At 48.6% G+C, this 283,440-nt stretch overlaps 6 protein-coding genes, 2 long non-coding RNA genes, 1 other non-coding gene and 1 pseudogene across 18 annotated transcripts; 6 read left to right on the top strand and 4 right to left on the bottom strand.

The window, feature by feature from the left end:
- Positions 1-13,481: 13,481 nt before the first annotated feature.
- RSPO1 (R-spondin 1) lies at positions 13,482-33,905 on the top strand. Its single transcript, XM_033422117.2, has 6 exons — positions 13,482-13,785; positions 18,360-18,734; positions 29,630-29,821; positions 31,807-31,956; positions 32,250-32,438; positions 33,146-33,905. Exons 2-6 carry the CDS (start codon positions 18,641-18,643, stop codon positions 33,307-33,309), a joined length of 789 nt encoding a protein of 262 aa, XP_033278008.1. The 5' UTR covers positions 13,482-13,785; positions 18,360-18,640; the 3' UTR covers positions 33,310-33,905.
- A 14,999-nt stretch (positions 33,906-48,904) lies between these two features.
- GNL2 (G protein nucleolar 2) lies at positions 48,905-75,951 on the top strand. Of its 4 annotated transcripts, none has more exons than XM_033422118.2 (16): positions 48,905-49,097; positions 50,792-50,876; positions 51,850-51,944; positions 54,073-54,212; positions 57,622-57,806; positions 61,770-61,836; positions 62,965-63,123; positions 64,333-64,446; positions 67,944-68,072; positions 68,790-68,894; positions 69,682-69,840; positions 70,049-70,162; positions 73,247-73,710; positions 74,048-74,130; positions 74,711-74,862; positions 75,759-75,951. In XM_033422118.2, exons 1-16 carry the CDS (start codon positions 49,034-49,036, stop codon positions 75,909-75,911), a joined length of 2,268 nt encoding a protein of 755 aa, XP_033278009.1. In that variant the 5' UTR covers positions 48,905-49,033; the 3' UTR covers positions 75,912-75,951. The 4 variants fall into 4 exon arrangements, with proteins under 4 accessions (XP_033278009.1, XP_049561323.1, XP_033278010.1 ...); XM_049705366.1 differs by having other exon boundaries at positions 74,777-74,862; XM_033422119.2 differs by lacking the exon at positions 62,965-63,123.
- Positions 75,782-84,138, bottom strand: DNALI1 (dynein axonemal light intermediate chain 1). Its single transcript, XM_004266443.4, has 6 exons — positions 83,964-84,138; positions 83,283-83,428; positions 81,548-81,717; positions 80,333-80,511; positions 79,847-80,011; positions 75,782-77,698 (listed from the first exon to the last, which is right to left on the bottom strand). Exons 1-6 carry the CDS (start codon positions 84,042-84,044, stop codon positions 77,663-77,665), a joined length of 777 nt encoding a protein of 258 aa, XP_004266491.2. The 5' UTR covers positions 84,045-84,138; the 3' UTR covers positions 75,782-77,662.
- A 1,130-nt stretch (positions 84,139-85,268) lies between these two features.
- SNIP1 (Smad nuclear interacting protein 1) lies at positions 85,269-98,621 on the top strand. The gene is made up of 4 exons (XM_004266444.4): positions 85,269-85,558; positions 86,969-87,071; positions 94,518-95,116; positions 96,084-98,621. Exons 1-4 carry the CDS (start codon positions 85,341-85,343, stop codon positions 96,346-96,348), a joined length of 1,185 nt encoding a protein of 394 aa, XP_004266492.1. The 5' UTR covers positions 85,269-85,340; the 3' UTR covers positions 96,349-98,621.
- LOC117200221 (U6 spliceosomal RNA) lies at positions 93,969-94,072 on the bottom strand. The gene has a single exon (XR_004481702.1). It is a non-coding gene; the product is annotated as a U6 spliceosomal RNA (small nuclear RNA).
- A 6,887-nt stretch (positions 98,622-105,508) lies between the features above and the next one.
- On the top strand, positions 105,509-134,861 carry MEAF6 (MYST/Esa1 associated factor 6). Of its 5 annotated transcripts, none has more exons than XR_001119649.3 (8): positions 105,509-105,666; positions 106,865-106,980; positions 110,397-110,484; positions 110,663-110,708; positions 122,847-123,039; positions 126,954-127,011; positions 127,639-127,672; positions 128,159-129,702. XR_001119649.3 is itself a non-coding variant. In XM_033422121.2 (8 exons), exons 1-8 carry the CDS (start codon positions 105,577-105,579, stop codon positions 128,165-128,167), a joined length of 606 nt encoding a protein of 201 aa, XP_033278012.1. In that variant the 5' UTR covers positions 105,509-105,576; the 3' UTR covers positions 128,168-129,702. The 5 variants fall into 5 exon arrangements, 4 of the variants coding, with proteins under 4 accessions (XP_033278012.1, XP_049561438.1, XP_012387276.1 ...); XM_033422121.2 differs by lacking the exon at positions 126,954-127,011 and adding an exon at positions 126,819-126,848; XM_004266446.3 differs by lacking the exon at positions 126,954-127,011 and having other exon boundaries at positions 105,510-105,666.
- Positions 134,862-138,076: 3,215 nt separating this feature from the next.
- Positions 138,077-148,581, bottom strand: ZC3H12A (zinc finger CCCH-type containing 12A). 3 transcript variants are annotated; one of them, XM_033422123.2, is made up of 6 exons: positions 148,394-148,581; positions 146,182-146,657; positions 141,693-141,832; positions 140,492-140,726; positions 139,889-139,995; positions 138,077-139,695 (listed from the first exon to the last, which is right to left on the bottom strand). In XM_033422123.2, exons 2-6 carry the CDS (start codon positions 146,574-146,576, stop codon positions 138,821-138,823), a joined length of 1,752 nt encoding a protein of 583 aa, XP_033278014.1. In that variant the 5' UTR covers positions 146,577-146,657; positions 148,394-148,581; the 3' UTR covers positions 138,077-138,820. The 3 variants fall into 3 exon arrangements, with proteins under 3 accessions (XP_033278014.1, XP_004266496.1, XP_033278013.1); XM_004266448.4 differs by lacking the exon at positions 148,394-148,581 and adding an exon at positions 147,513-147,647; XM_033422122.2 differs by lacking the exon at positions 148,394-148,581 and adding an exon at positions 147,218-147,351.
- Positions 148,582-149,066: 485 nt separating this feature from the next.
- LOC125963401 (uncharacterized) lies at positions 149,067-159,941 on the top strand. The gene is made up of 2 exons (XR_007475338.1): positions 149,067-153,277; positions 153,682-159,941. It is a non-coding gene; the product is annotated as an uncharacterized LOC125963401 (long non-coding RNA).
- Positions 159,942-162,843: 2,902 nt separating this feature from the next.
- LOC117200151 (uncharacterized) lies at positions 162,844-169,119 on the top strand. The gene is made up of 3 exons (XR_007475347.1): positions 162,844-163,561; positions 164,011-164,052; positions 165,053-169,119. It is a non-coding gene; the product is annotated as an uncharacterized LOC117200151 (long non-coding RNA).
- Positions 169,120-174,518: 5,399 nt separating this feature from the next.
- LOC101274571 (histone H3.3A-like) lies at positions 174,519-175,620 on the bottom strand (annotated as a pseudogene).
- Positions 175,621-283,440: the final 107,820 nt, after the last annotated feature.

Here is a 283,440-nt window from a genome sequence, read left to right on the forward strand (position 1 = left end):
TTCTCCTGTCTCTCTTGCACCAGTGCCCAGAGGATGTGATTGCGTGTGCATATTTTCAGTTGTGCATGGTGTGTGTATGTGTGCCCACACTTCCGTGCATGTGTGTGTTGGGTGTGCGTGTGTATGCATGTGAACCTGAGTTGCTTCTGCCTCAGAGATCCTGGCCTGCCCTACCTCAGGGTCCAACTCTTCACAGACAAAATGGGGTCCTGGGAAGGCTGACAGAGAAGCTGGAAGAAGTCAGCTCTCGGCCTGGTGCCGCCTGGGTGGGAGTGCATCACGGAGCGGGCAGTGGGATGGGCACAGGCTCAGGGAGCCAGGGGGCAGGGAGTAATGCTTGGGATGGGGGTTAGCAAATCCCCACCCTCCTCCTTCCATCCCTGAAAAGGAGGGGTACATCAGAGCTAGGGTCAAGTGAGAGCACATACACATATGTACAGACACACACACACACACACACACCCCTGATGAGCACGCAGATCCACAGACACACACATCACAATGAACAGATCCAATCTCATCATATGAGCCCCTGCTTGACTCATCTACCTGCCCCATCCACCCTCTCCCTCCACCAATACCCTCCTTTCCCCTGAGCTTGCTTGGGCCATACTGAACTGAAGGTTTACTCTGCAGGATGAGTGAGGGCTCTCCATTGCCCATCCCCTCCCCACAGAGTCCAGGGACCGGAGCACCTGAACCTCATTGGCTGTCCAGCTTGGTCTGTGTAAGTCCTGCAGGGACTTAGGGAGCATCATCTCTCATTACGCCAACCTCACAGTGCACACTCGGCCATGTCCTACTTCCTCTGGGTCTCTGACGATGACTTACCTTCAGTCTCCGGGACTTCCCACGAGCTCTTGCTCTCAATACGAACCTTTCCCTCCCGCTCTTGGCCTAACCAACTTGTGCTCTCTGGTCCCAGCTGAGAGTCATTTTCTCCGGGAATTTTTATGGCTTGTCCACCTCTGCTTGGGAGTCCCATTGCCTCCAATTCATCCCAAATGGTGCACCTTTCCTCTGAAATGTAATTGCTGCATGACTTGTTCCTTTCCTCATCTGTGCTGCCCTCAAGGAGAGGGGCCAAGTCTGTCTTATCTGTCATTGTTTTCTAGGTTTTTTTTTTGTTGTTTTAGTCTAGAACTTGATGTATAGTAAGCACCTCATAAATACTAATTGAATACATGAAATGAGTGAATGAATGAATGAGAGCTTCAGCCCAATCTCCTTCTAGACACTCTGCTTGGAGGGGCTGGGTGATAGAAGATGCGCTCTTCAGCTGGGAATCGGGACACCTGGCTTCTAATCTCTAAGTGGCAGAGTGACCTTGGGCAATTCACCTCCCTTCGCTGGGCCTGGTCCTCTCCTCCATGAGGTACAGGAGAGCTGATGGCCAGGTGCTTCCTGACATCCTTCCAGCTCTGCCACCGATCGTGAGCCCTGCAGTCTGGGGAGTGCTGGCCCTTGTTTTTTTTTTTTTTTTTTTAACATCTTTATTGGGGTATAATTGCTTTACAATGGTGTGTTAGTTTCTGCTTTATAACAAAGTGAATCAGTTATACATATACATAAGTTCCCATATCTCTTCCCTCTTGTGTCTCCCTCCCTCCCACCCTCCCTATCCCACCCCTCCAGGCTGTCACAAAGCACCAACTGGCCCTTGTTTTCATGGAGGGGCAGGGACATGAGTGGAGAATCTGAGTATCCTTTACAGGATAAAGTCTGACCCTGGTTTGGCATTCAAGGCCTTCCACCATCCAGTCTCAGCCCCAACTGCTTCTTTATTTCATTCCCTCCCCTCAGCCCATGCAACACACACACACACACACACTCATGGACACCATGCAAAACAACAGGCCCACAAGAAAAAGGGGCTTCAGGGCTGTACCAGCTGCTGGTCGCTGAACCGCCATCAGCATCTCGGTGGGACGGAGGAAGCACGGGCTATTGAGTCAGACGATTTGAGTTCAGATCCAGGCTTGGCCGCTCGTGGGTAGGGCACTTAGCCTCTCTGTGCCTCAGTGTCCTCATCAGAAAGATGTAAATGCTAATACCTTCCCTGTGGGGACGCCTTTGATCAAAGGAAGCAAGTGTCTGCAAAGCACACTGAATGTCGTGTGACCCTGAAGAATGATTCATCAGAAACCCGCTCTGTGCTCAGGCCCCTGACAAGGAGCTGAGAGATTTGGGAAAGTTGCTGCCTACTCTTGGGGACTCATGATCTAACCAAGAGAATGGATGCAAACCCAGGAGCCCCGTGGGAAAAAAATGTCATCTGAGGGAAGGGGCAAAGGACAGGCTGGGGGAAATAGCTGCAATGAATATGACAAGCAAATAATGAATATTCTTGCCATCTAACAATCTTATACAACTTAAGGGGCAAACACCCCACAAAGACTTCCATAGATTAATGGGCACACGATACGGATACAAAATTCACAGGAGAGAATATAATACTGCAGATCAACTATACCTCAATAAAATTTTTTTTAATTCACAAGAGAGAAATTATAAATGTTTAGTGGCAGATGTTTGTAAAATATATTCCATCTTATCAGTCATCAAAGAAACGCAAATTAAAGCAATGGTAACACTTCTGCCTGTCAAATTAGCAAAGTTTTTTTTTCTTTAAAGAGAATACCCAGTGGAGGTAAAATCATGATGAGAACACCCTCAAACACAGCCACCTTTTCCATTCATCATTCTATATTTATTATTATTATTATTTAAAAATTTATTTGTTTTACTTATTTATTTTTGGCTGTGTTGGGTCTTTGTTGCTGCGCGAAGGCTTTCTCTAGTTGCTGCAAGCGGAGGCTACTCTTCGTTGCAGTGTGTGGCTTGTCTTGTTGTGGAGCACGGGCTCTAGGCACACGGGCTTCAGTAGTTGTGGCACACGGGCTCAGTTGTTGTGGCTCACGGGTTCTAGAGCGCAGGCTCAGTAGCTGTGGAGCATGGGCTTAGTTGCTCTGCGGCATGTGGGATCTTCCTGTACCAGGGCTCGAACCTGTGTCCCCTGCATTGGCAGGAGGATTCTTAACCACTGCGCCACCAGGGAAGCCCATCATTCAATATTTCTCAGACACATATGACGCACCAGGCACCGTTCTGTGTGCTGGGAAGCGGGTTGGCGAAGCGGACAAGGAACTTTCCAAGCACGCACAGCAGCAGTGCAGTTAGAAGTCGTGTCTGCGGCGCTGATTGACATGGTTGAGTCGGGTGATGGTTCACAGAGACGTGGATGCAAATCTGGGTGTGTCATTAGTGGCTGTGGCACCTGAGGGGAGCTGCCCGCGTGGTCACGCCCTGTTTCCTTGTCTGTACAATGAGGATGATCATATCCAGCCCACAGCGTTGTTGAGCACTAAGCAAGCCAACAGGTATATGACGCCAGGCCTCAAGCGACTGCCCCGTCAGTAGCAGAGCCTATGGACACGTGACGTCCATTGCGCATTGTTTATCATGGGGGATTTCCCCACCCAAGTGTCTAACAATGGAAGAGTGGCAAATATATGTTGTTACATTGATGACATCACGTATAGAAGCCACTCAAAATGTTACTTAAGGGGGCTTTCCTGGTGGCGCAGTGGTTGAGAGTCCGCCTGCCGATGCAGGGGACACGGGTTCATGCCCCGGTCCGGGAAGATCCCACATGCCGCGGAGCAGCTGGGCCCATGAGCCATGGCCACTGAACCTGCGCGTCTGGAGCCTGTGCTCTGCAACAGGAGAGGCCACAACCGTGAGAGGCCCACGTACCACACACACACAAAAATCTGTCATTGAGAAAATACCTATATGCCTGCTTTACACGCATCTTATCAGTTCTCCCAACAACCCTGTAAGCGGCGAGCTATAATTACTGTCATTTTTACACATGAGGAAACAGAACTTGTCAAGTTCAAGAGACTTGCCAAGGTCTCAAAATTAACAGGCAGAGCTGAGATTTGAACCCAGCTTTAGCCTGGCTCCAAAGCGCTGGGCTTTGCCACTTTGCCCTGCCACGCTGTGGGAGAACAAACACTCACTAACTCTCTGGTGCTGGAGACAAGAGATGGAGAGATGACTAACCACGGGGGCCGGGGAGAGGATAGGAAAGTACGGACTCCTTCCGAAGCCCTGAGACAGGTGACGGGAGGCGTGTGGATTTGGAGCTGGGCTGCCTGGAAGAGGTCAGCTGGGTCAGAGACAGGAGGACTAAGGGAGCTGGGCTCGTTTCTAGGGAAGGAGTAATCTGAGTTTTTCTAGGTTGAATTTGGAGAGATGGCCGGCAGCTTGAAGTATTGACAGGTGTGAAGATAGGCGAACCAAGCTGGAGATAGATATACGAAGGAGACAGAGGGCTCTGGACTAAGAAGATGGCAGGGCAGTTGGAGAAGGGAGAGTGTTCGTTGAGGAGGTACTACGTGCCAGAACGTGCTAAGTACTCTGTTTTATGGCCGCTGTGTTTTGGAGTGTCTGCCCAGTCACACCCCGTTCTTTGGAATTGTCCTCTATCCACAATCCCTCCTGGAAGGAAATTTTTTTTTGGTCATGCCTCGCTGCTTGTGGGATCTTAGTTCCCTGCACAGGGATTGCACCCAGGTCCCGGCAGTGGAAGTGCCGGGTCCTAACCACTGGACTGCCAGGGAATTTCCCACAATCCCTCCTGAAGGCACGTGCCCAGGCAGCCACATGAACGCTCTCTCCCTGGAATGGGCTGGGACCCTGGGAGACAGAAGTAGGTCCTGGGCAGCCACGCTGTTAGGTCACAGAGAGCTGAGGCCGGGTTGGGACGGAAGTAGCCTTGTAGAAGCTGGTCTTCAGAGAGAAGGCACAGCTGCACAGACAGAAGTGGTGATAAGGGACCATGTGACCCCACAGAGGGACAGATGGAGAGCGATGACTGTCACCTTTCTGGTTCCCGGGAGGCAGCCCATCTCTCTGGCATTTTGATTCTTTTCCTTGGATACTCACCAGATTATCAGTTGTAGCGTTCTGGTAAACCTCATTTTCCTTGAGCTGGCTTAAGAGGGTTTCTGTTCTTTGCCACCAAATGACATCGAATTGACACATGAACATTCTGTCTTAAGTGTAAAGTGCCTAGTGTAGTGCTTGGCTCATTACTGGCAACAACAAAAATGGTAGCTATTATTATCTCATTTACTCCTCAAAGTAACTGGTAAGACAGAAGGTATTATCATACCCATTGGAAAGATGGGGAAATTGAGGCTCACTGATGCATTCCACAAATACTAGTTGAGTTCCAGTGCTGGGGATACTGGAGAGAAAAGAGCCTGGCTTTGAAGATGCCTGTATTCCCATGGCAGAGACAGACACCAAACAAACAAATAATAAACAAGAAAACACCAGGCAGAAATAAAGTGCTGTGAAGAAAATAATACAGAACGGCCTGTTAGAGCTACTTTAGGCCGGAGAAATCCTCTCTGAGGAGGTGACACTTGAGCTGAGACGTAAATGACCAGAAGGGCAGGCCATGTACGGACCTGGGAAAAGAACATTCAACGCAGAGGGAAAAGCAAAAAAAGACTGTCCGGCAGGATTGAGTCTGGGGCTCTCAGGGGACAGCAAGAGGTCACAATGGGCAGAGTCGGAGAGCAGGGGCAGGCCACCAAGGGTTTTGTGAATCAGGGGAAGTGTTTGGCCTTAATTCTAAGTGCACTGGGAAGATTTAAGAGTGCCGTGGTAGACAGCCCCCCAGAGATTCCTACATGCATCCCCCAAACCTGTGAATGTGTTACCTGACCTGGAAAAAGGGATTTCACAGCTTGACTAAGTTAAGGCTATCGAGATGGAGAGATTATCTTAAATCATCCAGGTGGGCCCGGTATAATCACAGGGGTCCTTATAAAAGGGAGGCAGGAGGCTCAGAGTCAGAGAACAAGATGTGATGACAGTGCCAGAAGTCAAAGTGATGCAAGGAAGGGGCCACGAGCCACGGAATGTGGGTGGCCTCTAGAAGGTGGAAAAGGCAAGGAAGCAGAGTCTTCCCCAGAGCCTCCAGAGGTAACGCAGCCCTACATTGGGCTTCTGACCTCTCGAAGAGTAAAGATAATAAATTTGTGTTATTTTAAGCCACTGAGGTTGTGGTAATTTGTTACAGCAGCAATAGGAAACTCATACAAGTGCTGTGATTTGATTTATATTTTTTAAAAAAATCACCCTGGCTGTTGTGGATTGTGGGGACAAAAGGGAAGCCAGGAGACCAGCATCACCAGGCAGGCAATGACAGTGCCTGGACCAGGGTGATGGGAGAGGAGATGGAGCCCAGTGCATGGGTTCAGACACCCTCTGGAGGCAGAAGTGCAACAGCCTGGGGAGGAAGGAGATGGCAATCCAGAATGCCTCTGGGTTTTACCTTCAGCAATTGGATTTACTGGTATGGGAAAGACTGTGGGTGAAACAGGTTTAGAAGTGTCAAGGGACTCAGAAAAGGTCACCCAGCCAGAAAGTGGCAAACCCAGGACTAGAACTCTCAGCCCCAACACGTTTGAATCTGTGAGGATGATCTCACTAAGGAAAAGACTTTAGGAGATTTTTAGTTAACATTTAGTTAACAGTCTATTAGTGGAGCTCTCCAAAGAAGGAGAACCAATGTGGTGTGTGTGTGTGTGTGTGTGTGTGTGTGTGTGTGTGTGTGTGTGTTTGTAGTATAAGGAATTGGCTCACACAATTGTGGATGCTGGGCAAGTCCAAAATCTGCAGGATAGGCTGAAGGTGGAAACCCAAGGAAGAGCTGGTGTTGCAGTTCAAGTCCAAAGGCCATCTACTGACAGAATTCCTTCTTGCTCAGTGGATGTCAGTTTTTATTCTATCAAGGCCTTCAACTGATCAGACGAGACCCACCTACATTATGGAGGGGAATCTGCTTTCCTCAAAGTCTTAAATGTTCATCTCATCTTAAGAGTACCTTCACAGAAACATCTAGAATAATCTTTGCACCATGGCCTGCCCAAGTAGACACACAAAATTAACCATCACACTTACTTTTCTTACCATCAGACACTGTGTTTTTTATCTATTTTAGTTCATGGTCAAAGAGTAGCACAGAGGGCCAAGAAAAACCCTTAAGGGCTGGGAGAAGAGGTTGGCAAAGGACAGAGAACAGGAGCCAGGACCGTGGAGAGAAGCCTTCCAAGAAGGAGGGGGTATCAAGAGCTGCAGAGAGGGTCTTCCCTGACATTTCAGTGGTTGGGACTCTGAGATCCCACTGCAGGGGGCACAGGTTCGATCCCTGGGAACTAAGATCCCCGCATGCCGCGGGGTGCGGCCAAAAGAAAAAAAAAAAGTTGCAGAGAGATAGAAAAGGAAGACAAAGGAGTTACAGAATGTGGCGATTAGGAGGTGGCTGGTGACCTTAGCAACGGACAACGCAGGGACTATGAAAGGAAGAAGGGCTCTTCACATGCAAGCAATGGGAACTCGAGTCCCACAGGGGAGCCAGCAAGTGAATGATTACAAAATACAATGCCCACTAGAGATTGTCATCCTGAATGAAGTAAGTCAGACAGAGAAAGACAAATATCATATGATATCACTTATATGTGGAATCTAAAATAGTGGTATGAATGAACTTATTTACAAAACAGAAATAGAGTCACAGATGAAGAAAACAAACTTATGGTTACTGGGGGGAAGGGGGGGAGAAATAAATTGGGAGATTGGGATTGACATAAACACCCTTTTATATTTAAAATAGTTAACTAATAAGGACTTACTGTATAGCACAGGGAACTCTTCTCAATACCGTGTGATGACCTATAGGGGAACAGAATCTAAAAAGGACTGGATATATGTATCACTGATTCACTTTGCTGTACAGCAGAAACTAACATGACATTTTAAACCAGCTATACTCCAATAAAAATTGTTTAAAATTTATAGTTTAAAAATAAATAAATTAAATAAATAAATTTTAAAAAATACAACATCCAATGAAACAGAAAGGAAGCTGTGATAGGGAATGTTACTGGAACTACTTAGATGGAGAGGTCAGGAAAGGCCCTTCAAACAAAATGATGTTTAAGCTGAGATTGGAAGGAAGAAAAGAAGCTGCCCACGTGAAGGTCTGTGGGAAGGATGAGCCGGCAGGGGACCGGTGCAAAGGCCCTGAGATGAGAAAGAGTTTGGAGTGATCAAGAAGCTGAAGGAAGCTCGGTAAGGCTGAAGCCGAGAGAGGGGCAATAGATGAAGCCGGAGGGATGTGGCCTTATAAGGGATGGTGTTTGCATTTTATTCTAAGTGTGATGGAAAATCACTAGAAGGTTTAAGCAGGGAAGTAAGTGATGGGATCTGCTTTATAATTTTTAAAGTTTATTGCGGCTACTGTGTGAAGCCTGTGCTGGGAAGGGAGCGGGGATAGAGGGGAAGCCGTCAGGGACGCTTACAATGGACCAGGTAAGCCGCATAGACGGCATAAAGGGGTAGCAGTGAGGTAAGCAGTAGGTGGGTTTGGGAAATGGTCTGGAGGTAGAACCAACAGAATTTGCCAATGGAGTGGATGTGGGAGGTGAGAGACGGAGAAGAATGAAAAACCACTCCCACTTTCCTGTTTGTCAGGTTCACTGCTGTTTACCAAGAAGGGGGAAATCAGCAGAGAAAGAGGTTCTGGGTCACGAGTTTAGTTTTAGGGGCAGGACACTGAAGGGGTCACTCTTAGCTGTCTTAGCTGTCTTGATGAGGGTGGGCCTGGGTGGCTTGAGCGGGGGGGACACTGGTGGCAGAGTGCCCAGTGGAGGCTGGCAGGTAGCTGGGGGCTTCTTCTGCAGAGCTCAGTGGGAAGGCGCTGAGGGTTTGCAGGGCAGTTGAGATGTTGAGGTGAGGCCAGGGCAGAAATCATTATCCAGTGGTCAAAACGTCAAGAATCTGAATTAGGGGGGGAGGGTATGGTGGGGGCCCGTGAGGGGAGTCTGGGATCTCAGGGATGGAGCAGTTTGGGTGAGGCCAAGAGGAGGGAGTGACCATGTGAGCAGGAGGCTGAAGTGGACTATTGACACTGTCTGGGAGGTCCGGGAGGTGCTGAACATGGCATTGACACAGAGCATGGGGTCCCTGAGGTGACGCTTGTGCCTGCGATGGAGAAGAGGACCTTGAGACAGACATCAGCGTCCTGGGTAACCAAAGAAGTTACTGGAGGGCAGGTAGCCCCAGTGAGGAGAGGGGGGATGCAGAACAGCAGGAATGGAAAAGAGCAGGAATTTCCCAGAATACTGCAGGGAGGGCCACGAAGTGGGGGCGAGGGGAAGGAGGCTGATGGCTCGTGCTCCCCCACCCCCGCCCCGGGCAAGAATCGGTGGGTTTTCCAGACCCAGCGGGGTGGGGGCTGCGGCATCCCAGAGGTGTGTTAGGGGAGCCCAAGCTCCCTACAAGGCAGAGACTCTGGGACGGTGGGTTTGTGGTGGGAGCAGGCTTCCAGAGGACACACCGGCCCTTTGGAAGGGAGAATGAGAGAGGAAAGGGGAAGAGCAGGAAATTTCCACCCCCCATCCTCCCTCTCTGGGGCTCCTCACCCCCTCCAGACTCTCCCCTTCAAAGCCAGCCTTCACAAGAGCTGCCAGGCACTCCTTCTAATGCACGACTCCACCCTGCCTCTTATCCACTTCGTAAACCCCACTGCGCTCAGGGTAAAGTCCCTGTCCTTTAGCCTGGTCCACGAGGCCCTTCTGGAAGGATCTCACCTGCTGCCCTCCTTCCCACCTCTCTCATCCTAAATCCCCACAAAGCAGGATGAACTTACACCTCTAAGGGCACCATGATGCATCAGGCCTCTGGCCCTTTGCACACACCATTCCCTCTGCCTGGAATGCCTTTTTCATCTCACGTGCCTAGAAAATGCCAAGTCTTTCAAGCAAGCATCTCCTCTTTGGAGAAGCTTCTCTGATGCCCTCAAGGAGCCACGATTGCCCCTTTCTTTGTGCCGTCACTCTTCCTCATCTACCTTGTTTCATAAATCTATCTCCCCAACTAGACCAGGAGTGCCTTAGGAGGACAGTATGATATCCATTTCTCTCTCTCTCTTTTTTTTTTTTTCTGTACCATGCGGCTTATAGGACCGCGGTGAAAGCGCTGAGTCCTAATCACTGAGCCGCCAGGGAATTCCCTTATATCCATTTTTCTATCCTCCATTCCCAGCCCAATGCCTGGGATACAAAAGCAGTTAATATTTATGAATGACAGGACAAAATTATAGCTAATTATAAAAAACCAGCATGTACTAAGTACTAAGATTCCTAGCACTGCGGTGAGCGCTTTAAATGCATTTCCTTATGTTAGGCCCATAAGAACTGTGGTGGAGCAGGCAGTGTTACTATACTGATTTTACAGATGAGGACACTGAGGCTCAGGGAGGTGAAGTGACTGGTCCAAGGACATTGAGCTACTTGGTGCTAGAGATGGGCTGCTAACTCAGACAAGCCTGATTCCAGTGTCGGTGCACTTGACCACTGTCCTATATTGCCTCCATGAAAGAGAGGCAGAGGACAAGGTCTCAGAGGACAATGGGGTCACGGAGACTAAGGTTTGCAGGAGAGTCTGCAATAAATTGACAATAACAAAGTCATCTTTTCTTTGAGTCACAGTGTGATCACAAGGACTGTTTGTTGCCTACCCAAAAGCCCATCTCCCCTTCTTCAGTGCTGTCAGAGTTTTGCTTTTGTCTGTGAACACCCTACCCCCCATAATTCAGGTAAATCTTGACTGGTCTGAGCTAATTTTAGTAACATCATCCCTCTTGTCTGGTTGGTTCAGTTGTGGGCATGTGATCCAGTTAGCTCTTTTAAATTTCTTTTTAATTGGGATAAAATAACACAGTGTTATCTTTTTAACCATTTTAGAGTGCCACGTAACTCTTTAAGTTATTGCTGGACTTGGTTGAAGATGTAGTGCCTGGAGCTGCTGCAGCCATTTTGTGATCATGAGGATAATGGCCAACATACTGAGGGTGGTGGAATGAGATTAGAGGACAGAATCTGATGTGTGTGGTTCCTCAGCTGCTGGATCATTTCTACCTCAGCTCTTCCTGATACATGAGATAATACACCACCCTGCTCTCTAAGCCATTTTGAGCTGGTCTTCTATTACTTGTAGCTAAAAGTATATTGATACTGACACTGCAGGTGGTACAATGGTTCTTGCCTGATAGAGGACGACATGAAGTATAAAGAATTTCACTAATCTCTAGGAGCTACTGCCCTGGCCTGAGTCCACTGACCTTAGGTCTTCTAATGAGAATGATGATCTTGGCCTGGGTGAATAGTAACAGTGACCTGGGACATCATCTGAATAAGCTTGCAGGAGCTACAAAAGATGCAATCCTGGCTGTCTAGGGGTTCAGTTTACCAAACATCAGTTAAGTATGTTTATGGTGCTGGGATCATAAGGCTGAATCAGACACAGCCTTTGCCCTTAAGGGGCTCACACTGCAGTGGGAGAGATGACCACAGGCCAGTGATGAGTGATGAATAGGTCTACACGAGGTCCGGAGGCTGCTGTGCAAGGTGGCTGGGTGAAACTTCACATAAACATTTTGAAGGATGGTAAGAGAAGGGCCAGAGAAGAAGGCATTTCTAGGCAGAATGACCAGCATATGCAAACCCAGGGGACCATGACTCTTTCAGGGAAATTACAAGTTATTTAGCATAATGGGAACCGGGCTGGCCACTTACAGGCTGTGTGTCTCTGAGCAAATTACCTGATGTCTCTGAGGCTTGGAATTCACATTTGTGAGAAAAAGAAAAAAGAAAGTAAAATGGTTGCAAAATTAGGTAACGGAATTTAGATGCAAAGCACAGTGCTTGGCATATATTAGGTGCACAAGAAATTCTCTTTCTCATTCATCCATTTTTGTCACATGGTTCTAATTCATTATCTTCTCTGACCCAGGTGTCTTTCTTCCCTTTCTCACTCATTCCTGAGCCTAGTAGCGAGGCCCCCCAACTCCCACAGACTTTTCCTCAGGCAGGAAACCCGACCCACTGCCTGGCCTGGGACAGCTTCTGGGGCTGGGTGGTTTGTGTTATTCATTCTCTCTCTCTTTCTCTCTCTCTCTCTTTTTTTTCCCCTAAATGCAACAAAATAAAACCAAACAAAAAGCCCAACGACTGGCGTGGCTTGTCAGGGAGTTATGCAAGTGTGTAAAAAAATAAAATAAAATAAACATCGAGTTTTCGGCATTTGGGGCTGTTTGATTAGGCACAGAGCAGAGCCAAGGGCCGGTGAGATGGAGGAAAGGCTCAGGGCAGAGGGGAGAGGGGAGGGGCTGGGGAGCAGGGGTGGAGGGGGCCCAGGACCAACTCAGAAATGGCTGTTTGCCCCCTGCAAACTTGGCAAGGATCCGGTTGAATGAGCCCAAATTCTGGTATTTGGGACCCAACTGCTCCACTTTCTCTGGCCATCCACCAGCTCTGCTCCCTGGCCATCAGGACACACCAGAGGTCACTCCGTCCATGCCCCTGTCACTGTAAAAGACCCTGTTCCCTTGTCTCCATAGTTAGGGCTCCCCCCTCCTCTCCTGAGAAGGAGATTCCACAGCCTGTCTTGATTACTCCTACCCCCTCCCCTCTCCCCTCCCCCCCCATCAGTATAGCTTTTCTGATCTAACTTAACTCCTGCTAACTATAGTTTTAGCCCATTTCCCTTTACCCAATCTGAAATGATGCTGGAAAACAGCTGTTTGCCACCCTAAGAAGTGTTTCCCTCCCTCCCTTCTTCAGGCTTGACTTCAACAGCATCTGGGTCACTGCAGGTGCCTGCAGCCCTTCAAGACCCAGTCCACAAACATGCATAGGGTCCCTACCATTTACCGGGCATTTGCACCCTTCATTTCACTGCCCCTAAAAAACAGATGAGAACTCTGAAGCTCAGAGAGGTTAAGTAACTTAGGCATGGCCACACAGCTGGTAAGTAATAGAGCAGGGATTTGAATCTCCGTCTTATTTCAAGATCTACCTCGCTCTGCTGCACCAGGTCCCAGTGGAGGGTCCTCACCTGGGTTCCCGGGACGTTATAGCCTCACATTTCCTCTGAACTGGGAAGATGCTATGAAGAGTTGACTCTGAGAAGAGGAGGGCGTGGCCGGGACCACAGGCCCGTTGAGCCTGTTCCTTGTCACTTTCCAGGTTCCTGATAGGGAAACTGAGGTTTCGAGAGGCTCCCCGGCCCTGTTCTGACCCCAAGATGCCTGGAGCTGCAGCCGGTGCTCCGGCTGCGTGGAATCCCCAGGATGCGGAGTGGGGGAAGGGGAGGAGACAAGGACAGAGGGTCTGCGCCAGGGTCCAAACCAAGTGTGCGGGTGCCCGCCCTGGGCTCCAAGCGCAGCGCCCCAGCTGGGGGCAAGTGCGCGCGGGAGGGGGGCTACGAACTCCCGGGCCTGGCGCTCCAGTCCGTTTTTTGCTGCGGATCCCGGGAAGGGGGGCCGGCTCGGGGGTGGGACTGCAAAGGGGGGGGATTCCCTCCCTCGTGCGCTAGGAGAACTAGCTCCTCTCCCGGCTGGGAGCTCCGGCGGAGCCGAGGCGCAACGGAGAGCCCCGGCGCGGGCAGAGAGCCGGGAGCGGATCGGCCGAGTGGGGCACTGTGGAGAGGAGGGCCGGACCGGGCCGCCCCGGAGGACCGATGCGCCGGGTGGGGCGCTGGCCCCGGAGGGCGTGAGCCGCCCGCAGATTGAGCAACTTGGAAACCGGCGGGCGGAGCGCGGGCGCGCTGGGCGCCCAGGACAGTTCCGCGGCGAGCGGGTGAGCCGGCCGCGCCCTCGCCCCTCCCGGGCCTGCCCCCGCCGCGGCTGGCAGCGCGGAGGTGAGTCCCCACGGAGCTGACCCGTCCTCCTCCCTAGCGCCCCCTTCCACTGGGACCTGGGGCGCCGTGGGCCCTCTCATCTGGGCTTGACCGAGCTGAGCGCGGGGGGAGGGGGGGCGGGGAGACCGCCAGAGCAAGGGGACTTATGACTGCTGTCGGGTCAGCGAGGGCGGGGGAGGGCACCTTCTGGAGTCCCTCCTGCGAATCCTGCCGTCCCCACCCCCGGCATCCCTTAAGCCAGTGGGCAGCCTCCTCGCGGTGCTGCCTCGGGCTGCCCTCAACCCGGCAGCCCCCGGTGATCGTGCTCACTCGAAGTTCTGAACTCCCCAAATCCACCAGACCTATTGTCCAGCACCCCCGATCCAGAAGCTCTTGATTCCTGGTGTCTTCGCCTCGGATTCCCCCGAGTCCCACGGCCTCCAGTTACCACCCCCAGTGCCGCAGCCCGGGCCCGGGTCCGACGTGGCAGGCGGTGTGTGCCGCGCCCCCACGGTGCGCTGTGGGGTGGCGCGGCTCACTGTCCCGCGGGTTCGGGGGGCTGAGGGACAGACGGTCTTGCTTGGTTGGGGAAAGATGGGGGCTGTTTGTTAACCCACGGCTCCCAGGAGGGCCGGGTCGGATTCCGGGTGCGCGAGCTTGGGGCAAGGGTTTTATTGTGAAACCCACCTATTGCACTTGGAGAGTTCTCTTGGATTTTGGGGGGCAGTCAGGGGGACTTCAGGTCCACCTCCCCTCCCCCTGCACCTGTTGGGCCTCTCCCGATAATAGGGAGGAAGGCTTTGAGCGCTTGGAGTCGTGATGAAGGGGCGCGAAGGAGCCCTTCCCCGCTGCCCTTGGCGTTGGGGGGCGGGGGGGCGGGGGGCCCCAGCACCTGGCTTGGCTCCGGCAGACACGCTAATCCCGACAGGTCGGGCCGGCACGTACTAGGTCCCGCCCCCAGCCCAGCAATCCTTCTGCCCCCGCCTGCCAGCCCTCTCCACCCGTAGCTGGTCCTGGGGAGGGCTAAGGAGAAATTATCTGGATGGTTTACATTTCTGGGTCTGTATCCGGCCCCGGACCGGGTACCAATTTATCCAAATAGCGTTGCAGGGAAGAAGGTGAAAGTTTATCCAGACTTCTGGGGGCACTGAGTCCCCGCCCTCAGCACCACCCCTAGCCGTGCGCCCCTCCCCAGTCTGTCCTCCCCTCCTCGGACCACCTAGCACGTGGGGCCTCTCTCCTGGGCCCCAGCCTCTGCCTCTGCCTTCCACCCCTTCCCCAAGCTGGGTTGTGCCCTACACCCCTCCGCTCCCTGCGCCTTTTGCTCTGCCCTCCAGATCCCCAGTCCTGAGCAGCAAACCCTTCGCTCACTGACTAGGTTTGTAACCCCAAGACCCTTAACCTGTCCGTGCCCATAAAGTGGGAGTAATTCTGCTTTCCTCTTAGCCTTGTGGTGAGGAGTCAGTGAGGGCCTGGCGCACGGCAGGTGGTGCAGGCACGTCATGAATGTGAATCCCTCACCCCGACCCTGGCAGAGACAAAATGCCCCTCCTCACTCCCATGGATGCCTGAGACCTTGATCACTGCCAGCAGTTCCCATTGCTGGCTCTGCCGGTGCAGAGCGATGGGCCTCCAAATAGGACCTGTCTGTGCCATGTAGCCAAAGGGGCAGAGGAAATCAGGCAGAGGAACCGAGGGGAATGAGACAGGCTACTTAGAAGAGAGCCATTAGCTCCTATCCCCTCTCTCAGCCTTGGTCCAAGGTTGTCTCTGTGTGTGTACCCACTGCATATGTGTGTGTGGGGACGGGGGGGGGGGGCAGGGACCTCCTCTCTGGAAGGATGTGGATTCAGGGACCTGTGACCTTCTGGGGCTTGGTACTGCAGCATTCCTAGTCTGAGACCTGTCCTGCCTTTAAAATCAGATATCACATAAAATTCAGAGTTTTCCACTTCTCTTTTAAAAAATCAGAAGATCTAGCAATGTGGAACCAGTATTTCTGCCTATCAACTATCAGTTGGAATGGAATAGCAGATGCTCCCTTTGGATGGGACATTTGCCCTCCAGTTCACCCTCTCCACACCCAGTGTCCCTCCTATTTGTTGCTTGTATCCCTGATAGAATGAACTCTTAGCTCCTTTCCAGGGTTGATTCTGTATTGAAACTCTTCCTATCCAGTGATGGGCAAGGAAGGCCAGTGCCACTTGCTCCAGTGACATCCAGATCTGCAGCCTCCTCCCCATTGCCCTGCTGAGATCATGGTTTGATGGGGATACTGGTGGGAGTGGGTTGGAAGATCCTCCCTGGCAAGGGTTGGGTGAGCCTGGCAAGGGCCAGACTGAAAGCTAAGACCCAGGAGGACTGAGGGGGAAGTAGAGGGAGGGAGAGGAAGGGTGATAACATTTGCTGTGCACTAACTTTGAAGTACCAGGCACCGTGCTGGGCAGGCAGAGGGAGTGCAGAGATGCATAGACCTGTTCTGCCCCAAGGACCCAGGGCTACTGATCACACAGCGAGACCAAAGCCTCGCACACTCAGGATTTAACACCAGCTTTGTCCGATGCGGTCTTCCTCCAGTGTTTGTCAAGTTTAAGGACTCAGGGCACCCTGAGGATGCATCTGCCAGGGGTCCTCAGACCTCAGTTTGAGACAGGCCACCATTAAAGTTTAACCCTATCACTTCGAGTGATCACTAGGGTCAAGGCAATCAACCATAAAGATAAATGCAAATATGGAAATGGCATAACAGTGCTCAGTGTTAAGATTAGTATCCGGATGGTATGAAAACTGTTTCTATTGCTTTTTAGATGGCCATCAGAAGGTGGACACAAAATACAGTCTTGGTCATAGAAAATACAGCATTTATTGAGTCCCTATGTGCCAGGCACTGTTCTAAGCAGTTTCATGTATTAACTCACTTAAGCTCTAAAAACAACAACCACCCTCTTGTAGATAAAGAAACTGAGGCTCAGACCAGCTGAGCAACTAGCCTAAGGTAACAACTAATAAGTAGCAGAGGCAACATTCAAAGCCAGGCAGTCTGACTCTGAAGTTTATGACCGTAACCATCATACCTACGGCCAGCGTCTGGGATTGTGTACTTGGAGCTGAAGACCCCGGTTTGATAAGCTCAGCCGGATGTCTGCAATCTGTGGGTGATGGAAGTGTGTGGTGGGGGCTGGAGAAGGCGGGAAGGCTCTGGTGGTTCACGCAGGGAGTACTGGAAAGGCAGGTAGGGGCTGGCAGCTGACGGGGCGCTTGGGGGTGGCTGGGGGCATCTCCGCAGGCTCTGGCCACAGCACCAGGTGGGATCCATCAGTCTCATGTAAACACTTCTCACAGGCAGCTTAACCACTTGAGTGTGTCTGGCCTTCAAAGCTGGTGGGAGAGGCCAAGGAGGGAGTGCTGAACTCCCTTGTGGGATAATGATTTATCTCCCATGCAGGTGGGCTCTCCTGGGGCCTCCCTGGAGGCGAAGGGGGAAAGGATTGGGATGGGGTTGGGAGGGACACCTCCGCTCTAGCATTTCAGCTTTCTCATTCGTTAAGCCAAAACTCAGCCAGCTCTCAGAGCAAACCTGTGAAATATTTATCCCCATTTCATAGATGAGGAAACTGAGGTTCAGAGAGGCTAAGTGACTTGTCCAAAGGCATCTTAAGCAGCCGGTGGGAGGGTGATGCTTCTCTGGCACCTACAAAGCTTCTCTAAGGCTCTCTGTTTCCTCCTGTCCCTGTGTGGGTGTGGGTGTGTGTGCAGCAACTGTGTGGGCCAATGGACGTGCAGGCATCTGTTGTGAAAGTGTGCAATACTGTGAGTGGGAAGTGGGTTTTCATCCCCTGACTCCCAGGTTGGGCTCCAACTTCCCAGACACATTTCACCGGGGAGGGACCAGCTCCCCCTGCCCCCATCACCCGGGCCAGCAGGTCCACAGACCTGGCTCTCGCTGGGCAGGGGGATTATCCCCATTCTCTGTGTCTCTGGCCAGGGCGGGCGTCGCTGCCTCTTTTATCCTTTCACAAAGGCCAGGCCCGCAGGGCCTGCTGTGTCAGAGTTTCTGTGGCCAGGGGAAGCCTTACTTCCTTTTCTCCCGCCAAGCCCAGAGGGCCACGCAGGGTCTGCCAGCTTGTCGGGGGCCACTGCTCTAGCTCCAGGCAGGTGAAAGGCACATTGGTGACTCAGCACTGGGGAGAGAAGGCTGAGGGGTCACTCACAGAAGGACAGAGAGAGCTGTTCTTTAAGAGACACGATGTTACTGCAGCATGAAGTCTGTAGGGTAGACCTAAAGAAGGACTTCCTAACCTTGGGCAGGTCGGAAACCAGGCAGCTGGTTTCCAGGGATCCACAAGTTTGATCTGAGTGTCCACCATATTCCAACCACTTGGGTAGCCAACTCCCATCCCATGTTAGGGACTCTTACAAGATAGGAATAGGAGCAGATTTCTCCTACAGGGGCGCCAGGTCGGTAACTTGTAATGTCCAAACATTCTGAGTTCTCACAGTCTCCTGGGTAGGGGACCACATGGGAGCGTAGGTGACATAGGTTGGGGGGCCCCATGTTTCCCCAGAATTAACCCTTCTCTCTCCTCCCCCAACAGGTTGGTTTTTGGAGGTGTCCCTGCTGAAGGACAAAGAGTTCTCCCATGTGACACCCCAAGGTGCCTTTGAGGAAAGCTCTCTGGACCTCCTTATGGGCTGATGGAGAAGTGGGCTCCCCACACCCTCTCTGTCCCCAGCTGAGATTATGGTGGATTTGGGATACAGCCCAGGCCTGGGCCTCCTGCTGCTGACCCAGCCCCGGAGGCGTTAGCAAGAGCCCTGTGCCATCCACCCCCCAGAGACCACCCCTCCCACCAGGGGCCTGAGCTGGCGAGTGACTATGCGGCTTGGGCTGTGTGTGGTGGCCCTGGTTCTGAGCTGGATGCATCTCGCTGCCGGCAGCCGGGGGATCAAGGGGAAGAGGCAGAGGCGGAGTGAGTAACGGATGCGGCTGGACCACCGTGGGCCTTGGGAGTGGTGGTGGTGAGGGTGCTGTCTGGGGACTAGGGCCTTTGGTCGTTTCATTCTATGATGACCATTGCAGATTTCTACTTTGTCTATTACATTGCTCAGTAGATTATCCAGTTTGTGGATTAATTTGTTGAGATTACCCACTCTGTAGATTACTCACTCTGTCTGTTTTCCCCTTTGTAGACTCTGCTTTCTAGATTAACCCCTCTCTTGTGAGGGTCCAGTTTGTGGATTCTGCCCTTTGATATAACACCAGCTTTGTGTGGTATCCATGGAAGTGCTTCTCGGCCCGGTGCTCCTGGGGTGCTGTGTCCTCCCATTTATGGACAGGAGTTCAGGGCTCCTTTCTTTTAGTGGTGTCTGAAGTGCAGCCCTTAACCCCTTGGGGCCAGGAACCCCACACAGCCTCGTGGTGGGCAACAGATTTCCCTGCCCAGATCATGGGGCAGAAACAATGGAGCAGAGAAGGTCGTGGGACAGTCCACTGCTGTGGTTTTTAAACCTGCCCAGTGGGATTCAAAGATGTGTGCTGGGGGGTGAAGGGGAGGCCGTGGGCAGGAGGCTGGCCCCCCACCTTCAAACCAGAGCAGCTTCCCTTTTCCCTGCTTTTGGGAAGATTCCACGTAAGATGTCATTGGAAGAAAGAGTCTTCACAGCCTAAAAAAAATTAAATCCTGTTATTGTACAGATGGGAAAACTGAGGCTAAGAAAGGGGAAGAGATGACATTCCAAAGGACACGCAGTCAGTATTGGAACCCAGGTCTCCTGGTCCCCGTGAGCCCAGTCTTCTTGAAAACAGAGCCTGAAGGAGTTTACCTGTCCCCACCATCCTCGCCGTCCCTCCCAGGATCCCATCCTAGGCAGTCCTGAGAGCAGGTCCCCCATGCTCCTCTTGATGCCTCCAGGGATGGGGGTTCAGTACCTGCCATCGTGTGGTGGGAGTGGCCACTGCGTGTGAGGGACAGTGCCAGGGAGTGGGGTGGAGGCCCGACCCAAGCCTATCTGTCTCTCAGCATCCCCCGGAAGAGATGTCACGCCCCCAGGCAGACAGGTCCTCCGAAGTCTAGTCCGACCATCTCTTGCTTCACTTCTGAGGCCTTCTGACTGAGGTCCGCCAGGAAAGGTTGAAAGGCAATGGAGTTTTGTGGGGTCTCCACGGGAGTGGCCAAGGCCAGAACCCAGCCCAGAGAGAGAAGCTCAGTGAACTGGTGAAGCTGAAAATCCCTGGCTTAACAAACAATTAGAGACGGTTAGGTTTAATCAGCAGCGAGGCCTTGATTTTCCTCCCTTCTCATCTGCCGTGGCCAGGAGTTTGGACTCCACGGGCCAGATGCGGTTTAGTGATTTCTAATCAGTCTCCTCTATTTCCGAGAGGAGAGAAAGAATGGGAGAGGCCACTCATCCTCATGGGATGTGCACTAGTGGTCACGCTTCCACTGGTGAGCCGCACACTCACCTACACCAGGGGGGGTCAGAAGACCTGGGTTCATCTCTTGCACTAAAAAAAAGAGAAAAGTACTGGTCTGGCCATCAGAATGGGCCACTCCCAGCAACAGCCAGTCAAATGCAACGATTTTGATGTGCCCGCTTTTGATAGAGCCGCATCTCACAGCCTCGACAGCATTTAGCCCAGTGTTTATTACCAAACGGTGTCACTGACAGACATCCTTGATCTCCATCAAGGGGGCGACGAGGTTGGGGAGAGGTGTGGGAAAGACTCAAGATGCAACGAGGGTCCAAAATGGACAGAGGCTCGGGGGGGATATGGGGGTAGACATTGCTAGGCAACACTTGTGAAATAACCATAATCCTGCAAGTGTGATTGTATAGGAATGCAGTGAGGGTTACATGAGATAACAGGTCCACATATTGTGAAACCTTTGTGAAATATCAAGCTCTGTATGGTCAGGATGCATGTCATGGTTTTTGTGGGTTTTTTTGCGGTATGCAGTCCTCTCACTGTCGTGGCCTCTCCCGTTGCGGAGCACAGGCTCCGGACGCGCAGGCTCAGCGGCCACGGCTCACGGGCCCAGCCGCTCCGTGGCATGTGGGATCTTCCCGGACCGGGGCACGAACCCGTGTCCCCTGAATCGGCAGGCGGACTCTCAACCACTGCGCCACCAGGGAAGCCCCTTTTTAAAAAAATTTTATTGGAGTATAGTTGATTTACAATGTTGTGTTAGTTTCAGGTATACAGCAAGGTGAATCAGTTATACATATACATATATCCGCTCTTTTAGATGTGTGTCATTATTATATAAACAAGCTGTGGACCATTTTGCCCCAGGGTTTCCATGGGAATGGAGGAGGGAAGAAAGGATGGAGACAGCACGTGTGGCTGCTCTGGCCCCCGCCACGTGCAAGGGCAGTGGGCAGCCTGGGGGGCAGAGGCAGGCTTGCTGTGAATATGAGCCTGAGGTCTGTCGCCTCTGCCATCCCGTGACTGCATGCCAGCGGGGCCACCAGAAGCCACCCAGTATAGCTCTGAGCCATACACCAGAAATGTGTGATCTCAGGTCTGAGAGATGGTGTCCCTGCACAGAGGGGAGAAGTTTAGCTGTGAGTCCTAAACCCTGACAGGGCGTCCTCCTCCTGTCCCACTCACTGAGGACACCTCCCCTCCCCGAACCCTCTCCTCGCTCACCCTCACTGGCCCTTGCCCTCTGCTGACCGCCTCCCCACCTGGATTTCCTGCCCATCACGGAGCCGTCTTTCCCTCACCATGCCTCTCACTGAGTGCCCCTCCCCTTACTGAGACCCTTCTCCCGTCTGATTCCTGGGCCCCTTCACTCAGTCCTGCCCCCCATGAAGCCTGCATTCCTTCACTGAATCCTGACTCTTCCAGAAGCTGGACTCCCTGTTTCTTAAATTAATTTTTATTGGAATATAGTCGATCCACAATGCTGTGTTAGCTTCTGCCTCACAGCAAAGGGAACCAGCCACACGTGTACGTAAATCCACTCTCTTCCAGATTCTCCTCCCATCCAGGTCACGACAGAACACTGAGTAGAGTTCCCTGTGCTATACAGCAGGTCCTTTTTAGTTATCTATTTTATATATACTAGTGTATATATGTCAATCCCAATCTCCCAATTCATCCCTCCCCTCCCCTTCCCCCTTGGTAACCATAAGTTTGTTTTCTACAGCTGTGACTCTATTCCTGTTTTGTAAATATGTTCATTTGTACCACTTTTTTAGATTGCACATGTAAGGATATCATATCATATTTGTCTTTCTCTGGACTCCCCTTTTTGCCCCTTCTCACTGCCCCGTCCTCCAACTGGAGCCTTCCTCCCCTCTGCCACTAACCATCTGTAGAATCCCTCTTCCCTGGCTGAAGCCCCATTCACTCCTTGGGCCATTCCCCACTCGCCCGTTGCGAACCCCCAGAGCCCGGCCCCGGGTGGCAGAGACGGGTCATGAGGAGCCCGTGGGTGAAGGGGGAAGAGGCAATTTAACCTGGTGTAGAGGATGTGGAAAGGAACCAGGAGGGCTGAGAGGGCCCAGAAAGAGTGACTCCTGAGATGTGATTTTAAGGATGAGTAGTTGATGTGCAGGCAAGGGAGTGGGGGGGTGGGGGAGGCGGAGGGCACTCCAGGCAGGGGACCAGCCTGTCCGAAGGTGAGGAGTTGGGATGCGGCACAGACTGTGCAGGAAGTGGGGTGCGGCTAGGGGTAGCTGGAGGAGTGGTTTCTGGGTGCAGTTCTAGGGAGCCCTGAGGTTTTCACTGGAGCCACTCTGCTCATTCTGTGTTATACGTGGATGCTCTTTTCTACTGAAAAGAAGGGTTGTGCTGTTAAAACAAAAAGCTGAACGCCCATCAGGGTAGAGCAACGAAAGCTGCCTGGAGCTGAGGGAGCGTCCTGGGAGCGATGCCGCACAGGTGGGCAGAGGTCGGAGGGTGGAGCGCTTGGTACCCGCCAGGCTGAGGAGTTGGCCCTTGACCTGACTTGAGCTGTGGGTAATGAGGACCCACGGAGAGGTCTGAATTAGGGGAGCAGTGTGGTCCAGCTGCAGGACCGGGCGAGGGGAGGTGGTTCGAGATGGGAGGCAAACAGGCCAGTTAAAGGCTATTTGGGCCCAGTCGAGGAAAAAGTGTAGGTCTAAACTAAGCTCACAGCTGAGTTAAAGGATGCCGGATCTTCCCGGGGGTTGTGCCCAGGGCACCAGGAATGGGCACATCTCCTGGGAGAGCATGTGGCCTCAACACGCTCAGCGAGGTGCCAGTTCCTGTCACCCACCCTGCCCTGCCCTTGCCCCCCGCCACTTAACTCAGGGCTCTCTCACCGAGTCTAATTCCTCCAAGACTAGATACCACCCCCAAACAAAGGTCAGCCCTCCTCTGGGTCATGGAGAGTTCCCCTCCCTTGGCATTGACCTTCACCCAACCCCCCGTAACTCCTCATTCCTATCCTGTCCTGCTCCCCACACTTTATCAAGCCCCCCAGGAAGCTCCATCCGTATAACCCCCCCCCCCCCGAGCCTCTGCCTCACTCATCACATCCTCAGCCCTACATTCTGGGGTAGCCCTATCCCTGTGGAGCCTCACCCCTTACTGGGCTCCCATTCAGAAACAAGACAGGCTCCACCCTCCAAAGCTCTTTCTAATGAGAGGCAAAGACATATTAGCAGATAATAATGACACAAGGTGACGTCTACCATGATGGATTCAAGTACTGGGGGCAGGGAACACACAGAAATACTCCATCCAGATTTTACATGGAGGTGAGGTCAATGGAGACTTCCTGTAGGAGGTGACCTTAGTTCTGAGACTTGAAAAAGTTAAACTCAAGAGGAGGCAGAGGGTGTTCCAGGCAGAAGGAACAACTTGAGCAAAGGCACAGAAGTGTGAAGTAGTGTGATGTGTTCAGAGGAACAAAAATAATTCCATATTGCTTAGAAGTAGTGTGAAGAGATGAGGTGGATGGGATCTGCCTAGGGAAGCTTTTTAGGCCAGGTGGAAGAGCTGGGTATTAATTCTGCAGCCAATAGGGAGCTATTGATGGGTTTTAGGCAGGGGTGTGACACCATCAGGATTGGGGTTTTGGAAAGATCTCGAGATGACAAAGTTGGGGACCTGGGAGAAGTGAAGTCCCTGGAGAGGAGGCACTGTGGCCAGAAGCCATTCTTCAGCGGGGTGGGGGCTGAGCCACCCTGGGGCAAGGCCTGACTGTAGAAACATCAGCCCGAAAGGGGTTTGCATGGGGATGAAGGGGGCGAGAAGCACCAGGGAAGGGAAGAGGACACAGCCTTGCCTTCCTGGCTCATGCACTCAGGCTCCACTGAGTGCCTGGGAGCGGGGGCAGTAGGGTGGGGGTGGGAAGGGCAGAACTGCATGAGGGGGTTTTGTGAAGAGCTTGGAAGGAGGCTCCGTCAGCTCCCTGAGCGCCCTCCCCATCACTGAGCCCACCCATCCTCAGCCAGGCTCCAGCCCTGCCAGGCTGCCTCCCTGGCATGCAACCCTCCTGTCGGGCACAGAAGCCCGAGGCAGCATTTCAGATTGTGAATCTGACCACGCCCTTCTGAGGTCCCTTTCCCTGTCAATAGACTAAAGCCCTATTTTCCATTCTGTGGATGCCCTCGGATGGTCAGTGCCTCAGAGCCTTTGCACAGGCTGTTTCTCCTTTTCTCCTGTCTGCACTCCCTCTTCACCTAGCCTGCTGCATAAGGGCATGCCCTTCATCGCTCCTACAGTCCTCACAGTGTGCAGCCAGCCCTAGGTGGGCGTTTGTTGCTGCATCTCCACATCCCCAGTTCCTAGCAGTTCTGACACGTGTTAGGTGTGTGGTGAACGTCCGTGGAATGAATGAGCCTGTTTCTCCCTTTGAATCATCATGTAAACTCTGCCCATACCCAGCATCTTCCTTGGACACCGGCACACACAGAGCCCCCTCCCCTCTGGCTTTCCATCCGCTCGCTGCCTATCTATTCGCCTCACTGAGCCGAGAACACCCTTTGGTTCCCCTTCCCCTTGATAAGTGTCTCTTTCCTCATCGGACTGGCCCTGCCCATCGCCAAGCCCCTCTCCTCCTTGCTGAGCACCACTCTCCCTTCCTGAGCCCCCAAACCTCATGGAGCTCAGCTCCCTAGTCTCTTGTCCCTGACCCCAGCCCCAAGCCTCAAGGCCTGTCTTACCACCTGAGCTCTGTATCTTGACCCTCTCGTATCCTTGGGTCTTCACTCCATCACTTCACCCTGCCTCTGTCTTGTGATCACATTCCCCACCCCCAGCTGGTCTCTCCTTTCTGTCTGTGTTCCCTGACCCCCTCTGTCCCTGTCCTCACTTTACCCCCCCCACCTCTATCCCCTCCACTCACTCTTCAGCCCCCTGTGGTTTGGCTGGCATCCCACCACTCCACCAAACTGCCTTTGTTGAGGTCACCCAGTCACCTCTTAGTGCACGTGTTGTAGATTTGCCCAGGGCTCCCCACTCACTGTCTCCTCCCAGCCCCGGTCCCCGCAGATCTCACCCTTTTCCGCTCGGTTTCCATCCCCCACCCCCGTCAAGGTCCTTCCATCTCTCCCACTATTCCTTCTCAGCTTCTTTCCGGGCACCTTCCTCTACTTGTGTGTTGAGTGCGAGGACTGCCCGGGCCGCAGTTCTTGATCCTCTTCTCAAGCTGCACAGCTCCTTCCCCCGGGACGCTTTCCTCTCCCAGGGATTTAAGCCCCAGTGATGGCTCCCAGGACGGATCCCTGAGTTCTCTCCCTTCTCCATAGCCAGTCTCTTGAATGAGATGGTTCTTTCCTCACCTTCCTTTACCCTTCAGCCACTGCCCTCCACTCTCCACCCCCACCAGGGACGCCATTCCTTACGTGGCTGATTTGTGGCTGTTTGTGGCTGATTCCTTACGTGACATCTCAGAAGCGTTTGGCATTGGACTCCCCGCTCCCCCCTTGAGTGTCCTCTTCTCTTGGCTTCCGTGATGCTGCTTCTGAGTGTCCCTACCTGTCTGGGTCCTCCTCAGCCCCTTAGTTGGCCCTTCTTTTTCTGTCCTTCTCTTCAATGGCTAATGCCTTTTCTCACTGTCTGTACCCTCTCTCCTAGTCATCTCACGGACCTCTAGGCCTTTGATGACTGTTTTATATTAAGGGCTCCGTGTCTCCATCTCCAGGCAAAATGTTTCTCTTGACTTCCAGACCCACAGGTTCAGCTGCCTAGTAGACAACTCCCCCCGGATGTCTCATGAGAACCACAAACTCAACACAAGGCATCATTTCCTCCACCCAGATCTGCTCTTCCTCCTGTGGGCCCTCTCTTGGTGAAGGACCAACGGCTACCCCACCACCCAAGCCCAACGCCTAGGCATCACCCTTGACGTGTGCTTTCCCCGGGCTCTCACCCCACGTCCAGTTCATCACCTAGTCTCATTGATTCTACCGTCTGAATATCTCACCTGTGTCTACACCTGTCCATCCTCTTGGTTCAGCTCCATCTCTTTGAACCTGGGAGTCCTCCTCCCTCCAGGTTTGCCATCCCTACAATCTGGTCTCCACACCACAGAGTGATCTTTCTAAACTGGAATCCTGGCCATGTCTCCTGTTTTAAAGCCCCCAGGGATTCCTCATGGCCTTTAGGGTAACGTCCATACTCCTTTATAAGGGTTCGAGGCTGTTCCTGCTTTGGCCCCTGCTTCCCTCTCCACTCACTCCACATACCAGCCATGCTGAACTAATTTCAGATCCCCCACGGGCCGCACTTTCTCTTGCGTGTCACTGAGAGCTCTGAAGGGAGATGCACACAGAGATCTGTTGTTGGTTGAGTGGGGTTGGGCAGCAGGATTCTGAGAAGGCCCTTTGCAGATCTGTCCTTAACAGAAGTCATAAGGAAGGAACAAATGAGTTACGGGAGCATAGTGATAGAGGCCCACAGCTGGGACACCTGGATGACTTTAGTTTTCGAAACCAAGGCAAAAACCTAGAAGGAGCATTCGTTTCAATAATGACTTAAATAAAAACCTTGAGTATAGACAACTTCATATCTTTGAAGCAAAAGCGGTACTACAATCTACAGTGACATTAATTTGTAATACAGCTGAATAACGGCCCGAACTAGAAACTAATCCCAAGGGGGCTCCCTCATAACTTCGACACCACATTGGGAGCCTTGTTTTTTTCTTTTACAATGACCCAACCAACAAGAGTGATATTAAGTTTTATGTTTTTTTTGCGGTACGCGGGCCTCTCACTGCTGTGGCCTCTCCCGCAGCAGAGCACAGGCTCCGGACGCGCAGGCTCAGCGGCCATGGCTCACGGGCCCAGCCGCTCCGCGGCATGTGGGATCTTCCCGGACCGGGGCACAAACCCGCGTCCCCTGCATCGGCAGGCGGACTCTCAACCACTGCGCCACCAGGGAAGCCCTCATATTAAGTTTTAACTTCATTGATTAATTAAATGGTAACGTTGACTCTATATAAATAAATAAATTCTCTATTTAAAAAAATCAGTCTGGCCATGCTTTCAGTTTGCATGTCACCTTGCATTGTCCTACCCCCTGGCTTTCATAAACTTTGTCCCCTCTGCCTGGAACACATACTGGCGGTGAAGCCTTGTTTAAGTAATTCGACCTCTCCATTTCCTCATCTGTGAGAAACAGGATGAAATAAAAGTAGTAGCGCCCCCCTCACGGGTTGTGAGGCTCAAATGAGTTAATATTTGTAAAGCACTGAGAGCAGCGCCTGCCACAGAATACGTTTTCAACCGTTAGGAATAAGCTGCCATGATTACGATTATGATTTTGTTGTTGTTGTTTTACTGTTGTGTTTGTTATTCCCCTCTTCTCTTCTGTTCACCTTTCTCTTACTCGTTCCCCTGTTCTGAAATCAGGGATCATTCCTGGAGCACATGCTCCTTCCCGCAACCCTGCAGAGTGGGCCTCCTGATCTCCCTATTTTGGTGGTGGGAAGGGAGGCCCACAAGATGCAGTATTTCTCCCAGGGTCACAGGCTGGGCCATCGGCTCAGGTCCAGCCAGCTGAAGCCTGAGCTCTGGGTCCTCCGTTGCAGCACGACCCCCTGCCATCTCTGCTCTGATTCCCCTGGCTCTCTGCCTCCAGCCTGTATCTACAGCACCTCAATGCCTGGTTCCTCTTTTAGTGACTGGCCCCACTCATCCCCTATGCCAGAACCCCGGGAAGCACCGCAGCCTCCTCCCGCTACGCTTGGTCACCACGACCACACTGATTGCTTCCCCTAAGCAACTCTCAGATCGTTTTCTCTTTATCTCCCCTGAACAGAACTTGGTTTAAGACTTTCTCATCTTTCTCACCTGGATGATCAGGTCAGCTTCCTCCCTAAAGGTCCTCCAGTCTCTGGTCTCTCCCCAGGCTGCAGAGGAAGCTTCCCAACGTGTAAATCAGACTGGGTGTTTCAACTGCTTAAAACTTGCCAATGACTTCCTGTTGTCTTATCAGCTCTCAGAAAGATGGCCCCCAAACTCTGCAAAACAAGGGTTCTGTGACCAAAATGTCTCAGAGGTGCAGTTCACTCTTTCCCCATTTCACAGAGTCACCCTAATTCACAGGAGCCTAGTAAAGGCTGCAAAACGTCCTGCAGTAAAGAATCCTGTATAGACTTGTCGGACCCGGTGGTTCTCAGTCTCACCTGGTGCAATGGCCTTTTCTCCACATCCTTCTATGAACATTTAGGGGAATCACGTTCCAAGGAATACTCTTTGGGAAAAGCTGCCCGACAGGATGGAATTCAAGGCCATTGGCATGATATAAAAGGCCCCTCCTGATAGGACACCTTATCTTTCACTTGTACTCCAAATTATCCGCAATTCCCTTGGGGTCATTCTGCGCCTCTGTGGTCTTGCCCCTGGAGGGCCCTTGTCTCCACTTCCCAATGGACAAATCACTACTTATTCTTCAAGAGCTGGCCCAAATGGCGCCTCCTCTGTGACTCCTTCCTCCCTTATTTCTGGGTCCTCTATCGCGTGTCCTTGCGGCTGCCAGCATGTTCCTGGTTGCGGGTCTGTCTGCACCCCTGAGAGATTAGTTCAGCTTAGCCGGGCGTCTTTCCCTCCACGTCGCCAGCACTCACACAGCACATGGTACCTGGGAGGGGGCGGGTGAGTGTTGGTTGAACAAGTGAATGAGGAAACAAGATCAAAGGTCTGAGACTCGACGCTGGGGCTGGGGACCACGTTGGCTCAAAGGATGGTTCCAACCTCAGCGCCTTTGACATCTTGGGCCACATTGTTTTTGTAGGAGCTGCCCCCCGCATCGTAGGATGTTTAACGGCCTCCCTGGCCTCTGTCCCCCAGATGCCACTAGCAACCCCCCCCCCCCCAAGTGTGATAATCGAAACGTCTCTAGACTTTGCCAAATGTCCTCTGGGGAGCAGACTCATCTCTGCTTGAGAGCACTGTTCTAGATGCAGGTTATTCCAGCTGTCTTCCTGTCTCTGGGCAGGTGGCCTCTTTCTCATTATGCCTCTTGTCCTTGAACTTTTCTCAAGGATGAAAGCCCTCCATCCATACCTGGGGCTGAGCTTTCCTTCCTCTGGGGTGGGGGTGGGGATGAAGGAATGTGTAAATTCCAGGATGGGTGCAGCTTCAGTGCCTCCTCTGGGGATGAGGGAGCAAGCCTGGAGGGTGAGTTTGTGTTGCACCTGGACCTAAAGAGGCATTTAGGGTGGGTGGCAGCTCTTGCTGTGCTAGCTCCCTTGAAAGCAGATACTGGGGAGGTTTATAGAGCAGCCTTGCAGAGAGCTACCAGCCTGGCCTGTGCTTTGTGAGAAGCACATTCATTCTACGGGCTGAAACTCCTGTCTACTCACTTCCCATCCTTGTGGGATTCTGGGAAAGATGGGGGTCTCTCCCACAGCTGCCTCTCACCCTTGCCCCATCCTTGCAGTCAGCGCCGAGGGGAGCCAGGCCTGTGCCAAAGGCTGTGAGCTCTGTTCGGAGGTCAACGGCTGCCTTAAGTGCTCACCCAAGCTGTTCATCTTGCTGGAGAGGAGCGACATCCGCCAGTTGGGCGTCTGCTTGCCGTCCTGCCCACCTGGATACTTTGATGCCCGCAACCCTGACATGAACAAGTGCATCAGTGAGTGTGGGCAGGGCTGGGTAAGGGCACCGGAAGCTCTGGACATGGGGCGGGGGTGGGGTGGGGCGGCGCTTTGAACTGTTGATGTACTACAAGAGAAATAGAGGGATACTGAGGAGGGGAGTTCTTGATTTAAAAATCCAGCTGCTGACCAGACCTCTCCCCAGACATCCCACCCACGTTTCCAACCCATACCGTAGCCACATCTCCTCCCTCCAAACCTGCACTGACCTGTATTGGGTCACTCTCAGTGTCCCAACCCATCACCCAGGCCACGGACCTGAGAGCCAACCTCTCATTTATGCCCCCACCCCATCCATCCAATAACCAAATTGTGCCTCCTTCATCTTCTATCCATCCTCACTGCCATGGTCTTATTCAGGGTCCCATCACATCTCTCCTTGACCGTTGCAATAGCCTGTCCATCTGTCCCCCAACCCTCATCTGGTTCCCTTCCACCCTCCCTCTGCACTGCAGCCAGAAAGATGCCTCTGAGACACATAACCAGAAAATCACTGCTGGCTCCACTGAGGGCAGGGAAATTCAAGCCCTGGTCAGCCTTCTCTCCCCACCCTTTTCCCCCCACTCTTCTCACTCTGCTCCGCTCTCTCACACCAGCTACCGTTCCACATGCTCCAAGACACACGCTGTCACACCTCCCTCTCGGCTGGGGGACATGCAGCGAACACTCTCCTGTAAACAATGCCAGTGACCTTCCCATTCTGTTCAGAGCCTTGGAGTTTACAAGGCATTTCCAGACCTCCTATCAGTTGAGCCTCCCAACCACCTTTGGAGGGAGACAGACTTAAGTGATGGTACCCTTTTCATAGCTGATAACGTCGAGGTCTCAGGGGAAATGACTGATCCAAGTTCAGCCGACTTGGGTTCTAATCCCAGCTCTGCTGCTTATTCATTGTGTGACCTTGGGCAAGTCGCAGCCTCTCAAAACCTCATCTTCAAAACGTGGCTGCTTGCTTTTACCCCCCTAGGGCTGTTGTAAGAGGCATGTGGAGGCCCTCAGGGTCTGGCACTCAATAAACAGCTACTGTTATTCTTACTTTTGTTCATATTTTGCCTGCCACCAAACCCAGGAATCAGAGGCCAGGAGGCACAGAGGGGGGTGGGGTGGCGTTGGGAAGCTTGTGAGCACGGAGGTAGGACCCTGGGACTGGTCCTTTGGAACCCTGGTCCTCAGGGATTTGAGGTAGGGCGTTCCTGGCTGTGTCAGCTTCTGGGAAACTGTCATCCCAGGCTTCAGGGGCGGAGACTGGGGAGAAGTCAGCTCCACCCACAATCCAGGAGGGGAGAGATTGTGAAAGACCCCTCCAGCTTCTAGCCTAGCCCGGCAACCCACCCTCCCCCCACTTCCCCAGAGGAGGGAGAGCTGGCAGGAGGGCTTCGGGGAGGGACCCAGGAGTCCAACCAAGGTGGTTCCTGGAAGCCGGCCTTGTAGAGGCAGAGGAATTTGCCCTGGGATTGCTCTCCCCTACTCCAGGCACTCTTGCTGCCCCAGGCAGGAGGAGAACCGGGCTCTGGGGTGCTGTGGGTGCCCGGCAATAGGGGGAGAGGAGACCACACAGCCACTCTCGGGGTGTCACTGTATCCCCCGGTTCAGCTCTGATTAGGTGGTCCTCGGGGTGCCGTGAGAGGCTGGGACGCTCCTCTCGCCCCCACTAATCTCCTCTCCTCTGAAACCGGCTCTCTTGGGCCTCCCCTTGGGCTCCCGGGCCTGGGGTTGGGTTGGGGCTGAGGTTGGCTGACCGTGGCAAGAGTCCCAGCCGGCCCTCAAGAGAGGCTGCGTTGGCCTCCTCTCCCCCCATCCCCTTGCCTTCCTTTCTCTCCGTCCCAAGACTCCCCTGCGGTAATTGCAGCCCCAGACCCCTGTCCTGCCCTGTGTGAGTGGGCGTGGCTGGGTGGCCACGGGGACCAGGGGAGGCGTCTATCCGCGGCTGAGCCAGAGGCCCCCAATCTGGCCCTCTCCTCAGAATGCAAGATCGAACACTGTGAGGCCTGCTTCAGCCACAACTTCTGCACCAAGTGTAAGGAGAGCTTGTACCTGCACAAGGGCCGCTGCTATCCCGCCTGTCCCGAGGGCTCTGCGGCTGCCAACGGCACCATGGAGTGCAGCAGCCCCGGTAAGGCAGGAAGGCGCGGCGGGCAAGCGCTGCGGCCCAGGGTCCAGGACCCCGGAGGAGGGGCGGGCGGGGGGGATCTGGCCAGGGCGAGCGTGGGCTGGGCCCTGTGCAGCGAAAGCGCATCACCACCACCCTCTGAGCTTCCCCTCAGGACTCTTCTGCCTTCTGGGCTAAAGACGCCTCTAGCCTGGGGCTGCGGCTGAGAGCAGATGGGAGGGGCTCCCCCGGGGTACCCGGGGCCAGGGGAGGAGACGTGACGCCCTTGTCCTCTTGCTTCCCTCCCCTCCTGCCAGCGCAATGTGAAATGAGTGAGTGGTCTCTGTGGGGGCCGTGCTCCAAGAAGAAGCAGCTCTGTGGCTTCCGGAGGGGCTCGGAGGAGCGGACACGGAGAGTGCTGCACGCCCCTGGGGGGGACCACACCGTCTGCTCCGACACCAAGGAGACCCGGAGGTGCACGGGGCGGAGGACACCCTGCCCGGAGGGTGAGCTGCGGCCTCACCTCCCTGGGGTCGGGGGTCAGCACAGCCACGAGAGCTCTGACCCCCTCTGCTTCCTGCCTGTGGCCCAGGAGAGGGCTCAGGCCAGGACTCCATACTGTGCAAACCCATGCCGGGCAGAGAGTGGGCCCCGCAGCTGTGTGATGGGCCGGGAAGCTGCTATGGCCCTATCCCTCCCCATTTCTTCTGAGCCAGTGGATGTCAGCACTGGAAGCGCCCTCAGAGGTCAGACGATGGGGACGTAGAAGGGGGTGTTAAGACCCAGAGAGGTGCAGTGATTTGTCCAAGGTCACACAGCCTGCAGGTGACAATGATGTGGCAGTGTCCTGGGGTGGAGGAGTGGCGGGTGGGGGGGAGGTGTCCTGCCTGTCCCGAGAGCTGCAGTGACCATCTGGGAGATGCCCTCGGCCCATTGGGATCAAAGGTCTGAGGAAGACGTGAGGAAGAGGAGGGCGTCTGGTTCATCGAGGGGTGCAGGGTGAAAAGGCTCACGGGACCCCTTCTCAGTACCCATGTTGCAGCGCCCTCTGCAGTGGCTGCTTCTCAGAGGAGGCCTTGAGGGGACCCCGACTGCCTATGGGCCTCCTCCCCACCTCCCCCTGCCCAGCTTCCTCACCACATTCCTCCTCGGGCCCTTGGCCATGCCCAGGGCCTCCCTGCTGTGTCAGGACGCCCTTTGTTGACTCTTACAGGGCAGAAGAGGAGGAAGGGCGGCCAGGGCCGGCGGGAGCATGCCAACAGGAACCCCGGCCGGAAGGAGAACAAGGAGGCGGGCGCCAGTGCTCGGAGACGCAAGGGCCAGCAGCGGCAGCAGCAAGGGACAGTGGGGCCGGTCACCTCTGCGGGGTCTACCTAGGGACACTGTTCGGCGTCCGGGCCCGTGCAGAAAGAGTCCAGCACTGCTCTGTGTGATGAGAGCTTTACCGAACTCGAGCACTGGGGGCAACGCATACACACACTCTCCCTACCTACACGTACACACAGATACGTGCACACAGACCCCACGTCCAAACGTGTAACTGACATACATGCAAACGTGTGCACGCGCACACGCGGACACACACACACACACACAATCGAGGTTACCGGAAGACACTTCTGTCCCTCGGACATCACTGGGTCAGCAGGGCAGGGAGGCAGAGGGGTCGTCTCTGCCCTGCAGAGGGCCTAGTGGCGCACACTTGGTTTGTGATGCTCCCAGTGGGCACATGAGAGAGAACATTTTCCAGCATCCGAGCCCAGACTCTGCAGAGTGGAGCCTTCTGGAGGAGCTGATAGGACCAGCCTGGTGTGGCAGACCGCAGCCAAAGCTTGAGAGGTGTTCAGCATCTCCAGCTGTGTGACTTTATCTTTGGAGAGTATTGTTACACCTCCATGATCCATATCAGGGCTTTCCTGACTCTGAAAACTGCTTAAAGGTTTATTTCAAATTAAAAACGAAAACCAAATGACCACAGTAGCCACAGGTACCACGTTTCTTTTCAGGGTATGGGGTTGGTAGAGGACACGGGAGCAGGAAATGAATTTCAAGAGACCCCTCCTGGTCTAATTTACAGAAGGTCCAGAGCAGGAAGGAAACTTGGGGGATATGTAGAGCAGTAACCAGATTCTCTACATCTTTGTCACTCAGAGTGTGGCCTGCGGACCAGCATCAAAATTATCAGTAGGCAGCTTGTGAGAAATGAGAATCTCAGGTCCCATCCCAGACCTGATGAACCAGAGTCTGCATTTTTCCAAGTGACTGGCATGCACGTTCAAGTTTGAGAAACACTGCTTTAATTACCTCTAAGGATGGAACAAAGGTCTCGGCCAGCTTGCAGCAGGAAGGATTCTGGTCGGCTGTAAAGGGAGACTTCCCACCTGGGAGAGGTAGAATCTATATACTGAAGGGCTATAGTGGCACTTCTACGGGGAGGGAGTGCTCAGGCTCTCTGAGATGGTTGGGGACCGTTGGACGGGAAGGCAGAACAGTGGATAAAATCACTTCTTGTGGTGCTCTGAAGTGTCCACTGGCAGCCATCCGGGCACCAGGCTCTGGATGAATGTTTGGTTTGCAGAGGGGAGCCAGACAGGTGCCTTGCTCTCATGGAACTTAGAGGTTGGTGGGGGAACAGGCATGAATCAAGTAATCATTTGAATAAATGTATAATTATAAATGAGAGGAGTTAAAGGCAGGCAACCACTGAAACATACACAGAGCTATGAAAGTAAAGAAAACTAAATAAAAATAAAAGACCCTATCTCGGGGAAGCTTTTTAGAGGGGGTGACCTTTGAGCCAAGCTCTGAAGGATAAATATAAGAGTTAACACAAAGACGAGGAACAGCATTCTAGACCAGTGCTGTCCAACAGAAATACAATATGAGCCATTTATCTCATTTAACCGTTTTCTAACAGCCACATTTAAAGCGTAAAAAGAAACAGGTGAAGCTAATTTTAATTATATCTTATATTTAACCAAATATATGCAAAATGTTATCTTTTTAACATGTGATCAATATAAAAAATTATTAGTGAGATATTTTACATTCTTTTTTTAAACTAAGTCTTCAACATTCTGTGTATATATTTACACTTACAGCGTATCTTAATTCAGATACTAAATTTTCACCAGGAATACTTGATATGTATTTTGATTTAATAAAAATTCAAGTCGAAAAGTAGATTCACATACCCAAAGTGTTTAAAGACTAGGTTAAAATTTTCTGATAACTGAATTGAATGTGTTTAAAAATTTTAATTTAATTAATTGAAATGAAATAACATTAAGAATTCAGTTCTTCAGTTGCACTGGCCACGTTTCAATTGCTCACTAACCATATGTGGCTCGTGGCTACTGTATTGGACAGCATAGTCCTAGATAGAGGGCACAGCACATACAAATGTCCTGTAGCAGACAGGAGCTTGGTGTTCAATGAACTGAAAGAAGGCCAATACAGCTGGGAGGCCTGGAGGGCAAGAAAGGTGAGATGTTCCCAGAAAGGTCACCTAGAGCTGGGTCCGTATTCTCAGAGCCAAGAGAGGCCGCTGAAGAGTTTTAAGCAGCCAGCCCACAGGACCAGATTTGCAAAAGGCAAGTCTGATCATGTCGGCCGTTGTATAGACGACAGATTTTCGGGAAGTTGTTCAGGAGGCTGTTGCTGTCATCCAGGTGAGATGTGGTGGTGACAGTGGAAATGGAGAGAAGAGGACACAATCAGAGGTATCTGGAAAATAAAGTTGGCAGAGTTTGGTGATAAACCGGACATGGAAAAGGGGAGAAAGGGAGAGGGAAGTGTCAAGGATGAAGTCCCCATTTCTGGCTTGAACATCCAGACAGAGGATGGTGCTGTGTTCCGAGATGTGGAACTCGTGAGGAAGACCAGTTTGGAAGGAGAAAGAAGACCAAAACTTTGGTTTTGACTGTGTAGAGTTTGAGGTGCCCATGAGACATCCTGGTGACGAGGGTGGGTAGACGTTGCGTTGACACAGATACGGCTCTAGAGTGCACAGGGGACGTCTGAGCTGGAATGCCAACTGGCGTAGAGAAGATCACTGGGGCTGTGGGTTGGGAAGAGCCCTGGGTGAAGAGAGGCCTCAGCACCCAACTCTGGGCCCTCCAAGGATAAAGATCAGATAACAGAGGATCGGTTGGCAGAAGAGTCAGAGAACAAGCAGGCAAAGGAAAACCAAGGGAGTGTCACGTCCCAGAAGCCAGCAAGCAGGAGGGGAAATCAAGAGGACCAAAAGCTGCTAGATGCAAATAAACGAGGCCTGGGAACTGACCACTGACTCACAACACGTGCACCAGTAGTGGCCTCAGCCACAGCTGTTTGAAGAAGGTGATGGAGGCAGAATTCAGCACAAATTCTTTCCAGAAGTTTAGCCGAGAGACAGAGAAGTAAGACAGGGGCTAGAAAGAGATATGGGCTCAAGAGAGTGTCTTTTTTTTTTTTTTTTTTAGGTGGGAAAGATTTGAAAATGTTTAAAACCTGCTGGGAAGGGTCCAGTTAAGAGGAAGAGGTTGAACACACAGGAGAGAGAAGGGGAAATCAGTACTGAAAGACTCTGTGGGGAGGGACAGCTCTTACAGGAGCAAAGAGACGGGGGTGCCGGAGCGGGAAGGCTGGGAGGTTTGGAAGTGGGGAATCTCAGGTCTGTGCACCTGACACACTGTGGGGATCGACCCACCCATATCTCTGAGCCCCTTCGCTGCTGGTCAGGAGCCTGGGTGGTCACGGGCTGGCTCCGGCCTCTCCCCTAACCCCTTACTTTGCCTTCTCTCTCTGCCCCGGCTCTGTCTCTGCCAGTCTCTCTAGCCCTATGCATCGTCCATCTCTGATTTGGTCTCTCTGCCTTTGCCCCTCCCTGCTTCTCTGACTCTGTCCCTTCTCTGTCCCACTTTTTGTCACCGTGTCTTTCTCTGTTCCCACCTCATCAGCCCCTAGCTCTATCTGTGTGTGCCATTGCTTCTCCGTTTTTCTGTCTTTGTCTGGGTATCAGGCCCTGCATGTCTTGGCTGTCTCTGGCTCTGATTTGTCCCCATCTCCCAGAACCTCAGGTCCTTGCTACTTGAAGGGTGGCCATGGGTCAGCAACCTCATCTGAAAGTTTGCTAAAAATGCAGACTCTCAGGCCCCTCCCAGACCTAGAAATCGGAATCTGCCTCGTAACAGATCCCCCAGGTAATTCACATGCATGTTAAACGTTTCAGAAGCACCGTCCTCAGCTTTCCTCTAAAACATCAAAACCGAAACCCAGAATCTTAGAATCAGAGCGAGCTGGATCCTCCTGTGTCTCCTGCATCACCCGGGTGACGCTGAGGCATTCCACTTCTCCGCATCCCTCCTAACGCCGCTCTTGATGCTTTAGGCAATTAAGGGAGGGAACTTAATAGGAGCTCCAGGGGGTCCTGAGCTTCCACATCTGCAGCATTACCGGTGGGAGGGAATTCTCCTGGGACGGATATACAGGTGCGTTCAGGTACAATTCCAGTGTGTCCTTGCAAACATTCCCACCTGGATCTACCCCCATCTGTCTCACTCTGTCCTTTCAAGACTAACAATGCGTTTTTTGAGCTGGAGGTAGGGTATGGGTTTCAAGATGGGGGGGCAGTTACCTGCTCGCAGCCTTAGAAGCAACCCACCTGAGGCCAGAGACCATAGGTTGGATGAGAAGTCACACTTTGTGATTTTCAGAGTGAGGGTGTGCTGGAGAGAGGAGTCATGTCAGGATTCCTAACACGGGGACTTCCCTGGCGGTCCAGTGGTTAAGAATTGGCCTTCCAATGCAGGGGACGTGGGTTTGATCCCTGGTTGGGGAACTAAGATCCCACACGCCACGGGGCAACTAATCCCCTGTGCTGAGGGGCAACTAAGCCCACGTGCCGCAACTACTGAGGCCGCACGCCACAACTAGAGAGCCAGTGCTCTGGAACTAGAGAGAAGCCCACACACTGCAACGAAGATCCCACATGCTGCAACTAAGACCCAACGCAGCCAAATAAATAAATATTTAAAAAGAGAAAAAGATTCCTAACCCGACTCCCAGGTTTAGGCAACAGTAGCATGTGATGTGCATACTGCTGTTATCTGGCCACAGTGTCATTTGGAAAATGTTAAGTTTTTCCTCTACAGGGTCGCAGATTTGCTCGGACTAACACATTTCTGGCCACCTTACCCAGTGCCAGCTCTGGTATGTTTCAGATCAATTCTCCAGAGAATGCGTTTGTTTTCCATTTCAGTATTTCGGGTGATGGGATTGTGTTTTCTGAGTTTGTTTTTTTAAGTGTGTTCCCCCCGCTCCACCCTGGTTTGTTTGGTTTGGTTTGGTTTGGAAGCACAGAGAGAATTTAGGAAAAAGGTCAGCTTCCTGGGCCCAATTCAAGTCCCTGACCCAGGGCCAGTAATCCAGGTGCTGGCGGGTTTTTGCCCCTGATTCCAGCTGTGGTCCAGATTAGATCTAAACGGTGAAAACCCTGATGAACGGCGGTAAGGAAGGAGAAAACAACCAGAGAGAACAGGTCCCATTTCTGAAGGATTAGATGGATTCATTGCAAAGGGACTAGAGTGCTGCCTGGCTAGTAAAAGGGAGCCGGAACAAAAGCCTAGTTACAGGGCTGTAGAGAAAATCTGCAGATCAGGTGCCTCAGGGGTTGCTGAGACGGAGCATACCAGAGTTGTGTGCACCTGCTTTGGTGTGGTGTCCCTCCTGGCTCTCCCTAGGGAAAGAGCTGACACAGGGTGAAGAATAAACAGGTTTTGCCTGGAGCCTTGCTTGGCTTCGGCATCAAATAGACCCTGGGTCAGCAGCCCTGATGGGGAGGGTGGGAGAGCCGCTCAACCTGGGTCCCTACCTTTCTCTCCCACCTCTAGCTTACCAGGCTAGTGGTGGGGAGGACGAGAGACCCAGGCCAGTGGTTGGAGTGGGTGGCTTGGGTCCTACCCTAGAGCCTTCCAGAGCTTAAGTAGGAAATTGCGAAACAGGGCTACATTTTTAAAGAGAAAGTATGTGAAATATGGTTCCTCCCTCGCCTGTTCGCTCTCCCGGAGCTTGGTGCAGGGTAGTGGGTGAGATGGATTCCTGGCTGGACTCAGTCCTGTGCGGGAAAGAGGGCAGAGTCAAGGCCCCCAAGGGCCCCTCAGGCCAGGCCGCAGCAGCTGCCAGCCTTTGGTTATTGATTATTGTTATTGGGAGGCACTTTTTCCATCTGCGGAGCATCAGTCTGGCCCATGGAGAAGGCCGGTTCCTTCCTCTGGCTGAGTTTCATCTCCTGAAAGGGCTGGCTTCTGAGGGCTCCCTCTGCAACCCAATATGTACCATGGGCTGCTGATTAAGTACTTGGAATGTCTTCAGGTCGAGCCAGGCCTGTCCATAAAATGGGAGGCATTTTGGCAGTTCCAAGGCCCCTGGCACCCAGTCTTGGCACCGGCCCTGCTGTCTTCTTCTAGGAGCTGGGGTGGGCCTCCCGCCAGCATGCTTCCCTGGGAAACATCGAAGTGAGTTAAAGTCAACAATGAGTTCATCTCCAAAAGGAATAAGCCGGCAGCCTTCAGGGCAGGGGAACTGGAAGAGGGGGAACAGGGATTTGGGAGCAGCGGAGGGGGTTAAGTGATGCTGGGACAGCCAGACCAGATCCAAGCCTGTCAAACAAGCTGGCAGCTCAAGGAACAAAGAAAAGTGCTTTCCCAGGCCAGTGCTGGATGGCTCCCTTGGCAATGGTGGTGACAATGAGGGTGTCACAATCCCAGGGACCATGAGAAGTGTACTTTCAAGGATTGGGAGCCGGAGCAAGACACTGACTTGCAAAGAAGCTGGGGAAGTTGAGTTGACGGCCCCATGAGCTCTGGCTCTGCTGGCCCCAGGGCTGCCGGGAGGGCACGTGCAGATGGCCATGTGGGCTGTCGAACCCACTGTCTCATCTTGGAGGATTCAAAGGGGGAGGACTCGGGTGTCAAGGCCAAGTGAGGAGCAGGCTCGTGATTGCAGGACCCAGCATTTTCATCTGAACATCTCTATCGTTCGATTCATCTTTGAGGGCTTTACGTTTGGATAATCGCTCCTGGTTTGGGCCAGTGTGTCATTTCTGTGCTTTTCACCTGGGGCATGAGGAAACCACATCCTAGAGGGCACTGGACTGCTCTCTACTCATTTGATCTGTTGTGCCATGGGGCCGGGGAGCCAAAGGCAGAGCAAAGCCCAAAGTGAGCCGTACTCTGGGACTGGCCTGAAGCTGCAGTCACCTCTCTTTGGCCACCAAGTGGAATCCTGGCTCCTCCAGCCACCTTTCAAAGGCTGGACTCCACATGGAAGGAAGGGAGCAGACAGAAAAGCATGATGATGGCCCATCAGCTGCTTGTGCCGGTTGAGATACCCAGAAAACCCTTCTGGTTCAGACTTCGGATCTGACCCAGCGGCTGGGAGACGGGCAACAACTGCCTTGAATATGTACTTGGCCTGTCTCCCAAGGGCAGAACCATTGCTGAAGACTGTTTGATTTCTCCCATGCCCTCACATCCATTCTCACAAGGTATTTTATTGTATGAGGTATTTGCCGACCATGCATATTTATAATTCTTTTCCCACCACCAAACCAACAAAATGTCCACAGACATTGCATCTCAATTTCTCACAAACACATTCTCTTTGCATTCCCATGGTTTCCCCTCTCCCCATTTCCCTCTTTTTCTAAAAAACCTCCTTCACCCTGTTGGTCCTTCTGATTCCTCTCCATGTGGACCAACTTTAACATTACTGCTCCCCCCAGAGCTTTTCCAGCCCCCTCCCACCACCATCCTGTGTCTTTCTTTCCTTTCGATGTGCAGCCCCAGGTCCTTCACAGCCAGGCCTTGCTCAGTACACATGTCCCCTATAGTTTCCACCAGTTGCATTTGTCTTTTGTTATTGCAGGCTAGATGTTTGTCAAGTGAATGCAAAAAAGTGAATGAATGAAAAAGTCTCGCTTGAATGTGTTATTCTCATATTATTCCTGGAGATCATAGCTATTGATAAGACTTACTCCATTTTCCTTCTGGGAGTAAAAATAAGGCCAGCATCAAAGCTCATTAGGGCACTGGACCAAGATCTCTTTGTCACTGGCCACCACTGGTTGTGACAACCCAGCTCACCAGAGTCACCTCCCTCCACTCCCATCCCCCATCCCACCTACTCTTCTGCCCAGAACTACTCGATGGTGCCCAGTACCAATGAAATTTCAAACGTCAGTGCCTTTGTCCATGCTGTTCCCTCTCCCTAAAATGTTCTTCCTCCATGGTCTCATCTGTGGAGCTACTCATATTTCATCCCCAGATTGAATCTTATGTGAAGGTGCTGCCCTCCCTCTGTGTTTCTATGGACTGTCTATAAACCTTTATCACATCTAAGTGTCCCCAGCCCAACGTTAGCTCCTGAAAGCAGAGACTGTGGGATTCATTCTTGCATTTCCTGTCCTTTCCCAAGTCTTACGAAGCTGCGAAGCTACGGTTATAGTTGGAGACACACTTATGATAACAATGGCCAACATCTATATAGCACTTACACTATCCTAAGCCCTTTACTTGCATTGCCTCACTTCATCCTCAACACAGCTCTGTGACGTGGGTACTTTTGTTATGCCCATTTTTCAGATGAGAAAACTGAGGCACGAAGAGGTAAAGGGAAGTGAGCAGGGGCACACAGCTTATAAACAGTGGAGCCAGGACTTGAACTTAGGGAGTTTGGCTGCACTACCGCCGAGCTGTGTAAAAACTCACATTTTGCCTGTCCTTTTCCCCACCAGCGTACCATGACACCCAGCCTGTTCAGGTCTCACTTGTTTATCAAGAAGAGGAGGAGGATCCAGGGCATGGGTCACATGTGCTCACAAATAACGCCGTAGGATCCTCACGGGCACCCACCGGGCCCTGCCTCTCCCCTCCAGACCCTCATGAGTCATTGCTGTGAAGCAGCTCAAAGCCACCTCACCACTGCCTGGCTGCCGGTATGTGCACCAGCCTTGGGCCCCGGGGGGCTACCTCAGGGTGCTCCTGAAGCTGCCTACCCTGGGTGCAGACCTTGAAGATCCCAGTGCACCTAAACCTCATTGGGCAAAGCTGAAATTCTTTGCCTCAAGATCACCAAAGCCCATCTCACAGACTCTGGACAAAGGGGCTCTTTGGATTTCTGCCTGAAGCTCCCTTCTCCTCTGGGCTCCAAAAAAACAAAACAAACAAACAAAAATCCTTGGCCAGTGTCCCTCTTCCCAGACCCCTCTTCTCCTCCATGCAGGCTCCCTCCGCACCCCTCCCCATGAAATGTAAACCTCTGCAGAGAGCCCCCTGCTGGTCCACTAAAGCATCAGCTACACTGAGATGCGTAGGGAACCCCATCTTTTGAATTCCCAGGGCAGAAAAAAATAACTGTAACTCCATGTTGAGACTGGCAACTTTCGCTCTCAGAGGGCAATGGCAACTGACCGCTCTAGTCGGTTACGTGCCCGTTCAACGCGCGGAACACACACCAGAGCCCCAGGACTCGGCCGTGGGCAAGCTTTTTCTGTAAAGGGCCAGGGAGTAAGTATTTTAGGCTTTGCAGGGCGGCTCTTCATCTCTGTCATTGTCGTGCCAAAGCGGTCGTGGACCGTTTGTAAACAAACGGGGTGGCTGTGTTCCAATAAAACTTTATTTATGAACTCCGAAATTTGCATTTCTTATCAGCTTCAGGTGTCACAACATATTACTCTTATTTTCTTCTACCATTTAAAAATGTGAAGACCATTCTTAGCTCACGAGCCCTATAGAAACAGGCGGCTATTGGGATTTGGTGGGAGGGCTGTGGTTTGCCTACCCCCGCCCTCAGAAATAAGCTACTTGGCTAATGCCCGGTGCGCTGGTGAGGTGGGGGAAGGGGAACACAGCAGAAATCTGAGTCCCCAGGTCCTAGGCACAGTGGCCAAGCATCCTAGGGATTTGCCCAGCTCTGGCTAGAAGCGAAACTGACAGCTCTAAAGTCTCTCGGATAGACGTTGAAAGCATCTAGAAGATTCCTCCAACCTGGGTACACAGTGAGTTGGAAGGATTGCTTTTTCCTGAGATGAGGGAGTTGGCAGATCTGTCTTTTTCTAATCAAGGCTCTAAAAAAATACAGAAATCAAGGTTTTGACCACTTCTTCCTCTGCTGCTTGAGAAGGTATCTGTCCTCACTTTCTTCCATACCTCAGTCTGGGTCTCTCTTTTGGAAGTAAGATTTTGTTCCCAGTCTAGACTAGAGCAGACAAAGGAGCAAGAGGGATACAGGAGGCCAAGGAAAACCTCGGGGGCTTGTTGGGCAGAAGCTGCCCCTAGGGCGAGGCTGACCTTCTGACAGACAGAGGTCCCCCTGACACATTGGTTTCAGGAGTTGAGTTCAGATTCTTTATGTGACATTATTCTTCTGGAAACAATCTAAGGTACCTGGTCAACATTTAAAAAAAGTGCTTCCCTAAGGAAAAGAGGGTGGTGGGCAGGAGAGGAGGGGGTAAAGAATTACACAGAGATTTAGTCCAATGGCTTAAAAATCAAAAGGATCATTGGACAGATAGATATCAAGTGTAATAGGAAACACACTGATCCTGGGGAGATGACTTAATATGGGCCCTCCAGCATCCTTGGAGCTTAAACACTTCTCTACGATTTGGAATTATCCTTCAAATTCCCACATCAGTGTGTGCTCTGGATTCACTTCTCAGGACACAGCCAGCAACCCTGAGTTATCTAAACCAGTCTGAAAATTAGAGGCCATTAATAGCAGCTCATAAAATTGCTTCTCAGATTTTCATAAGCAGAGTATGCTGAGGACCACAGGGCTTCGGTGATAGGAAGGAGAAAAATGCTGCTAGTTATGTTTCCAAAGCTTAATCTGGGGATCTTTTTGAAGAGCTCCTTACCCAGCAATGAGATGAATGCCAAGACCAATATAGACTCTGTTTTTCCCACTTAGAAGTGGTGACCAGATACATCATCCATGAAGAGAAGTTTCTTGGGGTTCCCAGGGGTGAATCTCTCAGCTTTTGATACCTTTCCATAGCCACCCAGCCCATCAGCTTGCTATAAGCTTGTCTAAAACTTCCCTGGCATCCTGGATTGAAAACTGATAGCAGTTTGGTCCATGAAGCTCCAATTGAACACACCTTATTTTTTTGTATTCCCTTGTTGAGGTTGTCTGAACAAGGACTGTCTCTTTTTGTTTTCTACAAATGTAACAAAACTCTAAAAATGTATTCCGAGTGCTACTCTGTTCTTCCAGGATCCCGGAGCTGGTAACTGTTTCACTCTGAGAAGCAGCCACTCCCGGGGCCCAGCTCTTGGCCCCAGCAGGCAGGGGTCACTTCATCAGTACTTGCCAGAGAGACACAGGAAACTGAATAGAGAAGGCTCTGCTCTCAGTTCAACCGGGAAGGCTAAGCCAACAAGCTGGCACTAACTAAGAGCAAATGGCCTTACGATGGATCATTGCCAAAGGATAACGACCCTCAGGCTGCAGCATAAATATCAAGGCATTTGGGGCAGAGCCAAGACATATATTTTTAGAGTGCGCAAGACACTGCCGCAGCCTTCCTCACCCTGGCTCTGCTGAGAGAAAAAGAGAGGATCTAAGATAGGTGGGAAAGGAGCTGGGTCTTACTAGGACTGCCTTCCAGTCAGCTCATCAGAAAGCCTCTGGGGGACTTTGGGGAAAGACTTTGCTTTTCAGATCTCAAACTTCTGTGTACCCAGCAACCATCTGAGAAGTTCTTTAAAACGTATGTTATCTGGGCCCCACCTCCAGAGGGTTAGATTTCAGTAGCTCTTGGGTGAAGCGCAAGAGTGCATTTTTTAGAGTTGCCGTATGATCCAGCAATCCCACTGCTGAGGATACATCTGGAGAAAACTATAATTTAAAAAGATACATGCACCTCTGTGTTCATAACAGCACTATTCACAATTGCCAAGACACGTAAACAACTTACATGTCCGTCGACAGATGAATGGATAAAGAAGATGTGGTACATGTACACAATGGAATATTACTCAGCCATGAAAAGAATGAAATAATGCCATTTGCAGCAACAGGGGTGGACCTAGAGATTATCCTACTAAGTGAAGTGAATCAGAAAAAGACAAATACCATATGATATCACTTATATGTGGAATCTAAAATATGACACAAATGAACTTATCTACAAAACAGAAACAGACTCACAGACACAGAGAACAGACGTGTGGTTACCAGGGGTGGGGTGGGGGAGGGATGCACTGGGAGTTTGGGATTAGCAGATGCAAAGTGTTACATATAGAATGGATAAACAACAAGGTCCTACTGGATAGCACAGGGAACTATATTTAATATCCTGTGATAAGCCATAATGGAAAATAATATAAAATAGAATGTCTATATATGTATAACCAAGTCACTTTGCCGTACCGCAGAAATTAACACAACATTGTAAATCAACTGTACTTCAATTTAAAAAAAAGTCTGCATTTTTTTTCTTTTTTTTTTTTTTTTTTTTGCGGTACGCGGTCCTCTCACTGCTGTGGCCTCTCCCGTTGCAGCTCCGGACGCGCAGGCTCAGCGGCCATGGCTCACGGGCCCAGCCGCTCCGCGGCATGTGGGATCTTCCCAGACTGGGGCACGAACCCGTGTCCCCTGCATCGGCAGGCAGACTCTCAATCACTGTGCCACCAGGGAAGCCCGTCAAAAGTCTGCATTTTTTACCAACTCCCCCAAGTGTTTCTGATGCTGATGACCCTCAGATCACACTTTGACAAAACATCTCTTTAGAAGCTGCTGCTACTTGTCCGTTAGATCCCAATGAAAAAGTTTTTACAGAATGAAGAAGGAAGTGAGGTCAAGATTCTCTGCTTCCTGTGAAAACACCAGTTCATTCTTTCCTATCAGAACTTGGCACAAAGTTTGGCATTTTGAACCACCTTTCTGCTCTATTCCTGTTGGGATCTTCCCATTCACACACACCTGTGCTTACCAGGAGCAAGATTCCAGGGAGTGAGAAGCTAACCCTGGGTCTGGAGGAAAAGAGAAAGCATCCCATCTACATGGTGTGTACTGGGTATACAATGCTTTCATGTACCATAATTCCTATGACCACACTGCAGTCTTTCTGGGTAGTTAAATGAATATGTCAGTTTTAAAGCTGAGAAATTATAGGCCTGGAGGTATGTCATGCCTCCTCTGATCACCAAGACTTGAGGAAGGATATATGTGAAAAATATATTACACATACGGTAAGCAGGGCAGGCAAACCAAACCAATAACTTTAGCTTGACTTTCCTTGATGAGGCTTTTCATCTGCTGGTAGAACTGAGGTTGGTTGTTGGGGACAGCAAATACTGCTGTAAAAGAATTGATGGATCACATTATAAAAATAGACGGAAAGTTCGTATGTTAAACACAAGCTGAGTATGAGAACAGGAGAGAAACAACCCGCCATATCATCTGGGAAAATGAAACTCCTTGGCAAGACTTCACAACAGCCTGATTCAAAATTTCATAATGAAATTATGTCACTGATCAAAGCCTGAATGAGCTCATGGGCTGATTTTTGCCATTCGTGTTTATTCTGGTTTGAACCAAATTGAGGCATCAGAAATACATTATCCTAGTCTATTCTCCGGAAGTGGGCTATGGCACTCTTGTTTGGGGGACCAAAGGGACAGAGTGAGGCAGAAGAGGACACCTTTGGATCCTCACTGGGTGTGAAGTTGCTTCTGGTCAGCTCTGAGACACTTCCTCAAACACCATGTCAGGATCAAGGGCGTTCAAGCAAACTTGTGTTTAAGCTCATTTTACTTGCCCTGGGGGCAATAAAAGTGAGTCTCAAGGGGCTGAAGGTATTTCCCCGCTCTTGTCTAGGACATGGCCTGGTTTTGCTCTAGAAAGATTGTTTTGGGATTTGTTTGTTTCAGACTCAGAGAAATAAAGACCCAATCATCCCTCCCACAATTAGAGGACCTGACTTTATACCAAGTTGTTTGTTTTTATGGAACAAGCTACCCCACCCAGGATCCACCTTCTTCCGGCCTAACCACCTCTTCTCTGACCTAATCTGAAGGCACAGTGATGGACACTTCCTGACAACTTGAAGTGCCAAAAAAAGAGGGAGTCTTCTTGGTTGAAACACAGACATCCAGAGACTTGACTTTGGCTAGTAAAAACAGAAACTTCTGGGTCTTACTGCCCTCATTCCCCCTCAGGAATGCAGAGACATTCCCATCTGCTATTCACTAAATGTGTCCTCCTAAAACTCATGTATTGAAATTCTAATCCCTGATGTGATGGGGTGTGTGTGTGTGTGTGTGTGTGTGTGATGGGGTGTGTGTGTGTGTGTGTGTGTGTGTGTGTGTGTGTGTGTGTCATCGGGGGTGGGGGGTGGGGGTGGGGGGTGGTGGTGGTGGTGGTGGAGATGATTAGGTTTAGATGAGGTCATGAGGATGGAACCTCCATGATGGGATTAGTGCCCTTATGGGAAGAGGAAGACACTCCCCCTTTCTCCAGCATGTGGGGACACAGTGAGAAGACAGCTGTCTACAAACCAGGAAGAGAATTCTCACTAGGAAGCCAACCATATGGGCACCCTGACCATGGACTTCCCAGCCTCCAGAATTGTGAGAAATCAACGTTTGTGGTTTAAGCCACTCAGTCTATGGCATTTTCTACAGCAGCACCAGGTAAGACACCATCTATTCATTCCTTCATTCAGTGAATATTTATTTAGTCATTACTATGTTTAGTAGTAAGGACTTAGTCCTTACTAAGTGCTTTTTGAAGTCTTGAAGACACAGTGGTGAACAAACTTTCAAGGTCCCTGCTCTCAAGAAGCTTACATTCTAGTTTTGGGGGAAGCAGCTGATAAACTTGTAAATAACATAATTTCAGCTAGTAATAAATGCCATGAAGTAAATAAAACAGAATACTATAACAGAGTAACTGCAAAAGAATGGGAGATTGTGATTTAGACAGATTAGACAGGAAAGACTTACCCCAGGAGGAAGGGTTGCTGGGTAAAATACAGGATGCCCAATCAAATTTGAATTTCACATAAACAATGAATTTTTTTAGTATAAATATGTCCCAAATATTACATGGGACAGATAATATTTATACTAAAACTTATTCCACTGTTTATCTGAAATTCAAATTTAATTGGGCATCCTGGCTTTTTTGTTTGTTTGTTTGTTTGGTCACACAGCACAGCATGTGGGATCTTAGTTCCCCGACCAGGGATTGAACTCCGGGACCCTGAAGTGGAAGCACGGATTCTTAACCACTGGACCCCCAGGGAAGTCCCATGGGCATCCTGTGTTTTTTATCTGCTAAATTTTGCAGCCCTACCTGTAGGTGACATTTGAGCTGAGAACTGAATGACCAGAAGGAACTAGCTATGCAAGGTTTAGGGAAATGATGATTCAGGCAGAAGGAATACCCAGTGTAAATGTCAGAATAACCAGAGAGTGGAAGGTACAAATGAGGTCAAATAAATAGGCAGGGACCAGATCATGCAAAATTCTTTAGGGATAGCAAGGAGTTTCAGTTTCTCTCCCTCTCTGCCTCTCTCTCTCTCTCTCTCTCTCTCCTTTAACGCTGAGAGTGATGATATGCTGTTGGAGTTTTCAGAAGGGTGACAAGATCTCATTGGTATTTGGCTGCTGTGTAGTCGGCCACTTTTGGAAGGGCTTAGAGGACAAATTCAGAAGATAATTAAACTTAACCTTCTGTCATTGGCCTGGGAAGAGGCATCTACATTTGAGGGTGGACCCAACTAGGAGTTCTAGGCCGGGCGTCCAGGGTAACTGGGCGGTTGCTACGGAGGGCAGCTTGGTGGTTGCTAGGGAGAGAGAGGGGCGGGGTTAGACGCAGGGCGACGTCTAAGAGGCCGGGGCGGGGGCGGAGCCTGGAGTGCGGCGGCGCGCGCCTCGCGTTCGTAGGAAGTCGCTCAGGGTAAGGAAGGGATGCGAGCGGAAGTGACGTATCCCGCGCACGCGGTCCAGCGTGGATCGGGCGGGTTGTTTCATCCCGGCTTGGGAAGTTACGAGCTCTTTTACCCCACGTAGGCCGGACCCAACGCTCCGGTCCCCGTCCCGTCGGCAAGATGGTGAAGCCCAAGTACAAAGGACGGAGCACCATCAACCCCTCTAAAGCCAGCACAAATCCTGGTACGGGCGGCGGGGCTCGCGGAGGGTGGGGCTTGGAGGAAGCTTGGAGGGAGGGACACCGGGTGGCCTTGCTTGGAGTGACCTCAAGCAGAGTGGCCTTTGGGGATGAGAAGGGAGAAGATGATTACTTGTTTATAGGCCCTGAGGAGGGCTCAGTCTTGCACGCCTGTCAAGGCTAGATGGCAGGCACCAGCTCTAAAGCCGGGAAAGTGAACACTCAGGCCTGGCAGCCATGGGGCATCTCCACCTGTGAGGTGCAGAGACTGGGAAGCTCTGAGTTGGAAGGGACACTTAAATTTGACCTCTTCTTGGGTCCCTGTGTGTGTCAGGTGTTGAAGCCCCTCCCCCAATATAGTTCAGTCTTGTATGAGTCCAGCTCTCCAGCTCAAGGAATTACTAGAAGTACTATAAATTAGACAAAGTCAGACTAAAAGTGATGTAGCCTGACCCAGCTGGACCTTTACACTTGGCCACACTTGCCTACCACCTTAGCTTTGACCATTTAAATGAGAAAGGGCTAGTAGATTTGGAATCATCCCATGATGATTTGGATTTCAAATCTTGGAATCATCGCATCCGGTAAAGTGCATAGAAAATGCTACAGACAAGTATGATTGTTTCAGTAAAGATGTTTTTGAAGATGTGTATGAGTTTTGTTGAGGTTCCACCACAAAATGAACAAGATAGCCTTTGAGGGAGTCCCTTCCATTTGGGTTTAGTTAATAAAACATATTAAAATATGGCCTAAAGTTTTTGATTTTAATTCATGTTGAATGTTTTACCTGGACCGCTGATAAATTATTCAGTTTGTGTAGACTGGGATCTGACAGCGTTAGACCTGAAGAGGCCCTTAGAGATCATGATGTTATAGGTGAAGAGACTGAGCCAAAATAGGGGAAGTGTCTTGTCACAGCTGGCACACGTAGTGAGCAGTAGAGCTGCCAGTCCTGTGATTTCTGCCTGTTTTCTACTGCATGACTTCAAGACAGATGACTTAAAGGCATCCCCAAATGAGAAGCTAAGCCGGTATTACTATGCTAATTTGTCCTTCTCTTTCTCTCTGAGATGTAAGGCAAGAATTACTACCTATTTTGCTGTTGATAAAACTAAGGTCAAACATTAGGAAATTAAGAAACTGGTACATTAGGAACACTTATGTGTCAGAATCGTAGTCTTCGTGATGCTTTGCCTGTAGCAGGCACTCAGTATTTGTTAAACTGAGACCCAGAGGTAGGTGTCTTAGTGGTTAAGAGCACAGATGGTGATCTGATGCTTTTGTTCAAATTCTGGCTCTTGTACAAAAAGTCTTTGTACAAGATGCTTGCCCACTGAGCCTCAGTGTCTTAACCTGCAGAATGGGGAGAATGCATCCCTCTTGGTAGGATTGCTGTATGGATTACATGAGACGATGCCTAGAATGTGGATAGCACAGTGCCATAATTAGTGCTCAGAAACATTACCTACTATCATTTTCAAACACAGTCCTACGGAGGGTTCCAGATTAGGTCAACTCTGTCATACCATGTAGCTTCCAGGAATGATTTTGTTGGAGCAACACGTGGAGAAAGTGGAGATTTTGCAGTGAGGTGGCAGCTCGCCTGCTTTGAGTGAACTAGTTGGTGTGTTTGAAGCAATGGCTATACCTAGACTTGTTGGCTATCAAATAGTGTGCATTCCACTTCTGTGTTTCCTAGATCGAGTTGAGGGAGCAGGAGGCCAAAACATGAGGGACCGGGCCACAATCCGACGCCTGAATATGTACAGGCAGAAGGAGCGCAGGTGAGCGTGGGCGCTGGTGTCCTCTCCCCTTCCCTTCCTGCCCTTGACTTACAGCTGACACCTGTTAAGCCTTTGATGTTCCCACCCCCACTTTCCCCAGGTAGGAGTAGTGTATTTTCAAGTACCGTTTTATATGATAAACTGAATTTTGGGTTAAAGACATGCGCAGTAGGGGGTGAAATAGTGATTGTGTCACTGTACTGTACAACAGCCTTGTTCCTCACAGCCTCGGCCTACACAAATGGCATGTTAAATCTCAAGGTACATATCTGTCAGATAGAAATCTGCTTTTCTTTAACAAAGCATGTAGGATGGTGTCATGAAAGCGGCCGGAAAACTTGTTTTTTCTAATGACAAACTTTAGATCACAACATTGTGGCACTTGGAAACTCATCACAACTCAGATCTGCTGAGGCAGCCTCTACCACAGGGGCTTGCTGAGTGTGGCATTTTGTGACCTGGTCTTATTTTGTCTTATTCAATTTGTTTGGTAATTGGATTCTTCATCCGTCCTAAAAGATGTGTCTAAAACACAAATGTCAATGAACGTAATCTGCCTTAGTCACCTACTCTGCAGTTTGTTTTAGAATTTCGAGTTCCAGCAAAAATCACCCTCTACTTAAAATTCATTTAAACTAGCCTTCAAATAATTATCCAAAAAAGACTCAAGTATGCAGTTTTCTTTTTTTAAAGCAAACAAACAGTAAACAGATTTTTAAACATGGTCATTAGTCGTTATTCATCCAACAGAAATCATTACGTGCTCTGTTGCAAGAGGTTAAGTGGCTTTGGGGCAGTGTGTTTTGAATGTAGAAGTATTTTTTGTTTACCAAAATCTGTATTTCATGATCACTTAAAACTGGAAGGAGAAAAAAAAAAGAGGTCCTTTTGATGGAAAGCGTATTCTGTAAACCCAGCTTTGCTGTAGCCTTTCTTCTGTTGTCAACCCAAATCTGTTATTTCCTCAATTCAGGAACAGCCGTGGTAAAGTGATTAAGCCTCTGCAGTATCAGTCAACGGTGGCTTCTGGCACAGTGGCGAGAGTGGAGCCGAACATTAAGTGGTTTGGTGAGTGTGGTCCTTTGCTACTTTTACCCTAGAAAATGTGTGCTGTATGAAAAAGGGTAGAATGTTCAGGTATCTAAAAGGCAGGTATCTGGGGGCTTCCCTGGTGACGCAGTGGCTAGGAATCCGCCTGCCAATGCAGGGGACACGGGTTCAATTCCTGGTCTGGGAAGATCCCACATGCCACAGAATAACTAAGTTCGTGCGCCACAACTACTGAAGCCCGTGCGCCTTAGAGCCTGTGCTCCGCAACAAGAGAAGCCACCACAATGAGAAGCTGGACACCCTGTAGTGAAGAGTAGCCCCCGCTTACCGCAACTAGAGAAAGCCCACGCACAGCAACAAAGACCCAATGCAGCCAAAAATAAATAAATAAAAATAAGAGGCAGGTATCTGGGGTGAGGGGAACTGCCAAGGACAGTATGAGAAAGGGATGAGATAAGAAGTCCCCACCGTGGGAAAAGTGCAGAGAAAAGTCGTGGCGGTGGCTTCCATAAATGACTTCTTTTTGAAAAGAGCCCATCATTGTTCACCGTGAGTGAACCTCTTAGACAGATGAGATCATCCTTAATGACTAGCATTCATTAGAACTCTCCTCTCCTAATTTCCAGTCACCTGGAGAGGTGACTTTGAGAGGTGCCTTGCAGGCGTGTTTGTGCCTTTAGCCTAAAATTCCTCTGAAACACTATTTCTTAGTGGGGTTGTATTTGGACTGAGTGACAATGAAAGGACCTCTCGTTGGTCCTTCCCAGGAATGAATAGCGTATCTCCAGAGGCCTTGGGGAAGCAGGATTTCTTCCTTTGGAAACTCCACCTTCATCTCTATGGGGGCTTTCAGCCTTTCCCTCAGCCACTGCCAGCTGTGTGGGCACATCAGATGGTCAGACCACATTCTTTGCCTGCTGTTTGACCTCTCTTCTGGGGGGCAGATGGCAACTACCTTTGCACATCTCGTACGTCTCTTGGTGGGATTGGTACCCCCTAGGAAACTATAGCACAGAAAAGTGTCCGAGAGAACTCCTTCACGAGGCCTTTAGCATGGTGGCAAGGTCCGGTGACACTAGATCCAGACCTCCTGGGTTTGAGGCCTAGTTCTGCCATATCTGGGGCCATGGTCAGGTTCTTAAGTTTGCTCATCAATTTCTCCATCTGTAAAATGAAGATAAAAACAGCACCTATTGCGTAGGACTGTTGTGGTAATTAAATGAATAAATACTCTTATGTAAAGTGCCTAGAATAGAGTCCAGCAAGTAGTACAATAGAAGCTTTAACTGCTGTCATTGTCACCATCCCCGCCAGTGTATTCGTCTTCACCTTGAGTTTGGCATTTGTGCTGCAACGCGCTGTTTAGTGAATACGATCTCTCACTTCCAAGGTGTTCTCCAAGCAGTGTTATATAGCTTCATTTTGTTCCCTTGCAGGGCTTTGTTGGTTAATTTAATAGTGCCTTCAAACCCTAATGACCCTAAAACCAGAGCTGTGACTCTTAGGTGCTGTGCTTCGGCATTCTCTTGGGTATGCTAACTGATCAGCTGTGATTGGCTCCAAATTTCTTTGCCAGATCTAGCAGGAAGTAGGACATTTGTCAGATCTCAGTTCCATTCAGTGATGTTTATTTTTCAGTTTCATCCAGTCAGGAAATTGGACTTGGAGAACTATTGAAACTCTTTGTGTGTCTGGGTTGGTGGATTAGTTCTTAGTGTATGAGTGCAGGAGAGGCAGTTTTTTTGGTTTTTGTTTTCTGTTTTTTTCCTTCTTTTAAGTTTGAAAATGGCTACGTGGGATGGATGTGTCAGGTGTTTGGGTGAGTGAGGGCAATTTAAAATCTTACCTTTATAGCACAGGGAGATCAGCTCGGTGGTTTGTGACCGCCTGGAGGGGTGGGATAGGGAGGGTGGGAGGGAGGGAGACGCAAGAGGGAAGAGATATGGGAACATATGTATATGTATAACTGATTCACTTTGTTACGAAGCAGAAACTAACACACCAGTGTAAAGCAATTATACTCCAATAAAGATGTTAAAAAAAATAAAAATAAATAAAATCTTACCTTTCACTGTGTCCCTGGGAAGATGGAGGCGGAAGTTGTAAGGAGCTATTTATTAAACAGCAACATTCTTTTGTAAAACAGGAAATACACGTGTGATTAAGCAGTCATCGCTACAAAAATTTCAAGAGGAAATGGACACGGTCTTGAAGGATCCATACAAAGTCGTCATGAAGCAAAGCAAGTTACCCATGTCTCTTCTCCATGATCGAATCCGGCCTCATGTAAGATGGAGGATGTCCCCGGCCACCCGTGCACATCCCTCTCTACCATACTTTGCTCTTGTTTTTCCATAGAGAATAGTGCCTGCTTTCCGAGACTTCTCCTTTCACCTTTGTTAGCGGTCTCACCTTTAGCATGAACCGAATTCTGTCGGAGAAGTTCAGTGGCATAGTAGTGGACCAAAGCACAGGCTTGGGAGTCAGGCCTGAATTTTTTTTTTTTTTTTTTTTTGCGGTACGCGGGCCTCTCTCTGTTGTGGCCTCACCCGTTGCGGAGCACAGGCTCCGGACGCGCAGGCTCAGTGGCCATGGCTCACGGGCCCAGCCGCTGCGCGGCATGTGGGATCTTCCCAGACCGGGGCATGAACCCGTGTCCCCTGCATCGGCAGGCGGACTCTCAACCACTGCGCCACCAGGGAATCCCGTCAGGCCTGAATTTTAATCTTTGCTCCGTCCCTTCCCGCAGCCTTAGTTAGGGTTCTCTGCGAGCTTTCACTTCCCTGACGGTTAAGTCAAGGTGACCCCCTCTTTGGGTGACCGGATGCAGATGAAACATCCAGTGAGGCTCTTGGCACATGGCGAGCACTTAGGCCGCCGCTGACTTAGACCTAAATAGATCATGGCTATTAGCAATACTATTTTTAAATGTTTTTGGTAAGCAAGCTTGTTTAAGTGGTAGTTCCATCAGACTTTGGGAAAACATAGAATTAGGATTGGCTTGGTAGGAGGGAGACCTTTGGTGTTGAGCACTTTCAGCTTCTTGAGAGTTCCTTAGAGAGTCTTTTCAGCTGAAGGAAAGGCTGCCAGTCAGATTGGTTGTTAATCATTGAAGTTAGAAGTGCAGTAAAGACCGAATCTGGCTTGACTGGAATTAGTTTCACACGGAACCAAAGAAATGGCCTAATGCCTGCCTACACATTTTTACTTGCTTTGAATAGTAATTCCCAAAAATGTACATAAGTACAGCGCAGAGCTTCAGTTCCAGCATGAGGAGGGGAAGAAAACACTGACATGCATACATGGATTAAACACGGATTAAACAGTTCAAAGCAAAGCGTTTACTTGCAGAACAAAGTAAAACCCAAGGCCTGGTTATTGCCTCAGGTTTTGTCAATTATGCTTTGTTTTATGACAGACTAGAAGAATGTCACCTATTAGTGGAGTGACTGTTTTCTTTCAGGGAAACACGTGAGTGTAATTCATGAAAGACAGACAAGTTGCTCATTTCCTTTGTTCTCTCTGTCCTCCCTAAAGCCATCTTTCAACAAACTATTGACTCCTGTTTATGAGAAGAACAGAGAAGTTCTACTATGGATTTATTGCTTTGTTGCCCATGGCAGTTGTTCAGTGCTTCTAAAATTCAGTGCTTAAATGTCTGACGCATAGAATGAAGGGCCCACAGCTGCAGCAGTTTGTATTTTGGTGCAGACAGGTACTCAGAGTAACTGATGAGTTTTCTGCTCTGGCCTTGCAAAACCTTACCTGTTTTATTTTTAGTGCAATGTCTACTACTCATTATGAAATCTGATTCTGAGATTTGCTGCACAGTGGAGTCAAATCAGATATGCTTTTTTTTTTTTTGCGGTACACGTGCCTCTCACTGTTGTGGCCTCTCCCGTTGCGGAGCACAGGCTCCGGACGCGCAGGCTCAGTGGCCATGACTCACGGGCCCAGCCTTTCCGCGGCATGTGGGATCTTCCCGGACCGGGGCACGAACCCGTGTCCCCTGCATCTCAGGCGGACTCTCAACCACTGCGCCACCAGGGAAGCCCCAGATATGCTTTTAACTTTTGCACATTCACCTGTATGTGCATTACAATTACTATGTTTCTGTAGCAGTACTACAGTGGAAATACTGTAACTTATGTTGTCTCTGTATTTTAGTGTATAGACATATTACCACCTTGTACTTACTAAGGTACAGGTTTATAGACACAGGTCCAGGTATATTGTATGTTATAGGCTGAGAGGTTTTCAAGGATAATTTTGATCATAATTTTCCCAGTGACATTAGAACCTAGTTCTCATGTAAAACGTGACTGTTCTGTTTGGGGATGTTCCCTTGTTGGAGCGTAGTGAGTAAAACTAAACTAAGAGATGGGTTAGAGACTCTGATAATAGCTTAAGGATCTTTAGGAGTTGGAGAGGTGTCTGTTAAGTTCAGAAGCCACTGGGTTGTTCTCTCTTCCGTGTTTCGTAGCTGGTGCTTACAGAGGAGCCTGTACTAGGGGGCAGAGGTTGTTTGTTTTTTTTGAGGATATTCTCTGCCGGCTGTTAACACACTGTTACGTGATAGATCCTAACTCAGAGTTTGACTTTCATCCTGTTTCAAAAATTCCTCTGCCTGTAACTCCTTTACAGGCACATCAAGTTCTAGTTAGGATCAGGTTCCTTTTATCACATCTAAACTATTATTTTGGACTTTTGCTAGATGTTTTTCATCTGAAGACTTTGCATGTGCATTTAATAAAAACGTTACCTAAATTAGGAAAAATGTTATCTGAAACTAAAATGCATCTTACAAAACAAGCAATTCCTTTTAGCCATGAAAGAAATTAACTTCCAAGAAAAAGTTGGCATTTACAGTTGGTTTTTTTTTTTATAAATTTATTTATTTTATTGTTACTATTTTTTTGGTTGCATTGGGTCTTCATTGCTGTGCACGGGCTTTTCTCTGGTCGAGGTGAGCGGGGGCTACTCTTCGTTGTGGTGACAGGCTTCTCATTGTGGTGGCTTCTCTTGTTGCGGAGCACGGGCTCTAGGCGTGCGGGCTTCACTAGTTGTGGCTCGAGGGCTCTAGAGTGCAGGCTCAGTAGTTGTGGCGCACGGGCTTAGTTGCTCCGCAGCCTGTGGGATCTTCCCAGACCAGGGCTTGAACCCGCGTCCCCTGCATTGGCAGGTGGATTCTTAACCACTGCGCTACAAGGGAGGCCCTACAGTTGGTTTAAAAAAAACCTCACAAATTTGAGCATGATCATCCTTGACAAAAATCTGTGAATTTGGCGAATTTTATGCACTTGTTTGAAAGCTAAAAAAAAAAAAAAAGGTCAGAAAAAAGAAGTTAATTTTCAGCATGGTAGCAGTAATTACATTTGACTAAAATTTATGATAAATGAAATAAAGCAGAGTTTTTGGCAAGTCTTACACACAGCTATTCATATTTGCTTTGACTATTTGTATTTTGTATTTCTCCAGGAAAGCTTACAGAGCCTTCAGAAGAGGGGAACAAGTGCGTTTGCTATTTATATAAGGATTTCTGATTTGAAGTCAGGCTGCGTCCATGTTGTAGATTTTGGTATGGGTTGAGCTTTGCAAAAATGAAAGCAGAAAGCCTTTCCCAGATAGGTTTTGAACCTTTTGCTTTTTCTCAGTGCTTTGCTTAGTGTTACCTGTAATTCTCCTTTCTCTTTAGAACTCAAAGGTGCACATCCTTGATACTGAAAGCTTTGAAACTACATTTGGCCCTAAAGCACAGAGGAAGCGACCAAATTTATTTGCAAGTGATATGCAGTCACTTATAGAAAATGCAGAAGTGTCCACTGAGAGCTATGACCAGGGGAAGGATCGTGACTTGGTAGCTGAAGACACTGGTGTGAGGTACAGTTTTAAAGTTCACGCATATCTCCTCATTTGCTCTTCTGCAATGGACATCTTCTTTACAGTTATTTACCTGCAAGAAGCTCGGTGATTTATCTCATAGGTGGAGATCTTCCCTTAGACTGGAAAAATTAGTGAAACTGGTTGGGGCCAGACTAAAGATAATTTAAGGTGGCTGGTTTACTATTGGTCTCTTAATTCCCCCCCAAATAAAAATAAATAACACTTTCTTCATAATAATAACAGTATATTCTATCATAGACAAATTTTTAAAATATAGTTAAATTGGAAATACAGCAAAAAGAAAATAAGCACTCATAATTCCACTACTTATGTTAAGCATTGTTAATATTTTGGTGAATATCGGGGTTTCCTCTGGACCCCTGGGGGTGGGGGGAGTTCATTGATGGCCTTTGAGGTTTCCGTGACCCTCTGAAGATAATATGGAAAATTTATGTACATGCATAAAAGAAGTGGAATTTTGTTGTTTATAGAGAAAGGGAGGAGAAGAAGGATCCGTAACTTTCATTATACTTTCATAGGGGCTCATACCCAAAAGAAGGTCAAGGATCAGTTAAGGATATATATGTATATATATACATTATTCTGGATGTTTTTATTTATAAATGTAATACTTTAAGACTGTATTTTAACTTGCTTTTATTTTAATATATTTTTCGAAATTATTAAGAATATATTTCTCTAAATTATTAAGAATATATTTCCAGGGGCTTCCCTGGTGGTGCAGGGGTTGAGAGTCCGCCTGCCGATGCAGGGGACACGGGTTCGTGCCCCGGTCCGGGAAGATCCCACATGCCGTGGAGCGGCTGGGCCCGTGAGCCATGGCCGCTGAGCCTGTGCGTCCAGAGCCTATGCTCTGCAACGGGAGGGGCCACAACAGTGAGAGGCCCACGTACCGCAAACAAACAAACAAACAAAAAACAAAACGAAAGAAAAAGAATATATTTTTTCATGTCAGTTCTTAGTCAACAGTGATATAATGTTTCATGTCAGAGTAGGTTTTTGTTGTGGCCAGTCCCATGGTTAGACATTGATGCTGTTCAAAGTTTTCCCCTATGGTAAACAACTCTAAGGTAAAACATCAATGTGACTAATTCTTTCTCATTCTTAATTGTTCCCCAAAGATAAATTCTTAGGGGAAATGCCGTTGAAGAATATGCAGTTTTTTGATAGGCGGCTGCCTTATTACCCTCCAGAAAGGGTTTACCAGTTTCGTTCTCTTGGTTCTCCCTCACGTGTTCCTGAGGTGCCCTAGCGGAGAGGTGCTGTCCCCTGCCTGCAGTGCCACTGCCTTGGTGCTGTCCTCGGTCCATCGCTAGCCCTGGGCCTCCTAGAGGTAAAGTCAAGGCACTCGAGGCCAAGCAAAAAGAGGCAGCGAGTTCATTTATTCTTAGAACTATTTGGACTTGTATGCTTCTGCTGATTTGAATTTTTTCCATCTCCAAAGGGTACAGTCGGCAGTGGGGGAGAAACAAAACTATTCTTGTTCCAGGGACATTGGGTAAATGTCTCTGAGGCTAGTAAATGAGCAGATTCTCAACCTTATCAAGAAAGTTTCACTCTACGTGGGAGCTGTGGAGTGTGGATTATGGTTCAGATTCCTTTTCATAATTCTCTGTGACAGACTGCCTAATTATAGTTGCTTTTTTTAAAATTAAATTTATTGTGGTAAAATATACATAACAAAATTTACCATTTTAATCTTTTTAAAAAATTATTTATATATTTTTGGCTGTGTTGGGGCTTCGTTGCTGCGCGCAGGCTTTCTGTAGTTGCGGCGAGTGGGGGGCTACTCTTCATTGCGGTGCGCAGGCTTCTCATTGCAGTGGCTTCTCTTGTTGCAGAGCACGGGCTCTAGGTGTGTGGGCTTCAGTAGTTGTGGCACACGGGCTCAGTAGTTGTGGCTTGCAGGCTCTAGAGCGCAGGCTCAGTCATTGTGGCTCACAGGCTTAGTTGCTCTGCGGCATGTGGGATCTTCCTGCACCAGGACTCGAACCCGTGTCCCCTGCATTGGCAGGTGGATTGTTAACCACTGCGCCATCAGGGAAGTCCCAGTTTAATCATTTTTAAGCATCCAATTTAGTGGCATTAAGTACATTCACATGGCTATGCAACCATTACCACTATCCACCTCTAGAATTTTTTCACATCATCCCAAACTGAAACTCTGTACCCATCCAGCACTAATTCCCCATTCCCCCCTCTCCTCAGCCCCTGGCAACCACCATTCTGTTCTCTGTCTCTTATGAGTTTGACTTCTCTCTTGAATAGTACTTCACGTAAGTGCACTTGTACAGTATTTGTCCTTTTGTATCTGGCTTATTTCATTAGCATAATGTCTTCAAGGTCATCCATGTTGTATCGTGTATCAGTACTTTATTTGTTTGTATTGCTGAACAGTATTCCATTATGTATACATGACATTTATTTTTATTCATTCATCTGTCAATGGGCATTTGGATATAGTCATTTTTTAAATTAAGTCAGTTTTTGGTCCGTCTACAACTAGTTGGTTTTTTTTGTTTTGTTTTAATTTTTATTGAAGTATAGTTGCTTTACAATGTTGTATTAGTTTTTGCTGTACAACAAAGTGAATCAGTTATACATATACATATATCTACTCTTTTAGATTTCCATCCCATTTAGGTCACCACAGAGCATTGAGTAGAGTTCCCTGTGCTGTACAGTAGGTTCTCATTAGTTATCTCTTTTTTTTTTTTTTTTTTTTTTTTTTGCTGTACGTGGGCCTCTCACTGTTGTGGCCTCTCCCGCTGCGGAGCACAGGCTCCGGACGCACAGGCTCAGCGACCATGGCTCATGGGCCCAGCCGCTCCGCGGCATGTGGGATCTTCCTGGACCGGGGCACAAACCCGCATCCCCTGTGTCGGCAGGCGGACTCTCAACCACTGCGCCACCAGGGAAGCCCTAGTTATCTATTTTATACATAGTAGTGTATAGATGTCACTCGCAATCTCCCAATTCATCCTACCCCCCCTTCCCTGCCTTGGTAACCATAAGTTTGTTTTCTACTGCTGTGACTCTATTTTTGCTTTGCAAATAAGTTCATCTGTACCATTTTTCTAGATTCCACATATAAATGATATTATACGATATTTGTCTTTCTCTTTCTGACTTCTATATGACAATCTCTAGGTCCATCCACATCTCTGCAAATGGCACTATTTCATTCCTTTTTATGGATGAGTAATATTCCATTCTATATGTGTACCACATCTTCTTTATCCGTTCCTCTGTCAATGAATGTTTAGGTTGCTTCCACGTCCTGGCTATTGTAAATAGTGCTGCAGTGAACATTGGGGTGCACGCATCCTTTCGAATTACGGTTTTCTCTGGATATATGCCTAGGAGTGGGATTGCTGGGTCATATGGTAGCTCTATTTTTGGTTTTTTAAGGGACCTCCATACTGTTCTCCATAGTGGCTGTACCAATCTACATTCCCACCAACGGTGTAGGAGGCTTCTCTTTTCTCCACACCCTCTACAGCATTTATTGTTTATAGATTTTTTGATGATGGCCATTCTGACCGGAGTGAAGTGATACCGCATTGTAGGTTTGTTTTTTTGTTTTTTTTCCTTGTGGTACGCGGGCCTCTCACTGGTGTGGTCTCTTCCGTTGTGGAGCACAGGCTCCGGACACGCAGGCTCAGCAGCCATGGCTCACGGGCCTAGCCGCTCCGCGGCATGTGGGATCTTCCCAGACCGGGGCACGAACCCGTGTCCCCTGCATCGGCAGGCGGACTCTCAACCACTGCGCCACCAGGGAAGCCCCTCATTGTAGTTTTGATTTGCATTTCTCTAATAATTAGTGATGTTGATACTAGTTTTGATACCGCTTTCCCTTGGCACATGGTGTTTTCCCTGAAACATCCTTTTAATCTTTATAGTGCTTCGTTTGCTCACTTTGGGTCTTTTCTTATTTAGAAATGAAGCCCAAGAAGAGATATATAAAAAGGGACAGTCTAAAAGAATATGGGGTGAACTCTACAAGGTAAGACTTTAAATTCTGTCTCACTGAGTGGTTCCTTTGGCTTTCATGATCTTATATATGAGAAAACTGACTTGGATCTATTGAAGCTCTGTCAACACAAATTCCACCTCCAGGATGGATATGTCCATGCACGTACTACCATTGTTCTAGATAACTGCATTTTTTTATTACTCATATAATAGTAACAACCACATTGCATAGATTCACATATTCTCTGTTAATATTTCTCTGGATTACCTGCTAAAATGATATTCCTGTTGAGATTTATTATACATGGTTAGAGCTGCATGAGAATTTTTGAGTTACTTAGTCCAGCCCTCTCATTTTACAGGTGAGAATTCAAGTCTAGAAAGCTTGAATACCTTCCCCAGCTTACCCAGGTAGTTAGTACAAGAGGCTTTGTGTCTCCTGAGTCCCGGTCTAGTTCTCTTCAGCTGGCTGAGTCTTAGGTCCGCACTCAAGTAATATTCTCGGTAACGAAGACTTTCAAGCATAGTCACGTAATTAAATATAACATGATAGGAAACTAGTACCACGAAAGCACACAAAATTTTTTAGTTTTTTTGTAAAATACTCAAAATCTATAACATGGAAGCTTAGAGGTCTAAGAAGTAAATGAGGGACTGCCCTGGTGGTGCAATGGATAGGACTCTGCACTCCCAGTGCAGGGGGCCTGGGTTCGATCCCTGGTCAGGGAACTAGATCCCACATGCATGCAGCAACTAAGAGTTCGCATGCCACAACTAAGGAGCCTGCTGCAACTAAGGAGCCCTCGAACTGCAGCTAAGACCCAGTGCAACCAAATAAATAAATAAATAAAATATTTTTTTAAAAAAGAAGTAAATGGTTCTGCTCACTAATACATAGCAGTCGTGAAATAGACTGGTTTCATGCAAGCTAGTTCTATTTGGAATTCAACAAGTTTCAGATACTCACAGGATGAAAACAATTTTTTGAGTACTGATCCCTGGGCTTTGAGATTGGCTACCACCTGCTCTCCTCATAAGACTGTTGAGAGGTTATCTCTATTGTTGCTTTATTTTTCCCAGGTTCCCTTAAATGTCTTCTCTCTTTCATTTTGCCCTTGTACTCCTGTAGCAAGTCACTTTTGCCTCTTTGAATTTGCAGGTGATAGATTCATCAGATGTTGTAGTTCAAGTTCTTGATGCTAGAGATCCAATGGGTACCCGTTCCCTTCACATTGAGACTTACTTGAAAAAGGAGAAACCTTGGAAACACCTCATTTTTGTTCTTAACAAATGTGACCTTGTTCCAACCTGGGCAACGGTAAGTACAGTTGCTAATGCAGAACAGATGACCAAGGCCACACGGCTTCTGCAGGCTCTGAGTTACCCATGAATAAGTCAGTGTCGTGGTCTCTAGGAGTTGGGGCAGCAGTTAAGGTGTTGCACTATTGAGGGTGTAGTCATTCAAGTGTCCTCATCGAAAACAAAACTAAAATCAGCTTCATTGATGATGGGCTGTTACCTTTTTTTTTTTTTTTTAATTCATTTATTTCTGGCTGTGTTGGGTCTTTGTTGCTGCACGCAGGCTTTCTCTAGTTGTGGCGAACAGGGGCTACTCTTCGTTGCAGTGCGCAGGCTTCTCATCACGGTGGCTTCTCTTTCGCAGAGCACGGGCTCTAGGCGTGCGGGCTTCAGTAGTTGTGGCTCGCGGGCTCTAGAGTGCAGGCTCAGTAATTGTGGCACACGGGCTTAGTTGTTCTGTGGCATGTGGGATCTTCCCGGACCAGGGATCGAACCCATGTCCCCTGCATTGGCAGGCGGATTCTTAACCCACTGCACCACCAGGGAAGTCCTGGGCAGTTACCTTTGACCCTTGATGGTTGGCAGTGGGACAGCTGTAGTGCCCATAGGATGAATGGTGTGCGCCCTTCAGAAGAGGTGGCTGCCGAGGCCCCAGGTCTGTTTCACATTATGTTACATTAGTTGCATTTAGTAGCAGTGAAGGCATTTTTGGAATATTGTTTTGTGTTTATAAGACAAAAGACAGGCTTCCCTGGTGGTGCAGTGGTTAAGAATCCGCCTGCCGATGCAGGGGACACAGGTTCGAGCCCTGGTCCGGGAAGATCCCACGTGCCTTGGAGCAGCTACGCCCGAGTGCCACAGCTACTGAGCCTGCATGCCACGACTACTGAAGCCCATGGGCCTAGAGCCCGTGCTCTGTGAGAAGAGAAGCCACCGTGATGAGAAGCCTGCACACCACAACGAAGAGTAGCCCCTGCTCACCACAACTAGAGGAAGCCCGCGCGCAGCAACGAAGACCCAACACAGCCAAAAATAAATAAATTAAAAAAAAAAAAAGACAAAGCATCAACTGTCATACTTGAAAAAAATATTTCAAAGACTTACAGCTAACATCTTCCTTAGACAACTGTGTATTTGAAGTACCATCCTGTTATTCAAGCTCTGGTTCTTCCTATGTTGTAAATAAACAGCTCACAGTTTACCAGCTTCTTTTCTTTTCTCCCTTTAGAAACGATGGGTTGCCATCCTCTCCCAAGATTACCCGACGCTTGCTTTCCACGCAAGTCTTACTAACTCCTTTGGCAAAGGAGCATTTATTCAGCTTCTGCGGCAGTTTGGAAAGGTATTGCGACCTGACCTGTCCCCCCTGGAGTTGGACAGCTGTGGGTTTGTGTGAGAATTTCTCTTCCCAGGGTGTGTCAGAGAGTTACCAGCCTCACCTTCCACATCTTCTCGGTAGTGAGGACAGTGTGTTCTGGAGATGTGAACACTCACAGAGCCTCAGGGATTCTGAAATACTCTGTAGCTCAGCCTGTACCCCCATCCCTGACAAACGTCGCTTCCCTTTCTGCTGTGTCCCTGGCACCGGATGGTCCACCCTCTGCTCGATGATGACGACGGGCCCCCTCCCCACAGTGTATCCCCACTCTGGGCTCCCGGGCTGTGCATTTCTCTTCCCTCTGCCTGGGAGGCACCCTGCTGAACCCCAGCCTCGGATCCCTGGTCAGATGCTAGTTCCTCAGGGAGGCCCTGAAAGCACGTGTTCTCGCAGCTTCATGTTCTGTACCTGCAACTTTGTATTTGTGTGTTCATTGAATCTTACCTGGCTTCTAACAAGGACACCTGTCCTCTGTCCCACCCTTCCCCACTTCCCAGAAGGAACTCGTCCAACTCATAGCTGTTACTTCTGGTGTTTTTTTCCATATTTTTTATATATGCTTATGAATCTGTTTCTTGATCTCACACCCCCCTCAGTTTTACGTATTTGTTAAGTTCCTACTATGGAAAATGAGGGTTAGGTTTCTTACCCCCGTCCTCCCTCTCCACTCCCTCTGTCCTTGTACGACATTTGGCTAAACTATTACTCATTTAGTGTTTAGGTTATTATGACTGAAGTGTCAGTCCTTGCTGATCCACAATGCTATGATTTTAATTCCTTTCTAATAGGACCTTCTGTTTTATCTGGTGTTAATTAGCTCCGTTTTATTTGTCACTGGCATATCACCAAATCCTCTGGTAGCGTGGGAACTTTCAGAGTGTCTGGCGCCTCCCTTCCAGGTGGACTGGCTGCTGCCCAGGCTGCTGCCGGGTCTTCCTGGGATTTCCTTTCCCCGTCCTCTGAATGGGGGATTGCCATGGCTGTTCCCTGTGTTGTTCTTGTTCACTGGATCCCTCTTCTTTCTTGGTTTACTCCTTCCTTTTGATGGAACCTGTTTTCCAAAAGCTTTCTGAAAAGGAGTGCTTAGAAGGAACATTTTTTGAGACCTTGCAGTCTGTAAATTTCTTCATCCTACCCTCACACCGTTTCTTAGAATGCTGAAGACACCACATTGCATTGTTTTCTGGCTTCCGATGTTGCCATTGAGAAATCTGAGACCGTTCGGACTCCTAATCCTTTGTGGCTGAGATCTTTTTGAAAAAAGTTCCTGCTTTATAGTGTCCCAATGATGTGCTTTAAGGTGGGTCTTTTATCGTTCAGTGAGCTAGGCATGGACGGGACTTTTAGTCCGTTATTTGTCCTGTACTGTTTTTTGGAAACCACCCCACGCCATATGCCCCCATTCATCTCTGTTCTTGTTCAGGAATTTGGTTTTATGTCCTGGTTTAATTCTTGAATTTCCATTCTTTTTTTTCTGGCCTCGCCTCGCGGCTTGTGGGAGCTTAGTTCCCTTACCAGGGATGGAACCCGTGCCCCCTGCAGTGGAAGCGCAGAGTCCTAACCAGTGGACCGCCAGGGAATTCCCGATTCTTGAATTTTCTTATCTTTTCTTTGTTTCAGCACATTTATGACATTTTACCCCGTTTTCTGGGAAGTTTCCTTGACTTGATCATTTAGCTGTTCTATCGCAAACTGTATTTTGCGTCTCACTTTTACTTTGTAATTTCTGAAAGCTCTTGTTTATGAATTGCCCTGCTCCCTTTTATAGCCTGTTCTTGTTTCACGGATGCACTGGCTTCTCTGTCTCTGAGAACAATGATAGTGGTATTTGGAAATTTTCCTCTACATTTCCGTACGTTGACACTGTTTCCTCCAAGTTGCTGTTTTTCTGTCTTTTCTAGTAGAGTCACACTTCAGATGTCTGGTTATTCTTGGTTCTCCACTCATTTAAGAGAGAGCCACCAAAAAAGGCTAGAGAGGCTTTATGCAGGGAGTGGGCTTGTTGAATGAGAGATTTCACTGTAGGTGACTGGGCAGAAACCCAGTGTTTGGTTGGGGGACACTCTAGATGTCAGTGTCTGTAGGGTGGGTTTTTTGTTTGTTTTTTGTTTGGGCCGCACTGCACGGCATGTGGGATCTTAGTTCCCCAACCAGGGATCGAGCCCGTGTACCCTGCAGTGGAAGCACAGTGTCCCAACCACTGGGCCACCAGGGAAGTCGCGTCTGTAGGTCTTTACTCCTGGGCCTGTGAGTTTCCCTAGAAAGGAGTCTTCCTGTCTCCAGCTTGGGCGTATATAGACCTGGCTGCCAGGGTTCTGGGAACTCAGTGGGAGTAGGAGGCTGGGGTTGTACTATTCAATATTTAGACTTTCAACTAATCACTCTGGGAACACTTGCTTTCAATTACTGTTATCTCTAAATCTAGGGTCCCTTTCAGGTCTGAAAATTAAAGAGATTTTCAGACATGCAGGGTTTCAAAAGGGTCATTATCTCTCCTAAGGCTCTGGGGTAGAGAAGTTGGGCACCCATGCCAGGCGAGGGAGGGGAAGGAGAGGTGTGACTATTTCTACAGACGGTCCACTGGTCAGTCTTCTGGATTTCAGTCCCACCCTTAGAGGGGTCTGTACTGCTGATTCCCAAGGTCTTTCCTGATTCATTGGCAGTATATTTGCTGCATTTTTAGTTTTTCTACCTTTGCAGCCATGTAGCTTTCATATTTTGTAGTGGGGCCAAGTTAGATACTACTTTTTAACTGCTGGTCTTCTGTTAATATCACACATTAGTTTGTTCTGTCTCATCTCCAGCGCATGCTTTGGTTTTATATGTTTGGCTCTATGGGTGTGTGTGTGTTAATTCCCACGGCTGTGGTTCCAGTGGAGTTTGTGGAGGGAGCGAGGTGGGCAGGTATGTGCAGTCCACCGACTCTAGTCAGAAGTCCCCATCCGTTTGTAGACTCTTCCTGAGCTCTGCCTCTTTGAGACTTTCACCCAGTGATCTAGTTTTTGAAGCTGCCTTTCTTTTCTTTTGTTGTTTACTTTTAGCAGTGAAAATGCAAAATATCTTGTGCAGAGGAGAGGAGGGATGGGTCGTGGGATTGCCGGTTGCTGCATCTGCTAAGGTTCTCTTCCCCGAAGACATTTTATCAGGGGCTGGTGTTCTTCTAAATTGATGACTAACAAGCTATTTCTTCCTTTGTTTCTCAGCCTACGTACTTTTAACCTTAAAACATTCAACAGTAATTTCACGTGAGTGACCGAGGAGCTGACTCATCTCTGATTTCTTAAAGAGTATGTGTACGCAGCCCACTCAGACTATGCAGGTGGTGCGTGTCTGGGTTTTAAATCAAGTCGTAGCAATAGTTTTGTACTGTATTCTTTATGGTAGCAAAGTAACACAACCTGTTTGTCCCATGGGATGTTCACTCTGCGTGTATGTGGTGTGTATTCTTTTTTTTTGAACAGTTGCACACTGACAAGAAACAGATCAGCGTGGGGTTCATTGGCTATCCAAATGTTGGCAAGAGCTCTGTCATAAACACACTGCGCTCCAAGAAAGTTTGCAATGTGGCCCCCATTGCAGGTGAAACAAAGGTATGTCTGGCTCGAGGGGGTCTTATTTGCTTTGACTTACTTTACTTCCATGGAGGGTGATAATTCAGGACGTGGAGATGTCTCTCTGCTTCTCTTGGGTGAAGATCGCCATTGGGAGTTTAGTCTCCATATAATAGTTGGCAACGTCCTGGAGCTGTTTCTGCCCTTTTTGATAAGACTAAGAGTACTTTGTGTGCCACTGCCTGACTTTGGCATTGTTCAGTATGTGCCGTTTGAGTCTGTTTTAAATGGTCACTCCAGCCTTTTGCTTTGATAAACAAAACTAACCCAAGAATATTTGGTGCCTGGGTTAAGAAAGAAAATTCAATTTTAGGGTAGATTCTGTTGGTTGGGGGTCCTACCCTGGAACACAGGGTATTTGGGGCGCACCATGGTTCTGCTGAAAGGAACAGGGGCCAAGCAGTATTAAGCTTCCAGGAGTACTTTTGAAAATCAGAAAAAGCTTTACTGGACATTATTGCACAATACTAGATGGAGATCCTGCCTCTGCATTATTTTTAGACCCTTAGCTGTTGGAAACTGTAGTTTATGCCTCGTGGAAGTGCCTCATGCGCGGCCCAAAGAGAGGAGCTTTGGAGCTTCATCACGCAGCAGGCTGCTCCTCTCTGACCGCTACCCCCCTCTCTAGTTTCTTGAGCATCAGGGGTTTGTGAAATCGCTTTCAGGGATTGACCTGGGGAAGTCTCTGCTTTTTAGGTCTGGCAGTATATTACCTTGATGCGCCGGATATTCCTTATCGACTGTCCCGGTGTGGTTTACCCCTCTGAGGACTCAGAGACGGACATTGTGCTGAAAGGAGTCGTGAGTATTTTGGTCCCGAGAGGCTCTTTTGTTTGCCTTTTGGGGCCAGCGTTCTGTGGGGAACTCTGGATACCTTTGCTTTTTACTCATTCAGCAGACAGTTTGGGGTCAGCCTGTCTGACCAAACTTGAGGAACATGACACTGAACAGGGCAGTCTCTCCATTCCACTTAAGCCTGTTTGAGGAGTTAGTGGAACCGTGGGCATATCTGGTCAATGTCATCCCACAAAAGAGTTTGTCGTTTACACACGGGCTCCAAAGGGAAGCAGGGCCTGTTTATGTTTAGAGATAATTCATCTTCATGGGTTTATGGGTTGAGTCATTTTGGAACTCGGTCATTTCCTCACTTGTTTCAGAAGACGACCGAGAGCTTTAAATGGTTCCACTTAACCTTAACCAGTGCTTCTGGCTATGCATCCTGTGCGGTTCCTCCCCTTCTTTCTTAAACTATTCCCTTCTCTTTGTGTCCTGGGATGGGTGGACTTTTAACCATTTCTGCAAGTCAGTAGCACGAAGGGTTCCAGTTTAAACTACTTGCGGAAGTCACACTGTCAGTTTGTGGTGAGCCGAGGTTAGAGCTGAGTTCTGGGCTCCGCGGCTGCGGTCGGCTGTCCATGGCGCTCCTTTCAGCCAACTGCATCTCGCCACCTCCAGGCCAAGCTCGTGCCAGGCCCCGCTTGCTTTGAGGCATTGAAACCTGTTTTCAGATATGGTTACAGAGAACACTGGGAACTTCACTCCTCCCATAATCAAGTTTGTAAGCAAGAGCTTTCCTGTGAACATTTAGGTTCAAGTTGAAAAAATTAAGACTCCTGAAGACCACATTGGTGCCGTACTTGAACGAGCAAAGCCAGAATATATCAGCAAGACATACAAAATTGATTCTTGGGAGAACGCTGAGGACTTTCTTGAGAAGCTAGCTTTCCGAACGGGGAAGTTATTGAAGGTAAGCCAGGATTTGTGAGAATTCAGACTGGGACGTGCTGCAGGTGTGTGCTTGTGTGGTGTGGACCTTTTATATATGCATGTGTGAGCAGTATGAAGTGCGAAACTTGGCAGGTAGATGGTGCCAACTGGGACCACCGCCGTGCTTCCAAACCAGGAGGTGGTTTTGTTGTTTGAATTTAATTGGGCCTCTTCCTGCGACATTTCAGGGTGGAGAGCCTGACCTGCGGACTGTGGGGAAGATGGTCCTCAATGACTGGCAGAGGGGCCGGATTCCTTTCTTTGTCAAGCCGCCCAATGCAGAGCCCCCTGTAGCCCCCCAGGTAAGAGAAGGGTGGACCCCTCTCTCGGGAAGCATGGTTACTGACCTGGGTGTGGTGTGTCTTTGGACCACCGTCTTCTCCCTTTAGGGTAGAACTTTCAGCTGCAGTGTCTCCCATCCCAGGGTGCCACTGCTGTGACCTGGTGGGGGGGTGACCAGGAAGTAGATGTATGATAGAAGCCTGAGTGTAAATGCCAGTTTTCAGGGCCTTGAGAAAGGAGGGCTCATTAAATGTGAGTGCTCCTGTGGTTTTCGTGTCTTTTCTTCTGCTTGAAGAACAGGCATTTCCAAGATGCTTTTGTTTCGTGGACATTATGCCCAACCATGTGCCAGGAACTGGGAGCATAGGAATAACGAACGTGGTCCTTGCCCTCAAGAAGCTCGTGGTCAGGTGGGAAAGGAGAGTGGTACAGTGGATGCTCAGGGAAAGTCTATTTCTAGGGTCTTTGTCGGAGCTCAGCCAAGTCTCTTGAAGAAGTGGCTTTAAGTTCTGCTTCCATGCTAGTCTTTTGGGTCCATATTTCTCTGGTTTTCTCTCACCGGGCTCCATTCCCAGAGTTTCCATTGTCAGCTATAAATTTCCAGTTTGAATATTTTCTCCAGCATTTCAAAATCAACATATCTGAAACTGATGTTACTCAACCTTTTCCCTTCTCCCCACTAAAACCGCCAAACAGCCAGTACTGCAGGACGAGGCCCTGCCTTCCTGCACGTATACACACACACGTACACACGCACGCATACACGTGCCAGTGGAGGAGTATTTGGTGTTTTCTGATACCAAATAGCTTTCATTTTTCCATACCTATTATGCAAGCCTCTGACACCAACTGGGTGTCCAGTAACTTCCAGAGTTAGTGCAGACCCCACAGGTTAAGGGCTGAGTCCCACAAGACTACCCCAACTTCAGATGCCAGCTGCAGGTGGGGTTCTCAGGCTACCCACACTTCTGCCCAGCTGACTACAAATGCAGAGGTTCCCAGGTTTGATAATTTGCTGAAAAGACTCACGGAACTCAGGAAAGTGGTTTGCTTATGACTACCGGTTTATTACAAAAGATACAAGTCAGGAACAGCCAAATGGAAGAGGTGCACAGGGCAAAGTATGGGGTAGAGGGTGGTGTGGAGTTTCCGTGCCCTCTCCAGGCAGGCCACCCTCCCAGCACGTCAGTGTGTTCACCAACCCAGAAGCTCCCCAGAGCCCGTCCGTCCTTAAGGGTTTGTATGCAAGGTGTGTAAGTTCAGCCTTCATCATGTAGGCACGGTTGACTAGATCACCAGCCACTGGTGACTGAACTCAGTCTCCAGCCCTCTCAGCAACTGCTCGGGCTCTCCGGTGACCAGCCCCCAGTCTGAAGCTACGTCCCACCACAGTCATCTCATTAGCATAACTTTGGGGGAGAGGGGCTTATTACAAATAACAAAAGCAAGACACCCCTGTCTTAACCCAGGAGATTCCAAGGGTTTTAGGAGCTCTTGTGCCAGGAACTGGGGGTCAAGGACCAAATGCGCACTTTTATCGTCCTGCAGGGAGACACGTAGTAAACAGATACGGATGTAACGTACTGATTGCTGTGAGGGAGGCTAAAGCAGGGTTAGGGGTTTGTGGGAGGCAGAGCAGTGCCTCGTACGTGGGGTGGTCAGGGACGGCCTCTGAGGAAGTAGCCTTTGAGGGGGGGCCCTAGTGATGGGAGGCAGGAGCTCCGCAGGTGTCACGAGAGGCGAGCATTGCAGGCATGGGGAGCAGCACGCAAGGCGGAGCGAGCCTGGTGTGTCATGGCTCCGGGAGGACGTGGCGGGCGGGCCACGTGGCTGTGGCCTCTGACCCAAAGAGGCCGCCCCTGCTCCCGTGTGGCCCTGCCTGGGAACGGCGGGCTTTCTCTAGCTCTTCCTCCACGTCTAGTCGTTAACTTGAGATGGTCAGTGTCCGTCGTCCCCCGCCCCCGCTCCGGGATTCTCCTCCTTTCCTCTTTTTGGTGGTGGCAGCAACCCCCTTGAGCATCCGAAGGCTGAAATCCAGCTTACCAGAAAAATGCACGGAAACGTACATACGAATTTGTATACAGTTTCCTGAACTTCATGGATTCCTGATGCAGTTAGTGCTTCGCGCAGCCACCTTTGCCTTTGGAAAATCCCTTGAGTTCTGCGAGCCTCAGTTGTGAGTGCACAATTGCGTCAGCTGCGTGAGGGCTCGCGCCGCCAGCCCACGCTCCCTCCACCCCTTCCCCAAAACAGGCCGCCTCCGGGCTCGTTCTGAGCTCCTAGGAGGTTCCCTCCTCTTTCCTCACACCTTCCTTCCTTCGAGGTGCCTCCTCAGTGCCTCTCCTCTGCCCTCACACTTTCTAAACTAGTGCTGCGATCGCCCTCAGCATTTAGCTGGGCCTTCATTCTTCTGTTATAGTGTGTGCTCATTTGGAATTACCCTTTTTCTTCTTCTTTTTTTTGGCCATGCTGTGTGTGGGATCTTAGTTCTATGACCAGGGATTGAACCCGTGCCCCCTGCATTGGGAGCACGGAGTCTTAACCACTGGACGGCCAGGGAAGTCCCAAGCTGTGTGCTCATTTGGGATGTGCTTTCTCAGCACCCCCCATTCCTTGCAGTCCCCAGGAACAGTGTAGGGAACCTCCCCTGTCTACAGTGTAGAGTTGACTGGTTTTGATGGCTAAATACTCAGGGTTGGCGCATCCTTTGGGACCGTAGCTGTATTCCTCTGATCCTTCCATGCTGGGTTCAGGGTTTAATGCACATTGACTTAAAATAGATTAACAATATGACTCAGATGTGCATGCTTTCGACACTTGCCCTTAGTCCTGAGAAGAGGACTGCCTCATTTGAGAGCAAGGTATGGAAGTTCAGAAATTCAGCAGGAAACTCTGCTCAGTATTCTGTAATAACCTAAATGAGGAAATAACTGAAAAAGAATAGATACATATGTATGTGTAACTGACCCACTGTGCTGTACACCTGAAACTAACACAACATTGTTAACTATACTCCAATATAAAATAAAATTTTAAAAAGAGACTCAATTTTCATTTTCTGATTCCATTTCTCTCCCCACCCCACCCCTTTTTGGCCTGACTAGCTTCCATCCTCCTCATCTTTGGAAGTGGCCACAGAAACAGCCCAGAACAGCCCAGAAGAGGGCGTCACAGACACTGTAGGTGAGGAGTCGGAATCCATCACTGAGAAGGAAAAAGAGGAGCCCGGCCACGGTGGCGCCGATTCAGAAATGCAGCAGATTGTGGCGCGGGTCCGGCAGAACTTCGGCAAAATCAACGTCGTGCCTCAGTTTTCTGGGGATGACCTCGTTCCTCTGGAGATGTCTGATATTGACGAAGAGCTGGAGAGCCTTTCCGCGGAGAGGGAGGAGGAGGAGGAGGAGGAACAGGAGCACCAAGGAGACGAAGAGGAAGAGTCCTACGCAAAGTCCCAGGAAGAACACGCGGGAAGCAACACCAAGGCCGTTATTCAAGCCCTGGATGAGAAGATTGCTAAGTACCAGAGGTTTTTAAACAAAGCCAAAGCTAAGAAGTTTTCAGCAGTCAGGTAGCGTCCTCATCTCCTCACGAATTGCAGTTTGCTCATTCCTTTCCCAGAAACTTGCCGTGAGGATTGGAGCCAGTGTGTGTATAGGGCAGGGGAGGGTATTGCCGTTTTCAAATTCAACTGCCTGAAGTATGAGAAGCTTAGTATTGATAGTTCTGTCTTTTACAAATGCCCAGGAGCCGCCAAAATAATGTTGCTTCTACCGATGGTGTTAACCACGTGAAGGGGCAGCGGGGTTTCGTTAATCTGGGAGCTTGTCGTGGTCCCTGCGTCAGCGCCTGTGTGGGCAGCGGGGGGAATGTTGGACGGCTTCATTGCTCTACTCTTCCCCTTACAGAATATCCAAGGGACTGAGTCAAGTGGTTTTTGCAAAATCCGAAGAACAGAGAAGAACAGCTGAAGAAGACGTAGAAGATACAGGTACAGTTAAAATATTAAAATCATGTAGATGTGATTTGCATCTTTAGAACGTTGGGGAATCTAAGTTTAATCTCCAAAGTATCTCTTGTACTGTCATCCACACAGATATTTATCATATCTGGCAGGTAACCCTGGTTCCACTTACTATTTATCACACAAATAGGCTTTTCTTCTTTTTATTCTGCACATGTCTTGGGGTTAAATGGGTGATTTGGGAAGATTCCTCTCAAAAGAGTACATTATGAACATTGTAATCTAAGGGTGGGTCCAAAGACAAATTTTTTTCTGGGGGTAGGATGGTTCATGTATTTATTCTTTATGTGGTTGGACTACTAGCTCCTACATTGAGTGTGTTTTCAAGACAAACGCAAACCCCGCCAAGGCCACTCAGCGCCCCCAGGTCTGGCAGCCTCCGGCCTCGTCCTGCTTTGCTCTGCTCTGCTCACCACACTCCCTTCACACCGGCCTCTGCCTTCCTTCTCCAGCACAACAAGCTCATTCCCACCTTAGGATTCAGACACATTTTGAATTTAAAAATTCCTGTTTCTTTCCTCTGTGTGTGCTTGTGTTTCGTTTCCAGCACCTACCAGGAAGGGAAAGAAGAGGAAGGCACAGAGGGAGGAGGAGCCAGCTGCAGATGGGGAAGCACCTACCAGGAAGGGAAAGAAGAGGAAGGCACAGAGGGAGGAGGAGCAGTCGAACAAAGCTCGCAGGACGCTTACATCTAAGGAAGTACGTGCTTTGGTCTGAAACGTCCCCCAGGTGTAGAGAGGGGAAGTCCATTTCTTAAGACTCACTCTTGCAGAAACTAATGGTCTAGAGTTGAAATCAAGAAACCCCAGTCCTGGGGCTTCCCTGGTGGCACAGTGGTTGAGAGTCCGCCTGCCGATGCAGGGGACACGGGTTCGTGCCCCGGTCCGGGAAGATCCCACATGCCGCGGAGCGGCTGGGCCCGTAAGCCATGGCCGCTGAGCCTGCGCGTCCGGAGCCTGTGCTCCGCAGCTGGAGAGGCCACAGCAGTGAGAGGCCCGCATACCGCTAAAAAAAAAAAAAGAAAAAAGAAATCCCAGTCCTAAGTGACCTAGTTGAGGTCAGTGAAACAGGATCAAGGAGTGGGCTGCTGCATGAAGGTCCTTGAGTTTATGTCTTGTTTTATGAATTCCTGGTCAGTATCCCCAAACACGTGGACTACTGTTTGGAAGAGTCCGCTGGGTTTATGTGGCCTCAGGGAAATGACACGTGAGGAGCAGGGCTGTGTAGGCAGACAGATCACCGCCTTCTGTGAAGTTCAGCTCTGTAACTGGGCCCTCCAGAGCTGGAGGGGGCCCTCTTCGGAGGTGGAGTGATCAGCCTTAGACCAGAGGACCACTTGTCAGGAGCTCAGGAGAAAAGATTCAAGCATTGGATGAGGGTTGGACCAAATGACAATCTAACTTGGAGTGGTCACAAGTCACAATGGAAGTGCAGACTTGGGTCTGTGAGGTGAACTCTCCCTTGTTGGTGCTGCTTCCAGTAGTTGTGGGAGCAGCGTGGGAATAGAACACAGAGAAACAGAGGGGCCTGTTTTATGACTTGCACTGTTTGATTGTTTTTTTTCCCTCTTTGTGTGTGTGCGCCATTTTTTACAGCGGAGGCGAGAAGCACGGCAGCAACGATCCAGAAAAGTCGGTGTACGCTACTATGAAACACACAACGTGAAAAACAGGAACAGGAACAAAAAGAAGACCAGTGACTCAGAGGGGCAGAAACACAGACACAAGAAATTGAAACATAAGCAGTAACGTTTTAAAAGTTGTTTATTAAATTCTACAAAAATATGCAGTTAGAAACTCTGTTCGTTTTCTTCATGCCCAATTGGCATTTCGAAGGCCATGGGTGCATCTGTTCTGAGATTTGACAGTTGAAACCATTCACCAGTGCCAGTGAAAATAAAGATAAGCCCCTCACCCCCAAGGATCTCAGCGATGGGGTCCACTGGAACTTCGGACACTTGAATTAGCCCTGTGAGTTCCTCAAGCAAATGGAGATATCTGACAGAAACAGGCCTGAGGTCTAGAAAGTGTGGAGTGTGGTATTTTTTTTGTACTGGCAATGAGCAATTTAGAACAGAAGCTCTTTGGAATAGAACTGTAAAAAGAAGAAAATTTTAGGGATGTCGTGTGCAGAGCCTAGGCTTTAAAATACGAAGAAAAAGCCACAGCAACTTGTGTTGTCCGTCGTTGAGTCTGCTAGGGGAACCTAACAGACCACGAGTGCTGCACTGTCAAGGAGTCATGGGACTAGCACATCTCAGTGACCACAGTTCTTTCCCATGAAAATGACAGAGCACAGACAGGCCATTTTAGTGGAATCTGGGGATTAATTCCTCAGGACACCTGGATAAGGGTAAAAGCTGTGACTTCAAATTTGAGATTAGAGTGTAGAGGGCTTGTTTGACTCAGTGGAACACGGCTGTTCTTGTTGGACTGCAGTTCATCCAGTGAGCCTGGAAGCCCTGGCCGGGACGGGTATCCGACCCGAGCGCCTCTCCAAGAGGACGCTGAGCACTTGAGGCCTTCTAACCGAGGGGAGATGTTAGCGCCTTCTTAGTCACGCTAGTTGTGAAGTGTGACTGAAGGATGGCACTCATGGAGCTGCTGCTGTGCCCTGGAATGAAGGATTTATGTCACTAATTAAGTCTCCTGGGTCTGTGAAATCAGAAGACTCCTGAGCCTCCAGACTGAGTTTAGATTATGAGGAACAGTAAAATGCAGTTGTCTCCAGGCCATGGCCGTCATGAATAATTAGAACTGAGAGTGAGGTCTGGGCTAGCCAGGCTGTAGGGTTGGGGTTTGATTGTCTGCAGAGCAAGGTGAACAAATCAGTGCTGGGGGAGGAGCCGAGGTCCAGGCAGCTCACAGTGGACACCGTGACCTGTATTTCTTTCCAGCACGTGTTTACGTTCTCGAAACCCATGGGTTTGACCCTGCCATTGCCTCCTACCCAGGCAGTCCAAAACTAAGGAGGATGGGGTCCAGTGACTTGGCAAGCGGGGATAAGATGATACGGTATAAACTGAAAACTCCAAAATGAGGTAGTAGAACTGCACTGGAGTAGGGATGATGAAAAGACATCAAATAAGGGCAAGACTGAGGCCAGAGGAGCCCGGGTTAAGGGACAAGATGAATTGCGGGGCAGAGAAGCAGCTTCGTGTGGCTGGAAATAAGTGACAGTATGGAGTGACAGTGAGAAAGGAGCTGCTCCACCTGAGAGGGATACAGCCAAAGGGGTGAATTCTGAGTCTCACCGTTGGAGTTGGCAAATCCCAAGGTTGGCCACGTACAGAGACTTCCTGGGCCACACTGCCTTCTGTCGTCCAGCCCGGAGCCTGGCTGCCAGACCGTAGGTGTCGCACCACACTGGGGCGGTGGTGGGGCTTCTGACGAATACGTAGGTGGGACCAGGGGAGGGGTATGGCTTCACTCTGGAAGCTTTTTATTACAAAGGGCTTATGATGGGGTAGTAGTGCTTGCTGAGACCCATATGGAAATTATCACTTCTTTGGTGCAATAATGCCTTCCAGTTGGGCCTGAAAAACAAAACCAAACTCCGTTAATATTTGAAACTTGCAGCCTAACACAAATAGCTGAGAGGTGATAAAAGTCTCCGGGAAGAGTAATCCAAATGCTGCCACCCCAAGTGTTTTTCCCTTCATTCCCAACTCCGTATTTTCTAGATGAGCTGGTCTCTGGCTTGGCATTCAGTCTTGCTGCATTAGGAGAAATCAGAGCTGTCCTGGTTTCCATACAATAGCTGCTCAGTGTGCAATATAAGGCATTGAAAAGGAAATTGAATAAAAGGTGTTGAAATAGTGGCTTTTCAAGGCTCAGATTTCAAGCCTGAGCACGTCTGCTAAGTTAAGCGTTTGGCTCTCTGGTTTGGGAGCCTGGGAGCTCTGTGCTGGGACAAGAGGTTTTGGAAACAGCAGATTTTCAGCCACTGAGACAACCTGATACCCAATTAGAGAAAACTGCCACCAGTGAGTAGGGAGCTGTCCATCTTGTATGTAAAGCTTCAGGCACTTGGGAGTTATTTACTCTGCTCCTCCGGCAGCCAGTAAAATAATTCACTGTCACGGTGTGTGAACAGATCTCTAAGTAGGTCTATTGTGCGGACTGCAAACACTGCTTTATTTGCAGTGCAGCTTTGAGCCAATAAAAATAACTCACTTCTAAAGAGTCCTTCACCCTGGGGATTCCAAGGTTGCTTGTAAATGTTAGAAAGATGCCGAGGTATTCTTTGCTCTTGCCGCCAATACCATAGGAGGAACTGAGGAACTTGAGCTTATGATAAAAGAATATGGCAGATAAGGGAGGCAGCTTCAGAGACTGCTAAGTAAACAGATTCACATCTGGCTGTGAAAGTTTCTTTGTTTTGTTTAAACTCAGCAACAAGAAAATCTATGTCATCCTCCACTAGCAATTAACACAAGCCCTTCTTTATCTCAAATGCCTGGCCTTGGCTTGTAGTACCAACAAGCCTGCCAATCGCAAGAATGTAAGCTTCTATGAAACTAGGGAGGAAAAGGAGATACATCTAGGGGCCCCTCCTGGCCAGGGCCATGGGAGACAGCCACTGAACGTCAATAGGCCGTATATCTAGAGCAGTGGTTCTCAAACTTTGGCAAACATCAGAATAGAGAATGTTGCCCCATGCAGTGATTCTGCCCACCTTCACCATTTGTTGGTAAAAAAAAACTATATTTTACTCTTTTCTGCGAAGTTTGAATCTTGTTTTATCTCATTATAATTAACACTTGTTTCTGCAAGATTCGCAAAATGATGACAATTGATGAAGTTCTGTAATGGGCACATGGATGTGTATTGCATTATTCTACTTTGTGTTTCAAAATTCTCATAATAAAAGGTTAAAAAAAAATCACCTGGAGACCTTGTTAGAATGGCTTGCTGGACCCCAAGCCCAAAGTTTCTGATTCAGTAGCTCTGGGCTGGGCCCAATGATTTGTATTTCTGAAAGTTGCGGTGATGAGGATGATGCTGGTTTGGGGCCCAACCCTCTGAGAACCTTTGGACCAGACAGAGAGCCTGGAGCTTCTGAAGCCTGGCCCCCAGCCCAGCCCTTTTCACTAGTCCCCCTCCCTCCCTCCCTCCCTTCAGCTCAGTTGGACAAAAGTATACCATCAGCAAAAGGGCTTTGATGAAAAGTGCCTACAGCTGAGTTCCTCTGCCCACACACCTCGGGAAGGTTCCCGATTTGAAATGGTTCTTCCCTCTCGAAGGGCCTTCCCAGCCCGCCCCGAATGCAGCGCCTCAGAGGGAACTGCAGGTAGGAAAGCACTCCCAGAAAGCCGGCTGGAGAGACTCAGCCCACTCTAAGAAGTCTCCAAAGCGCCAGCTGCCATGGGACAGACGTCCCGCTTCTTGACATAGCCACCTCTCCCAGACGATAGGCAACTTTTATCCAAGGGGAAAAAAATCCTCCGCTGGAGAGCCAGAGCTGAGAATACAGCCTCTCTTCAGAGCCGGATGGAGATGGACAGAGAATCTGGGAAATGATCCCTCACCTCTCCCCGAAAGAGCTTCCTTTACTCCTTGGCAGTATTGAAAGTCAGTGTAGGACAAGGAACCAAATGCTTGGCCTGCTCGGCTGGCAGGGCCGGGGGCGGGGACGGGGATGGGGGTGGCAGGAGCTCCACCTGGGCCTGGGCATCGATTACCTTCAGCTGCTGATTAGTCCGCTTCAGGAACTGAATCTCTTCTTTGTGCTTCGTCTCCTCCACCTGTCTCCTCTCACTCTCCCGCTTCTCGATGGCCTCACATTTTGCCTTCTGCTCGTTCACTTGCCTCTCCAAATCTCGCTTTTCCATTTCTAATTCTGCAATCTGAGGACAGAATCCCCAGTCATGCTGGGACGTCGCCAAGTGGACGGGGCGGTGTGAGTGCCTGGGTGAAGGGGACCTGGGACACAGCTGTCCAACCCCAGGCATTGCCAGGGTCTGTACTGCCACCCAGTGGGAGGTCAGTGACTGGCAGGGCATGTCCAAGGGGAGACAACTCTGCCACGACCGGACTGGCTGTGACACTGAACCAAAGGGTCCTCACTAAGGTGATGGGAGAGCACCTAGGAGGCCGGAATTTGGTGCTGGAATGACGAGCTGTGGCCCTGAGATTGACAGAAGAGTCGAAGAGGGCCAAAGTCTCACTTTCTTCTCCATGTCTGACTTCCCCTGCTCGGCCTGCAGCGCCTTCCTCATGCCAAATGCCACGCTGCTCTCATACAGGGTCTGGTAGGCAGCAATGGTCATGCGGATCTCGTCCCGGACTCGCAGCAGCAGCAGCCCTCGCTCCGCACAGCTGATGGTAACCTCACGGATCAGTTCATCTGCCAAGGCACACGTGGCGAGGTCGGGGAAGGCAGGCAGGCGGGGAAATGCACCGCACCTACTGCGAACCACCTTCCTACCGGGAAGTCGGAAGGGCACTAGGGTATGTCCTCACCTGGAGACAGGCCTCAGGGAGGGGCCTTGCCATGCAGCCACTGCTCTGAACTTGGCACTTGGGAGTACAGGCCATCAGCAAGCCTGGTTTGGCCAGCGCAGAGGCAGACAAGAGCCCAGGTTTGTCTGCAGCCGTGGGGGCCCTCTCTCCCACCGTTAGGCAGAAACTGGGTGCTATTCAAAGAATTCTGACTTTTTCAATATAAACGTGGTGGCTGTTTTAAAGCAGCTGGAAGCTCCTATGTGGCCCCTTGGCTGGACTGGTTTGGGGCTGGAAACAGCAGGGTCTAGAGCTTGCCCACCCATCTCCTCCATAAATGCCGACTGGGAGGGCAAACCAGAATCACACTCAGACTGAAGGGAGCCCGCTAGCCCCGTGCAGCTGCCTCAGGGTTTGGATGCGGTTTGCATGTCTGAGTCCACACGGGCTGGTGAGACTAGACCGAGGGCCAGTCATCTGACACCAGCACCCGAGGAGGGAGATCTCAAATCCCTGCGTCTGTCGGGTCACAACAAATCACCCTGAAATATTTTTCTGGACCAAGGCCTAATGTTGATGGACGGATATAAATATAGAACATTAAATTTTTCTGATTAAAAAAATAACATATTGGGACTTCCCTGGTGGTCCCACGCTTCCACTCCAGAGGGTGCGGGTTCAATCCCTGGTCGGGGAACTAAGATCCAGCAGGTCGTCAGGAACACGGTGACTGACAAGGGTGGGTGCGGGACTGGTAAGAGAGGTGGGCTGGGAGGGGGAAGAGGGCACAGTTAGCAGTTCCTGGGTGGGGCAGGTGGGGGGAGACAGACATTCCAGGATGGGGCAGGCTTCAGCTGCAGGGGACTCAGGGCCTGGATTTGTGCGAAGGGAAGGGAAGGAGGCAGTAGAGGGTGGTGTAGCTTCCCTCGAGGACCACTCACCGAAACACTGCGAGTACAGCTCCCGGCGCACCGGGCAGATGCCAGTCTCCCGGGCCTGCCGCTGCTGCAGCTTCAGGTCCAGCTGCTCCTGGAGGTGTACCACATCCATCCTGGTGCTGGGGGCGCTGGACACCTGCTGGATCCATAGCTGCGTGTCCTCCACCCACTCCCTGCGGGACAGACACAGCCAGGCTGAGCGCACCCCATCCACCAGACAGGGTCCTCAGGATGTGAGCAGAGATGGCCCTTTGCGCTCTCTGCCTGAGATGAGTGAGGGGCGGTTCTGTCCCCGACCCACCAGAATCCTCCATCTCTTTCTCCCTTGATGAGTGTGTGGCTCCAAAGCCACACCCACTGTGCCACCTCCACGGGGCCCCTATCTTGGGGCTAGGCTACCTTCATTCTCCCACGACCCTCTGTGAAGTCGTCATCCACGGTCCAGATCTTACACTCCTAACATGTTGAGGGCAGACTGATGGTGGTTGTTGCTTGATCTGAACGGAAGGCCCAGTGGAAATTCCCACTGACTTGTGAGTAGGAGACACAGGGGACTATAAACCTTGTGCCAGCCAGAAAGAGGTGAATGGTGCTCGCTTCATCAGCACATATACTAAAATCAGAAATAGGTGAATGTATGTATTGGGGGTGTGTACCTATATGGGCCCCCCCTAGTGAACCTTGTGTCAGAGACACAGCCAGGTCTGGGATCACGAGGGGGGGCCTGAGGGCAGAACCACCATGAGGGAGAGGATTCCATGCATTGTTGAAAAGCAAGCAAATGAAAAACACCCTCCCCTCCTTTGACCTCCATTTCAGAGGAGATTGCAGTCTGGCTTTTACTGTTTCCCCTTTTCATCATAACTTTAAAAACTGCTGTCAACTTATTACATAAAAACAGTTGAAAGGCACTGTGATCACAATGATCTTTGTGGCTGCAGCAGAAAGAAGCAGGGTAAGGGGATGGTGAAGAAGGGAGCTCTCCTTTTAGAAAGGAGTCTGAAGGAAGGCCTCCTAGAGGACTCAGGACTCCGCACTCCCAATGCAGGGGGCCCGGGTTCAATCCCTGGGAGCTGGATCCCACACACATGCTGCAACTGGGAGTTCACATGCCACAACTGAGGAGCCTGCCTGCCGCAACTAAGACTCAGCACAACCAAATAAATAAATTTAAAAAAAAAATAGATGGTGGAAGCAGAGTAAAAAGCAGTCAGATTTGGAAAATAATTTGAAGGGAAAGCCAAAAGAATGTGATGAAGGACAGGACATGTGATGTGAGAGATCAAAGGGAATGAAAGGTGGCCTGTGCCCCTAATGGAAAAGGAGAAGACTGAGAATGAGCTGGTTGGGGGAAGGAAGACATTATGATTTAGTTTGGACATGTTGAGTTTGAGATGTCTATTAGACATCTTCATGAAGGTAACGAGGAAGTAGTAGAATATATAGGTCTGGAGTTTAGGGGAGAGGACAGGGCTGCAGAAAGACCTGTGGGAGAAATCAGCATATAAGTGATGTTTAAAGCCATAAGCCTGGGTGAGAGGACTCAGGAAATGATGGTAGATAGAGAAGAGGTCTCCCCGCTACCCACATTCCCAGGATCTAGCCATGTGTAAGCCCTAGAAACTCTAGGATGCTGGGAGGAAATCTCAGTCAGAAACAGAGACAAGGTGCCTCCTCTCACATCCCCAAGTTCAGGGATGCAAAAGCCTGGGCCTCCTCCCAGCCACTGCTTTTTTACCTCGGGGGCAGGATGGCATTCAAGATTTCTTCTGCCTGCTTTGTAGGATCTGGGACACCGGAAGTTGAGGGGAGCTTGGTCTTTGGTGGCTGTGGGACGGGACCTGAGGGTCCGGGCTGCTGAGGGCTGACTTTCAGTGGCCGAGCCTGAGAGGGAGGGACAAGTTGGGGCAGGAGGTGATTCAGACACTCAGCTCCACACACCCTGGCCCCCTGGGTTGCTCCAGCTCTCCTGCACATCCCTCCCCTCTTCCCAGCTCACTTTCCCCCGTCTTCTCAGCCAAAGTTATGTTTCAGAGCTGAAGGAGGCCACAAAGAATCTCTGGTTCCACCCCAACCTAATGCTTGTATCTTCTTGAAGAAATGTTTCTGGCACAGCTGCTCAGGCCTCTGCTCTAGTGATGGGGCAATCACTCCCAGATCTATTCTTGGGGCTACCGTGAAAAAGGGTGAGCCCCATCCATCTCCCTGTGACTTTCTTCCCCATCCTAAATCTGCCCTTTGGGGTCACCCAACATCTGGGCTTCTTGTATCGCTCTCCCACCCTCCTTCTCCGGTCCCAATTCCCTTTACTCCCAGTCACTGCTGCCTCTGTCCCTCGGGACTCCCGATCCTCAAGGCAGGGATCGGTCTTTCCCCATCGGAGCTTCGTGCACCCCCACCTTCTGAGACCCGTCCTTACTTTGGGGCTCCGTTTCTCCTTGTTCCGGCTCACCAACACCGGGGTGTCATACTTGAGCAGAGAGTCCGCGGGGGGAATCATGGCGGCGGCGGGAGTAGTAGCCCTGCTGCGACCCTCCAGTTAGGGCCTTGTTTGCCGTCGCCATAGAAACCTCCCCCCGCCCTCATGGCCTGGGCGGGGCTTCAGGGCGGGGCGGGGCCAGCAGCGCGAGAGTTTCTGCCTAGCCTTCGCGGAAAGATCTCTTAGCTTAGTTTCCCAGGCCACTTGCTCACCGGGTCGTCTTGGTACTCTTGGAAGCAGGGAAAACATCAGTTCTGAATCCCTGTGCTGCGTCTAGCTCGTGATTTGAATTAGGTGCAGATCACCTTCGTTGACCCTCAATTTTGTCATTTTCAAAATGGGAATTATCTGACTCCTCAGCGAAGGGTTGGGGAAGATTCCCAGAGGAAGGCATCTGAAGTTGCCGGGTTTTAAAAAGTATTGGCTTTTAAGTAAGTGGAGGAATGACAACATAACAGAAGGCGCAAGAACAGAGGGGAAATACTAATGATTTGCCCACGGGCTACCATCTGTGATTGCATTTCCTTCTCTTCCTCTTTCCTTGGTATTCCCAAACGTAAATGTAATCACACACTGCGCACAATTTTGTATCTTGCTTCTTTCGTTTAACAAGTCAGGGTTTTTTCCATTTGTCATATAGTTTGTAAATAGCATTGCGAATGGCGACATAACATCTTCCCTATCGCTGGGCATGTAGGTTGTCTCTGTGCTCCGTAATTACTATAACAGTGCAACAAACATCCTTGAGAGTAGCTTTTTTTAAAAAAACATCTTTATTGGGGTATAATTGCTTTACAATGGTGTGTCAGTTTCTGTTTATAACAAAGTGAATCAGTTATACATATACATATGTTCCCATATCTCTTCCCTCTTGCATCTCCCTCCCTCCCACCCTCCCTATCCCACCCCTCCAGGCGGTCACAAAGCACAGAGCTGATATCACTGTGCTATGCGGCTGCTTCCCACTAGCTATCTACCTTACGTTTGGTAGTGTATATATGTCCATGCCTCTAGTCATGTACCAAAATTTTCATTGCAGCTCTATTTACAATAGCCCGGAGATGGAAACAACCTAAGTGCCCAAAGTTGAGAGTAGCTTTTTCACAAAAGTTTGCTTTTGAAACTTAAATCTCCTGCCTCTCGAGTCGGGTCACTAAGGCCCCTCCCACTCCAGAATCGTATCGCGTTATCTCCGCTGCGAGGGTTTCTGGGAGAGCGTGCACTCGGAAGCGGAAGTCCTAGAGTCAGGTCCGTCATTTCCTTCGGGGACAGGAGTGCTACGGACATCTTTTTCCTGGGCTCCGCAGGTCTCTTAGTATGAAGGAGGTGAAGAGCGAGCGGGATCGGGGGAGCCGACGAAGGCACCGGGACGGGGACATGGTGGCGGCGGTGGTGGTGAAGCAGGAGCGCCTCAGCCCGGAATCCGCGCCTCCCGTGCACCGCCGCCCGGACTCCTCCGGCGGCAGCCCGTCCCCACCGGCCGGCGAGTCGGGCCGCCCGAGTCACCGCGGGAACCGAGCCCGAGGAGGTAGCCGGTAAGTGAGAAGCAGCCCGGGGTGGACCTTAGGTCGGGTTCATTGAGAAAGGAGGACAGGGCTAGAACCAGAAACACACCTTGAACGCTGAGCGCTGCAGCTTGGACTTAATCCTAAGGCGATAGAAGTGACCGGTTGTGCTTGTGTTAAGGAACGTTTACTCTGGTACCTGTCACTTGCGTAATAGTTGGGCGTTAAGCGCCTGATGCCTGCTGGACAGGATCTCGTCCCTCCATTTCTGGGTACCCAGCATTTCACCGGGTATGGTCCAGTTTAAGTTGTTCGTTAAGCAATGATCGTTTAAGTTGAAATGAAAGATTTTCCCCATTTGCCTGCAAACGGAGTGCGGGAGTTATCTTTTCAGTTATCTGCCCCAAGAAGTTTACATATCGAGGGCCTAGGCGATCTGTCTAATATTCTGTGGAAAAATATTGTCTCTTGTTAAACTCGTTCATTTATTAATTCATTCGACGTAGTTTTACTGAGTACCTATTATGTGCTAAAGACCATTGTAGGTTATAAAATAATGTGGAAAAATATCTATGTAACACTTTTAAAAATATACATATGTATATGTAGAAAAAAGAAGACCGTCCTAGGTTCTGGGGCGGCAAGGATGAACACCGTAGATGATCTCTACCTTGATGAAACTGACCGTGCTGTAGCTCTGAGACAAAATAACAAGCAAATTAAAAAAAAAAAAAGAAGAAGTTTCAGTTAGTAACAAGTGTTAGGGGTAGGTTAAAACAGTAATGTGATAGTGAGAGGGTAGAGGGAAATGGTTCTCCCTGAACCACTCTCTGAAAAGTCCACCATTTGACCTGAGACCTGAATGGTGAGAATAATCCAGCCTTGTAAAGATCTAGGCAGAGGGAACAGCCCGTGCAAAGAACTTGAAGTGGAATCAGTTGTGTTCCTTCTAGAAATGGGGGGTGGGGGGGTGGATCCAGGAGATCAAGGAGAGTGGTTGGAATGAGGTGGGAGACGGAGGAAATAGAGCCAGAGGACTTGCTGATTGATTGATTGAGTGAGTGTGATTGTGTGGGAGAGGAGCGTGGGGGGCTGCTGGTGGTGAGGAGAAAAAGAATCAAGGGTGACTTCTAGGTTTTTGGCCTGAGGAACAGGGTGGATGGGGTGGCGCCAGTTACCCAGATGGCAAAGACAGAGGAAAGTTTCTTGAGGGGATGGGAATCTAGAGTTATGTCATCTATGTGAGAAGTTCCATCAGGCAATTATGTATGTGGAAGACATTAGGGCTAGAAAAGTGAAGCTCCTTACTCCTTTAGTGTGATCAGCAGAGACCTGCACAAATGTGGTGTTTGTGTTAGTAGGTAAGCCTGATACTTGAAGCTAATTTGTATTAGGGAATGAAAATTGAGATAAAATCTGCATGTATCATTCTCTGAACAGGTCTCCAGCCAGAAAGAAAAACAAGTCCTCAGGGAGAAGAAGCAAGTCTCCCCGGAGTAAGAGAAGCCGAAGTCCTCACCACTCAACGGTCAAAGTAAAGCAGGTAAGTGGATTGAGATGTTTTCATACTGGCCCCAAACCTAGAGCCTGTCCCATCATAGCTAAAGAGTGTTGTGTATGTGTTCTCCTGTACTTGCGATGGGCTTTTCTAAAAACTGGGTTTGGTTTTTTTTCCTGCTTGCTTTGTTAAGTTAAACCTATTATTTTGAGGTAATTGTTGATTCACATGCAGTTGTAAGAAATAATACAGAAGTGGCTGTTTCTCCCAATGGTAACATCTTACAGAATTATAGAACAGTATCACAGTCAAAACGTTGACATCAGTGCAGTCAAGGAACAAAACATTTCCATCACAAGGATCCCTCATGTAGTCCTTATAGTCGCAGCCAGTTCCCTCTCACCCTTACCCCTCAACTCCTGGCAGCTTCTGATCTCCTCTCCATTTCTATAATTTTGTCACTTCAGGCATGCTGTGTAAATGGAATCTCACAGTACAAGCCTTTAGGGATTGGCTTTTTTCACTCAGCAAAATTCTTCAGAGATTCATTCAGGTTGTTGCCTCTCTCTGTAGTTCATTCCTTTTTATTGCTGAGTCGTTTTCAGTGGTGTGGATTTAACCATTTGTCCGTTAAAGAATATCTGGGTTGTTACCAGTTTTTTGGCTATTAGACATAAGGCTGCTATGTAAACATTTGTGGGCAGGTGTTTGTGCGAACGTAAGTTTTCTTTTCTCTGGGACAGATGCCCGGGAGTGCAACTGCTGGATGGTATGGTAGTTGTGGGTTTAATTGTTTTAAGAAATTGCCAGACTGTTTTCCAGAGTGCTGTGTTAGTTTGCCAGGCCTTCCATAACAAAATTCCACAGACTGGCTGCCTCAAACAACGGAACCTATAATTTTCACACAGTTCTAGAGGCTAGAAGTCCGAGATCAAAGTTTCAGCAGTTTGGTTTCTCCTGAGGCCTCTCTCCTTGGCTTGCCTTCTCCACTGTGCCCTCACATAGCCTTTCCCTCTGTGCTCCTATCCCTGGCTCCTAGCTCCTCCTTTAACCACATCAGCCGTATTGGGTTAGGGTCTCACTCATTTTAACTCAATCAGTTCTTCAAAGAGCTTATCTACAAAAAATTTGGTTACATTCTAAGATGTGGAGGTTGGGACTTCAACATATAAATCTGGGGGCACGATTCAGTCCGTAACAGTGGCTGTACCGTTTTACATTTCCACCTGTCATGTGAGTGATCCAGCATTTGTTACCAGCACCATTTTTTTATTTTAACCATTCTTACAGGTGGGATAGCGGTATTGTGATCTTAATTTGCATTTACCTAATGGCTTATGATATTGAACATCTTTTCATGTGCTTATTTGCCATCTGTATTTCCTCTCAGGTGACATGTGTCTTCAGATCTTTTGCCTATTTTCTAGATGGATTATTTGGGTTTTTTTACTATTGAGTTTTAAGAGTTCTTTTTTAATATTCTTAGATACTAGGCCTTTTGGGGTGAGTGGTTTGCCAGTATTTTCTTCCAGTCTGTATCTTTTCTGGTCATTCTGTTAACAGGATTTTTCTCAGAGCAAAAGTTTTAATTTAGATGGAGTCCAGCTTATCTGTTTTTCTTTTTGTACATTATGCTCTTGGTGTCATGTCTAAGAACTTTTTCCCTGGCCCTAGATCCTGAAGATTTGTTTTTTCCTTAATGTTTTTCATGTAAGTCCCTGGTCTATTTTAAGTTTGTTTTACTATAAGGTGGGAACAATCTTGTTTATATCTATTAAAAAAAATCTTGTTAGGATTTTGATTGGAATAGTGTTAAACTTGTATTTTGGGGTGAGTCGGGTTTTTTAAATTATTATTATATTGAGTCTTCTAGTCTATGAACATAGGTGTGTCTCCGTTTATTTAGCTCTTTGATTTCTTTCATCACTGTTTGTAGTTTTCAGTGTACAAGTCCCATAAGTGTTTTGTTAGATTTACACTTTTTTTTTTTTTTTTTTTTTTTTTTTTTCGGTACGCGGGCCTCTCACTGTTGTGGCCTCTCCTGTTGCGGAGCACAGGCTCCGGACGCGCAGGCTCAGCGGCCATGGCTCACAGGCCCAGCCGCTCCGTGGCATGTGGGATCTTCCCGGACTGGGGCACGAACCCGTGTCCCCTGCATCGGCAGGCGGACTCTCAACCACTGCGCCACCAGGGAAGCCCCCAGATTTACACTTAAGTAATTTGTTTTAGTGACTGTAAGTGATAGTTTAAATTTCATTGTTTACTTGTTCATTGCTAGTACATAGAAATATAATTGATTTTTGTATGTTTATCTTATATCCTGTGACCTTACTGAACTCATTCATTTATTTTAGGAGGTTTTTGGTAGATTACTTGGGATTCTCTACATAGATAATCATATCTGCAAATAGGCACAGTTTTATTTCTTCCTTTACAGTGTGTATGCATTTTGTTTTCTCTTGCCGCACTGTCTGGGACTTCAGCACTATGTGGAATAAGAGTAGTGAGAGCAGATGCTCTTGCCTTTTGCCCTCAGTCCTGATGGACAAGCATTCAGTCTTCTTTTTAAAGAAGCTCTTTGTTACAAAGTGCAAATAGAGACACTGGCATTAATAAAATGGATTTTCTTATGATTTTGAGAGACTGTGGGCCAACTGTCTGCTACCTAAAAAAAGATACAAAGCCAGACAGTCTTGACGGTCTGTTATATGAATTGGTCAGGCACCGCCTTGGCTATCTCAGAATTCAGCCACTGGAACCCCAGTACCCAGATAGAACCTCTCAAACCACTTGTAGTTGTGTGTGTGTGTGTGTGTGTGTGTGTGTGTGTGTGTGTGTTTATGTACAACTTGCTACTTTTTTGATTTAATAATTTTGGCATGTTACATTTTGTAGATTTAAGGTGCAAAGCTGTGTTACTTCGATACATTTATATATTGTAATATGATTGCCATTGAAGCAATATTTACCACGTTACATCATTATAGTGCGGTATTATTGTCTGTATTCATTATACTGTGCATTAGATCTCTATGGCTTATTTACTACTCGTTACAAGTTTGTGCCCTTAAATACCATCAGTCTTACCCTCTCGCCCCCCATCTCCTAGTAAACACCATTTTACTCCCTGATTTATTTATTTATTTATTTATTTATTTATTTATTTATATATATGTATGTATGTTTGACTTTTTCAACTTGCAGTTCTTTACCTCTGGTTTCTAAATCAGCACTTTACAGTGAATCCTGGGGCTTATAGCATGGAACTGTTTTGTGATTATTGTTATTTTGAAGTGTCTTAGTTTGCTTTTCTATGCTAACTTCCCTCCTGACCTCAAATTATCTCTTAAAAAGCTGATTTCATTGTATTAATCAGCTAGAAACTTGGAAGTGGCTCTTGAGCAAAAGGGTTTGAGCGCTTGACAGGCAGCTGAAAGTCAGTGACTTTCACCTGGATTGTAAGAGTGCACACAGCCTCTGACTTAAGCATGACTTGTACTTACAGATATTCTCCTCTGCACCACTCAGCCACCATTAAAAAAATAAAGTTATCTAGCGCAGGGAATTATATTCAATATCTTGTAATAACCTATAATGGAAAAGAATCTGAAAAAGAATATATGTGTGTGTGTGTGTATGTATAACTGAATCACTTTGCTATACGCCTGAAACTAACACAACATTGTAAATCAATTATACTTCAATTAAAAAAAAAAGGAGGAGGGGAACAGGATTGTGGAAACCTCAGAAAAAAATAAATTTATCATTTGCTTGTTCATCATAACACAGAATTCTGTAAAATAGAAAGTGAGAGTATGGTTTATGTAGTGTATGGTTACTTTTCTCATTAGCCTCAAAATCGCACCCCTTCCCACAAACAAAAAAATCACCTCACTCCCCAGAAGTAGCCATTTTAATAGTTTGATATTTATACTTCAAGGTTCTGTTATACTTAACCTTATCTTCTTTTCCTTTATGTTTTGGGGTGTGTGTGTGTGTATTCTATGCAAAGATGTTCATTAAAAAATATATATTATCCTACTTATCAATAATTGAGAGTATATGTTGAAATCTTAGTTATTTTGTGTTATCTGGTTTTGTAATTTGTCATATTCTCTCCATAGTGTCTACTAATTTTGCCTGGTATACACTTTTTGGAAACGAAGACAGAATTGCTCATTGGATTTAGCAACATGGAGGTCATTGGTGACCTTGACCAGCAATTTTAGTGGAGTAGTAAGGGTGAAGCCTAATTGGAGGGTTCAAAAGAAGATGGGAGAAGAATTGGAGACTGATTAAAACCAAACTGTTTTGAGGAGTTTTACTCAAAGAGGAGTGAAGAAATAGGGTGGAAGCTGACATGGGAAATGAGTTCTAGAGAAGAGCAGGTGCCTGTGCTGATGGGAATGATCCAGTGCAGAACGGGGAAGTACATTATGCACAAGAGAGATGAGAATCACTGGAGTGATATTCTGGATGAGAGGGAAGCTCCCAGATGTAGGAATTGGCTTTAGGTAGAAGCACAGATAGTTTCCTTATGGTCACAGGGAGGGAAGACAGAGTATATGGGTACAGATACTGATGGGTGGGTGGATGTAGAAAATCCCTTCTAAGTAAATAAGGGATGGGGAAGACCACGTAGGAGATTTGAGGACAGAGAAGTGGTAAAACAGTCATCTGGGAGAATGAATAGATCAAGAAAATGTAGGATGTTTGCTGGGCATCATTAAGGAGGCTTGGGGTCATGCTTCTAAGGTAGGACCATTCAGAATGGTTTGTGTTTTTTCTCTAGCCACTTTGCTGTGCTTAATGCTGATTGTGGTTTTGCCAGGACAGTGCAACAGAATGGCATAGGGGCAGAGGATTTGAATATGTCCACATGGGAGTGATCATACTGCTTGACAATGGATTTTTTTTTTGTGGTACGCGGGCCTCTCCCTGTTGTGGCCTCTCCCGTTGCGGAGCACAGGCTCCGGACGCACAGGCTCAGTGGCCATGGCTCACGGGCCCAGCTGCTCCGCGGCATGTGGGATCTTCCCGGACCGGGGCACGAACCCGTGTCCCCTGCATCGGCAGGCGGACTCTCAACCACTGCGCCACCAGGGAAGCCCTTGACCATGGAATTTAAGTTAGGAAGGGAAGAGAGCGAGGGACTGTGCAAAAGTAAGAGAATCAAAGGCTTGGATGAGTCTTATTGGGATAAGGATTGTTAGAGTTGGGTAAAGTGTCAGCTGGAAAGATGGGCAGAAGGAGGACTGCTTAAAATGGAAATTATAGAGGGGTTGCAGTTATTAGAAATGAAAAAGTCCGTGTATAACCATGGGGGTGAGTGGTTGAAGAGAAGGGAGGAGACAAATAAGGTAATGGGAGGAGAGAAATGCAAAGAACAGAGATGCCAGCACGTTATCGAAATGACCAAGAGTAATGCTGGAGAGAATGACTTGAGCTGGAAGTGAAACTGGCACAAAGTGAGGGGAAGTGACTCAGGATTAGTAAATGACAGCAGCACTGAGAGTAATGGGTGACAGTGGTCTTACGTGAGATTCACAGCTGGGTTTTTTAGGGAGAAAGAAAAGGGTGGGGCGTGTTCTGGAATTGGCAGTGAGAAGCAAGGACGACACCTGCCATATGTCCGGACCCAGTGAGAAGCAAGGATGACACCTGCCATATGTCCAGACCCAGAGATGGTGGGAGTTGGGGGAGGTCAGAGGGAGAAAAACAGCCACCATTTGAGGAGCTGCAGGGGAGCAGTGTGCTCAGGGCAGAGCCAGGGTTCTGTTAGAGCGAAAGGAGATGGGAATGATCCGAGAAAACGTAGAGGATGTAGATCAGTTTTGCCGAGCTTTCCATTCCAGGGGGCATAGTGCAACAACAGCTTCAGGAGTTGAAGAAGGGGACAGATTTGGGGACAGAATCCTTGATGTACAGAGCCTTATGGGGATTAGAGTACAAGGGAGGTAGAGGTGATGACCTGGAATCTGTGACTTCTTACAGTGACTCATTTAATCAGGGATAAAGGGCATAATGAGATGAGTTCTGGTGAACTCAAGGCAGATGGTGGTGGCAAACTTGTGAATGTCTTGGGGTAGGAGGGTTGGGTGTCTGAGGCTCCCTGCCTCTTGATACTTGTCTCTGGAGGCTTGGAAGTCTAGGAAAACTGGGTCCTGCTCTGAGCAAGCAGACCCCTACTTGACCCCTGTGTATGGTAGGGAGAAGGCCTTGAGGCGGGGGTGGGGCTGGTGGGGGAGTGGAGACATGGTCTCAGTCCTGGTGCTCAGGATTTCCTCTCTACCCCTTTCCAGGAGGGGCAGCCTTGCTCATAGTGTGCGGGGGGCCCCCTTCTTGAACTCTAATGCTTTAGTTATTAGATTAATCAGGGTAAGCCTATCTTCGTGTGTTCATTAAATATTTATTTGTTCTGATAATTCCTTGTTAATATCCTTTGCCTATTATCTCCTGTGTTGATTTTCAGTGCTGAGTCTATTTTAAGAAACCATCGTGTTTCCTCATTTTTTTCAGATCTTTAAAAAATATATCTGTTACAGTTGACCCTTGAACAACATGAGTTTGAATTGCACTGGTCCACTTATATGCAGATTTTTTTCAATAGTAGATACTGCAGTACTCCATGTCCCCTGTTGGTTGAGTCTGTGGATTCGGACCCTTGAATACAGAGGAACCAGGTATACAGAGGGCCGACTACAACTAGTTGGAGTGTTGGTGCCCCTGTGCCCCTAACCCCCTCATTATTCAAGGGTCAACTGTAGTAAATTTTTATAGGTTTCTTATTTTTTTTTTAATGTTTAAAAATTAACTGCTTGTTTATTTTTGTCAGGATAAACCTGTCGTGGTACTGTTGCTACCCCTCTTGAGTTCTTATGGCTACACTAATAATAAAATTGACACAAGGCAGAAAAACAGGAGAAGAAAACCCACAGATTTAAAAATATGGAATGCTTCACGAATTTGCGTGTCATCCTTGCACGGGGCCATGCTAATCTTCTCTGTCGTTCCAATTTTAGTATACGTGCTGCTGAAGCGAGCACTATATGTTTCTTATATGTCTTGCATATTTCTTAATTTTATTCTGGGTATTGAAATCGGATCTTTTAAAATTACTATTACGTTTTCCTTTTGGGCATAAGAGAAAGCTAGCTTTTTTTTTACGTAATTATCTTGTATGTGACTACTTAACTCTCTCTGTTAGTTCTGATTCTGTATGCAGGTCCCTCTAAGTTTGCCTATAGGTGTTCTTGTTTCTTGGGCTCTGAACGTGGGTGTGCACTGTTAGCGCTATAGCTGGGCAGCAGCCTAGGGCACCTGTTCTGTGTGGTGGCCTTGCAAGGGGACATGACCACCACTGGTAACCTTATTTCTGTGGGACATTTTTGCTCTGAATGCCAAAGTCCAAAGCACAAATGACTTTTTGACTGCAGCTCTCTTCATAGACTATGCACTGCCTTTACTTTCTTGAATCTGTTTGAATTTCAGGAACGTGAGGATCATCCCCGGAGAGGCCGGGAGGATCGGCCGCACCGAGAACCCTCAGGACAGGAACACAGGCGAGCTAGGAACAGTAACCGAGACAGACACCGCGGCCACTGTCACCAGAGGAGAAGCTCGGACGAGAGGCCTGGCAGCGGGCAGCCTCAGGGACGGGATCGAGATGCCCAGAACCTACAGGCGCAGGAAGCTGAGCGGGAGTTTCACAACACCCGGCGCCGGGAGCACCGCCAGAAGAACGAAGCCGGCGGTAACGCGTCTCAGGACTCACTTCCTCAGCCTGGCCCTGGCAGCAACAACAAAGACAAAGACGTGCCTGTTAAAGAGAAGCCAAGCTTTGAACTTTCTGGGGCACTTCTTGAGGACACCAACACCTTTCGGGGTGTAGTCATTAAATACAGCGAGCCCCCGGAAGCACGCATCCCCAAAAAACGGTGGCGTCTCTACCCCTTTAAAAATGATGAGGTGCTTCCAGTGATGTACATCCACCGACAGAGCGCTTACCTCCTGGGCCGACACCGCCGCATCGCAGACATTCCCATCGATCACCCCTCCTGTTCGAAGCAGCACGCCGTCTTTCAGTACCGGTGAGTGCACGTCTGCAGAGGGAGACTGAAGTGCCGGTAGAAGCCCGGCATCTCGGTTACTTAGGATCGCTGAGGTCTGTGCGCCTGTGTGCACAAGAAGCCCATACCCCTCGTATCTAAGGAGTATTATTCATCTAACGAATGATCACTTTACACCAATAATTGCTTACATTTGTGTAACAGACTGGAACTTGGTGTCAGAAATCCAGATTTTGAATCCTGCCACTGCCACTTACCAAGTGTCTGTCCTGGGGCGAGCCAGTCTTCTGGGCCTCGGTTTCTGCCTACCTCGCAGGGCTGTTATGAGGGTTAAATGGAAATAAAGCTGAGAGTGCCTGGCATATGTTAGCTGAATCTGTATCTTGACAGTTTCCATAGTACATCTGTTATTGTTGGATGTTCACAACAATCCAGTGGGGAGGCGAGGACAGGTATTAATACCCCATTTGATAGATGAGAATATGAAGCTCAGCAAAGCCAAGTGGCTTGCCTAATAAATGATCACTGTAGTAGAACTCTGGCTCAAATCAACTTTGATTTGAACAGTTTTGATCATCTCATCTGTTCCCTTGACTCTGAAGTCCAAATCCACTGGTTTATTCCCATTGGGGCAGAAGCTAAAGTATGTTGAGATATAGGTAAAAGAAGCATTATATTGATTATAAACAATGCAAAAAGTGTCAAAAAATGCAAAACATGTATTTCTCAACCATGACAAGAGGCCTTGGATTCTGCATTTTAAGCTTTGATCTACCATGAATCCTCCCCGCCCAGTGACCAGTTCTCACCATTTCTACTTGCTCCCAATTTCTGAATCCATGGCCATGCCTTTCCCTTGACTTCCTAGAGTTTGAACTTGAACTGTGTCTAAGCCAGGTTATTTACATCATCTAGACTGTGTTAGCAAAGAGCTGGATGATCTGAGGCAGGATTTCACTCACAGGTTTCTCTCCTTTATCTCTGCTAGGCTTGTGGAATATACCCGTGCTGATGGGACAGTTGGCCGCAGGGTGAAGCCCTACATCATTGACCTTGGCTCAGGCAATGGAACATTCCTGAACAACAAGCGAATTGAGCCACAGAGATACTACGAACTGAAGGAAAAGGATGTCCTTAAATTTGGGTTCAGCAGCAGAGAGTATGTTCTGCTCCACGAGTCCTCGGACACGTCTGAAGTGGACAGGAAAGAAGACGAGGATGACGAGGAGGAGGAGGAGGTATCTGACAGCTAGCAGACTGAAGCACAAGCCAAACTCTCGAGAGACCTTTCCTTTCTGCGAAAGCTTTGGGATTGACTCAAAGGGCGCCGCCGTGCTCTCTGTAACGCCTCTTACTGCCTTAAGTCTTTCTTCTGTTGCTGACCAGCTTCCGTTTCAGTGTAAGAAAACTGACTTATGTTTGGTTGAACTTTTTTCTGTGGCACATCAGCCACGTGCACATGCTGTGGGCATTTGTTTTCTGAACAGTCTCACCAACACATCGTGTTTTAGTAGAAGCATCGTGGCTTGAGTTGGTGCTTTCAGAACTACTGTGCAGGAAACTATAAAGCCCTGGTTGAAGGGGATTGTGGCTTGCTTTCTTTGTACAGTTACTTTATTTATATTGTTGTTAAGCTTTGTGGACCGGATTTGTTTTTGTCTTGGGGGCAGACCCCTGAACAGAGAATCTTACTAAGCTTTGGTTATCACCAAAACAGCCTCCCGAGTATACCAAAGCTTTGACCTGGTTGAGCTCTTGAGTCACAGAAATTGATTTTGCACTTCGTTGTTTGGGGGTGGGCAGGGGGGTGGGGGAGATTTACCACATGACCTCATTATTGACTGTTGGACTTAAACGGATGCTTTGTGGAGCCTGCTTAAGCTTATGACTGTACAGGAAGGTCATGGCCACTACCAGTGGGTACTGATTACATGTCACGAGAGGCTGAAATGGGTCGTGGATCTGTTTCCTGTGAGAGAACTCTGATTTCTCCATGGAGCATGTACAGAACAATTTTGATCTTCAACTTTGCATTTTTATTTAGAGGTTATCTCCATTCTTCCTTCTTTGAGAAACACACTGTCATTTATGTGGCAGCGTCCTTGCTTTATTCTAACAACGTGTATGTGTTGTGTGGTTTACATGTTTTCATCTTTTTACAAAAATGTTCGGAGAGGGTGTATTTACTTGGGCAATTGGGAACAGCCCAGTTTCCTAATTTTCCACCAGAGGAATATGCGTAAGTAGAAAAGTCATAACTGCTTACATCTAGTGTGTGTGTGTGTGTGTGTGTGTGTGTGTGTGTGTCAGTGAGTGTGTGTGTGTATGTATATATTTAAAAAATTGTGTGTGAAAGAGCTGCATATTGATTTTCCTATGAGAATGTTTTGTGATGTAAATGTAATACTGCATTATAGGCAAAGGCCTCCCTGCATTTGAAGAGCAGGTTTTCATTTATATGTATTTTTGGAATAAAAAATAATAAAACTTGTAAATATAGCCCCCTTTCAAAGAGTACTTCTTTCCTAGCACAGGGGACCTTGTGTTCATAGGTATATTTGCTGCTAAAGAAATCTTTGTATCAATATTTTGGAGGTAAAAGTAGACAGTTGTGGAGGGTACCCTGGGGGTGATAGGACTCACCCTGCACTGGAATCCAGATCTTCAAATTTCAGCGAGTGAGCCATGGTCCTGTTGAAGCAGCAGTGCTCTCTGAGTTGGCAGTGAAGGCGTTTTCCTTCCCAGAATAGTCAAGAGTTGGGGCAGGTTATACATAGTGGGCCTCATACCAGTTGACCCCTGTCCCTGCTGTTTCACCCTCAGGTGGTGATGGGGGGTGGGATGGGAGGCAGGAGAGATGATGCAAGTCAGTGTTCTGCTAACTGTTTCTCTTGGGTGGAAACTAATGACATTATTAGATGGTCTTCCTTACCATTGTTTTTCCACTGAGGTCTCACATACTTAGATGTACTCAGGGTTAAATGTTGACTATCGTGGGCTGCTGACTAATGTTTATTCAAAAGAAATGAAAAGATTCCCCTTTGGGGAATTCCCTGGCGGTCCAGTGGTTAAGACTCACACTTCCACTGCACGGGGCACGGGTTCGATCCCTTACCGGGGAACTAAGATCCCACAACCTGTGTGTCATGTCAAGAAAAAGAAAAAAGATCCCCTTTGAAGAGTGAACACTTAATAAGGTTAATTAGGTGAAAGGTTACATGAGGGAAGAAACAATGTAAGAGCAATTAGCATCCTCACCCAATGTGCCCTGGCCCCTGGAGGCACTATTACATACGTGCATGTCTAAAATGTGTTTTGATGAGTTTTTCTCTTGATCCAGGCTGATGGTTTTCTCTTCCTGGGATGAGGGGCTAATCTGGCATCTCACTCCAGGGCCTCCGTGTTCAATATGTGTAACTACTGCTTCCTGGCAGCCTTAGGCTTGGCTTCAAGCACCATCCTGGTGAACATTGTGATAGGTGACCACTTTGCCTACAATTTTTTTTAATAAATTTATTTATTCGTTTTTGGCTGCATTGGGTCTTTGTTGCTGCACGCGGGCTTTCTCTAGTTGCGGCGAGTGGGGGTCTACTCTCTTCGTTGCGGTGTGCGGGCTTCTCATACTGGTGGCTTCTCTTGTTCCGGAGCACGGGCTCCAGGCGCGCGGGCTTCAGTAGTTGTGGCACAAGGGCTCAATAGTTGTGGCTCGAGGGCTCTAGAGCTCGGGCTCAGTCTTTGTGGCGCACGGGCTTAGTTGCTTCACAGCATATGGAATCTTCCCAGACCAGAGCTCGAACCCGTGTCCCCTGAATTGGCAGGTGGATTCTTAACCACTGTGCCATCAGGCAGGTCCTTGCCTACATTTTCAATAAAAGGTCCCAGTTGTGTAGTAGACTTTTGCTTCCTGGATTAAGAGATTCTTCATGCCAAACATTGATATATGGGACGGTGTTCCTTGCCCACACACACTTTTTATTTTTTAAGAGAAAGGGAAAGAAAAGATACTACTTATCTCCAAAGCCAGATATCACCAGCAGACTTCTCATTTGAAGTTGACAAAATCCTAAAACTTTCTTCTTGAATTAATTCATTGCTTAGAAACTGATGTTCATTTTAGCTGTTTGCAATTGCTTTATCACCCACCCTTTCTCCACCCTGGCTATCTTGTCTGCAGGTCATAGCTGTTAAAATCAAGCGATCTGCAAAACGGCCCTTTGCTTCTGAGCCCCTCCCCCAAATCCTCTGTGGTGGTCCACAGTTCTGCCGAGGTATGGGACAGAATCTTCAGATTTTCCCCAGGAACCTCTTCCCAGTCATTTTCTCATTCCCTCTTTCTGACATTGACAAAGGATAGCTCATTAAGAGCAACTGGTGATCTAACTTTTAAATACTTTTATTGTATCCTGATGATAAGGGAAAGCAGAGTAATCAGATAACTGAAAAAAAATTTTTTGTGTTATTGTATTGAAATGCCAATATACAATACAGCTTGGTTTTTAAAGGCTTAGAACATATATAAATATAATTTATGATTTGATATGGTGCACAGATGGTTATATTTTTTAACATCCTTCCCTTTGTGGAAATCAGTAGTGGATGTGAGGAACGAAATGATGCCACGTTCATCAGAGCCTAAGTGTGACATGCACATGACACGCCAGTAATGCCTGCTTGTGAAAGAATGTTCTGATCCCACAGTGTTCCTGGGTGTGTGAGTTTATATCAAGTGAAGGCCACTTGATTTATTTATTTTAAATTTATTTATTTATTTATTTATTTATTTATGGCTGCGCTTGGTCTCCGTTGCTGCATGTGGACTTTCTCTAGTTGCGGTGAGTGGGGGCTACTCTTCGTTGCAGTTCACAGGCTTCTCACTGCAGTGGTTTCTCTTGTTGCGGACCACGGGCTCTAGGTGTGTGGGCTTCAGCAATTGTGGCTCATGGGCTCTAGAGCACAGGCTCAGCAGTTGTGGCACATAGGCTTAGTTGCTCCACGGCATGTGGGATCTTCCCAGACCAGGGCTCAAACCTGTGTCCCCTGCACTGGTAGGCGGATTCTTAACCACTGCGCCACCAGGGAAGTCCCGGGCTACTTGACTTAAATTAAAGCTTTGGAATTTAAAGCTTCATTCGTTCTCTTGGGTCAACTTTCTAGTATATTTATCAAGTGGCAAACTATTTTATTTATTTATTTTAATTTATTTTTTTAAAATTTCTTTTGGCTGCGTTGGGTCTTCGTTGCTGCACGTGGGTTTTCTCTAGTTGTGGCGAGCGGGGGCTACTCTTCCTTGCGGTGCGTGGGCTTCTCACTGTGGTGGCTTCTTGTTGCAGAGCATGGGCTCTAGGCTCACGGGCTTCAGTAGTTGTGGCACACGGGCTTCAGTAGTTGTGGCTCGTGGGCTCTAAAGTGCAGGCTCAGTAGTTGTGGCACACAGGCTTAGTTGCTCCGTGGCATGTGGGATCTTCCGGGGCCAGGGATGGAACCCCTGTCCCCTGTGTTGGCAGGCAGACTCTTAATCACTGTGCCACCAGGGAAGTCCCGGAAACAATTTCAAAAGACAGTTGATTTGTTCATATTTACTCTAAAGTTAAAGTGAATTAATCCAATCAATCAATGGTTACATAAACTTACTATGCTAGCAATTGGTTTACAGCTGTGAGTTAGAAACGGAGAAATAATTTGGAGGTGTGCTGCACCTTTTGCAAGAGATGGTATTTGTGTTTAGTTTTTATTTGTATCTTATTGAAGTAGAGTTGATTTACAGTATGTTAGTTTCAGGTGTACAGCACAGTGATTCAGTTATACACACACACACACACACACACACACACACACACACACACACATATATATATATTTTTCAGATTCTGTTCCCTTAGAGGTTATTACAAAATATTGAGTATAGTTCCCTGTGCTATACAGTAGGTCCTTGTTGGTTATCTATTTTATATATAGTAGTGTGTATATGTTAATCCCAACCTCCTAACTTATCCCTCCCCCCACCCTTTCCCCTTTAATAACCATAAATTTCTTTTCTTTGTCTGTGGGTCTCTTTTTGTTTTGTAAAATAAGTTTATTTGCATTTTTTTTTAGATTCCACATATAAGCGATATTACATGATATTTGTTTTTCTCTGTCTGGCTTACTTCATTTAGTATGATAATCTCTAGGTCCATCCATGTTGCTGCAAATGGCATTATTTCATTCTTTCGTATGGCTGAGAAGAGGTGGTATTTGAAGTATGCCTTAGAGAATAGGTAGATTTTTGAGCCAGTAGTAGAGGAGGATGTTGTTTCAGACTGAGCAGGCCAGGGGACCACAGGACTGGAGTGGAATATGTGGAAAGGATCCTATGAAATTGTTTACCTGAGGTTCCCTCAGTGAGGCAGTGGTAGAGCTAGGATGGAAATGGCCTCAGTCCTGGTTCAATGGTCTTTCATCTGAATTGTTCCCTCTGACCTCCCAAGTGGAGCTTCGTGGAGAGTTTTGAGGAGGGAAGAGACAGCTGGTCCATGAGACTTCCTGATTCACAGGATGTTCAAGGAAATCCTAGTGAGTGGGACTTTCACGGGTAGGGTGTGGCTTAGGTAAATCCTCACCTCACTTAGTCATAGTCAGAACTAGTTGGAAATCGTCATGTAGATTCAGAAAAATTGACAAATATTTAATCATGGGGAGCCTAAGAATGCATGTACTGAGACCTCTAATAAAACTGGCCAATGTCTAGGAACACTTTCTATGTACAAGGCACAGTTCTGAGCATTTTACATGTTGCACAAATGCATACATTAACTCATTTCCTCCTCATAACCTTATGAGGCGGCCTTCTATTATCATTACATTTTGCAGATGCCAAAACAGGCAAATATTTCTAGACAGAGACTAGCACTGAGAAAAGCCTAAGGTGATAAATGAGGCTTTGGAAGCACTTGAAGTTCAATGGGGGAAAGAGGGTGATTGAGACTTCTGGTTTCTATTAATGACTAAGTTATTCTTATGAATCCTCCTGCTGAAAACAGCTAAAATTTCTGGATAAAATATAAATTAAAAAATGTCTGAAGGCATCCAAGAACTGACAAGTAAGTAGAGAGTTATCAGGCCAAAAGTGAAGATAACAATAATCCAGAGAGAAATGGAGCAGAGATGCCTGGAAACCACATTTGATATAAAGACAAACCATATTTGATTCTAGCAAATCAGACCTTACCCTGGATTGAATGGGACAAAAATCAAAACCCAAAGCCCACATACAATGAGTCTAATAGAACATGTTTCCCACAAAAAGCTGACATGCCAGAGAGCTATACCTTTCAGAATAAGAGTGGAACAGAAATGGAGTTCTCCCAGGGATTTGCAGGCTGGAGCTCAGAAAACATCAAGCCTTGAACTTGGCTTAAGATGACCCTGTACTAAATACAAAGAAAAAAAGAAGAAAACGACCCTGTACTATTTGTGTCTTCAGGTGTCTGATATAAATAAATGAAATTACTTTTTGGAGGAAGGGACGTTTTATCTCCCCTCCAGTTATTTCCACATATTTTCCTGCAAAGATACAATTGTTTTTTTTAAAAGCATACAAGAAAAGGTTCTCACCAGTGGAAATAACGGGTAACAGAAACTGATTGTCAAAGACTTCAGATACTTGAATTACAAGGTACTATAAAACGTTCACGGTTGCTATTTTCAAAGAAATAAGTGACAAACTTAAAAATACCCACAGGGAACAAGAAATGGCAACAAGTGAAATGGGAGTTATTTAAAAGATCAACTAGAACCTTTTTAGAAATGAAAAATACAATAACTAAATCCATCAATAAATCCCCTTAACAGAAGCTTCAGGGAGAATTAGTGAACTGGAAGATAGGTCGAAAGAAATTATTCATGCACATTAACAACTTAGAGGAAATGGATCAATTCCCCCAAAACCATAAGCTACAAAACTTCACCTGATATGAAATATATCATCTGAATAATCTTATAACTATTTTAAAAAATTGAATTTGTAATTAAAAGACTTCCCCCCAAATAATATCTAGGCCCAGATGGTCATGGTTTCATTGAAGAATGCTACCAATCATTACAAGAAGAATTAGCACCATTCTATACCATCTCCAGAAATTAGAAAAGCAGGGAACACCTCTCAACTCATTTTATAAGGCCATTATTATTTTGATACCAAAACCAGACCGAACGGTACAAAACAAAACAAAACAAAAACAAAAAAACTACAGACCACTATCCCATGAACATACCTACTAAAATCTTCAATAAAATATTAGCAAATTGAATCTAGCAATATGTAAAAAGAATTATATAACATGGCCAAGGGATTTATTCCAGATATGCAAAGCTGGTTCAACATTTGAAAATGAATCAGTGTAATCTACTATATCAAGAAGCTAAGAGGGCTTCCCTGGTGGCGCAGTGGTTAAGAATCCACCTGCCAATGCAGGGGACACGGGTTCGAGCCCTAGTCCAGGAAGATCCCACATGCGGCGGAGAAACTAAGCCCATGTGCCACAACTACTGAGCCTGCGCTCTAGAGCTCGTGCTCCGCAACAAGAGAAGGCACTGTAATGAGAAGCCCGCGCAGCGCAACAAAGAGTAGCAACGAAGACCCAACGCAGCCAAAAATAATAAATAAATAAAGAAGCTAAGGAATAAAAATCATATGACCGTGTCAATTGATACAGAAAAAGTATTTGACAAAATTCAACACCCATTCATGATAAAAAACTCTCAGTAAAGCAGGAATAGAGGGGAACTTCCTCAACCTGATAAGACTGAATACCTTCCTCTTAGGATAAGGAACAAGTCAAGGCTATCTTCTCTGGCCATTCTTATTCAACATAGTACTGGAAGTCTAGCCAGCACAGTAAGGCAAGAAAGGGACATAATAAGCACACAGACTGGAAAAGAAAAAGAAAGAAATCTCCCTATTTGCAGATTGTCTACATTAAAAATCCCAAGGAATCTACCAAAAAACCTCCTGCAATTAATAAAGGAATTTAGCAAGACACCAGTTTACAAGCTCAACACATAGAAGAAATCCAGAATGCGGCAGAGACAAAAGGATGGAAAAAACAGTGGGTAAAAAAAGGATTCTGGGCTTCCCTGGTGGCGCAGTGGTTGGGAGTCCCCCTGCCGATGCAGGGGACGCGGGTTCGTGCCCCGGTCCGGGAGGATCCGACGTGCCGCGGAGCGGCTGGGCCCGTGAGCCATGGCCGCTGAGCCTGCGCGTCCGGAGCCTGTGCTCCGCAGCTGGAGAGGCCACAGCAGTGAGAGGCCCGCGTACCGAAAAAAAAAAAAAAAAAAGGATTCTTATGTTTAATCAAAGTTACAGAAGGAGAGAGACAATGAGGCAGAGGCATATCTGAAGAAAGATAGCTGTGAATTTTCCGAACCTGTTGAAAGTACAAATCCACGATTGAAGAAACAAAGAATTTCAAAGCAACGTGGGAGAGGGAAAAAAAAAAGAAAGAAGAATGCAAGAAAAAAGGAAAGCAAGCAAGCAAAAAGATTAAAAAAAATAAAAATCCTACCTAGATTCCCAGTGAAATTGCAGAACCCTGGAAAATGGAGAGATCAGACTGGAGAAGTAAGCAGGGGGCAGGTGAATACAAAGTTAATGGTATTAGACTTACTGATTTTACTTACATAGTCCTTATTACTTGCCAAGCCCCTTACATTAAGTGATTTACTTCTCACAGCAATTGTATTAGGTGGGCACTATTATTACCTCTATTATATAGATGAGGAAGTTGAGACAAGTGAAATTTAGCTACCTGCGCAAGGTGACACAGCTTATCAATGGTAGAGGTAGGATTTTGAACAAGGTAGTTCTGGATCGTTTGTGCCCTTAACTACCACACATATTTGTCTCCCTAAAGGGCAACGGGAAGCCATGAAAAGGTTTTAACCAAGGGAGCGACACCACATTTGCTTTCCAAAAACAAATCATCCTGGCACCACTGTGGATAATGGATTAAATGGAGCTAAGGGTGGAAACAGGAGGCTGTTGGAATAATGTATCAAAAAATAAGGAGAGCCTGGATGAATGAAGGAGGTGGCAGACAAAAGAAAATAGATTTGCGGGCTCTTCCGGAGTCGAGTCCACTTGGCTTGACTTGGTTTTGGATCGGATTAAGGGGATGAAGGAGGGTGAGGATGGCATCCATGTTTCTGACTTGGGCAATTCGTCGGACAATGAAAGTCATTCACTGAGGAGACTTCGGAGAGGTCTGATTTTGGACACGGTGAACTTGTGGTGCAGAAACTCGGCCAGGACGAAGAGCAGAGCCCAACACTGAGGTCCTCCTGGCAGGGCGCGCGCAAGCCCGCGGGCGGGAGCTCGGCGCGGCACCGCCAGCCTCCGAAAGCCGCGAGCGCAGGCGCAGTGTGGCGGCGGGCGCCCCCTGGCGGGCGGCGGCGAGCAAGGACCGCCCCCAGCCTGGCCCCGCCACCGCCCGCCTCGGCACAACATGGCGATGCACAACAAGGCGGCGCCGCCGCAGATCCCGGACACCCGGCGGGAGCTGGCGGAGCTCGTGAAACGGAAGCAGGAGCTGGCGGTGAGGGCTGGCACCGGGGGCGCCCGGGTTGGGGCCCCGTGCCTGCCTCCGCCTCCAGGATCCGTTCCCGGCGCGCCGCTCGCTACTCCGCCGGCGCAGCGCGGCGGCTGGGAGTCCGGCGGCCTGAGGACGGCTGCGCATTGCGCGGCCCGCCGGCGCCTCGGCCTCCCGGCCGTGCGCATCCGGAGCAGGGAGCCGGGGCCGGGGGCGGGGCGCGGAGCCGCGGAGGGGGAGGGGGACTAGGCAGGTGGGGGCGTGGAGGAAGGATGGCGCCAGGGGGTGAGGGCTTCCGTGCGGGAGCCCTGGAGAAGAGAGTGTCCATGAGCTCTGCGGGGTGGGCGAGGGCGGGCGGGTCCACGATCTTTGAGGGATGGGGACCGGGCTTGTCGGCAGGCTGTAGGAGATTGGTTCGGGCTTGCCAGTGGGCTTTGGGGGGTGGGGTAGGAAACAGGTGTGGGAGGGGGACCCACACATCCGGGCAGGCCTTTGGAAGATGGAGGGGCGCATGTCCTTTTGGGGACTAGGAGTAGATTAGTTGGATGCGGTTTTTGATGGGCAGGGTTGTGATGTATTTGGGAACATCTTAGAAGGTGACAGGCGAGGGGAAGCGGACTCAGTCTAGGGAATTAGGAATTGTGACACGCACCGGGACCCCTTGCACCCTGGTGGCTAAGCCCTCCCTCCCCTTGCGTTTTGGCTTGGGCATCGGGAGGCCCATCTCACCTGAAGCTGCCCTTCCAGGTTTCCATAGCAACCGCAGCCCAGTGCAGGCGGCGTTTCGGAGCCTGCAGGGAGGGGAGCGAGTTGGCTCTGGAAGGCTGATCACCCTTCCCTCTCCGGGTAGCAGTATCTTTTATGCGTGGGAGTAGAGACTGCTCATGTTCTTCCTCCGCCCAGGTTCTTGACAGCTGGGTTTCCACGAAGCCCCTGAGTACGTGCAAACTTTGGCATGGGTGTACATTTTAATGGGGACAGGCTCTTTCTATTCCATTTTATTCTTAAAGGGATCCAACAAGATGGGTCTAGACTGTCTTAGTCTGAAACAGCCTGCCCCTGCGCATGTCATCCTTCTTTCCGCAAGGCTGGCTCTGTATAGTTGAACTTGAGTTTATAAGTCTGATAGCAAGATTTCAGTTTGGTTAGGCTTAATGCTTGCATGTAGAAGGCATTAACCACTTCCTTGTTTTTCATCTCTCAGGAAACACTGGCAAACTTGGAGAGACAGATCTATGCTTTTGAAGGAAGCTACCTGGAAGACACTCAGATGTATGGCAACATTATTCGTGGCTGGGATCGGTATCTGACCAACCAAAAGTGAGTGTCAGAAGCCTGTAGTGTTTGTGTGGTGCCCTAGTAATATTTGTGTTTAGGGCTATGTATGTTGTTGGTAGTGACTTGGCAGGGAGACAGTAGTAAAGTGGGGTGGACAGAGGTCTGCACTTGAGCTTGAACTCTGGCTCAGCCACTGCCTCACTGAGTAACCCTGGACAAATCCTCCATCTGTATAGTAGAGGAAATCTGGCCAGTGGCACAGGGTTGTGTGAGGCTTAAATGAAATACAGCATATAATACCTTACACACCAGCACTGCTATCAGTGTTTTCTATATTTTAATCAGTCACGAGTCACACCCTCACAAGGTTTGCCATACCTGTGTGCCAACTGTACCACGGTTTATTTAGTAATATTATTCTTGAAAACTTTCTAAATTTTTTGAAAATTTTCAAATCTAGAGAAAACTTGAAAGAACAGTTCGTGATCTCTTGATACCCTTCACTAGCATTTACCAGTTGTTAACCTGTTACCACATTTGCTTTCCTCTCTTTTTCCCCTTTCTATAATATGTATTAATACACACACCTATATCTGCACTTAAAAAATTTTTTAAATTTGAAATAATTATAGATACATAGGGAGTTGCAAAAACAGTACAGTTTTCCCCAATGGTTGGGTTTTATGTAACCATATAGTACAATAACAAAACCAGGAAATTGACATTGGTATAATGTGTATAGGTAGTTCTGTCATTTTTTCATGTGGGTAGATTCCTGTAACCACCACTGCAATCAAGATACAGAACTTTTCCATCATCACAAAGATCTCCCTCATGCTACCCCTTTGTAGTTATATCTCCCCTTTCTCCCATACATATATGTATATATATTTTTTGCTAAACCATTTAAAAGTTGAAAGCAGATATCATGACATTTGCCCCAAATTATGTCAGCAGGTACCTCCTAAGAATAAGAACATCTTTCTTACGTAACCAACAGTTATCATGCCTGGAAAATGAGCACTACATTAATAGCATTATGTAATATACAGTCTTTATTCATATTTCCCTAAGTGTTCCTAAAATGCATTGCTACCTTGTTTTGAACCAGTGAGTGTTTGTGCATTGCATTTGGCTGTTGTGTCTCCTTTAGTCTCTTAATTTAGGAGCTTCCCACCCTTTTTGGTGGGAAGGTTGTTTATGACATTGTCTTGTAGAGTGTCCCAATTCCAGGTTTTTCTTACAGTGACTTCATGAGAGATCCTTTAAATATTTTTGGCAAAAATGTTGCATTAGTGATTTGTGTACCTCTTGTTGTTTACCTCTGTTTTATCAGGAGGCACATAATGACAGATTACCCCATTATTGGTGCTGCTGAGTTTGATCATACGATTTCACCATTGTAAAAGTTATTTTCTTCTCTTTGTAATTAACAAGTGATTTCGGAGGTTATACATTTTATTTATTTTTATTTTTTAAGATTTATTTATTATTTATTTATTTATTTTATTTATCTTTGGCTGTGTCGGGTCTTAGTTGTGGCACGCGGGATCTTTCATTGCGGTGCTCGGGCTCTTCGTTGCGGCGTGTGGGCTTCTCTCTAGTTGCAGCGCTCCGGCTTCTCTGTAGTTGTGGTGTGCAGGTTTTTCTCTTTCTAGTTGTGGTGCACGTGGGCTCCAGGGTGCATAAGGGCTCTCTAGTTGAGGTGTGCAAGCTCAGTAGTTTTAGCACGCAGGCTTAGTTGCCCCACGGCATGTGGGATCTTAATTCCCTGACCAGGGATCGAGCCCACGTCCCCTGCGTTGTAAGGTGGATTCTTTACTACTGGACCACTAGGGAAGTCCCTGGAGGTTATACTTTTTAGGCAGTGTGATTATACTGCTCACCCCAATTTTTGTCATTGGTTTTAGTATCCATTGTTGATTATCTGAATTAGTTATTATAATGGAGGTTGCAAAATGATGATTCTAATTTTACTGTTCCTTTTACATTTATTACTGGCATTCTGAAAGAAGAGTCTTCCCTTTTTATCTTCTTTCCCTTTCATTCTCTCTTTCTCTCTCTTTAGAATCACTGTAGATGCATGGATTTAAAAAAAAAACAGCGTATTGGGATCTAGTACTGTCACTTTGTAAAGGTTTATTTTTTAGTATAAATTTATTGAGATCTATGCAAAGAAGTGCACAGATCATGTGTTTAGCTCACTGACTTTTCACAATGCTAACACACCCATCATTATCCTTTTTGATGCTTAGTTTGTCCCAAACGTGGCCAGAGGGAGCCTCCTCAGGCTGATTCCTTTGTCCTTTTTTTTTTTTTTAATCTTTTAGTAACTTTATTTTATTTATTTATTTTTGACTGTGTTGGGTCTTCGTTGCTGCGCACGGGCTTTTCTCTAGTCACTGCGAGCGGGGGCTACTCTTTGTTGTGGTGCGCGGGCTTCTCATTGCGGAGGCACCTCTCCTTGCAGAGCAAGGGCTCTAGGTGCTTGGGTTTCGGTAGTTGTGGCGTGTGGGCTCGAGTTGTGGCTCGTGGGCTCTAGAGAGCAGGCTTAGTAGTTGTGGCGCACGGGCTTAGTTGCCCTGCGGCATGTGGGATCTTCCCGGACCAGGGCTCGAACCCGTGTCCCCTGCATTGGCAGGTGGATTCTTAACAACTACACCACCAAGGAGGTCCCATCCTTGTCCTTTTCTTGTCTCAGACCTGGTATCAGTCATTTCACTAAGGAACTCTGGTTCTTTAAGTTTTTTATTTATTTAGTTAGTTAGTTATTTTTGGCTGTGTTGGGTCTTCGTTGCTGCACGCGGGCTTTCTCTAGTTGCGGTGAGCGGGGACTACTCTTTGTTGCGGTGCACGGCCTCTCATTGCAGTGGCTTCTCTTGTTGCAGAGCACGGGCTCTAGGCACGCAGCCTTCAGTAGTTGTGGCACGTGGGCTTCAGTAGTTGTGGCTCACAGGCTCTAGAGCGCAGGCTCAGTAGTTGTGGTGGACCGGCTCAATTGCTCCGTGGCATGTGGGATCTTCCCGGACCAGGGATTGAATCTGTGTCCCCTGCATCAGCAGGCAGATTCTTATCCACTGTGCCACCAGGGAAGCCCTTTAAGTTTTTTAAACTAAGATTATTTAACAGAGTTACTTCATAGCACTAGTCTGTGCTAGATGTTTTTATTAATAGGCATTAAAATAAATACATATTAAATGAAAATGACTGTGAACCTAAAGCTAAAGTAATCTCATGTGTCACAGTGGACCACATACCATCCATTGGAAAACATTGCTGTCTGCATAGGCATTCAGCATGAAGGTCATTTTGGTCAATCCAAGTGGTGTGGAGGCATTTCTGTATGGAACTTGGTAATTTAAAAAACAAAGAGTTCCTTACATTTGTCCTGGTGTGTCCTCAGCTTGAGCCACAGACATAGCTTGGTGCTTATAATGAGTTTCTTGTGTGTGTTTTAGAAACTCCAATAGCAAAAACGATAGAAGGAACCGGAAGTTTAAGGAAGCAGAGCGGCTCTTCAGTAAATCCTCAGTTACTTCAGCAGCTGTAAGTGAGGCGGGGGGATCTTTCTGTGGCCCATTGTTAAGGAAGACCTCCGTTAAGTTTCTGTGAGTTTTCTCTTTCCTGTCCATCTGTGAGTTGGTTGTCTCTTTCCTTTCTGTCTGTGAGTGCTCTCCTGAGATCTGTGGTAATTTTTATAGTAACTGGTGGTTTTTTCTTTTAGGCAGTAAGTGCATTGGCAGGAGTTCAGGACCAGCTCATTGAAAAGAGTAAGTTTATCTTTTTACTTTTTCATCAGTTTATTTTTAAGCTACCATCGCCCCTATATTTAATTCCTATCCAACGGTGTATCTGAAGACTGCATCTCTTGCTCTTGCCTCTTCTTTCTAGAAGTTAGGAACCCTTTTGGGTATCCTTAATCATGTCTTTCTTTGGGGGAAGAAACTACCGTGTCCTTCCTGCCTTTTCAGTCACATGAAGGTTGACTTCACCTGTTCAAAGACACAGAGATATGTCTTCACTCCTGTTGAGTCTTTTTTAAAGTTAAAAAAACCCTTTTATCATGGAAAATTTCAGACATATCTAATAAATCCTCATGTACCCCATTTAATAATTCTTAGGAAATTCTGATCCTATGAACAGAATGTACCTGTGTGTTCTTAAATTTAAAATGGAGAGCAGGTAGTATTTACTTGTAGAGAAATTGTATCATTCTCTGTATGTAAGCCATACAGTCTAACTTCTTTCTAATTTCTAGTGATGGGACTTAGAACTGCAGGTTTATCTTGCTGTATCAGACGCTATGTAGCTGTATTGGATGCTCTCCCTGTGGGTCGGGTCACTCTGAAACACACCCTGCTTTTTGTATTGGGGCTGGCTATTTTCACATGGCAGATCTTGTCGTGGGATCAAGTTGTCTTGTTTGCATTACCAGGGCAGTGGTTTGAGGAGAAGGGATTTTGGTAGTATGGGAATTAGAACTACTCAGTGACTTCAATTATTATCTCCATGTACAGATTTCTGAATCTTTAGCCCTATCCCTAACTCCTTTCCTGAGCTTTAGTCATGCATTTCTAGAAAATTCTAGAAAATGTCTTCTAGACATTTCCACTCAGATGGTCAGACTCAAACATTTTGTCTAAAACTGAGCTGTTCTCTTTCCTTCAAAATGTGTCTGCCTAGTTGTTTTGTTTCACAGTACTTCTGTTCTCCGTCCTTCAACACTTTGTAGGCAGCTTTGACTCCTTTCTGCCAGCCTAATCAGTTGGACCAAGTCCTTTTGATTTTTTCTTTCATTATGACTGTCAGTTAAATCTTATTTCTTCTCCATTAATACCACTTCTAGAATGTAGAGCCATGTCATCTGCTTTGTGGAGTAACAAGACTGATTAAGAACATTCTGGACCTCACTCCTGTGAGCTGCGATGGAATGATGTCTGACTCCTCAGTTTTCACAAGAGCCTATTATCCTGCCCCAGGCTTAGCGGATAGTTTAGTATATGGCTCTGTATGTAATTACCCACACAGAAGGGGTGTGCCTAGGTACTGGTCAGGAAGACTCAAAAAGCCACTGCTGCTCAGCAGCTTGACTTGAGACAAATACTGATGTATTGAAGATTTTCTGGAGCATGTGGAGGCCATCCGTTCCCCTAAGATCTTCCCCCTGGATTGAGCCCCATTTCTGGAATATATCATACTGGTATTCCTTGGTCTTCCCTATAAAGTTGCGCTTTGTTGCACTTAGTTGCACTCAGTAACATTTTGGTCCTGTAAAATGTGTCACTCTGTTAGGACGTTGCAAACGTTTATGATCATTACTAATTATTATCTCCTTTAGGAATAGTTGTTTTCCCTGAACGACTAGTTGGTTTTTACTGAAAACCTGGTAATTGACTGTTTCCCTCTTTGTATGGGTGCTAAAATGCTTAAAGCCAAATTTGGGGTTCCTCTCTAGAAAGCAAATAGGAACTTATAGCATGTGTTTGGGGAATGAATCTTAGTACTACATCCAGCTTACTTTCTTCTTCTGTTCCTCTTTGCTTTACTTATCTCATTTTAAATTTATTTTATTGGATTTCATTCTTTTTAATTTATGTAGCTTGGGTTTCATTGGACTTCATGAAACTATGGTTTGGTATTTTTTATCAGTTCTGGAAAATTCCCAGCTGTTACCTCTTCAGATACTGTGTTTACTCCATGCTCTCTCTCTTCTCCTGGTACTCTGGTTAAATGTAAGTTAAACCTTCTCTCTCATTTCATCCTTATGTCTTTTATTATCTTTTCTATATCTTCTTTTTTGTCTCTGTGCTGCATTATGGGTAATTTTTTTTCTGGCCTACCCATTCACTAATTCTCTTTTCAGTTGAGTCTGATTTACTGTTAAACCTTCCCTTGATTTTTAAATCTTTTATTATACTTAAAAAAATTTTTTTTTGGCCATGCTGCATGGCATGTGGGATCTTAGTTCCCTAACCGGGGATCAGCCCACACCCGCTGCATTAGAAGTGTGGAGTCTTAACCACTGAACCAACAGAGAAGTCCTGTTACTACATTTTTAATTTCCAGAAATTCTACTTAACTACTTAAAAAACCTGCTATGTGATTTTTATATATATATATATATATATATATATATATATATATATATATATATATATATAATTAATTTATTTATTTTTGGCTGCGTTGGGTCCTCGTTGCTGTGCCTGGGCTTTCTCTAGCTGTGGTGAGTGGGGGCCACTCTTCGTTGTGGAGCATGGGCTCTAGGCGCGAGGCTCCAGCAGTTGTGGCACGTGGGCTTAGTAGTTGTCGCTTGCGGGCTCCAGAGCACAGGCCCAGCAGCCGTGGCTCATGGGCCTAGCTGCTCCACGGCACGTGGAATCCTCCTGGACCAGGGCTCGAACCCGTGTCCCCTGCATTGGCAGGTGGATTCCCAACCACTGCACCACCAGGGAAGCCCCTGCTGTGTGGTTTTTTAGTACCTTTCTTTGCAGTTGTTTTCAAACTTGCCTTTTACTTTTTTAAAAAATAAATAGATTTATTTATTTATTTTTGGCTGCATTGGGTCTTTGTCGTTGGGTCTTCGTTGCTGCGTGCGGGCTTCCTCTAGCTGCGGCGAGCGGGGGCTACTCTTAGTTGTGGTGTGCGGGCTTCTCGTTGCAGTGGCTTCTCTTGTTGCACAGCTTGGGCTCTAGGTGCGTAGCTTCAGTATGTGGCACACGGGCTCAGTAGTTGCGGCTCTCAGGCTCTAGAGCACAGGCTCAGTAGTTATGGCGCATGGGCTTAGTTGCCCTGCGGCATGTGGGATCTTCCCAGACCGGGGCTCAAACCCATGTCCCCAGCATTGGCAGGCAGATTCTCAACCACCGTGCCATCCGTGAAGTCCCTACTTCTTTAAGTATAGTAAGCGTAGGTTTTCTGTAGTCTGTATTTAATTTCAGTTTCTGAAGTCTTTAAGAACCTCTTTCTGTTTGTTGTTTCTGCTGTTGTATCGCTCATGAAATCTAATTTCCCTGTGTGCTTGTTGGTTATCTTTGACTGTGTACTTCTGTTCACTGTAGTTAAAAGTATGTGTAGAATAATTTGACGGCTGGGATGAAGGTGCTGTCTTCCAGAGAAGACCTATGTTTGCTTCTGCTAGGATTGCTTGGACCAAGTTCAAGGCTTGAGGGTCCCCAAAAGATCCAAACTTTAATTCCAAGAGAGGAATGAGGAATGGTCTGCTTTGCCTTTCACTCTTTCTTCCTTTGTACAGAGTCTTTCCGTTGTCTCAGAATGTTGTGTATAACAGATCTTGTGGAATGACTCCTGTGTTTTTGATCTTTGGTGGCAATGAAGAAAACAACCCTTTCTCTTAGATTTTGTACTTGTATATTCTCAGATCTCAAGGATTCTGGAGTTTTGCACTTTTGGCATTTATTTTTGAACTGTTCTGAAATTTTCCTCAAAAAATGCACTACTTTTGCTTCCTTTGGCTTCTTAGGTACCTACACTAGAATGAGAATGGATTGGCATGGTCCCAAAGGGGAATTTTATGCTAATTAGTGAGGCATTGTATATTTTTCTAAAAAGAATAAAGTGAAAGAAAAACAAAGCAGGCAGATTTTCCCAGGCCAGGGCGCAAACGCATGGCTCCTGTAAAGGATCAGCGGTCTCACCTGTTTGTTTTACTGGGCTTCTCTGAAGCTTTCGTCAAAGCAGACCCCTCCAGCATCTACGTCATCGCGCAGGTAGGTGAACAGCTGCATGAGCGTTGTCCTGGGTGTCTTCCTTTCTGCCTTTAAACGTTTCGTGCTGATCAGGAGTCACTGCTGCGGCACTATTCAGTAGCTGGTCCTTTAAGTAGAGCATCTCATTTGTAGATGTATTTAACTTAAAATTTGACGTGATTTGCGCTAAGAATGAGTTGCTCAGTTTTATGTCAGTGAGAGGCAAACTCGTGTGTCTTTTCATGGTGGCAGCAACAATCGATTGACTGACTTGCTGCTGTACCTTGATATGTTGTAACCTAGTCCTCTTGCTATCACTTCTCCTCTGCTTCCGTGAGCCGAGGAAGGAAATGATTATTACTTTGTGCTCTCACTTTGTACATTAACAGTGTTGAATCTAGTCTCCCCAGCTCCAGTCCCTCTTATAAACCGCTTCTAGCCTAACCTTAAAGCACGTGTTTGCACAGAGAACTCAATACACGTTAGTTGTTTGGTGTTACTTCCCTGTTCCGAAACTCTGGATGCCTTCATCTTGTTATGTCCTGCTAGCAGCTGTTTTACTGCAAATAACCCTGACTGATTGCTTGGAATTTGACTTATGTGTTTGTAGATCTCAAAGATGTTGAGATTTGAACACTTACTGTGTTCCAGACACTAAGCAAACACTTTACATTATCTCATTTAATCCCTAAAGCTACTTGAGGATAGGGAACGTGGCTGTAGCCCCAAGCATCTAGCCCAGTATCTCGTCCATAAGAGATACTCAAGACGTGAGAGAAAGAATTCCTATTTTACAGACGGGGAAACAGGCTCAGAAAGATTAAGCAAAAAGTCAGTTTTCTTAACATCCCCTCGTATTGTCCCCCATGTTAGATCCCCTAGTCGGACAGTTATGACTCCGCTCAACCTGTCATTCCATTTCACCTGTCATTTCTCAAGCTCTCTATTTAAAAGGTGTTGTTTGATTTATTTGTCCCAAACACCTTGTGTTTTCTCACCTCTGCACTGTTTTGCACGTGCTATTTTTGGTACTTATTTTGGCTCTCATTTTTCAAGGTCCGTTTAAATTCTGCCCCCTCAGTGAAGCTTTTCCTGAATAATCCGCTCTTTCTTCTCTGACTCCCATAATACTTAGTATCCATGTCAGCCCTTTGGGACGTCGGTTACTGCCTGGACTCTATTCATAGGCCTTTGATTTGACTTCCGCTGCTTTGTTTGTGTTTGGCATGTGTGCGTGTGTACACGTGTACCCACTTTATAGAATATGACCAATCCATCCATCCATTTACTCAGAACTCCCATAGCAGCTGGCCCCAAATGAGTAAATAGCTGGTTTTGCTCCTCAGTGTATTCGAGTAGAATTGCAACATAGAGAAAAGTTGCCGTATCTAACTTGCCTTCCTTACTTGTTTCCCACCTTTTTAGTTAACCCTTCTCTCCCCTGTGCCCAGCCCCTCCTCAGTGAGTCCTGTGTCCCTTCTGCAGTCCTGTCTGTGATGCAAAGCTTTTGTGACTACATGCCCTGTTGGCCTGCTCCTTCCCCGACCAGTGCCTCCACCATTAGCATTTTCAGAGATGACATTTTTTATCTGAATAAATAGGATTAAGTACGGCAGAGGAAGGCTGTCCTGACCATACTTCTGTATCTTAGACTCATCTTTTTATATTTCGTTAGATTTCTTTTGTAACTTTTTAACCCTTGTGAGGGTTGTATGTGTTAATATATCTGAAGTGTGTACAGCGGTGCCTGGCTTAGGGTAAGGACTGTCTGTGTCAGCTGTTGTTAGCATCTTGCAGTCTTATTTATTTATTTTTTATAAATTTATTTATTTTATTTCTTTTTATTTTTGGCTGCGTTGGGTCTTTGTTGCTGCGCGTGGGCTTTCTCTAGTTGCGGCGAGCGGGGGCTACTCTTGGTTGTGGTGCGCGGGCTGCTCATTGCAGTGGCTTCTCTTGTTGAGGAGCACAGGCTCTAGGCACGCGGGCCTCAGTAGTTGTGGCATATGGGCTCAGTAGTTGTGGTGCACGGGCTTAGTTGCTCTGCAGCATGTGGGATCCTCCCGGACCAGGGCTCGAACCCGTGTCCCCCGCATTGGTAGGCGGATTCTTAACCACTGCGCCACCAGGGAAACCCTATTTCTTTCTTTCTTTATTTGGCTGCGTCGGGTCTTAGTTGCCACACGTGAGATCTTTATTGCGGCATGCAGAATCTTTTTTGTTGCGGCACGCAGACTCTTCATTGTGGTGCGCAGGCTTTCTCTAGTTTCGGTGAGCGGGGGCTACTCTTGGTCGCAGTGCGCAGGCTTCTCACTGCGGTGGCTTCTCTTGTTGCGGAGCACGGGCTCTAGGCATGCGGGCTCAGTAGTTGTGGCTTGTGGGCTCTAGGGCGCAGGCTCAGTAGTTGTGGCGCACGGGCTTAGTTGCTTCGCGGCATGTGGGGTCTTCCCAGACCAGGGCTCATGTCCCCTGCATTGGCAGGTGGATTCTTAACCACTGCACCGCATGAAGTCCCGCATTCTTTTTAAAAGCCAGAAAATACCCCCTAGTCTGGTTGTTCCTCCTCTGTTGATGAATATTCCCATCATCTCCCTTTTCCCCCACTATGAACAGTGTCACAGTAAACATCCTTGTACCCATAGGTTTTTTTGCAGTGGAGTTTTAATTTCTGTATGACAGTATCCCAGAAGTGGCACTACTGTGTCAAAGAATGATTTTCATAAATACAGCCCAGTACTTTCTGTAGTATGAAGGGAAATGTATATTTGGTCTTTGTCCCCTTTCCTGGCACACAGCTCCTAAAACTCTTGGACTCTCCAGAATATTAAGAATGACTAGCATGGGGCTTCCCTGGTGGCACAGTGGTTAAGAATCTGCCTGCCAATGCAGAGGACACGGGTTCGAGCCCTGGTCCAGCAAGATCCCACATGCCGTGGAGCAACTAAGCCCATGCGCCACAGCTACTGAGCCCGCGCTGTAGAGCCTGCGAGCCACAACTACTGAGCCCACGTGCCACAACTACTGAAGCCCGCTTGCCTAGAGCCTGTGCTCTGCAACAGGAGAAGCCACCGCAATGAGAAGCCCGCGCACCGCAATGAAGAGTAGACCCCACTCGCTGCAACTAGAGAAAGCCCGTGCACGGCAATGAAGACGCAACACAGCCAAAAATAAATAAATAAATACATACATAAATTTTAAAGAAAAAGAATGGCTAGTATGCAAAAGAGTAGTCTTTTGTACGCTAATGAGATGACTGGTGGCTGTGTTCACTGCCCCTCCCTCGCCCACAGATAGCATCAGATGGGGGCTGGTCACCCAAAAGACCAGTCCTTGACTAGAAGTTTGGAACTTTCAGCCTTAACCCTGAAACCTCCAGGGAGGGGAAGGGGACTGGAGATTGAGCTCATCACCAATGGCTAGTGACTTAATTAGTCATGCCTGCATAATGAAACTTCCATAAAAACCCCTAAATGATGGAGTTTCTGTTGGTGAACATGGTGCTGTGCTGGGAAGGTTCCCAGCCCAGAGAAGGCAAGGCAGCTCCACGCTCCTCCCCATACCTTGCCCTGTGTGCCTCTTCCATGTGCCTGTTTCTGAGTTGTATCCTTTGTAATAAAGCGTGTTCCTGATCCTAGCGGATTATTGACCCTGAGGAGGGGGTTGTGGTACCCCTGGTTTATGACTGGTCTGTTGGATGTCTGGGAGGCCCAGGACTGGTGACTGGTGTCTGAAGTAGGGAGCACTCTTGTGGGACTGAGCCCTTAAATTGTGGGTTCTGCCCTGACTCCAGTAGTTAGTGTCAGAATTAAATTCAAGTGTTGGTGTCTGGGCAATCAGGGAATTGGTTGTTGGTGTTGGAAAACACTCTGGACTTTCCAAAAAGAGCCTTGCCATTCCTATTCTTAAAAGCATACCTTGGGAGGGCCTGTTACAGATACATTGGGGTAAAATAAGGGGGAAAAAGATTACGTTTAAACTCTTTCATTAGAGTGAATTTTTAATCTACGCAAATACAGACAAAACAATGAATCCCTGTGTACCCATCACACTGCCCCCAAACCATCACACTGTGGCCAGTCCTGTCCTATCCACACCCTACCTGCCCTCACCTCCACCCCCTGTATTATGTTGAAAAATCTCAGAAATCTACCCCTGTTTCTTGTATACATATTCTAGTATGTTGGGGTTTTTTAAAATTTTTTTTAAATTTATTTTTGGCTGCGTTGGGTCTTTGTTGCTGCACGCAGGCTTTCTCTAGTCGCGGCGAGCAGGGGCTACTCTTCGTTGCAGTGCGCGGGCTTCTCATTGCGGTGGCTTCTCTTGTTGCAGAGCACGGGCTCTAGGCGCGCGGGCCTCAGTAGTTGCAGCACACGGGCTCAGTAGTTGCGGCTCGCGGGCTCTAGTGCACAGACTCAGTAGTTGTGGCTTGTGGGCTCAGTTGCTCTGCAGCATGTGGGATCTTCCCGGACCAGGGATCGAACCCATGTCCCCTGTATTGGCAGGCGGATTCTCAACCACTGTGCCACCAGGGAAGTCCCTTTCAGTATGTATTGCCAAATGATAGTTTTTAAATTGTGGCAAGAACACTAAACATAAGATCTACAGATTTTTTTTTCACTTTTTAATTTATTTTTGGCTGCGTTGGATCTTCGTTGCTGTGTGCAGGCTTTCTCTAGTTGCGGCGAGCGGGGGCTACTCTTCATTGTGGTGCGTGGGCTTCTCATTGCGGTGGCTTCTCTTGTTGCGGAACATGGGCTCTAGGCACGCAGGCTTCAGTAGTTGCAGCGTGCGGGCTCAGTAGTTGTGGCACACGGCCTTGGTTGCTCCACGGCATGTGGGATCTTCCCAGACCAGGGCTCGAACCCGTGTCCCCTGCATTGGCAGGTGGATTCTTAACCACTGCACCACCAGGGGAGTCCAGCGCTACAGATTTTTAAGTGCACAGTACAATAGTCTTAACTGTACAGAGTTGCACTGCAGATCTCTAGGACTTAATTGTCTTGCATGACTGAAACTTTATACTCATCAAACAGCAACTCCCCCCTCCGCCCGCCCAGCCACTGGCAACCACCATTCTACTTTCTGCTTCTGTGAGTTTGACTGTTTTAGATACCTCATAGAAGTGGAATCACGCAGTATTTGTTTTTCTGTGACTGGCTTATTTCACGTAGCATAACGTCCTCCAGGTTCATCCATTGTTGTGGCATATGACAGGGTTTCCTTCTTTTTAAGGCTGAATAATATATTCCATTGTTACGTATATACCACATTTTCTTTTTTTTAAATAAATTTATTTATTTATTTTATTTTGGGCTGTGTTGGGTCCTTGTTGCGCATGGGCTTTCTTTTAGTTGCGGCGAACAGGGGCTACTCTTTGTTGCGGTGCGTTGGCTTCTCATTGCAGTGGCTTCTCTTGTTGCGAGCACGGGCTCTAGGCACATGGGCCTCAGTAGTTGTGGCACTCGGGCTCAGTAGTTGTGGCTTGCAGACTCAGCAGCTGTGGCACACGGGCTTAGTTGCTCCGTGGCATGTGGGATCTTCCCAGACCAGAGCTCGAACCCATGTCCCCTGCATTGGTAGGCAGATTCTTAACCACTGCGCCACCAGGGAAGCCCTACCACAGTTTCTTTATCCGTTCATCTATTGACAGACATTTAAGTCGTTTCCACATTTGGGCTATTGAATAATGCTGCAATGAACATAGGAGTGCAGATATCTCTTCAAGATCCTGATTTCAGTTCTTTTGGATAAATACCCATAAGTGGGGTTACTGGATCATATGGTAGTTATATAAATGATAGGCCCTTTACACTATGATCACATTTAAAAACTCCCAAACAGAGCATGTATTAGTACTGCATTTCTTTCTAATGCTGAATAATACAGGCATACTTTGTTTTATTGCACTTTGCAGATACTGCATTTTTTACAAATTGAATGTTTGTGGCAACCCTGTGCTGTCAGATGATGGTTAGCATTTTTTAGCAATAATATATTTTTAAATTAAGGTATGTACATGTTTTTAGACATAATGCTGTTGCACACTTAATAGACTCAGTATAGTGTAAACATAACTTCTATATGCACTGGGAAACCAAAAAATTTGTGTAACTCACATTATTTTGATACTCGCTTTATTGTAGTGGTCTAGAACCGAATCCACAATGTCTCCGAGCTGTGCCTATATTCCATTGCATGGTTATACCACATTTTATTTATGCATTCATCAGTTGATGGACATTTTGCTGCTGTGAATAATACTTCCGTGAACATTTACGACCAGTTTTGTGTGAACGTGTTATCATTTCTCTTGGATATATACTCAGGAGTGGAATTGCTGGTGATTTGTTAACTCAATGTTTAATCTTTTGCGGAACTGCCAAAGCGTCTTCCAAGTTAGCTGTACAATTTATATTCCCATCAGCAGTGTTTGAAGGTTCTAGTTTCTCCACATCTTCACCAACACTTGTTACTGTTTGTCTTTCCATTATAGTTACCCCAGTGGGTAGGCAGTGCTATCTCATTGTAGTTTTGATTTGCATTTCCCTGATGGCTAATGATGTTGTGCATCTTTTCCTGTGCTTATTGGCCATTTGTATATCTTCTTTTGAGAAATGTCTATTCAAATCCATTGCTGATCTTTTTAATTTTTTTTGTCTTTTTATTATTGAGTTCTAAGAGTTCCTTATGTATTCTGGATACAAGTCTTTATCAGATATATGATGTGCAAATATTTTCTCCCATTCTGTGGGTTGTGATTTTTTTTTCTTTTTTTTTTCTAGTTAGCATTGGTTTATAACTTATAAGTTTGATATGTACAACATTATACTTTGACTTCTGTATATACTACAGTGTTCTCACCACCGAAAGTTTAGTTTCCATCTGTCACCATATAGCTGACCCCCTTTGCCCATTTTGCCCTCACCTCACCCCTGTGGGTTGTTTTACTTTTTGGGTGATATTTGCAGTTCAAGAGTTTTACATACATGATATAGTTCACTTTACATATTTTTTCTTTTGTCATGCTTGCTTTTGTGGTCTTATCTAAGAAACCATTGCCTAATCCAATAGATTCTAAGAGTTTTATACCTCCTACATTTAGGTCTCTGATCCATTTTGAGTTAATTTTTGTATATGGTATGAGATAGGGTTCCAATTTCATTATTTTGCATGTGGATATCCAGTTATCCAGTTATCTTAGCCATAAAGAGAAACGAAACTGAGTTATCTGTAGTGAGGTGGATGGACCTAGAGTCTGTCATACAGAGTGAAGTGACTCAGAAAGAGAAAAACAAATACCGTATGCTAACACATATATATGGAATCTAAAAAAAAAAAAAAATCGTTCTGAAGAACCTAGGGGCAGGAACGGTAAGCTGGGATGAAGTGAGAGAGTGGCATGGACCTATACACACTACCAAATGTAAAATAGATAGCTAGTGGGATATAGCTGCATAGCACATGGAGATCAGCTCGGTGCTTTGTGACCGCCTAGAGGGATGGGATAGCGAGGGTGGGAGGGAGATGCAAGAGGGAGGAGATATGAGGATACATGTATATGTATAGCTGATTCACTTTGTTATACAGCAGAAACTAACACACTATTGTAAAGCAATTATACTCCAATAAAGATGTTAAAAATAAATAAATAAAATTGGGAATATCTGTCAGCTGAAGGGTATTATTACCACTTTTAAAATAATGTTCTTAAGGCTTCTCAGAGTAACTTAGGTAATGAGGCTCTTCTCCTCCTGGGCCCTTTTTCTTGATGGAAAGTCAGGATTCCCATGTGGTCTGGGGAAGGAACCAGGGCCAGCTGTAGGATGTTTTCCCAAGGTCATCTCTCACCTCCCGAAGACCTATGTAATGTTTTTGATAATGCTTCTTGTGTAATTATTAATCCCATTAGCATATTCTTGTTTAAATAACCTTTATGTAGCGAGGTTATCTTGATTGTATGGTCTAATCTCCCAGCCGTCCTTAGGTCTGTTGCCTCTGGTTACATTGTTTCAGATTACAAGTTTCTCAGGAACTCTGATAACTTTGTATGTGTCTTCCTGTCAGTTAGAACATATGGTCCTTGAGGGTAGGAAACAAGTCTTTTTCTATGTGTTAGTGCTCAGAAAATCTTTCCTGACTGATGGACAAACTTCCTGAGGAGTACTGATGATGCTTTGGGGGACTTGTGTTTATTCCCTCCAGGGGAGCCAGGAAGTGGGACGGAAAGTGATACTTCTCCAGACTTCCACAATCAGGAAAATGAGCCCAGCCAGGAGGATCCTGAGGATCTGGATGGATCTGTGCAGGGAGTGAAACCTCAGAAGGCTGCTTCTTCTACTTCCTCAGGGAGTCATCATAGCAGCCATAAAAAACGAAAGAATAAAAACCGGCACAGGTCAGTGGTAGGGACCACCTTTCCCCACCCCCTAGGCCCCCACCCTATCCCCACCCACTTAGAGCTTCCGTGACCATTGCTGTGAAGGGACTTTAATAGAATAAACATTCTTCAGGATTGGTGTGGTCTTTCTGTTGCTGATGGGAAGAAATTCATTTGGTCCAAGTGAAACAGGCTAATTTTTCTCTAAGGGAGGAATTAGTGGGCATTAGAGGAACTGTGAAGGAAGACATCCTTCTCAGTGTTTCTAGTGTAGAAGAATTTGATTCCATAAAACTTTTGTTTAATACAGTGAATTTGAAATCCTTTCAGAAGAGAAAAAGGGAAATAGAAATGGAATCTGTGTACTAGTGTTTGAAAAATGCCACTAGCATGTGTTGGGAAGCTGAAAAGTGGGATATAAGTCTTGTGCTCCTAACCTTGATCCCTGCCTGTTCTTATTCCCTGGAGGATGGACAGAACTGATCTGATAGTGCCTTTATGCTTTTTATTTTTTTTTTTTATTTTTATTTTTCGGTACGCGGGCCTCTCACTGCTGCGGCCTCTCCCGCTGCGGAGCACAGGCTCCGGACGTGCAGGCTCAGCGGCCATGGCTCACGGGCCCAGCCGCTCCGTGGCATGTGGGATCTTCCCGGACCGGGGCACGAACCCGTGTCCCCTGCATCGGCAGACGGACTCCCAACCACTGCGCCACCAGGGAAGCCCCCTTTATGCTTTTTAAATACAAGTTTTTTGATTGCTTATGATTTCTCTATTTTTATATATCTTTGTAAAATGCTGATTTCAGTATCAGAGGAACAATATAAGGGCTATAAGATAGGAGAGCACCTTCCTAGATAATGTTTGTTCACTGTGTTTTTTTGCAGTGCCTAATGAGATAGGAATCACATCAGTGGGCAGAGAGGTCAGGTGCCACCCAGAGAGGATTTTAGCATTCACTCTGCTTGGGGTTTATATGATGATGCCGGGGCCTGTTAGCTCAGATAATTGGAAATTATACAGCTGAACTCAGAGAGGGTAATGCAGTAGTTTCTAGAGGAAGGGATGGCCTCAAACCTTCTTCTGGGAGGTTTGAAAACCAGATATCCACCAGGTTGGCTTTTGTCCTGCTCCTCTTAGGAGCCTGCATGCTGAGGAGATGAAAGGGGGCGTGCAAGGAATGGGTGGGCTTCCCTGTGCCAGTCAGTTTGCTTCTGGGCTGGGTTGTCCCACAGAACATTCCCTCAGGCACCCAGGATGTTACAGTTGTTACCTTTGCCAGATGTGGCATACAGGGATAATACAGAGTGAACTCTAACGGGTTTAAGCCTCCTTGGCATCAACTGATTCTTTAATTCTTTTAAGAGTTTTTCTTGTCAATGGTGGTGGTGGTTTTTAGACCCAGAAATAGTATATCCTCCAGATAGTGGCTAAGGACTGCAGCCTAACATTTTTCTGCACACCAGAAATCACCACGCCAATCTCATAAGTGCAGTAAGAGAGAGCAAAAATTGCATCTCTGTCTCTCTCTTTTTTTTTTTTTTTTTGGTAAGGCTACAGCTTATTTAATCGCTGTGACAGGACTGACGCTAGTTTATCATAAACAGCAGAGATCCATACTCTTAATATTTTTTTAAATTGTCAAGATAAAAGGGTCATGCTCTGTGTTGCTTTCATTAAGTTTACACCAGTGTCATTTTAAATGGGATAATTATTTTCCTGTTTCAGAGTAGAGGAGGGGTAGATTCCTTGAAAGTTTCTGGGACACTTTCTCCATTCCTGGTACACTAAACTCTATTGATAGCTATTGTTTATTTCAGGTAATACCTTATTTTCTTAATGATACGATCAGCTGATAAAAGGGAATTAGACATTGAACTTAATTTTCTTCTTGCAGATTACTGGTAGATTTCCATAGGAACAGCATTTCCTACCTTTTCCTCTCCTGGCCCTAGGAACTAACTCCTTCCAGAAAAATACTAGGATTTAAAAAGATATTTGATGTTAGTTATTGCCTTCACAATGGGGCTTTCTGTTTGGAAAGCAGGATCCTTTTGTGTTCCCCAGGTTCAGTATCCTGCTGGGTTTCTCCGTTGGCCTTAGGGCCTCACCTGCCCTGAGGGAGGATACTGGAGCTGATTTGCCTTCTTTCTGGAGAAAATAGGTTTATTAGTACACCTTCTCAGATTCCTGCCATCTTTAGTCAGGAATTGTGTCTGGCCCAAACCCCTCGCCCCTGACTAATGTCTTAGTGGGTCTGACTGATTGGGGGATGGGGGCGGGGGAGCACTTTGTCTACACATGTTTGTAACTTTGCTCCCAGTACAGTGTCGTTTCTCCTTCAACATACCACACCCCATATTGTCAGATAAAAGTCAACAGTAAATTATTTCAACAAAAGTCTGAATACCCACCATGTGTAAGACACTGTTTAGTGATGAGTAAAGCAAAGTGGAAATAAATAAGTACCCTAGCAAAAAGGGAAGAACTTTGAATTTGTCCTCTTTAGGAATATAAAAATCTATCAAATAATTTTTAGCATTCATAAATGATCACAAGATTCTAAAGTCTTATCTTTTACGTGATATCTGAACGATAAGTCCCAGTGTCTTTAAAGAAAAAAGTTGAACTCGGTATAACCTTATAGCTGCTCTTACAGGTTTTTGATACTGTACCGAGCTCTAGAATTCTAGGTAGTTTGTGACGTTTTCATGAAGTAGGTACAGTCTACTTCTTTACTTTCTGAACAAAGTTCAGTTAGGCTGAAAGTTAAATTTCTGACAGTTCCTGGTTTGTACACTTACCGTATACTTTTCCCAAATGTCCGAAGTGAAACTGTTGCATAAAGGTGATTGAAGTTAAGCTTTCTTCCAGCTTCACTCTTGCAAACACTGGCTAGGAGGAAATACAGCCGTTTTGCATATTGTTTTACCTCCTGTCTACAGTCTGAAAGGCTCCGGAGCCAGCTAAGGAACTGGTGTCGTGCCCCTGGTTAACATTTGCTTTGGAGGTCTGCCCAGCCCATGGTCTGTTAGCAGTGATGACCCGAAACGGCCTTCTCCTCTAGGCTGCTCTCCCATCTGGACCCTTACGGCTTGGGTGCTTGTGGATGTCAACTTCCCTTTGTTTCATTAGGCGCACTGCAGACTTCGGCGTTCCCTAATTGTAGCCCTGACGTAAACCGTTAACTGCTCTCACCGGTTCAGGGGCAGAGTAATATGGCTGTGTGGGTTTTGGAATTAGACTCTGATTCAACCCCTGGCTTCTAGCATGAATGCAGAGAAAAGGAGTACCATGTTTGGACATGCTTAAATATAAAACCCGAGTTAGAAATTGCAAAATGTTTTTTATTTTCAAAACTGTATGATATTTTTATCTTTCATTTTAGTGAAAGTGTATTATGCCGACTTGTTGGTACGGTCTTCAAAGCACTTTTCATTATGTGACTAAACCCTTTGTTCTCTATTTCTTCTAAATGCCCAGTTTATTTTTCATTATAATTAAATATTTTAAAAGTTCTAACTCTGAATCTGGTAGTTAATAGAAGGCCTGCGGGTGTCTAGTTTTCTAATGAAATAACTTTTCTTTTTATAGTCTGTTCTTCTGATATGAAATCCATTGAGGGAAGGGAATCTCCCAACCACAGAATCTTTGGTGCTTTGATGTCTGAAACTTTGTGGCTTAAGATTCTTAAAAGTGATTTTGTTTCTACAAATCTTGCTAGGGTGGCTAATCAACTAATTTATTCAATTAGGATATTAATTTCTATTGCTTTCTTCCTTTCAAATGCTGCCCCTCAGCCCGTCTGGCATGTTTGATTATGACTTTGAGTAAGTTTGATTTGAATTAGTATTTGTGCTGTGTTGTTTAGTGTGTAGAGACAAATATGCCTTTTTGAGACCTTTCTAACCCATAGTTTATCTGTTTAATTGTAGGTATGTATATTAGGTTAGGCTGGGAAGTTTTTTTTAAAAACAGAAAAACGTGATGGAGGTAACATTTTATTTAATAACTTAAGCAAAATTAAGTAAACTTCACTTTTATGCATTTTAATTTCTTTAAAAATAGATAACCTTTACTTTGATTAATATTTAAATTGATATCCTGGCTTTGCTTCATAAGGAGATTGATAGTTTAAGATCTTTTGCTCTGGAAAGATTTAAAAATTGAAATTTGTTGAATTTCTTTTGTGTTTCATGTCCAGGGATACAAACTCCTAGTCTCTTTCCTGTTCTTAATCACTCAGTGTCTCAGTGATTATCAGCAACATAGTTGCAGAGCTAACACATTAACGTAGAGCATGCCCTCTTAACCCAAGCTCTTTAACATGTAATTTTGGAATAATTTTTAAAAATTGTACGACTTTTATAACTGCTATAGTGTATTTCTTTTTGAGTCATCTAAGTTTACCTTGTGGCAAGAGTATCTGCTCATGTTTTTGATAAATACTTGCTTAATAATATCTGGGTAAACAACTAAATATGACATAGTCTAATGAAGAATGTGGATTTTACTTAACCAAATAGTCTTTGTTATAGCTTGTGCCCTATGCAGTAGCTGATTCTTGGACCCGTTTTCTGTAAATTAAAATGCAAATATCTTTTATCTTTCCTATCACAGGATTGATCTGAAGTTAAACAAAAAACCACGAGCTGTAAGTATCAGCCAGACCATTTCAGAGAGGCTGGTGATTTTTGTAGACGGTTAGAAAAACGTATTTGTCTTCAGAGCTTGAGTGTTCCTAATCTGGGGTCACAGTTCTTGTTTTACAGTCTGGGGTATCCATCTGGATGCACTTTGACTTTTAGGTTTGTGTACTCTCTTTATATTTTGGAGAGAGAAAGGCTCACACATTTTTTCCTGAAGAAAAATTCCCTTTGATTAAATAATGAACTGTTAATACTACCCCTCCTCACCACCCCCATGCCTCTAACTGGTGAGTTCTCAGGTCTAATAAGGCAGAATTGATGTTTCTGTCCCTCTGTGGACTCAGAAGACAAGCTATTTTCGATGTGAAATATTGTCTGTCATATTTGAAATAGAATCTTTGGCTAAGAGCAATAGCCTAGCAGGGTTGTTGGTGAGAATTTGTCAATGTTCTGCTGAGAATAAGTTGGGACTTCTGTTTTTCTCTCTTCAGGATTATTAGAAGACTCATTAGTGCAGAAGCGTCCAGGCTATAGAGCCCTGCTTCCCTCCTCCGACCTCACAAAGATAAACACCCCTCACCTGGCTGCGTGGCCATCCATCTCTGCTTTCCCAGACCTGGTGCCTGTGACTCTGAGTAGTTTGTTCTGAAATGTGGTGACAAACAAGTCATTTCTGTAAGACCATATTGGAGCATTTATTTTGTGTCATTTTCAGTAACAATTGCAGGACGACCCAAGACACTGTTTTAATCCCAGCAAGTTGCTAACTGTGCATTTCTCCGTTCTTGGAACCAATGTCTCCCCTGTCAAACTGCCTGGCACCAGCTTCATCTGTGATGCGCATCGAGAAATGTTCTCTAGGTTTGTTTTATGCTGAACGTAGAACAAGTCACATTTCAGAGGGAGGCTGTAAATATCTGGCGTTTTCTTATTTTGTTTGTGTTTTATCGTTTTTCTATGATTGTTTTTACCATCTTATTTGCTTTGGGGACTTTTTGTAATGCCATTATACAGCTCATACCTTCCTGCTGACATATCTGATCATCTCTTTCGTGCAGTTGCCAATATTCTTAACTGAAAGTAATTTGGTTTACCATAAATAAAATGGGGACTTGGCTTTTTGTTTCTTTGCAGAGGGAAGGTAAAGAGTGTTTATTTAATAATTACCTATCTTAAATCTTTTTGAGTTGGAAGCAGTTTCATGTTCAAGGAACAGGAAAAACTGAAACACATGAGTTTAAATGAGTCCTTTTAAAATAGGTATTTTTATTCTTTTGTATAAATAAAATTTCACAGGCTTTGACTTCTCATCCTTCACCTTTAAACTTGAGATTGTTTTTTCACTTACTTATTCGTATCATGCCTTACGGAAATTTCTTTCTCCATCTTTTCTCTCTCTTTGATGGTATTTGCCTGATTAAATATTGCTCTAAAAATGACTAAGGCAAATGGAAAGGCTCTAAACTGTACCCAAAGCTGATAACGCCTGGAGTCCTTGAGCAAAGTGAATGACAGGATCACCGAGAGGCCGCGATGCCCAGCAAACGCCCCTTCCTTTCAGGGTGGATGGGCCGAGGAGTCTGTTGATGGTTGTTACCTGCCTCTGGAGCAGCGGCCATCCACCTCGGCTGCACATTGGAATCACCTGGGTTGCTTAAAAAAATACCAGTGCCTGGGTCGCACTCCCCAAGACCCTGACTCGGCTACAGCCTAGTATTGGGGATATTCGTTCCAAGAGTCCCTGGCATTCTGACAGGAAACGAAGTGGAGAACCACTGCATTAGGAGACTGGATTGTTCGATTTCAATCCCATGTCATGAATCAGTCTAAGGGATAAGCTGTGGGGCCTCACCTTTCCTTTGACTCTATTTAGTCATAAATACTTATCTCCATATCTTTGTTAGAAAAAATATGTTCCATTTGTGGCAATGTTGGTAGAGCTGAAATACGGATGGCGTCTATTATCAAAACACGTCGACCTTGTCAGATGTGCAAAAGCTTCCTCTTGTTCTCAAATAAACTTTTTTTTTTTTTTGACTCTGTGGCTATTCAGATGTCTTTGCCTATGTCTTTGGTAGCAGAACTTGAGGGGTTTTTTAAGGAATTAGTTTCTTATATAGATTGTTCCTTAAAAACAAAACAAAACTAAAGACAATGGAAACCAGAAGCTTTCTGTATCCTTTTTTGTCAGTCTCCTTTCCCGGGAGGGAAGGATGCGATCCCGGTGGTTTCCTTAACTCTGAGGACAGCACACAGCAAACCTGAAGATATTTCTGACTCTCACAGTTTGACTTTTGCTAGAGATAGAGTAGGACTACTCTTAAAAAGATACATTATTAAAAGCATATCTATGTGTACGAATACCTCTATGTATGTGTAATCATGGTTAGAGACATGGCTGGCTTTATACATACTTTCTCTGTAAAGTTTAATCATTGATTAGGAGACCTCACAACTTGCCTGTAAGTTGGCCAGACATACTGGAGATACAGGAGTCTTGAGAGATCACTTAGGTTCCCTGTGTTGGGCTGGTTTAGGAAATAATGCCGGGAGATCCCTGCCTACCATACTTGTGATATTTGCAACTTTGGCTATCAGCTAAGCTTAAGTTTGCTTGAGTTTAAAAGAGGATAAGGTTATGACCTTGATCAAGTTATTGATTAGAGGAACAACCATCCTAGCGGAGGAACAAGTGTATTTAGGTAGCAGTTGCCCTCGCAGTTCCTATCTGTGACACTTGGTGGAAGTGGTCTGCTGGGTGGCCTGTGTCCTCCCATCTTAGCTGCCCCCACCAGTGACCCCTGCCCTGGAATGGCTGCCAGGACCACTGAGAAGGTACCGCCTTCACCAGCTTGGTTGGGTTTGGAATAGTACTTGGCTTCCGGTCTTTAACCTTCTCATCTCTAAGATGGGAATAGGTTGTCCTTTGCTCCTTTTGGTAGTTACAAGATATTAAAAGAAAATCCAGGCACTGTATGTCTTGTCCTGGGAGGATGGTGCCTGTATAGAGCTTCCTAGGGAGTCTCAAGGACCCTCTTCCAGGAGATGAGAAAATAGCTCAAAGTGCTCTAAACACCATCAGACCCTAAAAGTTGAACACAGAGAATGGGAACAACCCACAAAGCAGGAGGTGAGAAGCCATTTGGGGCCCAGGGAAGAGACGGAGGGAGGTGTTGTGAATTTGGACAGGGCTAGTGAGGGTTGAGAGCCTGCCTGTCGAAGCTGCTGTCCCCATCTTGGGGGCCTTCGGAGTGCTGTAGGAAATTGATCCATAATTAGGTTAAACGTTTACCCTACGATGGAGTTTATTCTCTTTGCTTAGAAGGAAATCCCTTGCTGTGAAAGAGGAGGGAGCAGGCGTTAGCATTATTTCCGACTCCAAGATTGAGCCTTTGGGTCCGGGGTCATGTAAGTACCCTGTAAGTATGTATTCTAAAGAGAGTGTTCTTGGCTTCTTGACCTGTGTGCTAAGTAAGGGAACTGAAACAAGAATTAAATGGCCTAAGCTTGAGAGCAGTAAGTATGCTGTTTTGAAACACTATGCGACTTAGTTTTTGCTTTTATTCTGACTCCTCTGCCCCTTAGCCTTACTCCAAATTACTGAGGCATCATTACACTTAAAAAACTCACATCGGGGGCTCCCCTGGTGGTGTAGTGGTTGGGAGTCCGCCTGCCGATGCAGGGGACGCGGGTTCGTGCCCCGGTCCGGGAAGATCCCACACGCCGCGGAGCGGCTGGGCCCGTGAGCCATGGCCGCTGAGCCTGCGCGTCCGGAGCCTGTGCTCTGCAACGGGAGAGGCCACAACAGTGAGAGGCCCGTGTACCGCAAAAAAAAAAAAAAAAAAACCAACTCACATCGGAAGCCCGACTGGCGCGGCTGCACTGGGGGAGCAGGACTGCGCTCTGCACACATTTACTTCTCCCAGGCTGGGGTCGTACTGAGTCCCTGCGAGGGCGCTGTGCCTGGAAGGTGCAGAGATAAGAAGAAGGGGCTGAGGTTCTCATTCCTGTGTTAATCCAAATTAACATTATCAGGCCTGAATTTTATAAGTGGTAAGCTTCATGATTTGAAACAGTTTTCCTCACTTAGATGGGCTGTGGCGGAGTTGATTCTCATCCCCACTTCAAAGGCTGCTGGTCTCCAAGGGGAGGGGTTGGGGGCTGGGAAGAACACGGCAGGCCTTCGGTTTATATTTACTTTCTGGCTCAGCCTTACTTAGTTCCTCACTTTGTGTTATATAATATGCAGAAATATTCATTCATTAGTACATGTAAGATAATTTGTAAATAAATATTAGGTTGAACCACAAGCAGTCAACCATTTTGATCTTCCAAAATGGCAGTTATCATGGTTTAACAACACACACATGTTGGGGGCAGGTGTGCACCAACTTTTCACCGTTCGTGTACAAGAATAAACATTAGCTGGGAATTCCCTGGCAGTCTCGTGCTTAGGACTCCGCACTTGCACTGCTGTGGGCCAGGGATTGATCCCTGGTTGGGGAACGAAGATGCCATAATCCGTGTGGTGCCAAAAAGAAAAAAAAGAATAAACGTTAGAGACCCCTGGCCAATACAGCCCTCCTCAGATCCCCATCTGCATCCCCATAACTTATTTCTCTACCCAAGGGTGCTTTAAAATATCTAATCTGGGCCTTCCCTGGTGGCGCAGTGGTTGAGAGTCCGCCTGCCGATGCAGGGGACACGGGTTCGTGTCCCGGTCCGGGAAGATCCCACATGCTGCAGAGCGGCTGGGCCTGTGAGCCATGGCCGCTGAGCCTGCGCATCTGGAGCCTGTGCTCTGCAACGGGAGAGGCCACAGCAGTGAGAGGCCCGCGTACCGCAAAAAAAAAAAAAAAAAAAAACTAATCTGAGTAAGTAATACATGCAAGTGGCATATATTCAAGTGGTACTGAAGTGCGGTCAATGAAAAGTCAGTCCACCTGCCCCTCTGCTCCCAGTTGTCCTTCCCGGAGACAGTTTCCTGTGTGTCCTTCCAGAAGAACCTTGTACATTCATGAGCAGCATGCACACGTATGTGTGTCTATTACCGAAATGGGAGCATACTTTTTTCAGCTAGTAATATAGCTTAGACAATGTTCTATAAATGCAGTGGCCTCGTTTCTGTTGGCTACCTGATACTCCCATTACATTTGTTACCAAAATCTATCTAACCCAGTCCTCTACTGATAGTGTTAATGTTATTTCCCATCTTTTGCTGTTTCAGACAGTGTTGTGATGCATTACACACATCATTTTGCAAACACAATGCTTAGCGGTGGGGTGGCTGAGCCAAAGGGTTGAAATACGTGGAACTCACTGTGACTTTATCTTCCATATCACTTTAAAAATAGGAATACAGGGACTTCCCTGGTGGCGCAGTGGTTAAGAATCTGCCCGCCAATGCAGGAGACACAGGTTCAATCCCTGGTCTGGGAAGATCCCACATGCCACGGAGCAACTGAGTCTGCGAGCCACAACTACTGAGCCTGCGCGCCCTAGAGGCCGAGCGCCGCAACTACTGAAGCCCGCGTACCTAGAGCCCATGTTCCACAGCAGGAGAGGCCACCGCAGTGAGAAGCCTGCGCACCGCCAAGAAGAGGAGCCCCCGCTCTCCGCAACTAGAGAAAGCCCGCGCTCAGCAACAAGGACCCAGTGCAGCCAAAAAAAAAAAAAAAGAATACAAGTATTTCTTTCTCCTTTTCCTTTCCTCCCTATTTGTCCAGTTCCTGAGAATTTTTCTTGGGTAACTTGTTACCCAGAACAGTTGGAATTTTCTGGAACTCTAAACTTTGTAGGGTGGACTGTGACCTCTGGTGTTGCTTTCCAGGTGGAGCTGCAAAGACCCCTGAGAATTCCCTGTTTCTGGCTTAGCACTTACTTTCCATACTTTTCTCTTTAGATTTGTGTTTTCCGATCCTGCCGAGCATCCCAGTTTCTAGGCCCTGTGCTCAGGCCCGGGCTGGCAGCCCTGTGGGCTAAGCAGGCCCCCTGCTCCCCTGGCAGTCCTTACCAGCAGGTGCCAGCAGGTGGCAGGCAGAGCACCACAGCGCCCCTGGCCTTTAGCGAGGCTCTTCTCTGGAGAGCAGCCAGAATCAGAGCCTTTGGACCCTTCCCAGGGACCTGCCTCCTAGCAACAAGCCTAACCCTGTGCGGGGGGTGGGTTGCCCAGTCCATTTCTCCCACCTAGTTCTGCAGCCATTTCTTAAATGGGTGAGCAGTTTAAGATCACCAGTAGCGGCCTTGAGTCGGGCTTTGAGGCCACACCCCAGAATGACAGCCTGGGGCCTCCTCCCCGTCCAGGAACTAGCCGGAAGGATTTACATACCATGGCCTGGGAAGGCTTCATTTTCCTTAATTGTAGGGCCCTACTTCCTGTCCCTTTCAGCAAATCTCCCACACCCTTCCCATGACCTGGGAGGCCCCCAGAACAGGCTCTTACTCACCACCCTCTACTCACCCTGCTATATGGTCTAGGGGAAAAAAATGAGCCAGAGGTTTGAGGATCCCTGGGGCAAAAGTGCTAGGATCCCGGAACTGCCTTCTTTAGGGGCAGGAACCCCTGGAGACCAGCTGGGCCCAGGGCTTGGGCTGATGGCACTACTCCTCCCCCAACTCTAGATTTGTGTCCCCTTGAATCCCAGTTTCTCTGTGGCTCGCTCAGTCTGTTTCTCACAGAGACCTGCCCAGCGCCTCCTTCAGGGCAGGGGGCTTGCCCTTCTGTGTAGGGGAGACACAGTCTGGCTTTTCCAGGGGAACTGGGAGGAGGAGGGAGGGCACAGAGCGTGGGAAGAGGGAGGAAGTGGCAGCTGGATGGTGACTGGTGGCCTCTCCCAGCCACTCCCCCATACCACCCTGCAGGAGACCAGTGCTGTTTGGGGTGTTAGCAGCACTGGGGTGGAGGTTGCCCAGGAGCTGCTCTCCTGGAGCCCCAAAGCGCTCCTGCTCCTAGTTTAGGCCCTCAGATCTTTAGGGACGGTAGGGCTTCGTCAGGCTGGCGTGGTGCGATGGGGACAGAGGGGGCGGGGACCTCCAGACAGGGAATTGCATCCAGTTCCCTGCCAGGGAGGCCAAGGTTTCCGTAGTCATCCTGCGCCCCAGTGTGGTTAACCCGAGTGCAGGACAGAACTTGCAAGAAGACCCAGGGTCAGGCCCCTGCTGGTGAGAGCCCCAGGGTGGGGTGTAGGGGCCTAGGGGGGTTGGGGGAAGGGCTGGTAGGAGGCCATCCTCTGTGAGCGCCCCAGGGTCATTTCCCAATGTAGGGATTTGCAGACGCTCCCCATTGGCTTCTCTTCCCCTGGAACCAGGAAAACAAAAGGAGGAAAGAGCTGGCAGGGCAGTGACTGGAGCTTGATCCCCTCCAGCACCTCAGTGGCTTGAGATCCTGTCTCAGGGTCACGTTCTGGCCCTGCCACTCTCTCCTTCACACTTTTTTTCCCCCCAAGTATTTCTATTTTCTTTTATTACTTAAAAATTTTTTTATTGGAGTATCATTGATTTACAATGTTGTGTTAGTTTCAGGTGTACAGCAAAGTGACTCAGTTATACATATATCCATTCTTTTTTAGATTCTTTTCCCCTATAGGTCATTACAGAGTACTGAGTAGAGTTCCCTGTGCTGTACAGCAGGTTCTTATTAGTTATCTGTTTTATATACAGTAGTGTGTACACGTCCATCCCAATCTCCCAATTCATCCCTCCCCAACACCTCTTCCCCCTTGGTAACCATAAGTTTGTTTTCTACAGCTGTGACTCTATTTCTGTTCCGTAAATAAGTTCATTTGTACCATTTTTTTAGATTCCACAAATAAGCAATATCACGTGATACTTGTCTTTCTCTCACACTTTACAACCGTATTGTGAGGTAGGCCAGGAAGCCCAGGCCCCGAGAGGGCCACACAGCCAGTGAGGGGGACCCGAACCCAGGGCTGCTCCCTCCTGTGCTGCCACCAGCCACACTGAGGTGTCCTCTTGTCAAATCTAGGGAGAAGCAGGGACCATCATATCCCTTTCACAGGTGGGGACGCTGAGGCCTCGTGAATAAAGGTGCTTCAGTGGGTGGGGCAGGAGGTGGTGAGGAAAACTTCGCAGTTAAAACCCAAGTCCTGGGAAAGAAACATGCTGGGCATTGGGCCTGGCAGCCTCTGAGCTCTGCCCGGAAGCCAGATTGAGAAAGAGGCCTGGAGGCGAGGCTCCGAACCTTGGACGGCCAGCCCAGCTCAGCCAGGCCGAAGCTGCCGGGAAAGCAAAGACGACGGGGCACCGAACTGACTCAGTACCTCCACGAGCCCGGCCCCAGCTCGCACCTGCCGTGTGGGCTCTGCTGCCCTTGTCCGTGCCTGCCGGCAAGCCAGCAAGGCCAGGCGGTACCACAGCAAGCCCGGACCTGCTGCCCGCTGCCGCCTGTCCACTGCCCACCTGCCTGTGGAATCTGCCTCTTCCTCCCCTCCCCACAAAGCGGGAGCCGTGAATGACCAAGAGTTCAGCTCTGGTCAGGAACCAAGTGTGAGCCTTCACGTGTACGGCGAGCAGGCTGGTGGGATGGGCAGAGGGGTGAAGGCGCCCTGCTTCTCCTTCCAGGCCTCCCTTGGGGCCTCACGGCCTTCACGACCCTCCCCGCCCCGTGGTGTGCAGAGAGGGGGCCTTGTGGGTGGGACTGCTGGTGCACCTGCCGTGAGCAGGGCCGTGGGGTGGTCAGGGCAGCCCTCCGGCTGGAGGGTCCCCATGCAGATGTAACTCCACGTGGCTGTGAGGGGCGGGGCTGAGGGCACCCCCTCCACCTCCATCCCCCTCAGGGGCCCCAGAGTCACTGCGAACTAGCGTCTGGGTCCCTCCCTTCCTCAGGTTTGTGGAGCCAGGGGACCCCAAGCAGAGGCCCTGCCTGAGTCTGTCCTCCATGGGACCTCGGGCAAGTCACTCAGCTTCGTCAGCGGCTGATAATGAACTGGACAGTCCGGTATTTTAGCTTCCTGTCTATAAACACAAAGGCCCATAAGTAGCCTTTAATCTGGAATACAGTTCTCGACTGGAAAAACTATTTTATAAACGAGGCAGCGACATTTCCTGGTGCAGGTAAAGCGTCCGAGGCGGCTGGACACGGCAGGCACAGAGCGCCTGGTAGAGCGCGACATGGGGGCTTGGAAGTAATGTTTGCTGCAGTCACTATCACATCCTGCGTGCAGGTTCCCGCCTCAAGTGCAGGCTTCTACAGAGCGTTCTGGGCCAAGAGCAACTGGTGGGGGGCGGGGGGGACCCTAATGTGCAGGGAGATCACCGGGGTGGCCTTTCCTACAACATGCTGCACAGCCATTCTATGGGAAAGCAGTTTCTAGAAAAAAATAGATACAATAAAAGCTTCACAAATAAAAAGTACAAATTGGGTGAAATGTTCAAAGATGTAATTCTTTTTTCTTTTCTTTTTTTTTTAAAGGAACTCCTTTATTTATTTATTTATTTATTTTTGGCTGTGTTGGGTCTTTGTTTCTGTGCGAGGGCTTTCTCTAGTTGCGGCGAGTGGGGGCCCCTCTTCATCGCGGTGCGCGGGCCTCACTATCTCGGCCTCTTTTGGTGCGGAGCACAGGCTCCAGACGCGCAGGCTCAGTAGTTGTGGCTCACGGGCCTAGTTGTTCCGCGGCATGTGGGATCTTCCCAGACCAGGACTCGAACCCGTGTTTCCTGCATTGGCAGGCAGACTCTCAACCACTGTGCCACCAGGGAAGCCCAAAGGTGTAATTCTTAAAACTACTTTTTCCACTGCTGATGGTGTTTGGGGATCATCTGACTGTCCAGCTTTTCACTTAAAATACTTAACATTTATACCTCATTTTTATCTGAAAAAGAAAAAATTGTGTAGGACTCCCCTGGTGTCCCCACCAGGGACACCCCTTCCCAGGAGGTCCCCACCCCTGCCCACCTGCTTGGAGGTTACCCTGGCAGGGCCTCTCCAGGCTGATTCCACCCCAGTGCCCCCCTACTCCACTCCAGGCCTGAAGCAGGGTAAGATCTGGGAGGATGGGACAGAGCTGAGCCCTTAGGCCCACTCTACAAGCTCTCCTGGAACGCTCAGCTCTGCTCACGGGGCAGACGGAGGGGCCAGCCTGATCCATCCCCCTACTGTCCCGCAACAGCACCCCTTCCCCACGCTGCAGCCTCAGGACTCCAAGCTTCACGCTTCTGCTTCCTGACACTCTGCCCGTGTGTCCACAGCCGCCTCCTCTCAAGGCCTGACCCAAGGCCCCAGGAAGGACTCCTCTACCCCAAGGGACAGAGCACTCTCGGTAGAACTCAGAAAACCCTCCTTCCAGAGAAGGGTCAGGGAGCTGGTGTGGAGGAAGATCCGGGGTGCCCACCTGTGACCTTCCATCACCCAGGAGCCGGCTCCACCCGGAAGCAACAAAGACCATCACCTCTTAGAGCGGCTCAGATTGTACTTTATTGATGTGTGAAGAGAGGCGAGGGCTTTCCAGTTAAAATATTTAACATTTACACCTGTACACACACATACACATGTCCCCCCTTGGGGAAGGGCGAGATGGCTCTGAACACAGAGGAAGGGGGGAGGAGGAGAGGGTGGGGCAGAGTGCCCTTGACCCTGCAGGAGCGATGGGATAGGAGCACAGAGTGGGACGGAAGTGGAAGTGGGTTATTAAGAAGCATCTTGCTTACTAACATGAAGCCCCGTGCCCGCTAGAGCACGGACGAGGCCTCATTGGCTTAGAGGAGGGCCCACGGAGGGCGGGCACACGGTGCCCAACGAGCCGGCCAAGGCCGGCATCCCAGGGACGGGGCGGAGGTGGGGGGCCGTGCAGAGGGCCCCCAGCCCAGGCCTCTGCTCCCCGCTGCCTCCCTCCCCGCCCTCTGAGAGGAAGGAGGGTTTGGGCCTCAGCCACGGACTGACAGCCGTTACCGGCAGCGTCTCCTTGAACTACAGACACAATGTGCATCAACAGGGCGATCGCTCCTGACCCCTTGGCGGACGCCTAGAGGTGCCAGAACCAATCCTACAGTATCTTTGGTTTGTGGGTTCTCTTCCCTACTCGAATCCTCCCTCTGCGCAGCCTCCAGGCTGGGGCCGGGGCTGGGCTGCTCGAAGGCTCAAAGCCCAGCCCGGCAGCCCTCGGAGGCCGGAGGTGCTGCCCGGGCGGCTGGCCGGCTTACTCGCTGTGGTGCTGGGACTTGTAGGAGAGGATCTCGGCAGCCAGCTGCTGGGGGTCCAGGAGCTGCGGGAAGCGCCCCATCACAGCCTCCACCAGGTGCGGGGGGAAGACGCCGCACAGCTTGGTGTACACGCTGGCTCGCTCCTTGGCTAGGCTGCCTGCCCCGCCCCAGGGGCCCCTGTCAGCCCCTGGGCCCGGCACCCGGGGCTCCTGCAGGACTGGGGTGGTTGGGGGCAGCTGGTACGGCTCAGACCAGTACTCTCGAGGTGGAAAGGCAGCTGGCGGGGGTGCGTAGTCAGCAGGGACGCTGAAGTGGCCAGCACCCACGGCCCGGCCGAAGGCAGAGAAGGCCGGAGTGGTGGGGAGCTCGGCCCCATAGGGGCGGTAGCCGGCATAAGGGCCCCGAGGTGGGCCCGGCTCAGCAGGGCCGCCTCCTCGAATCCCCCAGAGTTCTGACATCTGGCTCTCCAGGGAGCCAATGCCCGAGTCCAGGCAATCCTGGGAGGTATACGGGAGAGAGTCCAGGGTCTGCGGGAACCAGTCCGAGGGCCCAAAGCTGCTGCCACTGCCCCCACTAGGTGGGAGGCTCCTGCCTGCTGGGTTGAAGGTCTGTGTCAGGCCTTCCCGGGGGGTTCCCGGGGATGCCTGGGCCCCCAGCTTCTTCCCATCCGGGCTGCACTGCTCGTGCTCTGTTGGCAGAGAGCCGGGCTGAGAGGAAGGTGAAGGCCGCCGGCCACTTTTCTCCTTGCTCGGCGGCCTGGGGGGCGAGAGGAGGGCGTTGGCACGGAGCTCGTCAGCCACAGAGCGCTGGGGCCGGCTTGGCCGCTCGGGGTGGAAGAATCGGCACTTGATCCCATAGGTGCATTTCCTCCCTGGGAGAGAATTAAGGAGGGCTCTCAGCCGGGGGGGGCTCTAGAACCAGGGGGTGGGAGACGGAAGTGGGTAGCACAGGAAACATGGGGTTGGGGGTCCCCAAGAGAAAGAACATGGGACGCAGCCCGACTCAGGCAAGAGAGGAAGGGGATGGCGTGAGCAGGGCCCTGGAGTGTGGAGCTGGGGTCTTACCATAGGGACACGGCTGCTTCCTGTGCTCGGCCATGAGTGGCTTCTTACGCAGGAAGTTGTCCAGGCTCGGCCCGTGACGGCCCAAGGGGTCATCAGGGGGCATGAACCTGTGGAGGAGGTGCGAGACATGAAGGGGGACTTCCCAGTGCCGACGAGGGGGCAGGACAGGAAGCCTCGATAGCACGGAGAGGAGGGCAGCTCCTAAAACTGGTGTCTGCCCGGCAGGACATCCCTGGGCTCTAGGGGGTACTGTCCCAAGGGAGTGGAGGAGGTCCCAGGCCAGAAGGCCGCAGCCATGGGCGCCTTTAGGGCGACTCTCCTGCTGGGAGCTCGCAGAGGCCGAACATCTGAATCTAAGGCTGCATCCACTGGCCTCTGGTCAGAGCTTCGGCGCTGGCGAGTGGAGATGCTCTCTTGGAAGCACTGGCCACCCTGTGCCACATGCTCCTTCTCCATCCCCCAGATTAGAAAGCCCCAGTCTGGTCCCAGCCTCACCCTTCCTACGTGGGGCCTGCTGCCTGGGCCCGAGGCCACGGCCCTGCAGCAGAGTTGCCCCAGCTCCACCCCTCCCACAGGCACCTCCCGGAGTTGTCAGGAACGTACTTGTCGTTGACGAAGGAGTACATGAGCAGCCGCTCCTCGATGAAGCGCTTCCACTCTTGCCGCTCGCCCTGGAGGTCCCGGTAAGTGTCATTAGAGACCACGATGCCATCGGACTCGAAGGCCAGCTTCACGATGAAGCGGTCGTCATAGCAGACCACGCGCTTGCCGCCCACACGCCTCGACGGCGTGAACACCAGGATCTTCTTCTTCTCCAGGTCCCGCAGGATATGCTGGTCTGGGAGGCAGCAGGGGCGCAGGTCAGGGCCCAGCCTGGACCCAGAGCCAGCTCGCAGGGCTCCCTGAACCCCCGGTTGCCGGACACAGGGCTCTCAACTCCAGGGTCGCGGGAACAGGAAGAGGCTCTGCAGAGGTCACTGCTGAGGCCCAGCCCCTCGCTGGGCCTGGTGCCTAGTTTGCTGCCCAAAGACCAAGGACCCCGGAGAACAGGCTGGCAGGTCCTGCTCAGGGAAGGCTCCTCAGTAGAGCTGGGCTGCCTCCTTCCCGCTCCTGGACACCAGGCCTGGTCGCGCCCAGCCTGTTCTCGAGGGATCTAGGAATGAGCCGCGGCTTGAGCTGGGGTCAGAGGAGTGTCGCAACCAGGACAAAAGGACCCACCCAGAAGGGGCTGCTTCTCTTGGAGCGGGCGGCCCCAGCCAGCCTGCCCCCAGATCTCAAGACTTCCAGGGAAATAAACTCAGGCTCTCCTCCCGAAGGCTGGGGCTCATGTAAGAGCAATGGTGGCAGCTGGCGCTTGCCGTGTGTGTGCCAGGTGCTCTTCTGAGCACCTACATGCATTAACCCGTGTGATCCCCACAACCAACCCTGCGAGTGTATCAGATCCTCACCCCATCCCGCGTCTCAGATGAGGGGCAAGTGGCTCAGAGCCAGGAGGGACTGAGCCAGGATTCCAGAGCCCAGGGGCTTAGCCGCCACACCACGCTGCCCCTGTGCCGTTGGGGACATGGCAAGAGCACGCCACCATTAGGTGAGGGAGGTGCCCAGGACCCGGAGGCAGAGGTTGCCCAAGGTGATCTCCAAGGACCGCTGTTCAGAGCAGGGATGCTGACGACAGCAAAAGCCAGGAAAAGAATGCCGGTCCCTGCTTGGGATCTAGAAGCTGTTGCTCACGCCCAAAGGGTCTCTATTGAGAACAGGGGCTCCTGGGGCAGGGAGACCATGCCCCTTCAGAGGTGCCACTCACCTGTGATGGGCACATCGGGCCGAGGCTGCTCCTTCCTCCAAGATGGTACAAACACTGTGATGTCTGTGTGGCCCCGCTCCAGAAACCAGTTCACTGCCAGGAGGATACCCCGACAAGAGAAGACCTCCTTGTTCCCGTGGCTGGGGAGGAGAAGAGGACGGGGTCGGCCTGCTGCTCCCAGATCCGCACAGGAGGGAGGTGGGTTGCACTCCAGCCCCTGCCTGCCCTGGCCGGCGGAGCTGCTGGGCTCAGCCCCCTGCCTTCTGGCCGGGGGCCCAGGGCCTGTATTCCCTGCTGGTTCCCACACCGCCAGGGATGGCCAGACCCGGGGCTTTCCCTGAGGTTCCGTCTCCTGACAGTGAAGAAACGCCCAGGAATCTGGCAGCACTCGCTTCCCACATGGGGAAGGGTCAGGCCGCTTACAACACACCTGGGGGTGGGGGAAAGGCACTGGGACCATGGGGACACAGATACACACAGGCTGACTGAGTCACCACCCCTCCCTCGCCGGCTCGGCAGGGCTGAGGGTGGGTGCTGGGAAGGAGAAACCAGATTGCTCCGGATTAACGTTGGATTAAGTTCAGTCCTGCTCAAACCGCAGGCGCTGGGACTGAGGAGGGCGAGGGACACAAGGCAGGAGGCAGCTGTGAGGCCTTCCGTTCTGAAAGGGAAAGGAATTGCTTTTCCTCTGACTGCCAATTCCTCAAAACGCCTGGACTCCCTGTTCTCTTCTTGCCCTTTTGGAGAAGGCATGACCCGAGGCAAAAAGACGGTCTGGAAGACTCTGGGGACTCTGCCAGCAGGAGAGCTGGGAAATGGGACATCCCAGGGCCGTGGACCAGGCCTCACCCCATCCAAATGCGGCTGGGCCCAGACGCAAGCCCTGAGGTTGCTCTGGCTCAGCCTCTCTGTCTGAAAAATGGGCCGGGAGGTCTGCAGCCTCCTTAAGAAGGGCCCATGTCAGTGCGACAACGTTCCTGTTTTCTTGAGGCCAAAGACAGTCCAACAAAGTGGAGGTTCCAGCTGGCTTCCTGGGAATGGAAGGGGGCTCCCAGGTAATACTGGGTGTCATGGCAGGGCTCCAGGACCAGGCTAGGGGCCTGGAAGGGGTCAGCTGGGGCTCTCACCCTGACAGTCCCTGCCCCTCAGCGAACAACCGAGACTCTCATTATTTGGCACATGAAACAGAATAAGCGTTATGCAAAAGAGGCAACTCCATGGCCAACCACATCCTGTGGCTGGCTTGGGGGCGGTAATAGCTGGAGCCCCAAGAGAAGTAGAAAGGGAGGTAGGGTAGCTGGCGGGCACGGAGGCTGTCTGGGAGTGAGGCGGGGGGCTCCCAGGGCTGAAGGTCTCTGTAAACTGCAGGTGAGGCAAAGTCCAGCCGGAAGGCAGGGCTCATCCCCACCAGGTGGGGCCTCCCTGCCATCTGCCGGCCTGCTTATAATAAAAGTTAACATTTACTGAGAGCTGTGAGGCAGGCCCTGATCTCCATGCTCAATACTGAATCACCAGCAAGTCTCTGAGGAGGGTACTATCATTAAAGGGCCCTGGCCCACCCCACTTTTTTTTTTGCTGTGCTGCGTGTCATGTGGGGTCTTAGTTGACCGACCAGGGATTGAACCCGAGCCCCCTGCATTGGAAGTGCGCAGTCCTAACCACTGGACCACCAGGGAAGTCCCACTTGCCCTTTTATTCAGGTGTGGAAACTGGTCCACAGAGGGCAACCAGTTGCCAGCATCACACAGTAGCAGCGGTCCAACCGAAATGCAGACCCAGAGGCTGTGCTCACAGCCACCACGGGTGTTGATGCTACGACAGTACAGAGACAAGTGCCAACCCTGACAGCAGGCCCGGAGCGGGGATGGGTGGGTACCAAGCACCTGCTGGAGGCCAGGTACATGGCACACCTCCTTGCTTCATCCTTACAAGGCTCTGAGACTCATCGAAGGTCCCCTGGCTACTGGTAAGAGGCAGAACTTGAACCCACATCTGGGGGTACTGGATTGCCCCTAACAGAAGAGCTGGGGTTTATTTAGGAAAGAGAAAAAAGCTCCCGAAGTTGAGTGTGAACAAACTGTTCAGAGGGTGGGGCAGGCTGGGAACAGGGAAAACCATGCACCTGGCAAACTCCTCTCCTCTGTCAGGACCCAGGTGAGGTGTCACTGCCTCTGAGAGGCCTTCCCTGACCTGGCAGGATGGGTCAGGTCCCAGGTCTGTCTTCGCAATGCCCAGTGCTTCCCCCTGCCCTAGGCCTTCTGTCTCCCCAGAAATGTGGGGATGGGATCATCTCTGCCTTGGATCCCTGTCTCAGGTACGCAGCCTGCACATGCATTTACCTGCCTCCTTCTATACACACGTGTGTACCTGCATATGCCCCATCCCAGGCCAGCACCTGCAAGCCCTGGGACTTCATGGGACACCGGGGCTTCCAGGACAGTGTACTGCTTCTGGGCATCAGAAACCCTGGCTGGGGACAAGTCTGCTCTCAGCCGCCCTAGCCCCCAGAATATCCCTTAAGCAGGTGGTCACAGCCTTAGTCTTGGGAGAAGTAGAACACATGTTCCAGTCCCTTGAGTCAAGCCCAGATCCTGCCCTCCCAAGCCAGGAGTGCCTCTCTACAGCTACCTTTAGACCCCCTTCGCTGCTGTGGAGGAAGCTGTGCTGGCACGGGAAAACCAGACATCCTCCCATCCCACACCACAGTCCTGTCGGCCCAGAAGGTCAGGGCCCCTCAGCCTGTCTAACGAGACTCTGGTAAGATGTGCGATTCCGTAGGAGACTCCAGCTCAGCGGCTCCCGCCCTAGGGCACAGGGCAGGGCCAAAAGGCAGGCTACCCAGGTGAAAAGATCTGCCTGGGCCGGGCCCAGCTAGTGGAGAAAAATTCCCTTAGAAGGAAACAGAGGTGAATTTCCCCACGATTTGCATATGGCAGGGGCTGGCCCGCCAGCCCTGGGCGGGAGGGGGCAGGAGGGCAGGAACCCTGCAGCAGCTGAGACAGGAAGTTTGAGGCTGGAATTCCCCTCCTGCTACTGCCCCAGCTCAGAAAGCCCCTGCGGCTCGGCCTCTGGCCACCCACCGCATCACCTGCCCCTCCTCCCGCCCAGGCCCCTCCTCCTTCTGCCGGGACACAAACACACACAGCACATGGCTGCCCCCGGGGCTCGGCGCTCCTGGCCCAGCCCCTGGAGGAGGGAGCCACTGACTGATCCCAGCCAAACACTGCTGAGAGGGATCCCCTAACTCTCAAAGCACACATCGGGACCGGCGGCCGCTGGCCTGTGCATGCCAGCTTTCCTCAATTTCCACCTAGGCTCAGTCCATTTCAGAGATGGGAAGACTGACTGACCCAAAAGTGGCTGGAAGAGGGCCACCTGCACACCTGCTGAGCTGGGCCAGGACCAGCCAGACAGCTGAGCTGGGCCAGCTGGGCCAGGTGTGGGAGGGGCAGAGGGGGCAAAGGCCTAGAGGCCTTAGGCAGCCCACCTGAGAGACCTCAAGGAAGCCAGGGGAGGAGCCCTTCCCACTCCACACCTGTGTATGGGATCTCCCCATCCACACCCACAGGAACCTTTCCTTGTGAACCATCCACCCCAACCCTGACTCACCAGCCTGCCTTGAAAGGACTGGGAGAAAGCAGGGCCAGAGGGCAGGGCCTGGATGGAAGGGAAGTCTGGGCTCCCTGGGGTCCGCGGCAGCCCTCCCGCCACCCCTCCCCTCCCCCCCCAACCCCCCCCCCCCCCGAGCCTGCGTAGGGGAGAGGTGGGATGGTTATGGGGCTGAGTCCTGGCTCTGGCCCCTGGGGAGCCCTCAGAGCCCAGGCCAGCACAGGTGGCTCCAGCAGAAGTGACCCAAGTCACTGCTCCCCTGGAGCCAAAGGATCAAGCTACCCACCCACACCCCTGACGTAGAGCCAGATCCTCAAGGTTACTCTTGGTCACAGCTACAAAGGCCTCAGTAGCTGGGCTCGCTTCCATGGGAGCCCAGGTCTGGGACAAGGCCTCAGCAGTCCCAGACTCTGAATAATTGTTACAATAACAACAACTACTACTGATTAATGAGCCCTTACTTCTCTCCAGGTTCTGTGCATTCACTCCTCACAACCACCACTTGAGGGGGTGGGTTATCCCCATCTCATGGAGGAGGAAAGAAGGCTCCTATGTAGTAAGCTGGAGCCCACAGTCTGGTCCCTCTTGAAGAGCATAAGGTAGCTCTGGAGACAGAAGGACCTGAGTTCGAATCTCTGCTCCGGCACTTACCAGTCGTGTGACCCTGAGCAACACTTTGAGCTCCCTCAAACATCCCGAAAACCCACTTCCAAGAAGCCATGAGGATTAAGGGAGCCTCCTGGCACACAGTAGGGCCTCTATAAAGGGCTTTCCCTTCCTCTAGACCAGTCTGGAGAAGAGGTCAAACTCCTTTCTGAAATCCTCTCTACCAGAGGTGCAGAGACACACGGCCAGTCTTGGCCACAGAAGTGACATGTACCTCATGGCCACGTTGCTCCCATCGATGACCACAGGCCTCAGGTCACTGCCCTCCTTGTCCTCCTCGGGGGGAGAGGGCTCCAGGATGGGGGCCTTGGGGTTGCCCCCACCCCGGGGGACCAGAGGCAGCTGAGGGCAAGGGTCCGGCGATGCCTGGCGCTCCCGCTCGGCCGCTGACCCATGTTTCACCAGCTCGCCCAGCACAGTGTTGGTGTCTGCCTGGACCCCCAGCTTCTGCAGGACACTGTGGATCTCAGCAGATGAGTAGCCCAGCTTCCGGAAGAAGTCAACCTTCATCTGCAGCTCTGCAGTCCTTGCCTCCTCAGCCGTGGACTCCTGGGCCGGCCTGGGGGTCCCTCGGCAGCTGTGGCCGTCTTCAAGCTCCCACAGACTCATGGTGGGGTGGCTTCCTGGGTGGGCCTCTCTCTCCACCGGCCACTCACAGCTCAGACTGGTAGAAGGCACTTGTCACAGCTCCTGTATGACAACCATGAGGATTAGGGATGCGGAATGGCTCTCTCTCTCTCACCCCTCTCCTGACCCCACCCCATCCAACAGGATGAGACCACACGGACTGGTGGCAGTATGCAAAATGCAAAGCCATCTTCCGTGTTGCCTCTGTTATCCTCTCAAAAGACTTCCCAGCTAGGGAGCATCATTCCCATAATACAAAGGAGGAAACTGAGCCACAGACGTTACGAACTTGCTCTAGGTCATCCAGCTGTTAGCTGATGGCGCAAGGACTTGAACTTAGGCAGTCTGACCCCTCCTCCCACCCCAACCCCAGCCCCCCGCCAACCCAGGGGACCCAGAAGTCTTGGGAGGCCTCCGAGGACCTCGACGCGCCCCGACAGCTGCGGGGCGGGGCTCTCAGATGGAAACCCACTGGGTTGGAACTGCGTTGTGGGGGGGCTTCCCCCTTGAAGCCATCGCCTCCTCCCGCCCGCCTGCCCAGTGCTCGGAGCCCAGGCCAGGAGGCGCGGGGCCCGTGGCCGGACTCCCGGACCGGGGGAGGGGAAGTTTCCGGGGTGACCCACCAGAGAGAAAAGTTGCTGGGAAACTCTGGTTGGCCTCCGGGCTCGGTGACGCTTAGGGTGTCCCGGCCCAGAGCCTCGCGAGCGCTGTCTTCCTCCTCCGGACCTCGGTCTCCCTACCCCCAAGATCCTCCGACTTGGACTAAGTTGGGAGGATCCTGGGGGTAGGGGAGGCCGGAGCCGACCGGCCCCACGTCCCTCCCGCTCAGGTCAGTCCCAGCCAAAGCCCTTCCCATCCGCTCCTCCGCCCTCCCCCTAAGCCCGCACTCGCGCCCCATCCCCGTCGCGCGCGCCTCACCCTGCCGTGCGCCAGCCGCGGCCGGCGGCATCTCCATGGGGCCGAGTCCCGGGGGCAAGGCCGGCGGCCCTTTTATAAGGGGCGGGTGGGCGGCACTCGGGACCATGACGCGGAAGCCGGGCGGGCGGGGGAGAGCCGGCCCGGGCGGCAGGGGGCGGAGCGGCCATCGCCCCTTCCTGCTCCTCCCCCTCCCCGCCCCCTCCCCGCCCCCTCCCCGCCCCATCCCTCCCCACACAGCCCAGGCCTCAGGCCCCGCCCCCGCGGCCCGAGAGCGCCAGGCCTGGCCAGGAATCCGGGCTGGAACCGCGGGGAGCTGCCTGTTCCGTGAGCCTCTAGCCTCCCGCGGCGAGGAGGTCTGCAGGGCAGGAGTGCACGGCCCGCAGGCGTAAGGTAAGCCCAGGCTGAACCAAGTATGCGCACCGAGTTAGGCTCGGGCAGACCTAGTGTACGGCGATACAGGCACAGGTACAGCCGCGTACTTTCAGACCTAACTAAGTACGCGGAAGGTACAGTACGGGACACAGGCGTTGGTCCACACACACGGTTGGAGGCAGAGCCATAGTTATCAAGACAGTACACCCAGGCAGGCACTTTTCGCATTGAGACAGGAATACTCAACAGGTACACCGTGATTGGAGCAGGTACACAGAGCTGGGGCCCCATCCAGGGACAGGTACAATTTTTTCTGAAATAAGGACCTTGACAGGATAGAAGGGCAGGTACAACCTTCCTTGTCCCAGCTGGAAAGACTTGCAACCAGGACCAGGAGCTCCCATTCCAGGGCCCCAGGTGCCACCTTTGTCACTTTTGAAACCACAAATGATCCCACCTAGCCAAGCCCCTGCTTTGTTGTCTGGTCATCTTTAAAGACCCCCAAATACCTCTTCTTCTGCGTCTTCCAGGCACAGGACCCCCAGGGGCTGGCCTCCAGGAGAGGGGGAAAACGAGGCTCCTTCCGTGTGCCAGCACACGTGCTCACCACTACTCCTGCCCAGTGCTGTGTGTACTGTAGACATAATCTTCAGAACAGACCCTTTTATAGTTGGGAAAAATTCAGTGAAAAGTGCAGTATATTTAGACATTCATTCATTGTATTAACTACCTTTACGGTAGTAAAAATATTAAGTAATGAGTCCAGGTTAATAAACATAATGATGATAAGTCAACCACAGTGATAATACCTCGCATTTATGGAGTACTCGCTGGGCAGCAGGCACTGTGTCAGCGCCTTGCAGACACTTCCGTGCCTTTGCATCTCCTATCTCAGCCCCGGGAGTGCCCTCCCCTTCTTCCCTCCCTACTGCTGCCTGGCCAATTCTATTCCTCCTTTTTTTTTTTTTTGCGGTACGCGGGTCTCTCACTTGTTGTGGCCTCTCCCGTTGCGGAGCACAGGCTCCGGGCGCAGGCTCAGCGGCCATGGCTCACGGGCCCAGCCGCTCCGCAGCATGTGGGATCTTCCCGGACTGGGGCACGAACCCGTGTCCCCTGCATCGGCAGGCGGACTCTCAACCACTGCGCCACCAGGGAAGCCCCCTATTCCTCTTTTTGATGTTGTCACCTCTGTGAGGCCTGCCCAGACTCCTTTGGTGCTGAGTTGCTTCCTCCTCGGTGCTCCCACAGCCCCCTGTCTATGTCCCTACGTGCCGGATTGTGATTGCCAGCCTGGACCGCCTCCTGGGCCAGGACGGGCTGGGACTCCGCCTGTACTCCCAGGCCCTGTGCTGCCCAGCACTGTGCCAGAGGGAGCCAGCAGGACTGGGCAATGAGTCATGCAGCTCCGTGTCCTCCCAGAGTGAGCCGCAGTCTCGCTCTCTTCCGGCTCATGAAGGCGGCTCTTTCCCGAGAAGCTGACTCTTTTCTGCAGAACCCAGGACTACTCCGGGGAAACCCTGCTCCACTTCTAGCTGGATTTTGCAAACTTTGGCCCGAATCCGCAGGAGCCCTCTGGATCTAATGTGCTCAGCCCACCCGCTCCACCCCCACCTCCCCCCCGCTTCCCTTGAACGCCCGTGTCAGTGGCTGGGCTTGCCAACTTCCTTCCTGGAGCCTTCCTGCTCTCCTGCCACCTGCTTGCACCTGGCTAGCCTGAGTGGGGTCTGCAGAGCTCCAGGACTGGTTGCCCCCTGGGCGGGGGGGGTGGGGGGGGGCGGCGAGGAGAGGCTGGAGAGAGAAAGGTCCCAGGAATTACCTAGGATTTCGGTAGCTCCACCAGGCAGCTCAAACTGGGAAGGACACAGGAGCTAGGTCACCACTGTAGGAAGCGTGGGCAGGCTGCCCCCAAGCCTTAGCAGTGTGGCCGCAGAGGTTCAGTTCCACAAGCCCTCCTGGAAATGGAGAAAGGGCCAGATCCCCCCCATGTTTTGAGGCTCCTAATATATTTTAAAAAGACTTGTCGGACTTCCCTGGCAGTCTAGAGGTTAAGACTCTGTGCTTCCACTGCAGGGGGCGTGGTTTCAATCCCTGGTCAGGGAACTAAGGTCCCACATGTCACATGGCATGGCCAAAAAAAAAAAAAAAGACTTGTCACACTAGGAGCTATAAAAATTGAAGTATGTTTTAAAATTCAGTTGAACAAATGAACTGTTTCATCATGTATTCAAATGCAGTGCAGTACATTTGGACTATTGACAAGATAATTGGAGGGTTTGTTTTAAAAATATATTACTTCCTCGGAGAAACGGCTGATTCTAGGGCTGGGACAGGGAAAAATGTGAGCTTGGAGTGTCTCGTGGTGCCAGAGTTAGGAAGTGCCCCAAACTCAAAAGGGTAGGAGTGTGTCAAAGCGACTCGGGAGCCAAAAGCTCCCAGTGGCCAAAGCGGCAACAATTAGAGCAATAAAATGGATAATGGAGTATTAGATAGTAGCCCAAAGTATAAAATCCATATCCCTGAGTTGGTACTGGTAGAAATAAATTGTTGAATAAATAACTAGCTGGGTGGGGCCGGGGTAGAGACAAATCTTACAAATAACACATGTAGGTTCTCCCTTCTCCAGGCTAATTATCCTCTCCTCTTCCTTTGAATGTGCCCCGGGCTTAGTGACTTGCTTCTAAATAACAGAGTAGGGAAAGAGAACAATAGGAAGTGTATGGTGGAGACACCTGGCAGACACCACCTTGACCGAGTGATCAAGGTTACCACCACCCCATGACAAGTCAAGTGGCATCATGTGCCCCCAACACTATGTGATGAGGAAGGCACCTCATCCCTGTGGTATTCTTCCCCAAACCCGTAACCCCAGAGAAAAGCCTCAGACAAACTCCCATGGAAGGACATTCTACAAAATACTTGATCAGGACTCCTCAAAACTGAAAGGGTCACGAAAAGCACGGAAAGACAGAAGCAGACCAGAGGACACGAAGAGACACGCTGGGTGGATGCAGTATAGTTGCTGGTTGGATCCTGGAACAGAGAGAGCATTAATGGAAAAGCTGGTAAAATCCAAATAAGGTCTGGATTTTAGTTCATAGAGATGTACCGGTTTTTTTTTTTTTTTGCTTTGACAAACGTACCACAGTGGTATGAGATGATCACATTAGGGGAAACTGAAACTAGGTGAGGGGTATGCGGGAACTCTCTGTACTATCTTTATAACTCTTTTGTAAATTGAAAATTAATTCCAAAATTAAAAAGTTTATTAAAAAATATGTATATAATTTCATGGGCCTTGTAGGTAAGAAGGTCAGATGGCTTTGTTCATTCCTATTGGTATATATCTATATATCCTATATATCTATGTATCTCTATCTATAGCTATATATATCCTTTTGGTCTGTGAGGTCCTGGGCAGATGGCCCCCCCTCTTACCCCAGTTCAGCCACCCCTGCTCCCTGTTCTTTGCTGACCCTTGAATGCTCACATTCTGGACTGTTAGAGCTGGAAAGCCCCATAGAGACGGATTATCCCAGAACCTTTATTTAAAAAAAAAATTTTTTTTTTTTTTGCGGTACGCGGGCCTCTCACTGTTGTGGCCTCTCCCGTTGCGGAGCACAGGCTCCGGACGGGCAGGCTCAGCGGCAATGGCTCACGGGCCCAGCCGCTCCGCGGCATGTGGGATCTTCCCGGACCGGGGCACGAACCCGTGTCCCCTGCATCGGCAGGCGGACTCTCAACCACTGCGCCACCAGGGAAGCCCACCAGAACCTTTATTTTATAGATGGAGAGGCAGAGCAGGAAAGGGACTTGCCTCTGGCCACATGGCAAGTTAATATTGGAAAAGCTGAGAATGGGACTAGCCAGGCTTTCTCCATCCCAGGCATCCCTGGTCCCATTTGCCAGAGACAGGGAGATCAGACCCACACAGGTGCTCAGAAATACTGGTGACTTACTTGAGGACCTGATAAGGGCAACGCCTTACTCAAAGGAGCAGTAGAATCTCCGGTGTCTGTTAGAGAGAGCAGTGGCAGGGGACCCCTTTGGCCTCACTGTGTGCTTGCTTAACCAGTGAATCCCACCTGGTTTTGAAGATTTAGGAAGAGGCGGGGTCTGAAGACAGGCAAAAGGGTGAGTTGGCTTTTGTCCCCCTACCCCCACTCCCACTCCTCCCCAGCCCCAAAGCCACTGCACTGAAGGGGCCAGAGAGAATCCTGCAAGGCCCTGATGGTGTGTAGAACCTTGGGTCCCCAGTCCTGGGGTTGAACACTTCCCAATCTGTACTGGGGGTGCACAAGTTTGGTGAGATCCTTGAAGCTACCAGAGATAGCTTCCCTCGGGCCAGGAGAGTGCAGGCTGGGCTGAAGTGGTCCTGCTGCTGGTCGTGCTGGGGTGGACATTCATGCCCTCTGGCCCGAGATGGGGAGGGGCCTGCCGCTGTCCTGCTGCTGCCCGCCTCACTGTGTTTCCACACTGAACTGTAATGGTGTGGGGTACCACTCCCTCCCCACCTCACTGTGACTCCTTGAAGACGGGTCGCTGGGACATGACCTGGCACAGATATTGGTAAATCTGTGGTGAGTCAGTGAACGAGACAGCCGGGGTTCCAGGTATGTTTTGCTGTGGACATGTCTATTGCTTCCTCTTTGCCAAATCCAGCTCACAGATGTCCTCTTGTATCTGAAAAGGGCAGGCGTAGGCCTGGGAACTGCGGAGTCTGAGGTTCACCTGGGCCTCCAGCTGAGCCATGTCTGAAAGGTTGGGTGGGAGTAGAGAACTAGAAGCTTCATGGGTGAACTTGCATCTGGGCCAAGTCTAACCACAGCTGGGCTGACGTCGACTCACGTGGTCAGTGTGGCCATCCACAGATGAGGTTGTCATTGAGACCAGTTCACAAGATCCTGGAGGTCACTAATGTGCAGCTCACATGCTGGCCAGAAGTTCTGATGGGCTGTTTGAGATATCACTGGTTGATAAACACACCACAGGAAACTTGCTGGTGTCTCTCCAGCACCCTTTGTCCAATTCCCCCTTCCTAATAGTGCTGGGAATTTCCCAGCCATGTGATCTGGTCAGAAATGACCCCATTACAGCAGTGGGGGGCTAACTGGCTTAAGCTAATCAATACATCTTATCCTTCAAGTTTGGTAATTGGTCAGGAAAAGGTAATGAGTCTCAACTCTGTGTCTTTTCTTTATGTTGACCGGGCAGCAATATCTCTGTTTCTTGCCAATCACAAGGGAGAAAAGCAAGGAGTCCCAAGAGTTTCTGGAAGCCACCTTGTGACACTTCAGAGGAGGCAGAGCCAAGAGACTAGAAGGACATTGGTCCTCGGTAACAGCTGCTGGATCGAGCCTTGCCTGAAGCTATTCCTAGTTCTAGACTCTGCCTATGTAAGCCCATAAATTCTGTCACTCACAACCAAAAATATCCTTTATAATGATAACAATAATTACTTAATATTTCTTAATTATACAATAATTACCTAAATACAGCTTAGGGGATAAAATCTTACAAAATGTGAGGTCTGTGGGGATGGTTTGGAAATAATAAAATAGACTCTTAGTGGTGAAAAGGTCAGCAAACTGCTGATCTAATTCAAGCTTTGCCATTTGGCACATGGTAAAATGAAGGCCCGGGGAGGTCATGAGATTTGCTTGAGGTTTTATAGCTGCTCAGAGCCTCCTGACAAATTCTTGATGTTTAATGATAATAATAGGAATGCTTGAATTTCTATGCATTCCCTGTGAAATCACAGCTTTGTGTTTTTCTGTCTTCTTTTGTGTGTTTTTCCAAGAGACAGAGAAAGAATGGCAATAATCCTCTTCATTTTGCAAACAGCGAGGCAGAAGCCCAGAAAGGCTTACAGGTTTGCCAAGATCACACCGAAAGGCAGTGGTAGAGCTGGTCCCGGAGGCCAAATATCCTGAACGTCATTTCAGGTTCAGCTGCCTCCACCTCTCCTCTTGCGCTAGCCACCTCTGCCTCCTTTCGAGTAGGAATAAAATGAAGGGTATGGTGGGGTCCCTTCTTCTGGCCTTGCTTCTCAGCTGCTAAGTGATTAAAGAGGACTTTGAGTTGTACAGGCCAAGGAGATGATTGTAGGCCCTGGCAGATGGTCCTCCCGCCACCAACCTTAGGAAAACCAAGGCTGTAAGGCTCAGAGAAAACTCAGGATATTTCTGTTGCCAGTGCCCCCACAAGGGAGGTCAACCTGGAGAGATGGGAGGCTATATGCATGAGATTCTGGCCTCCCAATCTATGTGACCCCACCTCTGACACCTACCCTCTCCTCCCCAGAAGCCTTCCACGACCCCCAACATTTTCAGTAGGCACGGGATTGATATGCCCGGTTGCACAGGCAGTGCACTGCACAATTTGGATTATGATCTCAATGGCGCCCCCTGGAGTTGTAGAGTTCGCAGCTTGCACAAACATACAGGATGAGCCCAGGTTGTATTTCTCAACACGTTTGAACACTCCAATTGTTTTCACAGAGATCAATGACCTCACAAACCCTTTTTCGAATAAATAAGATAATTTCTTTTTTTTGCAAGGTAAGAAGATATTTTGAGAAAATTTATTTTATTTTAGATCAGTCTGATTCCAAAGGTTGTATTAGAAAGTGTATATTTTGTACGATTTGTTATTTTAAAGGCTACTTTTGACCCTTTCCTATTTAATAAGTGATGCCAACTGTTTAACAGAATTTAAATTAATTTTATGAGGAAAATTAAGATTTATAGACCAATGAATTGAAAATATCTTGTTAGGCTTGATTTGGAGACTGAACGTATGCTGAAATTGTCATTATAGATTGAAATTTAACTACATGCTATGATTAAAAAATAGATTTGCTTTCAATACATGGGAGTTTAGAATTTTGGCATCTTGTGCTTCATTTTTGTGATTTATTTGGTTATTTTCAAAACACATTTTGTGCTTTGTTTCTAAACGAAGAGGTAAGAGAGAAGGTATCTCCTCAAATAACCCATTTCAGGTATGAATAGCTGTTATTTCCAAAAGATGAAAAGCTATAATGGCTATATTTTTTCTCCAGTTGGTTTTTGAAGTACTAGAGGCATCTTGATGTTATACACAGATTTTTTTTTTTTTTTGAACAGGTGTTACATAAACAAGTAAAAGGTTCAAAAGGTACAGGTGTATTTTGAGTAGAACCAAAACCTCCTTTCCATGGTCCTTAAAGTGTTTCTGTTCTCCAGGAACAACTGAAGTTAGCAATTTCTTGTGTATGTTTCCAGATAGAATCTATGCAGCTACAAGCAAATATTTGCTTACATACATTCTGCTTTGTTTCTCTTTATTTTTATACAAACGAGGCGCTCTCTACAACCAGCTACACCTTGCTTTTTCACTTCCTAATAGACCTTTGAGATAATTCCATTATTTAGGCAGTTTGTTACTGACAAGACATTTAGGTTGTTTCTGACCTTTAGCTATTACAGACAACACTGCAAGTAGACCCCCATCTGCTTACCACTTTGCAACTGCACAAATACATAGTAGGATGACTTCATCTTGCTGGGTCAAAGAGTGTCTTAGTTTGCTAGGGCTGCTGTAACAACGTACTACAGACTGAATGGTTGAGCAACAGAAATTTATTATGTCACGGTTCTGGAGGCTGGAAGTCTGAGATCAGGTGGGGCCGGGTTGGCTCCTTCTGAGAGCTGTCAGGGAGGATCTGTTCCAGGTCTCTTCCGTGGCTCCTGGTGGTTTGCTGGCACTTTTGGTGTCCCTTGGCTTGTAGCTACATCACCTCATCTCAGCCTTGATGTTCACATGGCGTTCTCCTTGTCTGTGTGTGTCTATGATGTTCACATGGCGTTCTCCTTGTGTCTGTGTGTCTATGATGTTCACATGGTGTTCTCCTTGTGCGTGTGTGTCTATGATGTTCACATGGCGTTCTCCTTGTGTGTGTGTGTCTATGATGTTCACATGGCGTTCTCCTTGTGTGTGTGTGTCTGTGTCCACATTTCTCCTTTTTATAAGGATAACAGTCATGTTGGATGAGGACCCCTCTCCACTCCAGTGTGACCTCATCTTAACTAATTCCATCCGTAATGTCCTGATTTCCAAATAGGGTCACATTCTGAGGTACTGGGGATTAGGACTTCAACGTGTGAATTTGGTGGGGGGACACAATTCGACCCATAACAAAGGGTATGTGAGTGCTGACCTTTAGAAGAATATGCTAAATTGCTCTTCGTAGAAATTGTACCATTACCTTCCCACCAGTAATGATGAAAACGGCCCATGTCACCATATCCTTGCCCCACCATGGTCACCAGACGTTTTGATCTTTGTCAACCTAGTGGATGCAAAATGGTATCTCATTGTATTTCACTTACTGCAAGTGAGGATGAAGTTTCTTTCTTCTTACATTTGAGACCAATTTGCATTTTGGGGGCTGATAGTTGTTTATGTCCTTTGCCTATTTTTCTATTGAATTATTGGTCTTTTTTTTTTTTTTTTTTTTTTTTTTGCGGTACGCAGGCCTCTCACTGTTGTGGCCTCTCCCGTTGCGGAGCACAGGTTCCGGTCGCGCAGCCTCAGCCGCCATGGCTCACGGACCCAGCCGCTCCGCGGCATGTAGGATCTTCCCGGATCGGGGCACGAACCCGTTTCCCCTGTATCGGCAGGCGGACTCTCAACCACTGTGCCACCAGGGAAGCCCCGAATTATTGGTCTTTTATCCTTACTCATTCATAGGAGCTTTTTAAAGATAAGGGAAATTAGCTCTTTGTGACAGATTTCAAATATTTTCCTTTCCTATTCAGCTGTCATTTGACTTTGTATGTGTGTTTCTTTTTTCTTAACTCAGGAAAAATTTTCAATTTTATGTAGAGAAACAGGTCATTTTCTTATATGGTTTGGGGTTTTTCTGTGATATGTAAGAAGGCCTCCATTCTTAAGATTATGACACAAATATGCCCATTTTTTTTCTGACACATTTATGGTTTCTTTTTTTTCGGTATGCGGGCCTCTCATTGTTGTGGCCTCTCCCGTTGTGGAGCACAGACTCCGGACGCGCAGGCTCAGCGGCCGTGGCTCATGGGCCCAGCCGCTCCGTGGCATGTGGGATCTTCCCGGACCGGGGCACGAACCCGCGTCCCCTGCATCGGCAGGCGGACTCTCAACCACTGTGCCACCAGGGAAGCCCGAGGTTTCTTTTTTTTTTTATGTATAGTTTAAAAAAAAAATCTGTTGGAAGGAGTTCCCTGGTGGCCTAGTGGTTAGGATTCCAGCTTTCACTGCCATGGCCTGGGTTTAGTCCCTCGGTCGGGGAAGTGAGATCCTGTAAGCTGAGTGGCACAGCCAAAAAAAACAAATAAAATAAAATAGGTTGGAATTAATTTTGGCACAGGTATAAGGTAGGGACCCAATTTAGTTATCCTGGTGGATTCTTGGCGGTCCCAACAGTATTTATCAAATAACGTGTGAAAATTATGATCAGATGTAAGCAGTGTGTAGATAGGAGGAATTTACAGAAATATGTTCATTAACTTTTTTCCCAATTAACTTGTATTTCAGCATCAAATTTTGTTTTTAAAGATTTTTGTCTTTAACCAGCGATCTATGATGGGTATAGACTAAAAATTTGTTATTATACTAAAAATAATTTTAAATTGTTTCATAGGCAAAGCTACGCCAGGGGCTGGCAGTGTTCAGCTAAGTGATAAAAGGGCTGAGTAACTGCGTTTGACAAGCACTCAGTCAATCAAGCAATGCCCTTTAAACAATTAATACAATGTATTTTTTGGGGGGGCAGCGCTGCACTGCATGTGGGATCTTAGTACCTGGACCAGGGATCCAGCCTGTGCCCCCGGCAGTGGAAGTTCAGAGTCCTAACCACTGGACTGCCAGAGAAGTCCCAATACAAAGTATTTCTTAACTGATTAAAATACAGAAATTGAAACATAACCCAGTACTGCATTTAAAGACATGAATCCCCTGGGAAAACTCCTCAAGTCCTTGTTGGTTCATCTGAGGGGGTTAAGAGTTTGAATCCCAACTTCACCACCTCCTGACCCTGCAACCTTGGGTAACTTGCTTGACATCTCTGTGCTGCATTTTTCTTCATCTATAAAATGGGGAAAGCAATAAGAGAAGGTTCTGTAGGGCCTGAAGTTTCTGCAGTTTGTTGGGGGGGGGATCTTAAAAATTACAAATGTGAAGTGAAGCACTATCCCTGTAGGATCTGGGGAGAGCCTCTCACTTGCAAGATTAAACCTCATTAGCTTTACCACAGACGAAGCTCTGAAAATAGCGTCTTTTTCAAGGGCTGTTGGGAATACGGAGTGAGGCCATGTGGCTGAATCATCTGGCTCTGGTGTGTGGTGGGCCTGACTCCCAGACTACTAATCAGGTGTGTAAGAAACATCACTTTCTTTATGTATAGAAACCTACCTGAAGTTCTGACGCCAAACCCCCAATTCCACAGAGCTGGCAAACACCTTCACTTCAGTCATTCTTGAAGTTTTTAATCCACTTTGCTCTGAAGGCATGGCGGGGGGCAGAGGTCTGCTTTTCTGTGATCATCATCTGTCTTTGATCATCTGTACCCACACAGACACCTATACAGACACACAGACACACACACGTCATAATTGAAGCATCTGGTATTCCTTTCTGAATTCCCCTTCAACTCGCAGCTCTGTACTGTTTCTGATCCATGCGTGGCACTTGGGGATCTTTGAGGGGTGCCCCAGGAGTGCTGTTTAGCAACTTGTAAGAAGACTGCTGTTGGGGGCCCAACGGCTCTATTCCAGATCATATCTGAGGGAGGCAATGAGCCGCTGTGGCTAAAAGTATCGGATTGGGTGCCAGACAGAACTGGATTCTAATCCTGCAAAGCCTTGTTTTCCTCATCTGCAGAATGGGGAGGATAATGCCTCTCTCATAGAACTGGTGTGACTGACATCGAGGTATTTGCAAAGGGCTTGGTGTAGTGTCTGACAGGTAGTACACAAGCTCTAGTACTAGAGCTCATCTCTTCACCTTTCATTATTAGACGGGGAAACTGAGTCCTAGAGACACTGGCTGGCTGGGTGAGGTTACCACACAACATTATGTAAATACCTGGGGAAAAGGTGCAGAAAGCATGCTTATTCAATTTGCAGATGACCTAAAACTAGGTATAGTGGCTGGTATTTTAAATGCAAACCAGGGTTCGAAAGCACCTAAAGCAGACGAAATGATAGACTAAACCCCCTGGAGTAAAATGGAATGGGGATGGATGTAAAATGAAAAGATTTTTCGTGAAAAAGGTTTTGGCTGAAGGTTCAATATAATCCCATGTTAAGATGGCTGCCCCCAAACGAATGTGATCTCAGGCTGCATATTTGGCGGTATATATTGAGGATGAGGGAGGTGATAGCTGGAAGGTTGGGTTCAATTCTGGTTGCCATACCTTTGAGCGGACAGGGAGAGACCAGAGGCCAATTTGTGGAGGGCAAAGGATAGTGAGGAATCGGGGATCCTGACTTCAGAGAAGAGAGACTCAGGGGGCAGAGATGGGAGCACCAGTAACCCTGCCTGCTCCAAGGGCAGAACGCGGAGATGACAAGGCACTGAGAACTGACTCTGACAGAACTGTCCCACAATGAAAAGGATTGTGTTCATAGCTAGTGAGCATCCCATCACTGGTGGTATGCAAGAAGAATTAGGAAAGGATTCCTGCTTTGAGCTCTCAGTTTCAGCAAAAATACTAGACCTTACTGATAAAACATCCTTGTTGGCTATATATACACATATTTAGTCAACAAATCTGTAGTCCATATTTCCTCTATTTTAAGATGTACTTTTAAGAAATGAATATTACTGGGATTGTCTTACAATCAGTGTGTACACTTAGTGAATAATGCATCCTTCTTTCTGAAAAGTTGTTATTCAAGCATTTTTGAATCAGCAAAATGAAGTGTACAATTTGGGAAGTTGTTCTGACAATCTGTATTTCATCTTACATTTGCCCTATTAGAATGTATGTCTTGAACTAAAAGAAATCTATCTAAATAAATGATGTATATTAAAAAAAAATCCAGCCTTCTCTTCTTAGTGAAGCCATACTCAATCTATTGAATCCAGCGGCTGGTGACATTCCACCTTGTCACTGCCATCCTGGCATCAGAAATGGAACAGAGACGGGCTATTAAAGCGGTTTTAACAAATTCAGAGCAGAAGGTTGTTGGCTGGGGGAAAAAAATTCCACTTATCAAGAGATGTTATTCCTTCAAAGGATGAGAACCTGTTTCTTCATAAAGAGAGTTTGGAGGGAGCTTTTTGTTCTGCGAGGCCAACATCTGGATTTGACTATGTCCATCCTCAAAAGGAGATTTTCTCATAATGGACCGGACTCCAAACAGAGCACAAGGACCGGTGCGTTCTCAAAAGGAGACACTTCCTGAGACTCATGAGGGCCCTCGTGTCTCCGCAGCGCCAGCTCTGGAGGTCGGGGGAGGGCTCCGCGCCCTTGGCGTCTAACTTTCACGCTGAAAGACTTTCCGTCACCTTCCGCCTCCCCGCCGTACTCCAGGAATTTGGGACCTGAATTCATTTAAAAACACTTGTGGTTTCAGGAGGCTCTTTTTTATTATAAGGCTGCCAAGGAGATCTTACCATGAAAGACCATTTGAGAGACGAGAAAGAAGGAAGCCAGGCCAAGGCCGGCGCGGGCTGTGCGGTGGGTTTGGAAAGGATGCTACGCGGAGCCGGGCCACCTGCGGACCGTGCAGGCGGGTACATGCCCGCTGAGGCGGGTTCGAATTCCGGCCCTGCGGGTCCTTTCCGACGCGACCTTGGGGGAAGTTGTGTAACCTCTGCGCCCCGCGACGCTCTTTCCTGGAGCCCGGAACTGGAACGAAGCCTCTGGAAGCCCTGACATCAGAGGTGACGCGAGTCTTCGCAGGCGATGACTAGGCAAAACCCGTTGCCACTCCCTTTCCCGAGTCCCGGCCGCGTGGCGCGGGCGTATCACCTCCGGCCAGGTGGTTCGGGCTCCTTCAGCAGCTTCTCTACGGCCCCGCACCCCAGAGTCCCCGGGGCCCGCCAGACCCTCCCTGGCTCCTCGGTGACAGCGCTGGGCCTCTGATAACACAGCCCGTGGGCTGGGCTGTGGCGCCCCCTCGTGGTGACCGCAGGGAGGCGGGGCACGAGAACGTGATTGCCGCATCTCAACCAAAGGAAGTCCTTTATGGGGTCCAGCCTCGACCTCTCCTGGGGCCGTTTGAAGCCTGAAAGTCAGGTCATATGGAGTCCAACCGTTCCTTTTCGAGGCTGGGCCGGGCCACCTTGAGACCCAAATGGAAGGGACCGCCTGGAGTGGGACCCTGCCAGCATTTCCCTGCCTAAAGGGCCCTTTGAGGAGTCAGGCTAAGGACTGTTGTGCTGGGGGTGCATGAGTGGGGATCTCACCTAGGTGTGGGAAGGACAGAGGGGCCCCCAAAGGAAGGATCGTAGCTTAGGGCTTTTGAGAAAAAAATAAGGACTGGGAGCGGAGCCTGTGCCTGAGGAAGGGTTTTGGTGTATCCCCCAACTCACTGACCTGGTCAGCTTCCCCCGACCTTCTCCTGGGACAGATTTTATCAGTGTTTCAGCAGTATGGGGAAGGGCCTCAGCGAGCCATTTTTCTTAATAAAGAAAGCAAGAGGGACTCAAGTTAAGCACCAGGCAGAATGTCTCAATGATGAGAGATGTTGAACCTCAGAAAAGAAAGCAGAGGGGGGACTTTCCCATTGAGATGAGCCCCCAGGTGAAGTGGGGTGTGGGCAAAAGTGAGGCGGCCCCGGAAGCTCCCTGCCTATCCCGAAGGGCCTGTGCCTAGGGTGAGTCCTTGGGGTCCCAGGATGGAAAGACCTCTTGTGAGGTTCTTGGTGGCTCTGGCCCTTGGGGATGGGATGAACCTGGGCAGGTGAGGATGGGCAGGGGGAGAAATCGAGGTCTAGAGTCATTGCTGCCCCCATCCCGGCCCACTTGGCAAAGTCATCTTCTTTCACCGCTCAGCTTGCCTCTTCTCTGGACAGTTCCTGATGCCCCTGAGAGGTCCCGCTGCCCCCCTGTCCCCCAGGTGCTCCCATCACTCCTGTCCTATGATGGTGGGCTCCAAGCCATCCTGCCCTCTGGGCTGTCGTGCTCCGTCCCGGCTCTCTCCTCCAGCACCCAGCATGCTGTCCAGCACATCACCAGTGCTCAGTGAATATGTGATGACTTCAATTGATTTGGGAAGGGCTCCAGGTCCACCTTGGCTTTAGAATAGATTTGGACAGGGGGAGAGGGAGGCTTGAGTGGTGGTGACCTGGGTTGTCCCTCCTCTCTCTGAACTGCCCTGTTTCAGACTCTGAGTCCCCAGGGAGGGTTACTGCCCCCTCCATTTAGACCCCCTCCTCCCACTGCCTTAGGATCCCAGCCTGTCCCCCTCCTCATCCAGCTTGGCCTCTGATTTCCCACGCTGGGCCCATGCCCCCCACGTGGCTGCCCTACTCACCCCGAGCTGCCCCCATGTATGGCTGCCCCCTTACCCCCTTTGTGTTCTGACACTCCAGTTCAGGCTGTCCTTTTGGGATAGACACTCTCCCCACCCTGCTGGGGCTCTGACACCCTGTGCGAGGCTGCCTCCCCCAACGTGGACCCCTCCTCACCCCGCTGTGACACCTCCCTCCTGTCCGCCGTGGTTCCCCTACCCCCATGCAGATGTCTCCCTTGCTCTGCTGCCCCTGATGGTTTTAGGACTGAATGGTTCTGGAAGGAAGGAAGAGAAGAGGAGGAGCAGAAAGAGTATTTTAACGGTGGAAATTTCTGTGCAAGCAAAACCTTGGAAAGAATATATAAAATAGAGCTACTCTGGTTAAAGAGAGCGAGAAGGGGGGAAGAGGGGAGGAGGGGAAGGGGAGGGGGGAGGAGGGGAAAGGGGAGGGGGGAGGAGGGGAAAGGGGAGGGAGCAAGAGTGAGCCTGGAGCCCCACCCACTGGGTCCCACTCTCTCAGAACCGTCATTAAATCCTGCCGGGGGTGGCGAGTGGGAGTAGGGAGGTGCTCCTTGGTGCCACTTTGCAGCCACTAAGATGTCCTCTCTGAGCTTTTCTGAGAAGGCAGCTCCCGCAGTCAGAGGGATGGGGCTTGCCGGCAGCCATTGCTGCTGCCTGGAGGATGGGTCTCTGAGGGGCCAGAGGGCCCTGGGCAGGTGCTGAGGGCCTGTGGGTAGTGGGTCAGGCTCTGCAGGACACAGTGCTATGAGTTACAGGACTTCTGCGTGCCAAGGCACTGGGCCAGATCGCCCCTTCCCCATTTGTGCCCCTTTGTGACCCTCTCTGTCCCAATCTCTGGTCACCTCCAGGAAGAGAACCTGGAAATTCTGCTTCGATGGCTGAAGTAGATGTCACTGAACTCCCAATGGTCAAAAGTGAGCAACACTGTACAGTTTACAAAGCAGTTTCACATCCATTCCCTGGTTTGATTTGATCTTTGCAACTGTTGGTAAGGATAGCGCTGTGGCTAATCCCTGCACCCCCAACTGCCTGGAGAGAAGAGGAAGTCGAGCATCAGGAGTTGCGTAAATTGCCCTCAGTGGCGAGAGGAGGCCGGACTCCATTTCCAGTGCCTTCCGGGCACGCTTGGCCTTTCCCCAGCCTCTCCCCACCCGGACTCTTCATCTCGCTGATTGAGGTAATGAGCTCCTTTAGCCCGAGCCAAGTGTGAGGTTAGGCCTCCAGGACAGGACTCTGTAGTCAGGCAGAAAACAGGTCAAGGGTCAGGACTTTTTCCCCAGAACCCCGGGGGGCAAGCTCTGAGCCCCCCTCACTGGTGTGGGGGATTTGGAGTAAGATGACCATATAATTAGTCATCCAGATTAGAACACTTTAGAGAATGAAAGGGAGCGCTATTAGTAATGACTCCACGGCTACAGCCGTGAACAGGGAGGTGAGGTCACTATTACGATATCACCTGCCCAGCCCCTTCTCCACCTCCACAGCCTCGGACTCCCAGACCTGATGCAGAACATCGGCCATTTACTGGGCATTTAGCAGTGCTGGACACTCCGTAGAGCTTGTTTTATTAGATTTCCATGACAACGTGTGGCTGATCCACTTATTGTTCCCGTTTTATTAATACAGAGACTGAGGCCCAGAAGACTCTTGCCCAAGAACACACAGCTGGTAAGTGGTGGAGCTGGACTTTGAACCCAGGGAGCCTGGCTTCCCTTGATAGGATTATAATAACTTTTTTTTTTTTTTTTTTGCTGTACACGGGCCTCTCACTGTTGTTGCCTCTCCCATTGTGGAGCACAGGCTCCAGACGCGCAGGCTCAGCGGCCATGGCTCACGGGCCCAGCCGCTCGGCAGCATGTGGGATCCTCCCGGACCGGGGCACGAACCCGCGTCCCCTGCATCGGCAGGCGGGCTGTCAACCACTGCGCCACCAGGGAAGCCCTATAATAACATTTTAATGAATTTGTTTGGCCTGCAAGAATTGCCATGGGGGCTTCCCTAGAGACGCAGTGGTTAAGAATCTGCCTGCCAATATAGGGGACACGGGTTTGAGCCCTGGTCCGAGAAGATCCCACATGCTGTGGAGCAACTAAGCCCACGTGCCACAACTACTGAGCCTGTGCTCTAGAGCCCGCGAGCCACAACTACTGAGCCTGTGTACCACAACTACTGAAGCCTGTGCACCTAGAGCCTGTGCTCTGCAACAAGAGAAGCCACTGCAATGAGAAGCCCGTGCACCGCAACGAAGAGCAGCCCCTGCTCGCCGCAACTAGAGAAAGCCTGCATCCAACAATGAAGACCCAACGCAGCCAAAATTAAATAAATTGAAAAAAAAAATAAAAAAAGAATTGCCATGGAATGAGGTTTCCCAATCTTTCATCAGATCTCTTCACCCACCCCCGCCTCTCCTCCCACCCCCCAGTCTCTCTTAGCTGTCTTTAGCTCAGGGACATCATTAAAAGGACCTTTGAGTGGTGAGGGGATGTGTAGATGAGGAAGGGAGCAGGGAGCGGAAGAGTAGCGGCAGGATGAGAGTAGTAAAAGCTACCATTAATTAAACACTTACTGCATACCAGCTTCTGTTTTAAGTGTTTTCAGTGTATTAACCTGTTTAATCCTCACAACACCCCTATGAACCCCAAGTAACATTATGATTCCCATTTAACAGATGAGAAAACTGAGGCCACTTGCCCTCCATTATGCAGCTGGTAAGTGGTAGAGCCAGGGCCACCCAGTTGGCTTCACCATCATGCAGTTTGTCCTTGAGGAAGAGGATGCTGCTGGCCCAGTGGTGGAGTCCCTCTAGCCTGCTTCCTCTAGGACATAGAACCTGGAAATTCTGCTTTGGTGGCTGAAGCAGATGTCACTGACTTCCTAATGGTACTCCACAGCCAAGTGAGCAGCACTTTGCAACTTTCAAGGACGAGGGAGTCCACGGTCTGGCCTTTTGGGGGCGCCAGCCAAGGGTGTCCGACTCCCTCTTTTGCTCCGCCATCTCCCTGCAGGGGCGCAGGCGGGCAGAAGTGGAGCCTGATTCCCGCCGCCCTCCGCGGCAGCTCATTTTTCATTCATTTTCTTTAAATGCTTCTTGCTCTGTTTTTAAATCTAATTTTTCAGCTTCTTTTTTTATCTTCACTCAAGTTGCTTTAATGAAACGAAAACGTGTCTGTTTCCCTCTGCTGGAGCTGCCTGGGGAATTTCAACATAAAACAAACAAGTTGGCTTTTAAAATTAAAATTTTATGGGTGGCATTTCCTCATTTAATGGGAGGCACAAAAGGCTGGAGCAAAACCAGTTAACACGGGGGTGGGACTCGGTGTTCAGCAAAATTAAGCAGCAGGAGCACAGTGTGCTGGGAGCCGCTAGCTCCGGGGGGCTGGGCGAGATGCGCAGACAGGCGACGTGGAGGGCGGCGGCCGCCCAGCACCACTGTGCACCCCGGACGGCCCCGCACACGTTTACATGCAGCCCTCACCACCCCATCCCCTGCCCCCAGGACCCCATGCCCAGGTGCCTGTGTGCACACCTGCTCTGTACATTCAGATGGCAGGCGATTGTGTGGATGAGCAAACAGGGGTAGGGAATGGCTGCTTTGGGGTGCTGGACACCGAGCCTGGAGAGGTATCCGTGAAAGGAGCTAAGGTCTCTGCAAAAGCCAGGATTCACTCAGGAATTAACGCCCCCGGTACAGTATGAGTCCCATCCTGTCTTGATCACGGCTGTGCCCCAGGCCCCAGACAGAACCAGGAGTGTGGTAGGCGCTCCACAAACACACGATGACCCAACGAATGACTTCATTCGGGGGAACTCAGCAGTGGATCGCTCAGAGTCCTTATCACCAACCATAGGACTCTGTTTTTTTTTTTTTTTTTTTTGGTAGAAATGATGAAAATGCTACAGGATCCAAGGAGGGAGGGGCAGTCGTGGTGGGATCACCATCAGAGAAGGGCTTTGTGAACCCAGCAAAGGCAGAGTGAAAAGGCAGCCAGCCCAGGGGTCTGGCAGGAGCAAAGGCCTGGAGGTGAGAGGTGGACGTGGCTGAATCTGGCCAGAAAGTACGGTGTGTGCAAGCAGAGGACTCTGGAGAGGTCAGAGGCAGCCAGGTTGTAAAGTGTGGGATGAGGAGCTTCGCTGGACTTTATCTCACGGGCAGTGGAGACCCACTGCAAGTTCCAAAGCAGATTGATATGCTCAGAGGTGGTTTCTGGGAGACTGATTCTGGAGGCTGGTAGGAGGGAAAGGAAGAGTCCAGCCTGGCTGGGGTGGCATTGGTCCAGGCTGAGCTGAGGACCTCAGGCTGGGTGGTCAAGGGGATGTGGGACCCTCCTGTGAGCCAGGGAGCCCTGGAGGAGGAGCAAGTTGGGGAAGTGGAGCTATTCAGTGTGTCAACGCCAGCTCACCCGCAGGTGTGGACCAGCCTGTGCTGACGACACAGGAAGTAGATTTCACACTGACATTTACAACCCGATCCTGTAAGTACTGGGCCTGGTGCCACAGCCCTGGGAAAACAGGCCTCATAGCTTCAGAGAAAGGGCCTGGGAGACCTCTTCTGCTTCCTTCATCTTCATCCCGCCCCCACCCCCTAAGTGACTCTTTCTATCCTACAATGGGGCAGATTTCTCCCCATCCCTTCTGCCCTCTGACTCCTGATTCTGCGGAGAGGACCACTCTGGTTACTAGGATCACCAGAGCGGCAATAAGACGGGGAAAACCGAGTGTCCCACCTACTCTGAGTTAGGAAATCTAGCTGGTCACCATGACCACCACCAGCAGCCTTAGAGTCTTCCCCAGTCAGGGCTTCAGACCCACAGATGCACTCCTGGACAGAGTCCTGCAGGCCCCAGACAGACCTCCGGCTGGGATGTGGGCAGTGGGAGCTGGGTCCTGGCTGTCTTGGGAGGGTGTCTTTGAGGGAACATCTGAGGTTGGAGGAAGGGGCTTCCTGATACAGGTCTGTGCTCTGATCTGTGCCCATCGAAGGGTCGCATCTGAGGCGGGTCTGAGGACCCAGGTGAGAGTCTCTTTGAGACCAATTTGAGAAGCCTGAGGTTTATTTGCAAGTATCTTTGAGGCCTGTTTGAAGGCCTAAGGACTGGGTTGGCCTGAGGGCCAGTAGCGTGAAACCAATAAAAATGTCCCAAGGCTAAGGCTGATATGACCCTTCTCCCTCCATATAACAAAGAGAGTAAATCTGGCCAAGTTTGCAGCGGGTTCTTATGGCCAGGGGGCTGGTGGAGAGGCTGTCTTTCCTTTGGTGATGGATGACGTTTACCCCAAACCACAAAACAGGTGGGCAGAGACCCCATTCTATCCCAACAACCAGCTGGCTGACCTCGACACATCTGGCAAAGGCAATACACTTCTTGAGGACCACACCACCTGCCCATCTTCCGGGGGAGAGAGACACCATGTGCCCTATCTGAAATGGGTTTTTAAGTATGAATAGTGGTTCACCTGGTGAGCAAGGTGAGAAGGACCATATCGACTGAGTGACACAGGTGAAGACACGGAAATGTGAAACAGTTTTCTGTGGGCCAAGAGAACTACATCGGTTTTCCTGGAGTCGAGAACTTGCAAGAGCTAGCGTACGAGTATCACACAAAATAAACTGAGAGAGAGCTCCTTGCAAACTGTTGAGTGCTACACAACATGAGGCCTTGCTCTTACCACCCATCTCTCTTGTTTATCACGGGAACCGAATGAGTCAGTGTGTGAAGTTGCATTGTAAACTGGAAAGCATGAAAATGTTAATTAATATATTTAGAGAGCAGAGAAATTAAGTGTGAGAATGTGGAGATGGAGTAGACAATTAAAATATCTGCTAATTTCTCTCTTGAATTCACATTTGAGGCAATGTTTGTAAACTGAGAATTATAATTACTTTTCTCCGTCACACCTCTTTTCAGATGAATACGCTGTGAGAGGATTATAGTAGCTATTAAAAACACTGTCAAGTTCCTGGTAGATCAGTTGGGACTCTTTATATAGCAAGTACCAGAAGACCCAGCACACACTGGCTTACCCAGTAAAAGGAAGGTGTAGTTTTTATGTGATGTGAAAGTGCAAAGGTAGCATGAACTTCAAGATGGGTTTGATCCAGCATTTGTTAATCCTGATGCTCAGGCTTGTTTCTCCATGTTGGGTACCAACAGTTCCTAGGCTTCTTCCTCCAAATGCTGGGAGAGAGAGAGGGGCGTCCCTTCAGCCAACCATCCAACAGAGTTCCTGAGCTTCATGTCTGATTGGACTAACTTGGGTCATGTAGATGGGAAATGCCAGGGTCTGTTTGGCATAGGTCTGGATCAAGTGTCCATCCCTAAAACAATCACTGTGGGACACGAGAAGGTAGAATGGACCCCCACCATACCTGGGCACTCAGGCGGACCACGGGGCTTCAGGCGTGCAGACCTGGAGTCATGTTGGTTTCTGCCCTCATTGCTGGTTCAGCGTCTAAACTCTCTCTTCCCTGTATCTCCTCCTTTGCAGGCGTGATACTGGTCCAGGTCTTGTCCCATGACCCCACATTTATTTTTATTTTTATTTTGCGGTACGTGGGCCTCTCACTGTTGTGGCCTCTCCCGTTGCGGAGCACAGGCTCCGGACACGCAGGCTCAGCGGCCATGGCTCACGGGCCCAGCCGCTCCGCGGCATGTGGGATCTTCCTGGACCGGGGCACGAACCCATGTCCCCTGCATCGGCAGGCGGACTCTCAACCACTGCGCCACCAGGGAAGCCCGACCCCACATTTAAATTACTACCATTGTGGGGTTTTTTTAGCTGCTTACTCAGTCCCTAGCCTCTTTGCTTGCCAGTACATTTTTCTCGATAGCTGCCCAAAACTTTAATCATAGAAAAGAACACATATTATAGCCGATGTGATGAGATGGGAAGCATGATTACAAAATTTAGCTATGGGAAAATTATGATCATTTGCCAAAGACCCAATTTTATCACTAGAAAACCCAGTAAAATTAACTCAAAACAATTAATTATGGCAAATAAAAGAGTTTTGTGAGATGTTGGAAACAAAATAAGAAAAAAGCTCTTTTCTATAACAACAATAATCAGTTTAAAAATATTGTAGCAGATTACCTGGAGAATAGGGTTTTTACTTTTTTTTTCTGTAACTTCGTGAGGAAGCACACTTGGGGATAGTTGGTTTCTGGAAATCAAGTTGGTTTCTAGTGGTGGAGATGCACATGACCTTGAATTAGACCCCTCCCCCCACCCTTTTTAAGAATATCACCAGGATGGATCCTTTATACAAGTAAGGCAAATACCACCTGTTTTTCTAGGAAGAGGGCTGGAAGAAGGAATCTAGGTGCAGGAAGGCAAACCAAGATGGTAATTATTCTGTTTTTTTTTTTTTTGTTTTTGTTTTTTTGTTTTTTTTGCGGTATGCGGGCCTCTCACTGTTGTGGCCTCTCCCGTTGCGGAGCACAGGCTCCGGACGCGCAGGCTCAGCGGCCATGGCTCACGGGCCCAGCCGCTCGGCGGCATGTGGGATCTTCCCCGACTGGGGCACGAACCCGCGTCTCCTGCACCGGCAGGCAGACCTCCAACCACTGCGCCACCAGGGAAGCCCCAATTCTGTTTTGTAATGACTGCATTTAAGTGGTTTGCTCTAGATGTGACCTGGTTTTATTGCCTGGGCTAGGAGCAGAGGGGAATAGGGATTTTCAGGTGGAGAGAGAGAGAGAGGGAAAGAGAGAGAGAGAGGAAGAGAGAGAGAGGAAGAGAGAGAGAGGAGGGGGGAGAGAGAGGGAGAGGGAGGGAGAGAGGGAGCAGGAAAAAAGAGGAGGAGAAGAAGGGGAAGAAGAGGAAGAAGAAAGAGGGGGAGGGGAGCCAGGAAAAGGAGGACACAGTGAGGTGATAAGCAGCCCCCCAGGACTGTCTGTGGAACATGTGAGCCTCTATCTAGCTTCCCCAGGTGCCAAGGTACAATTCTTAAAATATTGTGAACATAACTCTCAGGCAATAGAGAGTGAGCACAATCAAAATTTTATTTAACTCAATCAGAGAAGAAAAGGAAATAAAAGGAATCCAAATCGGAAAAGAAGAAGTAAAGATGTCACTGTTTGCAGATGACATGATACTATACATAGAGAATCCTAAAGATGCTACCAGAAAACTACTAGAGCTAATCAATGAATTTGGTAAAGTAGCAGGATACAAAATTAATGCACAGAAATCTCTGGCATTCCTATACACTAATGATGAAAAATCTGAAAGTGAAATCAAGAAAACACTCCCATTTACCATTGCAACAAAAAGAATAAAATATCTAGGAATAAACCTACCTAAGGAGACAAAAGACCTGTATGCAGAAAATTATAAGACACTGATGAAAGAAATTAAAGATGATACAAATAGATGGAGAGATATACCATGTTCTTGGATTGGAAGAATCAACATTGTGAAAATGACTCTACTACCCAAAGCAATCTACAGATTCAATGCAATCCCTATCAAACGACCACTGGCATTTTTCACAGAACTAGAACAAAAAATTTCACAATTTGTATGGAAACACAAAAGACCCCGAATAGCCAAAGCAATCTTGAGAACGAAAAAAGGAGCTGGAGGAATCAGGCTTCCTGACTTCAGACTATACTACAAAGCTACAGTAATCAAGACAGTATGGTACTGGCACAAAAACAGAAAGATAGATCAATGGAACAGGATAGAAAGCCCAGAGATAAACCCACGCACATATGGACACCTTATCTTTGATAAAGGTGGCAGGAATGTACAGTGGAGAAAGGACAGCCTCTTCAATAAATAGTGCTGGGAAAACTGGACAGGTACATATAAAAGTATGAGATTAGATCACTCCCTAACACCATACACAAAAATAAGCTCAAAATGGATTAAAGACCTAAATGTAAGGCCAGAAACTATCAAACTCTTAGAGGAAAACATAGGCAGAACACTCTATGACATAAATCACAAGCAAGATCCTTTCTGACCCACCTCCTAGAGAAATGGAAATAAAAACAAAAATAAACAAATGGGACCTAATGAAACTTCAAAGCTTTTGTACAGCAAAGGAAACCATAAACAAGACCAAAAGACAACTCTCAGAATGGGAGAAAATATTTGCAAATGAAGCAACTGACAAAAGATTAATCTCCAAAATTTACAAGCAGCTCATGCAGCTCAATAACAAAAAAACAAACAACCCAATCCAAAAATGGGCAGAAGACCTAACTAGACATTTCTCCAAAGAAGATATACAGACTGCCAACAAACACATGAAAGAATGCTCAACATCATTACTCATTAGAGAAATGCAAATCAAAACTACAATGAGATATCATCTCACACCAGTCAGAATGGCCATCATCAAAAAATCTAGAAACAATAAATGCTGGAGAGGGTGTGGAGAAAAGGGAACCCTCTTGCACTGCTGGTGGGAATGTGAATTGGTTCAGCCACTATGGAGAACAGTATGGAGGTTCCTTAAAAAACTACAAATAGAATTACCATATGACCCAGCAATCCCACTACTGGGCATATACCCTGAGAAAACCAAAATCCAAAAAGATTCATGTACCAAAATGTTCATTGCAGCTCTATTTACAATAGCCCGGAGATGGAAACAACCTAAGTGCCCATCATCGGATGAATGGATAAAGAAGATGTGGCACATATATACAATGGAATATTACTCAGCCATAAAAAGAAACGAAATTGAGCTATTTGTAATGAGGTGGATAGACCTAGAGTCTGTCATACAGAGTGAAGTAAGTCAGAAAGAAAAAGACAAATACCGTATGCTAACACATATATATGGAATTTAAGAAAAAAAAAATGTCATGAAGAACCTAGGGGTAAGACAGGAATAAAGACACAGACCTACTGGAGAACGGACTTGAGGATATGGGGAGGGGGAAGGGTGAGCTGTGACAGGGCGAGAGAGAGTCATGGACATATACACACTAACAAACGTAGTAAGGTAGATAGCTAGTGGGAAGCAGCCGCATGGCACAGGGATATTGGCTCGGTGCTTTGTGACAGCCTGGAGGGGTGGGATAGGGAGGGTGGGAGGGAGGGAGACGCAGGGGGGAAGACAAATGGGAACATATGTATATGTATAACTGATTCACTTTGTTATACAGCAGAAACTAACACACCATTGTAAAGCAATTATACTCCAATAAAGATGTTAAAAAAATTTTATTTAACTCAATGAGGGTTGAGCAAATCTGATTCAAAGGAGGATATGAGAAACTCGTATGAAAAACAATGATGGAATATGATGACTAAATTGGTTACAAAATTGGTTAATATCCTATAAGGCAATAAAACCCTAACCTTTGGGGTTATTTTCTCCTCTGGATGGAAATCACTTGCACCTTATCAGTTTTCTACAAGTGAACATCTAACTTTACAGAGCATGGGCCCTGATCAATAGTAATTAGAACGTCAAACAAAGCTGCAGGCCCTAGAGGGTCACCTGACTCTAGGTGGGCTTGTCGGCCAAGTCACAGGATGGGGAGAGAACTCACAGCCATCTTTTTGCCGATTTCCAAGTTTTGAATAGGACTGGGGGAAAGGAATCTCCTAGAGGAATGTGCAATGGGAATTTGAGTTTTGGGGGCTCAGAGTCGTTATAGATGGACCCCGAAAAGAAATGTGAGCCCAACTTTCACTAAGGTGACGTGGGGCAAGTAAGAGAAGCGTCAGTTGGTGCCAGTGGCTTGGTGGGCTCCACGTGGGGATGGGAAGATGGGTTGTACCCACCCCTGTGCCATGTTTTTTTTTTTTTTTGCCTGCATTGGGTCTTCGTTGCTGAGCGCGGGCTTTCTCTAGTTGCAGCGAGCGGGGGCTACTCTTCGTTGCGGTGCGTGGGCTTCTTATTGCAGTGGCTTCTCTTGTTGCGGAGCACGGGCTCTAGGCGCACAGGCTTCAGTAGTTGCGGCTCGTGAGCTCAGTAGCTGTGGCTCACGGGCTCTAGAGCACAGGCTCAATCGTTTCGGCGCACAGGTTTAGTGGCTCTGTGGCATGTGGGATCTTCCCAGACCAGGGCTCGAACCCGTGTCCCCTGCATTGGCAGGCGGATGCTTAACCACTGCGCCACCAGGGAAGCCCCTGTGCCATGTTTTGAAGTACCTCTCCTTGGACTCAGAGTTACACTAACCTTTTTATTTTCTGGAGGCTTTTTCCTGCTTTGTTTTTTTAACTAAATTTTTTATTGTGGTAAAATATACATATATATTTACATAACATAAAAATTACCATTTCAATATTTTTAAAGTGTACAGGTCAGTGGCATTAAGTATATTCATATTGTTGTACAGCCATCTGTACTTTTTCATCATCCCAAACTGAAACTCTGTACCTGTTAAACACCAGATCCCCATTACCCCTTCCTCCTACTTCCTGGCGATGACCATTCTACTTTCCGTCTCTCTCAATTCAAATACTCTAGATACCTTATATAAGAGGAACCATACTGTATTTGTCTTTTTGTGACTGGTTTCTTTCACTTAGCATAATTTTAAGGTTTATCCCTATTGTAGTAATATATCAGGACTTCATTCCTTTGTTTTTGGATAAACAAGTGTATTTGTAAGTTTAGTCAATGTACATAATTGATCTAAAAACTTCAATAGAGTGATAAATTTTAAAACCACTTGGCAAGTCATCTCTATGAAGTGATTTTTCCCAGGACCTTATCCCAGATGACACCATTTTAACTGGCAGAGGTTCCATGAGCTGAAGCTGTGTGTCCCTCCCCTACAGCAAGTTTACCCTAAGGGTTATTATAATACAAACTCCACAAGGAAAAGAAGTTCGGTATTGTTCCCTCTTGGGAGAGAAAAACTCAACCTAGTTATGAGACCAACCACAACACAAAGAAAAGCTGCACTAACTACTATATTAGTAATAGATGATGCTGGTGTGAATAACTTGTATTGTATTCTAGAGCCCTTATAAATAAATCCCCCCCGTTAGTGTCTGCATTATCAGCTAGAGGATTAGTTAACATGTGGTAGAATGAGGACTTATGCAAGGTATAATGTGCAAAGCATTTTACTACGTATGAAAAACAAGTGCAGTCTAATTAGGAGAAAACCAACCGGACTCCCTATCACACACACCTTAATGACAAGACTCCCCACCACATGTGAATGTAAAACATTTAATTTAAAAATGTTGACACTACAATATATAAAATAGCTATTATAAATGTACATAGTGTATTCTATAGCTGCCAGGTTTACTTTTTTTCTTTTTTTTTTTTTAAGGAAACTGTAAGTTACACTGTGGTTAAGACTTGTATCTTCACCCTTGAAAAAGCCCACATTCTATCACAGTGATGTATGGTCAGACTTAACAGCCCCAATCGTTAAACACTTGGATCAAGTCATAACCAGTTTTATTGCAAAAGGACTCTGTACACAGTTATCAATTTTAGTACCTTAACAGCTACCCAACAAGTCATTAACATACAGAAACATGCATCATGAGAAGCAAGAAATATCACCCATCCCTTCTGCATATTAGCAACTTGTCACTCCTGAGCAACGTGCTCACGTCACTGAGGTCTGTGAACAGTCAGTCACTTTTCGCATTCATCCTGAGTGAAGGATGGAATGACTTAAGTACAAATGCGGCATATTATAAACAATTTCTTACAGAAGAAGTCACAAAGTAAACCAAAGTATTTTACATAATTTACTACAAAACACCATAAAAACTTCCTTCACTTAAGCTCTCTCTCCCCGTAGCCGGCGAGCCAACTGGATGTCTCTGGGCATGATGGTGACTCTCTTTGTGTGGATAGCACACAGATTAGTATCTTCAAATAAACCCACCAGGTACGCTTCACTAGCCTCCTGAAGCGCACCGATGGCGGCACTCTGGAACCTCAAGTCGGTTTTGAAATCCTGGGCGATCTCCCTCACCAACCTCTGGAAAGGCAGCTTCCGGATCAGAAGCTTGGTGGATTTCTGGTAACGACGGATTTCTCCAAGAGCAATGGTCCCGGCCCTGTAGCGATGAGGTTTTTTCATCCCGCCGGTAGGGGGGGCGTTTTCTCGGCCGCTTTAGTGGCCAGCTGTTTGCGGGGCGCTTTGCCACCCGTGGACTTGACGAGCAGTCTGCTTGGTTCGGGCCATTTCCTTTCACCCAATGCCGAAGTCTTACACCGCTTCTCCGACCGCCGCGCAGTTCCTGCTGCCCAGTAAAGAGCCGTAGCTGCTGAGCTAATGGAAGAAGCTCCTCCGACTAACGACAAAACGGCTCTGCGCTCTTCATTCCTTTTTAAGGCTTATTAATATTTCATTGTATGTATATACTATATTTTGCTTATTCTTTCATCTATCAGTGGACACTTGGGATATTTCTACCTTTTGGCTATTGTGAATAATGCTGCTGTGCACGTGGGTGCACAAATATCTGTTTAAATCCCTGCTTTCAATTCTTTGGGTACATTCCTAGAGAAGGGATTGCTGGATCATATCATAATTCTATGCTTAATTTTTTGAGGAACTACCGCACTGTTTTCCACAGTAGCTGCACCATTTTACCTTTCCACCAGCAATGCACAAGGGTTTCAATTTCTCCACCTGCTTGCCAACACTTATTTTGTTGTTGATTTATATAATAGCCATCCTAATAGAAGTAAAGTGGAAACTTTTAGTTTTTAAATAATTGCTGAGTGTCACTGGATATTAGAAGAAAGTCTGATTGAGATTCTCTCCCTGAGTTTCAATTGCCCAGGAATCTCTGTGGCTGATGCCGTCAAAATGAGGTCATTTCTGCTTCCAGGACCATTCCTAGAAGAAACAAGAAGGGCCCTTGCTTCTGTTGCTTGTTCCTGCCACATGGTGTCGCTGTTGAAGACTTGTCCTGCACAGTCTGAAGGACATCGCTTGCCTGTTGCTACGCTGATGTCTCTGTTGTTTCAGATCCTTCCATGGGCGCCACTAGATCTGCCAGAGGAAACAACACTCCTTGGCTAAGATTACAGTTCCTCTATTAAATTAGACAAATATTTACTGAGTGCCTACTATGTGCCAGGCATTGAGCTAGGTCCTCGGAAAACATCAGAACAAAATACACAATGATCCCTGCCCTTCTGGGGCTAGACAATAAACAATGACCGCAGTAAACAGTAAATTACAAAGCATGTTAAAAGGTGTTAAGCACCATGGGAAGATGAAAGAATAAAACAGGATAAGGGGATTGGGAGTGTGTGGTGGGGTGTTGAGTGAGAGCTGCATCACTGGGAAGACCTTGAATCAAGTCTTGAAGGAGGTGAGCTGTCCCTGGAGGAAGAGTTCCAGGTAGATGGGCCAGTCCTATGGCAGGAGTATTTGGGATACGTTTGAAGTCAGAGTGAGTGAGGGGGATGGGAGCAGGAGAGCAAAGCCTTTAGGGACCATCATAAGGACTTTGGTTTTTACCCTGAGTGAGACGGGGATCCACTGCAGGATTCTGAGCAGAGAAGTGACTTGATCTGACTTGTGGTTTGTTTTTTTTTTCAACTTAAGTATTTATTACTTTTGCAATTTAAAGACTTTATTTTTTGGAGCAGTTTTAGGTTCACAGCAAAATTGAGAGGAAGGTACAGAGATTTCTCATATATTTCCGGCCCCCACACAGGCAGGCGTCCCTTATTATCAACGTCCCCCAAAAGAGTGGGACATTTGTTACAATCGATGAGCCTACAGTGACATGCTATTATCACCCAGAGACCACAGTTTACATTAAGGTTCACTCTTTTTTTAAAAAATCATTTATTTATTTATTTTTGGCTGCGTTGGGTCTTCATTGCTGTGTGCGGGCTTTCTCTAGTTGCGGCGAGCAGGGTCTACTCTTCATTGTGGTGCATGGGCTTCACATTGCGGTGGCTTCTTTTGCTGTGGAGAATGGGCTCTAGGTGCGTGGGCTTCAGTAGTTACGGCGTGTGGGCTCAGTAGTTGTGTCTCGAGGGCTCCAGAGTGCGGTTTCATATGTTGTGGCACACGGGCTTAGTTGCTCCGCGACACGGAGATCTTCCTGGACCAGGGATCGAACCCTTGTCCCCTGCATTGGCAGGCAGATTCTTAACTACTGCGCCACCAGGGAAATCCAGGTTCACTCTTGATGTTGCATATTCTATGGGTTTGGACAAACGTATAATGATGTGTATCCATCCTTATAGGATCACACAGAGCATTTTCACTCCTCTGTGCTCTCTGACTTAACGTTTTAAAAGTTTCACTGTGGCTTATGTGTTGAGAATGAATTGAAGGGTAAAGGGCAGGGACAGAAGCAGGCAGACCGGTTAGGAGGCCATGGCAATGATCCCGGGTCACAGGCATCATGGTTTACAAAATCATCACAGTCTGGAGCCTGGCCCTCTCCTCAACCTCCTTAGCAAATCCTCCTGCTCTACCCCAGTCGTCCTCTGCTTCAGGGCAGCACTGAAGACAACCACTGGTGATTGAGGACCTACTATGTGCTGGGCTTGACTCAAGGTGCTCCATGTTGATTGTTTCAGTCAGTATTCAAAGACATTCATGAGGAAGGGATTGTTCCACAGACATTTCAAAGCTCATGCTATGAATTGTGTCTTCCCCACCCCAAATTCATATGTTGCAGCTCTAAACCCCAATGTGGTGGTATTTGGAATGAGGCCTTTGGGAGGTAATTAGGTTTAGGTGAGGACATAAGGGTGGGCCCCCATGATAGGATTCGTGCCCTTACAAGAAGAGACATAAGAGAGTTTGCTTCCTTTCTCTTTCGCCTCCAACCCCTTGATCATGAACCAAGGAAAGCCATGTGACCACACGGTGAGAAGGCGGCCGTTGGCAAGCCAGGAAGAGGGCTCTCATCGGGAACTGAATCTGTCGGCACCTTGATCTTGGACTTGCAGCCTCCAGGACTGTGAGAAATAAGTGTCTGTTGTTTAATTCACCTAGTCTGTGGTATTTTGTTATAGCAGCCCAAGCTGACTAAGACAGCCCATTTTACAGACAAGGAAATAGAAACCTCCAAGATTTGGATGACCAGGTCACTCAGCTGGGGAGTGGTGGAGCATTGGGCTGAGCTGTGATGGGAGATTGGGGAACCAGAGAGAACAGGGCTTGGGGGAGTCCTGCCTGTGGGGCTGGGGGGCCTGGCACTGAGGAGTTGCAGAGGGACAAGGCCAGGTCTTGGGGTGACTGGGCCTGGTGGGCTCCCCGCCCGGGGTGACACCCTCTCTGTGGTTTCCCAGAGGCCAGGCTCTGGCTTTTCCGGATGTGCAGGGAGCCTGCAGGGGTTCCACTGAGGCCCTTCCTTGAGGCCTCCCAGGCTTGCTGGCAGCTGGAGCTGTCTAGGCCGGTGCTTCTGGAGGGGGCAGGTGGTGGTGGTGGTGGGGTACAAAATGGGGAGGGGAAGGCACCCAATCCTGACTCCCTGGGGCCTGTTCCTGCACACTCTCAGAGAAGGTGGTGAAGAGGGCAGCATGTTAATGACAGTAATTGCTTTAATTATTTTTTTGTTTTGGAGAGTCATAAAATATGGCAGCTTGCTCAGTGCTAATCATGGTAATTAGGAGGGGCTGGGGGCTGTGCAATTGTCAAGAGGGGGAAGCATCAGCCTGCAAAGACAAAGAGAAGCAAATGGTCAACCCAGCTTTCTCTTCCCTCCCTGCTTTCCCTCCCTTCCCTTCTACGCCTTTGGCCTTTTATTCCCTCTTTGGCCCACCTCCCTTCACTCCTCCTCCCTCTGCACCACCCCTTTGGGAGGGAGGCCTCTTTGATTCTGATGCATTGACTGCTGGGTTGGGGGTGGGGTGGACGGTGGCCTCAGCTGGTCTCAGGGATGGGCCTTGGGTCTGGGGGCGCAGCTGTGCTGGGGAAGGCAGAGAGTTGCGTCACAAGCAGAGGTCTGTGCTGCTCTGGGCTCTTTCCTATGGTGCGCCCATATGGGCAGCTTCACACAGCCTGCTTTGGACCAAACACCTTGACCTTCACAGATCCTCTCCTCTCGGGAGAGAGCAGAGCTGCATCCTTGAGCGGAGCTGGCCAAGCCTCAGGGAGTGGAAGCTGGGCCACCAGCCTGCTTCCCTTACTCCTAGCCAGCCAAGCATCACACGCTCTGCCAACATTTCCTGAGCCACCTACTGTGTGCCAGGCTGGAGATTCAGTGGGGAATCAAGCTCCCGGTCAGATGGAGAGTTGGACATGGAAGAAGTAATGACCATCCAGGGGGAATCAGAGGAACGGCACTCAGGCTAAAGGTGCCGACTCTTGGAAAGTCAGGGAAGACTTCCTGGAGGAGGTGGCAGGGCCATCAGGAAGGACTTCCAAGAGGAAACAATGTTTTCTGGGTCTTGCAAGGTGAGTAGTAGTTTCCTGGATGTGAGGGGAGAGAGGATTCCAGGCTGAGAAGAGGGGAGGGAGGGAGATACAGCTAAAGAAATCGCTGTGGGTTAGATTGTGAGGGGCCTCAAAGATCACACCATGGAATTTGGGCTTGACCTAGCCTTTGGGATCCCTGTGCATGTGACTTGGGAAAGGGTGGGAGTCAGGAAGCTTTTTCTATGAGGAATAAATAAAAACATGTCGGTAAAGCACAGAGCACAGAGTATCAGTGGGTGAGAGCAGTGCTGGTATTGGAGACAATAACAAAGTGATTAGCCCAGGACAATGCCCAGGGACACATAGACGAACTCATGCATGTACCTGGAGGCAGTTTTGCACAGACACGTGAGCTCCGATACACAGTACAGAGATACAAACACACAGTTACTGCCTGCCGCCCCCCAGATATGTACAGGTACACACACACACACACACACACACACACACAGAGTCATGCACACACAGAAACACTCTGACAAAGACCAACACCAGACACACTCACCACACCAGATTCACCGATGTGTTGTACCTTTGAGGGACCTGCTAAGGCCAGAGATGTGCCCCAAATCCTCGGACTTGTTACTTTGCTCCCTGGGACTCTGGGCTGCAGGGCTGGGGCGGAGTCAAGGAGAATGTCTTCTACAGATCTCCCCAGCAGCCCTTCTGCCGGAACATGACCCTTGGCACTGCAGCTAGAGGGCCTGAGGCCAGCTGTCAGGAAGAACTGTCCACATGAGAAGCCAGCTTTCTGCAGCCAGGGGTGCCACTCACCACCCCAGGCCTGAGCCACTGGTGAGGTGGACATACCTGGTTTAGGGCAGGGAGCCGTTTCAGCCTAAGCAGAACTCTCACCCTCTTCCAAGACCAGGGTCTCAGAATCACCAGGACCCTCCTCTGGCGGGCTCAGGCAGAGAAGCTGTGAGCTCACAGGGGAGCACATTATGCGTGGTACATGCAAATATCTGCTGTGGATGGTAAAAAGGGCCTTGTAAAAGGAGGGATAGTGGTTTGGGTTCTGGGGGGCACTTCTGGTTTGCGAGGGGGTGTGAGGAACAACAGAGGAGCATAGAGGCTCCTGGGGTCTGGCGAGCGGTGCTAGATGTGTCGGGGGAAAGGGCTTGCTGGGGGATAGGCACTGTTCAAGATGAATTGCATGTGTGAACTTGTTTAATCCTTGTGGCACCCAACGAAGCTCGTGCCGTTCGCACCCCATTTTACAGATGTGGAATTTAAGGGCCTTGTGCAATTCACACTGTTGGGAAGTGGGAGGCTGATGGGAACCCTGGCAGCTGGGCCTCAGAGCCCTGCCTCATCAAAGCACTTCCCATGCCAGGACTTGGTGGTCTGTCCCTGCCGGTTCCCCTTGAGAACGATAGTGATCACTTGGTGCTTGTGTTCCCAGGAGCCAGCAGAGACCCAGCATGGTAGTTGTTCACCAAGTCTGGATGGAAGGACGGGAGGGAGGAAGGAAGAATTCGAAGCAGGGGCTGGCCCCGAGGGTCTTCGGGGATCTCAGAACTCCCATCTCGTCCCTGTACCCCCTTCCCCACCTGTTGGGGGCCCTCCCGTTCCTGCCACCACGCCTGAGCCTCAGGTGTCCCAAAGCTCAGTTTCCTTCTTGTCCAGTTTCATTTTCTTACGAGACAAATGAGAGGCTGGGTCCGCCTTCCCGCTCACACCAACAGGCTGGTTGTCAGCTGCAGTGACATCTGTGCTTGTCAGAAAAATTAAGAAGAAAGTGAGAGAAGCCGCAGCCCTAGAACGGCCGGCTGGAGAGGGAATCTGGGCCTGGCCTCTCCTGGGAAGACCCCTTCCCCCAGCATCTCACAGGAGGCCCAGGGGGCAGGCCTGGGCCACAGTGGACACGACTTCTCCACCTACATTCTCTTCCCTTGAGAGGGAGTGTGGTGAACAGTGTGGCTTCTGGAAATCCCGGCTCTGGACGGCCCAGCTGTTTGTTTGGACAAGTTACTTAATCTCTCTGTGTCTTAGTTTTCCCATCTATAAAATGGGGATAACGTTGTGAGGGTTAAATGAATTAATACCTGTGAGCACTTGGAACTGAATATACATCTGGCACTTAGTATTTTGTTTGTGTTTGTGTTATTTTTCTTTTCTTCCTTGTCCTAGGGATTGTGCCTCTGAGTGAGGGGCTCAGCCCATCTGTGTGGTGGAGCTAGACTGCGGAGAGCTCGCTATGGACTGGACAGGTTGGAGAAAGCTTCATTCATTCTACAAATTTTTATTGACCCCAAGCCTCTGGTCCCTGCCCTTGGGGACCCCCAGTCTGGTAGGGAGAGGCAGACATGTAAACAGATTATTATAAAAGGCAGGTAATATAATGTTCAGAAAAAAGAGGAGGAAGCATCTAATGGGAGTGGGGAGTGGTGGAGCAAGGAGGTCAGGGAAGGCTTCCTGGAGGGGGTGGCAGAAACGTTACATGGAAGTGTGAGGAAGAGTTTTCCAGGTGGCCCAGGGTGGAAGGATTTCTATGGAGACTGGGCATCAGGAGCAGCCTGTGAGGGGCCGGGTCAGCTGTGTCAGGAGGCTGGGCTTTATCCTAAAGGCAGTGGGAGGACTGGTGAGGGGTGTATGTAGAGTATACAAAGACACAGTCAGCTTGAAGGAGGTGGCTGGGTCAATGGTTGGAGGATGGATGGGACGCCTACTCACTTGGTCCCCTTTCTCATTCATTTCTGTAGCCCCAGCCACCCTGGCTGGCCCAGGTCATGGGCATTTCTGGCTACCACTAGTGGATGAACCTAGGATAGGACCTCTGTGATCACCCAGGCCCAAGACGGCTGGGACCAGAGAGGGGGCTGGGCCTTAGCAGGAGGGCGCAGAGCTGAGGATCTGGGGACTTCTTTTCAGGACTGTGCGCTCCTGGCTGCCCCCATATCTCAGCCTGGATCAGCCCTGGTGGGGAGAAGCAGGTGACAGAGACAACTGGGCTCGGCCGGCTCTTTCCAGCAGGGGGCAGCCGCAGTGCGTGGATGAGTGCGTCCGGCCACCACGGCTCTGGCCACCACGGCTCAGCTCTGCACCACTGGCACTTCGGAAAGGGTCTCTGGGAGGCTGGGGGGTCAGACGCAGGGTATCAAGGCCTTCCCAGGTGAGCTGAAGGGCAGGGGTAGGGAAACCTTCACACCCTCAGGGCAGTCCTGCCGGATGACGAAGATGCCGGTAGGACCCCAGAGGCCGGATCAGATGCTCCAGTAATTTCAGCCCTGGAAGCACACTAGAATCACCTGGGCAGTGTTAAAAACATACCCATTGCCTGATGCCCTCCCCAGATAATTGAGTCAGAGTCTCCGGGGCCGGGGCCCAGGGCCAGCAATGAAAAATCTCCCCTGATGGTCCTAGTGCACACTGAACTACCTGGTTGCAGGGATTTGAGAGTGAATGGACAAATGTCAGGGCCATCTCTGCCCTCCTGGGGGTAGATCTGCATCCTATACATTGCACTATGCAAAGGAGTTACACGATGTGTGACCACGATGTCACAGGAGTTGTCTCCTGCCATCTCGAGGCTGAGAGAAGGTGGTGAGCAGGGCGCACTACAAGAGGTACCTGTTCTCACCTGCCCCAGGGTGAGGCATTCAGAGCGGGCTGTAGCATGTGTGTCCACGAACATGTATAAGCACCCCTGTGTGTGCGCGGGCACATTCTGTGTGAAGGTGGTGGGTACCTGCACGTGTGGAGATGTCTCTCCTCTGGGCAGGTATAGGTACCTCTGGGCCTGTTCTGCCTGCACGGACATGCATGCTCTTGCCTTTGTGCTACATGTATGTGGCAGTACAGACGAGTGTGGCTCGCTGCTCGTCTCTGTGAGCTTTCTCTGTGTCTTCAGGTGTCTCTCTGAGTACATGCGTGTCTTTGCACATACACATTTGTCTCTGCGTCCTGGTGTCTCATGTGAGGCTGTCTCAGGGCTGCCTCGTGGTCTTGGGTCCTTGGGAACTGATGATGGATTTGAAGCTCTGCTTTTGAAGGTATTTTTCCTCTTTCTCTCTCTCCTTCCCATCTGATCGTGTAGCCTCCCCAAAGACCACACACAGGTGAGTTCTGTGTGGACAGAGTCAAGTGTGGGTTTAGAAAACCCACAGCCCCTCCAGGCAGTGTCTTTAGTCGGCCTCCAGGTGGGCAGCCAGCCTCACTGGGAGAAGCTGCTCAGAGCCCACGCGGCATGTGCCAGGCCCACTGCCCCTCCCTGCCAGCATCTTGGAAAGGCCGTAGGTGGGAAGGAGCTACTCAGGGCCAGATGGGGTCCCGAGGGCTCCCAGGCTGCTGATTAAATTGACACACTTTATATCAATATTCTTTATGTATTTGTTCAACATTTATTTAGTGGAGGGGGTGAAAGTGATATTCTGTTAGTAAAAACGGTGATCTGCTTATAGTAAAAACAAGATTTATCGCCTGCACCGAGCATCGCAGACATCTTAATATACTTAGAGTTGCTTTTGATATCAGAGTTTTTCTGTCATTTATAATCAGAGGTGCGTTATCTCTCACTCTGAGGGTGGAGATTACTTACATAGATGTGGTTACAAAATGTGTTCCCATAGACGGGACTCTATCAGGCATTATTTGGTTTGAGAATTTCAGCCAGCTCTGCAAGGCCATGTTTCACCTGAATAAATACTTCTTCGTAGTGAATTAGAAAAGGGTACCTCATTCAGGCCACCTCAGTCCTGTGGACGCACAGCTTTGGGGGTCGAGGCTGGATGGGACTTCAGCGCCGCCTTGGCCTCACTCAGCTCTGGGTGGGTGGTGTGGACTGGATGTGTGTGTGTTAGTGGTCTATCTGACGTTTGTATGCATGAAGTGTCCACTGTGTTTTGTGTGGCTGGCGTGTGACGTGTGGGTCTGGGTGGGGTGTGTAATGAACTGAACATATGATGTCTGCATGTAGTGAAGAATGGGTTTGTGTGGGTGGTGGTCACGTGTGGGAGGAGGGATGGTGATGGTGACGCAGGCGTTATGAGTGTTTTTGCTTTTTAACATCTTTATTGGAGTATAATTGCTTTACAAAGGTGTGTTAGTTTCTGCTTTATAACAAAGTGAATCAGTTATACATATGTTCCCATATCTCCTCCCTCTTGCGTCTCCCTCCCTCCCACCCTCCCTATCCCACCCCTCTAGGTGGTCACAAAGCACCGAGCTGATCTCCCTGTGCTATGCGGCTGCTTCCCACTAGCTATCTATTTTACGTTTGGTAGTGTATATATGTCCATGCCACTCTCTCACTTTGTCACAGCTCACCCTTCCCCCTCCCCATATCCTCAAGTCCATTCTCTAGTAGGTCTGTGTCTTTATTCCCATCTTGCCCCTAGGTTCTTCATGACCTTTTTTTTTTTTTCTTAGATTCCATATATATGTGTTAGCATACGGTATTTGTTTTTCTCTTTCTGACTTACTTCACTCTGTATGACAGCCTCTAGGTCCATCCACCTCACTACAAATAACTCAGTTTTGTTTCTTTTCATGGCTAAGTAATATTCCATTGTATATATGTGCCACATCTTCTTTATCCATTCATCTGTTGATGGACACTTAGGTTGCTTCCATGTCCTGCCTATTGTAAATAGAGCTGCAATGAACACTTTGGTACATGACTCTTTTTGAATTATGGTTTGCTCAGGGTGTAGTTATGAGTGTTTGTTGTGTGTGCCTTCTGCTGGATTGGGTGAAAGGGGTGTGCCTGGGTGTGTGTGGCTGTGTAGTGTATAGTGTGAGCATGCAATTCTGTGAATGGGGTTCTTGGAGACAGGTTCAAAGTCTCAGCCCTCCAGCCTAGCTTTGGAGCTGGCCCAACCTTGGGCAGGCCTCCCCAAGGCCCCTCTGCAGCCTCAGGTTCCATCCTGTTGCTGTCCCAACCATACTGGGTCCTGTCGGTGGGCCTGAAGGGAAAAGTCCTTTAGGTAAGAGGGGCAGCTGGTGGCAGTTGGCGTTGAAACTCTGCCCTGGCCCGAACCTGCCTGTGTGGGGTCTTCTTCCCCACCCCCACCCCGGGCCCCTGTTTGGGCCTCCACCATCTGAACCATTGCAATAGCTTCTCATCTGACCTCCCTGCCTCTCTGCCCACATCCCCCCACCCCCCCATTCATTCCCCACGCTGCAGCCAAAATGTTTCTCCAAAACTCAAATCTGGGCATATCTCTCCTTACTTCAAACCCTTCAGTGACCCCTCAATGCCTATAATATGAAGGCCAAGCCCCAAGCCGCAGGCCGCTGACAACTGACCCTCATCTGCCTCTCTGCCCACCGCTCCCCCCAGGCTCACTCTGGCACCATTTTCTTGGACACCAGTGTGAGGTCAAGCCTCGAGCTCTTCCCTCTGCTGGGCCTCTTACCCCTCCGGGCCGGCGCCTCCTCCTCTGTACCCAGCCTAGCCAAGCCCCTTGGAAGCCTCCTCTGCCCTTTCTATACAGAATTGCTGGCTGCTCGCTCACAAGTTCCATTAAGGCTCCCTGCTCTGCATTGTAATGGTCAGCTGGGCTGTGCATCCCCACTGAACAGTGGCTTCCTTTGGGGCTGCCTGAGGGATACTCCTGGGCCAGACTCCAACTTCTGGGGGACCCACTCCGAGCAGGGCTCCAGTGCCCACCCGTACCCTAGTGGGGGTGACAATCAGAGAGAATGTTTTCTCTCTCTTTCCTCCATTTAGGCAGCAGCTGGCCTGAGCTTCCTTGCCTCTAGGAAGGTTTGTGTTTTGAGACTTGCAAGGAAGAGACATCTGGAAGACACTTCTCTGTTGGGGTTTTGTTTCCCTAAAGCGGGAGCCTCTCTAGGGGATTAAGCAGGGTGTCTGGGTGGGAGAGGGGAGAGAAAATTAAAATGGGAGCGAGGAATTCCTCCCGACTAAAAGAGAGAATATTTACTGGGAGTGAGGAAAGTCTGGGGTTGCCCGGGTGGAGGAGACTCATGTGTGTTTCCTGGAAGGACCTTGGAGAAGGTGGGATCCCCAGGCACTGTGTGGTTCCCAGCCTGGCTAAGGGTGCTGGTAGGGGAGCTGAAGGAGCCCTGGGGGCCAGGACAGTGGTGTCTCCATAGGAGTCATTGTTGAGTGACAGCCACGATGAGAGTGGATGTCCTCTGAAGGCTGAAATACAACAGTGTTATATTTCCCCAGAGCCTCGGTGCTACACTGAGGATACTTAGACCCTGGGGTGCAGCAGCGTTGGTAGGATGGCAAGTGAGTCATTGTGCCTCATCTGTAAAGTAGAGATAAGAATAGTATCTCTCTGGGCTTCTCTGGTGGCGCAGTGGTTGAGAGTCCGCCTGCCGATGCAGGAGACACGGGTTCGTGCCCCGGTCCGGGAAGATCCCACATGCTGCGGAGCAGCTGGGCCCGTGAACCATGGCTGCTGAGCCTGCGCGTCCGGAGCTTGTGCTCTGCAACCGGAGAGGCCACAACAGTAAGAGGCCCACATACCACCAAAAAAAAAAAAAAAAAAAAAAAAAAAGAATAGTATCTCCCATTATTATGATATCACTTATACGTGAAGTCTAAAACGTGGCACAAATGAACTTATCTACAAAACAGAAACAGACTCACAGACATAGAGAACAGTTGTGTGGTTGCCAAAGGGGAGGGGGCGTGGGGGAGGGAAGGACTGGGAGTTTGGGATTAGCAGATGCAAACTATTATATATAGGATGGATAAACAGCAAGGTCCTACTGTATAGCTCAGGGAACTATATTCAATATTTTGTGATAAACCATAATGGGGAAGAATATAAAAAAAGAGTAGTATCTCCCTCTTGATGACAAGATTAAATGAGATAATAATAATAATAGTCAACTCTTGAAAGATTCTATCTACCAAGTACTATTCCAAGGGCTCTACCCACAATAATGCATTTAATCATCATAACAACCCTGTGTGTCAGGTACTGCGATTCCCATTTCATGGAAGAGGAAACTGAGGTATTGACACGTTCAAGGTCTTCAACTGGGGATTGCATACAGGTGGTCTGGCACCCAAGCCTGAGCTCTTACCACTGTCCCTCCTGAAGAAAGTGGCCAGGTAGTTAGAACATATCGAGTGGGTAGTGAGTGTTAACATCACACAAGGAAAATGTCTACTTTCAGTAGCACTTACCTAGGAGGCATCAAAACTGAAGGCTGTTCATAAAAGAGAATGAAATAATGCAACAACATGGATGGACCTAGAGATTATCATACTAAATGAAGTAAGTCAGGAAGAGAAAGACAAATACCATACAATATTAGTCACATGTGGAATCTAAAATATGGCCCAAATGAACTTATCTACGAAACAGAAACGGACTCACAGACATAGAGAACAGACTTGTGGTTGCTAAGGGGTGGGGTGGGGGAGGGATGGACTGGGAGTTTGGGATTAGCAGATGCAAATTATTACATATAGAATGGATAAACAAGGTCGGTCTTACTGTATAGCACAGGGAACTATATTCAGTATCCTGGGATAAACCATATTGGAAAAGAATATGAAAAAGAATGTGTATATGTATAACTGAATCACTTTGCTGTACAGCAGAAATGAACACAACATGGTAAATTAACTATACTTCAATAATAAAAAAAAAAAGAAAGAAACCTGAAGGCTGTTGTCACCACATGATACATGCCAGCTCCTTACTGGACCAAATTGGAGATTTTTTTGGACCTGTGAGTAGGTCCTCAGAGGAGAGTACGTTTTCATCCTTCAGTAACAGAACCACCACCAGCTGTCTCCCCTTTTTCTGGCAAAGAAAACCCGGAATTTTCCCCTTCAGCGTACTGCTTGGTGACTATCTTCACTGGTGCATGGACCTTCATCTAGCACGTTAAAACACTCAGTTTTTTTTTTTTTATTATTTAATGGACCTCTGCACCCTGACAGTTCTCAGTAAATGTGAGCTATGATATAGGAATCGGGCTGCATACTTAAGTATGCAAGAAATAGCATATTTCCCACCTTTCACACTGATTTTACTAACTCACCTTGAGCTCCCATTTTTCCCTCTGGGGATCTGGGAAATTCAGCCTCAGCCAGTTTTGGGGCCAAGTTGGAGATGCGTGTGTGTGTGTGTGTGTGTGTGTGTGTGTGTGTGTGTGTGTGTGTGTATGTGGGGCTTCCTGTACTGAAAGCGGTGTGAAGCTGTAGGCCAAGCAGGAGCAGATAGGGAACAAAGGAGGCATTACTGAGGCTTCCCTACCGAGGGGCAGAGTAACAGGGACCGGAGCACTGATGCAGGGAGCGCCACTGGAAAGAAGGCAAGGATGCTGCCCTGCTGCTCATGTGTGGCCTGGGACTTCTCCTTGGGGACATGTCCAGGACACCTGTCTGACGTATCCATCAGAAGCGTCCTGCTCTCTCTGACCAACCAGAGCATTCTACTTGTGATCTGTGAGGGCACTGACCTCAGCCTGTCTCGGGCTGTGGTGTTGATTCCATTGGATTCAATCCAGTTTCAGTCTAGTGAGTTCAACATGGCTGGACTCTGTGTCAGATGCTGAAGGTAAAAGAATGAACAAATCAGACTTGACTCCTGTCAGTAGTTTAGTGGGGTCACTTGCTGGTAGACACAAGATGAAAATATGGGCTGCCATGAGAGTGGGGGGCATGAAGCAAGAATCAGTGAAGGCTTCCCAGAAAGATGCCACCTGGAAGCCGAGACTGAGGGAGGAAGGGTGGTTCACGCGGGAATGGCGTGTGCTGGAGACTGGAGGCTGGAGAGCGTGGGGTCTGGAGAGGACCTCTCCAGGGCACAGAGACATCTGGGAGGCCATGGGGAGATGGAGAGGATGGAAGCCAGAGCGGCGGACTGGACTGGGTCACGCAGGGCTCTGGAGGCCTCACATTGAAGGGTTTGGACCTTACCTATGGGTAACATGGAGCCGTTGGAGGAGAGTGACACTGTTATATTTCAGCCTTAGAGAACATCCTGTCTGTGATGTGGAGGGTGGGTTTGAGGGTAGGCTGATGCATGATTAATAACTAGCTCTCTGGAAAAAAAGCCCTTTTGCAAATTTCTGTGATGTAAATACTTCCAGCAGGATTGGTTGCAAGCCACCCAGGGGATGACAGACATCGGAATGCGGAGCTGGGACGGGATACTGATAGTCTGAACTCCTGAGCTGGGACCAGCCGGCTCCAGCTCACCACTGGCTGCAGGGGAGCAAGGAGGCCTTATTCCTTTTACTAGAATGAGTGGGTGAGCAAGCTTCTCTCATTTCCCTTTGTCTTCTGCCCCAGCGCTGAGCACGGGCCTTGCACAGAGTCAGCACCGAGGCCCAGAAATATTCTGGAAGGATAAGCAAGGCAGAAGAACCCTCAGGTGTGTCCCATCCTATCTCCTGGAGGAATCCCTACGAACCAGCTCTCACGAGGAAGTCAGAGGCAGGCAAGTGTGCCCCATGTGATCAGATTTCAGGGCTGAGGACAGGAGGAGAGCATGCTGGGATGGGAGGCTGATGAGCTGATGATAATAATTATGACAATTATGCAAAATACACAAATAATAATTACAGAAAATCATGATTATTATTTGTGGGTGTGAGATGTCTCCAGATTTTTGGAACTGCACAGAAGCGTCAGATGTCCCTTTTCCCATGGGACTGGGAGTGTCACAGCCAAGCTCAGGGCTGTGTAGCAGGGGCTGGGTTTTACATTTCTTGCTAGACAGCTGGCTCCTGCCCCGAGCTGGTGGGATCCAGCCTTCCCACCAGCTGGATGGGGACCCAGTGCCAGGCCAGGCTGGGCCAGACAGTGAGGTCAGGAAAGGCAGGCCTCCCCCTATACTCCCTCCCCTCGCACAAGACCCTAGTGGCATAATAAGGGCCCTCTTTTAGAAATCCAACAGGAGTTGCCACAGGGCTGGGAAACTTAGGTGAACTGGATTTAATATGGCTCCAGGACCTCCACAGCTGGAGGGAGTTCATTAACTCTATTAACATGATTCAGGGCCTTCCCTGGTGGCACAGTGGTTAAGAATCTGCCTGCCAATGGAGGGGACATGGGTTTGAGCCCTGGTCTGGGAAGATCCCACACTCCACGGAGCAACTAAGCCTGCGTGCCATAACTACTGAGCCCATGAGCCACAACTACTGAGCCCACGTGCCACAACTACTGAAGCCGGCATGCCTAGAGCCCATGCTCTGCAACAAGAGAAGCCACTGCAATGAGAAGCCTGTGCACCGCAACAAAGAACAGCCTCCGCTCGCTGCAACTAGAGAAAACCCGTGCACAGCAATGAAGACCCAATGCAGACAAAAATAAATAAAATAAATAAATTTATTAAAAAAACCCAAACAAACCATGATTCAGGTTCAGCTCCTTGTGTCTGCTTTTTCTGCTTTGCTATCAGTTAGGCAGTTCTCTCTCTCTCTTTTTTTCCCCATCTGTTCCAAACTCCTGAGAGAAGAAATTTGATTGGCTCAGCTGATAACCATAGTCTCTTTGTAGAGCTTTTTGTGTCAAGCCATGTGATAGGCTATTAGGTGGCCTGTGGATGAGCTGCTCTTGTGTCAGGTGCTCATTTGTGGCCCAATCAGTTGTCAGCTCTGAGCTGGAAGCCTTTGGCAGCAGAGATTCAAACAGAAGTTGGTTGCATGGTGGCAGACCTGTCCTGTGTTGAATGTAAGTCTTGATACTTCATTCAGTAGGTGACGGTGAGTCTTGAAAGGTTCTGGAGGATGGGATTTGATTGAAGCTGGGACTTGGGAAGATTAATCTGGTCACAGGGAAGAGGATCATGGGAGGTGGAAAGGAGGGAGGCAGGGCGGCCAGGTAATTGGCTACTGCTTTAGCTCAGTGAAAAATGAACTGAGCTGATATAATTTAGAGGGTGGGGCTCCTAGGGAGCCAGATGTAAGGGAGCTCTCACTTTCAGGGTTTGTCATCAGCAAGGATCTGACAGTGCCTCCTTAAACGTGCCTCTCTCACCACACCCTGTGGTGGGGCCGGGGTGATGAGGAAGGAAGCTGAACTTATAAGCTGTAACTGGTGAGTTGCAGGTGGTGAGGGAGCCGGACTCCCTGCAGCGGTGAATGCTGAGGCTTCTGGCGTTAAGGCCTCCAGAGGATGAAGGGGCCAGGGCTGGAGTTGGGGAAGCAGAGGAGGGAGGGGCAGGTTTCGGGAGGAGGCTGATAAGTTCGCTTTGGGATACGCTGAGTTTCAGGTGCTTGCGGGCTCTTAAGGATGAGATTTCTAGTAGACAGATGGGAATGTGGGTCTGAAGCATGGAGAGGAGTCAGAGATGGAGAGATGGCCTTTGATAGGTGTCAAGCGTAGAGTCGATCACGAGGTGCCGTGTGTGCCGCGCACAGAGCACATGCTCAGGAAATGTTTGGTAAACAATGTTTGAAGTCCTGGGAGTCCACCTGCTCCCCCAGGGAATGGTGCAGGGAGGCATGAGTCTCTAATGGTGAAATTTCAGGCATCTAACAAGATCCCCTGGATTAGTGACATTTGTGGCTAGCAGCCCTTAAGGTGACCCCATGCTTATATGTATGTATCTGCCTTGTCCTCAAGGATGTGTGAAGCATGAATTCCCGGTTGAAGAGTTGAGGACCAAGGGTCAGGAGACCTCCTCCCTCTTCTCTGACTGTGAAGGTCTCTGGTCTCCTAAGAAATGTCTTTTGGGGGACTTCCCTGGTGGTCCAGTGGGTAAGACTCCACACTGCCAATGCATGGGGCTGGGTTTGATCCCTGGTTGGGGAACTAGATCCCGCATGCATGCCTCAACTAAGAAGCCCGCATGCATGCTACAGCTAAGAAGCCCGCATGCTGCAACTGAGAAGCCCGCATGCCGCAACTAAGAAGTCCACAACTAAAAGATCCTGCGTGCCTAACTAAGACCCAGCTCAGCCAAAATAAATAAATAAAAAAAAATAAATCTTTTTTTTAAAAAAGGAAGAAATGTCTTTTGGGAATCACCCAGAGATCATGTCTGGTCATCAGTGGAGCTGAGAGCATAACCCTCCGTGCCTACATGAGGTCTCAAATGTGACTTTACCTTCGTGAATTCATTTGAGCTCTATTACTTCCTTGTGATGGAGAACACACAGGACTCATTGTCCCCATTTTACAGATGAAGTACTGAGGCTCTGAGAGGTTAAATGACTAGCTGAGAGCCACATAGCTGGTCAGGGAAGGCTGGATTGGAATCCAGGTCTACTTTAAAAAAAAAAAAATTCTCCTGAACCTAGAGGTGGTCAGGTATTCTAGGCTTTCCTGAGATATATGATAGTAGGATGAATTAGAGCTATATAAATGGCTCACATTTATTATGGACTTATTATGTGCCAGATATTATATATATATATTTAATTAATTAATTAATTTATTTATTTTTTGCGGTATGTATGCGGGCCTCTCACTGCCGCAGCCTCTCCCGTTGCGGAGCACAGGCTCCGGACGCGCAGGCCCCGCGGCCATGGCCCACGGGCCCAGCCGCTCCGCGGCATGTGGGATCCTCCCGGACCAGGGCACGAAGCCGTGTCCCCTGCATCGGCAGGTGGACTCTCAACCACTGCGCCACCAGGGAAGCCCCAGATATTATATTTTTCATTTAAACCTCACAACAATTCAATGAAGTAAGCGTTATCATCCATCCGTTGGCAAGAATAAAAAAGATTAAAAAAAAAGAAGAATAAAAAAGATAACATCCAGTTCTGGCCGTGGTGTGGGAAGAGGACTCTTGCGCACATCAATGGGAGTGAGGATTGCTTATGAATGTTAGGGAACAAAATCAGCAGTAGCAATGAAAATTTAAAATACAAACACCCTCTAATTCACAAATCCCTCTTTTGGGAATCCATCCTATGGAAATCAAAACATCAGAACACAAGGATATGACATTCATTACAGCAGCATTTGTAGCAATGGAAAAAAACATCCATCAAGAGGGAAGTGAGTTAGGCTGTGGATGGTTTCAGAGGCAGTGAGGAGGGGTGTTAACGTCTGCATGCACTGACCTGGAGAGTTGTCCATGATCTGTTAAGTGAAAAAAGCAAGTTTGGAGTAATGTGAATCCCCTTTTTTTTTGTTTTTTTGCGGTACGCGGGCCTCTCACTGTTGCGGCCCCTCCCGTTGCGGAGCCCAGGCTCCGGACGCGCAGGCTCAGCGGCCATGGCTCACGGGCCCAGCCGCTCCGCGGCATGGGGGATCTTCCCGGACCGGGGCACGAAGCCGTGTCCCCTGCATCGGCAGGCGGACTCTCAACCACCGCGCCACCAGGGAAGCCCCCTTTTTAAAAATTAAATAAATTAGAAAGAAATAAAAAGACAAAAGACCCACATATGCTTTTTGTGTTTGTATTGGCCTAGAAAATTATCTGGAAGGATGTGCACCATCTGTTGTGACCTTGGGGAAATGACTTGGAAGGCAGGGAGGGGGAGAAAATGAATTTTTCATGCACTTCTGTATTCTTCCACGAATGTTGCCTGTGAAGTCGTGGGTGGCTTCATAGAGGTCGTGATGTTTGAGTTGAGTCTTGAAGGAAGAATGGGAGTTTGCCAGATAATGAAGTTGGGAGGGACACCATTTTAGGCGGAGGTGCAGAGATTCAGGGAAAGGGCAACAGTCTCGTGCGGCTGCTCACTTCTTACTCTGTGCCCTGAGCCTCCACAGAGAGAGTGAAGATTGAAATGAGGTAATGTACGTGCAGCACCTGGGGCACAGTGGACCTCAGCTCCTGTGAACTGGACTGTCTAAATCTTGCCACACATCGGAATATGGATTAAGGATCATGTGTGATGAATGCATATTAGGTACGAAGGATGGAGTAGGGGTGAGGATGTGTGTGGCAGGGTCCGTGGGCAGAGGCCTCTTCATTCTTTGTTCCCTTTATTCCTTTTTCCTCTCCTATAACTCCTTCCTGTGTTCTCCCCCAATCCCACCTTCCTGCTCCCGCCGCCTCTCAGTTCCCTTCACCCCCTGCCACGGGCACTTGCAGGGAGAGGGGCACAGCCGAACGAATGTCTTACTGCAGGACAGTTGACTGGACGTGCTATGTCCCCCATCAGTTCCTCTGGTACCTGCCTGATCTGGGCAACTCAGGCAAGACCCTGGCCTGTGATGCTAGATCAACTTGGGTTCAGATTCCAGCTCTTCCACTTACTGTGTGACCTCAGGTTGGTGGTTTAGCATCTCTGAGCCACAGCTTCTTCATCTGTAAAATGTGCATAATGATTCTTCTCTCACAGGATTATTGTGAAGATTAAATGAGAAAATGTTTACATCTAGCACTGACTTCGTAGATCTAGACACAAAAATATTTTCTAATTTTTAAAGTTTCTTGCAGACTATTTTTGGAGAGGATTCTGGTGAAGTCTGTGAACCTCTGCTGTCTCTTTTGTTTAAGAGGCTTCCTTCTTGCCTAATACCCGAACTTGAATTGTGGATTAGCCATGGTCAACGTTCAGTTCTCTGCATGTTACAGGGTTCTGCTTGCCCTCTCTTCCTCTTAAGCTCAAAGAAGAAAGCGAATCAAAACAACTCCAGTCAGCAGAGCCTACAGGGGAGCCAGAGCCAGCTCCCTGGGCTGGTTAAAGGGGGCAGCGGCAGGTAGCTGGGGGCAAACGGAAGAGGATTTGGAGGCTCCCTAGCAAACCGTCGGAGTCCCTCCCTGGCTCCATGTGCGTGTGTGAGGGGTCCTGGAAAGGGCCCATTAGCGGTGATGGAAAGAGCTCCGAGTTATTAATGGTGTTTGTAGTTGTAAGCTCCGCTAACGACGATAACCACGCGCACTGTAATAATGTGTGTAACGAGAGCTCTCGCAATGAATTAATAGATCAGTTGTGACTTTGATGACTGTGGTGAGTGAGGTAGAGCATGATTCTGTGTTCACAGGCTGGGCACAGCCTGGTGGAGAGATGGGTGTGTGAGGGCAGGAGAGGGCCTGGAGTCAGTGGCAGCCTGGAAGTGGGCAGAACTGGGTGTGTATCTCTGCTCAGTATCTTCAGAGCTGTGTGACTTGGCATTGTCACGTCACCTCTCTGAGCCTCAGTTTTTCACATCGGTAAATGGGAGATGATAATAATGCCATCCTACAGAGCTGTGAGGCTTAAATGAGATAAGGCACCTGAAGCAGGCAATGCCTCTTCCTGTGGACGCTGGCTGCTTTGCTGCTCTGAGGAGTGCCACCCGTGCCCCAGCTGCCAGCCCTTTGCACTGGCTGTTCCCTCCTCCTGTCATGCTCTCCTCCCAGACACTTACCTGGCTTGCCCCTCCTGCCGACAGATCTCTGCTCAGATGTCACCTCATCACGGAGGCCTTTTCTGACCCCTTATCTAAAACAGCACCCCAAACTCTGTCCTCCTTTTCTGCTTTATTTTATTCACTGCCCTTGACATTTTATATATGTAGTGGTTTAGTACTTTACTGTCTGTCTGTCCCTCTTGACTATAAGTGTCATAAGAACAGGAGCTGTTTCTGTTCACTGTGGAATCTCCAGTGCTTAGAACAGCCCCGGCTCATAGGAGGCGCTTGGAAATATTTATTGCATAAATGAAGGAATAACCCCATGACAGGCATAGGGTATGTGCTTCATAAACGGTGACCAGGTTAAAAATGCATCAGCAAATGAAGAGGAACCAAGGCAATGAAGAAACTTCACGGTGAAGCTTCTCTCCAAAGGCTCCTTCTTCATAGGAAGACTCAGAGCCTCTGGTTTCCTGTCCTCCTCCCCTCGCTTACACGACCCCCGACCCCGATCATTGAGAGGCAGAACAGCAAAGCTGATTAATGATCTTGAACAAGGCTTCAGACCACACCTTTGAGAGGAGATATGCCAGACCTGGGGGCATATGCATCCGTGAGGACACAGAAAAAGGTTTCTGTGCCTACGTAACCGTGAGAAGGGGTCTTAGGAGTCCTTCTGCCAGACCCCTGGATTTCGTCTAGAACGTCTCCAAAAGTAGCGCGTCCCCATGAGTGTGTTGTGAGGTGCGTGCTGGTGCGTGACTGTGATAAGTCATTGTGAGTACGCTGTGATGAGTCACTGTGAGTATGTGTGTGTGTGTGAATCTGTATCCTGTGTCTGCTTACTTGCTGTGTGTGTTGGGTGAACAATTGTGTGTGTGACTGTCCATGAATGTGCTGGTGTAGGCTTGTGTGGAAGTATGGCAGTGTGTGGGTATGAGTATTTGTGAATTTGTTGTGAGCCTTTGCTTGAGAGTGAGCTCGTGGTGTGTGTGCATAGACATATGTGTGTGTGCTTGTACTGTGTGTGCGTTGGGACGTGTTTTGTATGTGTATTCTAGCTGTGGCAGGGTGTGGATGCTAAGCGTGTGCACATGTGGATGGGGGGGTTAGTGTGTGAACTCTGCAATTGGTTAATCGTGGATTCTTGAGGCCAGGTGCAGTATATCCTGAAAGCATCCCCCCTGAGGCTTGTGTTGCCAAAGATGCCAGTTGTATCATTTTGCTTGTGCTTGTGTGACAAGATATTCTGACACGGAGCCATGGAGAGAGAGGTGGGTCTCTTGGGAAGATTTTTGCTGATTGCCGCTGTTTGAATAGAAACACAATTATTTCATAAGGCCAGGCTGACAGTGTTGGAAATAGCCAAGTGCAGAACTGGAGCAACGGGGACCACATCCCATTTAATACTAATTGGTTTGATGATGATAATTGTTGCATTGCAGACAGTGTGACTATCTCCTAACTTAACATAATCAATAAGGTAACCACAGCTCAATGCAAATGAGATGTGGGGAACCGTGGGTCCATTTGTAAGTCGTGTTCTTAATGCATTTTCCTAATTAGCTGTAGCTGGCCTCCCCTCCCCTGGAGTGTGGGAGAAGTGGTCATTGAGATTGCCACACTTTCTCCAAACCTTCACTTTCAGAGAGGCTTAGGAAACAAGCGCTTATCCCGGGGGCTCCCAGGAACCCAGAGACTTTCTTAGAAGCAGCTGAAAGAGAGTCAGGGAGCAGATAGTTCAACAGGACACTTCCCTTCAGCTTCATGACACTCCCCAGCTCGGACCTCTGTAATTTCACTGCCTCTTCCATCTGACTGGGAGGTGCTCCAGGGCAAGGATTGTGTTTCCCACATCAGACTGGTCACTTCATCACTCAAGGACCTATGTCTCTTTCACTGAATCAAGGCTCCCAATTCTACGGCTGATTAGACCAGAGTCTTGCCAAGGTCATGGGGGGATTCTCTTCCATCAGATCAGCGTCCGCCTCCAGAGCAGAGCTGTGATTCTGCTCTTAGCCTGGTGCTTGCCCAGACCTTGTGTACGTGTACACGTGCATGTGTGTATATTGCAGCGTGCTCCAGATGGTGAGTCGGGAAGGCAGCGTGCCAGCAGGGAGGTGGCTTAGTGTAGCGCTTTGGAAGAGACTCTGGATCCAGACCGCTTGTGTTACTAACTGGAGCACCTTGGGCGAGTTACCTGACCTCTCTGTGCCTCAGCTTCCTCATTCCATAAATGGGGAAAAAGTCCCTACTCACGGGTCTCTTGTGAGATTTAAATGAGCTAATATCTTAACTCATTTTAATATTTATTAGAGTAAAATAAATTAGTTCCTGAGTCTCATTAGTCACTCAAGTGTTCAATAGCCAATAGCCACCTGTGGCTAGTAGCCAGAGGATTGGACCGAGCAGATATCATGTATCATTTCGATATCATTTCCACCATCACAGGAAGTTCTGTTGGGCAGAGCTGCTGTAGACCTTTGATGTTGAATGAGCTGAGCTCCAAGGAGGTCCCACACTTCTCCAGATTTTGGTATGGGTGCATCTGTGTTTTCTCTAACTAATTCAGTACATTGCACAAACTCCCCTCCTGCTGGCAGAAAGAGTCCAGCCCTGTGCCACCTCTTGTCATACCCCCTGCACCTGACACCCAGGCCTGGGAGCTCTGGTGACTGTTGTACCAGATGGCCTGGGAGTTATTAATGAGAGACCGTGTGTGTATGTGTGTGTGCACGCGTGTGTGCTTGTGGGCTGGGGCCATGTGCTGTGATCATCATTTTGGAGCCTTCCTTGGGGAAGTAACAAATGGCAACAAATCCCAGGAGTGTTGCAGTGGGGGCCACCTCATAAATCAGTGTGAAAGGCTCCCAGTCCCTGCTGAGTTGTCCTGTGGCCCTACAGCTACGTGACCCAAAGGCTGTGGGGCTGCCACGCTTCACCTCCCATCCTCCCCGCCCCAGCTTTCTGGGCCTCATGGACTCGGTGCTGGCTTGACTTGCCAGCAGTCCCAGGCCCTAGTCCTGGCTCTCCCAGTAGCCAGTGATCTGATCTTGAAAGATTCACCTTTTCTCTCTCGGCCTCGATTCCTCATCTGTAAAGTCAAGGGCAGAGAGGGAATATTACATGACCTCTGAAGCCCCTTAGAAATGTAATATTTAGGATTTACACTCAGTTCCACCTCCCAGATCAGGGAAAAGACTGCAGGACTGTGAGTCCAGGGCAATGAGGGCACTGAAACCACCTTGTTAAACATTCAGATTTCTGGGTCCACTCTGGATCTGCTGCTCCAGGATGATGACTCTGCAGATGACGACTTTGCATTTTCTTTGCTTTTCCCTAGTTTTTTTTTTTTTTTTTTTTTTGTGGTACGCGGGCCTCTCACTGTTGTGGCCTCTCCCGTTGCGTAGCACAGGCTCCAGACGCGCAGGCTCAGTGGCCACGGCTCACGGGCCCAGCCGCTCCGCGGCATGTGGGATCTTCCCGGACCGGAGCATGAACCCGCGTCCTCTGCATCGGCAGGCGGACTCTCAACCACTGCGCCACCAGGGAAGCCCTCCCTAGTAATTCTTATGTACCACAGTGTTTGAGAACGTTTGGCCCAAGGGCACATGCTGTGTCTCAGTGCTCCTGCTATTGGAGAAGTGGCTGAGGTGCCAGGTATGGGAGACGGCTGAGTGGAGAGACTGGGTATGGGTAGGGTGAGGAAGGCTGTGTCTTCTAGGGGCCCCTAGTTCAAAGCCAGGTTCCAGAGTTTGGCTAACTGGGAGTGAGGAATAGCTCAGAACAGAAGCACAGGCAGGAGGTCTGATTTGAAGGGCAGGTGGGATCAGAGGCCTTCCTTTGAGGTAGGGTTGCTTCTCTGGGTTTCTGGAAACAAGGTCTGACCCAGTGGAAGGGGCTACAGTAACTAGGCAAGAGGGCCGTGGCTGGAGTAGTGGTTAAAATGCACAGGTTGAAGCACTGGCTTGGTGATACCTTAACCATATGACCTTGGGCAGTTAATTTAATCTCATCCGTAGAATGGTGACAGTACTATCTGGCTCACATGATTAGATAAGACAGCATATATGAAAGCACCCAGCCATAGAAGTACTTATGTGCTCTTCTTCACCAACTAGCTTCCAGAACCCTCCGTGACAGGGCTTGGAGTAATATGGAGGCCCGGGTAGTATTTGGATAGTAACGGTAACTGCCCCTTGCACTGTGTTCTATAATTTACCAAGCACTGTCATGTCCATTGTCTCATGATGACCTTGTAACAACCCTGATGAGAAAACTAAAGTTCAGAGAAACTCAGTGACTTGCTCAAGGTCCTTTGATGGGACAAGGGTAGGGGACAGGTCCACATCTGTCCTAACTGAGATCCACTGTTTCACAGATGGCCAAAGTGTTCCTGTACTTCTTAAAGACACTGAATTTGTGGGGGCAAAGTGGGGTGGAGTGGAACCATAGGGAGACTCCTGGGAAATTTCCACTTGGGCTGGGCTCCTGCTTAGCCCGGTGATGTTGGAATGGGTTTTTGTTGTTGGGGGAGCCTTGTTCTCACATTCTGTCCCAGATGCACTGGTGGAAGTAGGGGTGGGTCTGTTCTCTTGCCTCTGATCTCGCAGCCTGGACTTCTGGGTGCTGGGCCAAGTCCCAGTTCCTCTCCTTGTGACTTATTCACCACCTACAGCTGTGTTTTTAGGAACTGAGTGGAGAATGAGCCTGCCAGGTTGAGAGAGGCTGGGATAAACAGACCACGTGCATAGGCAGTGGTTAACACAGGCAGCTCCACTGTCCTGGGCAGGCAGCTGGCTGTGGTGTCAGCCCAGGGCCACCCAGATGTGAACTGGAGCAGGCTGGAGGGAGCCGTGGTCAGGCAGGAAGCAGAGCTGGGCACGCATCTGGCTCTGGAGTTGGCTGAGGTCAGAAGGGACAGACATGGGCTGACACCTCAGGCAGAGGCTGTCAGGACCATGGACAGCTCCACAGGCATTCTTGACTCTGGCCCCCTCTGCAGACTTTTATCCCCAGACTCAACCCCCGACACTCACAACTCTCTGGTTGTTAAAGAGCCTTTGCAAGCCCCCTTCTTAGCTTAGGTTCTGAGAAGCCCCTCCAGCAGCTCTCAGACTGTTTCCAGAAGGATGCGTGTGACTTTGCTCTGCCTGGAGGTGTTCTATTGAAGGGGTTCATATCCTTCAAGGGTCCAGGTTCGTTGGTGGGCGATTATTGTCATCCTTTGGAGCTCTCATGTTTTTAGACCAGGGTCCAGCCCCAGCCAGGGACTCAGGCTTTTTTTTTTTTTTAAATCCTACAGCTTGGCTTCGGTTGTTATTCTTTTTAAATTTATTTATTTATTTGTTTATGGCTGTGTTGGGTCTTCGTTTCTGTGCGAGGGCTTTCTCTAGTTGCGGCAAGCGGGGACCACTCTTCATCGCGGTGCGCGGGCCTCTCACTATCGTGGCCTCTCTTGTTGCGGAGCACAGGCTCCAGACGCGCAGGCTCAGCAGTTGTGGCTCACGGGCCTAGTTGCTCCGTGGCATGTGGGATCCTCCCAGACCAGGGCTCGAACCCGTGTCCCCTGCATTAGCAGGCAGATTCTCAACCACTGTGCCACCAGGGAAGCCCCAGGGACTCAGTCTTTACATGAGCAGGCTACCAAATTCTGCCTTGAGTTGGAGGGACTATCTGCTTCTTCTCAGCCAGTCGCGCCGCCCACCCCCTCAGGTCCCTGATGCCCTGTACCGACACTTCTCCCCAGCTCCTCTTTTTCCTCTCCTTTTGCTTGTGACTTCTTGAGTGAATCAGAGCTCCAGAAGATCAGAAGTCACGAGCGGAGAAGCTTTTGCCGCTAATGAGCTCTCTGAGGGCCACAGAGAGTCCCTCCCTCTGCCCCGCCCTGCTCTGTTCACTTATTTATAACAAATCACAGGAAGGAAAAGGACCAATTAGCTTACAACATGGCCAGTCAACAACCAGAGGGAGGACAGAAGAGGGTGACCCGGAGAATTTGCATGGGGGCAAATGGAGAAGTAATAAACTTTAGACTTTTTCTCGGCGTCATTTCATTTTGTGCAAGCCCCTCCTATTGCAGATTAGATATCTCAGGCCCCAGAGGGGTGACATGACTTCCTGAATCCATGTGGCCATTGACAACGAGCCAAGAACCGGAAGCTTGTTCTTCAGATGCTCAGTCCGGCGTGCTTTCCACTGTAGAACTTCTTTAGAATGCATTCATTTTGGAACCTGCAGGGAGGTCTCGGTTCCATTTGACCACTTGGCATTTTTCTGGCTGTCAACACTTTGATATATTTAGAAGAAATGGACTCATTTTGGCACATCTGGAAAGTAGCAAAAAGATCAAGGTTGTCACTGTGATGTCTTCACTCTGCCACCATGAGACAATATGGCAGTTGAACGTTTTCAAGGAGACATGCTGTCTTTAATTTGTAACGGATTTCAACACAATTTGGCTTGTGGGTAGAAGTTACTATGGCTATGTCTGCACTGAATGTGACCTACAGATCAGAGTCATTATTCCTTCCAGAAGGTGCATTGCTTGTTCCACTATGGGCTAGACAAGCAGGGGAGGTGGCTAAGCAGTGTGTATTTGGAGTGGCTGTTACCATTATTGTTATTTATGATGTGGATAGAGAAGCATTTAGTGCTTAGTGTTTTGGTAGGACATGGGCCAGGAGAAGCAGTGTGGGACAGTCCATACAAAGCCTGATATTCTGAGGCCCCTGAACCTCCTTTCCTATCCATCTGGCTTCTTCTCTCTCACCATCAAACACAGGAGGACTGGAGACGCCCAAATGTCCCTGAAGAATCCACCTGGAGTGTCTGAAAATGATCTGGATCCAATTTCCTTTTCTACGTAATCAATCCCAAAGGCCACAGGGTATACTTCTCTTGAGAGCCTCTGGGGCTGCCCACGGGGTCTTTCTGGCAGACTCAGTGCACAGGTCCTTGCAGGATTTGGGGAGGGAGTAGCAGAGGCCTGAGTTCAGTAGCCTGGGTGCTGGAGGATGGGGTGGGGAGGTCTCCGAGGTTGGTCTCTTTTCACACCTTTTTCCTACATCTAAGGGCAGAATTGACTTTTCTCTGCAAGGTTCAGCCAGTTGAAATTTCCATCTGAGCTCCAGGCTCCCCTACTGCAGGTGCCCACAGTCATGTCTAGAAACCCCTGTTTTCCAAAAAAAAAAGTCACTGTTATCCAGTCCTGGTCAGTCCCTTTAATAGAGTCCTGTACACCAGGGTGACCCAGGAGCGTCTTATAAGATGGCACTGAAGCTACCACTTCCCACTTTTTGCTTCTGATCCTTTGCTACCGTCTGAATTCCTTTGTCTTATACCGAGATTCTCCATATCTGTTTAGCTTTTTAAAAATTACCACCTAGAGCTTATTATCCATCAGGTGCTATTCTAAGTACTTGAGATGTATTAACTCATTTAATCTTCATAGTAATTCTATGAGGTAGGAACTGTTATTATCCCTATTTTACAGATGAGGAAATTGAGGCACAGAGAGGTTAAATATTTTGCCCAAGGTCATACACTAAGTAAACAGCAGAGCTGAGATTCCAACTTGGCACTCTAACTCCAGAGTCTGTTCTCTGAGCCAACTGCCTATATAATATAACCAACTGCCTCTCAAATGCCAAACAGAAGAGGCATTTGATTTAGTTTTTCTGCAAGGTTCTGCCTTTCAGATGGACCACCTTGGCCTGCCCATCCATCCACACACCTTTTCATTCAACAAATATTTATTGAATACATCTGCTAGGTGCCCAACGTTCCGCCAGCTGACAGTGGGAGCAAAACCAGACACAATCCTTGCTCTCCCAGAGCTGGCAGACTTATGGAGCAGATAGATAACATGTCAACCTACCAATCAACGTGTATTTACAAGTGGACATAGGTGTTCTGAAGGAAAGGGATGCAGCTCTGTGAATCACAGCCTATAGGCCAGGGCTGCCAAACCAGGTCCCTGCATCCCATTTTCCAGCCCTGATCCAGACTCCTGGACCTCCATCAGATATAATTTCCCAAACCTAATCAGTTTTAGAGGCTTCCACCAGTTCTAGTTCCCAACATAGTGTCCAAGGCATCCCCCCAACCTGCCACAGTTCCCTGGGGTGGACAGTGCCTTCAGGTGTGGCCAATTCTAGCTGTTCTCCCAGCACACTGAAGGCAAGTTTTTGCCTTTGCTGGCTCCACAAACGTCCCTGGTTATTCGATTAGAGATAGCATTGTTTTCCTTCATCTTGAACAGTGGTTGAAGCCTTTTGTGGGGGCGTGGATCTCCTTGAGAGACTGACAAAAACTAAGAACATTCTTTGAGGAAAAAAAATGCTTCCCTGGATTTATAAGCTACCCGATACTCAAAAGTAGCCCCAAGTTTGCACCTCAGATTTGGAGGAGGCTTTTTAAGGCTAAGTGGATTATACTAGCTGAGAATACAGGTGCTACCCCAAGAAGTTCACTTCCTACTGAGATATAGATGCGTCATCTTCCTTACCCAGCAGAATTCACTTGTATCTCATTACTCTCCTTCATCTTGAGCAGTGATTGAAGCCTTTTTTGGCCATGGAGCTCTTTGAGAGATTGATAAAAGCTAAGAACCTCCTTTGAGAAAAATGCATACTTAGAACAATTTGTACATGATTTCAAGGGGTTTGCAGTCTTCCTGTAGCTCATCCATGGGTCCCAGGTGAAGAGCTTCTAACCAGAATGATGCCCTTTCTTAGTTTTTGTGGCTTCTACCTCTTGACCCCTGAACACTTGGGCATTACTAATGGTCCAGCAGCTGGTCAATGTCTGGGGGATCCCATGGGTTTCCAAGGACAGTCTCTAAGATACCATTCAGGGTGCCAGGGACTAGTACCAGAGACGGAGATGCTGCCTGGCGCTCCTCTAGATTTCACTAGCTGAAGGTCCTAAGAACACAGGTTGTCAGCCTCATGGCTTCCAGCCATAACTGCCTACTTTCATGTACACCTGCTGCTCTCTGTTAACTGGCCTGCTCAAGAGAGACACCCAAGACTCATCTCAGTAATTCCTGGCAGGGAAAACAAGTATGAGACACATGTACTACCCCTCCCGACCCAGTGCCTGTGATAGATGTTGCTAATCAATCAGAGCTTTCTTTCCCATTGGGCCCAGATATGGTCTTATAATCCTTTTCAAAAAGTAATTTATGTAGACACCACCAATCCATCAGAGCTGGCACGTGAGATGAAATCTTTTTGCCATCCTGAATGCAGGGGAATGTGGGCTGGGGACTTTGGCTTGGCCCACCTCTTGCCACTCTAGGATTTCAGATCCCATATCCCAGCTGGCCCAGAACTCCAGGCCTCTGGTCTTGGAGAATCACAAGGCTGTACCCTGAGGGTGACCCCAGGTCCTCTTCTGTATGCCCCTATAATAATTCACCCATTCCTCAGCTAAAGTGTCTTCAGTATCTGTTGCCCTCCCCCCCCCACCCCAGCCTCACTTTGGGGACCTTAACTGAGACCATTTTTACCTCTAGTCTAGAAATATAAAAAATAGGCCCTTCTTACAACTCTTGTAATCCACGCTTCATGCTTTTTCTAGCATACAATGCATCATATCACTTCCCTTTTTGAAATCCTTCAGTCCTTTAAAAGAGGAAATCCACATTTTTTTTTTCTTTTTACCATAGCATGTACAACAATTTACAGACTGGTCCCAAGTTCTTTTCGTTTCACTTCTCACCATTCCCCTGTTCTCTAACAAATTCTTAGCACACATCATTTTCTGATATTCTGGGCTTTTATGCACATACTGTCCTAGCTTATGCTGTTTCTTCTGTTTGGCTTGCCTCCTCCACTCCCAATCCCAGCCCTTGTCTTTGCCTGGTGAGCTGTTATTCTTCTTTCAAGACCCTTAGCAAATGCTATCTGCTCTGTGAAACCCTCTCTGTCTCATTCTGGGATTATGATTCCGCCGCTCCCTCCCCACTGAGCTCGCTGTGCACGTCTCTATCCTGGTAAATTTTGCTCTGTCTAGTAATTGCCTGTTTGCTTGTGGGACAGTGTCCAATGCCTCCCTGTATCTGAGAACCCAACCCAAGACGAGGCACAGAGTGGGGAACCTGTGGACATGCATTGCATGTAACTTGCAGTAGGTGACGAACCCCAGCCTTCTTTTCCTCTCCCCTAAGGCAGTACACGCTCTATCATACCTTGCCAAACGAAAACAGCTTTTGCCTTTTAAATGCTGGCTTTCCTCCTCCTTGCAGAAAGGGCACCTCATTGAAATTCACCAGGAATGGGCAGTTTCTGACATGAGTCTCTTGGCTGGCCAGAAGTGCTGCCAACACCCAGCACTTCTGGAAGCAGAAGAGTTTTTGTTCATGAACTGAGAGCACACCTTTTCTCACTCCCTTAGACCCCGGGACACTTCCTCCTTCTCCATTGGCCTCTCCCAGGCCCCTCTGGCTTCCCTTTGCTTGGTGTGTGATCCTGGGGTGTGAGGGGCCTGGCAACCTCCCACTGATGGTGGAAATGGGGGTGTGTGAGAAACCTGCTTAAAGTGGTTGGGTGGGAGGGGGCTGAAGGCTTCAACTTAGACAGAGCTTGGTCAGTACAGGAGACTCTCATCTGTATCATTTGATGAACATAGATGATGGGGTCCTCAGTGTGACCAGGGTGGTCCATGGGTTCATGACAAGTTGGTGCCCTTGGAGATAACAATAAAAATAACATCACTAAAAGTAATATACCACCATATAGCCCCAACTATGTGCTAGGCACTGCTCTAAACGCTTTTCATGTATTAACTCCTTTAGGTCCTTAGCACAACACTTTGTGGTTGGTTTTATTATTATCATCCCCATTTTACATATGAGAAAATGGAGGCCACAGAGAGATTACTGCATGCTTACTATTCTCTGGGTAAATGGGGAAACTGAGGCTGACCCAGACATCACTGGAGGGAAGCCATGGATGAGACTGTATTATGAGTATAAGAAGAAAAGTGTTGGAAATCCCAGAGGCATTCTGGCTGTATCCTTGAGAAAGTTATTTCACATCTCCAAGCTTATCCTTTCTTATCTAAGCAGTAAGATAATTACGTCTTTTTGGAACGTTCAACATAAGAATTGGATGAACTCCTAGGTAAAATGTCTAGCACATTATAGGTAATCAATAAACAGTAGCTGTCATTATTAATTACCTAATTGCTCCCTCCTTTGTGTGGGTTCTGTTTCATAATCTTCCCTTCCAGAGCCTTATCAGACTGTTTTAATTATGTTTTCATATATCTGTCTTGTTGCTATACTCTAAGCTCCTCAGAGGGAGCAGTCAGCTCTTATCCACCTCTGGGCTCTCTGTCAGATGGGAGGTTTCCTATGAGGAAACTGAGGCTGTGAAAGGAAGCTGTTTGCTCATGTGGACAAGCCAGTAAGTGGAAGAGCCCAGGTTTCTCTCCAAGATGTTGTGCAGGCTACTTTCTGGTGCATGATCAGTGAGGTGTGTGGTGGAAGATCCCATTCCAGGTCCTGAGGTTGCCTGGGTGGGAAGCTGCAGGCAGGTCCCTGGGGCCTGCAAGAGAGGAAAATGGACAGGAGAGCCAAGGAGCCCTCCTGGGCCTGAGCCATCCAGACAGGGAGGGAGGTTCTCTAGGAGACGGATGAGACAGGGCTTGCTGAGTGATCAGATGTGAGGGTGAGCGAGAGGGAGGGGTTGAGTTTGACTCCCAGGTAGCCTTGGGTTAGAGGAGAGATACAAGAGTTTGTGGATAAGAGGGGAAGATCATGACTTAGAATCTGGAAATGCTCAGGGGGCATACTTCATAGGACAGGCACCTCAGGATCTCTAGCCAGCACTTACTCATGTCTGCCACAACCTACGATCCTCTGATGTGGTCGTGTACTGAGCTGGCAAAAGTACAGCCCTGGAGTTGGATCATAAGACTTGAATCCTGGCTCTACTGTAACTTGCTAGCTGTGTGGCTTTGGCATGTTACTTAACCTCTCTGAGTCTCAGTTTCAGTTTTTGTAAAAGGGGGATGATTAGAAATGACCTCCTAGCATGTTGTTGTGAAGGTCAAATGAGATTAAACAGGTCAATGATGGAACATAGTAAGAGCTCAATAGATAACGACCATTATTATTAGCCGCTTCTTATGCTGGAATGCTGACTCCCCTTGTCTTGGCATTACCCTGTCCCCCCATTTCAGTCTCTCCCGTGCCACCAGTACCGGATACCCAAATTGTCCATCACAGGTGCTGTAAGCTTCTCCACATCTCAGACACCCTTGTCCCTTAAGCATCCTCTCTAGCCCTTTTGGGCAACGGGCAGAGAGTTGTGAGTTATTATATCCCTCCAATGATATGCCGCTTAAGTTTTCACTGTACCTTCAGTGCCTTGACCCATAGGTATGGCTAATTGTGGGAATGTTGGACAGGGCGATAGGGTCAGGGCAGCTATTCTGGGGGCAAATGAATCTTTCTGGTGCTGGTCTGACCAACACATTTAGAAGCTGTCTACCATGCCTTCATGTATGGACATCTGTAATGAGTATAGAGATCAGACTGAGAGAATCTGGAACTTCTCACTTGGGATGAAAGAGTGAGGGACTAAATGCTTTAATCGGTTGGGAGGTCTTTTGGTGAGGTCTGCAGTCTTCTCAATTGGGCAAGGATGCACTGGCATTATTCCATCTCTCTCCCTCTCTCCTGCTCCCAGGTTCCAGAAGGTGGGGAGGTAGTGGACAACTGCCTGACATTTGGAGAGTATTCAATAAATGGAAGGGAGGAAGGAGAAAGCCATTACCCGTGGATCAGGAAGCCCATGTTCTGGTTCCTACTTTAACCAGGTGTGTTCTAGTGCTTACTTTTACCTTACTGGACAAGCAACTTCCTTTCTCTGAGCCTCAGTTGCCTATGACACGGGGATGATAATACCTGACTCCTTTAGCAGACTAAACATTTAGACCAGTATGTTCACAAGCTTGATGCAGAAATCGAAACCCAGACTGCAGAAAGGGCTTGCCCAAGGTCATGAAGCCAGAGTTTGGCTGCAAAACTAGGTCATGTGGTAGTGCTTAGGTAAGTGTTGCAAGAGTGTAAGGAATGGTGTTGGATTGGTAAGGAAACGTGTTGGTCGGACCTGATTATTTGCTTAGGTTCTCAGAGCACTGAAAGGGAAGGAGAATCCTCCTCTGCGGAATCATTTACTGCAGCACTTTCAAAGCCAGTGGGGATTCCTGGAGGAGCCTGGAAGGCTCAGAGACCTTGACAGTGTGTATGTGTCTTGGGGGTCACAAGCCCTGGTCACACACAGGATGCAGACTGCTTTGAAACTCTTCTCAGTGACTGCCTACAACTCAGGTCTCAACTCAGCTGCAAAACGAATACATTGCTCTTCTCACCAACACAGTACACATTTGGGCCAAACTCCTCACTCAGTTTTAGGGGCCAGTACATCTGCAGAATCACTTACCTGTCACTCTGCAAACGGAATGCATTATTTCCGAAAACTTTCTTTTCCCTTTCCCCCCAAAACTTTTATTCCCTGGCGGAAATGGTTTATCAACGTCTTTAAAAAACCACTCGGATCTTCTTGGCAACCCCCCCCATACCGTAAAAGAGTGGCAGTGCGAATGCAAATGAATTGAAGGGCATTAAAAAACCCTCTTGCTTCGGCAGCTGAAGTGGAGAAGGGCCGGATGATGGATAGCGCATGGCTTTCTGCTGAGCGATTTTGCTCTTTTTATGGCTGCCAATGGCTGATGTATTTCATCTTTTGTTTCCTTTACTGCCGCTTAAGCAACCACCCTCAGGCTGGGGGTATGTCCCTGGGCACCCACTTCGTCTCGTCCCCTGGGGAGGGTTGCAGCCAGCTGTTTTGCACTTACTGCCTGATTCAGGGAAGGCGCGGGATGGCCCAGCTGGATGGGGCTCCGGGGGGAGTGCCCTTCCCATAATTGCTGAACTCAGTGGAAAAGATCGCTGAAGAGGCGAAAATCCTCTCCACTCTCCTAGGGGGTACACACACCTCCTTCTAGCGCACTTGTGTTTATCGAGGCTTGTTGCGTGCCAGGCACTGTGCCAAGCACAGTGAGGTTACCAAGAGGTGACGGACACAACCCTGCCTTCGATGATCCTACCATCATGTCGGGGAGGAAAGTCACGCCCAAAGGGCTATACACACATACTACATGCACACAGCGAAACCTTCCCACAGGCGTCCACACTTATCCGCATGTACGAGGGCACATGCTCACACTCACCTACATACTTGTACAAACACACATGGAAACACAACCACCCATACAAGTGCAAGCGCACACACCTGAGTGTGCACAGAAACCTGTGTGTATTTGCACACATACACACCCAAACACAAACACATGCTCCTGCACACCCACCAATGAGGAATTAAGCAATAAAAAAAACTATGGGTGATCTGAAGACAGGACGAGCAGGCAGGTGAGAAGGAATTCTGGGATGTCGCCGTGGATATAAGACTGATGTAGGACATTTGTCTTTAGTTTCTGACGAGCTGTGTGATCTCGCTCAAGTCTCTTAACCTCTCTGAGCACCAGTTTCGTTATTTGAAAGTGAAGCCCTTCCAGGTACAAGAGTCTACAATTTTGTGAAATCAGAAGTTCAGAAGTCAGTGTGGACTGCAGTGATAATAGTCATAGCAGGAGTAGTAATAATAATAATAATAATACCTCACCTACACTGAGCACTCACTGTGTGCTACACCCTGTGTCAGGCACTTGATGGGCCTCATCTCTTTTAATCCTTGCAACAAGCCTAAGAGATGAGTACAATTATTAGCTATATTTAATAGATGAGAAGACCACGGCTCAGGGAGGTGTGAAGCCCAGGGTCACAGCAAAGAGTGGTAGAGTTTGTATTTGAACCCTGACCGGTAGGCTCCAGGGCCTGCACTTCTGGCCACGTTGACCGTGTGCTGAGTTGGGCTTGTGCGGGGCACGGGGAGGCAGGAGAGGAGAGACACACACTCCGTGCCCTTGGGAGGCCGGTAGTCTGGAGCGGAGGCAGCTACGCCCGGGGCAACCACAGCGAGGTGTGGTGCTTGATGCTGGGGAGCTTGGATTCCTGGAGACCCACCTCCAAGCGATGGCTTTTGCTTGTGACTGTGGGTCTTGCAGCTCAGCCCAGCCCCGAGGGGGTGCCTTTGGATGGCGTTTCTCTGGGTTGGCTGGGGCTGTGTCCAGATAATGAGCTTCCAGTTCACTTGAGAGGCTAGAGCTCCTCCGGGTGTGTGTGGTCTGTGTCTCTGTGTCTCGGGTAAGGACACGTGTAGACGTCCTCTGTCCTGGCCCAGGCCTGGGCTGGGGTCTCATTGTGATGGCTTTGGGCAAATTAGGAAAAGAACTTTTCTTCTGAGAATTGCAGCCCTGGGGCAGGGCGGGGCCCAGGGTGGTCATGGAGGGTGGGCTGGATTTCGGTCCCCTGCTCACCCTATGTGTGGGAACCCTGGGAGGGCCCGAGGGAGGGAGGATGGTGGCACGGAGTGGGGAGATCAGACGTCCTCATAGGGTTCTTCCCTGTAACAGGGGAAGGAGGGTTGTAGGACCTTTCATCAGTCTCTCAGAAGAGGGTCCCCTTCACCTTGGGGAACGGGCTAGGAGGATAGGACCACAAAACCACAGCAACAAATATAACTATTCAAGATGGCACATTGGGGCTGCCCTGGTGGCGCAGTGGTTGAGAGTCCACCTGCCGATGCAGGGGACACGGGTTCGTGCCCCGGGCTGGGAAGATCCCAGATGCCGCGGAGCGGCTGGGCCCGTGAGCCATGGCCGCTGAGCCTGCGCGTCCGGAGCCTGTGCTCCGCGGCGGGAGAGGCCACAACAGTGAGCGGCCCGTGTACCGCAAAAAAAAAAAAAAAGGCCCATCGAGGGGTAGGATTTGCATGTCGGTCTGGCTGGTTCTAAAGGTTAGACACCTAAACATACACTGTACTGTGTCCTCACATCTGCCCTGAGCACCTACTGTGTGCTTGTGGGATGGGTGGGGCTTAGGACAGAGGAAGTCAAAGGATGCTGAGATGTTGCCGACGCAGAGTGTACGAGCTGATGGGGAAACGCGCAGCAAACATGCGTGCGCACACCCGGAGTGAAGGTAAAGAAATTGACCTGAGGGCACTCGGTAGGTAAAAATCGTTTCCATGGGCAAAGTCGACTCTCAGCTCTGCCTTCCTTGTGCCCTGAGCCTCCATTCAGTCCAGCTTTAGGGCTGTGGGCTCTTTGAAGGAGGGGGCCTCTATCCCTGGGGCCTCAGGCACCTGGAGGCTTTCAGTGACTGTCTGTAGAATGAACAAGTCCCTCCCCAGCCACAGACCCCTGGCATTGTGTAGCAGCCCCTCAAGGCACCCCTCCCATCCTCCTCCCACTGTAATCCGTGCAATCCCAGTCTGTCCCTGCCCTCTGGGTCCAATGGGCATCTCATTCTTTTCAAGGATGGGTGGTCTAGGTCACCTCTGAGGGTCTTTCCAGAATGCTTTCCCCTTACCTCCCATAGAAATCTCTCGCTCTCTGAAGGCCCACGTTCTCCTAGACTGTGTAACGGGCCATAACGAGGCCCCACAACGTGCCCTGGGGACACAGGAAAGAGGACCCACCTCTCTTCCCTGAGCCACGTGGGAAATTTGTCCCGTGCATCCTGGCGCTGGGCTGGGGCCCTCAGGGAAAGAAGGCATGGCTGTGATTGGGGCTTCCGCCCTGGTTTGGGGTGGAGCAGCTGGGGGCTCCCTGCCAGTCTCCCAGTCCTGCCTTAGGCTGGTGTGCTCAGGACAGAGCCTGCGGGACAAGGAGATTGTTGGGAACACCCCTGACTGCTCTTCAAGTGGCCACTTCCACCCCCATGTCTCTGGGTTCTCTCTGCCCTTGTTCCCCTTGACCCTCTCTGAAGCTGGGAAAAGCTGGTGGTTCCCCCTCCTCAGGCTCTGTAACCCTCCCTCAGGTCCCCACAGGGTGATAACACCTTGCCAGCTGTCCCCTACGTCCTCCACCTGCCGGTCCCCACAGCCTCTGACCTCGTGGTCTCTCTCCTGCTGCCTCTCCACAGCCTGCAGACCGCTGCTCAGAGGTTTTAGCTGCAGGGTCCGTTTCAAGATTCTCTTTTGTTGTGGAAAATGGAGGTAAAGGGGAAAGGAGAGAAGAAAAAAGCCCCAAACCTCAAACATTTAAGTAATAAATTGCTGAGAAAGAGGCAGAGTGGGGGAAGAGACAGGAGACCTGAGAGAGCAGGAATGCAAGGGTAAGAAGTTTCAGGTTTGGAGGACGTGAGGCTCTGGGGAAAGGAGGAGAAAAGGGATTTTTAAGTGTCTGCAGGGTTTGAACTGGATCCCTTTTACAGTGCTTCGAGAGATTCAAGTAAAGATTGGGATTCTTTTTTAATTGCTTGTGGCTGCCAGACTGTGTTGCTTTGAATGTGGAACCAAGGCAGGACCGGACCACTTGGGGCAGAGGAATTCGTTTGGATTGCATAAGAAATACTTTCCCCTCGCTTCACATTTTGTTCCTGAAGTGGGGCTGGGTGTGAAACTGATGCAAGTACATTGTTAGTAAATTAATGATGGAATTTAGGATTAATGGTGTCAGAGACAGTAGGAAACCTAACAGTTAGCATCTTGTTTGAAGGAAAAGAAACCCCCGCTCAAAGTTGCTCTGTCATAATGGGAACTCTGCTCTAAAGATGCTGATTGTCTCCTGGAGGGATGCAGCGAGTCCTCAGGACAGGACCAGAACTGTCAGCTAGAGCTCCACCAGCATCTCTCTCTGTCTCTGCTCCTTGCTGCAGATCCCTGTCTCTGTCTTTTTTTGTTCTCTGCAGACCAGCCTCTTTTGCCTCTCTGGTTCACATGGCAGAGAACTTGGCCCCTGCAGCTCATGAGGTTACATGGAACAAAGCCAACACTTCAGAAGGAGCTGAAAGTCTCTCTGTTCCAACTAGAAGTTCTTGAAGAATGACTCCAGTTGGCCCTGGCAAGGTGAAGTCCCCCTCCACCCGCCAACACCAGCTTGTGACTGGTTGGGTGGAGGGCACAGAATAATGGTTGCAGCCCACGTGGCTGCCAGGAGCCCCCAGTAGCCCAGTGGCTGGTGGCGAAGAGCAGTTCCTAGAGACGGAGTTGGCTGGGTTTACAATCCAGAAGCTATTCTCAGCAGATATCTCTCCTTTTGAGTGCTTAATTACTATACCGATCCAAGAGTGACTATAAAAATCTGATTTTCATGTGTTTGTTGGCAATCTGTATATCTTCTTTGGAGAAATGTCTATTTAGGTCTTCTGCCCATTTTTGGATTGGGTTGTTTGTTTTTTTGTTATTGAGCTGCATGAGCTGCTTGTAAATTTTGGAGATTAATCCTTTGTCAGTTGCTTCATTTGCAAATATTTTCTCCCATTCTGAGGGTTGTCTTTTGGTCTTGTTTATGGTTTCCTTTGCTGTGTGAAAGCTTTTAAGTTTCATTAGGTCCCATTTGTTTATTTTTATTTCCATTTCTCTAGGAGGTGGGTCAAAAAGGATCTTGCTGTGATTTATGTCATAGAGTGTTCTGCCTATGTTTTCCTCTAAGAGTTTGTTAGTGTCTGGCCTTACGTTTAGGTCTTTAATCCACTTTGAGTTTATTTTTGTTATGGTGATAGGGAGTGTTCTAATTTCATACTTTTACATGTACCTATCCAGTTTTCCCAGCACCTCTTATTGAAGAGGCTGTCTTTTCTCCACTGTATATTCTTGCCTCATTTATCAAAGATAAGGTGACCATATGTGCATGGGTTTATCTCTGGGTTTTCTATCTTGTTCCATTGATTTATATTTCTGTTTTTGTGCCAGTAACATACTGTCTTGATTACTGTAGTTTTGTAGAATGCTCAACATCATTAGTCATTAGAGAAATGCAGATCAAAACTACAATGAGATATCATCTCACACGGGTCAGAATGGCCATCATCAAAAAATCTAGAAACAATAAATACTGGCGAGGGTGGGGAGAAAAGGGAACACTCTTGCACTCTTGGTGGGAATGTAAATTGATACAGCCACTATGGAGAACAGTATGGAGGTTCCTTAAAAAACTACAAATAGAACTACCATATGACCCAGCAATCCCACACTGGGCATATACCCCGAGAAAACCACAATTCAGAAAGAGTCCTGTACCAAAATGTTCACTGCAGCTCTATTTACAATAGCCAGGACATGGAAGCAACCTAAGTGTCCATTGACAGATGAATGGATAAAGAAGATGTGGCACATATATACAATGGAATATTACTCAGCCATAAAATGAAATGAAATTGAGTTATTTGTGGTGAGGTGGATGGACCTAGAGTCTGTCATACAGAGTGAAGTAAGTCAGAAAGAGAAAGACAAATACCGTATGCTAACACATATATATGGAACCTAAGAAAAAAAAATAACAACCGTCATGAAGAACCTAGGGGTAAGTTGGGAATAAAGACACAGACCTACTAGAGAATGGACTTGAGGATATGGGGAGGGGAAGGGTAAGCTGAGACAAGGTGAGAGAGTGGCATGGACATATATACCCTACCAAACGTAAAATAGATAGCTAGTGGGAAGCAGCCGCGTAGCACAGGGAGATCAGCTAGGTGGTTTGTGACCACCTAGAGGGGTGGGATAGGGAGGGTGGGAGGGAGGGAGACGCAAGAGGGAAGAGACATGGGAACATATGTATATGTATAACTGATTCACTTTGTTATAAAGCAGAAACTAACACACCATTGTAAAGCAATTATACTCCAATAAAGATGTTAAAAAAAAAATCTGATTTTCCCAGTACTTCAAGATAGAGCTAAGTCCCCTGTGTCCCATCGGCTGCTCTGAAGGGGACCCAGGAGGAAGGAGGAGAACAGAGCAACCTTTGCCTGCTCTGGACTGCAGCTTCTCGCCTCAGCTGAGCCTGGACAAACCCTGCTCCCTCCCAGCCAGGAGGGATCGGAGCCTCGCACCCTTGGGCCACTTTGAGCCCTCTTCTCCACCGTGATGTTCCTGTGCTTTGTTCTGGCAAATGGACCCCCACTGCACCCCCATCGTGGGGACTGCTTGACCCCGAAGCTTATCTAGGGAGGCCTTTGTTCCTGTCCTCCCTGTCAAGTCTCAGTGCCTGGACACTGGCCCCGGGCCCCAGGGGCCCTGCTGATTCCCCCATCCCCCAGGTCTTTGCAGCCTCGGAGGGTCATGGTGGTGCTGGCAGGCAGTGATTTCTTCGTGGGCAAACCTGAACATGTGCTTCAGGCAGCCACGAGCGGGGGTGGGGGGTTCGGGGGCACAAAGGGCAAAACCTTCAGCGTCAATGAACCAGTCCAGAATTTTGCAACCTAAAAACATGGAAAGCATATATTTTCATTTCGAAAAGCATAAGAATAGTTGTAACCTTTAATAAGCTTTCACTATTATTTCACAAATAGGTTTTGTTCTATTCGTTTAGCTTATATCATCCCCTTAATCCTCACAACCATTTTACGAAGTATCCTGGTGTCATCACCTCCACTTCAAAGATGAGGAAACTGAGGCACAGAGAATTCAAATAACTTGCCCAGAGTCAGGCTTTAAACCGAAGCAGCCTGGCTCCAAAGCCCATGACCCAAACCATCATGCCTTTGTAATTCCTGTAAATTTTGTGTCATTTCCAAAAATCAAAATTTATTTTGAATTTTATAGTGGGAGAGGAGAATGGTACCCAAATCTTCATTTTTTTAGGGCATCTAAAGATTTAATCCCACCTTGATCTTATTTGTTTGATCTGTTGGTTTTGGTTAGGGGGCATCTATGGGTTCTGCCTCTTACTCTACCCATTTAGAGCTTTCCTGATAGGTCCTGGTACCAGCCACTGGCCAAGGCCCCACCCACTTCTGCCTGAAGCTGGGCTGGCCTCTGCTATTTGCCGAGTGGGCTGACAGCTCATGCTTCACGGAGACGGGCAGGCACCAGGCCTGCTGGGCCCAACAGGTGGTTGGGTGGTGGTGGCTGCCTGGGGTCCAAGCCCTTCCATCCACCCCTCTGCCCCGCTGGAGGGACAGCCAGCCCTGGCTTGGAGGAGCACAGGCCCTCACACCCTGCGCCCGGGCTGCCTCTTGACTGCCCGGGGCTGGTGGCAGATGGCTCAGCCTCTCCATCTCAGAGCCCAGGAGGCACCTACACATCAAAAGCAGATCTGACTCCAAGCTTTGGCTGGACGTGGGGTGGGTATCTGCGGGAGGGGCACGCGCGCAGCCGTGACATGTTTGTTTATTAAACACCTCCAGAACCAGCGGCTCTGCCTGGCTTCCAAGTAGGGGAAGCTCAGAGGCCAGGAGGACAGGGGTGAGTCCTGGCTGCCCCAATCTGGCAGGACTTTCCTGGAAAGCCATCGCTGGTCTCAACTCCTCCTCTGAGCAATGGGGACAGCCGTCCCTGAGGAACTGGGGAGGGTGAGAACTGTACCCAGTAGTAATAATAATGGTGATGAAGATGGTAATAATAGCTGAAGCTTATTGAATACTGACCACGTACTGAACTCATGGGACTTCCCTGGCAGTCCAGTGGTTAAGATTTCGAGGTCCCGATGAAGGGGGCATGGGTTCGATCCCTGGTCGGGGAACTAAGATTCCCCATGCCGCTCAGTGTGGCCAAAAAATAAAATAAAATAAAAAGTGGACTCAGTACTAAGCACTAGACATGTGTTATCCACTCAACAAATATTTATTGAGCATCTGTACCATGTCAGGCACTGTTTGAGGTGTTTGGGATAATGTTACAACCAAACAAAGTAGTGTTTAATATAGCCAGCACCATTCTAAGCAGTCTATGTATAATATATTATTTAATTCTCACAACAACCCTGAAGGTAAGTACTATTATCCCCATTTTACAGATGTCAAGATGTGAGCCACAGAGAGGTTGAATAATTTACGTGAGGTCACACAGCCAAATAGGTGGTAGAGCCAGGATGTGAATTCAGCAAATTTAGCTCTGGAGTTTTTACTCTTAAACCTTGCAGTGAATCTGAATAAAGCTGCCCTCAAGGATCTGACAGCCAGTGTAGAAGATGTGCATTAAACAATTGAATATATATACACACACACACACACACACACACACACACACACACACACACTCACACACACACACCCCCATAAACATAAAATGTATATATGCATACATACACACACAATGTGTTTTCAGATTGTCATAAATTCTGTGAAGGAAATAAATTAATATACTAGGATAGATATTAACCCGGAGATCATTTTTGATATGTGGTCTGAACATTTAGTCCTCCCCAGAACCTTCTGGTGGGTCAGTTTGCTTTCCATTTTCCAGATGAGTGTGGCTAAGGCTTAGAGAGATTAAACAGGGAGCTGGAGAGGGGCTAAAAAGGGACCCAATTACAAGGAACTGGCCTCTAATACCTGCCCTCCTGAGCTCTGCTCTGAGGCTCCCTGCACTATGTTTTGGCCACAAAGAAGGGCTTTTCGCTCACCGTAGGGCTTGGGGTGGGTGGGGTCTTTGGGTCTCTCCTGGGGGATCTGACCTTGCTCTTTGTTCTGAGGCATAAAGGGGAAACTGTGCCCGTCTACGACTTCCTGATTGTCAACCTTCAGGGCCTGGTATGTGGTGTGTGCACTGCGTGCACATGCATGACTGTACTCACTCATGTGTGATCATGTGTAGGCCTTCTTCCCTGCAGCCTCCTTCTCACACAGACCATCCTGACCTTTTCTTAGGTGACTTCGTAATTGATTGAAATGTTCCGGGTGCTTTCCTCTTACCTCCAGGGTGATTATGACAATTATGATCATTATCAAGTAAAGAAGAGAGAGAGAGAGAGAGAGAGAGAGAGAGAGAAAGAGAGGGAGGGGGAGGGAGAGAGAAAGGAAGAGGACTGGGGGCTGGGGGCTGGGATTCACTGAGTGGTGCTGTCATTAAGCCACATTGTGTGAGATTGTTCGCCTTCAAAAGGCAGCTGTGAAAAGGAGAGAGTGTCTTTAAAAAAAAAGCCCCATTATGCAGGCGGTGCAGGGCGCACGATGCTGGCGGGAGGACTGTGGGGTGTAATTAGGGCAGTGACAGCCGGAATTACATGGTGTCTCGGCAGTGATGCCACCTCTCGTGTGGGGGGAGGGATGGAGGAGGGGACAGGTAATGTCTGGGCGGTTCTGGACCCTTGCCAGGAGCTACTGGGTCCTTTGGTGAGCCAGGGAGACCTGGGATTGAACAGAAGGGACAGGCAGCCAGGGGCTGCCAGAGTTATTTATCTCTACAGCGGGGAGGGGCTGCTTATTTCAGGAAGTGTTTTATGATGGCTCGATGCCCCTTCCAGGCTTTTCTCCCATTCCCACCCCAACAGGGAGTTGGCAAAGGAAAGCCAATTGTGTGGAACAGAGGATGCAGATAAATAATTTCCCAGCCTCCTCCACTCGGGAGGTCCCTGGCTGTTGTACAAGGAGGGAGGGCTGCAGCCTCCCGAGGGCCTGCACAGTCCCTGCGGGCAGGTGCTTACCTGCAGGGCTTGCTCCTGTCCCCGTCCGAACCGCCCAGTAGGATTAAACAGTGTCCGCAGGGCGGGTGGAAATGCCTGATGCCCCAGATCCTTCCAACCTACAACACAACAGGGGTCCGTGAGTCGCTCCGTCTTCCTTCTTCTCTTTCCAGCATGGGGCTCCCTTCCAGAGTGTCCTCAGGCTGTGGCCCTCCAGCTTGCTTGCATGCCCGCAGGCTAGGGAACTTACCCCTCCTCAGGGAGGCTCTGGAGCCCGACTGTCGGGTTTAAATCCTCCTATTTGCTACCAGTGTGACCTTGGGCAAGTTCTGTCACCTCTTTGTGCCGGTTTTCCCACCTGTAACATGAGGATAATAACCGTCCTTCTGCTGCAGGATTAAATGAGATACTTGATATAAAGGACTTAGCCCAGTGCCTGGCACACTGTGAGGCTCCGTAAATATTCTCTGGGGACAGCCCAGCCTGACTTTCCTGGAAGAGAGCCCTGTTCCTGTAGGAAGCAAGGATCTGGTAGTTTCTCTACTGATGCTCGCTCTGCATCCTAGGGCCACATGGTTGGTCCTTCCTTCCTTCCTTCCTGAGTGCCCGTCGGGCTGCCAGGCATCGTGCTGGGCATGAGACATGTGTGCGGAGAGTTGCAGGTGGAATTCCTGGCTCCCAGAGCCTGTGCTTCTCCAGGACCTGGTCACCTCCTCAGCACAGACATGCTGGTCCGTACATGCCCAGTAGGGAGGGGCCAGACTTGACCACACCCCCCCAGGTTGAGCGTGAATGTGGAGGCATGGGGTATTTGGGGTGAGAGGGGCAGTCAGGGCCCTAGGCCTGGGGCTTTGTCCTCCCTCTGGGGCAGCCAGGAGAGGGGTCCTCAGCACCCCACACCCCCAGGAGCTCAGGCGGCCATAGAGGGGCTGTTGACCGCGGAAGAGGCCAAATGTCCCCACTCCTCGTTCAACGCTCCAATGCTGAGAACGTTCTGGCTCTGAGCATGCCTCAGCTGGTGGAGTCAGGGGTCACTGCTTCCCACCAGAGGGGACTTTTATGTTATTAGGACTTTTTTTGACTCTCCCAAGCAAAGTCAGAACCTCTGTTTCCTGGAACTCCTTGCACTGTTGTTTAGATAAGTTTAAATGAGCTGTGATTAAGCTAATTTTGAGGTAATTAACTTGGGGAAGGAATCCTTCACTTCTTAAAATTCTAAGTGACTGTTCATTATAAGAGGGAGCCCTCGCAAAAGAGCCACGCGGCTTTCAGGAGCCTCGCTTAATTAAAACGTACGGAACTCAGCCACAGAGCAAGAGTTTACCATCATTAACGAAAAATGAATATTCTTTATCTAATCACACGGCATAATTAATTGCCGTCTCCAACCACAGAGAGGGAGGGGGCAGGGAAAGCCACGGAAGCCACAGGCTCCTGTTCCCACAGACCCCAGCGAGGGTTCAAGCCTGACTCTAGGGTCCTCTGGAGGTCCCTTCAAAGCCCAGTGCCCAGGGAGACCCCAGCCCAGGGTGCAGAAGGGCCAGGCAGAGAGTGACTCCTCACAGCAGTGGGTGTCAGCACCTGCCGGGTCCCAGCAGGTCTCTTTATTGGCAGTTTGAGACCACGTCAGCCATCCAGGGTCCTAGATGTAGATTCAACAAATTTACTGAGTGCCTACTACGTGCTAGATTGTGAATAAAACAGAGCTAAGCCCTGACCTTAGGAAGCGCCTAGGTTTGAATCCTGGTTCTGCTGTTTACTAGCTGTGGGGATCTTGGGCAAGTTCCTTGACCTTCTGTGCCTCAGTTTTCTCATCTGTAAAATGGGATTAAGAGCATTTATCTAAGAGGGTTGCTATGATGATTAAATGAATTAATATTCATAGAGCACTTAGAATCGTGCCTGGCAGATATATGTGCTCTGCAATAAGTGTTTGCAATATAAGTAAATAAAAAGAAAACAAGTCAGGATGTAACATGACAATGGCACGGGAGGACTGGTTTTAGACTTGGTGTTCAGATGGGAGCGGGGGAAGAGGACATGCTGCTTGGCTCTCTCTTTCTCCCCTCCCCCTTCCCCCACCCCCCAAGCCACAGCTTCACTGTGGCCACCAGGTCCCAATGCATGTTCTGCTGTCTCTACCTTCCTTTCCATCTTCCTCCTGGGGACTTCCTAGTTCACCCTTCCTAGGGTTTGCCCTCTGACCGCCCCCAGAACATTTTGCCCAGGCAGGGGTTCCTGTCAAGAGGCCAGCTCTCTACAGGTGAGGCGATCACAGAGGATACCTGAGCAGGTGTCTTGGAGATGGTCTCATCCAACCCATTTTACCAACGAGGAGACTGAGGCCCAGGAGACACTATGAGTTGGCTGACCGGGGGGCTGGAAACCAGGCTTTGTGACCAGCACCCTAGCCTCCCACTCCCACCCGGAAGTCAGTCAGCGTCTGGCCTTGGCTCAGCCTGTGAGGGTTGTCAGTCCCCGGGGCTCAGGCCGGTTCCTTTGTCCAGTGCCTAGAAGAATCTGCATCCTCCCTCGGTTCAGCCTGAGCTCTGGCTCAAGGCGCTTTCCAAGACGCTCATTCTCTTCCCGATGGTCTCTCTCTTTCCACCTGTCCCTCTCTTCCTCTCGCTTGCACAGGGGAAGCGACTGGGGTTAGAAAGATGAATAAGGCCCCACCCTCTTCTGGATAGGTGGGTCCAATGTAGTCTGAGTCTCTGCATCCCTTGGGACTGCCAGACCCCACACCTGGCTCAGCTTTGGTTAATCCAGTTTTGGAAGGAGCAGGGGCACTGCTTTTGCTGGTCACTATCAGCTGTGGGCACTGGCTCCAGGCCGCACCCTTATCGCAGTCCAGGCCGAGCAGTGTGGGTAGCACAGGGAGGCCAGGCTGGCTGCCTTCTAACCTGCACCCTGCTTGCTCCTCGCCCACCTCAGCTTCTCTACAGTGACAGCAGTGGGCGTTCTCAGGGTAAGGCTGCTCCTTTCAGAGGACTCCATCCCCGGGCCTGCCAGGCCACCACCCTGGGGCTTTGCGCACGTGTCCCCAGACCTGGTAGGGAAAGTGCTTTCGGCATGGGAGCTGTGAGGGCAAAAGAAGGGCCAGGAGGCTTCCAGCTGAGCTAAGCGGATACAATTTTTATTTAATCTCTAAAATGTTTTGACATTGTCTTTGGAGAAGAGGGAGAAGTGCCTCTGGGGAGGGGCTAGGCAATGAGAGAGAAAAGAGATAGTGTGTCAGGTGGGGACTTAGGGAGATAAAACAGATGATAGCTCTGGTAAAGAGGCCTATGGGAAAACGTTGTTGGCTGTTGGCTATCCCCAGGAATCCACTGCTCCAGAAGGATCATTTGGAATGCCCCCAGTATGAAAGTTCTATGTTCTTCCCTTTCTGGGGGAGCCCAAGCTTTCCTAGGGGATGATTCTCTGGGACCAGGTCTCAGATGGGCCAGGAGGGGATGAGAGGAGTGAGTACACTAGTGACTGTTGTGCAGAAATGATGCCAGGAGGGGACATGTCCATGGCTCTGGGTTTTCCCTGTGAAAGCAGCCTCCCTGGGGGCTGGGCACCTACCTGGGACAGCACTTTCACAGCCCAGTCTCTTCTCCAAAGCCATGGCCACTTTCATGCCCCAGTTACTGCAGAAAATGCATGCATTTATTCCTGCAGAGCTAACCTGCAACAAAAGGCATTGTATTGGCTGGAAGGAGAAACCTCTCTGGCAGGAGAGGTGGGCGTCACCGGTTCCTGGTCCCCGGAGACACCAGCCTATTCTGAACCGGCTGCAGCTAAAGATGGAGGCTGAGGCAGCCCCTCTGGTTCCCTGTCAGCTCCGGCTTCTCCTTAATTTGATGATTCTTGAGATAGCGGGGGAGCTCTTAGCTCCCTTCTCACAAGGGCAGGTTTGAGTAAAACCCAATTGACTTCTAGCCTCGTTTCAATCACCTGTCTGAAAGGCTCGATGTAACTCTCTGGTCAGGCAGATGGGATTCAATCGGTGTTCATCCAAAAAAGTGCATTCTCCCTAAAAAGTGACTTTGCATGTTATTAAACAATAGCAACACCCCCCATTGCCCGGGGAGCCCCAGGCTGCATCTTGAGAAGAGGCACACACGCATTGGAAAGTTCTGATTTATCCTGGTCATTTTGCTTGGATCTATTTTGCAGCTCTGTTGGCAGATGGGACAAGTGGCATCTGGTTTTCCCTAAGGCAGAAGAAGCAGATGCTGGTGGCAAGACTGGGGAGAATGCTGGTCAGGCACTAAGGCGGCTTTAATAAAATAGGTGCGAACACTCTGGATGGACCGTGGGACCCTCCCCTTGGGAGACACAGCCCTGGCTTTGGAATTGGCCAGATTGGGGTCTGAATCCTGGCTCTGCCGGTTCCTGGACGTGTGTTCTAAGACACGTGGATTTGCCTCCCCCATCCTCAGTTTCTTTTTCAAATCGGGACAATACTACCTGCCACTGAGTAAGGCTGTTGCGAGGACGAAAGGGGACAACCCACAGTAAGGCGGTGACTCACAAGAGATGCTCAGCTCATCTGCGTTCTTTTTTTGGAAGGTGCTAATAGGTCATCTTCGTTTTTGTACATTGAATGCCTGGTGCAGAGAAGGCACTTATTAATTTGTTGAACAAATAAAATGATTGTATATTAATAAAAGAAATTTGTTTAGCTCTGAAATTTTAATTCCTTTGGTCAGAAATATGAATTGTGAGCATAAGTAATGCCCATTGTGACACACATACCCTTGTTTAGTCCAGGAGCCAGCAAACTACAGCCTGAAAGCCAAATCTGTCTGCTTTTGTAAGGTTTTATTGGAATACAGCCACGTCAATTCATTTAGATGTTGTCTATGGTTTTTTTCAGGCCACAGTAGCAGAGTTGAGTAGTAGTTTCAACAGCAACTGTATGGCTCTCAGAGCCTGAAATAGTTACTATCGTGTCCTTTACAGAAAAAAAAAAAAAAAAATTGGCCGACCTCTGGCTTAGGCCAGTGGTTCTCAAACTTTAGCCTGCAGCAGGATCATCTAAAGAGTTTGTTAAAATGCAGATGGTTGGGCCTCACCCCTAGGGACCCTGGTTTAATAGGTCTGTGTCAAGGCCCAAGGATATGCATTTCTAACAAGTTCCCAGGTAGTGCTGACACTGCTGATCTGTGGACCACACTTTGAGAACCAGTGACGTTGGCCCTTTCTTATGCCTGGAATGCTTCTTTTCCCATCTGCTTCTCAAATTCAACCCTCCTTCAAGGCTCAGCTCAAATGCAGCCTCAGTGATGCTCTCATTTACTCACTCAAATGTGAGTGGAGCACTTACTCTGGGCCAGTCACTGTGTAAGGCATTGCGGATATGATTTGGTGAACAAAACTGACACATTATCTTTCCTTGTGCAGCTTACAGTCTAGTGGGGACATGGATAATGAACAATTAAAAAACCAAAAATAACTACAAATTGTGATGGGTGTGATGAAGGGTGCCATGATAAGTGATAACAGTGGATTCTACTTTAGTGAGAGTTGTGAAAGGTCTCTAAGGAAGTGACGTGTAAGGGGAGCTTAGAAGGCTGAGAGAAAACTCTCCTGCAAAGAGTGAGGAAAAGACTCTTTTCGGCAGAGGAAGGACTGTGCAAAGGCCCCGGAATGGGAAAGAGCTTGTTGCATTTGAGGGAGTGAAAAAAGGCCAGAGTGCTTGGAACAATGGAAGGGAAATGACATGGTGCAAAGTGAATTGGAGATGTAGGTGGAGCACAGATCATAGATTGCATTATTGACCCCAATTCTTAACCTCTCCCTGCATCCACACTGTGGTGTCATTGGGAGTGGATTATCCTTCCTGCCCCTGGCCTTTGGGCTTGGCCATGTGACTTGCTTTGGCCAATGATACTTGTCCAGATGTTCCAAGCCTAGGCCTTGATATGATTTCTGTATTTCTCTTGCTCTCTTGCACTCTGCCATCATCATGAGCGATACACATCCAGGCTGACCTTTTAGTCCAACAGAGTCAACCTAAATCATCTGAGCCAGCTGACCTACAGACATGTGATAATACATTACTGTTATTTTAGCCTGCTGTGTTTTGGGGGTGGTTTGTTATGCAGTAGTAGCTGACTAATACAACAATGACAAGAAATTTGAGGTTTATTCTAATTGTAATTGGATGTCATTGAAAGTTTTTAACTAGAAGAGTGACATGATCTGATTTACTGTTTTAAGCCATCTCTCTGGCTGCTGTGAGAAGGGTGAGATATGTGGAGGAAGCAGCAGGCTATCCTAAGCCATGTGTATAGTGCCTGAGCCCAGCACAGTGCTTGGCAAAGAGGAGGTGCACAGGAACTGTTGTTAGTTTTCCCCAGGCTGGAGTGAATCTCCCCAAATACTCTCTTTGGCCACTTCTTACCTTAGCAGTAACTATGCTCATTATACACCCACCACTAGACTGTGGGATTCTTGAGGGCAGGCACCTGGCCTGACCCTTCTATAGTCTCCTGGACCCCTGGACCCTGCGTAGGCTCAGCTCAGAGCACAAGTCAATAATGGCGCTCAAATGAATGAATAAAGAAGCTCTTTCTGCAGCTGTTACAAGTTGGATTTTCACTCCAGTGGTCTCTAACAGATGCCTACATCTAAGTGACTTCTACCAGGTCACAGTGTGGCCTTCTTTAAAACCTCATCAGCAAACAGGGACCACTTGAATGGCTCCCCTCTAGTCCCCAGATGTGTGGACGTAGGTATTGTGGAGAGAGCGTGCTGAGCCTATAGGCAAGGAGTAACTCCAATACCAAGACCTGAGGAGCTCGGAAAGAAAACCATCTGGGGCCTATTTGCAAACCTTTCCTGAAAAACTTACACGAGTGCACCCACTGTGGTGGGGAAGACCTGTTCTGTGTGGATGTTTCCTAACATACTTCACCTTCAAAATCTCCAGGGGGGAAGAAGCCAGTCCCTATAGACACACTCCAATTTAGGTAGGAACATCTATTTCCTTTGATTAATCTTGACCACCCTGCTTCTCACAGTATTTACCCAAGAGGCTCACAGTATCTAACCAAAAGGTTTCATGACTTATACTAGGATAACATCCAAAAGGAGCAGGCCAAGAGTGAAGAGACTCTGGGTCTTTCTGTCTCTGGAACTTTTACAAAAAGACAAAAGCTCTAGTATGTTAGCTGGTCTGGCTCAAAGGCAGAAACATTCCCTAGGTAGGCTCTGTTTACCTTTCCGTTTCAGAAAATGATTTTTAGCCAATTCAATAGTTCAACTGAGTGTACCAGAATTTACCGAACACCTAATCTGCTCCCCTCTTTGGGCTGGGTAGCTATGGAGGTAAAGATGCCCAAATGCAGTTCTTGCCTCAACAGTATTAAGCTTGGGAAAGGGGTAAGATCCTTCTTTAGAGTAATTATTTGATTAAAGTCAGTTTCTTTGACTAGATTGATCAGGGACTAGGTCTGTTTTATCTCCAGTGTGGTATTACCGACGCTTAATACTGTCCGGCAGCACATAGTAGGTACTCGCTAAGATTTGTTTTATAATTGAGGTATACTTTACATAGAGTGAAATGCACAGATCTTATGGGTACGTTGTGATGAGTTTTGGCAAATGTAACCAACAGCTTCATCAAGATCTACAGCCGTGGGCTTCCCTGGTGGCACAGTGGTTAAGAATCTGCCTGCCAATGCAGGGGACAGGGGTTCGAGCCCTGGTCTGGGAAAATCCCACATGCCGCGGAGCAACTAAGCCCGTGCGCCACAACTACTGAGCCTGAGCTCTAGAGCCTGCGAGCCACAATTACTGAAGCCTGTGCACCTGGAGCCTGTGCTCTGCAGCAAGAGAAGCCACCACAATGAGAAGCCTGCGCGCTGCAACAATGAGTAGCCCCCGCTCGCTGCAACTAGAGAAAGCCCACGCGCAGCAATGAAGACCAAATGCAGCCAAAAAAAAAAAAAAAAGATCTACAGCTGTGCCGTCCCATAGAAATATAACGTGAGCCACATAGGTGATTTAAAATTTTCTGGTAGCCTTATGAAAAACGTAAAAAGAAACGGGTGAAATTAATTTTAATAATGTATTTACTTAACCCAACACATCCAAAATATTATCATTTCAATATGTCATTGTTATAAAAATTCATTACTGGGATATTTTATATTCTTTTGCTCATCCTAAGTCTTTAAAAACCAGGGTATATTTTATACTTACGGCATATTTCAATTCAGCTGAGCCATATTTCAAGTGCTTATTGGCCACACGTGGCTAGTGGCTACTGTGCTGGAAGGCACAGAACCAGGACCTTTTCATCACCCCAGAAAATTCCTATATTCTGCCTGCCCCTTTCCATCAGTGCCCTTGTACCCAAGGCAACCACTGTTCTGATTACTATCTCCATAGATTAGTTTTGCCCGTTTTAGGCCTATATAAAGGGACTCAAACAGTACGTGCTCTTGCACTTGGTTTCTTTCACTCATCATACTATTTCGGGATCCATGGTGTTGTAAATACGGTAATTTGTTCCTTTTTATTGCTGAGTGCTCTTCCATTGTACACATAGGCCACGCTTGGTTATCCACCCTTGATAAATGTTTGGTTTTGAATAAATGTTGGTGCAACAGGGCAAGATACATAAAGAACTCCTCAAAGGACAAAATGCTGGATGACAACAGTTCAGGAGGGTGGCCTTTGACAGTGTCCTAGAAAAGGGGACATTTTAGTTGGACTTGGTAGGACACTTAGCGTTTTCATGGGTGAGAAGGGAGATAGGGGAGCCGTTTCAAGTGGAGGAAATGCCTGGACGTGGGTGGTAGGGGCTGAATGTGGGGAATGCAAGTCTAGGGGAATGCAGGTGGTCAGGTGGGATTTGGAGGGTCTTGAAAGCCACTGTGAAGGAGCCCTACAGCAATGTGATCAGTGGCTACTTTGGGAACACAGGAGCACAACCAGAGGTAGGAAAGATTTTTTTCTGGAAGGGAGATGCTTGGCTCAAGCCTTGAAGGGTGATCTTTTCTCCTATGCCCTCACGTGTCCCGCACCCCTGCACCTGCTTGTTTTGCTGTCTGCATCCGGGCTGTTCCCTCTACGTGAACTGTTCTCGCCGCTACCAATTCAAGGAGAGTTTCCTGTCACTTCTCCGGCCCTCATTCCTATGACGTTGTTTCCTCCCAGTCAATCCCCACATTAATGTTTGCCCATCGCAGCCTCGCATTAACCAGCAGCTGCATTTACATGGCCCATACATCAGCTCCAGCCTGTCCCCGGTGAAGAGATGTGCATGCCAGGGGGGTGGGGGGACAATTCATCACACCTGTCCGGCTGCTGGAGGCTTCCCTGGCCTCCCAGTGCATTAGGCCAGAGCTGTCACGAACATCCCAGGTTCACCCTGTCCCTGTAGGGGGAGGGACATCCAAGTAGTCTCTGGCCTTGGAAAATGGCCCGGATGTTCCCTTGCTCAAGCTATGATGTCTGTGTAACATCACGGGTGATGCCACTTGGGCAGGGAGATGTTATGGGTCATACCATCAAATCTGATTAAAATTCATTTTCAGTCAATCATGTTGATGTATCAGGAGCTAAACCAAAAGCCTGAATATGTCTGGTCTCATTTCCTTCTCACATCAACCTGGTGGACTTGGAATAGCTCTGCCCACTTCAGCGATTGAGAAAAGGAGCTCTGCCTTACCCAGGTTTACTGACACCACAGAAAAGTGACAGAATCAGGGTCTGGACTTCAAGTCTCCTGACTCCAACTCCAGTGCTCACTCCACAAAGCCAGGCTTCCCAGTGAGTGTCTTCCTGGACTGGTGCCTAGTTCCTTCATTTTTTTCATGTTCCCCTTCCTTGGACCTCCCCGGAGTGTGGCCTATTTCTTTAAGCTGCAAGAAGAGGAAAAAGAAAGAGGGAGATGGTGAAATAAATTTATTGCCATGTTAGAAACATTGGATTGAAGAATTGATCCCTACGGCTAAGTAATTTCCCTCTTTTGTGCAAAATATAAATAAATCTGTATGGCTTATGCTGAGTGATGAGCCTGGGCCGCTGGCTGGATTTCAAGACGTGAAATGCTCTTCCGAGTCTCCGGATTCCTTTCCTTTACCCCATCAATGAGCTGTTCGAAATAGCCTTTGTGTTCTCCCCGAAGGGGGCATGCTGGCAGCTCCTGCGTCTTGCCTGCTATACTTATGCAGACTTGGGGACTTCTTGCAGAGTCTTTCCAGAGCTCAGCTCAACCCTAGCATATGTGGCTCGGAATTGCTGATTTTCAGAACCATAAATAGACCAGCTTAATTATTATTATTATTATTCTTTTCTCTAGACTAAAAGGGAGGGGGTGAGAAGGGGGGATGTTGGTGTCTCAAGTGTGTGGTTATATAATATGGATTGCTCCTTTTCCCTAAAGGTTTCATTTAATATCTGGGAAGAGATGGCTGGTGTGGCGTGTCCTAAATTAATCACTGTGTGTGTGTGTGTGTGTGTGTGTGTGAGTGTGAGCTTTAGTCATTCTGCTTTTGTTGTGGTTTAATTTTAGCTTGTTTCCCTGGGGGTAACCCTTCTTCCCAGCCTCTACCTGGTCTTAGGTAAGGACGTGGAAAGAGAGAGGGAGGGTTGGCTGGCAGACCCTGCTCCCTCCCAGGCGGGCACAGAGAGAACAACGCCCTCTGTATCCCGCCGCTGTCAAGTGGGTCCTCTGGGCTTGGAAACTCAGGAAAGGATTTTATAAGGAACAGGACTTTTCCAGAAGACAGATGACTTGGACTCGCTGGATAGGTTTTCCATCTTTGAAGGGCGCTGGAGTGCAGACAGACTGTAAGGGCTTAGGAACCCAGGACTCCAGGATGAGGATGAAGTTGACATCATGGTGGGCAGATACGGCGGCTTCCCTTACCTTGAGGTGGGACTGAGACTCTAAAGGAGCAGGAACTTCCAGGGCATAGGCTGGGGGTAGGCAGGAGACAGGGGCGTCCCTCTCAGCCTTAGTTTATGCATTGAGACAAAGTCTGTGCAACTTTCGACTTCAGCTCCCCCACGACTGACCACCCTGTGGGGAGACAGATTAGCACGTCTCATGGATTTTTGCCTCTGGCTTTGACCTTCTGCCTCCACTGGGAGTGAACACTGGGCTTGAACACAGAGGTCTGCCCAGGTGGGACCCACAGATCTCTTTTCTATGTTGCTAGCAGGAATTTTGGGGATCCTGGGTCTTATGGAGTCTTGGGTCACAGAGTCTAAGGGATTTGCCTGTGTAGCGGCCCCTGCCCTTCTGTTTCTCTGAACCTCACGATGCCTTATAATCCAACCCTAGCACTCCTAGTCTTTACCTTGCTGCTGCTTATGACTAAGAGAACCTTCACAAGGCTAGCAATGGTCTAGGATCTGGCCACCTGCAGTGGGCACATCCCATCCTTGATGGTCTGCTAACATCGGAATCACCTACGTCTGTTTGAGAAGTCTTCCAGCTTTTGAGTCTCGGCGGGAACCAGACAGCCACAGGAGAGAATCTGAAAACTCACCTTCTTGGCTTCCCCTGCTGTCACAGTATAGGCTCAGCACCCATCAGACACACCCATCCTGGACTTGGACTAGGGAGTAAAGAAGCAGGGACCGGCAGAATCCGTTCCAGTGAGGGTGACAGCAACAGCGACAGCTGTATCTACTTTCTGGATGCATGGGTGCGAGAGGTTCCGACAGTTTCTGGGAAATAGGAAAAAAGGGGCCCGTGGTGGTGTAGAGTGGAGCAGAGGGCTGTGGGGCTCTCCTCTGTGTCCAGGGATGAAATAACAGTCTCTGGTTTGTTGCAGTGAAACACCGATGAAGGTATACCTAGGGACCCAGATGTGTGCTCCTCAGGTGGTGACCCTGGAGACTTGGCTGTGTATGCTCTAGGAAGAGCAGAGTGGGTGTTCATGTCTTTTGACCTTAAGGGAAGTACAGCAGGAAAGAGATGAGCTCTGGTCCCAGTTTTCTGCAGGGCGAGGCAAAAAAAAAAAAAAAAAAAAGTACAAATCATGTAATTCTGCTGCAGAAAGCCTTTTCTACCAGCTGCTGGTTCTCTGAGATCCCTGAAGGCCAGGTCCAAAAGTGAGTGCAGATCGCCAAATGGCAGCTTGGCCAAGATTTCTACTAGGCTATGTCCTCATGGTCAAGGCTCAGGGAACACCCACACCACCCCCACCTTCTCTTGCTCCTTTGAATCTCTTGCAATGCAGTGTCCCTAGCTGAGCTGTCTCTCCGGGGTGTGAGTGTGTGATGGTGTCTGGGACTTAGACCAGTGTGTGCTCCCGGCCCATAATGCAAGAACAGAATAGGGCTTCTTGTTGTTCTTGGGGTAAAAATCCAAACTCTGCATGACCCATGAGACCCTGCATGTTTAGCCACCACTGACATCTCCAGCCTCGTCTGGCTACAACTTGCTTTCTCTCTTAAAGTCACGCTGGCCATCCTTGCAGGTCCTCAGAAACAGCATTTGTCTCAGATTCTTCACATGTATCTTCCTGTTATCTGGATCACTCTTCCAATCCTTTCACTGACTAGGTCCAGGCCTTTCTCCATTCTCAAGACCAGCCTCTGCACAAAATCTGCTTTGTCCTTCTGAACCCAATTCTCTCATAGAGGACGTTTTAGTTCTACAAAGGCAGCCTCTGAGCATGAAATTATTTTTAGTAGCTCGTTCATGGCATTGACTTACCCACCCTTATAGCCTTCTACTGTCCCTGGAACTGTTTCCTCTTTGAAGGGCTGTACATTGAACGCTGCCATGTGCAGGTGGCCCCCGGAAACAGATGGCTCTGGCTTCCAGACTGGTCCCCAACCTCTCCCAGGCAAAGCCGCTGTTCTGTGCTTGCGGTTCACTCTAGCTCTCCTTGTGAATATAATTGAAATTTCACAGTCACCAGTTTTTAGAATGATTTTTTGAGCTTTGGAAGGTGGTGGGAGTCACAGAACGTCTTCAGAGAATTCTTCTCAAAGCTTCTTGCAGAAGCGGATCTGCTTTCTGCCCACCTTCCTGGGAGCAAGAAGTGGCTAAGCCCCTCCTGTGTGTTAGGCCTGGGGGTCGGGGGGTGCTGTCAGTGCCTGGAGGGGGTGGGATGCAAAGCAGGAAGTGCAAGGCGCCGCCCGCGCGCAGGCCGGCGGGGCGGGGGGCTCAGACTCGCATGCTTGCTTGCTTCTAGAAGCAAAGGCGGCTGTGATAAATGCCAGGGGGTTGTCAAAGTGCCGTGTGGGAGCAGAGAGGCAGGAGGCGGTGGGGATAAACGTGAGCCGCTCCACCAGCTTGATCCTTCCCTGTCTGGAAACCACTGCTCTGAGTTTCCAGGCTATAAATGTGGACATGTTTTCAAAGGATTGGGAGGGTTTCAGAGTCCTTCTCCCTGGAGACAGGGGGATGGCTATGATGACCTTTTCGTAATTTCAGTCCAGCCACTGACTTCTTATTTAGGCCCTGTCCCTTGTGAGGACGTCATGCTGGTGCCCGTTCCCTGATTGGAATGGCATCTCTCCCTGATGCCTGTACAGATCCCTCCTGAGTGCTGCCATCCTGGGAAGCCTTTCTTGATGATTCCAGCCGTGGGGAGAATGCCCTTTCCTGATGCTCTGGATGCCACTCGGGGCAGCTGACACTTTGGCTCTGCTGTGGGCAGCTCCAGAATCCTTTTATTCCGGGCTCTGTCGTCTCTCTGAGCATCCCGCCAGGCCAGGCACAATTCTCTCCCAGCACCAATGACGCTGAGGGAGAGGCGTTAGGGTGTGGTTAAAAGCAAACACAGAAAAATAGTAACTGCCGAGGAGAAACCAAGGGATCAAGGTTAACCTCACCAGTAACAAGTCGTGTGGATATCACGTACCCACGATCTCGTGCGAGGCGATGGGCACTCTGCCATCTGCTTCCCCAAACCCACAGCTGCAGACTGTTCATGAGAAAACACAAGACAGACCCAAACCTAGGAACATTCCGTAAAATACCTGGCTGCTCCTCTCCCAAAGTGTCAGGGTCATGAAAGACAAGGAAAGACTGAGAAATGGTCACAGATGAGAGGAGATTAATTGCAATGTGGAAGGCTGGATTGGGTCCTGGAACAGCAAAAGGGCATTCGTGGAAACACTGGGGAAACCCGAATAATGCCTATAGTATTGTACCACTGTTATTGTTAGACTTTGATAAATATGCGATACTTACATGAGATACTTATTGAATAGATTAGAGGAGCGCGTCTGAAAACTCTCTGCCCATCTTTGCAACTCTTCTGTAAATCGAAAATTATTTAAAAATAAAAAGGTAAAAAAAAAAGGCAAATGTGCTGGAAACAACACATGGGCTCACTTCCTGGCTGTTTGACTTTGGACACGTGACACAACTCTCTGAGCCTCAGTTTCCCCATTGGGAAATAAAGGCTGATAACCATGCCTACCTCACAGAGTGTTTGTTAAGCATTAAAGGAGCTAATCATGAGAAGTGCCTGGCGCACAAGAGGCCATCAGTGCGACGTAGGTATTCTTATTGTTAGTGATGAAGGAGGAAGTCCAACTTCTAAAAGCTGGGTGGGATGGAGAATATGCTGGTTGACAGAATTCAATAAGATTTGAATAATTCAATGTGATTCAATTAAATAAACATCTACGGATCTCTTCTGTGGGCCAGGCTTTGTACTGGGGGTTGGAGAGAGAAATCAGACCTGGTCCTTGCCCTGGCCAGGCTCAGATGTGAGGGTGGGGAGACAGACCTGGACGCAGATGGTGATCAAGTAGGGAGATGTGTAGTCAAATAGGAGCGTGTTTAAGCTGCTAGGAGGTCACAGGCAGGAGCTCTGTCGGCACTGGATGGGGAATCAGGAAAGTTTACATGGATGTGCTGATACTTGAATTGGGTCTTGATATATAAATAGGAATTTTCTAGATATACAGGATGTAGGTGTATAGTCCTAGTAAGCACATTAGAGGCACCTATAAGCGTTATTCTTGATGCTCCACCTAGGTTATTTCAAGTTCTCTCCACAGCCCTGCAAGGTGGGTGTTTTTATTACCAGCTTATCGTTGAGGCAACAGAAGCTCAGAGACGGAATGGGGTTCCTCAAGGTTATACAGACTACTGGCAAAGAGAATTCACATTCAAACCCATTCAGAGTCTGTCTGTCTCCAAGGCTGCCTGCCGTGATGTAGTGACAAAGGCACTGGAGGCTGAAGGAGCAGCATGTGCCAAAGTGGCACCATGAGAACAGGTGCGGGGCTGTGGCCTGATGTCGTCTGAGGTGTGGAGGAGGAGACAGTAGGAGAGATGGGTCGGGCAGAGCATGGGAGACTCCACTGCTATGCCCAGGGGTCTGGACTCTCTCCTCCAGGTGAGGAGCCATGGAAAGGTTTAGCCAGGGGTGCGAGCTGGTCAGATCTGTATCTTAGGCAGCCTTCCCGGCTTCAGTGTGGGGTGAGATAGGAGGCAGAGTGCAGGCAGGGAAGAAGGGATGAGAGCAGAGGAGAGGGAGATGATGAGAGGGTAGGATCTTGAAAGACCTACTCCAGCGAAACGAAGGAAAGTGAGTAAAAGGTGGCTTTACAAATGCAGCTGTGAAGAAAACACCAGGGTCTCAGTGGACCACGGGCTTTGTGCAGACCAACCAAGTGGTGTGGATGCCACAAGGCAAATGGACTTGGGCTGTGTGAATAGAGGAGCAGGAAGGTGCTGGCTCCCACCCTCTTCTCACAGCTGCTCAGAGCACTTGATTTCCAGATGCTCCGCTCCACAGAGGACAGAGACACCCCAGGTCTGTTTAGCATGGGGACAGCATTCCAGATCACATCCAGTGAGGTGCAGTTGAGGGACCTGAGGATGTTTACTCCAGAAGAGAAAGAGTTCAGCAGAAGACAGAGCCAAAGTGCCTGTGAGCCCCAGAGGACCAGTGACGGGATGTTACAGGGGGTCGATTTTGGATTTCCCTGAACTCTTCAGTTGTTTACCTCTGTTCCTTTCTGTTTCATGCTTCTTTCTCTGAAGCCAGAATTTCTTTGCTTCTCTGGTCCATGGGGTGGGTGGAAAGGGCCCCCTCCCACAGTTTCTAAGTTTCAGGATCTTGTGAGACTTGGTCTATTCCTTCTTCTCAACCCATCCCCATCACCAGTATCCCCCAGTCCTCAGGGAAGGGGTTCTGATTGGTCCAGGTTAGAGCAGATGCACATTCCTTAGGGGCGGAGCCACAGTGGTCCTTTGAAACAATACAAATGGTGGGGGCTGGGGGCATAGCTGTAAGCATGTGGAGGGAGAAGAGGGGGGTTGTTGGAAAAGGGGGGCTGGGCAGAGAACCCAATAGATAGGGCACAGCTAACCTACTTAAACCTCTCTGTCTGGGCTCTTTCCAAGTTAATAAAGTCTTACTCACCAACCTGCAGTGATTCTGGAGGAGAGGGTCTGGAAGTACAGAGGGTGTCTATTCCTGGAAGATTTGTCCTGCCCAGAAATGTTGGGATTCTTCCCCTCATTCCAGATTAACATTAGGTCCCGTTTTCCCATTGTCTGCCTACTTCCCAGGGGTGGAAACATTTCTGATGTTGGAACTCTTTGTGACTGCTGTCCTCCTAGGGCTGGGGATCCATGTTTGGGGAGAGGCCCCAGCTGCTGGCTCAATGGTTCCTGAACCTCTGGACTCTCCAGGGTTTGGGGCTGTGACGCTAATTGACTATAAAGTGTGGGCTTAGAATTGGAATTTTCTGGGCTTCCAGATCCCTGGTTGTAGTGTCTGATGCTCATTAAACCACAGGTAGATGATTGGCTCTGTGGATGCTGACTATCCAAACTCAGAGAGCGATGGCAGACGCTGGGATTCCAGCTCCAAGAGGTGCTGACAGTACGCTGGACAGAGTCGCTGGTACAAGACACTGGCATGGACTCAGTAGGCCGGAATCTCAATCTGCCTCTGCCTCTATCTCTGTCTTTTCTCTCCCCGCCAACCCCCCACACCCCCACGTGCGTGTGCACACACACAGAGTCCTGGCAAGAGGGCATGAAGGAGCCTGGTTCTTGTTCCTCTAACCCTAACTAGCTGTGTAACCTTGGGCAACTCAAATTCTCTGGGCTTCAGTTTCTGTAACAGAGGTTGGATAGGAGGATTCCAGAGCCTTCTTAGGTTAAGGTCCCCCCCCCCCCCCAGGTAGAGATGCCAAATATTGGACCAATTCTGTGTAGGAAGTTCTGAAACACGAACCATCCAGACGGTACCAGCCTGTGGGTGGGAAGGCAGCGGCCATAACATTGGTCCTTGACTGTAAGAGCTGCAAACTCTGCATCGCGTGAGGTTTCCCCTTCTCCCTCAGGTCTTTCCTGGTTATGCTGGGTTGCCCAGGCCCTGAGATCCATGCCTCTTCTTCAACTCTCCTTCCTGGGGATGCCCCCTGCCCACCATTTGGCGGTGACACTGGCTACTGCCACTGCTGCGGATGTCCTCGGTGAGAGAGCCACTTGGCCTGGTTCTGCCATTGCTTCATTTCCCCCTGAACTCTGTCACAAGAAGCCGGAGCTGAGATGGAGAGAAGACCTGCTCTCCTTCATGTCAAACTTGGCCATGTGGGCATCAAAGCAGCCCAGCCTGGATCTCATGAAAATAGCTCCTTCCTCTTTTGGGCCTAACCCCTCTCCAGGGTGTGGAACCTCAGCCCATCAGGCTGAGCAGCACAACAGAGGCCATCTCATGCCACCCCTCTGTTGTCCTCATTTCTTTTATCTATCTATCTATCGATCTGTCTATCTATCTATTTTTGGCTGCATTGTGTCTTCGTCTTTGCGTGCAGGCTTTCTCTAGTTGTGGCCAGTGGGGGGCTGCTCTTTGTTGCGGTGCACGGGCTTCTCATTGCGGTGGCTTCTCTTGTTGTGGAGCACAGGCTCTAGGCACGCGGGCTCAGTAGTTGTGGCTTGCGGGCTCTAGAGTGCAGGCTCAGTAGTTGTGGCACACTGGATTAGTTGCTCCGCGGCATGTGGGATCTTCCCGGACCAGGGCTCAAACCCGTGTCCCCTGCATTGGCAAGTGGATTCTTCACCACTGCGCCACCAGGGAAGTCCCTGCTGTTCTCATTTCAAAATTCCTCCCCTTCCTTCATTCAGGGAAACATCAGAAGCTCCCAAACATCTTATCCTACAGTGGGGAGGGAGGAAGTTAAGTCACCGGAACTTCCCTACTTACTGGAAACATCAAGTATCCTGCTCCACCCCCACCAGGTCACTGCCAGATTTTCCCATTTGATTTCTGTTTGTTTATGTCAATCAAAATTAACCAAAGTACTTATTGTGTGGCCAGCATGGGGGAAATTACTATTTTCTTAAAAAAAAGTTTTCTGCTCTTTGATTTTTTTTCTCCCAGATCTCTCAGCCTTCTGCAAGGGATGCCTTGTATTATTCAACCTGCAGTACAAATCTCTGGAGAACATCGCCTCGCGGCTAATTTAATCACTAGAAAGGTTCAGAGTCAGTTATAATCAAGCCGAGTCAACATGGAAATGCTCATCTCTGGCTTGAAAACAAGATCAAAGGAAGACCAAGGAGATGATAATATCTGAGAGGAGAAATGGATGTTGGTTTCCAGAGGCTCTTAGGTTCTTCTCATATTTCCAAAGGGGTTGCAGACCGGAAGCCCCAGCCCCTGCAGAGCACATTCCTGCATATTTTTCTGACCTCTTCTTTTTTTTCCCTCCAAACCCTTTATTTGTTTTTTAATTTATTTTTTATTGAAGTATAGTTAATTTACAATGTTGTGTTAGTTTCTGGTGCACAGCAAAGCAATTCAGTTATACATATATATCTATTCTTTTTTAGATTCCTTTCCATTATAGGTTATGACAGGATATTGAATATAGTTCCTTGTGCTATATCGTAGGTCCTTGTTGTTTATCTATTTTATATACAGTAGTGTGTATCTGTTAATCCCAGACTCCTAATTTATCCGTCCCTCCCCCCTTCCCCCTTCATAATCATAAATTCATTCTCTAAATCTGCGAGTTTATTTCTGTTTTTTAAATAAGTTCATTTGTAACATCTTTCTCTGACCTCTTCTGAGGTCACTGAGAAGTCAGTTACAGCCCTCTGCTGATTGAGGGGCAAATCGGCCAAGGATGGGACCTCTGTCTGACGGCGGGTTTGGGGGAAAACTGTTGCCTTTTCAGCTTTCAGCTGAATGTGGGAATGCAGAGAGGTGAAGATGCAGCTGGGGGAAGGGCTGTGTCTACCCTGAGCTAACCTGGGATTAGGCTCATTCAGGCAAGGGCTGGGGGGTGTGGAAGGGTGTGGAGGGCTGGCTGGATGGTGTCTGTGGACACAATCAGGGCGGGAAAACATCCTTAGGGAGGTGAGTGGATCCACCAGGTTTGTCTTAGGGAGGGGGCAATTCTGTCCTCATCTGGGCTCCTGTCTGAATCCTGGGAAAGTGATGGGAGTGGCAGTCTGCATGGAGAAAAAAGGAAGTATTTTTGGGGTCCAGTTTGTGTCATCTGTGTCAGGCAGTGTGGCACCAAAAGGTGGGGGGCGGGGGGCAATTGTGCCCAGCTAACATGGGGACTTCAGAGGATGCAGACTGGCTTTGGTGTGTTGAAGATCCAGGTGGTCCCACTGATGGCTTGAGGGTGGCAGGACCACCACCTGCAGCAGTAATGGAGCACTGAGGCAGCTGAGGTGGGGCTCCCCTCTCCCCTGACTGCCCACTGTACTCCTCCCCAAGGATGGGTCAGCATTGAAACTGACCAAGAAACTGTGCCCCTTCTCCACCCCCAAAGGAAGAAGGATGCTTACTGCCTAAATTAAGGACTCCAGGAAGCCACATCTAGGGTTTGTGGGTGTGCTCTTTCCTTTCTCTTCCATCCCCTGCAGGAGATAGGATGGAACAATGGTTAGGGAAGGTGGGCGGTGGCTCAGCCCAGTTTAGGAAAAAGAGTTCTGCTGGGCATCCCAGCCCAGTATGCTTGCTTTGGGGTTGGGACCAGAGACCAGCTAAATGAGAAGATGCTGGACCTCTGTTATTTCTTGATGAAGTTCTTTTCCTTATAGACCTCTTAGGTGGAGGAAGGTGGCTGGAGATGCTCTCCTAGCAATTCAGTTTCAGTGGCACACTGGTCACACAGCCCCACCCAGTGGTGATGAAGGGTGCTGGAAGGCTGGGGTCCTTGGGAAGCGGGGTCCTTGGTCCCCACATTGGCGCCTTCCATGGTGGCTATCGGCTGTCACTGCAGGTGTGTGGCTTGTTCCTTCGGATCGGTGGGCAGCAGAGGCCTTGGGGACAGATGTCACTGATGGGACCAGATCACAAGGTGGGGGGAAATGACAGATGTTAATGTGGCAGCTGAGAGGGTGTGTTTGTGGGCACACGTGAGTCACCCACGGGGTACCCAGGCTGCCTGGGGTCCAGTCTCAGCTCTGTCACTGACCAGCTGTGTCACCCTCTCAGTGCCTCAGTATCTCCACCTGTAAAATGGATAGAAGGTCGTGGGAAGGGTGAACTAAGCTCACGCTGGCAAAGCTCTTGGCGCAGTGCCTGGCACGTAGGAAACCCTCAGCAAACAAACAGCTCTTCACGCTCAATCGTGTCTCTGGGTCTTCTTAGAGATTAGAAGTCCTGCAGCAGCAGACGGGGTTCGAGCCAGAGAAACGCTGCCTGTGGCTGCACTGTAAACTCCTTGGGGCCCCACAGGCTTGAGGAGCCAGGGGAATTCTGGGGAAACATTGTTTTCTTTTGCAGAGTAGTGAAGCCACGCAAGTGGATGGGACTCACCATCAGCATTCCCCCATTTCAGTAGAGTCAGCAAAAAGCCAGTTCCACCCTATTGTAAACATGCACTGCACAAACAGGAAAATGAGCAATGCAGAAGAATAGAGGATTGCTCCACCCTGGGGGGTGGATTCATGGGTTTCCTTCTAGACCTACGGCTATGCCTGTGCAAACATATATACCATAGGTATACACACACCCTTTATAGTTCCTGCCCTCCCTCCTCCCCTCCCTCCTTTTCTCTCTCTCTCCTCGTCTCTCTCCTTTCTGAGGGGGAATCCTACTACATACATGTTACTGCCATTGCTTAGTAATATGCTTTTCTTCCCTCATTATTGTGTCAGGCACAGCTTCCTCGGTCAGTGCAGATATTTCTATCAAAGTCCCCCCACCCCCTCCATATACTGTAGATCCCCCAAAAATGTAAGGAATGAAAAGGGACCAAATATATTCTAATAGCCGCAAGGGAGAGCCTAAGAAAGAAGGCAATTTTATAAAAGCCTTTAAAAAAATGATTTCCCCTGGTCAAACATTAATATATCTTTAAGAAAAAGAAAACTTGGGAATTCCCTGGAGGTCCAGTCGTTAGGACTCAGTGCTTTTATGGCTGTGGACCCGTGTTCAATCCCTGATTGGGGAACTATTGGCATGGCCAAAAAAAAAAATAAGAAAAGAAAAAGAAAACTTAAAAACCCATATATACTTCATAATCTCGCCACCTAGATATACAGTTCTTTCTAATCTTTTTTTCTATGTCCACAGTTGTGTGTGTGTTTAAACAAAGTTAGAATCACACTATAACATATTTAACTTATGTTTTCTTTTCTTTTTTTTAAAAATAAATTTACTTATTTATTTTTGGCTGTGTTGGGTCTTCATTGCGGTGTGTGGGCTCCTCATTGCAGTGGCTTCTTTTGTTGCGGAGCACGGGCTCTAGGCGCGCGGGCTTCATTAGTTGTGGCAGGTGGGCTCAGTAGTTGTGGCTCACGGGCTCTAGAGCGCAGGCTCAGTAATTGTGGTGCATGGGCTTAGTTGCTCCATGGCATGTGGGATCTTCCCGGACCAGGGCTCAAACCGGTGTCCACTGCATTGGCAGGTGGATTCTTAACCACTGCGCCACCAGGGAAGCCCTAACTTATGTTTTCTATTTAATATTATTTACAAATATTTTCCCTCATCACTATCTATCATACGGGCCTAAATATATGGTAACCAAGAACATAAGGCCCGATTTTCCCAAAAGCAAGATTCAACAAAAAGTTTTGGGGCCACTTTGAATATACCAACAGTTAGGGAAATCATCAAATGCTTACTCATAATGTTTAATTTATAAATTTAGTTACACATAGATATTTAAAACCACATATAACAGGAAACATGTTAAATTTAGAAAGTTTATTTTTTCCCACTTTTACATTTTAAACCAACTCTGCTGGTATCTTTGATACCTACGCTCTCCTCATCCTGGGGCTGCTTTGTGAATTACCCAGCAGAGCTGTCCACAGTACATTGTTTCCATTTTTGTCTAACTTGTTTGAGATGGAGACCCAAGACTTTTAAAATCTGTGTACAGTGTTGTCTCTGGAAATTGTATTTGAAGCCACAAGTACCTATTAGCATAATATTAAGAGAGTCTTTTTATTTGTCCCAGAGTGTGTATTAGTGATCTCTAAAACATAACCACTTACTGTATTGCTTTTAAAAGTGATCTTTAAAGGTTTGTTTACAATGTCAGCCAGCGCTCTAATTGTGAGGTCGTAACCCCCAGAACAATTACTAAATCCTGTTAAATTTCTTTGCCTCCTTTTTCCCAGTTCCAGTAGGTGACCTCTTTAAACATGCCAAAGTAACATTGATTGAGGTCAAGGAGGGCTAATGTGATTTCCCCAAACAGTACTTTGTTGTTTAAAATAAAGTAACTAAGAAAGAGTGTATTTAATACGAGACTCTTCGTAAGAACTTGAATTTTTTTTTTTATCATTTATTTATTTATGGCTGCATTGGGTCTTCGTTGCTGCACACGGGCTTTGTCTAGTTGCAATGAGCGGGGGCTAGTCTTTGTTGTGGTGCGCAGGCTTCTCATTGTGGTGGTTTCTCTTGTGGAGCGTGGGCTCCAGTAGTTGTGGCTTGTGGGCTCTAGAGTGCAGGCTCAGCAGTTGTCGCGCACGGGCTTAGCTGCTCCGCGGCATGTGGGATCTTCCCGGACCAGGGCTTGAACCCGTGTCCTCTGCATTGGCAGGTGGATTCTTAACCACTGCACCACCAGGGAAGTCCCAAGAACTTGAATTTAAAGAGATTTGTTTTTCTTTTCTAAAGGATAATTGTGGGAAAATTCCTCATGTTTTTTTGGACATGTGATTTTTTTTTTTTTTTAAAGACAAGATTAATGGAAACATGGTTTTCCATCTTTGGGCTGTGCCCTAATTTATTTATTCATTCCTCTACTGTTGGACTGTTCCATTATTTACACTTTTTTTTTTTGATATTGTAAGTAACAAGCCACATTCTTGTATTTATATCTCTGGGCACACGACAGTTTACTTCCTTGGGACAAATTCCCACAGGGTCAAATGGTGTGGCTATTTAATTTATTTATATTTATATTTATTTATTTTTATATCTTTATTGGAGTATAATTGCTTTACAATGTTGTGTTAGTTTCTGCTGTACAACAAAGTGAATCAGCTGTATGTATACATATATCCCCATATCCCCTCCCTCTTGAGCCTCCCTCCCACCCTCCCTATCCCACCCCTCTAGGACGTCACAAAGCACCGAGCTGATCTCCCTGTGCCATGCAGCAGTGTCCCACTAGCCATCCATTTTACATTTGGTAGTGTATATATGTCAGTGGTACTCTCTCACTTCGTCCCAGCTTACCCTCCCCCACCTGTGTCCTCAAGGCCGTTCTCTACATCTGTGTCTTTATTCCTGACCTGCCCCTAGGTTCATCAGTACCATTTTTTTTAGATTCCATATACGTGTGTTGGCATACGGTATTTGTTTTTCTCTTTCTGACTTACTTCGCTCTGTATGACAGACTCGAGGTCCATCCACCTCACTACAAATAACTCAATTTCATTCCTTTTTATGGCTGAGTCATGTGTGGCTATTTTAAAAGATCTTGATATGTTGTGTCAAATTGCCATTCAGAAAGTTTGTGCCAACTTATAAATCCCATCAGCAGTGAATGGAGGTGGGCACTTGATAATCAACGTGCAATATTTCTGATATTGATGGGAAAAATGCTTCTCCATAAACTCATGGAGCTTTTTGTGGAGCCATAATTGATTGGAGCTATAGGAGTCCTTAGAACTCACCTAGTCCAACCGATTTCCCGATGGGCTTGCACACCTCTTGCGATGGGAAACTCCCTACCCTAACGGGACCCCCTGCCAGCATTGGATGGTTACGGTGCTAGCCTTCATCCAAAATCTGCCTCCCTAGAGCTTACAATTTTAAGCAGAACACCTGGCCTATCTCTATGTTAAGCTTATCCACTCATTGGAATTGGGAGAAAGAGAAATTGAATGTAATGAGTACCAACTCTGGTGTCAGACACTGCAATAGGTATAGCTCCATGAAGCTGGGGTTGGTGTCCCATGTTTTGAAGATAGAGAAATTGAGGCTCAGAGAGCTCGAGCAACTTGTCCAAACTCACACAGCTGGTAAGTTGAGGGGCTGGGATCAAAGGCCCCACACTGTCTTTGTTAGGTCTTCTTTTTTGGAGCTACTTAAAACAAGTCTGCCTGCAGGATCGAGGCCCCCCCAACCACGTCTGGAGAACATACCTCCCAGAGTGGTGAGGACAGCTCTGATTTCAAGTCTTTTGCCCAGTTTTCTCCATAAGTGCACTGGTTTTGGTGACTGGTACTGAGTCGACCTGGTGAGTCTGGGACTGCCCTTCCCTGTGCGGACCATGGCTGGAGTTGGCCAAAGTGGAAGCTGATTGGAAGATGGAAGGGATACAGTAGCCATTACTCTTGGAAGATCATCATAGTCAGAAGAAGCAGCAGACACAGAGGTACCTGGTGGGTTTCAGCTTGTCCTGGCTTGCCTCTCTCTGTGTCCAGTTCTTCTCTTTGTTGGTCAACTCTGTTGGCCAACGGTGGCTCAAGCCCACCACTAGGTACTCTGTGGGATCTTCTTAACCACTGCACCACCAGGGAAGTCCCAAATTCACTGCTTTTTAAAAAAATTTTTATTGGGGGCTTCCCTGGTGGCGCAGTGGTTGAGAGTCCGCCTGCCGATGCAGGGGACACGGGTTCGTGCCCCGGTCCAGGAAGATCCCACATGCTGCAGAGCGGCTGGGCCTGTGAGCCATGGCCGCTGAGCCTGTGCTTCCGGAGCCTGTGCTCCACAACGGGAGAGGCCACAACAGTGAGAGAGGCCCGCGTACCGCAAAAAAAAAAAAAAAAAAAAATTTTTATTGGAGTATAGTTGATTTAAAATGTTGTGGGGACTTCTCTGGTGGTCCAGTGGTTAAGAATCCACCTTCCAGGGCTTCCCTGGTCAGGGAACTAAGATCCCACATGCCGCAGGGCAACTTAGCCCACATGCCTCAACTACTGAGCACGTGGGCCACAGTAGAGAGCCCGTGAACCACAATAGAGAGAAACCTGTGTGCCAATGAGGAGCCCGTGCGCCACAGCGGAGGATCCTGCATGCCCCCAACTAAGATCCCACGTGCCACAGCTAAGACCTGACGCAGCCAAAAATAAAATAAATAAATAAATATTAAAAAAATATAAAATGTTGTGTTACTTTCTGCTGTACGACAAAGTGAATCAGTTATACATATACATATATCAAATCTTTTTAAGATTCTTTTCCCATATAGGCCACTGCTTTTTTTTATTGTGGTAAAATAAATATAGCATAAAATTGACCATTTTAGCCACTCTTGAAGTGTACAGTTCAGTGATATTAAATATAATCATGTTGTCACGCAACCATCATCACAATCAATTCCAGAACATTTTCATCATCCCAGACTGAGCTCTACCTATTACACAATAACTCCTCATTCCCTCCTCCCCTTCTGGTTTTAAGCCCATAAATTTGGGGGTGCTTTGTAACACAGCAGTAGATAACTGAAATACTCATACTTGGTGAGATTGTATGCTCTGAATTTTAGTTTAGAAACATAGCTTCCCAATCTGTGCATCTCCTTTTTGCCACCCTCAATAGCTAAGTAGCACATGTCCTCCTCAGCCATTCCCCCCTGGCTAGCTTTCAGGTCGCCTCAGCCCTGCTGAATCGGTTGGCTCTTTGTGCACTGTATTCCAAGCTCAGAATCTCCTAACCCTCTGAGCTTTTCCTGGGAACTCGCCCCATAATGTCTTGGCAGGAGTTAACAGGAGTTAACATGGGCCTTGGTGATCTTTCCACCTCTTCTTGGAACTAATGAGAGAGAAAAGTTTATGGCAGGCATGTGCCTGGTTTGGGGGCTCATGATAAAGGCAGGGGATTGATTTCAGGACCAGGTGATGGCCCAGATCCTGGCCTGATGGCTTTCGGGGGATAGCCTGGCATTTCTAAGTTTCAGGTGTTGATCTGAGTTTGGTCTGAGCTATTATCACCATGTCTTCCTCTCTGGCGCCTGGACTGGGCTCCGGGAGGACAGTGTGACTTGTGACTTATCTTTGATTCGCTAGAGCCTGGCAAACAGTAGGGTCTTCCTAAGTGTTCATTGAATCAAGTATTTAAAGGAGGAAAACCTGAAAAATTACAGAAGAATGCTGGCTTGACACTGGAGTTAGGCTGCCCAGAGCGAAGGTGCCAAGACACCTCCGAGGAAAAGCATCTACAGCAGGAGTCTGGGGCCGTCCTCTTAGCCTTGGAGAGGTCAAGATACACGTGTGAACCTGGGATGTCAACTCAGGATTCGCTAACTCATTCATTCCTCTGTTTTCAGATATCTGTAGGGCACCTACTGGCACTGAATGTAGGCACTGAGATTTAGGGATGGGACACGGGAAGGGTCTACTCTGACTTAAATCAAAGGTCTGAAGGGGCAGGAAGTGGCCATATAGGCTTCAAACATGTGGAAATGCTACTCTGGGTGGGGAGAAATGGCACTGGAGATGGTTGGATTCAGCTGAAGCCGGGTATCTTTTCTGTTGTGCCGCTTCTTTCCCACCCTCCTCCCCTATAACCTCATTAGCAGCAAGAATTCAGGGCGTCCCTCTTGCCTTGTGTGCAGCCTGATCACCCACAGCAGCATTTCATTGTAAAAGGCCTCTGTTCTTTTTTTTTTTTTTTTTTTTTTTGCGGTACGCGGGCCTCTCACTGCTGTGGTCTCTCCCGTTGCGGAGCACAGGCTCCGGACGCGCAGGCTCAGCGACATGGCTCATGGGCCCAGCTGCTCTGCGGCACGTGGGATCTTCCCGGACCGGGGCACGAACCCGTGTCCCCTGCATCGGCAGGCGGACTCCCAACCACTGCGCCGCCAGGGAAGCCCAGGCCTCTGTTCTCTTTTGTGTCAACCTAGACCATTCTGCCAGTCTTTGTTCTAAATACAATAAAGATGCAGGTTTCTCCTGCCTTTTGATGCATTTTTTTGAAATTTAACTTCCAAGTCTCTGCTACTTTCTGTAGAGAAAAAAAAATACCCATTCAGGTGCTTGAAAGTGGCTGCCACAGGTAAGGAGGAACGTTAAGCCCATGGGTGAGCTCTGGTCCAGGGCTCCAGAGAACTTTCCTTGTTTCCATCAATTCTTAATCTCAGGGAGCTGCTCCTCTTCTATCTGAGTGCCTGGTGGGAATTTCCATTCCTAGGAATTATTGCCAACCTCCTGTGTGAATGTCCTTAGCTTTCATTGCTCTGTGGATACCACTGCAGCCTATTGTTTCTCTTTCTGGACTCTTTTTGGAGCTTTCCCAACATCCCAGCGAGAGGAACACTGATGAATATTGCCTCCCATTAATCTGTGCATCTGGCGTGCATCCCTGTCTCAGCGCTCTCCAGAGGTCCCTCTGGGATTCTTCTATCTTTGCCTGCATCAGCACCCATACTCCATCACCCCCGTAAATACTCTCCTTTTTCAGCTGAGATCACATGACTCTCTAAGCTGCCCTACCTCCCCATCACTCCTCCTGCATCCACATAGCCTTTAGCTCCATTGCCCACTGCTAAATACCCTTTTGAATCTCTTAGTTCAAATTCCCCTATATATGTCTGACTGTGGCCAGCTCATAGGATGGCTGGCCAACCAATGAGTGGGCTGCCTTTGGGTCAGGGATTCCCTTCTCAATAGTTATCTGTGACCAGGTGGTGATGGGGTCCCATGTTACAGAATGTGGCTGGTCCCACTCGGTAGGAGGCCTGGGGGGCTGATAATGATGGATGCCTTCAGTAAAGGAACAAAGGCCAATCATTCTCTCCGTATCCCACAAAACCCATCCAGGGTACATCCTGACCCCTTTCTACTCACAGCTTGACACATCTGTGCTCCCAAGATAGGCAGGCAGTAGAACTGATCACCCAGCTGCCCACTCAGAAAGATCAGGCTGGCGCCCCTCCAGGGCGCAAAAGGGGACATGAAGGAGTCCCTGAGTGATGTCACCCTGCAGGTAGGGCCTTTCTGGCAGGCTGTGACTGTGATCTCCCAGCATCTATGCAGAATACCTGCAATGGCTAGCTTGGTCCTGCAAACGGGAGGTGCTTCCTGGGAGGCCTGAGCAGACAAGCCTGCCTTCTTGAATGGAGTTTAAGAAAGTGGCGACTGTCTGATTTGCTGAGTGGGGTTGGGTTGCAGGGCCAATGACCCACCCGGATCTCCCCTGGCTGGCTTCTCCAGGAATGGGGATGTATGACATCTCCCTAACATACTCCTCACTTTCTGTCAACCCTTTCCACCCGCAGAGGAGCCAAGGCAGACCCAGCCCTTAGGGCTGCTGAATGGGAGCTCCACCTTTGTTGGTGGAATGGGACATCCTGGTCTTTCCTTGTCCCAGGCCTGGCTCTGCTGTAGAAGCCACATGGCTGTTGGAATATTCTTTATGTTTCTGAGATAGCCACAGAACATGACCAGTGTGTGTGGTGGAGAAAGCCTTGGTCTAAGAAACAGGGAAATGGTGTCTAGTCCTAGATCTTCCAAATTGCTGTGTGATCTTGGGCAAGTCCCCTTTCCTTTTCAGGCCTCAATTTTCCCATTTGTATAACGAGAGGATTAGATGAGATAATTTGCAAGAACCTAGCTAACTCTCAAGTAATCATCATCATCATCACAAAATCACTAATGTTTATTTTTATTTATTTATTTTTTGGGGGGCTGCGCTGGGTCTGTTGCTGCGTGCGGGCTTTCTCTAGTGGTGAATGGGGGTTACTCTTCATTGCGGTGCGCAGGCTTCTCATCGCGGTGGCTTCTCTTGTTGTGGAGCACAGGCTCTAGGCGCGTGGGCTTCAGTAGTTGCAGCGCGTGGGCTCAGTAGTTGCGGTGCATGGGCTTCGTTGCTCTGCGGCATGTGGGATCTTCCCAGACCAGGGATTGAACTCGTGTCCCCTGCATTGGCAGGTGGATTCTTAACCACTGCGCCACCAGGGAAGTCCATCATTAATGTTTATTGAATGTTTCCATGTGCTACATGTTTTCCCTGCTTTATCTCATTGAATCCTATAATTATGTGTCAACCTTTTTCAGAGGAGGAAATGAAGGCTCAGAGATGTTAGGTAACATGTCCAGGATCACACAGCCAGGTGGGGCCTGTTTGATCCCAGAGCCTTGGTGAGACCTTCCAGAGGAAGGGGACTGTACACCGGGGCCTCTCATTCTTGCAGGCTTTGACAGGTTTCGAGGCTGCTCACTGGGCCCCTGTGCCATCCCCGCCACTTACCGTGGAATGGAGTCAGCATATTTCATCAAACTCAGTAGGGTTTGAATCAACTCTCCCTGTCCTAAGGTAATGGATAGTCCATGGCCCTGACAGTCAGACGTCACGCTGTCCCTGGACTGTGTTTATGTCCTTTAAACACCAAAGCTGGAGCAGCTCCTATTTCTTTCACGGGGAGGCCCAACATCCCAGGAACTGCAGTCAGATCAGTATTTTTCAGGCAGCACTGCCTTTCTTACACCTCCAACATATGAAATGGCTCTTTCAGCACATGCAGGCGCTGGGGATTTTTCTTAAATTAAGAATTTGATACATTCCCCCAGTCCCCCTCCAGGGGTTACAGAGAGCAGGCAAAGTGATGCCTTGTGCTAATATGCAGGTGTGGTTCTGCATTTTGAAGGAGATCTTGACAATCTATCTCCAGGAAAAAAAATTCCTCAAATGACCCTGAGTTCTTGGTGAGAGATGTGAGCTTGTGTGAGCATTGAGGGGCCTTGTGTCACCCGGAAATCCAGTCTGTCTGTTTGAGGGTCAAACGACAGAGTGGAAGGGTGGATGTGTGTGCACGCACGTGTGTGTGTGTGTGCATGTGTGTGTGTGTTGGGGAGTGCAGGGGCACTGGGACTGGTCTATCCTGAGTTGAGTGCTCTACACAGGAAGGAGCACTGCACGGGGAGTCTGGAGGTCTGGTTTGCTGGGTGACCTTGGAGCCTCCCTCAAGGGGCTGCTGTGAGCCTTCATCAACCTGGATCCCACGGAGGGGGCTGGTGCATGTAACCTGCAGGCTTTTCTGGGCTGGGGAGCAGGCACTCACCTTGGTGAGGGCAAGCGTCTATGGAAGGTGGAGGGAGCCGGTCTTGGGGAGGGAGGGTGATGGGAAGTCAAACAAATAGGAATTTTGTCCTGGCTTGGCCTCTCTGGGCCTCGACTTCCTCATCTGAAAAATGGGATAACAACAGTACCTACGTCATAGATTATTGGGAAGATTAAATGAATGTTGATCAAAGCGTATGGTGCATGGCAAAATACTATTAATTTTTTTCATACATGAGTTTTTACTGAAGCTATATATACATATTTACATTGATAGACTATTTTTTTGAATTTTATTTTATTTATTTTTTTAACAAAAGGTTCTTATTAGTTATCCATTTTATACATATTAGTGTATATATGTCAATCCCAATCTCCCAATTCATCACAGCACCCCCCCACCGCCCCGCTTTCCTGCCTTGGTGTCCATACGTTTGTTCTCTACATCTCTGTCTCAATTTCTGTCCTGCAAACCGGTTCACCTGTACCAGTTTTCTAGGTTCCACATACATGCATTAATATACGACATTTGTTTTTCTCTTTCTGACTTACTTCACTCTGTATGACAGTCTCTAGACTCATCCACGTCTTTACAGATGACCCAATTTTGTTCCTTTTTATGGCTGAGTAATATTCCATTGTATATTTGTACCATATCTTCCTTATCCATTTGTCTGTCGATGGGCATTTAGGTTGCTTCCATGACCTGGCTATTGTAAATAGTGCTGCAATGAACATTGGGGTGCATGTGTCTTTTTGAATTACAGTTTTCTCTGGGTATATGCCTAGTAGAGGGATTGCTGGGTCATATGGTAGTTCTATTTTTAGTTTTTTAAGGAACCTCCATACTGTTCTCCATAGTGGCTGTATCAATTTACATTCTCACCAACAGTGCAAGAGGGTTCCTTTTTCTCCACACTCTCTCCAGCATTTGTTGTTTGTAGATTTTCTGATGCTGCCCATTCTAACTGGTGTGAGGTGATAACCTCATAGTTTTGATTTGCATTTCTCTAATAATTAGTGATGTTGAGCAGCTTTTCATGTGCTTCTTGACCATCTGTATGTCTTCTTTGGAGGAATGTCTATTTAGGTCTTCTGCCCATTTTTGGATTGGGTTGTTTGTCTTTTTTCATATTGAGCTGCATGAGCTGTTTATATATTTTGGAGATTCATCCTTTGTCCATTGATTCATTTGCAAATATTTTCTCCCATTCTGAGGGTTGTCTTTTCATCTTGTTTGTAGTTTCCTTTGCTTTGCAAAAGCTTTTAAGTTTCGTTAGGTCCCATTTGTTTATTTTTGTTTTTATTTCCATTACTCTAGGAGGTGGATCAAAAAAAAGATCTTGCTGTGATTTATGTCAAAGAGTGTTCTTCCTATGTTTTCCCCTAAGAGTTTTATAGTGTCTCGTCTTACATTTAGGTCTCTAATCCATTTTGAGTTTATTTTTGTGTATTGCGTTAGGGAGTGTTCTAATTTCCTTCTTTTACATGTAGCTGTCCAGTTCCCCCGGCACCTCTTATTGAAGAGACTGTCTTTTCTCCATTGTATATCCTTGCCTCCTTTGTCATAGATTACTTGACCATAGGTGCGTGGGTTTATTTCTGGGCTTTCTATCCTGTTCCACTGATCTATATCTCTGTTTTTGTGCCAGTACCATACTGTCTTGATTACTGTAGCTCTGTAGTACAGTCTGAAGTCAGGGAGTCTGATTCCTCCAGTTCCATTTTTTTCCCTCAAGACTGCTTTGGCTGTTCGGGGTCTTTTGTGTCTCCATACAAATTTTAAGATTTTTTGTTCTAGTTCTGTGAAAAATGCCATTGGTAGTTTGATAGGGATTGCATTGAATCTGTACATTGCTTTGGGTAGTATAGTCATTTTCACAATATTGATTTTTCCAATCCAAGAACATGGCATATCTCTCCATCTGTTTGTATCTTCTTTAATTTCTTTAATCAGTGTCTTATAGTTTTCTGCATACGGGTCTTTTGTCTCCCTAGGTAGGTTTATTCCTAGATATTTTATTCTTTTTGTTGCAATAGTAAATGGGAGTGTTTCCTTAATTTCTCTTTCAGAATTTTCATCATTAATGTATAGGAATGCAAGAGATTTCTGTGCATTAATTTTGTATCCTTCAACTTTAGCAAATTCATTGATTAGCTCTAGTAGCTTTCTGGTGGCATCTTTAGGATTCTCTATGTATAGTATCATGTCATCTGCAAACAGTGATAGTTTTACTTCTTTTCCAATTTGTATTCCTTTTATTTCTTTTTCTTCTCTGATTTCCATGGCTAGGACTTCCAAAACTATGTTGAATAATAGTGGTGAGAGTGGACATCCTTGTCTTGTTCCTGATCTTAGAGGAAATGCTTTCAGTTTTTCACCATTGAGAATGATGTTTGCTGTGGGTTTGTCATATATGGCCTTTATTATGTTGAGGTAGTTTCCCTCTATGCCTACTTTCTGGAAAGTTTTTATCATAAATGGGCGTTGAATTTTGTCAAAAGCTTTCTCTGCATCTATTGGGATGATCGTATGGTTTTTATTCTTCAATTTGTTAATATGGTGTATCACATTGATTGATTTGCATATATTGAAGAATCCTTGCGTCCCTGGGATAAATCCCACTTGATCATGGTGTATGATCCTTATGATCCTTTCAATGTGTTGTTGGATTCTGTTTGCTAGTATTTTGTTGAGGATTTTTGTATCTATATTCATCAGTGATATTGGTCTGTAATGTTCCTTTTTTTTTTCTTCGGTACGTGGGCCTCTCACTGTTGTGGCCTCTCCCGTTGCGGAGCACAGGCTCCGGACGCGCAGGCTCAGCGGCCATGGCTCACGGGCCCAGCCGCTCCGCGGCATGTGGGATCCTCCCGGACCGGGGCACGAACCCGTGTCCCCTGCATCGGCAGGCAGACTCTCAAGCACTGCACCACCAGGGAAGTCCTGTAATGTTTTTTTTTTTTGTAGTATCTTTGGTTTTGGTATCAGGGTGATGGTGGCCTCATAGAATGAGTTTGGGAGTTTTCTTTCCTCTGCAATTTTTTGGAAGAGTTTGAGAAGGATGAGTGTTAGCTCTTCTCTAAATGTTTGATAGAATTCACCTGTGAAGCCATCTGGTCCTGGATTTTTGTTTGTTGGAAGATTTTTAATCACAGTTTCAATTTCATTACTTTCATATTTTCTATTTCTTCCTGGTTCAGTCTTGGAAGGTTATACCTTTCTAAGAATTTGTCCATTTCTTTCAGGTTGTCCATTTTATTGGCATAGAGCTGCTTGTAGTAGTCTCTTAGGATGCTTTGTATTTCTGCCGTGTCTGTTGTAACATCTCCTTTTTCATTTCTAAATTTATTGATTTGAGTTCTCTCCCTCTTTTTCTTGATAAGCCTGGATAATGGTTTATCAATTTTGTTTATCTTCTCAAAGAACCAGCTTTTAGTTTTATTGATCTTTGCTATTGTTTTCTTTGTTTCTATTTCATTTATTTCTGCTCTGATCTTTATGATTTTTTTCCTTCTACTAACTTTGGGTTTTGTTTGTTCTTCTTTCTCTAGTTCCTTTAGGTGTAAGGTTAGACTGTTCTTTTGAGATTTTTCTTGTTTCTTGAGGTAGGCTTGTATTGCTATAAACTTCCCTCTTAGAACTGCTTTTGCTGCATCCCGTAGGCTTTGGATCATCATGTTTTCATTGTCATTTGTCTCTAGGTATTTTTTGATTTCCTCTTTGATTTCTTTAGTGATCTCTTGGTTATTTAGTAACATATTGTTTAGCCTCCATGTGTTTGTGTCTTTTTTTGATTTTTTTTTTTTTTTTTTTTGCGGTACGTGGGCCTCTCACTGCTGTGGCCTCTCCCGTTGCGGAGCACAGGCTCTGGATGCGCAGGCTCAGCGTCCATGGCTCACGGGCCCAGCTGCTCCGTGGCATGTGGGATCTTCCCAGACTGGGGCACAAACCCATGTCCCCTGCATCGGCAGGTGGACTCTCAATCACTGCACCACCAGGGAAACCCGTGTTTGTATTTTTTACGTTTTTTTCCCTATAATTGATTTCTAATCTCATAGCATTGTGGTCAGAAAAGATGCTTGATATGTTTTCAATTTTCTTAAATTTACTGAGACTTGACTTGTGACCCAAGATGTGACCTATCCTGGAGAATGTTCCATGCGCACTTGAGAAGAAAGTGTAATCTGTTTTTGGATGGCGTGTCCTATAAATATCCATTAAATATATCTGGTCTATTGTGTTATTTAAAGCTTGTGTTTCCTTAGTAATTTTCTGTTTGGATAATCTGTCCATTGGTGTAAGTGAGGTGTTAAAGTCCCCCGCTATTATTGTGTTACTGTCGATTTCCTCTTTTATAGCTGTTAGCAGTTGCCTTATGTATTGAGGTGCTCCTATGTTGGGAGCATATATGTTTATAATTGTTATATCTTCTTCTTGGATTGATCCCTTGATCATTATGTAGTGTCCTTCCTTGTCTCTTGTAACATTCTTTATTTTAAAGTCTATTTTATCTGATATGAGTATTGCTCCTCCAGCTTTTCTTTTGATTTCTTTTGATTTCCATTTGCATGGAATATCTTTTTCCATCCCCTCACTTTCAGTCTGTATGTGTCCCTACAGACTGAAGGTCTGAAGGTCTGAAGGTCTGAAGCTCTGAAGGTCTGAAGTGGGTCTCTTGCAGACAGCATATATATGGGTCTTGTTTTTGTATCCATTCAGCAAGCCTTTGTCTTTTGGTTGGAGCATTTAATCCATTCATGTTTAAGGTAATTATCGATATGTATGTTCCTGTTACCATTTTCTTAATTGTTTTGGGTTTGTTTTTGTAGGTCCTTTTCTTCTCTTGTGTTCCCCACTTAGAGAAGTTCCTTTAGCATTTGTTGTAGAGCTGGTTTGGTGGTGCTGAATTGTCTTAGCTTTTGCTTGTCTGTAAAGCTTTTGATTTCTCCATCGAATCTGAATGAGATCCTTGCTAGGTAGAGTAATCTTGGTTGCAGGTTCTTCCCTTTCATCACTTTAAATATGTCATGCCACTCCCTTCTGGCTTGTAGGGTTTCTGTTGAGAAATCAGGTGTTAACCTTATGGGAGTTCCCTTGTATGTTATTTGTCATTTTTCCTTTGCTGCTTTCAATAATTTTTCTTTGTCTTTAATTTTTGCCAATTTGATTACTATGTGTCTTGGCGTGTTTCTCCTTGGGTTTGTCCTGTATGGGACTCTCTGCTCTTCCTGGACTTGGGTGGCTATTTCCTTTCCCATGTTAGGGAAGTTTTCAACTATAATCTCTTCAAATATTTTCTTAGGTCCTTTCTCTCTCTCTTCTCCTTCTGCGACCCCTATCATGCAAATGTTGTTACCTTTAATGTTGTCCGAGAGGTCTCTTAGGTTGTCTTCACTTTTTTTCATTCTTTTTTCTTTATTCTATTCAGCAGCAGTGAATTCCACCATTCTGTCTTCCAGGTCACTTAATCTGTTCTTCTGCTTCAGTTATTCTGCTATTGATTCCTTCTAGTGTATTTTTCATTTCAGTTATTGTATTGTTCATCTCTGTTTGTTTGTTCTTTAATTCTTCTAGGTATTTGTTAAACATTTTTTGCATCTTCTTGATCTTTGCCTCCATTCTTTTTCTGAGGTCCTGGATCATCTTCACTATCTTTATTCCGAATTCTTTTTCTGGAAGGTTGTCTATCTCCGCTTCATTTAGTTATTTTTCTGGGGTTTTATCTTGTTCCTTCATCTGGTACATAGCCCTCTGCCTTTTCATCTTGTCTATCTTTCTGTGAATGTGATTTTTGTTCCACAGGCTGCAGGATTGTAGTTCTTGCTTCTGCTGTCTGCCCTCTGGTGGATGAGGCTATCTAAGAGGCTTGAACAAGTTTCCTGATGGGAGGGACTGGTGGTGGGTAGAGCTGGCTGTTGCTCTGGTGGGCAGAGCTCAGTAAAATTTTAATACACTTGTCTGCTGATGGGTGGGGCTGGGTTCCCTCCCTGTCGGTTGTTTGGCCAGAGGTGACCCAACACTGGAGCCTACCTGGGCTCTTTGTTGGGGCTAATAGCGGACTCTGGGAGGGCTCACGCCAAGGAGTACTTCCCAGAATTTCTGCTGCCAGTGTCCTTGTCCTCACGGTGAGACACAGCCACTCCCTGCCTCTGCAGGAGACCCTCCAACACTAGCAGGTAGGTCTGGCTCAGTCTTCTCTGGGGTCACTGCTCCTTCCCCTGGGTCCCGATGTGCACACTACTTTGTGTGTGCCCTCCAAGAGTGGCGTCTCTGTTTCCCCCAGTCCTGTTGAAGTCCTGCAATCAAATCCCACTAACCTTCAAAGTCTGATTCTCTAGGAATGCCTCCTCCCATTGCTGGACATCAGGTTGGGAAGCCTGATGTGGGGCTCAGAACCTTCACTCCAGTGGGTGGACTTCTGTGGTATAAGTATTCTCCAGTTTGTGAGTCACTCACCCAGCAGTTATGGGATTTGATTTTATTGTGATTGCGCCCCTCTTACCATCTCATTATGGCTTCTCCTTTGTCTTTGGATGTGGGGTATCTTTTTTGGTGAGTTCCAGTGTCTTCCTGTTGATGATTGTTCAGCAGTTAGTTGTGATTCCAGTGCTCTCGCAAGAGGGAGTGAGAGCATGTCCTTCTACTACGCCATCTTGAACCAATCTCCTCTGATAGACTATTTTTTACGGAAGTTTTACAGAAAAATTGATCAGAAAGTATAGAGTGTTCCCATATACTGTTCTTCCCCCAGTTTTCCCTATTATTTTCATCTTGTATTGTATTATTTCATGTTGTATTATTTCATCTTGTATTTCCCTATTATTTTCATCTTGTATTATAACATTTGCTATAGTTGATGAATCAATATTGATACTTTATTATTATTTAAAGTCTCTAGTTTACATTAGGGTTCACTCTTTGTGTTGTATGTTCTGTGGGTTTTGACAAATGTCACCATTACAGTGTCGTACAGAGTAGTTTCACCGCCCTAAAAATCTCTGCTCCATTTGTTTGTCCCTCCCTCCCCCTGAATGCCTGGCAACCACTGTCTCCATAGTTCTGCGCTTTCCAGAATGTCACATGGTTGGACTTCTGCCGTAGGTAGCCTTTTTAGGTGGGCTCCTTTCCCTTAGTAAGATGCATTTAAGGCTCCTCCATATCTTCTCATGGCTTGATAGCTCATATTAGCCTCTGAATAATATTCCATTGTACGGGCGTACCACAGTTTACTTATTCATTCACCTACTGAAAGACATTTTGGTTGCTCTAAGTTTTGTCATTATTAATTTCATAACATCTGGGAGGTAAGTGTCATGATTTGAGGGCAGACTTTAGAATCAGACTGAATGGCTCCAGATTCTGCCACTAGTTGGGTGATCTTAGAAAGTTATTTAATCTCTTTCACCTTCCTCCTCCAAGAAATGGGTGTATGAAAGGCCAGACTGCTGTCACACAGACATCTACACTGCAATGGCTTAAGCAGCATAGAAATGTCTCTCGCAGGTAATAGGCCAGGTGGGATGGGCTCCAGGGCAGCAGAGGGTGCTGTCACACTGAGCAAATTCAGGGACCCAGACCCACCATGTCAACCCCAGGCTTCCACAGTTGCTCTGGTTGTCCCGGGCCCTGCTAGATGGTGGGAGGCCAAGAGAGTTTGGGGGGAGTTCACTCACTCCCTTAACTGCCCTGGCCTGGACGTGGGGCACGTGCCTCTTGCTTACACCCTATTGGACAAAGCTTGGTCACATGGTCTTACCTCACTGAAAGGGATTCTAACCATGTGTCTAGCTTTAAGTCTAATGATAGGAAAGGGAGAATAGAGTTTGGTGGGCAGCTGGCAGCCTCTGCCACGTGGTAGAACCTACTTCATAGGTTTGTGATGAGGATTAAATGAGAGAATTTGTGTAAAGCCCTTAGCTTAGTGCCTGATGCATAGTTAGTGCTTTGACATATGTTAGTTTGTGCTATGATTATTCACGAGGAATTAAAGGGTCAGAGCACTTCTGAACTGGGGGCCTTTTGAAGTGATCTAGCTCATTGGGTTTCACACTGTGTTCAGTTGACCTCTTCCAGACCTCTCGGGGACCCTGGGGGTGTTGGAAGATGAGTGGGGAGTCCAGCCCCCACCTGGTCTCAACCAGAGACACTCCTACGTCCCCCAGTTCACATACAGGGCTCTAGATAAGATTCAATTGAAGAGAAGGGTCTGCAGCTTAAACAAACTTAAAAACCACTTGTTGACCACTAGGGCGATCCCTAAAGTCACACAGCAGGGTCTTCCACTTCCCTCGTCTCAACCTTGTCTCTTGGTTGGGTGGTTCAGGGCTGGGCCCCAGCTTCATCAGGGCCACAAGAGGGGACACTAGCTGGGATGGCGACGGAGACAGAAGAGACAGGAAGACCAGCAGTCCTGAGAGGCCATGGGCTGAAGTCAGCCCAGAGCTTGTCCCCAGTCCACCAGCTGCCTCCACCTCCAATGACATGAGGACTTCCGAGACTGACTCTCCTGGCCTGGGGCTGGGCGGGCAGGAGCAGCCTCTGGGATCAGCAGGGTGCGCGAGTCCCAGGTGCGATGCACATTTCCCACCTGTGCTTGGGCAGGGGCCTTGTTCCCAGGTCGGTTCCCAAGGTCAGGACTACGTTCCGTCCTGGCACGCTGGCCCCGCGTCCCAAGCCCCAGCCTGTCCAGGTGGTTCGAATCTGGCTCTCCTCTCCTCGGCCTCACCGCATCTGTGAAAGTGTTGTGCTTGCTCCCCGTCCCACGCGCTACCAGGAGGCTGTGGGGCTGAGTGTTAGGCTTGGTGTCAGCAGACCCGGGTTCAGTCCTGGCTCATTTGCCTATTTGTGTGTGTGACCTTCAGCGTCGCCTGATCTCCCAGGCGTTCAGGTTCTCACTTGAAAAATGCGGATAATAGTACCGTTTTCAGAGTGTTAGTGTGACGATTAAGCAAGATAATGTGTGGAAAGCCCTTAGAGGAAGCCCTCAATAAATGACAGCTATTGTCAATTATTTGCCATCCTAGCTAAGAGAGAAAGTTTAAAATTCTAAAAAATGTAATAGTAATAGTCTTGCTATAAAAACCCCGAAGGATATAAGTAAAAGTCTCTTTCCCATCTTGTTTTCCCTTCTCCATCCACCCCCATATCTCTCCCCAGAGGTTACACTTCTTTTTTGTTTTTAAATAAATTTAATTAACGAATTAATTTATTTTTGGCTGCATTGGGTCTTCACTGCTGCGCGCAGGCTTTCTCTAGTTGCGGCGAGCGGGGGCTACTCTTCATTGTGGTGCACGGGCTTCTCATTGTGGTGGCTTCTCTTGTTGCAGAGCATGGGCTCTAGGCACGCAGGCTTCAGTAGTTGTAACACGTGGGCTCAGTAGTTGTGGCTCACGGGCTCTAGAGCACAGGCTCAGAAGTTGTGGTGCATGGGTTTAGTTGCTCCACAGCATGTGGGATCTTCCTGGACCAGGGCTCAAAACTGTCCCCTGCATTGGCAGGCGGATTCTTAACCACTACGCCACCAGGGAAGTCCAAGGTTACACATCTTAAAAATTGTCTTTAATGAGTCACAGCCCCTAGGTTACAGTCAAGAAACCTTGTCAGGCTTTGCCTTATAAACTCTCTCACTGGCTGGCCCTGGCCCTTTCCTCTTTCACTTCCTGACAACCCTGCCCCTCCCCTCCCCCTCTCCTCTTTCCTATTCCAGCTCCACTGAACTGCTGGTCCAGATGCCATGTCTTTGTCTGTGCTGTTTCCTCTGCTTGAAGAGCTTGGCCTCCTTTTCTTCTCATCAAACTCCTACTCACTCTTCAAAACCCAGTCCACAGGTCTCTTTTCTTTATGAAACTGTCCTTGATTCCTCACCTCCCTTATCCACCACACCATCCTGCTGGATTGCCTGATACAGTTTTCTTGGCCCCCATGTGGCCAAAGACTGCGTCAGGCCAGGGAGCTGGGTCTCAGCCTCTCCTCTCCCCCAAAGCCCAACGTGAGGCCTGTTCCAGAGCAGGTGATAAGGAAAGTCTTTGAAGGATTATGTTTCTTGTGGTTTACATTTACATATTAACCACAGCCCTTTTCCTGGATCCAGCCTTGTGGTTCTATTTCCCTTTTGTCCCAGGGACCACTGAGCTAGGGCCAGCCCAGCCCTTTGACTCTGATGAAGGTGGTTCTCCCTGGAGGTGGTAGGTTGGGTAAATTTAATGAAGTTAATGGCCAGGGAGGGATTTGCTCCACATGACAAACAGAGCATGGACTCTGTCTCTGAGATGAATGGAGGTTCCCTTAAGTGCAGCCATGGAGAGAGGAAGGAGGTGTTGGCATTTCTCCTCCCCTGCCGTGTCCCTTTGCAGAGAATCAGTAGCACAAGCTTCAGGCTCCTAAGGGCCTTTGTCTGCAGACCTCTCAGAATGGGACTGGTGCTTGTGACTGGAGTTTGGAAGCAGTATGAGAAGGTACAAATGTCTAGAACCTTCTGCCACAGATCCCGGCAGTTAAGTGGCAGCCGAATCCTCTGAAGAGCCTTCTGTAGCCCCTCTGACTTGGGGATGGAGAAAACCTGGTAGACACGTGCCTCTGTCTCTCTGTGTCACCTTGGCCACTCTTTGTCTCTAGGACAGTTAATTTGCCTTCTGTTGAATTCTTCCCTTCCCCTGTCATTCCCGCCATTTCTGCACATCCTGACCCAGCTCGTATTTCAAGCCTCACTTCAAATATTCTCTCCTCCATGAAGCCTTCCCTGATTTTCTGCCTCTCTCTCCAAGTTAGGATAGATTTTTCCCTTTTTCAATTTCCAGGACACTTTTGGCTTTGATTCCCTCAAATAATTAATTAATTTTTTAAGTTATAAAAGAAATGCTTACTTATCTTAAAAGTCAAACAAAATAGGGATTTGTAAAAAAAAAAAAATAAGAATTTGTTTCTTCCAATTTTCTTCCCTCTCCAATCCTGCCCCTCTCCCCAGTAATCCTTGTTAAGGGTTTGGAGAGTTCTTTTCATAGCTTTCTTTGTGATTCATGCTTACACACACACACACACACACACACACACACACACACACACACCCTGCATAGACAGCTTCTGACATGGCTCCCAATGACCCTCACCTCCTGTATTCACGCCCTTGTGCATTCTCCTCTCTTTGAGTGTGAGCTGGACCTAGTGACTTGCTTCTAATGGATAGACTATGGCAACATTGATACGATGTCACTTCTGGCATTAGTTACAAGAGACTGTAACTTCTGCTTTCTCGGTATTCTCTCTCTGGCTCTTCTCATGGGCTGATAGAGAGAGCCACCTGGCAAGGAAGTGAGGGTGGCTTCTGGCCAACCACTAGTGAGGAACTGAAGACCTCCATCCAAAAGTCCTGGAGAAGTCAAACCCTGCCAACAACCATGTAAGTGAGCTTGGAAACGGATCCTTCCACAGTCAAGCCTTCAGATGACTGCAGCCCCGGCAGACACCTTGATTGCAGTCTCACCAGAGACTCTGAGCCAGAGGACCCAGCTAAGAAATGCCTGGATTCTTGACTCATAGAAACTGTGAGATAATACATGTGTGTGTTTCAAGCTGCTAAGCTTCGGGGCAATTTGTTATGCAACAATAGATAACAAACATCCCTTATGTGCTGGTGCTTTTATTTCTATAGGAGAAATTCGTAATAGAGTTAGTGAAGAGTCAACAGGTATACACATCCTAACTGTTAACAGATGGAGCTATATTTCTTCTAAAAGATTGTAGCAATTCCCGTTCTCTCCAGCCCTTGCCCTTTACATATTCATCAGAACCAAATATTTTGGTTCTGATGTATATATCTGATGTAAATATCTGATATTTGTAAATATCAATCATTTACAATTTTTGCTACTCCAGTGGGTGAAAAAGACATCTTATTTTTGTTATCATTTGCATTTCCTTTACTATTAGGGAGGCTGAGCATTTTTACTTATAGTTATTGTCTATATGTATTTAATTAGGCAAACATTTATTAAACCCCTACTGTGTGCCAGGTTCTATTATTAAGATATTAATAGGACATGGGCCTTGCCTTCAAAGAGCTCACAGATCAGTGGGGAAGATGAACATATGTAAATATATATAATAGCATGGTAAGTGCTGAAATGCATATTTGCATCCAATGTTCTGGAAACACAGAAGTAAAAGAGACCAAAATTTCCTGGGGTTGCTTGAGAAGATAGGTGGAGAAATGGGCATTTGAATAGGGTATTGAAGGAAGTGTAGAAGTTTGTCCAGTGGAGGAGGGTACAGCATGGGCAAAGACCCAGAGGCATGAACAAGTTGGTGTTTAGCAGGCTGGTATAGAGGAGATAGAGTGACGGAAGAGGAGGAGGGATGCGGCTGGAGCTGGTCAGTTATGGCTGATTGTGAGGATGCAGATGCTGGGCTCAGGCATTTGGATGCCATCATGCGGGCACTTGGGAGCCCCTGAAGATTTTTCAGCAGAAGAGTGACATGATGGATTGACACCGTTGGTTGTATTGGTGCACCTGCCACATCTCACTGATGAGAGCACATGCCCCCTTAGGGTCTATATCAGTTTCATTTCCATGTCTCTCCCAGCACCCAGTAGGCATCCACACATATTTGTGGACTGAATGAAAAAAATGGGTCCAGACCCACAGATGGGACTGGCCAATGCTGGCTGAAAATACTGTGCGGCTTTGAGTCGAGAGCCTTGGTTGGGACAGGTGGGATTCAGGAAGGAAGAGGAGAGGTGCTGGTGTTAAAAGATGATTCAGGACCACGAAAACCTCCCCCGTGCCCAGGACCCAGACCTATATGCGTTCCCTGAAACTGACTGCTGCTGACCACACACATGGCTTCTCTCTATCCTGCTCCTTAGAGATGCCCTGAGGCATCGGCCCCAAGAGACAGATGGCTTCCTTCTTCTCCTTTGCCTGGGCGTCTTCTGCTTCCCAACTAGCCATGATGGAGGTGGGAACCGTGCTCCTCGTTGTATTTTTAATAAGACTAAATGTTCTCGAGGAGGAAAGAGAATGAGCTAAAAGGAGCCCTTGATATTTCTCTTGTGCAACAGCCCTCCTCTGACAAATGTAGTTCTTTCCCTTGTGCATGAACCCCAATCGATTTTCCCTCCGTCAGAATCCCTCAGGCGGTGCCAGCCTCCTAATGGTAACTTATGGGGCACACTTGGCTCCTGTTGTTAGAGGGGCTGCCAATGGCCTGGGCATGTCTATGACCCACCCACGGCAGGTTTACAACAACTCTGTCAATAATAATAAAAGCTACCATCTATTAAGTGCCTACTGTGTGCCAGGCACTGTACTCAGTGCTGTATATGTGTCATCTGGTTCAGCCCTCATTAGTCCTGTGACATCTGTATAGGCAGACCTCGTTTTACTACGCTTTGCAGATGTCGCGTTTTTTACAAATGGAAGGTTCGTGGCAACTCTGCATCGAGCAAATCTGCCGGTGCCATTTTTCCAGCAGCATCTGCTCACTTCATGTCCCTGTGTTGCATTTTGGTAATTCCCGCAATATTTCATGAACTATCTTCAATTTAAAAAAAATGTAGAAATCTCAAATAAAATATGAGCTAACTGAATTTTAAAACAAAAATTATATGGCAGTGAAGCTACTCTGTATGACACTATCATGGGGGAGACGTCATCATAAATTTGTCCAAACCTATTGAATGTACATCACCCAGGGTGAGAGCCCTGATGTAAACTATGAACTGTGGATGATAACGATGTGTCGACACAGGATCCTCAATTGTAACAAATGTACCACTCTGGTCGGGGAGGCGACGCCTGTGCGAGCTCATGGGGTATGTGGGAAATCTCTGTACCCTCTGCCCAACTTTGCTGGGAACTCAAAACTGCTTTAAAAAATAGTCTATTAAAATTTTTTTCATTATTATTATGCTTGTTATGGTGATCTGTAGTCAGTGATCTTTGACGTTACTATTGCAAAAAGATTACAACTCGCTGAAGGCTCAGATGATGGTTAGTATTGTTTAACAATAAAGTATTTTATTTTATTTTATTTATTTATTTATTTATTTGTGGTACACGGGCCTCTCACTGTTGTGGCCTCTCCCGTTGCGGAGCACAGGCTCCGGACGCGTAGGCTCAGCGGCCATGGCTCACGGGCCCAGCCGCTCCGCGGCATGTGGGATCTTCCCGGACCAGGGCATGAACCCGTGTCTCCTGCATCGGCAGGCGGACTCTCAACCACTGCGCCACCAGGGAAGCCCAGCAATAAAGTATTTTAAAATTAAGGTATGTACATTGTTTTTTTAGACATAATGCTTTTACACACCTAATAGACTAATTATAGTGTAAACATACCTTTTATATGCACCAGGTAACCAAAGAAATTCATATGACACTCTTTATTGCAATGTTCACTTTATTGCAGTGGTCTGGAACTGAACCTTCAATATCTCCAAGGTCTGCCTGTGCTGTTATTAACCCCACTTTACAAGCATGGAAACAGAGACTCAGTGAAGTTAAGTAGCCAGGTCAATGCAATCCCAACATTAGGGAGAGGGGCCAGGACTTAACAGCCTCTGTATGGAAGCCAGGTGCCCTGCAGATTCCCATCCAGGCTTTAACCAATTCAAACCCTCCATTGTGGGTTCTCGTCGTGTGCCTTAAAGGAATGTGACTTCAGATGGTGCCAAGCTGGTCACTGGTACAATGTTTCCACGTGAGTCTCTCCTCATGGGCACAGGGCCTTGTAAGGGGTTGGGTTCCTGCCCTGGAGTTTCATTCAGAGGAATATGAACAAATGGGGATGGTCTGAGCCAGCAGTCTTGATGAGCTCTCTTATCCCTCAGCTAAAAGGCACAAGGGTGTAATCTGGAGCTGTGTGTTAGATGACAGGAACCTGCTCCCTGGAGAGTGGCCTGCAGGCCGGAGACTAGATTCTGGAATCCCGATCAGGGGGTCTTTCCTAGACAGTGGGCATGCCAGGCGGGTTGGCAGGAGAGGTTCAAAGGATCTTTGGGGGGCAGTCATCTTTGTCTTCACCTGTTTCTTATTTAGCTTTTCCTTCTCTCCTCTCCTCTCCGCCCTCTACCTTGTCCTCTTCTTTCAATATGAAAATAGCATTATTTTTCTGAACATAAAATTTCATGCTCTTTGTCAAAAGATCAGACAGTATAAAAGTGTGAAGACAGAGGTAAACATAACCCATAATCCCCACCGTCCAGAAATGGACCCCACGACCTTTTGGTGTGCAGACATTCAGACTTGTTCCATCTTTGCCTGGATGGAGTCAGATTAAGCAAACTGGATCTCATCTGAACTTCTTACTTTACAGTAGACCATAATCACCTCTCAGCAATATCTATAGATCTGCCTTGTCATTTTTTTTTTTTTGCGGTATGCGGGCCTCTCACTGTCGTGGCCTCTCCCCTTGCGGAGCACAGGCTCCGGACGTGCAGGCTCAGCGGCCATGGCTCACGGGCCCAGCCGCTCCGCGGCATGTGGGATCTTCCCGGACCGGGGCACGAGCCCGTGTCCCCTGCATCGGCAGGCGGACTCCCAACCACTGCGCCACCAGGGAAGCCCCTTGTCGTTTTATGTGCCGTATGGGCTTTCAGTTTTTGATGGGTCATCACTTATTTAGATCTTATGGGTTGTATGTGTTTCTTAAAAAAAATGGATGCGTGTGTCTCAAGGAACTAGTTATGGCAACTTCTCACATGTTTCTACTACACGTCTTTCATCTTGTCCCTCTCTAACCTGCCCCTGGACTGAGGACCCTAGGGTTCAGGGTGGACAAAGGAGAGGAGGGAGTGGCTCAGTGTCTTCACTGACCAGGGGAGGGGGGTAATGAGAGAGAGGGAGAGGGAGAGAGAGAGAGAGCATCTGGGCACCCAGCTGGCAGGACTCCTGGGCGTGGGCGAAGGGGACACTGGGAGGCCTTGCTTTTGTGGGCAGCAGTGCTTTGGGTGATGGACAGAGCTTTCTTGGGTAACCTGATAGGCTAGACGAAAACAAATCCCTGGCCCACGAAGGAATGAGATGTCAAACTTCCATTCATCCATCAAACACGAATCTACATCCATTCCATATGTCAGGCTCGGTGCCAGGCACTGGAGGTATGGAATCAAATAAATCATGGCTGTAAAAAGATTCTTGGGAACAGAGGGAAAGGAAGGATTGTGGCCTCTCTGGGGTGTTTGGGAGGAAGGCATTTGAATCAGGTGGGGAGTGGAGAGGAGAGGAGGGCTGGAAATACGAACTGGAAGAATAAATAGCGTATACGGGCAGTGAGGTGGGAAAGCAGAACCCGTGACTGGCGGGTGCGTGGGAGTGAGGAGGTGCGGGGCGGTGGAAGGAAATTAATTGATTAAGGCTGATTAGGGCCATCCCTTGAAGGCTTGTGAATGTCAAATGTCACGCTAAAGAATTTATCCTATAGGCTTTTTGGGAGCCATTGCAGGATTGGGGGCACGTAAAAGATCTGATTCAACGAAGATCCTGGCCACTCTCATGGAAGAAACTGGGGCCAGGGGACCGGTATAGGGCTCTGCGTGGCCTGTGGGAGAGATGGGGAGGGATCAAGCACATGTCCTGGGAGTGGAGACCATGGGGGCCATTCTAGGAGGAGCTAATGAGAGGGAGGGGACTGGATTCAGTTTGGAGTAGATGTGGGGTACGGGGAGAGGGAGAGGGAGGTAGCAAGGATGAGGGCAGGTCTCTGACTGTGCAGGGTGGAAAGCTCAGAGAGCAAGGGTAGTGGGAGGGGTCAGGGTGACATTGGGACACAGACAAGGCAGCGGGGATTTTGCTGTCCTCCCTCGTGGGCTGCCTAGGGCAGGAAGAGTTAGCAATGGATCAGTCTTGTTCTGTGTTTTGCTTTTAGATTGTCACAGACTCAGAGGTATACTGTCAAGGGGGCCTTGGAGATCACCCCACCCACCTCCACATTTTATGGAAGAGGAAACTGAGACCCAGAGAGGGGAGCGACAGGCCCAAGGTCACACAGCAAGTCACTGGAAAAGTTGGGGCCACATCCCAGGTGCAGTGAGTCCCAGGACAGGCTAGTCCCATCACACTAGGCACCGTGACCAGGTGCAGAAACAGCTGTGGGCTATGGAGCCAGGCACACCTGGCTTGGAATCTGGGCTCTGCTACTAGCCAGCGACCTTGGGCAGGTCCATCAATCCCTCTGAGTTTCAGCTTCCTCATCTTGAATGTAGGACTAACAGTCCTTGTGCTGCAGAGTGGTCACACATACTGAATGAGACACAGGAGAAGGATGCCTTGTCTTGTGCCTCAACAAACGTTGCTTCTCTACTCCTTTCTCTCTTCAAAGCTTGGCCTCATCATTTCCAATTTCCCATCTCTGGGCCAACCTTTCCACTCTTTTTTTTTTTTGCGGTACGCGGGCCTCTCACTGTTGTGGCCTCTCCCGTTGCGGAGCACAGGCTCCGGACGCGCAGGCTCAGCGGCCATGGCTCACGGGCCCAGCCGCTCCGCGGCATGTGGGATCTTCCCGGACCAGGGCACGAACCCGCGTCCCCTGCATCGACAGGCGGACCCTCAACCACTGCGCTACCAGGGAAGCTCCAACCTTTCCACTCTTAACTAAGATCTTACAAATTTCCTGAATTGGCCAGGATTCAAATTAATGTAAACTTCATACCTTTAGCTTAACTTCTCTGGGACTCAGTGTTCTTATCTGTAAAATGGGGAAGATCCTGCCTACCTCCCAGGATTTTGGGGGGGATTAAAGGAGACAAGGCAGGTAAGGCATCTAGCACAATGGCCAGCCTGAGGCACATGCTTCACGTCATCTCAACATCTCTGGACAGCGATCTGAACTCCCAGGCGGCACGGGAGAAGCTGTGCATGCCCTCGGCCGGGCCACTCCTGCATCAGAAATACTGGCAGGCTTGAGCATGGTATTTCACAGGACCCTCCAGGGTGCCCCGAAGCAGTTCGAAAAGGCTGATTTAAGAGGTGCTTTCTCTTTGCTGTATCCCTTTTTAACTTATTTTGCTTTGATTTTTCCACTTGCTACTAAGCATGTATGAGTTACCTGCCTCTGTGATCTGTACATTAACTATGACTGACTGTTCAGCGTGAAGAGGAGGCTGTGTTGATTCATTTTTCCCCCCTTTCTGATGATGGAAACAAGACTTTTCACATTCATTGGGCTACTATGTAGTCTATTTTTATTTTTTTCTGTCTCAATAGGAAGGGACTTTTGGGTGGTGAGTGACCTTGGACAAGGTGGGTCAACCCCCTGGACTCGTGGATTAGCATTTTGAATTTGATAGGCATGAAAAACATCTGCTATGTTGTCTGCTTTAAAGAGCAATCTAGAGCCTGTGCTCTAGAGCCCGCGTGCCACAACTACGGAAGCCCGCGTGCCACAACTACTGAAGCCCGTGCACCTAGAGCCCGTGCTCTGCAACAAGAGAAGCCACTGCAATGAGAAGCCCGCGCACCACAATGAAGAGTAGTCCCTGCTCGCCGCAACTAGAGAAAGCCCACGCACAGCAATGAAGACCGAACGCAGCCAAAAGTAAAAAAAAAAAAAAAAAAGAGCAATCTACCTTCTCACACTGAGAATAAAAGCCAAAGTCCTTGGCTTGTCCCATTCTCAGAGCCTTTGCATGTGCTGTTTCCTCTGCCGGGAATGTTCTTCTCTCAGAGTTCTATATCTTCTTGCTTCTCTATTTCTTAATAATTATTGTTTATAGTATTACAATATTGTAAACGTTATCAATATTTTTAAGGCTCTAGTGTGTTTTTATTAGAATTAGATTAGAATTGTGTGCAGTTGTAATCCTATCATACGTAAAATATACAGTAACATTCGTGTAGTTGATACTAAAATAACTTACAGGTAAATTCTAACACAACACAGAATAGGTCTACCTCTATTAACAGTAAAAAATAAAGCCACTGAATTTATCTTGGAAAATTTAAATTCAGGCCATTATGTCACAATTTGGAAAGCTGAGCAGTCTGACTTTAAGATGACTTTCTCACTGTTGAAGCTGGCCCTGTCGGTGTGTGATCTGAGACCTCCTTGTGTCTCAAGCATTCCTGCGGATGACGCACCTCAGAGATGGGACCCTGCAATTGGCCTTGTACTGTGTTCCAGTCGGTACTCTGGATCCAGCCTCCCAATCCCAGCTTTTTACCTTCAACCTGACTGTACTCGTGGACCATCACCCCCAGCACCTTCCCCAAAATGTCACAATCCACTGATATCAGGGCGTCCCCTTCTGCAATGCTCAAACCCTCCCCGTCTTCCTTGCGGGCCTCTGGGATCACATGGGTGACCACCACGCCAACGATTCCCCCAGCTGGGAAATTGGCTGAGCTCTGAAGCTGAGGGCGGCTAAATACTATTTACAAATGATAAATACGTCTTTGTTTATCAGAGAGGGCTTCCCGAAACAGCTCATCTAAAACACCTCCCCATCGCTATCCCTTCCCCCGATTTATTTTCCCATGTAGTATTTACCACTGGCTGTCATTTCCTTGTGGGTCTGTTCACTGTCTCTCTTCTAGACACACAGGGTTTGTGTCTGGTTTTGCTCTCCTTTGTGTCCCCCATCCAGTAGCCTTGCCTGGCCCAGGGTAGATATGTTAGGGGAAACACTGACTGAAACCACCCGCCCTGGCCAGGCAAGATAGTAGCCACTTGCATGAGTTATTGTAACAACAGGAGGTCCTGGTAAGAAACACAGAACTGACAAGTCACCACCAACAATAAGAATTCCGGAAAGGTCAAAAGGAGACAGGAGATGCCATCCATATGTTCTCCCAGAATCCTTCTCGCTGGAATCCATCTAGGCTGAGCGATGTGTGCGCCACCAGGAAGGACCTTGAGTCAGAATGATTGGCCAGAGACAACCCAGAAACTAATCCCATCACCATAAAACCCGAGACTGCAAGCCATGTAGCAGAGCATTCCTCCTGGGTTCCCTTACCTTCCTGCCCTCCACCCGGGCGCCCCCTCCCAATAAAGTCTCCTGCTTTGTCAGCACGTCTCCTCGGACAATTCATTTCCGAGTGTTAGACAAGAGCCCACCCTCAGGCCCTGGAAGGGGTCCCCCTTCCTGCAACAGATACTTAGTAAAAAGTTGTTGAATGAATACCAGCCATGGGACTCGGGGCTTGAGCTGCTGGGGGACAATGGGAGAGGCAGGTGTTTAGGTTCGACACAGCGGCTCCCATCCCACCTGCCAATCAGACTCACTGCTGCGAGGATGTGGGTCCTTGGGGCTGCCACTTGACCCCCTTCACTCTCATTTTTATACAATAACATCTCACCTTTATTGAGCACGGCTCCATACCGGGCTCTCTTCCGAGTGCCTTGTGTGGATGACATTTAATCCTCACGACGATCCTGTGAGCTGGGCACCAATCGTGTCCCCATTTACAGATGTGGAGACTGACGCACAGGCCTGTGAAAGCTTGCCTGAGACCATACAGCTAGTGAGTGGAAAAACTGGGATTTGAACCCAGGTGGCTCTGGCTCTAGAACCCCTGGGTGCTAGAGTGTTTCCCGCTCTACTAGAATCGGAAGGCACTGGCCCAAGTCATACAGCTCCTTTTGGAGAAGCTGGGCTAGAACTCAGGTATCCTGACTCCAGGATGGGACTCCTTTCATAACCTCAGGCAGCGTGGGAAGGGCTGGGTGTTGGGAGTCAGCCCGACCTGGATTCAAATCCTTCTCCCAACCATTCGGCAACTGACTCCAGTCCTGCTGGGCCCAGTGGCTTGGGAGCCGAGTATCTGCCCTGATAGCACTGAGCACTGAGGAAGAGAGCAGGGCCACCTGGGTCCCCACGTGTCAACTTCTTTCCATTTGAGTCTTACCAGAAAGAACTGCCGATCTCAACAACCAAGAATTCCCAATCTCCCTGCCCTCAGCTTCTGAGGCTGGCAGTCCAGAGCTGACAGTGGCTTATCTGGGTGATGTCAGAGTTGCAGCCATCTGCGTCTTGGCTCCCCAGGCTTGGAGCACCGCTTGCCTATGAATTTTGAAGGCATGGATTATGGGGGAGGACTTCATAAATTTGCAGAGGATCCTCCCTAGCTGTGGACCCATCACTACCTGTCTCCTGGACCTGTTGCCCCCAGTGGTTCAATGTGCCTGGCAGTACCTCGGTGTGGAGTCAATACTGGACTTGGAGTTAGAATACCTGGATGATGTTTAGGCTCTGACACCTGCTTGCTGGGTAACTTGGGGCAAGTTACTCAGCATATCTGGTCCCCGTTCCTCCATCTCTAAAACTGCCTTGCTTTGAAAGGGCTGTTGTGAGGATTTCATGAGATAAAGTAAGTCAGAGCTTCTCCACCTTTTCCACCAAAGCCAAACCTAATGGCAAAAGAGAGTAAAGAGGTACCCTGGGGGTTTGAGGGTGTAGCTTAAAGCAGCCTGCCACAGGCTCACAATTTATCTGAAGTCTTACTGTAGCTAAAAATTTTATGTGCATTTTGCCTTCTGCTCCATAATATACCCATGCTGTTTCTTTTAACACAAAGCCAGTGTTTTAAGTTATTTACCACTGGGTAATTTTAATGCCAGCAAGATGGGCCATGTGTGTCACGTGGCTCTGCAAATTCTCTGGCCCATGGATGGGAGCCCCCCAAGGGCTATGCACCCCAGGTTAAGAAGTATTTGTGTACAAAAAGTGCTCTGGAGAAAGCAAAAAATGCTACAAAAAGGTCAGAGATTTTAATGTGACTGTTGGCGGTAATGGGAAGAGGAACAGTGAGCAAGATGGATGAAGGAAGGAGGCAGAAGGAAGGAGGCAGGCAGAGATGGAGGAGTGGAAATGGGGACTGGATGGTGATCAGGCCATGAATGGAAACCCTGGATGGACCAGGCTTCAGTGTTGGTTCCTAGACCTTGCCCATCCTCCTGCTGGGTACACCTCCTCTCTCCCTCAGTTTAGAGGGAGGAGACCTCCAAGCCTCTGTGGTCTATAAATCCCAGAGGGTTTATGTAAAAATTTGGGTGGATCTGGGGTCCGTTCCTAGGGACTGGTCAGCAGGCACAGGAGCTGGACTCCACCCTGGCACTGCTAGGGTCTCCTGTCCTTCCCTACTGGGTGACCAAGGCTCTTGACAGCACTAAAGAGACACTTACCTGTTCACTGGCACAGTCAGCCATATACTCATCCACTCCTTTGGCTTAGGGTGTCTTTCCTCCAATTGCCATCCTCCCCAGAGTGTCTTCTTTAGTGCTGCGGGTTGGCTCTCCATATTCCTTTAATGGCATAGGGTGTAAGATCCCTCCAGCAACCACCCAAAATCCTCCTTGCAGGTCCTTCGTGTAAATACTCCCAGGAGAGCCACAGCAATGTCCCAGAATCCCTCAGGTAGGTATGCAGATTAGGCTCCACATTAACCTGGGCTAAAGAATGAGCAAAACTTCTTTAGTTTCTTTTTCTGCTCCTCTTGGTATCTTTTCAAAATTGCAAAGCTCCCATGCAGAAATATGCGCACTGCACAATAATACAAAATGTCTGAAAGCAAATATTTCCAAAGAATTGTGGGAATGCAAGCAAACACCTTCTTTTCTTCCTCTGTTATTTCTGGGCAAAAGCAGATAATGAGTTACCCTTTTCACAATCAATGTGCAGTGGATTTTTGGCTACATTATTCGGAGCAAATATAAACAGGTTAAGTTAAAGGCATAGATTATTACAAAATAAAATTGGGATACGTGAAGCTTAAAACTCTTAATTTTAAACTACTCCTTGCAATTGGCCAGAACTTGATCCTCAGTAATTCTTTGCAAATAGCGTTTGCATTTTATTATTGAATGTGTTTTATAGTGGCGTAGGATGATATTCGGCTCATGTTTTTGTATAAATATAATAAAAGGAGGCTTCCCACTGAACATAGATTTGGGAAATAGTGTTTACTTATTTCTCTCAATTCAAAAGAGTGTGAACTGGAAATTTTTTGTTTCAGTAATTTTTTTTTTTTTTAAACACAAAGGCTGTGTATTGTTTCTTTCCACAAAGAACACAAGCCAATCCGGGGACAATTATGGTTTTGTATTTCTCTCTGGGGAGCACTGGCCCCTACTATGAACTTGCGAATCAGCAAACAAGGCTCTGAGCTGCCCAGATGGGCTGTGGACTTGGCATGGAGATGACGCAGAGCCAGGGCTTGAGGCTCAGGACAGGCAGCCTCTCTCCCCCTGGGGCAGGCAGACCTGGGAGAACCTGCAGAGGGTGAGGGTGTTGTGGAATAGAGGCCGAGGGGGGGCGGGCAAGAAGGTGGGCTAGAACAAAGGTATGAGCCAGACACTTCTACCACTTTTCTTTGTGCTTATCTATCCTTCCAGAGACCTGCTGAGGTTATAAGGAGGGGAGATTCTGATTTCCGGTGGGCCCTGGAATCTCAAGAGGCCACTTTGGGTCTACAGCAGGTAGGAGACTCTAAAGAAATGGTGAGGAGTCTGGAGTCAGTCAAATCTAAGCCTGATCTGAATCCTTTCTCTACCACTCACTAGCTGTTTGGGTAAGAGGCTTCACTTCTTTGAGCCTCAGTTGACTCATCTGCAGAATGGGATGCTAATTGGACTTACTTCAAAAGATTGTTGTAAAGTTTTGCTGGAGAAAAAAAAAAAAGAGAAACCACTTTACTCGATGCCTGGCCTATATTACTGAGTATTGTGGTTAGTTCAAGCTGAGATGCAACACCCACACTCAATGGATGTGATAGTTCTGGACTTGGACTTCAGTCTGCCTTGCATTAGAATTATTTATGTCTGTCTTGATTATAGTTAAGGTAATCAAGGGTTGGGGCATAGGATTGGGGCAGACTTAGCCCAACTCAGGTGCCTCAAATACTCAGTAATTGTGGTTTGAATTTAATTTCTTTTTTAAACCAGTCACTTCTGCCCTATTCTGTGCCTTCCCTTTGTGAAGGGTGGTTCTGCCTGGGGGTGGGAGTGGGGGTGGGGGTGGGTGGGTCCACGTTGGCTGCGTTTTCCTTTTAGAATACTCTTCCTGCAATATGTACTTATTACCACCAGGTGGCAGTAGAGTCCCAGGCCGCTTTTGGAAGCCAGAACACAGCAGAGGATTTTCATCCTTGGGAGACATTTAAAAATGGCTTTCTATGGGCTTCCCTGGTGGCGCAGTGGTTAAGAATCCACCTGCCAATGCAGGGGACACGGGTTCAAGCCCTGGTCCGGGAAGATCCCACATGCCATGGAGCAACTAAGCCCGTGTGCCACAACTACTGAGCCCACGTGCCTGGAGCCCGTGCCCGCGCACTGCAACGAAGAGTAGTACCCGCTCGCCACAACTAGAGGAAGCCCACACGCAGCAACGAAGACCCAACACAGCCAAAAATAAATAAATAAAATAAATAAATTTAAAATGGATTTCTATTTATTAAATCAGTTCAGTGAGATTAACCTACTCACCACCCCAACTTTAAGGATGACAACGTAGTGAGACAAAATACAAAGTGTTTGGTGCACTCAATTATCCTTTCTTTATTTTTATTATTATTTTTTTTTGCGGTACGCGGGCCTCTCACCGCTGTGGCCTCTTCTGTTGCGGAGCACAGGCTCCGGACGCGCAGGCTCAGCGGCCATGGCTCACGGGCCCAGCCACTCCGCGGCATGTGGGATCCTCCCAGACTGGGGCACGACCCCGTGTCCCCTGCATCGGCAGGCGGACCCTCAACCACTGCGCCGCCAGTGAAGCCCTATCTTTTCTTAACTAATCCTTAAAGAGCGTCTGATCGAGTGCTTCCATTCCTTTAGGCAAGGCTTTCTCCTCCTTACACACAAGTTTGCTCCACTTGGTCTTACCACTCCCTGGAGTTTCCTCCAGTTCTTGCTTATATTCACTCACTCAGCCAACATTTACTGTTCCTCTTCTCTGCACCAGGCCCCATGAGGGATGCTCTGACCTCAGGAAGCTCACGGCCTTGGGGGGAGGGCAGGGTTATGGAAATAGCAGGAGGCCACAAGCCCAAATGCTCACAGTGTCCAGGCAGGTAACAGGGATGAGTGAAGCAGGTCTGGAGTAAGAAGAACAGGGAGTTGGGGGTCTTTGGCCATCTGGAGACTTGAGGCTCATCTAAAGAGGGGCACCTACCACTCAGCTCCACCTGATTGTTGCCAGATCTTCCTATTCTTCAAGAGAAATTACTGTATTGATTTTTTTTGTGTGTGTGTGTGGTACGCGGGCCTCTCACTGCTGTGGTCTCTTCCGTTGTGGAGCACAGGCTCCGGACATGCAGGCTCAGCGGTCATGGCTCACAGGCCCAGCCGCTCTGTGGCATGCGGGATCCTCCCGGACCGGGGCACGAACCCATGTCCCCTGCATCGGCAGGCGGACTCTCAACCACTGCGCCACCAGGAAAGCCCTACTGTATTGATTTTTAAAATACAAAATTACTTACTTTAAATCTGTTGCTGAGCCAGACTTGGCTCTTGAGCTGTGAGTTTGAGACTGTGAAAGAGAGACGTGAGTATGGGGTGATAGGGCAGTGAGGAAGTTATGTCCAGGGGGCTACAGGGGCCCAGAGGAGGGTGCCCCAGCTCTGCCCGGAGCATACGTTCATTCATTCATTCATTCATTCATTCAGCAATTACTGGTTGCCTTCCTATCATGTGCAGAGCTCTGTGCTGAATGCTGGGGATTCATGATAAGCCCAGCTCCCCTTTCATGGGGCAGAGTAGGGGGGACAGATGTCCAACACTGTGTCACGCTATTTATGGTTTGGCTGTAAACTGGTGTTATCTGAAGGACTGGTGTGCCGTGCAATCAGAGTCTGAGGATGAGTCAGGGAGGGCTTCCCTGAGGAAGTGATGTTTAGTCTGAGATCTGGAGGATAACTAGGAGTTTAACTTATTCATTTACCAGGCCAGCCATTTCTTCTTCTAGAGGTGAACTAAATGTCCATTGGGGGAGGGTCATGGTCTGGAGAAAGGGCCATTTCTCAGGCAGGAGTCCCAGATGGTCAGTGTTGGATCCTTTTCCTCCCCTGGAATGTGCTGGACAGAGCAGCAATCCACTGGGGATGAGAAGAGGGACGAGAGAGGTTTCTCCTGCGCTGATCTGGGGCACGTACTGTGGAGGAGGGCACCTGGGAGAGGCTGGGAGGAGCAACCAGCTCCTTCAAAGAACCGAGAGAGGGTCCCTGGTCAGTGTTTTGGGAAGGAGGACAGGGCAGAGATGGAAGTATTGACCCCTGGCTCCCAGGGCAAGGAGATTTCAGGTTCTGTGATGAGTGGCGCTTGTAATGGAGCCGAAAGCTGAGGACAGCTGCACCAAGAGGGCTCAGAAGTGGGGTACACAGTACCCCCAAGTTTGACATACGGGAGAAAGAACCCACCAGATCTGGCTGCATATCCTGTTTCCCCGCTGCCGAGTTGTGCGATCTGGGGTAAATCACTTCAACTTCCTGAGTCTCAGTGTCCTCATTACGATGGACATTTTACGCTCTGGGTGGTGGAGTAGGGTGATACCATAGGATCTTCTGTATAAGGGCCTTGCCCTGGGCCTGGCCCACAGCTGGTGGTCAGTATATCTGCGTTCTCCCCTTCTTCCCTTCTCAGTGGTACCCCTGTTGGCAGGAAGTTCCTACCTTCTGCTGTCCTCACATCCACCAATCCAGAACTTGTGTTTCTACCCCCAAGTCCTCAAGGTCACAAGGGACATCCTCAAGGTCAAAGGTCTCCACTCCTGCCCATACCTCCTCTCCACCCCCAGCCTCATCCGGACCTTATCCTGACCACGTTTTTTGCACACATCTCTTTAGAAAACAGACTAAACATTCAAGAGATGACACAACCATACATTTTCCAGTACGTTCTCTTCAGAACTGAGAAAAATAAGTCCATGCTCACTCCCAGCCTGGGATGCCTGGCACAGTGGGTGGTAGAAGGAGGTTCAGCTTCACCCTGGCTCTGACATCCCCTCTCTGTGTGACCTTGGCAGGAAAAAAACTTACGAAAGTGAAACGCTTTGGGAATGCTACTGTTTGTATTGTGTAGAATATAAGGATCAGGAGCTTTTCCTTGGCATTTTCCTACTTTTTTCGGTTGACGCGGAGGACTTGGGTCATTTCCACCCACCTGATTGTTTAATGAGCACAGTCTCCATCAGTCCGTGAACCAGCGCCCTAAGTTTCACCTTCTGCTCGGCTGTGTAAGGCTCCAGGGTGAAGGCAGGAACAGGAGATGATCCTGCTGGAATACTTTCCTCAAGGACGTTCCTTGAAGAACCGCCAGAGTTCAGTGTCGGGTCCTCAGCTTGTTGCTTATGGGACCGGGGGGCATTCAGCTGCCCTGCCCTGCCCCTCACCCCTCAGCGAGGTTTTAAGATTATTGTAGGTACAAAGCCTCGTGCCTGGCATGTGGGAAGCTCCCCTCAGGCCCTCAGTGGGCCACTGTTATCACTAGGAATTGTTATTTATAAATGAAATTGTGCGTGTGAAGCACATGCCCATGCCTGACCCACAGCAGCTATTTATCATCGTCCTGCTGTGGTCATCATAAATAATGCACACCACACGCTTGGGGGGTTCAGAGTTGGTCCTCAGTAAAGATCTTTAGGAAGTCCTGGGAGATTCTGACTGTAAACCAGTCTCTGAGGGCCTCTGCATGCCGAGGGCTGAGCGCGCAGTGGTGTGGACGCTACTGACGGTGTGGCTGGCCCGGGGCTGGGCATGTGCTGATGCCCAGGGCACATTTCCTCCCATTGTTGCCCTCCAGCACATTCTTCGGATCAGAAAACTGGGGAGCCCCAAGCTGTAGTGTCCCTTTTAGTAACTCCTGGGCATGAAGCTGCCGTCCTCTCCACCATCCGAGCTCCCTCCTCCTCCATGGCTCCTCCGAGCCCTGGGTCTGGGCTGCTGCTGGGCTGCTGCGTGGCTCCAGCGTGGCCGACTCCTCTGGGCTGTCCTCCAAGCCTCCTTACTCCTCCCGCCCCATGGCCCTGCAGATGCACAAGCTCTTGCAGCCTCTGGTTTCAATCTGGAACAGAGCGCACCTGAGGCCCTGACTTTGCATCCAGAATCCAGGCTTGGGGAGGGCCCCTCTGGTCTCTGAAGCACTCCCGTCCGTCCCTGTCCCCCAACCCTGGCTCAGAGTGAATCCCCAGCTTCCAGGTGTTGGAACAGTCTTGGCCTGAAATCTGAAGACTTAAGGGTGTGTGCTCAGGGCCCCTGTTTGTCTTCCCAGGAGGCCCCGGGCAAGCTGGTCGTGCTGTTAGACCGCGCCCCGACCCTCTTCAGGTGGACTCACGCACGCTCACACACACCTACGTTCCCTACCAGGAATTCGAGCACGCACACTCACGGGTCTTCACCCAGGCACACCCATACGCAGGGCTACTGTTGCACACTGTGGGAGCTCCAGGTCCGATGCACATATGTGAATACACACCCCTGGGCACTTATCCTTCCTTACACACTGCAGGTATCATACACCTCCTGCCCTTACTCGGGGACACACATTTGCAGTCACACCCATGCACACACCAAGGGCTGAGTCCCCCCGGGCACCGCTCTCCACACGCTCCCCAAGCACAGACACGTGAAAGTATGCCTTGCGCGTCTGTGTGACCCTCCCCACTCACCCCAGAAGCAAGCAACCCCAGCACACCCCCTCCTCCCAAACTCAGCTCTGGACTGGCAGAACACCCCGTAAGTGCTCAGACATCCCAGCCACGCACTGCTGTTCGGCCCCTCCCTCGGGGACCCCTCACGAGCACGCTTATGAAAACATTCCTCCCGTGATGGAGTGCTTCCTTTGGGCCTCTTCGGCTTGTAACAGATTAAAAGCAAACAGGTATTTGTCACGGGGAAGTGTACCCAGTTGTGCTGGAAAATGGACTATTTGATGAGTGTGAGAACTTGAGCATGTCACAGAGGGGAGAGCCTGTGTTATTGCAGACTGCCAGGCCGAAGTGGGCGCCGGCAGCGTTATCGGCTGTGGCAGGCATCACCTCCAACTGAAAGGATCCCATTACGGCAAGTAATGGCTTAATCACAGCCAGTTTGTAATGGAGATGACCTCTCTGTGTCCCGCTGGCCTCCCCCAATGGATGGTACCGCTCTATACCGTGACTAACAGCGCTCCGTTCTGCTCTCCTGCCAAAGGGCTACTGGGCCCAGCCGGGACACTGAACCAGGCAGCTATCAGGGTAGGCTGCAGGCAGGAGCGAGGGCAAGAGCGGGGAGAGGAGAAGGGTGCTGAGACCATGGGCCCCATCGGCTTGGACAGGCGGGGAAACTGAGACCCGGAGAGGATGCCTCACAAGGCCCCGTCTTACTTCTTTTCCCGGAACCTTGCATTTAAAGCAGAAAGCTAGTGAGCAACAGCTTCCACCTGGGGGGCGTGAGAACCTGTGTTTGGCACTTTCCACACCTTATTGTGCTCCAGCCCTAGGAGGCATGGTATTATCATTGTCCCACTTTACAGATGAGGAAACTGAGGCTCAGAAAGAACACTTGACGAGCCCAAGGTCACAGAGCAGGTAAATAACAAGACTGGGAATTGGCCTCAGGGCTGTGAGCCCTGAAGTCAGCGTTCTTAGCCATTATGTCCGGAGAGCCTCCCATCAGCTTTCAGTAGCCTCGTGCCTCTGGGGGTCCCAGCACCGTCCCCCTTCCCAAGCAGGGCAGGAGCTGTGTGTTCTGCACCCACGTGTTCACATGCCAGGGAGACTTCTGTTTCCTGCCTGGAGGCTGTGTGTGCCAGGCGTTCACCATCCACCCACAGCTTTCCTGAACATCTCTTAAGTTCAGCCCTTGTCCCTCCAGCTCCCCGCAGCCCCTCACCACTGCCCTGAACAGGAATGGTGAGCACACTGGCGCGCAGAGGCCATGGGGAGGTGTTCCCATTATAGCTTTTTTTTTTTTGCGGTACGTGGGCCTCTCACTGTTGTGGTCTCTCCCGTTGCGGAGCACAGGCTCCAGACGCGCAGGCTCAGCAGCCATGGCTCACGGGCCCAGCCGCTCCACGGCATGTGGGATCTTCCCGGACCGGGGCACGAACCCGCGTCCCCTGCATCGGCAGGCGGACTCTCAACCACTGCACCACCAGGGCAGCCCCCCCCATTCTATCTTGAAGGCAAAGAGGTCAGGCTGGCTGTGGGGCTTTCCAAATGTCCCCAACGTGGCAGCCAGCTGTAGTGGGGCCCTGAAGGTCACTTCAGCTGCAGCCCAAGGTCAGGAGGTCCCTGGTGAGCACAGGAGGCTGCTCTTTGCTTCTGCCCAGACTCTGTGTCCCTGGGGCTGACTCTAGGGGAATCCTGGGGTTCAGGATTCCAGGGCACCACCCCCTTTCCTTCAAGGGGTCCCGCCTGTGCCACTGGGGCAGTTACCAAGCAGAGTTCGGGTTGGAACATCTGGAGACTCGAGCAGGAGGATCAAAGGGCCCTTCCTTCCCTGCCTTCGCTTAGGTCTTCAGCGTCACATTCAGTGCCTGGAGAAGAGGTTGGAGCTTAGGCAGATTTGGGGTTGAGACCTGGTTCCATCACTTACCTGGACACGTTTCCTTATCTCCCTGAGCCTCAGTTTGCTCACCTGTATGACACCTAAACCTACCTCGTAGAGGTGTGAGGATTAAAGGACATCACATGTGTGTAGTATTGAAAGCGAGCCTGTGACCTGGTCAGGACTAGCTCAGATGTGAAAGACTTTCAGCAAAGCTCCCTGGAGAGAGGCCAGAGGGTGGCTGAGTCGGATCCCAAGAGTGTGGTCTGTGTGCTCTTGAAAACCCACAATGAGATGGTGGTGACAATGTAGTTAACACTCGTTGAACTCGTACTGTGTGACGGGCACTAGTGCCTCCCACAGATTTCTCGTTTAATCCTCCCCAAACTCTAAGCCATAAGTAACCTATTATTGTTTCCATTTTAGAGATGAGGCAAATGAGGTTAGGGGCCTGGTCAGTGTCACATAGCTAGAAAGTGGAGCTCCTGGATCCAGACATAGGCTGTCTGGCTGAGAGTCTCTGCCTTAACTGGTGCTCTCTACCACGTTGGGGACATTTGGAAAGCCCCACAGCCAGCCTGACCTCTTTGCCTGCGAGATATAATGGGCACACCTCCCCGTTATATCTGGTGAGCGCACCAGTGTGCTCACCTTTCCCGTTCAGGGCAGGGGTGAGGGGCTGCGGGCAGCTGGAGGGACAAGGGCTGAAGTTAAGTGATGTTCAGGAAAGCTCTGGGGCCACCGAGAGGTGGGGGCATGGTGGGAGGCCCTGACGCTGAGAAGCTGGCTGAGGGGCAGCAGAGAGAGCAGGTTGGGAGAGTCAAGAAGTGGGGCTACTGGGAATGTAAATGGGTACAGCCACCATGGAAAACAATAGGGAGGTTCCTTAAAAGACTGAAAATAGAGGAACCATGTGATCCAGCAGTCCCACTCCTGAGCCTGTATCCGGAAAAGACAAAAGCTCTAATTAGAAAAGATGCACGCATCCCAATGTTCATAGCAGCACTATTTACAATGGCCAAGACGTGGATGCAACCTAGGTGTCCATCAACAGATGAACGGATAAAGATGTGATATATATATATACACACATACACACACAGAAGGAAATGTTACTCAGCCATAAAAAGAATGTAATAATGGCCTTTGCAGCAACATGGATGGGCCTAGACATTATCACGCTAAGTGAAGTCAGAAGAGAAAGACAAATACCATGTGATATCGCTTACATGTGGAATCTAAAAAAATGATACAAATGAACTTATTTACAAAACAGAAACAGACTCACAGACATAGAAAACAAACTTATGGTTACCAAAGGGGAAGGGGGTGTGTGTTGAATATATTAGGAGTAGGGGATTAGCAGACGTGCACTACCACATATAAAATAGATAAACAACAGGTATTTACTGTAGAGCACAAGGAACTCTATTCAATATCTTGTAATAAACCATAATGGAATAGAATCGAAAAATAAGAATACAGATATATACATATATATGTATAACTGAATCATTTTGCTGTACACCTGAAACTAACATAATATTGTAAATCAACTATACTTCAATTAAAAAAAAAAGAAATGGGGTTGCAGAGGTGCTTTTTTTCGCAGGCTGGTCCCAGCCAGTATGCTTGTCTGCAAGGTTCCCTGAGACAAGGCTGCTGCTACCAACAGCAGGGAAGCAGCCACTGAGTTTCATTCACTTAGCAACATTGATTCAACAAATATTTATCAAGTGCCCACTATGTACTGGCTGGATGCAGTGGTGAGCTAGACAGACATCATTCCTTCCTTCCCGGAGGTGAGCCCTGGAGATGCAAAGAAATTCCAGCTCAGCGCCCTCAGGAGTGTTCGCTGAGGACGTACTCTTGTGCCAAGGACGGACGCATCCCCTCCCGTCATCCTCCTAACGACTCCATGAGGAGATATTAGAGTGATGCCTGTGTTTTCAAATGAGGAAGCAGAGTCTCAGAGACCCTAAGTGACTTGCCCAAGGTTGCACAGCTGGTAAGTGATGGAGCTGAGCCTTGAGCGCAGATCTGCCGGAAGCTTGTGCTTTTCACAGCTACCTGCGTGGCTCTGCTCTATTGTCTACTGGCAATGCTCCTGCCCATCTGGGGCCCCACTGGGCAGTGGGGTTGGGATTGGGGGCAGCCCTGCCCTCTCCACCTGGAGAGCTGCTTTCTTTCCTCCCTCCCACCTCTCCCCCCATCCCCCAGCTTCCCCCAGCTCCCACTGTCTGGACCTTGCCTGCTCTGCAGTGGGGGAGAGCTTATTCTCATGCTAATTGCAAAACTAATTGTTCTTATTGCAAAATCCATTATATAGTATATTTATATTGCAGATAATGAGCTGTTTGGATTAAATAGCTCACTAAAAGTCAATAAAAAGAAATTTGCTTCACTGTTCCTCCCCTCATTTTTCACCGGCACCATTAACACAGCCGTCCTTCTCCCTGAAGGCTGGAATTCATTAAAATGCCTGGAGCGGCAAGGGGGTGTCGCTCTTGTCGCTGTGTGGTTTTCCCCTTCTCTTTGAAAAGGCATTGGGAGGAGAGGGTTGGAAGACAAGAAGCAGGTTCTTTCCCTGGTTTTAGTGACAGGGGTGACTAACCAGGGAAAGTGCATTGTAATTTCTAGCAGCATCGAAGAGCGTGGTATCTTCAGAACAAAACCTGGGGCTTGATGGGGTGGGGTGTGTGTTGCGGATGGGTGGGGACCGAGGAATGAGCTGTCAGTCACTGCCACCCCTCAAAGGGGTGGAGGAAATAACCAAAGGCCTCAGTGCTGGGTTCTGCAGGTTGAAGCCTGTCTACGGGGCCTGGCTTGGGGACAGGAATGAGAGTGAGAGAAGACAGCCTGGGTCATGTTTTGAGAGGGTGAATATCAGGTTTGAAATCAAGGGTCTGGATTTCTAGGTTCTGGTCCCTCTTAGCACCACAACATCTCTGTGACTTCCAGAATTTTCCTAGTCTATTTTTCTGGCCTTGGTTCTAAACCTGAAGCTGGCTTGTTTAAGTTGAGTCCTACCAGGAGGTGGGCTGGTCTGTGAGGTTCCGGGATTGTTAGCTCTGGGGCTTCTGCAGTCATTGTGTTTCATGTCGTAAAGGGTGCATTGCTCAGGAATCCAGTCTCACACCCAGGCCCTTGCCCTTGACATTCTATGGCACTGAGCAATCAAAGTGGGGCTGCAAGGAAGGGTCTGTTTCTTATTTCTTTTCCCAGGAGCCAC

The sequence above is a fragment of the Orcinus orca genome, chromosome 1, assembly GCF_937001465.1.
Source record: "Orcinus orca chromosome 1, mOrcOrc1.1, whole genome shotgun sequence".
Taxonomy (NCBI): Eukaryota; Metazoa; Chordata; class Mammalia; order Artiodactyla; family Delphinidae; genus Orcinus; species Orcinus orca.

Excerpts from the sequence above, each read along its gene's own strand:
- RSPO1 (XM_033422117.2), top strand. The coding sequence starts at position 18,641 with ATGCGGCTTGGGCTGTGTGTGGTGGCCCTGGTTCTGAGCTGGATGCAT. Across the intron at positions 29,822-31,806 it reads TGACATGAACAAGTGCATCA|AATGCAAGATCGAACACTGT; the intron begins GTGAGTGTGGGC and ends CCCTCTCCTCAG. Across the intron at positions 32,439-33,145 it reads GAGGACACCCTGCCCGGAGG|GGCAGAAGAGGAGGAAGGGC; the intron begins GTGAGCTGCGGC and ends TGACTCTTACAG.
- GNL2 (XM_033422118.2), top strand. The coding sequence starts at position 49,034 with ATGGTGAAGCCCAAGTACAAAGGACGGAGCACCATCAACCCCTCTAAA. Across the intron at positions 64,447-67,943 it reads TTCTGCGGCAGTTTGGAAAG|TTGCACACTGACAAGAAACA; the intron begins GTATTGCGACCT and ends TTTTTTGAACAG. Across the intron at positions 68,073-68,789 it reads CCATTGCAGGTGAAACAAAG|GTCTGGCAGTATATTACCTT; the intron begins GTATGTCTGGCT and ends TCTGCTTTTTAG.
- DNALI1 (XM_004266443.4), bottom strand. The coding sequence starts at position 84,044 with ATGATTCCCCCCGCGGACTCTCTGCTCAAGTATGACACCCCGGTGTTG. Across the intron at positions 83,429-83,963 it reads AGGAGAAACGGAGCCCCAAA|GCTCGGCCACTGAAAGTCAG; the intron begins GTAAGGACGGGT and ends CCTCCCTCTCAG. Across the intron at positions 77,699-79,846 it reads GGACTAATCAGCAGCTGAAG|GCCCAACTGGAAGGCATTAT; the intron begins GTAATCGATGCC and ends TTTGTTTTTCAG.
- SNIP1 (XM_004266444.4), top strand. The coding sequence starts at position 85,341 with ATGAAGGAGGTGAAGAGCGAGCGGGATCGGGGGAGCCGACGAAGGCAC. Across the intron at positions 85,559-86,968 it reads CGAGCCCGAGGAGGTAGCCG|GTCTCCAGCCAGAAAGAAAA; the intron begins GTAAGTGAGAAG and ends TTCTCTGAACAG. Across the intron at positions 87,072-94,517 it reads CAACGGTCAAAGTAAAGCAG|GAACGTGAGGATCATCCCCG; the intron begins GTAAGTGGATTG and ends TTTGAATTTCAG.
- MEAF6 (XM_049705481.1), top strand. The coding sequence starts at position 105,577 with ATGGCGATGCACAACAAGGCGGCGCCGCCGCAGATCCCGGACACCCGG. Across the intron at positions 110,485-110,662 it reads CCTCAGTTACTTCAGCAGCT|GCAGTAAGTGCATTGGCAGG; the intron begins GTAAGTGAGGCG and ends TTTTTCTTTTAG. Across the intron at positions 110,709-122,846 it reads GGACCAGCTCATTGAAAAGA|GGGAGCCAGGAAGTGGGACG; the intron begins GTAAGTTTATCT and ends TATTCCCTCCAG.
- ZC3H12A (XM_033422123.2), bottom strand. The coding sequence starts at position 146,576 with ATGAGTCTGTGGGAGCTTGAAGACGGCCACAGCTGCCGAGGGACCCCC. Across the intron at positions 140,727-141,692 it reads GCCCGATGTGCCCATCACAG|ACCAGCATATCCTGCGGGAC; the intron begins GTGAGTGGCACC and ends GCTGCCTCCCAG. Across the intron at positions 139,996-140,491 it reads TACTCCTTCGTCAACGACAA|GTTCATGCCCCCTGATGACC; the intron begins GTACGTTCCTGA and ends CCTCCTCCACAG.